General features: G+C 36.1%; 1 protein-coding gene across 1 annotated transcript; it reads right to left on the bottom strand.

Annotated features, from left to right (window-relative positions):
- Window positions 1–66,287: 66,287 nt before the first annotated feature.
- Window positions 66,288–282,769, bottom strand: NEK1 (NIMA related kinase 1). The gene is made up of 34 exons (XM_088021009.1): window positions 282,663–282,769; window positions 282,223–282,350; window positions 275,122–275,270; window positions 274,605–274,701; window positions 265,489–265,586; window positions 254,380–254,463; window positions 251,183–251,250; window positions 250,747–250,833; window positions 247,987–248,041; window positions 244,459–244,659; window positions 239,982–240,042; window positions 237,562–237,713; window positions 215,277–215,336; window positions 214,970–215,029; window positions 214,831–214,878; window positions 214,590–214,664; window positions 202,293–202,456; window positions 188,583–188,685; window positions 163,550–163,633; window positions 162,803–162,880; window positions 162,136–162,231; window positions 150,552–150,683; window positions 148,377–148,442; window positions 148,070–148,298; window positions 137,939–138,091; window positions 111,529–111,705; window positions 108,147–108,267; window positions 100,504–100,592; window positions 99,524–99,771; window positions 94,074–94,225; window positions 90,298–90,506; window positions 88,742–88,872; window positions 88,121–88,253; window positions 66,288–68,267 (listed from the first exon to the last, which is right to left on the bottom strand). Exons 3-34 carry the CDS (start codon window positions 275,236–275,238, stop codon window positions 68,254–68,256), a joined length of 3,642 nt encoding a protein of 1,213 aa, XP_087877135.1. The 5' UTR covers window positions 275,239–275,270; window positions 282,223–282,350; window positions 282,663–282,769; the 3' UTR covers window positions 66,288–68,253.
- Between the last annotated feature and the right edge of the window lie 5,589 nt (window positions 282,770–288,358).

The following is a 288,358-nucleotide window of genomic DNA, read 5'->3' as shown; positions in this document are numbered from 1 at the left end:
CTCTAGAACCTCAGTTTGTTTTTCAGAGCCCATCGTCTCTCATGGTTCGTCTCCCCCTCCGATTTCCCCCCCTTCGTTCTTCCCCTCCTGCTACTTTCTTCTTCTTCTTCTTTTTTTTAAACATATAATGTATTATTTGTTTCAGAAGTACAGATCTGTGATTCAACAGTCTTGCACAATTCACAGCGCTCACCATAGCACATACCCTCCCCAATGTCTTATCACCCAGCCACCCCATCCCTCCCACCCCCCACCACTCCAGCAACCCTCAGTTTGTTTCCTGAGATTAAGAATATTTATTTATTTTTGAGAGAGAGAGAGAGAGAGAGCACAAGCAGGGGGAGGGCAGGCAGAGGGAGAAAAAGGCTCCCCACTGAGCAGGCAGCCCGATGTGGGACTCGATCCCAGGGCCCTGGGATCATGACCGGAGCCCAAGGCAGACGCTCAATGACTGAGCCACCCAGGCGCCCTAAATTCAGTTTTTTACACTGTCAGTGCTGCTCTCTCTTGCCTTCATATGTTTTACTTTTGGTTTGTTCTTTTAATCCAGCTCCATTTTGTCTCAACTTGCATCCTTATCTGTTGCTCTTTTGTATCTCCCATATCATTTTTTAAAGTTAGTATTTCCATGGGGCACCTGGGTGGCTCAGTGAACTAAGCGTCTGCTTAGTCCTGGGATCGAGTCCCCCATGGGGCTCCCTGCTCAGCCGGGAGTCTGCTTCTCTCTCTCTCTCTCTCTCTCTCTCTCCCCCTCCCCACTGCTTGTTTTCTCTCTCAAATAAATAAATAAAATCTTTAAAAAATAATAAAGTTAGTCTTTTCTGGTAATTGGTTGAGATCACAGAGAAGCTGCTTTCCAAAGCTGGCTTCCATTTTTCCTGTAGTAAATCTCCTTTAAAGTATGAATTTGCTCTGCATCTTCAGGGCCATGCTCTTCCTAATTTTATGTTGTTGTTGTTTCAGTTTATTCATCCTTAAATAAGGAAATCTGGAAAGATCATATGTATATTGACTGCTAGAAAATATTGAGGTATCTACTGGATATCTATTAGTTTGAATAACACTGTTGCGCCTGAAAGGTTATGTATCATTCCAGTATGCATTTTCACCAAGGTCTTATTGAGCGAGGCTTTTTCACAATGCTCAGGAAAATCTATGTAGTCTGGTTTTTTTGTTTTGTTTTGTTTTAAGATTTATTTCCTTATTTGAGAGATCGAGAGAGCGCACGCATGCCCGTGAGTGGGGGGACAGGCAGAAGGAGAGAATCTCAAGCAGACTCCTCGCTGAGCCCAGAGCCTGATGCGGGGTTCGATCCCACAACCCCAAGATAATGACCTGAGTAGAAATCAAAAGTCCGACCCTTAACCGACTGAGTCACCCAGGTGCTTCACTCTGGCATAGTCTATATGCAATTTTACTACTGGAAATTTCACACATGGCCAAGACATGGCAAACATAGGTCATCAATTAGTTGGCTTGTGACAGCCCGGTGCAGGGATAACAAATATGTCTCATCTCGATACCAACTCGCATACCAGGAGTGACTGCCTAGACAATTTTGTTGAGAATGATTCTGAGGTGCTTTCTGGCTCAGTGGGAAAGAGTGCTTTGATTCATGAGTTATACCTGCTAGAGACATGGGTGTGAGGCGTGGCAGAATGAATGCCAATATTTGCTGCGCCATCCTGACTGTCAACAGGCTCCGCGTAACATACAGAAAACAATAGTCTGCAGTGCTTGAAGGGCCCTGGTCTCCTTGAGGCTGATAGGGGACACAGTTCCACCTGACCTGGCATTATTTGACATTGGGTCTGTCCTGCACAGTTCTTTCCCCAGACACTAGTGATCAGAAATTGGCCAACAGCTCAGAAATCAGCAGACTAAACCCAGGCCAGCTGTGTGACTGATTGAGTGGTGAGCTCCCCAAGCCCTCATGTGTCTAGATGTGGAAGCACGCAGCTTCTTCACAACCATATCAGAGCTGTGTCTACATAAGCCTTTGGACATGGGCCTCTATGGTTGGATCCGGCTAGGATCTCCACCCCCACCCCTTCACCCATCCCCTACCCGAAAGAATGGGCCACCCTGGCCAAAGGATTAGGCCTGTGACCCAGGCCTGCCCAGTTCAGAAAGTGTCCTCAATTGGGTATGTGACCTGGGCTGGAGCTTAGAGTCCTTATCTTGGAGATTATGTAGGAGCACTTCAAGGAAACCACTCTTTTCTCCTCGAGAATTGCTGAGCAGGGATGATACTTTCTTCAAAGTAAAAGGCAGGGTGTACACAACCTAGAGATTTATTTCTCAACTCAATCCATCAAAGATACAGTTTCCCAGGTTTGGGCAAACAGTTTTCAGTCTATAATGTCCTGCCTGGGTCTTCTGGGGCTCTCCATGAGCGACCGAATTGGAAAGCAAGGTAGGATACATGGGGGTGCTGTTCACTTGCAACAGGGACAATGTGGAAACTCCTGGACAGGTACGTTTGATGGTATGTTAGGGACTGGGGGAGTCCCAGAATTTTGGCACCAAGGATGCCAGTCGGAGGCAGCTGGGAGGCAGCCGAAGGTCCTGGTGAAAGGTGTCAAACTGAGAAAAGGAGTGGATGGCAGTGGGGATGAGCTTAAACAGCCTCATGTCTCCAGCCTGCTCTGACCAGCTTAGGCTTGTTAACTAAAACATTCTTCCTATTCCTTTCTCTGCCTCGTTGTGAATGATGACAGGATTGTTGATATGATGCATTGACAACATTTAACCACAAATGGCACCAATTTGTCATTTCATAACGTTCAACATGCACTGATACAGTTCCTTATCTCAGCTCTCTGGGGCTGGTGGGGGAGGCCGGGAGTGGAATATGTGTCTCTTGCCTGAAGAAAAGTTGTCAACGAATCAGCTTTTCATCTAATTTGAGGTGACAAGTACAGATGATATATTCTAACTAAAGCATTCTCAACTCCATATGACTTTGTAAAGATACTAAAATTTGTTCACGCTCACATGTTCATCAATGTCTCCACTCCTTGACTCAGCAGATTTTCAAAAGCAAGAATTTCCCTCTTCTTTACTCCCCTTTATTAACTGATGAAAATATAAAATGTTATGATAAATCAATCTCTTCACAGATTATCTGCTTCTTTGACAAATAATGTTCACATAATTTCAGAGAATTGCAAGAGATGGGATAGAATTGAATGAGGCATTCAGAGGAGGTGGGGACAGAGCTAAAGAGGTACTCATGGCTTAATTACAGAAGTTCTAAGAATAATATCTGTCAATAACTGTGAAGATGCTGAGAACTCACCTACATTCAAACTAACTAATTAATCCTCCAGCTTCCTGGATGCTGACAGAAGATATGAAACTCCTGGGACCGGGGACAGCAGATAATTTATTCCGCCCTGTAACAGGAATAGCCAGAGTATCAGTATCTGCACTGGTTCCCCCAAGCCCCAAACCTCACAGGTGATGAAGAGCAGCCAGATGACACCTGAACATATGGTGGACTGCATCCCAGGGAAGAAAGCCTGAGCTTAGGGACCCACGTTTTCTATAAGGGCCAGTAATCATACCTGCCCGTTGCTCTGAAGGGAGACACTATCTCTATCTTCCAAGGCTGTTCCTTCAAAAGATAATCCAAAACGAAGGGCAGTCAGTGCCTTGCTTGCAAGATACACAGAAAAAGGAGTTGCTCGTGGAAAAATGTTTCCCAGTAATTCCCAACCTTCATTTCAACATGGTTGTATTAGTTTTCTGAGAGTACCCTAACAAATTACCACAAGCTGGGGGGCTTAAAACAACATAAATGTATTCTCATGCAGAGGCCAGGAGTCTGAAATCCAGCTGTTAGCACAACCATATTTCCTCCAAAGGCTCAAATCCTTCTTAGCCTCTTCCAGGTTCTGGTGAACCCAGGTGTGCCTTAGCTGTGGCTGCGTCATCCCATCATTGGCCCCCATCTTCACACAGCCTTCTCCTTTTCTCTGTGGCTCTCCTTTGTGTGTCTCTGATAAGGACACTTGACATTGGATTTAGAGCCTATCTGGATGATCCAGGATGATTTAATCTCGAGATTCTTAACCTAATTAATCTGCAAAGACTCTTTTTCTAAAAAAAAAATTAACATTTACATGTTCTGGGGCATGTCTTTTGGGGGACCACCATTCAACCCAATTATCTTGGTTTCTGATAAATTTTCCCATGAGTAACCCACTCCATCAGCCACGCTCATTAGTCTCACTGACAGGGGATAAGACCACATCCATTCCAATCGTCTCATATAGCATTTAATTAAAGTTACTATTAACAAGACTCCAAGCATCAGGGTGAGGCCAACTTATAATGTCAACTTCATCCACACCCCCCAAAACCCCAGGCCCAAGTTGAACAAACCCTATAAACCATCAGGGTTTACCATGGAAATGCAGGTTGCTTACTTTTTCTGTTTTGACCTTTCCACTTGGCTGCACTACTCAAGTACAGCAGTACATATTACCAACTGCAACAGAGGAAGTCTTGGGCAATTCTATGATCCTTAACAGTCCTGGCCAGGGAGTTCAAGTGAACTGATATCTTCAGGACTTTGGTTTTCTGTAAACACTTGAAGACCTTATGACTGCTACTAATGTGCATGTCACTATATTTCCAGGAGGGAGGCAAGTTAATGCCTGGGTTCTACATAAGAATGCACACGGTGGCCTAGAAAGAGTTCATAATTGTTGGTGCCACTCAAATGGAATCTACTTCAGTTGATTCATGACAACCATGGTTGACAGTGCCTCAGACATCATCTCCTTGGGCTCTCTCTTCCCTTAAAGGATCCCCTTTCATATTTCTTGCAGGGCTGGTTTAGTGGTTAAAAATTCTTTCAGTTTCTGTTTTTTCCTGGAAGATTTTTATCTCTCCTTCCATTCTGAAAGACAGCCTTTCTGGATAAAGTATTCTTGACTGCATATTTTTCTCATTTAGCACCCTGAATATATCATGCCAGTCCTTTCTGACCTGCCAGGTCCCTGTGGATAGGTCTGCTGCCAATCTAATGTTTCTACCCTTGTAGGCTATGGACCTCTTATCCCTAGCTGCTTTCAGGATTTTCTCTTTATCTCTGAGATTTGCAAGCTTCACTATTATATGTCAAGGTGTTGTCTTCTATTATCACTAGTTCTCTTTTCTGCCTCATTTATCTTAGCAGTTAGAGCCTCCATTTTGATTGCCTCTCATTAATAGACTTTTTGATTTCAATCTGATTAGATTTTAGTTCTTTTATTTCTCCAGAAAGGGATTCTCTAGAGTCTTCTATGCTTTTTTCCAAGCCCAGCTAATATCTTTATAATCGCTTTTCTGAACTCTAACTCTGACATCTTACTTATAACCGTACTGATTAGGTCCCTGGCAGTCAGTACTGCCTCTGGTTCTCCTTTGTGAGGCGAGTTTTTCCATCTTGTCGTTTTTTTCCAGAAAAGAATAGATGAATGAGAGAACCAAATACTACAATAGCAACAACTACCCCAGAGAATTATACACTGAACAAATCAGAAGAGACCAGCAACCACCACCACCACCACCAACAACAACAAAAAAAAAAAAAAGAAGAAGAAGAAGAAGAAAGGAGAGAATATAATTAGACAGGTGAACAAAACAGAGCAATACAATAGATCCTGGGTATATTTTGGTCTGTTAGAAAACTAGATCTCAAAATTGTAAAGAAAGAAAAACTTATATGTATACACAAATAAAATTATACAATGAAAGGATAGAATGTAACTATAAAAATAGAAATTAAAAAAGACCCCCCCCCAAAAAAAAGAAAGAAAGAAAGAAAGAAGAAAGAATATAATCAGACAGGTGAGGAGAACATAGCAATACACTAGATTCTGGGTGTATTTTGGCCTGTTTGTTACAAGAAATTACATCCCAAAATTGTAAAGAAAGAGAAACTTATACATATACAAAAATCAAATCAAATACAATGGAAGGATAGAATGTAACTCTAAAAATGAAAATTAAAAAAGACTTAAAAAAGAAAGAAAGAAAGAATATAATCAGACAGGTGACCAGAACATAGCAATACCCTAGGTTCTGGGTGTACTTTGGTCTGTTTATTAGAAGAAACTACATCCCAAGACTGTAAAGAAAGAAACACTTGTATATATACAAAAATAAAATTAAATACAATGAAAGGATAGAATGTAATTGTAAAATGAAAATTTAAAAACCTGATGAAAAGAGTTGATAAAATAAGAAATTAGTTGAAAAGGAAAAAGAAAAATATTAAAATTGATAGACTAGGGGTGGGAGGGATGGGGTGGCTGAGTGATAGACATTGGGGAAGGTATGTGCTATGGTGAGCGCTGTGAATTGTGTAAAACTGATGAATCACAGACCTGTACCTCTGAAACAAATAATACATTATATGTTAAAAAAAAAAAAAAGAAGATAGTAGGAAGGGAAAAATGAAGGGGGGAAAATCGGAGGGGGAGACGAACCATGAGAGACTATGAACTCTGACAAACAAACTGAGGGTTCTAGAGAGGAGGGGGTAGGGGGATGGGTTAGCCTGGTGATGGGTATTAAGGAGGGCACGTACTGCATGGAGCACTGGTTGTTATACGCAAACAATGAATCATGGAACACTACATAATAAATAAATAAATAAATAAATAAATAAATAAATAAAGGAAAAAAATTGATAGACTAAAGAATCTGGAGAAGAAAACCACAAATTCTATATACTACTTTCCCCTAGCGCTGGAGTTTTGCAGTTCTCTATGATCCATAAACTTGGTCTTGGATGGATGTTCTTGCTGATCTTCTGGGGGAGGGGCCTGTTGCATTGATTCTCAAGTGTCTGCCCCATGCAGAATTGCACCGCCCTTGCCAGGGGCCAGGCTAAGCAAGTGGCTCCCATTTGCTCTCTGTGGTTTTTGTTTCCTGAAGGCTTTCCACGCAGCTTTAGAGGACGAGAATGAAAATGGCGGCATTCCAATCTCCAGCCTCAGAGCTGAACGCCTGGGGCCCCACTCCTCAGTGCACCCTCACAGAAACTCAGTCACTCCTGTCTTCCTGGTTTCTGCCACACCACGTGCTCACCCGACCTGTGAGGGAGCATTTCTATCTCATGTATGTGACCTGCTTTGAGTCTCCAAACTCTGCAGACTTCTGTGGCATCCAGCCATGCTGCTCCTCCTGGGGGCGGTGAGGGGGGGCGTCTCCCTGAGGTTCTTCAACTTGTTGGGCCCCTGCTTGGAGAGTTGTCACCCGGCCAGTGCCGTGGTTTGCGGTTTATGGCAAACCGAGCTGAGAGCCCGCTCCTGGGCTCCCTGATTGAAGCCAGCTTCCCCACTCCAGTGCCTGGGAACTCTGCCACACTCAGGTCTTCCTGTGACCCCAGGGATCCTGAGACCACACTGTCCTACCGAGGATTCCACCCTGCTTCACCAACTGAGTGCCTTTCAGGCAGGGGTGTCCCTCATGGAGCAGACTTCCAAAGGTTCTGATTTTGCTCTCCACTGCTCTATCACTTGCCAGTAGCCGGCTGACGGAGGCTCCCTCCCCCCTTGGTCTATCTTCCCAAATATCGCCTCGGATTCACTTCTCTGCGCCTCCTACCTTGCAGAAAGTGGTCACTGTTCTATTTGTCGAATTGCAGCAATTCACTTCTTAGATCTCTGGTTGAGTTCACAGGAATTCAGAATGATTTGATAGCTATCCAGCTGAATTCCAGGGACCAGATCAAACTAGAGTCCCCAACTTCTCCACCATCTTCCCTCGCCTCTATTTCAATTCATTTCTACAAACATTTTTCTAATGCTTGCTCTGTGTTAGGCACTGTTGAACAAACTAAAAACTTGCCCCCTGCTGTTTCTCTTAGACTTTTTGGTAGAGTTAAAGGGAATAGAGATCAAATCCTGATCAGAGTTGTCTGGCAGGGGTTGGCAGACCCAGCAGTGAGTTAAAAGGAAGGCACTTAATGTGTTAGGGCACTTTCTTTTGTGGGGAAGCTTCTGCGTGATTCTGAAAGATAAAGACAATTAGTGTCCTTCTCTCCTTCATATTTTTACTTTCCAAGGTCTGAAGTATTCCCTTCCCAGTTTCTACCACCACAAAATCAGTGTGTCCATTCCAGTAGTTATACCTTGTTCTAATCATCTTCTATATGCATTCAGACCTTTTGCCTAGAAAGGTTAGTTGCAAGAGGAACAAGTGCATTTTTATAAATCTTACAGAGACCCACTATATCCTCCACTTTGGCCCATGTGAGCTACCATAGGGAGATTCAGTGAGCAGTGTACTCAACCAAGTGGTCATTATCCTGATGTACTAGGACATGTCCATCCAATAAGAAAACCCAGGTTTCTGAACAAGAATTTAGTTTGAATTCCCAAGGGCCCATTTTGGACAGGCTATCACCCAGATAGTGTACAAACCAGGCCAACCTAGGGTTTCTCTTAGGGAAAAGAAAGATGCACCATACCCCAGAATGGTCAGAGCAGAATCCTGAGTTTCCAGAAAAGATCTCCATGCCACTTTTATCATTTTACCTGGGAAGCAGCCAGTGGAAGAGGATCGCTCTCTGGGGAAGCCAGTTCAGTTAGCAAACTGCCTTAGACAGGTGTAGGAACCTGGACGACGTGAGGTAGGTTGAGTCAGGAATCTTTTTTTGAGTTGAGTGTTGAAGGAGCCATTCCACTGGTCAACAATATCAGATGCCTGTGTGTTGTAGGGAGCATGGAAGGTCCATCAAATATCTTGACTATCAGCCTCTACTGAACAGTTTTTGTGATAGAAGGTACACTATCATGAGACTTTACTCATCCACAAAGCCAAAAAGTTGCCACAGATAAATTCCAAGGGCCACAGTGGGGTGGGCAGACTCAGCTGTTCAGACTACAAGAGCAATACTATTGCCTTAAAAAGTGTCAATAATGCTGAGGCCTCACCAACTGCCCCTAGAAGGATCAAAGTTTCAGCTTATTCAATCTGCCAGGAGTTGACAGAAGTAAAGCAATATGACCTTCCTCACCACACACAAGGTCAATGGATCAACTTATGGCAGAATCCCAGGCCTGGCATGTAATGGTGGCCTCTGCATCAGAAACAGAATCCTCTGCTTTGTACCACAGGGCGGATGTGCTGCCATGTCCAATATGATGAGGGATCCAAGCAGCCTCAATCGGCAGCTTGATCCCAGCTAGTTTCCTCAGAGAATGGGCCCTTAGTGTTGGCATCTATGTAAAGGACACAATCAACAGCCATAATTCATTTCCACAGCCCACAGCCCCAAAGACAGGTCTCTTTAATCCAACAGTCTGTAGTTTTTAAAGTGGCATCCCGCCAATGACAGCAGCCCAAGAGTCAGTAAAAATGTAACTAGTTTCATCAAGAGGAATACTGGCCCAAGTTATGAAAATGCCCTTGATTTCTGCCCTCAGAGTAGAACAACCACATCTGCTTCTGTTCCTGTACAGCTGATGCTAAAGTAGCATAGACACGGCAACCCAGGGGACACTATCAGGTCCTGGCTTGGCTAAACCACCAGGGAACCAGGCCCAGGCACTTAGAGGAAGCACTAGGAGTCAAGGGCCCCACCGAGCCAGCAGCTTGCTTCAGGTGGTAGCATCAGGATGATGCTTCCCCAAAGAAAGAGCTGCCATTTTTTCATGTAAAGCCAACATGCCATGGGAGCCAGGCCAACTGTGTCTTTGTGTGTACCATTTCCACTTGGCAAGTGAGGCTCACTGGGCCCTTCCCACCTTGTTAGACACTGAGTCAACGTTGATCCAACCAAAAATAGGAGTATCGGATGGAGAGTCATGAGGCCTCCATGGGCCAGACATTCAGTTTCATCAAGAGCCCAGTAGCAAGCTAAGAGTCTTCTCAAGATGGGTGTACGTGGTCACCATGTCATGCAGATGACAAGTCCAAAACCCTAACAACTAACTGGAGGGAAGCTGCCTCCTATTGCCAGAGGTTGCCACCAGCCAAATAACCAGTAAGAGGGGCTTCTAGCTTGAAGATTTATACCCCAAAGGTAGAGAGTGTGTCACAGCTTGTGTGGACAGCTTCTAATACAGGCTTTTTGTTGGGGCCCCAAAGGATCCTGATATAAAGGAGCAAGTTGAATACCCAGTGGGGCACACACTTTCTCTAGTACTCACAGAGTCCATGAAGGATCTGGGCATCTTTCAATGGTGGTGGTGATAGGGCTGAAGACACAGCAGTTTTCCCCTAACTGCTGGGGTGGCTGAGCATTGTAAATCTGCCCACATAGTCTTAAGACACTTTACTTGGTGAGCTAGTTCTTGAATTTTGTCAGGGCTAATCAGCTTCACCCTCTCACCAGAAATATAATAACATCACAGTCAAAGCCATTGAGACTGATGCTTCTTACTTGCCAGCCAACAGGATGTCATCCCTGTAATGAAAACTTTGGACACAGAGGTGGAGGCATTTGCACTAAATTCTGACCCACCCACCAGTGGCAAGTGGCAGGAAATTTAGGGACTCCTGAAGGAATACTGCAGTTGCATATTGGAGGCCTTGCAATATGTGTGGGAACTCTTCTTGATTCTTAGGTGCCAGTGATACGGCAAAGAGGGCCTTAGCAACGTCCAAGACAGCATGCTAAGTGCCATCGGCCCGTGCCAGGGATTCAGTGACAGTCACAATGTCTGGAACAGCTGGGGCTATGGGATCAACAACTGAATCTAGTTGGTGACAACCTACTGGAGGTCTCCAGCTCCTGTTAGCTTTTCTCCCTGGCAGGACTATTATATTGAGATAGTGCATCTCTTAGAATCACAGTTGCCTTTAAATTCTTTAATCAAGACTGTTCTCTCCTGGGGGCGCCTGGCTGGCTCAGCTGGTTAAGGAACTGCCTTTGGCTCAGGTCATGATCCTGGAGTCCCAGGACCAAGTCCCGCATCGGGCTCCCTGCTCAGGGGGAGCTTGCTTCTCCCTCTGACCCTCCCCTTCTCATGCTCTCTCTCTCTCTTTCTCTCTCTTTCAAATAAATAAATAAAATCTTTAAAAAAAAAAAAAAGACTGTTCTCTCCTGGAACTTTATACTAGTTCTGTTGGACCACCCAGGAGGACCAGAGTGGTGGATTGAGCAGCAACATATATGTTCCACTAGCACTTCTCTAAATGTGGCTCTTTTCTTTCGGGGGCATCCTCTCTGGACTTTACGGCCATTTACAATACAATATGTAAAACATCAATAACACTGATACACTGGGCAGTGGATCCACAATGGCAGTCCACTGAATCGGCCCAAAGGACCCTGGCCCAAGACCCCTTTAATTTCCCTTCCCCACTGTCCAAATTCCATCAGCTGAATTGGGATTCCCTTCCTCCCTCACAACCAGATAGGATATTAACTTGGACACCCATATCCAGCAAAGCCATGGCATTTCAAGTTCCTCCCTTTCCCCAAATCCCTAGTATCCTTGGGCTGCAGTGTATGGCCTCTTCTTGTTGTTTTATTAAAATATAGTGGACACACAATGTTATATCAGTTTCAGGTGTATGACATAGTGATTCCACAATTCTATACATTACTCAGTGCTCATCACAGTAAGTATAGCTACCATCTGTCACCATACAATGTTATTACAATATTATTGACTATATTCCCTATGCTGTACTTATCACCTCTGTGACTTATTTCTTTTATAGCTGGAGGTTTGTATCTCTTAATCCCCTTCATCTATTTTGCCCATCTCCCCCACCTCCCCTCTGACAACCACCAGTTTGTTCTCTGTATTTATGAGTTTGTTTCTGTATTTTTGTTTGTTAATTTGTTTTGTTTTTTAGATTCCACATATAAGTGAAATCATATGGTATCTGTTTTTCTCTTTTACTTAGCATAATTTTACTTAGCATAATTATTTTACTTAGCATAATACCCTGTAGATCCATCCACGTTGTTGTGAATGGCAAGATCTCATTCTTTTTTTATGGCTGAGTGATATTCCATTATATGTATATACAAGCACCACCTCTAGTTGTTTTTCTCTTTAAAGTGATTGAAAAGGAGGCAGAGGAGGAGGAAGAAATCAGGGGACATGAAGGTAGAGAGTGACTATTATAGACTGAATGTTTGTGTCTCCCCCAAATTCACATGTTAAAGCCCTAACTCCCAGTGTGAAGATATTTGGAGATGGGGCCTTTGGGAGGTATTTGGGTTTCGATAAGGTCATGAGGGAGGAGCCCCCATAATGGGATTAGTGTCCTGATAAGATGAGGAAGAGAGACCAGAGCTCTCTTTCTTTCTCCCCAGGCCATGTAAAGACACAGTGAAAAGGCAATCATCTGCAAGCAAAGAAAAGAGCTCACTTTGATCTTGGACTTCTTAGCCTCCCGGATTGTGAGAAATAAACTTCTGTTGTTGAAGCTATCCAGTCTATGGCATTTTGTTATGCCAGCCTGAGCAGACTAATACAGTGGCTCTGTCCATTAAACAAGGCTTTTCATTTCCTTGCAGTTTCAAACTATGTGGCCATGTCTCATTGCTCAATCCAAAGGACTTCATTGCTTTTGGCCCTCACAGTGCTCTGTTCTAGGTAGCAATACCCTCATGGTCGGTACCATTTGTCACAGCCTTGGGAACACTTGACTCCGCAGCCACAGCCACATTGTTTTCTGGGATAGTGGGGTTTGTATCCTCTTTTGACTTGAGCATGGCTCACTTTAATCTGGGACAACCATTATCCCCTTACTAAAACAACAACTCATATTCTCATCTTGTACAATGGGGTGGACCTGAGGCTTACCATCGCCTAGGCAACGAAATCCTCCATTTGGAGGATAGTTAGCAACAAACAGGGAGCTGCCATTTGGGCAGCTATCTTTGAACCTGTCTCTTATCTGTAACCCCCTTCCCAATTTCCCCTCGTTATCAGGAAATAAAGCAGAAGACCATTTATTACCTTGTTGACCATAAAATTGCATCAGCATGCTTCCTGCCAATTCTCATGGGCTTTCTTCAGATCCCATTAACTAGCTTACGAGGCCCCCATCCAGAAAGTCACATCTCTCAGTATCCCAGCCTCATCACCAAGACTGTCAAGAACTCTTGAGGGTCTAAGATTTTACCCTACTTGCAACCTAACAAGTTAACCTGGTATAATTTCATAGATGCTGGTAGAAGACATGAAACACTTGGGTCAGATGCAAAGGACAATTTATTACTTAGAGCAACTGAAGCAGCCGGAGTATAAGCATTTTTGCAGTAGTTCCCTGAGCCCCAAGTCCTAGAGAGCGACACCAAGAGGTCCAGATAACACCTGCTCACACAGTGGGCTGTGTACTGAGAGGAACTCTGAGCTTAAGGAACCTACATATTTTTAAATGGGCAACAAGCATGCTTGTCCTTTGCTCTGAAAGGAGACACTCTATCTTCCAAGGCTGTTCACTAAACAAACTTCCTTGAAGAGATCATTCAGAACAAAGAGCAGTCAGTGCCTCGCTCAAAAGACATGCAGAAATGCAAAAGAGCCAGGGAGAACTGGCTCTCAACAATTCATGTTCTCATTTGACAGAATACTTTTCCAGTCGTTCACTGTTACTTTGAAAATGTATTTCTGTGTCCTAAAGTATTAAGAAACAATGAAACAAAAAATTTTATCATGAAAATCATGAGGAGAGAATATTAAATATATACTCCAGAATGACTCTGAGATGGATAAAATGATGAGGCCTTTCTGCCTTTAACACATCTAAGAAATAGCTGAGCAATGCCTTTTAGGGACTTTTTAAAATTAAACATTTTATTTTGAGATAATTGTAGATTCACATGCAGTTCTAGGATGTTAGGCAGATTCTATATATCTTTTACTCAATTTTTCCCAATGATACAATCTTGCAAAACTATAGTTCAATATCACAACTGGGATACTGACATAGATACAGTCAAGGCAGAACATTTCCATCATCACCGGGATCCCTCAAGTTGCCTCTTTATAGCCAGAAATATCTTTTTATGCTTCTCAGTTTTCTCAAAATATACTTTCTTAGCTAACTTGTTCCTTCATTTTATCTGTGAAGAAATAGGGTTTAAGTAACCCCTTTTCTTGATTTTAAGGTAAATTAGTGCTTTAGCTAATTAGACTATTTGCCACAGACCAAAGGGATAAGATGGTTTATACTTAATAGGAAAATATTTTATGTTTTATTTTTGTAAATATAAATAAAATAGCTCATCACAGAATATTTAGAAAGCACAGACACAAAGAAGTGGGAAAAAGTCATTTGCTGCCCAGAGACAAAAAAGTGCTTATCAACTTAATGTATTTACTTTCAATCTTTTTTCTTTGCTGAGAAAGAGGGACACACACACACAGATTGAGAGAGGACTATTGTTTATCTATCTATATATCCATATATCTATGTATAAATACATTTTGTTATATTATTGAAACCAATCATATCAGTGAAAGAGACAATTCCTATGCCCTTTTACTCTCACCTTTACTATAGATAGACAAAGGATGGGGGTAGCAGGTTTTATGGGTAGTTTGCCAAATCTCCAAGACTATGACCTATTACAGTTACCCTACACAGTAGGCACAGGGACTGTCCATCAGCCAGGGGCTTCTGAAGGGGCTGAAAGAGGAGTAAACCTACTAGTTTTGGGGCTTAGCCAGCAGCTGGAAGGAGACTGGAAAGCTGAGAAAGTGGTTGCCTGCCCCAAGTGGCACATTTTCAATAATCATTAGGTTTATGATTTTAAAAGATGTTAGAAGCAACAGTGTGAAATATGTGACTGTCTCCTCTGAGGTCAGAATGTGAGTCACTGTGAATTACACAGTCAACGGTGGCCCTTTTTAATATACTCACTGCCTCCCATCAACCAAAGGCATTGTTCTGTTGTAACCCTCCCTGCTTCAGTGCGGGGCCCTGGCCACAGATCCGGTGGTGAGAGGGGCATTCTGCCAAAAGGATTCCAAATGCCAATGGGCTGATAGGTCAATGCTGACTCAGACAAGCCTTCCCAATGAAACCACAATTACCTCCCACTCTCAGACCAGGATTTACAAATGCAGTTATTTATATATGATCCTTTTACACATGATCTCATGCATTTTACTCATGCTAATCCAATACTTCCCATTAGATTTTATGTTTCCTATGAGATTTTACTGTAAGAAAAATCCTCTTATATGGATGTCATTACAAATAAATTATTTGCATTAAAAAAAAAAAACCCAGGCTTGTTAACCATATGTGATCATGAGGGTAAAGTGTTTATCCCTTCATACAATAATTCATTTCTCTTTTTAAGAATCTTTTTTCATTTAGTTCATGAGTAAGGCTGAGAACCAATTAAATTTTAAGTACTGAGACAGGGATATGGTTTCTAATAATAAAACAAAATAATTTGAATGTACTCTAGAGGTAATTGTAATAGGATTTTATTCAAAAGCTCTCATAGAACCCAATATAACTATGTGGGCTTACGAACATTTATCTGAGCACCAATTTCATCATCTATAAAATGAGGGTAACTCATGCCAACCTCATAGAGATGTCTTGATCCAATAATGGAAGCTTGTCATGTGTGTCATTCCAGGAGTGCCAAGGACAAGATGCTTCCCAGTGTCCTGGTAGCCCCAAGGAGTGCTGCTGGTGAACATCTCACCTTCTCTCACTGGATCTGCTTCTTAGTCAGGAACACAGGGCTAAATTGAAGTTGTAAACTAACCATCATAACCAGCTGGTGATGAGCAAGTCTCCAACTCTCAGCCTCTCACTTTATCTACAATATGAACCCGGAGAGCTGGGGAGTCGTCAGACTACATCAGACGTTCTTGCCAACCCCCCACCCCGGTCCATTAGGATCATCTGGGGATATTTTTTCAAATCCTAATGCCCAGATCACACATGGAACCAATCAAACCAGAATCTGTGGGTGCACAGCAGCATTAGTGCTTTCTGAGGCTCCTCAGTTGATCCACTATGTAGCCAAGATTGAAAACCAAGATTGAGAACCTCTAGACTAGCTGTCTAAATCACCATTCACCTCAAAAATTCAATGACTCTACATGAAATTTTTTATTGTATTCTGAAAAATAAGATACTACTAATGTTATTCTTGTTGTGGGCCCATAACATTTCAACCCAAGGACCACAGTATTCTCCATGGGGTGAGGATGCCAGAAATGGGGGCTAGTGGGTCTATGAGAGGATAAAATTCTACATGGAGGGACTGTGCCTCACATTGTCCTCCAACCTGCTGCAACCATTATCATCTCTGACCAAGATTTCAATAGGAATCTCTATTATAAAATCTGTGCGTAATGTTGCCGATGCTAGAGTGTAGCCTTGGGAAATTAATCTCATCTTATTTGCCCTCATTTTCCTCTGTTACAGGAGGGTGTTCAGATTATGTATCTCATGGTTCACTCCACCTTTCCCCTATAAGTGTTCCAGTGCGGGCGCCTGGGTGGCTCGGCTGGTTAAGCGACTGCCTTTGGCTCAAGTCATGATCCTGGAGTCCCGCATCGAGTCCCACATCGAGTCCTGCATTGGGCTCCCTGCTCAACAAGGAGTCTGCTTCTCCCTCTGACCCTCCCCCCCTCTCATGCTCTCTCTCTCTCTCAAATAAATAAATAAAATCTTAAAAAGGGTGGGGTTCCAGTGCATTGTTTTATTCACAGAAGGAAATTAAATATGTGTGACAATAATACTTCTCTAGAAGAAGACATAGAAATGTGTCTGGTAATTCCAGTACTTTAAAAGGAAGTCAGAGCACTATGCTATTCAATTCTGTAGACAATTTTTTAAAAAGATTTTATTTATTTATTTGAGAGAGTGAGAGAGAGCACAAGCAGCATGAGAGGCAGAAGGCGAAGCAGCCTCCCAGCTGAGCAGAGAGCCTGATGTGGGGCTCGATCCCAGGACCCTGGGATCATGAACTGAACCCAAGGCAGGCACTTAACCAAGGCGCCCCTGGAGACAATTTTTAAGAAGAAATTTTACTTTGCACGTTTAGAAAGGAATGTTGACTATTTTATTCCAAGTAGGAGATAGGTATCATATATGTGGCTTTTGTACTTTAAGAAGTTATTATTTATGTTCAACCACAGCTTTTATGCTTTGTTTTGAACACCTGTGATGCTGGAAGTCCTGCTTATTGAAATCTTGTATGCAAAACAGACAAGACTATATAATTAAATCAGCTGTGAGAATAATGAATTCATAAATCCCAATAAAACATAACATTTTATCAAGAGGAAGCTGTAGCTCAGAATTATGTTTCTGTTGATAAGTCATAACCATATTTGAGTTATTACTCGAATATTAAGCAGGAAATGAACAGTTTTGAAGTCTGTTTTTATGTGTGTAAATTTTAATAGAATACAAAAATTCTATATTGATTAAAATTTATCCAGCTTCTTTGATAGCTTTTCTGTACAATGAATAATACCTACTCTTTTTTACTAAATTATTATATGCTTATATTTTTCAGTTGTTGAAAGTTTCTTTCTCCCTTTTCTACATTATTTTATGTAGTTTGTTCTATTAATAGTGAAACTTAAATAGGTTGTAAACTATTGGGACAAGGGTGTGCCCAAACTAGAGGAGAATGAAGCTGTTTGTAGCGACTGATAGGGCTTTGGAGATATATCTATATACCTGTAAATAGATATACATTTTTTTTCTGTGTCTCCTATTCTCTTTCCAGGACTTAAGACAGCTTATAAAGAAATATATAATATACTAAGTTCACATTAATTAAATGTAGGTAAAAATATGTTGCAAGAGAAAAAAATTGATAGAGATATAAAATAGGAAAGAAGTTAATGCAAGAATATATACCATGAATTTCTGTATACTTATACTATATGCTAAACTTAAGCAACAAATTTGATTCTAAGCTTTCTACTAGTGCACAGAGAGAAATGTGATCAAGTACACAATTCATAGTTCATGAAAAACACAAACTAGTAGCTTGTGAGAAATGTGTCTATTTCTAATATTAAGATTGGACCATAAACTTCCCCAAGGGTCTTTAACTAATAGGATATAGTATAATAAAATGAGCATAAATCTTAACAAAAAGGGGTTGTAGGGTAATTTTAGTATAGTAAGTAGCTATATTTGGAGTGCCTGAGTAAAGGGACTATCTTTCACTCTGTTCTGTTTTGTTGATATGTCTGCAACCATGTCACACATGCATTGGGACTATTGAAGATACAATATGAAAGGAGAGAAAAGGAAACTTGCCTATATTGGGTGCTCACTGTGGGCCAGACACCTTTTATATGTTATCTCATTTAACCTCAACTACACTTCAAGGCCGTCCTAGTTTACAGATGTGAAAACAGAGGTAACTTGAACTATGTCACCAAACTAGTTGGTAGAAATCACTTCTTTCGGGAGCAAATTTCATCAAGTCTGAGTTACTTCCTCAGAGTATATTACTATTTTGTGTAAAAGTCTGTGACTTGAAGAGGCCTCTTATTTGTATTAACTGCCTCAAAAATGTTAATAAAACTTCATTTCAACAAATTTCTGAAGTGCCATGCTGGACATCCAAGGGAAACCAGAGGGAACTTAATATAGTCCCTTTTCCAAATATGAAGCTCAACCTTAGTGAGTTATTCCTTGTGACATTTTGATTAGGTGTGTACATATTTCAAATAAATATGAGAATTTTGTTACAAAGTTCTGTGCCCACAATTCAAGTCTTTATTCTGTGGTTTATTCCTTACTTTAAAGACTATATTGTATTTTGTAACAGCTTTTGGCTAAAATCATGAATTCGTTGACCCTTTTAAATTTTAAATCTTTTAAAATTAAAAGCTCTACATTGTAAATTCATTCCCAGAAAGAGGAATGGACAAGGAAATAAGATCTAAAATATGTATGCTATAACACAGGGACCTCTTCAGAACTAATCTCCCTATTTTCTATGATGCTTCCCCGTCTAGTCTGTAATAGAGCATGAAATCCATACAGAATTGCTTTTTTTTTTTTTTCTTTAAGAGAGGGAGGGTGGGGAGGGACAAAGGGAGAGGGAGAGAAAGAATCTTAAGGAGGATCTGCAGGGCTCGGTCTCACAACCCTGAGATCATGACCTGAGCTGAAATCAAGAGTCAGTCACTTAACCGACTGAGCCACCCAGGCACCTCCAGAATTGCTTCTTTGAGCAATTTTAATCTGAAAAGATTAAAAGGTTGGCCATTCAGAGATTGACATAGATATGAATGACAGATTCCAAACTGACTAGGTATTTCCTTGGAAAACAAAGGCATGGTCTCCACAAGTAGAAAACAGGACATGCACGACCTCCTGAAGGTAGGGGCAGGTGGGGAGCTGAGTGAACATGCTGACTATTCAGAGAAAAAAAGTTAAAGAGATGTGAGTACAGGAGCCTAGAAGACAGATTCCAAGTCTGTGAGAAGAAGCAGTAGGTAGTATATGGAAGAACAGCAGATATACAGTTGGCCCTTAAACAACACAGGTTTGAACTGTTCGAGTCCACTTATATGCAGATATTTTTATATAAATACAGTAGAGTACCATATGTGTATTTGCTCTTGCTTATGATTTTCTTAATAACGTTCTCTTTTCTCTAGCTTACTTTATTGTACGAATACAGTATGTAATACATAGAACATACAAATTATGTGTTAATCAGCTATTTATGTTATTGGTACGGCTCCCAGTCAACAATAGGCTATTAGTAGTTAAGTTTTTGGGTAGTCAAAAGTTATACACAGATTTTGACAGTGCAGGAGTTGGTGTCCTTAACCCCTGTGTTGTTTAAGGGTCAACTGTACTGTTGGGGGTAGGGAATTGAAGAGGGAGAGGCTAAAATCTGAAAAACAGACATGTATCCTATGTCTGATCTGGAGAAAAAGCCGAGAATTCATCCTACCCAAGCAAGTTTTTCTGCTCTCCTGAATATCTATAGGTCAGCTTTAATCAGATACATTCCATTATAATTGTCCTAAATTTCAATGTTCTAAGAAGCATTTTTGTGCTGTCGAGAAAAAAAAAATCAACGCATTTTTTTAAAAGTCATTGTGATTCCATCAGACTACACCATTTGGAGTTTGGAAGCAATAATGGCGACCAGCTTATGCAGCTAATTAGCTGATGACCTCTTCTAGAGTGACGTCAAGGAAGGGCATGACCAGCCACAAATACTGCATTTGGCAGTGCAAGGAGCCGTGACTGCCAAAAGGTGCTATTTGTTGAAGCGTGAAACCAAACCAGGGCAAGATAAAAGGAGCTTAGTCCTTATAAAAATCGTATTGTTTTTCGTTATTGAGCTCTTTTTAATCAAGTGCTCTTAATCAAGAATGCTTTCCTCAACTAAAGTTTTAAGTTTCCATTTTCAGGTAAGAATTTTTCTGTGCCAAATGTAGAAGTTATCCGATGAGGCTCAATAGCTTTTATTGGCATGCTAGTGGTAGTTTATAATTTTAGTTGCTTTTGTCTAATTAATACAAGATACAAACTTTATACCGAAGATAAAATTTATTTTCTAGAGTTTCCACAGCCTATAAAGGATTTCTTTATTAATCCATTCAGCAAACATTTACTGACTACCTACTGTAAGCCAGGCATGGAGCCAGACATTAGAAATGCAAAGATGAGTAAGACACAGTCATTGCCCTAAGAATCTCACAAAGTCTTTAGGGAAGGAATATTAAATCAATAATTTTTGTGCAAAATCTTGCAATACGCATAGCATTGAGGCACTCACAGTGTTGGGGGAATTAGCACTATCTTGGAATAGTTAGGACGGCATGGAAAAAGTCAAAGAAGATTGAAGTGGCCATTACTAGATGGAAACTCAACACCTGAATGTACCATATAATGAAAACAGATAACCAAGCCAGCATGTGCCAAACTGTGGTCATCTTTATGCCAGTTTAATAATTAACTTAAGTATCATCTATGCCACTGTTTATCTGATGTTATTCTTTTAAATGTCTCATTTTAAAAAATTAAATTCAGGGGTGCCTAGGTGGCTCAGTCTATTAAGCATCTGACTCTTGATCTCAGCTCAGGTCTTGATCTTGGGGTTGTGAGTTCAAGCTCCATGTTGGGTATGGAGCCTACTTAAAAAATAATAATAATAAAAATAAATATAAATAAATAAATAAATAAATAAATAAATAAATAAATAAAATTCAGTTTTTGATGTGCTAGTTACATTTTCCCAACAACTTTTTGTAGTGGACAGTGTTTCCCTCAGATCACTTTTGAGCATTTTGTGTTTTCTGTAGGATTCAGTGTGCTTTTGATTCCAACAGTCAACACATACGACTTTTCTTTGACCAATTGCCCTAGGGGAGACCAGAGCCACTTTGACCACACATGCAGAGTCCCAATACCAGGGAACTTCTATCGTTGGGTGGCATTTAACCAAAGCCTGAGAGATATGGGAGTATGAATGTCCTCTTTCCTTACCTTGGATTTGGACAATTTGTCAGAATTCCCCTGGGAGATCAGGTTGAAGCTACCCTTTGCAAAACTTTGCCTTCAACTGTACCCTTGCAGATCCTACCCCACCTTCCTCAGTGCTAGCTTCCCCCAGAGGCACTTCCTCAATAAATCACCTGCACAAAAATCCTTGTCTTGGGATAATGCTTCTGACAAACTTGATTTAGGACAGTCTAAAACCCCTCCCCACAAAAGGAAAAATGTTCATCCTTGTACTCAGAAAATACCTTGGTACCTATCTCAGTGACATACACAGCTTGGGGAACACGAATCTGACGCTGTTACATGTTAAATTCAGCTAAACAGAAAACTCATGCAGTTATGGAGGCAGATACTTTACATCCTTCTCCAGGAACAGGCTATTTAATAAGACTGATTCTCTTGTTAGAAAACAGTCTTACTTTTTAGCTTTCCCAACTCTTATTAATTTGCCTGTCCTTTAGCTACCTGTTTCCATCTTCTGTCAACCCTCTGTCCAGAGGTCCTGCCTGCTTCAGGCCACATCTGTTTGATTCTCCACTCCTCACAATGAATCCCATTTGCACATATTGACTGTTCTTTAAATTGGAAAATGAGGGGCGCCTGGGTGGCTCAGTTGGTTAAGCGACTGCCTTCAGCTCAGGTCATGATCCTGGAGTCCTGGGATCGAGTCCCGCATTGGACTTCCCACTCGGCGGGGAGTCTGCTTCTCCTTCTGACCCTCCCCCATCTCATGCTCTCTCTGTCTCATTCTTTCTCTCTCAAATAAATAAAAAAAATCTTAAAAAAAATAAATTGGAAAATGAATTCCCTGCCTTTTAAAAAAATGCAGCAATTTTCCTTTGCCAAGCTTTAGTAATACTTATGAATTATAATTTATTCCTTGTCATTTTTAATGGTATTATAGCTATCCCAGATCATTATAATATGTATTTGTATTTGTTTGCTCATTCTCTGTTACTCCCACTAGAAACTAAGCTCTAAGCAGTAGGACTTAGCTTACCTTATTAGTTCTATATCCCAATACCTAAAACAGGGCCCAGCACATAAAAAGCATTCAAATATTTGTTGAGTAAATTGTGTAGAATTTTTCAACCACATGATTCCAAATTAAATTCTCTATTCTAATTCCTTCTGTGTTTAGTGAACATACTGATATATGTCTATCATGTTTATGTAGGTGCCTGTGACTCTTTCATTAAATAAAAAGTATCAGGACAGGGGCGCCTGGGTGGCTCAGTTGTTAAGCGTCTGCCTTCGGCTCAGGTCGTGGTCCCAGGGTCCTAGGATCGAGCCCCATATCAGGCTTCCTGCTCGGCGGGAAGCCTGCTTCTCCCACTCCTGCTCCCTCTGCTTGTGTTCCCTCTCTCACTGCCTCTCTCTCTCTGTCAAATAAATAAATAAAATCTTAAAAAAAAAAAGTATCAGGACATAGACCATTCCTAATCTATCTTGGTCAATTCTGAGGATCTAGAGTCTTTGGCAAATCAACATTATACTCAAAATATGTATATTAATAATAGATCAGATGGTAGAGTCAAGCTTGTCTGCACTACTGGTGCATGTGATTTTTCTTTAGTCCATTGATAGGAATAGTCAGAGAGGGAAGTGAAAAGTGCATAGGATGACCTCTCAGAAAGTCTGAGTCTAGCTTTGCCTTGGCCTGTGTACATCACAGATGTGCTGAGCATTACTTTCCTCTTTAATAAAATGAAGATAATAATAAACTGCTTCAATCTCAAAGGATTGTTATAAACATTAAATCTGTAAATTTATGTAAAAGCCAGTAACATAAATTGTTATTATACAATTATAGATAATTATGAATTTTCCCCTAGAATTTCACACAAAATCTACACACAAACTCTCTACCCATAGCTCATACACATCCTTAAACTTATAAACATATTTGAAACTTGAGCAGAAATTAGATAGGTAAGGAATAGTATAACTAAAATTAAAAACTATTTATAACCAAGTTTTGGCAGGAATGTGGAGCAACTGGAATACATATAGTACTGGGAAGTAGGAATTGGTACAACCGTATTGGAAAACTGTTTATCCCTGTCTACTAAAACTGAATATATATGTTTTTGATGACTCAAAAATTCCACTTCTAGGTATATACCTAACAGAAATTCATATATATCTCACCAAAAGATATGTAGGCAAGGGGTTACTATAGCTCTATTCTAAACATACAAACATTGAAACAGTAGAACAGATTAAAAAAAGTTGTGGATTCAACAGTCTTGCACAGATCTGTACCTCTAAAACAAATAATACAATATATGTTAAAAAAAAAAAAAAGAAGAAGATAGCAAGAGGGGAAGAATGAAGGGGGGAAATCAGAGCGGAGACGAACCATGAGAGACGATGGACTCTGAAAAACAAACTGAGGGTTCTAGAGGGGAGGGGAGTGGGAGGATGGGTTAGCCTGGTGATGGGTATTAAAGAGGGCACGTTCTGCGTGGAGCACTGGGTGTTATACACAAACAATGCATCATGGAACACTACATCAAAAACTAATGATGTAATGTATGGTGATTAACATAACAATAAAATTTTTTTTTTAAGTTGTGGAATATTTTAAAGATTTTATTTATTTATTTTAGAGAGAGAGAGAGCAAGAGAGAAAGAGCAGGCACACAAGCAGGGGGGGCAGCAGAGAGACAGGGAGAAGGAGACTCCCTGCTTAGCAGGGAGGCTGACCAATGGGGCTCAATCCCAGGACCCCAAGATTATGACCTGAGCCAAAGGCAGACGCTCAACCGACTGAGCCACCCAGGTGCCCCTGGAATATCTTAATAGCAGAAAACACCAATGGGAATGAACAAAGTCAACAAAGTTAACAAACAAAGTGCAACAACATGGATGAATTTTACAAACACAGGTTGGGCAAGAGTAGTATATACTATATGATTCTATTTATATACAAGAAAAGAGTAGTATATACTATATGATTCTGTTTATATACAGTTCAAAAACTTATCTGTGATGTTGGAAGAAAAGATGGAGATTACTTGTGAGAGGTAATAATAGAATGGGAATTCTGGGGGTACTAGAAATGTTCTCTTTCTTTATTTACATGCTTGCTGCATGAGTATATTCTATTTTTGAAAAGTAATTGAGCTGAACGATTGTGATTGGGAATTTTTCTATATGTATGTTTATATTTCAATAACTAGTTTACTTTTTTTAATTTAAATTCAATTAACCAACATATAGTACTCATTAATTTTTGATGTAGTGTTCAGTGATTCATTAGTTGCATATAACACCCAGTGCTCATCACAGCACGTGCCCTCTTTAATACCCATCACCCGATTACCCCATCCCTCACCCACCTCCCCTTCTGCAACCCTCAGTTTATTTCCCGGAGACAAGAGTCTCTCATGGTTTGTCTTCCTCTCTGATTTCTTCCCATTCAGTTTTCCCTCCCTTCCCCTATGATCCCCTGGGCTATTTCTTATATTCCACATATGAGTGAAACCATATAATTGTCTTTCTCTGATCGACTTATTTCACTTAGCATAATACCCTCCCATTCCAACCACATCAATGTAAATGGTAGGTATTCATCCTTTCTGATGGCTGAGTAATATTCCATTGTATATATATACCACATCTTCTTTATCCATTCATCTGTTGAAGGACATCTTGGCTCATTCCACAGTTTGGCTATTGTGGACATTGCTGCTATGAACATTGGGGTGCAGGTGCCCCTTCTTTTCACTACATCTGTATCTTTGGAGTACATACTCAGTAGAGCAATTGCTGGGTCATAGGGTAGCTCTACTTTTAACTTCTTGAGGAACCTCCATATTGTTTTCCAGAGTGGCTGCACCAGCTTGCATTCCAACCAAGAGTTGTAAGAGGGTTCTCCTTACTCCACATCCTCGTCAACATTTGTTGTTCCGTCTTGGTAATTTTAGCCATTCTAACTCGTGTAAGGTAGTATCTCATTGTAGTTTTGATTTGTATTTCCCTGATGCCAAGTGATATTGAGCATTTTTTCATGTATCTATTGGCCATTTGTATGTCTTCTTTGGAGAAATGTCTGTTCATGTTTTCTGCCCATTTTTTGACTGGATTATTTGGTTTTTGGGTGTTGAGTTTGGTAAGTTCTTTATAGATCTTGGATACCAGTCCTTTATCTGTTATGTCATCTTCTCCCATTCTGTAGGTTGCCTTTTAGTTTTGTTGACTGTTTCCTTTGCTGTGAAAAAGATTTTTATCTTGATGAAGTCCCAATAGTTCATTTTTTCTTTTGTTTCCTTTGCCTTCAGAGATGTGTCTAACAAGAAGTTGCAGCCGAAGTCAAAGAGGTTACTGTCTGTGTTCTCCTCTAGGATTTTGATGGATTCCTGTCTCACATTTAGGTCTTTCATCCACTTTGTGTCTATTTTTGTGTGTGGTGTAAGAAAATGGTCCAGTTTCATTCTTCAGCATGTGACTGTCCAATTTTCCCAGCACCATTTATTGAAGATACTGTCTTTTTTCCATTGGATATTCCTTCCTGCTTTGTCAAAGATTAATTGAACATAGTTTGAGGGTCCATTTCTAGGCTCTCTATTCTGTTCCATTTATCTATGTCTGTTTTTGTGCCAGTACCATGCTGTCTTGATGATCACAGCTTTGTAATATAACTTGAAGTCTGGAATTGTGATGCCCCCACCTTTGGTTTTCTTTTTCAACACTTCCCTGGCTATCTGGGGTCTTTTTTGTTTCCACACAAATTTTAGGATTGTTTGTTCCAGCTCTGTGAAAAATGTCGATAGTGTTTTGATAGGGATTGCATTGAATGTATAGATTGCTCTAGCCAGCATAGACATTTTAACAATGCTTATTCTTCCAATACATGAGCATGGAATGTTTTTCCATTTCTTTGTGTCTTCCTCAATTTCGTGAGTGTTCTATAGTTTTCAGAGTACTGATCCTTTACCTCTTTGGTTAGGTTTATTCCTAGATATCTTATGGTTTTGGGTGGAATTGTATATGGGACCAATTCCTTAATTTCTCTTTCTTCAGTCATATTGTTAGTGTCCAGAAATGTGCATTAGATTTCTGTGCATTGATTTTGTATCCTGCCAGTTTGCTGAATTCCTGTATGAGTTCTAATAACTTGGGGGTGGAGTCTTTTGGGTTTTCCACATAAAGCATCATGTCATCTGTGAAGAGAGAGAGTTTGACTTCTTCTTTGCCAATTTGAATGCCTTTTTATTGCTTTTTGTTGTCTGACTGCTGAGGCTAGGACTTCTAGTACTATGTTGAACAACAGTGGTGAGAGTGGACATCCCTGTCGTGTTCCTGTCCTTAGGGAAAAGCTCTCAGTTTTTCCCCATTGAGAATGATATTCACTGTGGGCTTTTCCTAGATGGCTTTTATGATATTGAAGTATGTTCCCTCTATCCCTACACTTTGAAGAGTTTTAATTAAGAAAGGGTGCTGTATTTTGTCAAATGCTTTTTCTGCATCAATTGAGAGGACCATATGGATCTTGTCTTTTATTAATGTGATTTATCACGTTGATTGATTTGCGAATGTTGAACCACCCTTGCAGCCCAGGGATAAATCCCACTTGGTCATGGTGAATATTCCTTTTCATGTACTGTTGGATCCTATTGGCTAGTATCTTGGTGAGCAATTTTGCATCCATGTTCATCAGGAATATTGGTCTGTAATTCTCATTTTTGGTGGGGTCTTTGTCTGGTTTTGGGATCATGCTGACCTTGAAGAACAAGTTTGGGAGTTTTCCTTCCATTTCTATTTTTTGAAACAGCTTCAGTAGAATAGGTATTATTTCTTTAAATGTTTGGCAGAATTCTCCTGGGAAGCCATCTGGTCCTGGACTCTTGTTTGTTGGGAGGTTTTTGATTATTGCTTCAATTTCCTTGCTGGTTATTGGTTTGTTTTAGATTTTCTTTTTCTTCCTGTTTCAGTTTTGGTAGTTTATAAGTTTCCAGGAATGCATCCATTTCATCCAGACTGTCTAATTTGTTGGCATATAGTTGCTCATAGTATGTTCTTAAAATGATCTGAATTTCCTTGGTGTTGGTTATGATATCTCCCCTTTCATTCATGATTTTATTAATGTGGGTCCTTTCTCTTCACTTTTGGATAAGGCTGGCCAGAGGTTTATCAATCTTATTAATTCTTCCAAAGAATCAGCTTCTAGTTTCGTTGATCTGTTCTACCATTCTTCTGGCTTCTATTTCGTTGATTTCAGCTCTAATCTTTATTATTTCTCTTCTCCTGCTTGTTTTAGGATTTATTTGCTGTTCTTTCTCCAGGTCCTTTAGGTGTAAGGTTAGCTTGTGTATTTGAGATTTTTCTAATTTTTTTGAGACAGGCTTGTATTACAATGTACTTCCCTCTTAGGACCACCTTTGCTATATCCCAAAGGTTTTGAACAGATGTGTTTTCATTCTCATTAGTATCCATGAATTATTTAAATTATTCTTGAATTTCCTGGTTGACCCATTCATTCTTTAGTAGGATGCTCTTTAACCTCCAAGTGTTTGAGTTCCTTCCAAATTTCCTCTTGTGATTAAGTTCAAGTTTCAAAGCATTGTGGTCTGAAAATATGCAGGGAATAATCTCAATCTTTTGGTATCAGTTGAGACCTAACTTGTGACTCACTATGTGATCTATTCTGTAGAAAGTTCCATGCTCACTCCAGAAGAATGAGTATTCTGTTGTTTTAGGATGGAATGTTCTGTATATATTTGTGAAGTCCATCTCGTCCTGTGTGTCATTCAAAGCCCTTGTTTCTTTGTTGGCCTTCTGCTTAGATGATCTGTCCATTGCTGTGAGTGGGGTGTTGAAGTCCCCTACTCTGAATGTATTATTATCAATGTGTTTCTTTACTTTGGTTATTAATTGGTTGATATAATTGGCTGCTCCCATGTTGGGGGCATAGATATTTACAATTGCTAGATCTTCTTGTTGGCTAGACCCTTTAATTATTATATAGTATCCCTCTTCATCTCTTACTACAGTCTTTGGTTTAAAATCTAGTTTGTCTGATATGAGGGTTGCTACCCCAGCTTTCTTTTGAGGTCAATTAGCATGGTATATCATTCTCCACCCCCTCACTTTCAGAGGTGTCTTTGGGTCTAAAAATGAGTCTCTTGCAGACAGCATATTGATCATCTTGCTTTTTTATCCAATCTGATACCCTGTTTCTTTTGATTGGAGCATTTAACCCATTTACATTCAGAGTAACTACTGAAAGATATGAATTTAGTGCCATTGTACTGCCTGTAAAGTCCCTGTTTCTGTAGATTGTCTCTTTCTGGTCTATGTTACTCTTGGGGTCTCTCTTTGCTTACCGGTTTCCCCTTAATATTTCTTGCAGGGCTGGCTTGGTGGTCACATATTCTTTCAGTTTCTGTCTGTCCTGGAAGCTCTTTACCTGACTTTCTATTCTGAATGACAGCCTTGCTGGATAAAGAATTCTTGACTGCATATTCTCGTTTAGTACCCTAAATATATCATGCCAGCCCTTTCTGGCCTGCCAGGTCTCTGTGGATAGGTCTGATGGTCTGATGTTAGTTTGATGTTCCTCCCTCTGTACATAAAGAATTTCCTGTCTCAAGCTGCTCTCAGGATAGTCTCTTTTTCTCTAAAATTTGCAAGTTTTACTATTATATGTTGGGGTGTTGGTCTATTTTTATTGATTTTTGGAGGGGGCCTCACTGCTTCTTAGACATGAATGCTTGTTTCATTCCCCAGATTAGGGAAGTTCTCAGATATGATTTGTTCAAATATACCTTCTGGCCCTCTTTCTCTCTCTTCCCCCTCAGGCACACCAATAATTCTGACATTTGTTCATTTCAGGGCATCATTAAATTTTCAAAGTCTTTCTTTATGGGCTCTGAGTTGTCTTTCTCTTTTCCTCAACTTCCTTCTTTTCCATCAGACTGTCTTCTAGATCACTTAACTCTCTCTTCTGCCTCATTCACCCTAGCCCTTAGAGCATCCAATTTAGACTGCATCTCAGTTATAGCATTTTTAAGTTTGGCCTAATTAGATCTCATTTCTGCACTTAGAGATTCTCTACTGTCTATGCTTTTTTCAAGCCCAGGTGTTAACTGTATAATTGCTACCTTGAATTCCATCTCTGACATCTTACTTATATCCATATCGATTAGCTCTGTGGCAGAGACCATTACCTCTGGTTCTTTCTTTTGTTGTGAATTCCTCCTCTAGTCATTTTTCCCAGAGAAGGATGGGTGAGTGAGTGACCAGGTCCAAAATATCAACCATGATCCAAGCAAAATAGACCCTAGACAAATCTGAAGTGGTCAGAAACCTCAACAGAAAAGCAAACAAAAACAAAACAAAGTGGTGGTGGGGGGGGGCAGAGAGAGACTCTAATCTTGCAGGGTAGACAAAGTAGGGTGATCCACTTGTTCCTGAGTGAATTTTGGTCTCTGTGTTAGAAGACATTACATCCCAAACTTGCAAAGAAAACAAAACTTTATATATATGTATATATAGAATTGAATAGAGTGAAAAAAAGGACTAAAATGAAGCATATATCTATAAAATGTAGATGTAAAAAATAAAAGTTAAAAGGCAACTTAAAAACAAGATGGCAAAATAAGAAACTAGCTGAAAAGGGTAAAAGGTAAAAAAAGAAATGGAAAATTTTGGACTGAAAGATAAAGGAATTGTGAGAAAAAAAACCTTGAACTCAATATACTATTTACCCCTGGTGCTGGAGTTTTACAGTCTTGTGGGATCCATAAACTTACTAGTTGTCCACCTGTTCCTCTAGTCGGTATTCTGGGGGAGGGGCCTGCTGTGCTGCTTGTCAGGTGTCTTTGCCTGGGTGGAGTTGCGCTGCCTCTTGCCAGGGCGCTGGGCCCAGTGTAAGCTTTTGTTCCCTGGAGGCTTTCTGCTCCTCTTTAGAGGATCAGAGTGAAAATGGCCATGCCCCAATCTCCGGACCCAGAGCCAAAAGATCCCCATTCCCCCCCGCCCCGCTTCAGTAAACCCTCTGGGACAGTCTTCACTTTTGTGTGTGCTGAACTCCACCGACTCTTGTGGTACATGCCCCCTGTAATCCTCCCAGGGGGAGTCTGAGGGACCTGAGTCACTGCCCTTGTGTGCTTTGGGACTGAGAGCAGTTGCGGGCTTATGTGCATACCTCGCTCTACTGGTCCCGGGTGTCACCCTACTGTCATTTACAGGGCCATCACCCTGAGAGCTATTGCTTGGTCCTGGGTGCTCCTACTTCACCACTCCCGGGGGATGGCAAACAGCCCCCACATTCCAGTCCTTTTCAGGGTGCTCAGCCAGAGAGTGGTGATCTGACTGGCCCAGCTCACAGTTTATGGCAACCCAAGCTGAGAGTTCCCTACTGAGCTTGCTGACCATAACCAGTTTCCCCAATCCACTGCTTGGGCACTCTACCAGTTCAGGCACCCCCATTCATTCTGTGACTCCTGGGATCCTGAATCCACAGTGACACACCTAGAATTCTGCCCTTTTCATTCCCTAGGCCCCCTTGAGACAGGGATGTCTCTCACTGGAGCAGATTTCTAAGGGTTCCAATTTTGCCCTCTGGGGTTATATCACTTTCCTGCAGCCAGCTTATGGAGGGTCCCGCCCCCCTCCATTTATCTTCTGGTATCTCCCTGCAGGTTCATGTCTCCACACCTCCTACTTTGCAAAAAGCAGTCACTTTTCTACTTGGAGAGTTCCAGATATATTTTTCTTACATCTCAGGCTGAATTCATGGGTGTTCAGAATGGTTTGATAGATATCCAGCTAAATTCAAGGGACCAGATGAAACGAGGTCCCCTACTATTCCTCCATTTTGTCTCCTCCAATAACAAGTTTCCTTAAAGGAGAAAAAATTTAATGGAAGTTTTAAAGAGTAGATTAGATTCGGTGGTGTGCTTAAATACTGGCACATATGATTTGTAGTATCTGCCAAGTTCTGTGGTGTAAATACTCTTATCATGTTTGATTTCAGGTTATCAGTGTTTTAACAACCAGCTCAAAAAGTCCTAAATATTTAACAATCAGATCTCACAAGTTGGAATGAGCCCCTCTAAGACACCAAGGAGATAACACTGATGAGAGAATTGACTCTAAGAATGCTTCTTATTTACAATTTACTAATGTTCTTTAACTCTAGGTATGCTTCTTGTCTTGTAAATCCTCAAGAGAAAATTATTATATTATCACAAAAGATTCAATTTATAGGAATGATATATGCTAATAAGATCACGTCAAAATATACAAAGCAAAATGGACAAAACTACAAGAAGAAATGCACAAAACCATTATTATGGATATTTTAACACATCTTTCTCAGTAATTGATAGAAAATCAATAAAAATCAATAAATAATAATAGATAAGTAACACTAAATTAAGTTTACCCTCTGGGTATACAGAATGTTGATCTCAAGTCTGCAGAATGCACATTCTTTTAGGCAAAACCATATCTCAACAAATTTCAACTAACTGGTATCATATAGGCAAAAACTCAGAAAACTATGGTCTGTTGGCCAAATCCAGCCAACCATCTGTTTTTGTGAATAAAGTTTTATTGGAACAAGTCATGCTCATTTATTTATGTATGGCTGTTTTTGCACTACAATGTCAGAGTTGAATAGTAGCACAAAGACTGATTGGCCCACAAAGCTTAAATTATATGCTATCTGGCTCCTTACAGAAAAATTTTGCTAACTCCTGACATAGACCATATTCTCTGACCACAATCCAACAAAATAAAATAAGCAAAAAAGTTTAGAAATTTAAAAACACAATTCTAAATAACTCATGGGTCAAAAAAGAAATAATAATGGCAATTCAAAAATAATAAAAGTTGAACAATAACAAAAATAATATAAAACTTTTAGAAAGCAACTCAACAAGTACTTGGAAATATAACAAAAGAGGGTCATTTTATGAAAAAGGGATCAAGTTTCAAGAGGACATAACAATCTTTAAATGTTTATGCATCTAATAATAGAACTTCAAAAGACATGAAATGAAACCTGATAGAACAGCAAGGAGAAACAGATTAATAGACAAATAAACAATTATAGTGTATTATTTTATTGCTGCATAACAAAGTACTACAAATTTAGCAGCTTGAAACAAAATCCATTTATTATCTCAGAGATCTTTACATCTGAAGTCTGGCATAGCACAACTATATTTCTGCTTAGGATCTCCCAAGGCTGAAATCAAAGTGTTGGTCCAACTGGGCTCCTGTCTGGGAACTCTGTGAAAGAATTCACTTCCAAATTCATTCAGGTTGTTGGCAGAATTCAATTCTTTGTAGTTGAAGGAATGAGGTCCCTATTGTCTTGTTGGCTGTCAGTTGGCCACCACTGTCAACTTCTGAAAACCACCGCTATTCCTCATCACATGGCTCTCTTCATCTTCAAGCACATCAAATCCTTCTCATGCTTTGAGCCTCAATGACTTCCTTTTCTGTGACCAAGGAAAACCCTGCTTTTAAAAGGCTCATATGGGGGCACCTGGGTGGCTCAACTGATTAAGTGTCCAATTCTTGATTTCGGCCCAGGTCATGATCTCAGTGTTGTGAGATCAAGCCCCAAGTCGGGCTCCACACTGGGCATGAAGGCTACTTGAGATTCTCTCTCTCCCTCTCAAAAAAAAAACAAAAACAAAAACAAAAACAAAAACCCCTCATATGATTACATTAACCCCACCTGGGTAATCTGTCTTTTTCTGTATAATATAAAATACCATGAGAGTAATATTTCTTTATATTCAGTTTCCACCCACACTCAAAGGGGAGGGGAATATATAAGGGTGAGGGTTTTTTAGGGTCTTTCTTAGAAGTCTGGCTCCCATAGTCTGGCTCCCAATAATCCATGTCCATCCCACATGCAAAATACACTAACTCTTATCCAATGGTCCCTCAAATCTCATCCCATTATGGCAACAGTTCAAAATTCCAAAATCTTATCATCTAAATCATCTAAGTCAGATGTGGATGAAGCTCTGGGTATGCTCTATTAGGTACAACTCTTCGGATATAATTCCTTGCTCTCTATGCACCCATGAAACTGCAGAGACAAGTTATCTGTCCCTAACACTCCCAACATGCAATGGTGTGACAAACAGGATAAGAGTTATAGACTTTCCAGTTCAAAAGGGGGAACTTGGAAGGTAAAAAGGAGTCACAGGTCAAATGTAGTTTTGAAATCCAGGTGGACAAATTGTACCTGAAGAACCTTGATTAGGCTACAAGGACTGGGAGTAATCTTCCATGTCCCTCAGCCCTGCCATCTGACCTCTCAGCTCCCACCTCCGCACTCTTTGTTCCCATCTTCAGTCATTTTTTTATTTCCCAGATGAGTAGTTTTATAAGTCTGCTTTTCAGGATTCCTGTAGAATTTTCAGGATCTGACAGACTTCTTCTATTTTGTACACATCTGCCTTTAAGTACAAGCAGGAAGTGTTGCTGCTGATATAAAATTCCCAAGAACCCTGTGGATCTCAAGTAGATTCACAACATTTGGCAGAGCTACATTCACAGATCTTTTTGAGATAACACCTTCTCTATAGTTGGTTTCTATTAAGATCACTGAGAGACAATGCTCTTAAGCTTCCTAGAGGTACTCTAGTTTCACTGAGAAGACCTGTGAGGTACATCCTTAATCTCTTGTGTTCTGACCTTTTAACCATTCCAAGGTCTCAGCAAAGGGTTGTAAAGCCAAACTTCCATAATTTTGTTTTCTATGCCATGCTTTCAGCAACCATCTCTGGATTTTAGCATCCTTTGCCATCTAGACAGGACAAGAATTCCTAAACCAAGTCCTAATTCCTTTTTGCTTTATGATTCTTACCTAATTCAGTGTCTTTCTTCTGACATTTTACTATAAGCAGAAAAGAAACCAGGAAACACCTTCAACACTTGGCTTGGGAATCTCCTAAGCTAAATATCCAGGTACCCAAATCTATACTAGCTTTTGTTTTTGTTTTTGTTTTTGTTTTTGCAATATAACACATTACCACAAAATTAGTGGCCTAAAACAACACTCATTTGCTATCTCATAGTCATGCAGATCAGAGATCTAAAATGGACTGGTGGGTCTGCATTCCTTTTGGAAGCTTTAGAGATGCTTTGCTTACCTTTACCAGAGTCTGGAAGTTGCCACATTCCTTAGCTCTTGGCTTTGTACCTAATTAGATAATCATCCGGCTTTTTAAAAAAAAAAATTAAGGTGGTTTATTATCCCTTTAAATATTGCTGGATTTGATTTACAAAAATAAATTTTTAAACTAAGTCTCTACTTCTTTTTCTTTATAATTTTTATTGGTTTTGGTATCAGGATAATACTGGCCTCATAAAAAGAAATGGAAAGTATGTCATCCTCTTCAATTTTTCTGAAAGTGTCTATGAAGAATTACTATTATTTCTTTATTATATGTTTGATAGAATTAATCTGTTAAGCAATCTGGACCTGGAGTTTCTTTTGAGGGAAGGTTTTGTTGTTGTTGCTGTTGTTTTGTTTCAATGTAGGGCTTGAACTAATGACCTTGAGCTGAGATCAAGAGTCAGACACCCAACTAACTGAGCCTTCCAGGCACTCCTCTGGGCTCTCTATTCTGTTCCATTGATCTGCTATTTTTATGCTAGTACCGTACTATTTTGATTACTAGAGCTTTGTAGTATATCTTGAAATCTGGGATTGTGATAGCTCCAGCTTCGTTGTTCTTTCACAAGATTGCTTTGTCTATTTGGGTTTTGTGTGTGTGTGTGTGTGTGTGTGTGTGTGATTCCATAAAAATTTTAGGATTATTTGTCTTAGTTATTTGAAAAAAAATTGGTATTTTGATAAGGATTGCATTGAATCTGTAGGTTGCTTTGGGTAATCTGAACCTTTTAACAATATTAATTCTTCCAATCCATGAGAATGGTATATTTTTCCATTTCTCTGTGTCCTCTTCAATTTCTTCCATTAATGTCTCATAGTTGTTAAAGTATAAGTCTTTCACTTTCTTGGTTAAACTTCTTCCTAGATATTTTATTCTTTTTGGTGCAATTGTAAATGAGATTGTCTTCTCAATTTCTCTTTCTGCTACTTTATTATTATTGTATAGAAATGCAACAGATTTCTATATATTAGCTTTCTATCCTACAATTTTACCGTAGTTTTTTGGTGGGGCCTTTAAGGTTTTCTATTTGTAGTATGTCTTCTGCAAATAGTGGCAGTTTTATTTCTTCCTTTTCAATCTGGAAGTCTTTTATTTCTTTTTCTTGTCTAACTTCTGTGGCTAGGATTTCCAGTACTATGTTGAATAAAAGTGGTGAGAGTGGACATCCTTATCTTACCTGATCTTAGAGAAAAGGCTCTCAGTTTTTCACCATTGAGTATGATGTTAGCTGTGAGTTTTTCATATGTGGCCTTTTTTTATGTTCAGGTATGTTCCCTCTAAACCTACTTTGTTGAGAGTTTTTATCATGAATGGATGTTGAATTTTGTCAAATGCTTTTTCAGCATCTATTCAGATGATTGTATGGTTTTTAGCCTTTATTTTTTTAATGTGATGTATCATGTTGATTGATTTGCAGATAAGGAGCCATTCTTCCATTCCTGGAATAAATCCCACTTGATCATGGTGAATATCCTTTGAATGTATTGGTAAATGCCGTTTGCTAATATTTTGTTGAGGATTTTTGCATCTATGTTCATCCAATATTAGCCTTTAATTTTGTGTGTGTGTGTGTGTGTGTCTTTTTCTGCTTTAGGGGTCAGGGTAATTCTGCCCTTGTAGAATATATTTGGAAGCTTTCCTTTCTCTTTTACTTTTTGTAATACTTTGAGAAAAATAGGTATTAATTCTTCTTTAAATGTTTGGTAGAATTCACCTGTGAAATCCTCTAGTCCTGGATTTTTTGCTTGTTGGCAATTTTTTTTTTTTTTTTTTTAGTACTAATTCAATATTGCTACTAGGAATTGGCTATTCAGATTTTCTATTTCTTTGTGATTCAGCTTTGGAAGATTGTATGTTTCTAAGAATTTATCCATTTCTTCTATGTTGTCCAATTTGTTGGCATATAATTTTTTTGTGGTAGTCTCTTATAATTCTTTGTATTTCTGTGGTGTCAGTTGTTATTTCACCTCTTGGATTTCTGATCTTATTTATTTGAGTCCTCTTTTTTCTTTGATGAGTTTAACTACGTGTTTATCAACTTTGTTTATCTTTTCAAAGAAATAGCCTTTGGTTTCATTGATCTTTCCTATTGTTTTCTCATCTCTATTTCATTTATTTCCACTCTGATCTTTATTATTTCCTACTTTCTATTAACTTTGGGCTTTATTTTTCTAGTTCCTTTACGTATAAGATTAGATTGTTTATTTGAGATTTTTGTTTTTGAAGTAGGTGTGTATTGCTATAAAATTCCTTTTTAGAGCAGCTTTTGCTTCATCTCAAAGATTTTGGAGCCTTGTGTTTCATTTTAATTTATCTCCATGTATGTTTTATTTTCTTTTTGATTTCTTCATTGGCCCATTAGTTGTTCAGTAGCATATTGTTTGTTTTTTTCAGTTTTCTTCTTATAGTTGGTTTCTAGTTTCATATCATTGTGGTCATAAAAGATGCTTGATATGATTTCTTAAATATACTGAGACTTGTTTTGTGGCCTAACATGATCTATCCTGGAGAATGTTATATGTGCACTTGAAAAGAATGTGTATTTTGCTGTTTTTGGATGGAATGCCTGTATATATTTAAGTCCATCTGGTCTAATGTATCATTCAAAGCCACTGTTTACTTATTGATTTTTTGTGGATGATCTATCCTCTGATATAGGTGCGGTGTTAAAATCCCCTACTATTTTTCTATTACTGTCAGTTTCTCTCTGTATGTCCGTTAATATTCACTTTATGTATGTAGGTGAGCCCAGTTGGGTACATAGATATTTACAATTGTTATATTCTCTCTATGGATTGATCCCTTTATCATTGTGTAATGCCCTTCTTTGTCTCTTGCTACAGTTTGTTTTAAAGTCTATTTTGGACATTGCTGTTATGAACATTGGGGTGCATGTGGCCCTTCTTTTCACTACATCTGTGTCTCTGGGGTAAATACCCAGTAGTGCAATTGCTGGGTCATAGGGTAGCTCTATTTTTAACTTTTTGAGGAACCCCCACACTGTTTTCCAAAGTGGCTGTACCAACTTGCATTCCCATCAACAGTGTAAGAGGGTTCCCCTTTCTCCACAACCTCTCCAACATTTGTTGTTTCTTGCCTTGTCAATTTTTGCCATTCTAACTGGTATATAAGGTGGTATCTCATTGTGGTTTTGATTTGAATTTCCCTGATGGCTAATGATGCTGAACATTTTTTCATGTGTCTGTTAGCCATTTATAGGTCTTCTTTGGAAAAGTGTCTGTTCATGTCTTCTGACCATTTTTGACTTGATTATTTGTTTTTGGGTGTTGAGTTTGAGAAGTATTTTATAGACTGTGGAAAAAGCTGAGATGCCCTTCAACAGATGAATGGATAAAGAAGATGTGATCCATATATAAATGGAATATTACTCAGCCATCAGAAAGGATGAATACCCAACATTTGCATCAACCTAGATGGAACTGGAGGAGATTATGCTAAGGGAAATAAGTAGAGAAAGTCAATTATCATATGGTTTCACTTATTTGTGGAACATAAGGAATAGCATGGAGGACATTAGGAGAAGGAAGGGAAAAATGAAGGGGGGGAATTGGAGGGGGAGATGAACCATGAGAGACTATGGACTCCAGGAAACAACTGAGGGTTTTAAAGGGGAGGAGGGGAGGGGGATGTGTCAGCCTGGTGATGGGCATTAAGTAGGGTACATATTGCATGGAGCACTGGGTGTTATACACAAACAATGGATCATGGAACACTACATCAGAAACTAATGTACTGTATGGTGATGAACATAACAATAAAAAAAATAAATAAAATCTATTTTGCCTGATGTAAGTATTGCTAATCCAACCTTTTTACCCCACTTCCATTTAGAATATTCCACATGGAATATCTTTTCCCAGTCTTTCACTTTCAATTCATATGTGTCCTTAGGTCTCAAGTGAGTCTTTTGTAGTCAGCATACGGATGGGCATTGTTTTTTTTTTAAATCCATTCCACCACCCTATGTCTTTTGATTGGGGCATTTCTTTTTTTTAAAGATTTTATTTGTCAGAGAGAGAGAGAGAGAGCACAAGCAGGGAGAGCAGCAGGCAGAGGGAGAAGCAGACTCCCCACTGAGCAAGGAGCCCGATGTGGGACTTGATCCCAGGACCCTGGGATCATGACCGAAGCTGAAGGCAGACGATTAACTAACTGAGCCACCCAGGCATTCCAATTGATTGGGGTCATTTAGACCATTTACATTTAAAGTCATTATTGATAGGTATGTACTTATTACCATTTTGTTCATTGTTTTCCAGTTATTCTTGTAGTTCTTTTCTGTTCCTTTCTTCTCTTGCTCTCTTCCCTTGTGATTGGTGACTTTCTTTAGTGTTGGTGACCTTCTTTAGTGTTATGCTTGGATTACTTTCTCTTTATTTTTTGTGTACCTATTATAGGTTTTGGGGTTGTGGTTGCCATGAGGTTCATAGATAAAATCTTAAACATAGAGTAGTTTATATTAAATTGATGATTTCTTGAGATTGAATACATTATAAAAGCACATTTTTACTCCTCCTCCATGTTTTATGTATATATCATATCTCACATTTTTTATTTTGTAAGTCCCTTAATTAATTTTTCAGATATAAATGATTTTACTACTTTTGTCTTTTAGCCTTCATACTAGTTTTATAAGTTATTGATATATTACCTATATTGTATGTTTGCTTTTACTTGTGAAATTTTTTCAAAAGTGAACACTGCAGATACAGTTGGTACAACAATATACACGTAATGAGAGTCCCAGAAGGAAAGGAGAAAGTAAAAGGGGCAGAAAAAAGAAAGAATGGCCAAAAATTTCAGACTCGGTAGAGTGACAATAGTAAGTATTGGTCATGTGGTGCAATAGGAAGTCATACCATTGTTAATGTATGAATTGATATAAATACTTTGGAATGTAATTTGACATTACCTTGTAAGTTTCAGATATTTTTAGAACTCAGTAATCTTATTCCATAGGATTACAAATTCTTTTTTTTTTTTAAAGATTTTATTTATTTGACAGAGAGAGCACAAGCAGAGGGAGAAGCAGGCTCCCTGCTGAGCAAGGAGCCTGATGTGGGACTCGATCCCAGGACCCTGGGATCATGACCCAGCCCAAAGGCAGCCACTTAACCGACTGAGCCACCCAGGCATCCCAGGATTACAAATTCTTGATACATGTATCTATCAGGAGATGTATATGAGCACCATTGTTCGTAATAGAAGGAAAAACTGGAGCTATTCCAAATATCGTTGATTGGGCAGTAGAAAATTAAATTGATATATTCATACATTTGGATGCTTTATATATTTATAATTTAAAAGATTTTATTTATTTATTTGAGAGAGAGAGCAAGTGAGAGAGAGAGAGTATGAGTGACAGGGAGGGGAAGAGGGAGAGGAAGAAGCAGACTCCTGGCTGAGCAGGGAACCTGATGCAGGACTTGATCGCAGGACCCCAGGATCATGACCTGAGCCAAAGGCAGCCACTTAACTGACTGAGACACCCAGGCGCCCCTCATTTGGATACTTTTTAGTAGGTAAAATGAACCAATTCCAACCACTTTCATCAACATGGATGAATATCATCAATACAATATAAAAATTTAAAAGCAAATTTTAGGGTAATAATACAATATGATATTATTTATACAACATCCAAAACAAGCACCAAAACCATAAGATACCTAGGGATAAACCTAACCAAAAGGATCTGTACTCTGAAAACTATAGAACACTCATGAAAGAAATTGAGGAAGACACAAAGAAATGAAAAAACATTCCATGCTCATGGACTGGAAGAACAAATACTATTAAAATAGCTATGTTACCCAAAGCTATCTACACATTCAATGCAATCCCTATCAAAATACCACCAGCACTTTTCACAGAGCTAGAACAAACAATCCCAAAATTTGTATGGAACCAACAAAGACCTCGAATAACCAAAACAATCTTGAAAGAGAAACCCAAAGCTGGAGGCATCACAATTCCAGACTTTAAGCTGTATTGCAAAGCTGTAATCACCAAGATAGTATGGTACTGGCACAAAAACAGACACATAGATCAATGGAACAGAATAGAGAACCCAAAAACGGATGCACAACTCTATGATCAACTAAGCTTCGACAAAGTAAGAAAGAATGTCCAATGGAAAAAAGACAGTCTCTGCAACAAATGGTGCTGGGAAAATTAGCCACATGCAAAAGACTGAAACTGGACCACTTTCTTATACTATACCAAAAATAAACTCAAAATGGATGAAAGACCTAAATGTGAGGCAGGAATCCATCAAAATCCTAGAGGAGAACACAGGCAACAACCTCTTTGACCTCAGCTGTGGCAACTTCTTGTTAGACATATCTCCAAAGGCAAGGGAAACAAAAGCAAAAATGAACTATTGGGACTACATCAGTATAAAAAGCTTCTGCACAGCAAAGGAAACAGTCAACAAAACTAAAAGGGGACCTATGGAATGGTAGAAGATATTTGCAAATGGCATATCAGATAAAGGGTCGGCATCCAAAATCTATAAAGAACTTACCAAACTCAACACCTCAAAAAACAAATAATCCAGTCAAGAAATGGGCAGAAGACATGAACAGACATTTCTTCAAAGACGACATACAAATGGGCAACAGACACATGAAAAAATGCTCAATATCACTCAGCATCAGGGAAATACAAATCAAAAGATACCACCTCACACCAGTCAGAATGACTAAAATTGACAGGTCAGGAAACAACAGGTGTTCACAAGGATACAGAGAGAGGGGAACTTCCTTACTATGTTGGTAGTAATGCAAACTGGTGCAGCCACTTTGGGAAACAGTATGGAGGTTCCTCAAAAGGTTAAAAACAGAGCTACTCTACAACCAAGCAATTGCCCTACTAGGTATTTATCCAAAGGATACAAACAGTGATTTAAAGGGGCACCTGCACCCCAATGTTCATAGCAGCAATGTCCACAATAGCCAAAATATGGAAAGAGCCCAGATGTCCATCAAAAGATGAATGGATAAAGAATATGTGGTGTATACACACACACACACACACACACACACACACACACACGAATATTACTCAGCCATCAAAAAGGATGAAATCTAGCCATTTACAATGACATGGATGGAACTAGACGGTATTATGCTAAGTGGAATAAGTCAGTCAGAGAAAGACAAATACCATATGATTTCACTCATATATGGAATTTAAGAAACAACAGATGAACATATGGGAAGGGAAAGAAAAATAAAATAAGATGAAAACAGAGAGGGAGGCAAATCATAAGAGACTCTTTACGAAATAAACTGAGGGTTGCTGGAGGGGAGGTGGGTAGGGGAATGGGATAACTGGGTAATGGGCATTAAGGATGGTACTTGATGTAATGAGCACTGGGTGTTATATGCAACTGGCGAATCACTAAATTCTACCCCTGAAACAAATAATACAGTACATGTTACCTAAATTGAATTTAAACAAAAAAATTTAAATAAAATTTTAAAATAAAAATTAAAAAAATTCAAAACAAGTGAAACTATACAACACATATTTTAGATCGCATATAAGAAGCAAATTTAAAAGATGATAAAATTCAGGAGGATGGTTGTCTTTGGAGGAGAGATAGGTAATGTGATATGGAAAGGGCAAAGTGGGTTTAATTATAATGACAATATTTTGTTTCTTAAGCTGAGTATATAGATGTTTATTTTGTTTTTATACTTTATAAATTCTATAAATTACATATATTCTATATTTATGAGTTATTTCATAAATTTTTAAAAGTTGAAGAAGGAAGGAGGAAAAAGAAATTGAAGGAGGAAGGAAGAGAAAGAAGAAGACAATCACAAGAAAACAGAAAGCTGGAACCAATCAAAACAGGAAATTAGGTCAAGAGTTGATCAGGGGAAATGTATGTTCCCAGAAATCTCAGAAAGTGCATGTTGGCTTTACCACAGTGCTTGGAATGAGGACTCAACCCATTTTTATTTGAGTATGAAAAGACAGGATTTACTGAGTACCTGTTATATCTAGGTTCTGTACCTAGTGGTGATAATGAGCCTTATTTCTCAATGTTGGCTTTTTATTTATTTTTTTAAGATTTTATTTATTTATTTGAGAGAGTGAAAGAGCATGAGAGGGGGGAGGGTCAGAGGGAGAAGGAGACTCCCTGTCTGGGATCATGACCTGAGCCGAAGGCAGTTGCGTAATCAACTGAGCCACCCAGACACCCATCAATGTTGGCATTTTAAAATACCAGTTTTACTTCAAAATTATGTTATTGATTTCTATTAACTTAAACATCCTTACTAATCTATTTCTGATTTCAGTTTAAAGACATGGTAACGATGAGAAGAGTAGAAAATTATCTTCTTGGAATACTTTGTCACCCCACAAATAGATCAAAATATCATTCTATGTAAAACCATTGTGAATAGTACAGATTGCTAAAGCATCAAATAGGAAAATTAACATCTTTGAGAAGGTCCACGTGTAATCTTAGAAAATAGGTTGTCCATCTTACTACTCCCTTGCTGGATGTAAGTAAGAACAGTAGGTGGTTTTATATTTACAGGTCACATTTTTTAATTTCTTGCACTTCTGCAAGTCTAAATCATTTGAAATTGGTTTTAACTATACTCTGGTCTGCAGCCACAGATACCAGATAATCCATATTAGCAAGAAAGTTCAATTATTTACCTTAAAGTAATATTGGTAATAGCTGTGAAATTTGAATTTCTAAAGCCATTTGGGAAATGGAAGATCTCCCTCCTAAATGAAATAAAACATACACATGAGAGTCCTGCATTCCTTTCAAATGAGAAAAAAATGTTCCAGTGCTAATGGTGAGGCTTTGATAAATGAAAGACTGTGTTGCTTACTCTAAGCCTGGACACATTCAAGGTTTAGAGTTTCCACAACTAAGGAATTAAGTGCAAAAGCAAATTTACCTTGGAAGCTAAGATATTCCATAATCTTGCCTAGAGTCATGATTCAGCACACAGAATCAACATTTTATTGTTAATTCTCTAAAATGATTCTTTTGAATAATTTACAAAATTACTATAATTATCATAAAAAACCAACCACATTATGCCTGATTTCCTTTCTAATTATTGGGGACCATGATTTAAGTATAATTGAATAATTACAACAGTGTTTTTAACCCATTAAATGTACATTTCAAAATCTTGATATAGAATATCACACACAATTTTAAGGAACCGTATTTTGCATTAGATTTATCTTTACCAGGTAAATATGGTCTATAATTTTTCCGTCTGGAGATAGAATTCTTTATTTTTTAAAACTTAGCACTCAGAAGGAGCAGTTAATGCTCCAATGTCTGCCTTATTGTGTGACACCAATTCTTAAGAGAATATTTATATTTATTTATTTATTTATTTATTTATTTATTTAGGAGGGAGGGGCAGAAGGTGAGGGAGAGAATCCTCAAGCAGATTCCCCTGTGAGCACGGAGCCCCATGTGGGGCTTGATCTCAGATCCCGAGATCATGACCTGAGCCAAAATCAAGAGGCAGATGCTTAAATGACTGAGACACCCAGGTGCCCCAAGAGAATGTTTTTAGAAAGATAGCATTGCTCACTGCTCCTGGCTAAAGGTAATGTTTCTCTAACTCCTCAAAATCTCAGTCTTATACCTAGAAAACAAAAGTTCAAATGGGAACAAAGCAAAGGTCTTTAGTGCATTTAAACAAATGTTTAAAAGAGAGATAAATTTGCTAACATTTTCAGTGAGCTACAGTTTATGAAACATTCCCACAGATATCTTCTCTTTTGATAAAATCATCCTGGGACTCACTTGGCAGTTGAGACCTCTGAATCCTAACCACTAGACCACCAGGGAGCATCTCAATTGGCAGTTGAGTAACAGAGTTAGGTCAACTGAGTTAATCAAGTGTCTGAACCAAGCCTGGGATTCAGATCTTCTCACTACATGCCCAGAAAGAAAATCTAATTAGCATAAACAACCACTTATTTTGTATTTTAGTACATTATATTCAGAAGCATAAGTATGTATATCCAAATCTGGTTGCCTGAACATGATTAATGTTGATTAGAGCAAGTTTGTCTTAATTCTGTAATTTGTTTCTCTAGAGCCAGTATATATGATCATACCCTCACATGTGACTGTCCTCATAATCCTTAGAACAAATCCAAGGCCTTGGCTCACATTCAAGGCAGAGTCCAATATATCTAACTCCCAAAAGGACAATTTCACCAGCTTCTCTCAACTTCAACAAGCCAAAAATTGAACTTAGTCTTTCTTGAAAACCTCCTTGTACTCAAAATGTCTTTTTGAATCTGCTTCATCTGTTTCCTGTCTACCCTCCTCCCCCCACCCTGTACTCCAACTGTTCCTACCCACTGCTTTTGCAGATTATGTATGGCCATGTTATATTCCATATCATATAGCATTTCCTCATCATAGTTGATTGGACAGGGATGGATGCTCTACCTAAGGCCACAGGAGAGTATTCAACATCTTATTCATATTTCTAGGCTCAAGGCTGATCAGATTCTCCCTCTTTGAGACACAGAGTGAAGTAGTAGTTGTTTGTGGGAAATGAAGCTGAAGACGATGTAGAATTAAAGTCTAAGGAAGTCTTTATAGGGCTATGAATTACATTTGATGCCAGGGTCTCAGAAGCACCCAGATCCATACAGGAAAGTTGTCAATGACCATTTGTTGAAGAGACTGTCTTTTTTCCATTGGACATTCTTTCCTGCTTTGTCGAAGATGAGTTGACCATAGAGCTGAGGGTCCATTTCTGGGCTCTCTATTCTGTTCCAGTGATCTATGTGTCTGTTTTTGTGCCAGTGCCATACTGTCTTGAGGATTACAGCTTTGTAATAGAGTGTGAAGTCCGGAATTGTGATGCTGCTAGCGTTGCTTTTCTTTTTCAACCTTCCTCTGGCTATTTGGGGTCTTTTCTGGTTCCATACAAATTTTAGGATTATTTGTTCCATTTCTTTGAAAAAAGTGGATGGTATTTTGATAGGGATTGCATTGAACGTGTAGATTGCTCTAGGTAGCATTGACATCTTCACAATATTTGTTCTTCCAATCCATGAGCATGGGACGTTTTTCCATTTCTTTCTGTCTTCCTCAATTTCTTTCATGAGTATTTTATAGTTTTCAGAGTACAGATTCTTTGCCTCTTTGGTTAGATTTATTCCTAGGTATCTTATGGTTTTGGGTGCCATTGTAAATGGGATCGACTCCTTAATTTCTCTTCTGTCTTGTTGTTGGTGTATAGGGATGCCACTGATTTTTGTGCATTGATTTTATATTCTGCCACTTTACTGAATTCCTGTATGAGTTCTAGCAGTTTTGGGGTGGAGTCTTTTGGGTTTTCCACATAAAGTATCATATCATCTGCAAACAGTGAGAGTTTGACTTCTTCGCCGACTTGGATGCCTTTGATTTATTTTTGTTGTCTGCTTGCTGTGGCTAGGACTTCTAATACTATGTTGAATAGCAGTGGTGATAGTGGACATCCCTGCCGTGTTCCTGACCTGAGGGGGAAAGCTCTCAGTTTTTCCCCATTGAGAATGATGTTCACTGTGGGTTTTTCATATATGGCTTTTATGATATTGAGGTACATACCCTCTATCCCTATACTCTGAAGAGTTTTGATCAAGAAAGGATGCTGTACTTTGTCAAATGCTTTTTCTGCATCTACTGAAAGGATCCTATGGTTCTTGTTCTTTTTTTTATTAATGTATTGTATCACATTGATTGATATGTGGATGTTGAACCAACCTTGCAGCCCATGGATAAATCCCACTTGGTCGTGGTGAATAATCCTTTAATGTACAGTTGGATCCTATTGGCTAGTAGTTTGGTGAGAATTTTTGCATCCATGTTCATCAAGGATATTGGCCTGTAATTCTCCTTTTTGATGGGGTCTTTGTCTGGTTTTGGGATCAACGTATGGTGGCCTCATAAAACGAGTTTGGAAGTTTTCCTTCCATTTCTATTTTTTGGAACAGTTTCAGGAGAATAGGTATTAATTCTTCTTTAAATGGTTGGTAGAATTCCCCTGGGAAGCCATCTGGCCCTGGGCTTTTGTTTGTTGGGAGATTTTTGATGAGTGCTTCAATTTCCTTAGTGGTTATAGGTCTGTTCAGGTTTTCCATTTCTTCCTGGTTCAGTTTCAGTAGTTTATACATCTCTTGGAATGCATCCATTTCTTCCAGATTATCTAATTTGCTGGCATAGAGTTGCTCATAATATGTTCTTATAATTGTTTGTATTTCTTTGGTGTTGGTTGTGATCGCTCCTCTTTCATTCTTGATTTTATTTTTTGGGTCCTTTCTCTTTTCTTTTTGATAAGTCTGGCCAGGGGTTTATCAATCTTGTGAATTCTTTCAAAGAACAAGCTCCTAGTTTCGTTGATCTGTTCTACTGTTCTTTTGGTTTCTATTTCATTGATTTCTGCTCTGAGTTTACGCCTTATTTGCTGTTGTTTCTCCAGCTCCTTTAGGTGTAGGGTTAGGTTGTGTATTTGATACCTTTCTTGTTTCTTGAGAAAGGCTTGTATTGTTATATACTTTCCTCTTAGGACTGCCTTTGCTGCATCCCAAAGATTTTAAACAGTTGTGTTTCCTTTTTCATTTGTTTCCATGAAATTTTTTAAATTCTTATTTAATTTCCTGGTTGACCCATTCATTCTTTAGTAGGATGCTCTTTAGCCTCCATGTACTTGAGTTCTTTCCAACTTTCCTCTTGTGATTGAGTTCCAGTTTCAAAGCATTGTGGTCTGAAAATATGCAGGGAATGATCCCAATCTTTTGGTACCAGTTGAGACCTGACTTGTGACCTAGGATGTGATCTATTCTGGAGAATGTTCCATGGGCACTAGAGAAGAATGTGTATTCTGTTGCTTTGGGATGGAATGTTCTGAATATATCTGTGAAGTCCATTTGGTCCAGTGTGTCATTTAAAGTCTTTGTTTCCTTGTTGATCTTTTGCTCAGATGATCTGTCCATTTCAGTGAGGGGGGTGTTAAAGTCCCCTACTATTATTGTATTGTTGTCAATGTGTCTCTTTGATTTTGTTATTAATTGGCTTATATAATTGGCTGCTCTCATGTTAGGGGCATCGGTATTTACAATTGTTAGATCTTCTTGTTGGATAGACCCTTTAAGTAGGATATAGTGTCCTTCCTCATCTCTTATTACAGTCTTTGGTTTAAAATCTAATTTGTCTGATATAAGAATTGCCACGCCAGCTTTCTTTTGGTGTCCATTAGCATGGTAAATGGTTTTCCACACCCTCACTTTCAATCTGGAGGTGTCTTTGGGTCTAAAATGAGTCTCTTGCAGACAGCATATTGATGGGTTTTGTTTTTTTATCCAATCTGATAGCCTGTATCTTTTGATTGGGGCATTTAGCCCATTCCCATTCAGGGTAACTATTGAAAGATATGAATTTAATGCCATTGTATTGCCTGTAAGGTGACTGTTACTGTATATTGTCTGTGTTCCTTTCTGGTCTATGTTACTTTTAGGCTCTCTCTTTGCTTAGAGAACCCCTTTCAATATTTCTTGTAGGGTTGGTTTCATGTTTGCAAATTCCTTTAGTTTTTGTTTGTCCTGGAAATTTTATCTCACCTTCTATTTTCAATGACAGTCTAGCTGGATATAGTATTCGTGGCTGCATATTTTTCTCGTTTAGTGCTCTGAATATATCATGCCAGTCCTTTCCAGCCTGCCAGGTCTCTGTGGATAGGTCTGTTGTCAATCTAATATTTCTATCATTGTAGGTTACAGATCTCTTGTCCCGAACTGCTTTCAGGATTTTCTCTGTCTCTGAGACTCGTAAGTTTTACTATTAGGTGTTGGGGTGTTGACCTATTTTTATTGATTTTGAGGGGGGGTTCTCTGTGCCTCCTGGATTTTGATGCCTGTTTCCTTCCCCAAATTAGGGAAGTTCTCTGCTATAATTTGCTCCAATATACCTTCTGCCCCTCTCTCTTTCTTCTTCTTCTGGGATCCCAATTATTCTAGTGTTGTTATGTCTTAAGGTATCACTTATCTCTCGAATTCTGCCCTTGTGATCCAGTACTTGTTTATCTCTCTTTTTCTCAGCCTCTTTATTTTCCATCATTTGGTCTTCTATATCACTAATTCTCTCTTCTGCTTAATTTATCCTAGCAGTTAGAGCCTCCATTTTTTATTGCACCTCATTAATACCCTTTTTGATTTTTACTTGGTTAGATTTTAGTTCTTTTATTTCTCCAGAAAGGGTTTCTCTAATATTGTCCATGCTTTTTTCAAGCCCAGCTAGTATTTTTTAAGATCATCATTCTGAACTCTAGTTCCAACATCCTACTAATGACTGTATTGATTAGGTCCCTGGCAGCTGGTACTGCCTCTTGTTCTTTTTGTTCAGGTGATTTTTTCCATCTTGTCATTTTGTCCAGAGGAGACTAGATGATTGAGAGAACAAAATGCTAACAGGGTAAAAACGTCCCCAGAAAATATACACTAAACAAATCAGAAAAGACCTGAAACCAGGGGAAAAGAAAGGGAAAGAAAGAAAAAAGAAAAGAAAGAAAAAGATAAAAACAAACAAAAACAAAACAAAACAAATGAACAGAATATGACCAAATATGATCAGGCTGGTGCATAGATCAATGCCACACACTAGATTTTGGGTGTATTTTGGTCTGTTAGAAGAAAGTGCCTCCCACAGTTTTAAATAAAGAAAAACATATATATGTACAAAAATAAGGGTTAATTCAATGAAGGATGGAATATGACTGTAAACATGAAAATTATATAAGATTTTAAAAAGGAATTGATAAGAAGTTGGTTGAAAAAAGAAAGAAGGGGATTTAAAAAAAAAAGAAAAGGGAGAGAATGTGATCAGGCAGGAGACTAGAACAAAGCCATACACTAGAGATTTAGGGTATATTTTGATCTGTTAGAAGAAACTGTATCTCAAAATTTTAAAGAGAGAACAACTTATATATATATACCAAAAATAAGGGTAACTACTATGAAGTGATAGAACATGACTCTAAAAATGAAAAATAAAAAAGATTTTTAAAAAAGGGATTGATAAGATGTTGGTTGAAAAAGGGAAAAAGAGAAAAAAAAGTTTAAAAATTAACTTTGAAAGACTAAAGAATCATGGTAAAGAAGCCATGAATTCTATGTGCTGTATCCCCCTAATGCTGGATTCTGCCGTTCTCATTGATCGGTAAACTTGGTCTTGGCTGACTGTTCTTGCTGATCTTCTGGGGGAGGGGCCTGTTGCCGTGGTTCCCAAATGTCTTTGCCGGAGGCAGAATTGCCCTGCCCTTGCCGGGTCTGGGCTAAGTAATCTGCTCAGGTTTGCTCTCAGGAGCTTTTGTTCCCTGCAAGCTTTCTGTACAGCTTTGGAGGATGAGAGTGAAAATGGCGGCCTCCCAATCTCCACCCCAGAGGAGTCCAGAATTTGGGGCCCCGCTCCTCAGTGCGCCCCCAGAGAAAAGCAGTCAATCACTCCCGTCTCCCCAGTCTCTGGCCGCACTCCATGCTCACCCGGCCTGTGACCTTGCGTTTCCATCTCTGGCACACGACCCCATGTGGAGTCTCCAAACCCAGCAGATCCCTGCGGTGTGCTCCCGTGCTGCTCCTCTGGGGGAGGAACGGGAGTCTCCCTGGATCTGCCACTTGTTGGGTCCTTGCTGGAGGAGCAGTGGCCCGACTGTGCCATGGATCACAGTTCATGGCAACCCTGAGCTGAGAGCCCACTCCTTGGCTCCGTCTCTGCAGCTGGCTTCCCCGCTCTGATACCTGGGAGCTCTGCTGCACTCAGGGACCCCCAGTCTTTTTGTGATGCCAAGGGTCCTGGGACCATACTGTCCCAGCTAGGGTTCCACCCCCCACTTAGCCAGTGGAGCGACATCCCTCAGTGGAGCAGATTTCTAAAAGTTCCGATTTTGTGCTCCGCTGCTCTATCACTTGCCAGAAGCGGCTGATGGAGACCCCCTCCCCCACCGTCTAGCCTCCCGAATATTGCCTCGGATTCACCTCTCCGCATGTCCTACCTTTCAGAAAGTGGTCGCTTTTCCGTTCAGAGAGTTGTTGCTATTCTTTTCTTTAATCTCCTGTTAAATTCGTTGGTGTTCAGAATGGTTTGATCCCTATCCAGCTGAATTTCTGGGACCAGATGAAATCCAGGTCTCCTACTCTGCCATCTTGCTCCTCCCCACCGAGACTGTCTTTTTTCCATTGGATATTCTTTCCTGCTTTGTTGAAGCTTAGTTGACCATAGAGTTTTGGGTCCATTTCTGGGTTCTGTATTCTGTTCCATTGATCTATGTGTCTGTTTTTGGGCCAGTTCCATATTGTCTTGATGATTACAGCTTTGTAATACAGCTTGAACCCAAGGAAACAGCTTTGGGTTTCATTTTCAAGATTGCTTTTGCTATTTGAGGTCTTTTTTGGTTCCATACAAATTTTACGAATGTTTGTTCCAGCTCTCTGAAAAAAACTGATGGTATTTTGATAGGGATTGCATTAAATGTGTAGTTAGCTTTGGGTAGCATAGCTATTTTAACAGTATTTTTTCTTCCAATCCATGAGCATGGAATGTTTTTTCATTTCTTTGTGTCTTCCTCAATTTCTTTCATGAGTGTTCTATAGTTTCCAGAGTACAGATCCTTTATTTCTTTGGTTAGGTTTATTCCTAGGTATCTTATGGTTTTTGGTGCAATTATAAATGGATTGATTTTTTTTTTTTTGTTTCTCTTTCTGCTGCTTCATTATTGGTATATAGAAATGCAATAGGTTTCTGTACACTGATTTTGTATCCTGAAACTTGACTGAATTTGTGTATTAGATCTAGCAGTTTTTTGGTGCAGTCTTTCAGGTTTTCTACATAGAGTATCATGTCATCTGCAAATAGTGAAAATTTGACTTCTTCTTTGCTGACATGTATGCCTTTTATTTCTTTTTGTTCTCTTCTGAGGCTAGGACTTCCAGTACTATGTTGCAATTTCTCCTCTGTTGCTCGTGATTTTATTTGGGTCCTTTCTCTTTTCTTTTTGATAAGTCTGGCTTGGGGTTTATCAATTTTATTAATTTTTTCAAAGAACAAACTCTTGGTTTCATTGATCTGTTCTATTGTTGTTTTTTGTTTGTTTCTATATCAGTTATTTTTGCTCTAATCTTTATTATTTCCCTTCTTTTGATGGCTTTAGGTTTCACTTGTTCTTTTTCTGGCTCTTTTACCTGTAAGATTAGGTTGAGTATTTGAGATTTTTCTTGTTTCTTGAGGTAGGCCTGCATTGCTATATACTTCCCTCTTATGACCACTTTGCTGCATGCCAAAGGTTTTGGGCAGTATCATTTGTTTCCACGTACTTTTTAATTTCTTCTTTAATTTTCTGGTTGACCCACTCATTCTTTAGTAGGATATTCTTTAGCCTCCATGTATTTGTGGTCTTTCCAAATTTTTTCTTGTGGTTGACTTCAAGTTTCATAGTGTTATGGCTGAAAATATGCATGGTATGATCTCAATCTTTTTGTATTTGTTGAGGCCTGATTTGTAACCTAGTGTGTCATCTAGTCTGGAGAATGTCCCATGTGCATTCAAAAAGAATGTGTATTCTGCAGCTTTACGATAAAAGTTCTGAATATATCTGTTAAATTCATCTGGTATAGTGTGTCACTCAAAGCCAGTTTCCTTGTTGATTTTCTGCTTAGATGATCTGTCCATTGATGTAAGTGGGGTGTTAAAGCCCCCTATTATTTTTGTATTATTACCATTGAATTCCTTTATGATTGTCATTAATTGATTTATATATTTGGGTGCTCCCAAGTTGGGGGCATATTTGCAATTATTAGTTCTTCTTGTTGGATAGACCCCTTTATGATATAGTGCCCTTCTTCGTCTCTTGTTACAGTCTTTGGTTTAAAATCTAGTTTGGTACAAGTATTGCTACTCCAGCTTTCTTTTGACATCCATTCACACGATAAATGTTTCTCCATCCCCTCATTTTCAATCTGCCAATGTCTTTAGGTCTAAAATGAGTCTCTTGTAGGCAGCATATAGATGGGTCTTGGATTTTTTTTTTTAATCTGTTTTGACACTCTATGTCTTTTGATTGGACTAAATGCTCCAATCAATCAATGTCTTTTGATTGGAGCATTTAGTCCATTTACATTCAAAGTAATTATTGATAGATATGAATTTAGTGCCATTGTATTACTTGTTTTATCATGTCTGGAGATTTTCTCTTTTCCTTTCTAGTCTTTGTCACTTTTAGTTTTTCTTTTCCACTCAAACAGTCCCCTGTAATATTTCTTGCAGAGCTGGTTTAGTGGCCATGAACTCCTTTAATTTTTGTTTGTCTGGGAAACTCTTTATCTGTCCTTGATTCTGAATGATAGCCTTGCTGGATAGAGTATTCTTGGCTGTTGATTTTCCCATTCAGCACATTGAATATATCATGCATATATACTCTTCTGGCCTGCCAACTTTCTGTGGAGAGATCTGCTGCTAGCCTTATTGGTCTTCCCTTGTAAGTTATGGACTTCCTTTTGTCTTGCTGCTTTTAGGATTTCTTTCTTTATCTTCATATTTTCCAAATTTAACTACAATATGTCTTGGTGTTGGCCTGCTTTTGTTGGTTTTGAGGGGATTTCTCTGTGCCTCTGGGATTTAGATGTCTGTTTCCTTCCCCAGATTAGGGAAGTTTTCAGTTATAATATCCTCGAGTGAAACTTCTGCTCCCTTTTCCCTCTTCTGGGTTTCCTATGATACTAATATTATTATGATTTATGGAATCATTGAGTAACCAAATCTACTTTTGTAATAAGATTTTTCTTTCCCTTTTTTGTTCAGCTTCATTATTTTCCGTAATTTTATCGTCTGTATCACTTATTCATTTCTCTGCTTCTTCCACCCTTGTGGTCATTACATCTAGTTGGTTTCAAATCTCGGTTATTGCATTTTTCATTTTGGCCTGATTAGTTTTTTAGCTCTTTTATCTCTGTGATAAGAGATTCCTGGTGTTTTCTATTGTTTTCTAAAGCTTAGCTAGTGTTCTTATATTGTTGCTTTAAATTCTGGATCAGCCATATTACTTATATCTGTTATGATTAGATCTTGGCCATGATCTTTTCTTGTTATTCCTTTTGGGATGAATTCCTCTGTCTTGGCATTTTGTCTAGGTCACCGTTTTCTTCCTTGTGTTCAGAAAGCCTGTTACATTTTCTGCTTCTGAGAGCTATGGCTTTATGAAGAGTTCATATACTGCCCAGGGCCTGGCGCTTCAGGAAGTGTCTCCCGTGTATGCTGCGTGCACTCCGCCACTGTATTATGGCTGCTCTATCCCTCAGCTCAGCCCTCTGCAGTTTCTCCTTGCCTGCAGTGGGGAGTGTTTGGACTTTGGCTAGAGTGTGGTGAGTTTTAACTAGGTATGCTCTGGTCTGCTTGTTAAAAGAGACCTGATGCGATTTTCACTAGAGCTGAAGCTTTGCAGAACACTATGGTCGGTAGATATGGTGTGTGCAGGGGTTTGTGCTGGTCTTCTGGAGGAGGGGCCCGTGGCACTGGTCCTCAGGCACACTTGCTGGAGAAAATCAGTACCAGCAAAGCACGGGGAGGCAGGGCTTGCTGTAAGCAGCTTAGACAGCCAGTGTTGGTGCAGTAGTGTTTACTGAAGTTAGATTATGCTGAGGGGTGGGGGGAAGGAAATGGCATCAGCCAGCTCCTTTGTCCCTGGAGAGGGGAGTTTGTATTTGCTGCTGTCAGGGAAGCCCTCCAGAAAAATGAGTAATTTCCCCTTGTGTGTGCTGGGTGTTTTTCAGATTGCTATTTTCACACTGTCTGTGTCTAGGTTGCTTGTTTGCCTGGAGCTGCTCAGTGCACTTTAGGCTCTATCCTAGCCAGGCCAGCTGGGTTTTAAAACTCCAAACTTTAAGGACCTGGTGTGGCCAGGACCTGTGCTGGTCTTCTGGAGGAGGGTCTTGCTGTGCTGGTATTGATGCAGGTTTGACCCAGAAGGGTAGTTGCACCAGAGTGCAGGAGTGTGGGATTTGGAGCAAAGCACACTAAACAGCCAGTGTCCAGGTTAGCCACTCTCAGCAGATACCTCTGTGTCTATGCTGAGGGCCAAGGTAGGAAAATGGCACCCATTTTGGCTCTCTGGCTCCTTTGTCCCCAGAGAGGAATGCCACCTTTCTCAGATGCGCTCCAAGAAGAGGGAACTCTCTCTCCCAGTGTCTCAGGCAATCCACAGATCACACCGTCTGCCCCCAGGTTACTTGCCTGCCTTCTCTACAGGAGCACTGCAGTGCCCTCACGGCTCCATATCAGCCATACCAGAGACCTCTAAAACTCAGTCTTCGAGCCCCACTGGTTGCAAAAACTCCTCTTGTTTTCTCAGTCAATGGCGTTGGGAAAGTGTTTTCCTTGTGTGATCCCCTGTGTGCTCCTCTCTCTCACCTCTCTCTGTGACCAAGACTCCCTCCTCTCTACAGCACTCATGATCCATTTCTCTCCCAAACCACATCTCTGCACCTCCTACCTTCCATGGTGTGGCCTCTTCTCTCCCTAGATCTAGTTGTGCAATTTGTTCTGTCGGTCCTCAGATTGAATTCTTGGGTATTCAGAATGATTTCATATTTATCTACCTGTGTTTGAGGGAGAGGCAAGCCTAGGATCCTCATAGTACTCTGCCATCTTAGCTCCTCCTCCCTGTGTTATTGTTTTAATGCATTTTCCTTTTACATGTGTTACAAACACAACAGTACATTGCTATTATTTTTTGTGAAAATAGTGTGTCTTTTAAAAAGATTTAAATAAGATTTAAATAAGAAAAAATCAAATCACATATATGTTTGCTCATATATTTACCATATATGGTGCTTTTTATTATTTTGTGCAGACCAACATTTCAATCTAGTATCATTTTCCTTCTTCTTAATGGAATTCCTTTAATTTTCTTGTAATATGGGTCTTCTGGTGATGAATTCTTTTAGGTTTTGTGTATCTCAAATGTTTTCATTTTATTTTTATTTTGAAATTAGGCAGAGAATTTTGGTTGGCAGTTTGTTCTTTCAGTACTTCAAAAATGTTACTCTACTATCTTCTTGCTAAATTATTTCCAACAAGAACTCCTCAGTTACCCTTATATTTGTTCCTTTTTATGTAACATGTCTTTTTTCTCCCTCTGCTTTTAAGATTTTCTCTTTGTCACTGGATTTGAGAAATTTGATTGGGTTATTCCTTGGTGTAGCATTCATGTTACAATAGCTATTTTCTAATTGAAATATTGAGATAACTATAGATTCACATGCACTTGAAAGAAATAGTAGAGATCCTATGTACACTTTATCCAGTTTCACCAAATGTTAGCATTTTGCAAAATTATGACACACTATCACAACTAGGATACTGGCATTGATACAATCCATCTATCTTATTCAGATTTCCCCAGTTTTGCTTGTACTCATTTGTATGTGTATTTAGTTCTATACAATTTCATCACATGTGTATTTTTACTATATAATTTTATTTCATGAAAGTTTGTGTATCCATCACCAGAGTCTAAAGAATTAGTTCCATCACCATAAAGATCTCTCACATGCCCATTCCCTCCTCTTGGCCCATCCCTAACCCCTGGCAACCATTAATGATCTGTTCTCTCATTCTAAAAATTTTGTTTTGAAATATTATGTAAATGGAGTCATAACAGTATCTAATCTTTTGGGGATTGGCTTTTTAAATAATTTATCATAATTCTCTAGAGATTCATATGTTGTTGTAACTGTAGTATGTTCCTTTTTATTACTGAATAGTATTTCATGGTATGGATATACCACATTTGTTTTAACACTCACCTACTGAAGAACCTTTAGGCTGTTTATAGCTTTTGTCTATTACAAATAAAACTGCTATGAACATTTCTGTACAGGTTTTTATAAAATTGTTAAGTTTAAGCCTTTAAGGCTTCCTTGATGAATACCTGAAGAAATTTGGGTCATATGGTAGTTGCATGTTTAGTTTTATAAGAAACTGCCAAACTGTTTTCCAAAGTGCCTGTAACATTCTACATTCCCAACAGTTTATGAGCAATTGAGTTTCTCTGCACCCTCATTAGTATTTGGAGTTCTATTTTTTTATTTTAGCTATTCTGTTAGGAGTAATGATATCTCATTGTGGTTTTAATTTACATTTCCCTGATGGCTAAAGATTTTAAAAATCTTTTCATGTGCATATTTGCTATATGTACATTCTGTCTGGTGAAGTGTCTGTTCCTGTCTTTCATCTATTTCTAATTAGATTGACTTTTGAGTTTTTAGAGTTCTTCATATAGTATAGATATTAACCCTTTGTTGGATATATGGTTTGTCAATATTTTCCGCAGTCTGTGTCTTTTCATTCACTTCACATATTTGCAGAGCCAGATAAATTTCAAGTAATTAAAATTTTCTTCTTTCTTTTGGAGTCAAGTTGAAGAACTATTTGCTTACACCTAAATTCTGAAGACTTTCTTCTGTTTTGTTCTAAATGTTCTATAGTTTTGTGTTATACATTTAAGCCCATAGTCCGTTTTGAGTTAATTTTTTAATAAGTTGTCAAGTTTAGATTAAATTTCATTTTTTTTCCTATAGGTTTCCATTTTCTCTAGCATTTGTTGAAAGGCTATCTTTCCCCTATTGAATTGCTGTTGCATCTTTTTTTTTTTTTTAAGGATTTTATTTATTTGAGAGAGACAGAGCACAGGGAGGGGCAGAGGGGGAGGGAGAGGGAGGGAATCCCAAGCAGATTCTAGGCTCAAGGTGGAGCCTGATGCAGGGCTCGATCTCACAACCCTGAGACTATGACCTGAACCCGAAATCAGGAGTCGGATGCTTAATCAACTGAGCCACCCAGGTGCCCCTGTTGCATCTTTGTCAAAAATCGGTTGGATATTTACATGTGTGTCTATTTGTCTCTCTCTCCACCAATACATTGCCTTAATTACTGTGGTTATATAGTAAACCTTAACTAGGGTAGGGTTAGTCCTCCTACTTTATTCTTTGTCAAGATTTTATTACCTATTTTTAGCTATTCTATTCTACCTTTCCAAATAAACTTTATAATAAGCTTGCCTGTCTCCAAAAATCCTTAGGGAGATTTTGATAAAAATCTCATTAAACCTATATAGATCAATTTAAGGAAAACCGACATAATTACTGTTATATCTTTAAATCCACAAGCTCAGTATGGTTCTCCATTTATTCAAGTTTTTATTTCTATCATCTACATTTTATAATTTTCATCATAGGGATGTCAATTCTGTATATGGTTTGGGAAGTATTCACTTTGGAGTGATTATAAATGGCATTGTTTTTACCTTTAGTTTCTGCATATTCATTGATATATATAGAGATGAGATTAGTTTTAGGGTATTGATCTTGTATACTGCATGTTTCCTGAACTCACTTATTAGTTACAGGAGTTTTGTTTCTGCATTTCTTCCTTTTCAGTATACATGCATTTTATTTCTTTTTTTATTGTCTTATTCTAGTGGCTAGAACTTTCAGTACTGTGTTAAATAAGATTAGTGAGAGCCTTATTCCTGATCTTAAAATAGAACCTGTAGTGGCTCACCATTAAGCAGGACGTTAATTGTCGGATTTTTGTAGATGCTGTTTATCAAGATGAGGCAATTCCTTTCTACTGTGCTAAGAGGTTTTATCATGAATTGGTAGTTTTCTTAGCCTATTGACATAGATTATATTGTTTGAGTTTTGAGTTGTTGAACTGGCTTTGCATACCTGAATAAATCCCACTTGGTCATGGTGTGTAACTTTTTATACATTGTTGGATTTGATTTGCTAAAATTTTGTTAAGGATTTTTGCATCTAAGTTCATGAGGGACATTGGTCTATAGTTTTGTTTTCTTTTCCTTTCTCCCTCCCTCCCTTCCTTTCAGTCTTTTTCTCTTTCTTCCTTTCCTTTGCCCCCCACCTCTTTCCTATCCCACTGTTTGTCTGATTTTGGTGTCAAGGTAATATAGAGTCAAAAGTTGGAAACTTTCATCTGTAAAAATTCTATGTCTGTTCATTAATCCCAATCGTATTTTCCTTCAAACACTTGAATATACTTATAATAACTGCTTTAGAGTCCTTGTTTCCTGACTGTATTATCTAAAAAACTTGGGGGTTATTTACTATATAACCTTTTAAGCATGAGTTGCATTTTAAAGTTTCTTAGCGTGTCTGATATATTTTCAAAAATCAACTTGTTTGAGGTTTATTTACATACAAGGGAATGAACTCATCTAAGTGTATAATAAATTTTGACAAATGTAAACATTTGTGTAACCAAATTCACAAAAATATAGAATACTCCCACTACCCAAAAAAGTTCTATTTTGTCCCTTCTCAGTTATTCCTTCCCCTATTTAGTCCTAGGCAGTCACTGGTCTGCTTTCTATCACTACAGATCTGTCTTTTCTAGTTTCAATTGAGTGGACTCATACAGGACGTGTTGCTTTTATTCTTTCAACAGCTTATTGTTGTGACTCAAATATGCTGTGTTCATAGCTCAGATTTATTGCTCAGTAGTACTGCATTTTGTAGATATGTCAGTTTATCCATTTATCTGTTGTTGATTGATACCTTGCTTTTTTTTTAATAGTTATTGGCTATTATGAATACATTTGTTATGTGCATTCACATACTCTGCTTTACCAAAGTGATATTTTATGTATTCACCAGCAAAGTATGAGTTCTGCTGCACTTCATTCTCAACATTCTTTTAGTCATTTTAGAGTGTACAGTGGTATCTCATTGTGGTTTTCATTTGTACTTTGCTAATGAATAATGGTAACATCTCTTCATGAGCTTGTCATCTATTTATCTTCTTTGATTGTGTATGTAAACATTTTGCCCATTGTTAAACTGAATTGTCTCGTTGTTGAATTATATGTGTTTATATATTATAGATAACATATTTTCAACAGATGTTTGGCAAACATCTCTCAGTTTATGGCTAGCCTTTTTGTTTTCTTAACAATATCCTCTGAAAAGTAAATTTATAATTTTAATGAAATCAAATTTATTTTTTCTTTTATACTTAATATTTTAAGTCTGTTTAAGAAACTTTTGCCAAACCCAAGATAACTAAGATTTCTCCTGTTTTCCTCTACTTAACAATATTGCATTTTTTGATCCATGAACATGGTATATTTGTCCACTTAGGTCATCTTTTTCTCAGCAAAGTTTTGTAGTTTCGGTGCACAGACCTTGCATTTTTTTTTTTTTTTTAAGATTTTATTTGTTTGAAAGAGAGAGCACAAGCGGGAGGAGTGGCAGGTAGAGGGAGAGGGAGAAGCAGAGAGCCCGACGTGGTGCTTGATCCCAGGATCCTGGGATCATGACCTGAGCCGAAGGCAGATGCTTAACAAACTGAGCCACCCAGGCACCCCTGCACATCTTTTTAGTGAAATTTATCCCCATTTCATAATTTTAAGGCTATTATAAATGGTATCTTAAAATTTTCTATTTCTCATTGTTCCTTGTTAGTATATAGAATTGATTTTTAATATTGACCTTTGTATCTTACAATCTTGCTTAACTTTTAGATCTTGTAGCATTTGTGCAGCTTTCTTAGGATTTGAGAGACAATCACATCATTTGCAAATAAAGTCTTCTTTCTTTTCAATCTGTAGACATTTGTTTTTACTGCATTACAAAATGGCTAGAACCTCCAGCACAAAACAGAATCTAAGGGATGTGAGCAGAAATACTTGTTCTTTTTCCATTTAGAGAGAAAACTTTGTTTTCACCAGTATGTTAGCTGTTTTAATTTGTTTAAGATGACCTTTATCAGACTGAGGAATTTCCCTTTTATTTCTAGTTTGCTGAAAACTTTTATGAGAAATGGATATTGGATTTTCTCGAATATTTTTTCTGTATCTACTGAGATGATATGATTTTTCTTTTCTAGTCTGAAAATAAGATGAATAAAATTGAGTTTTAAATGTTAAACCAGGGGCGCCTGGGTGGCTCAGTCGTTAAGCGTCTGCCTTTGGCTCTGGTCATGATTCCAGGGTCCTGGGATCGAGCCCTGCATCGGGCTCCCTGCTCAGTGGAGAGTCTGCCTCTCCCCTGCCTCTGCTTGTGTGCTCCCTCTCTCCTTCTCTGTCAAATAAATAAATAAAATCTTTAAAAAAAAATGTTAAACCAGTTTTGCATTTCTGGCATATACTTCACTTGGTTATGATGTGTTGTCCTTTTTTGATATTGTTTGGTTTGATTTGAGAAAATTTTAATAATTTTTTCATTAGTGTTCACAAGGTTTATGAGTTTATAGTTTTCTTGTAACTCCTTCCTTGTTTTGAGAGCAAGGTAATGCTGTGCTCTTAGAATAAGTAGGAAACTGTTCCCTCCTCTCCTATATTTTGGAACAATTTGTGTAGAACTACTACTGTTTCTTTCAGAAATGTTAGAATTCATCAGTGAAGCCATCTAGGCTCAAAGCTTTCTTTGTGGGAACATTTCAAACTAAAATTAAATTTCATCATTAGATATAGGGCTATTCAGATTTTTACCTCTCCTTTCACCTCTCTAAATTCTATCTCAACTTAGAGAGAATCCTGGGTTTTGTATGGGTTCCCTGGCTCCCATGTTATTTCTACACAATAAATTTGGACAATCACAGGGCTTAACTCATTTGTTTCCCTTCTTTCTCGGATCACTGACCTTTATTGTCAGTTGCCCACTCTCTGAAAATCACTGTTCATGTATTTTTGTCCAGTGTTTTAATTGTTAAAGGTTGGAAGGCAAATCTCTCTTTTACATCATGGCCAGTTGTGAGAGTCAGAATTCATTTTTATTCATTCATGAAACAGATTTTTTGCTACATATATAATTCTAAATGATGATTATTTTTTTTGTCCCACTGAAGATACCATCCCACTGTTCTATTACTACAGTTGAAAAGCCACTTGGTAGTCTTTAACATTCCTTTGAAAGTAGTATGCTTTTTAATTTCAACTTCTTTTAAAATTTTGTCTCTGATATCCAGTTTCACTCTAAAGACACAGATGTTGGAGAGGTTGTGGAGAAAGGGGAACTCTCTTACACTGTTGGTGGGAATGCAAGTTGGTACAGCCACTTTGGAAAACAGTGTGGAGGTTCCTCAAAAATTTAAAAATAGAGCTTCCCAATGACCCAGCAATTGCACTCCTGGGTATTTACCCCAAAGACACAGACGTAGTGAAAAGAAGGGCCATATGCACCCCAATGTTCATAGCAGCAATGTCAGCAATAGCCAAACTGTGGAAAGAGCTGAGATGCCCTTCAAAAAATGAATGGATAAAGAAGATGTGGTCCATATATACAATGGAATATTACTTAGCCATCAGAAAGGATGAATACCCAACTTTTACATCAACATGGATGGGACTGGAGGAGAGTACGCTAAGTGAAATAAGTCAAGCAGAGAAAGTCAATTACCATCTGGTTTCACTTATTTGTGGAACATCAGGAATAGCATGGAGGACATTAGGAGAAGGAAGGGAAAAATGAAGTGGGGGGAATCGGAGGGAGAGATGAACCATGGGAGACTATGGACTCTGAGAAACAAACAGGGCTTTAGAAGGGAGGGGGGAGGGGGGATTGGTTAGCCTGGTGATGGTATTAAGGAGGGCACGTACTGCATGGAGCACTGGGTGTTATACGAAAACAATAGATCGTGGATCATCACATCAAAAATTAATGATGTATTGTATGGTGACTAACATAACATAATAAAATTTTAAAAAAAGACACTAAAAGAATTTCTTTTACTTTATCTTGCTTAACATTCACTGGGCTTCTTCAATCTGTGGATTGGTGTCTTCCAATAGATCAGAAAAATTCTTAGCCTTTATCTCTCCAATTAACTTTATCCCATTCTTCCTTTTTCTCTAGGACTCCAATCAAATATATACTAGACATTCTTACTGAATTGGTCTCTTACTTTCTGTATTGTTCACATTTTTTCTCTCTGTGCTGTATCATGGATAATTTCTTCCATTTCTTTCTCTTTTCTGCCATGCATAGCTTACTGCCAAGCATGTCCACTGAGTTTTAAAACTTTGGCTATTGGTATTTTTCATGTAACTGAATTCTATTTGGTTATTCAAATCTGTATACAAAACTTAGTTTTTCTTTCCCTGCAGATATTTTCAAGTTTGTTGATCATTTTTTAAACCCAGTAAGTACAGTTACTTTATAACACATCTCTGATGATTTCAAATCTAGTCTGTGCACATGGATGCAAAAATTCTCACCAAAATACTAGCCAATAGGATCCAACAGTACATTAAAAGGATTATTCACCACGACCAAGTGGGATTTATCCCTGGGCTGCAAGGTGGTTCAACATTCGCAAATCAATGTGATACAATATATTAATAAAAGAAAGAACAAGAACCATAGGATCCTTTCAGTAGATGCAGAAAAAGCATTTGACAAAGTACAGCATCCTTTCTTGATCAAAACTCTTCAGTGTATAGGGATAGAGGGTACATACCTCAATATCATAAAATCCATCTATGAAAAACCCACAGTGAACATCATTCTCAATGGGGAAAAACTGAGAGCTTTCCCCCTAAGGTCAGGAACATGGCAGGGATGACCACTATCACCACTGCTATTCAACATAGTATTAGAAGTCCTAGCCACAGCAATCAGACAATAAGAAAAGGCATCCAAATCGGCAAAGAAGAAGTCAAACTCTCACTGTTTGCAGATGATATGATACTTTATGAGGAAAACCCAAAAGACTCCACCCCAAAACTGCTAGAACTCATATAGAAATTCAGTAAAGTGGCAGGATATAAAATCAATGCACAGAAATCAGTGGCATTCCTATACACCAACACAAGACAGAAGAAAGAGAAATTAAGGAGTCGATCCCATTTACAATCGCACCCAAAACCATAAGATACCTAAGAATAAATCTAACTAAAGAGGCAAAGAATCTGTACTCTGAAAACTATAAAATACTCATGAAGGAAATTGAAGACAGAAAGAAATGGAAAAACGTCCCATGCTCATGGATTGGAAGAACAAATATTGTGAAGATGTCAATGCTACCTAGAGCAATCTACACGTTCAATGCAATCCCTATCAAAATACCATCCACTTTTTTCAAAGAAATGGAACAAATAATCCTAAAATTTGTATGGAACCAGAAAAGACCCCAAATAGCCAGAGGAAGGTTGAAAAAGAAAAGCAATGCTGGCGGCATCACAATTCCAGACTTCAAGCTCTATTACAGAGCTGTAATCATCAAGACAGTATGGCACTGGCACAAAAACAGACACATAGATCACTGGAACAGAACTGAGAGCCCAGAAATGGACCCTCAGCTCTATGGTCAACTAATTTTCAACAAAGCAGGAAAGAATGTCCAATGGAAAAAAGTCTCTTCAACAAATGGTGTTGGGAAAATTGGACAGCCACATGCAGAAGAATGAAACTGGACCATTTCCTTACACCACACACAAAAATAGACTCAAAATGATTGAAAGACCTAAATGATGAGAAAGGAGTCCATCAAAATCCCAAAGGAGAACACAGGCAACCTCTTCGACCTCAGCTGCTGCAACTTCTTCCTAGAAACATTGCCAAAGGCAATGTTTTGCCAAAGGCAAAAATGAACTATTGGGACTTGATCAAGAAAAAGTCTTTTGCACAGCCAAGGAAACAGTCAACAAAACCAAAAGACAACCGACAGAATGGAAGAAGATATTTGCAAATGACATATCAGATAAGGGACTAGTACCCAGAATCTATAAAGAACTTATTAAACTCAACACTCAAAGAACAAATGATCTAATCAAGAAATGGGCAGAAGACTTGAACAGACATTTTCCCAAAGAAGACATCCAAATGGCCAACAGACACATGAAAAAGTGTTCAACAGCGCTCGGCATTAGGGAAATCCAAATCAAAACCTCAATGAGATACCATCTCACACCAGTCAGAATGGCTAAAATTAACAAGTCAGGAAATGACAGATGTTGGCGGGGATGTGGAGAAAGGGGAACCCTCCTACACTGTTGGTGGGAATGCAAGCTGGTGCAGCCACTCTGGAAAACAGTATGGAGGTTCCCCAAAAAGTTGAAAATAGAGCTACCATATGACCCAGCAATTGCACTACTGGGTATTTGCCCCAAAGATACAAATGTAGTGATCTGAAGGGGTACATGCACCCGAATGTTTATAGCAGCAATGTCCACAATAGCCAAACTATGGAAAGAGCCAAGATGTCCATCGACAGATGAATGGATAAAGTGTGTACACACACACACACACACACACACACACACACACACACACACACACACAATGGAATATTATGCAGCCATCAAAAGGAATGAAATCTTTTCATTTGCAATGACGTGGATGGAACTGGAGGGTATTATGATGAACGAAATAAGTCAATCAGAGAAAGACATGTATCATATGATCTCACTGATACGAGCAATTCTTAATCTCAGGAAACAAACTGAGGGTTGCTGGAGGGGTGGGGGTGGGAGGGATGAGGTGGCTGGGTGATAGACATTGGGGAGGGTATGTGCTATGGTGATCGCTGTGAATTGTGTAAGACTGTTTAATCACAGACCAGTACCTCTGAAACAAATAATACATTATATGTTTAAAAAAAAAAAGAAGAAGATAGCAGGAAGGGAAGAATGAAGGGGGGAAATCGGAGGGGGAGACGAACCATGAGAGACGATGGACTCTGAGAAACAAACTGAGGGTTCTAGAGGGGAGGGGGTGGGGGGATGGGTTAGCCCGGTGATGGGTATTAAAGAGGGCACATTCTGCATGTAGCACTGGGTGTTATGCACAAACAATGAATCATGGAACACTACATCAAAAACTAATGATGTAATGTATGGTGATTAACATAATAAAAAAAAAAGAAAAAATCTAAAGTCTGTGCAGATCCTGTCCCTATCTCCCACTTATATTGCCTTGATTGATTGTGTACTTTTTTCTCTGTGCTTATCGTCTTCAAAACTCACTTTTGGGGCTTTTCAAGATATAAAATAAATGTCTTCCTTCACAGAGGCATTGGAATGGCTTCTGCCTGGTTCACGGGAGTACTACTAGTTGGGAATCATTTCAAATTATGTTTGAGTTTAAAGTTACCTGGCCCACTCAGAGTTTGGTGCTCAAGATACAAAACCACTTAAAGACTGGTTTGTGGTCATGACTTCTTAATACATTTTTTTTGTCCTTTTATTTTCCTATAGTCCCTGAATTTGTGGTTGGGTTTAGTTCTAGTTCTCCCTTATTGTGAAGATGTAAGCTTCTGAAGTCCCACCTTAATGTAGGGTTTCCTACAGGATTCTCCTACTTGGATGGGCCCTTGGCCTCATCTTTTACCTCTTTTGCTCCATGAGCTACTATATCAAAGTGTAAGGTGTTGGATACTTTCAGGTCAAAACTACCTTTTTCTCTCCAAAATTCATTAATCTCCAGATTGAGACTTTCTCCTAAGCTTTGGCCTTGCAATTCATCTTCTGATAACTTCTGTATTTTTAGATGTATATTAAAGACACACACACACACACACACACACACACACGATCTTTAAAGATCCATCATCAATGAAGTGATAAAAGGTATTTTTTTTAATTTATGAGGAAAAAACCCTTTATTTAACAATAAAAAATTTTCAACAGGAAGGTTAATTACAATAGTGTTATTCCTAGGAACAGGAAATCTCTGAATTTTTAATGTATTAATGCTAAGTATACTTTTTCCTATTGAATTTATTCTTTTTCACTCTCCAGGTGAAATAAATGAAAAAACCAGTGTGCTAATAGCACAATGTTAGACCTGGAACTAGTCTGACTCTGGCCTTTTATGCAAGCGACTTCATTCATTTTACAATTCAAATGTCTTTGCCTGTTAAATGGAGGTAATACTAAATTATCCTCATAGCCCTTTCTAGCTCTAATTTATCAATCTATAGATGCTCCCACATTCACTTTGGCCACTTATAATAGACCTTATTAAATAATAATAGCCCACTTTCCACTGGCACAATCTTTCCATAATAACAATCCAGAGCCACTCACTACCAATTGACTGGAGATGGCATAAATCCTATTTGTCATCCCTATTCTTATATATATATACAAATGACATCTTTTGAAATATGGTTAAACAACTTTTCTACTGTGTTATATCCTTAGTTGCTTTTCTAATAGTTGTAATAGGCTAAGAATTAGAAAATAACTCCCTAAAAGATCATTCTCATTTTTCAGGATTGTAGAGAATTAAAGTGCAAAATTCATATTCCTCCTTGAAAAACATAATGGAAATCATCAGATAAAACAAACAAAAGTATTCTCAGCTCATTGTAAAAGCATTCTATTAAGAATAGTGCAAATAAGTAAAAGACAACTGATAGTGTACTTCAGGTAGAGAATAAAAATTTAATAGTAATATCATAAAATAAACATATAAAAATCAAGTAGTTAGTTTTGGATGTTAGAAATAATATACATAATAAAGTTAGCCTAGTACTGATAGTGCTGCAAGATAAGATTTTACTGTTCAAATTACAGATTATGCCAACCAGACTGCTATGTACTCCGGTTTCAAAAATTAAGCTTTTATTACTAAAAGCATCTGGACTTTAGATATCTCTAATGAAACCATGTAATACCTGGCACATTGCAACTGAAGCTGTGTGACCATCATTTTAATGACCATAATGGAAATAAAAGAGGCAAACATTACCCCCGCTCTGGAATGCTAGTTACCCAAACTGTCACAGTGTCAAAATAAAAACAGTTCCTTTTTCTGTATTGCCCTGGAAGCATATACATGAAAGTTAAAAACAAAAAGGGCAACTTTATGATATATGCTACGTCAATGCTGAAATTCATAAACTGATTTTTCAATATAATATTCCTGATTCTGGTCCTTAAAAAGGAAAAATTAACGAACTTTTTAAATACCAGGAAATACAATTTTGTTATTTTTCCATAATCAAAGTTTTCAATGATTTCTAAGACTGACCTCTACAGCCTGTTCCACTGAGCTAGTTCAGGAGACACACTGGTTGAAAAAAGATGGAAAATATAAACTTTAAGGCTAAAAATTCCATCTTCAAAATGTAAAGATTTAAATAGAGCCCTTGACAAGGTTATTTCATACCAAATTGCTGGATACGAAAACATGTAGACAGAAAAAAAAGTCATGCTTAAATACTTAAATGAAAAACCATAGGCAAGTCTTTCATAACTTAAGTAATTCTCTCATCTTAAAGACATTTGCTCAAAGTAAAAGTTACCTTACTGCATTAGTAAATCTTTTTCAGAACCATTAAGTCCAGCTCTGGATCAATGTCTCTTATGCTTTGGTTGGATAATTTAATAAAGTATATATTCTGTAGGAGGTTACTATAGAACTCAGTGAACAAAATAAAATAGGTAAAATACTAGAATCTTAATTGAAAAATGGCATGTTTCTCCATCTTTTTCATGCAATCAGCATGCCCATCTTAAATCTGGTATTTGTAGAAAATTGCTACATTTCCCCCTGCAGCTTGTTTTTCTGATGAGCCAAATATAAATGTTCTCATACAGTTGAGAATTAAAGAATGTTCTGATGATTATTCATCATTATCTGTGAAAAAGAAAAAAAAATTAGTTCACTTCATTGCAAATCAAACTGTATCTACTTAGTAAAAAACTAATTCTTTTTTACGGTAAAGGAAAAGAGCTTTAATGTAATTTTAAGTGTAGTTTTTATTTAAGATCACTTAATATTATTTAATATCACATACTTGGTGTAAAATATTCAAACAGTACAATGAATAAAGTGGGAAACAAAAATCATCTATAAGCCAAAGATGGCCAATGTCAATAATTCCATGCAAATAACAAATTTTGAAAAAACTTTCAAAATCTAACTTTTTAATCGCATATTTCCTCTTTAATGCACACAACGGATGGAAGAATGATAAATAAGTAATAAAGCAAGATTATAAAATGTAAGTGGCAGAATCTAGGTGCTGGGTATATGGGTGATAAATGTAAAGTTCTTTCAACTTTTACATATGATGAAAATTTTACAATATGTTGAGAAAGAATGAATCATGGATATGCTCCATGTCAGTTTCAGTGGCTGCATAGTATTTTATTTTACAGATAAGGCATAATTAAATTAACCATTTCCACTTATGTTGGTTGCTTCCAATTTTTCTTTATTCTAAAAAAAACATAGTCGAATGAATTAAACAGACTGCTTGATTTAATCCTACACAGCAATCATGATCTTCCACACTCGAGCAAAAGTGATCTTTCATTAAAATCCAGTTGGCTCTACCAACTTGCATTCTCACCAACAGTGTAAGAGGGTTCCCCTTTCTCCACAACCTCTCCAACATTTGTTGTTCTCTTGCCTTGTCAATTTTTGCCATTCTAATTGGTGTAAGGTGGTTATCTCAAGGTGGTTTTGATTTGAATTTCCCTGATGGCTAATGATGATGAACATTTTTTCATGTGTCTGTTAGCCATTTGTAGGGCCTCCTTGGAGAAGTGTCTGTTCATGTCTTCTTCCCATTTTTTGACTTATTTGTTTTTTGGGTGTTGAGTTTGAGAAGTTCTTTATAGATCTAGGAAATCAGTGCTTTGTCTGTAGTGTCATTTGCAAATATCTTCTCCCATTCTGTGGTTTGCCTCTTTGTTTTGTCGACTGTTTCCTTTGCTCTGCAGAAGCTTTTTATCTTGATGAAGTCCCAAAAGTTCATTTTTGCTTTTGTCTCACTAGCCTTTGGAGATGTGTCTTGAAAGAAGTTGCTGTGGCTGATGTCAAAGAGGTTACTGCCTATGTTCTCCTCTAGGATTTTGATGGATTCCTGTCTCACATTGAGGTCTTTCATCCATTTTGAGTTTATCTTTGTGTATGGTGTTAGAGAATGGTCGAGTTTCATTCTTCTGTATATAGCTGTCCAATTTTCCCAGCACCATTTATTGAAGAGACTGTCTTTTTCCCATTGCATATTTTTTTCCTGCTTTGTTCAAGATTATTTGACCATAGAGTTGAGGGTCCATGTCTGGGCTCTCTATTCTGTTCCATTGGTCTCAAAATGTTTCAAATAGAAAGGTACAGAGAGCAAACCAATGAACACACATGTACCCAATACTGAGAATTAATAAAAGTTAATTTTGGGTCATACTGATATGGGTTATTTTTTAAGAAAAACATATTACAGATAGAAAGTACCCTTTTCCAATCTTGTTGTCTTTTCTTCTTGCCCAAGGTATTATCAATATCCTAAACTGATGTGTATCTTTTCTTTTCATGTTTTTTTTTACTTTTATTGCATATATGCACACCTAAATAATATTGCTTTTAAACATTATATAAATGGTTCTCTGTCCTACTTATTCCATTCATATTTGTGGGGCTTATTCATAGTGATAGATGAAAATTTAGTTCATTTGTTTTAGCTGCTATAGAGAACTTCATTACACAAACACAGTACAATACTCTAAAATAAATGTGGAAGGAAGATCTACAGGCGTGGACTGCCAAGATTGATATTCTACACGAGGACTTGGTGGCCTTTGCCATTCTACCATTGACCACAGTTATAATCCTTTCCCCCTTGTGGAGGAATTTTTTAGGAATAATGTAAAAAAACTTACACATTTTACTAGTTGTATTTGACTTCTGACTCTGGACAGTACTTAGCTATGGACTAAATGGCATTAATTATCCTAATAGCTGCAGTTGTAGATGCTTACCAAACCTATATTCTAACAGTATCAGGCAGCTGAAGAGAGGGGGCCATCTTTTGAGGACTCAGATCATTTTCAGTAAAATAAAACAGAAATGTATTTTAGATAATTTTCTTTTTAACATATTTCTTAATGACAATGATAGCACTTTTGGGTGAGCTAGATATAATTTACCTATCCTCTCCCTTCATTAATCTCCCCCTCACCTAAAAAAGAATATCAAAGTGTGTAAGTGCCATATGTAGATCACATGGTTTAATTATTATCCCCTAATGTGGCCTAAAAGAACAATCTATAAGACAACCAGATCTAGGGTCTAAGTATTTCCATTAAGAATGACTTTGAAATAGTTATTCTAAATCCAATCACTGTCCAACATTTAACTGTTTTAGGATTAACAATACAAAAGAGCAATTTATTCATATAGTTCCATATACATTTTATAACCAGTTTAGTGAGTTTATATATTAGTATATATAATTTTTACGTTATTAGTAAGTTGCAATGTTTTAGGGGCTTCAGTGAGATATTTTTAAAAAGGTTTCCAAAGGAAGCATTTGACTAACTGCTTTATACTTTTTCTAGGCTAAAGGAAATACTGATAGGCTTTATGATACAGAACTTCAGGGTCCTCATTTCCTTCTGTGTGATACAAAATTTGTTTGAAATTCTGATATTGCTTTTTCTTTTTTTAGATTGAAGACTAACAGATACACAATATTGTAATACAATACAGTATTAAGTGTACAACATACTGATTTGATATTTATATGCACTACAAAATGGTCACCACAAGGTCTAGTTATCATCTGTCACTGTACAAAGCTGTTACAATATTAACTATATTCCCTATGCTGTACATTATATCCCTTGTCTTCTTTTATAACTGAAGACTGTACCTCTTAATCCCTTCACTAATTCCATCCATCCCCCCCATCCTCCCTCCACTTCGGCAACCACCAGTTTGTTCTCTGTATCTATGAGTCTCTTTTTGTGACTGTCCTGTTTCTTTTGTTTTTTGGGTTCCACATGTAAGTAAAGTCATATATTTCTCTGATTTATTTCCTGTAGCATAATACTCTCTAGGTCTTTCCATGTTGTTGCAAATGGCAAGAATTCACTCTGTTGGCTGAGTAGTATTCCATTGTGTATATTTGCCACATCTTTATCCATTTATCTATCTATGGACATTTAGTTTGCTTCCATATTTTGGCTACTGTAAATATTACTGCAATGAACATATGAGTGGATATGTCTTTTTGAATTAGTATTTTTTTTTTATTTTTAAGTAATCTCTACACCCAACATGGAGCTTGAACCCATAACCCAGAGATCAAGAGTCGTATGCTCTACCAATTGAGCCAGCCAGGCGCCCCACTGATTTAGTATTTTCATTTTCTTTGGATAATTACCTAGAAATGGAATAGCTGGATTGTATGGCAGTTCATTTTTTAATATTTTGAGGAACCTCCATACTGTTTTCCATAATGGCTGCACGAATTTACATTCCCACCAAGAGTTCCCTTTTCTCTACCTCCTTGTCAACACTTGCTGTTTCCTGTCTCTTTCATAATAGCCATTCTGACAGGTTTAAGGTGGTATCTCTTTGTGGTTTTGACTTGTATTTCCCTGATGGTGAGTGATGTGGAGCATCTTTACATGTGCCTGTTGGTTATCTTTATGTCTTCTTTGGAAAAATTGCTATTCAGGTCCTTAGACTTTTTTTAATTGATTGATTTTTTTTCAATATTGAGTTTTATGAGTTCTTTACATATTTCAAATGTTAATCCCTTATTGAATATGTCTTTTTTAAATATCTTCTCCCATTCAGGAGGTTGCTTTTCATTTTGTTGATGGGTTCCTTTGCTGTGCAAAAGCTATTTAGTTTGATGTGGTACCCCTTGTGTATTTTTGCTTTTGTTGTCCTTGTCAGAGGAGACAGATCCAAAAAAGTATTGCTAAGACCAATGTCAAAGCGCTTACTGCCTATGTTTTATTCTCAGAGTTTTATGGCTTCAAGTATTATTTTAAGTCTTTAATCCATTTTAAGTATATTTTAATATATGGTGAAAGAAAGTGGTCCAGTCTCATTCTTTTACATGTAGTTCTCCAGTTTTCCCAACGTCACTTAGTGAAGAGACTGTCTTTTCCCTGTAATTTCCTTCCTCCTTTGTTGTAGGTTAATTGAACATATAAGCATATAAGCATGGGTTTATTTCTGTGCTCTCTATTCTGTTCCATTGATAATATGTGTCTGTTTTTGTGCTAGTTTTGATTACTACAGCTCTGCAGGATAGTTTAAAATCAGGGAGTATGATATCTCTTCGTTCTTCTTTCCCAAGACTGCTTTGGCTATTCAAGGTCTTTTGTGCTTGCATATAAATTTTAGGATTATTTTGATAAGGATTGCACTGAATCTGTAGATTGCTTTGGGTAATATGGATATTTTAACATTTTTTTTTAAAGATTTTATTTATTTATTTGACAGAGAGAGACACAGAGAGAGGGAACGCAAGCAAGGGGAGTGAGAAAGGGAGAAGCAGGCTTCCTGCAGAGCAGGGAGCCTGATGTGGGCCTCGATCCCAGGACCCTGGGACCATGACCTGAACCAAAGGCAGATGCTTAACAACTGAGCCACCCAGGCGCTCCTGGATATTTTAACATATTAATTCTTTCAACTGATTTTGAACAGTATATCTTTCCATTTATTTGTGTCATCTTCAATTTTTTTCATCAATGTCTTATTTATTTCAGAGTATAGGTCTTTCACTTCCTTGGTTAAAGTTATTCCTAGGTATTTTATTCTTTTTGATACAATTATAAATGGGATTGTTTTAATTTCTCTTTCTGCTAGTTTGTTATTAGTGCATAGAAACACAACATCTTCAATTTCTTTCATAAGTGTTTTACAGTTTTCAGAGTACAGATCTTTTACCTCTTTGGTTAAGTCTATTCCAAGGTATCATATGTTTTTTTTTTTTTTAAAGATTTTATTTATTTAATTGACAGAGAGAGAGAGACAGCGAGAGAGGGAACACAAGCAGGGGAGTGGGAGAGGGAGAAGCAGGCTTCCCGCTGAGCAGGGAGCCCGATGTGGGGCTCGATCCCAGGACCCTGGGATCATGACCTGAGCTGAAGGCAAACGCTTAATGACTGAGCCACCCAGGCGCCCCGGTATCATATGTTTTTTGATGCAATTGTAAATGGGACTGATTCTTTAATTTCTCTTTCTGCTGCTTTATTATTGGTGTATAGAAATGCAACAGATTTCTGTATGTTGATTTTGTATCCTGAAATTTTACTGAATTCGTGTGTATCAGTTCTAGCAATTTTTTGGTGGAATCTTTCGGGTTTTCTACATGGAGTATCATGTCATCTGCAAACAGTGAAAGTTTGACTTCCTTGCCAGTTTGGATGCCTTTTATTTCTTTTTGTTGTCTGAATGCTGAGGCTAGGACTTCCAGTAATATTACTCAGCCATAAACAAACAAACGAAAAGAAATCTTGGCATTTGCAACAATGTGGATGGAGCTAGAGTGTATTATGCTAAGTGAAATAAGTCAGTCAGAGAAAGACAAATACCATATGATTTTACTCATTGGAGGAATTTAAGAAATGAAACAGATGAACACGGGGAGAAAAAGAGGCAAACCATAAAACATACTCAACTACAGAGAACAAACTGAGGGTTGTGGTGGGGAGGTGGGTGGCTGGATGGATTAAATGGGTGATGAGTATTAAGGAACACACTTGTGATGAGCACTCAGTGTTATATATAAGTGATGAATCACTAAATTCTATTCCTGAAACTGTTATTACACTATATGTTCTAACTAGAATTTAAATAAAAACTTGAAACTAAAAGATAGAGAAACACAACTGATTTCTGTATATTGATTTTGTATTTTGCAACTTTCCTGAATCCATTTATTCTTTTTTTTTTTTTTTTAGGTTTTATTACTTGCCAGAGAGAGAGAGTGTGTGAGAGCACAAGCAGGGGGAGTGGCAGGCAGAGGGAGAAGCAGGCCTCCTGCTGAGCAGGGAGCCTGATGTGGGACTCGATCCCAGAACCCTGGGATCATGACCTGAGCCAAAGGCAGATGCTTAACCGACTGAGCCACCCAGGCGTCCCTCATTTATTATTTCTAATAGTTTTTGGGTGAAGGCTTTAAAGTTCTCCTCACATAGTATCCTTTCATCTGGGAAAAGTAACAGTTTTATTTCTTTCTTTCCAATTTGGATGCCTTTTATTTCCTTTTCTTGTCCAACTGCTGTGGCTAGGATTTCCAAAACTATATTGAATAAAAATGCTGAAAGTGGGTGTCCTTGTTTTGGTCCTCATCTTAGAGGAAAAACTTTTAACTTTTTCACCACTAAGTATGATGCTTACTATGGGTTTATCATATAAGGCCTCTATTATATTGGGGTACCTTCCCTCTATATCTATTTTGTTGAGAGTTTATATTATAAATGGATACTGAATTTTATCAAGTGCTTTTACTGCATCTACTGAGATGATCATGCCTTTTACACTGTGTTTTGTTAATGTGGTGTATCACATTGATTGATTGGTGAATACTGTATTATCCTTCCATCCCCAGAATAAATCCCACTTGATCATGGTGTATGATCCTTTTAATGTATATAATTTTTTTCTTTTTTTTTTTGTAGTGTCTTTTTCTGATTTAAGTCTCGGGGTAATGATGCCCTCATAGAAAGAGCTTGGAAACATTCTTTCCTCTTCAATAATCTGGAATAGCTTAAGAATGACAGACACTAACTTTTAAAAAATGTTTGGAAGAATTACCTGTGAATCTGTCTGGTCCTGGACTGTATTTGTTGGGAGGTTTTGTTTGTTTTGTTTTTTGTTTTTACTGCTTCAATTTTATTATTGGTAATCAGTCTGTTCAAATTTTCGATTTCTTCCCAATTCAGTTTTAGAAGACTATTTGTTCTAGGAACCTATCCATTTCTTCTAGGTTTTCTATTTGTTGGTGTATAGCTGTTTGTAGTAGTCTTTTATGATCCTTTGTATTTCTGTGGTATTGGTTATAATATTTCCTTCATTTCTGATTTTATTTGGGCCCTCTTTTTTTCTTAATGAGTTTTGCTAAAGATTTATCAATTTTATCTCTCAAATAGCCAACTTTTAGTTTCATTAATCTTTTCCACTGTTTGTTTAGACCCTATTTTATTTCCTCTGTGATCTTTATTATTTCTTTCCTCTACTAACTATGGGCTTTGTTCTTTTTCTAATTCCTTGAGGTGTAAGGTTAGATTGTTTATTTAAGCTTTTTCTTGTTTCTTGAAATGGGCAGGTATTGCTATAACCTTCCTTCTTATAATTGCTTTTGCTGCGTCCCATAGATTTTGGAGCATTGTGTTTTCATTTTCATTTGTCTCAAGGTATTTTCTGATTTCCTCTATCATTTGATCCACTGGTTGTTTAGTAGCATGTTGGAGTCTCCACGTTTGTGTTTTTTTTCCAGTTTCCTTCTTGTAGTTGGTTTCTAGTATCATACCATTGTGGTCAGAAAAGATGTTTGATACGATTTCAATATTCTTAAGTTCACTGAGACTTTTTTGTGGTCTAACATATCTATTCTGGAGAATGTTCATATGCACTTGAGAAGAATATTCTGGTTTTGGATGGAATGTTCTGTACATATCTATGAAGTCCATCTGGTCTAGTATGTTGTTCAACAGTCAATATTTCCTTATTAATTTTCTGTCTGGATGATCTACCCATTGATGTAAGCGGGGTGTTAAAGTCGCTACTATTATTGTATTGTTGCCAATTTCTCCCCTTGCATGTTAATATTTGCATTCTGTATTTAGGTGCTCTTATGCTAGGTGCATAAATATTTATAAGTGTTATATCTTCTCATTGGATGGATCCCTTTATCCCTTCTTTCTCTTCTTATAGGCTTTGTTTTAAAGTCTATTTAATTTGATAAGTACTGCTTTTCTTGTCATTTCTATTTGCATGTAGTATCTTTTTCTATCCCTTCACTTTCAGTCTGTGTGTGTCTTAAGATCTGATGTGAGTCTCTGGTAGATAGCATACAGATGGGACTTTTTTAAAAAAAATATACATTTAGCCACCCTATGTCTTTTGAGTAAAGCATTTAGTCTACTTACTTACAGGTATATATTTATTGTCATTTTGTTGTTTTCTTGTTGTTTCTGTAGTTCTTCTCTATTCACTTCTTCTTTTCTTGCTCCCTTATGATTTACTAATTTTCTTTAGAGTTAAATTTGATCTCCTTTTTCTTTATTTTTTGTGTATGCATTACAGGTTTTTGGTTTGTGGTTACTGTGAGGTTCATATATAACAACTTATGTATATGCCAGTCTATTTTAAATTGGTGGGTATTTAATTTTGAATACCTTAAAAAGCACTGCATTTTTACTCCCCCCCACATTGTTTAAGTTTTTGATGTCATACTTTTACATTTTTTTGTTTAGTGTATCCCATTAGTAATTATTGTACATTTAGTTGATTTTATTACTTCTATCTTTAACCCTCATACTAGCTCTATAAGTCATTGACTCACTACCTGTCCTATATGTTTGCCTCTACCGGTGTGATTTTTTTAATATAATTTCTTATTCCTAGTTATGGCCTGCCTTTTCTTTTCTTTGTAAAGCTGACTTAGTAGTGATGAATTCTTGTAACTTTTGCTTGTCTGGGAAACTGTGTATCTCCCCTTCAATTCTGAATATTAACCTTGTCTGGTAGAATATTCTTGGTTGTTAGTTTTTTTTCCTTTCAGCACTTTGAATATATCATGCAACTCTCTTCTGGCCGGAATAATTTCTGATAGTCCATGAGGGTTCAGCTGATAGTCTATAATGGTTCCCTTACATGTAACTATTTTTCTCTTGCTGCTTTAAAGATTTTCTCTTTATCTTTCATTTTTGACATTTTAACTATTATGTGTCTTAGTGTGGCTCTCTTTGGGATCATCTTGTTTGGGACTTGGTGCTTCCCAGGCCCAGATGTGTTTCCTTTCCCCAGGCTAGGGACGTTTTCAGCTAGTCTTTCATCCTTTCTTTTTTAAAAAAAATATTTTACTTATTTATTTGTCAGAGAGAGAGACAGGGAGAGTGTGAGCGCACAAGCAGGGGGAGTCGCAGGCAGACGGAAAAGCAGGCTCCCTTCTGAGCAAGGAGCCCAATGCAGAACTTGAACCCAGGACCCTGAGACCGTGACCTGAGCCGAAGGCAGATGTTAACCAACTGAGCCACCCAGGCATCCCAGCTATTATTTCTTCAAATAAATTTTCTGACCCTTTCTCTCTTCTCCTTCTGAGTCCCCTATAATGTAAATGTTAGTATGCTTGATGTTGTTCCATAGGTCCCTTAAACTATCCTAATTTTTTTTCTTTCTGCTGTTCAGTTTGAGTGATTTCTAATATCCTGTCTTACAGTTCACTGATCTGAGTATCATCTAATCTGCTATTTATTCTCTCTAGTGTGTTTTTCATTTTGTTAATGTATTCTTCCTCTCTGATTGCTACTTTCTTTTCTCTTTTTTGAAATTCTCATTGTGTTCATCCACTCTTCCCCTGAGTTCATTCAGCATTTTTATGACTATTATGCTGTACTCTTTATCAGGTAAACTGCTTATCTTCATTTTCTTCAGTTCTTTTTCTGAGGTTTTGTCTTTTTCTTTTGTTGGGACATATTCCTCCATCTCCTATTTTGCCTAACTCTTGCATCTTTTCTATGTATTAGGTGGTTCAGGTACATTTCTTGGTCTGAAGGAAGGCTTTATGTAGGACATGTCCTATATAGCCCTGAAGCACAACACAATCCCCCCTACCCTTTGCCACCAAAGCCAGCTGCTCCAAAGAGCACCTGTGTGGGCTGCATGTATCCTCCTGTTGTCGTGGAACCTTGATTGCTGTGGATACACTGGTGGGAGGGGGTTGTCTCTGGCCCAGATAGCAATGAGGCCCAGCCAAGGTGCAGGGTGGTACATAGAGCTCTGAGTGGTGCATGTCCCCTGGCATTAGCTGTCTACAGGTAGAATTCCGTAATGGCTCCTGCCAGTGCCAGGATCAGCATGACAGAACAAGGTAGTAAACATGACTGCTGCCAGTGTCTCTGTCCCTGGGAAGAATCCAGCAGTTGCAGCAGTTGCTCTAAGATGAGTAAGTGTTCTCCTTCACGTATGGTTTATGTGCTTTTTAATCTGGTGTTCTGTGCTGGTTTCCGGGTTGAATGAGTTTGGATTCAAGACCTTTAAGTGTGGGTATTCCTTTCTCTACAGATCTATGTCAATTTCCAAAGGCAGGTGTTTTGGGGACTTGTCTCTCCTCTGTAGGATCTCAGGGCTGGGGTGCCTGATATAGAGCCCAAATCAATCATTCCTCAGGAAAAAGTTCTATACCTTTGAGATCCCTCCTGACCATGGAGTGCTGCACCAGGGGTGTGGGTTTTTTCTGTAGTGAGATCATATCTCTGCCTCTTCTACCCATCTCAGTGCTGTCCCTTGTTGTGGAGGCTTCATTCATCCACTTTCTAGGACCCCTTCAGGAGAATAATTATTCTATATGTAGTTGTGGATTTGTTGTGCCTGTGGAAGGAGGCAAGCTTAGGATCTTCCTATGCTGCCATGTTGAACCCTCTCCCAGTATCACTTCTTGAGGAGTGTATAAGCCTAACCTGATTTTTGGTGCTTTGTAGGAGAGATAGCCTTCTATGTAGGCATGTATCCTTCTGAAGACACTCAACTACCCAAAAGACATGTCAATTCCACCCTGTGGCTCAGTCAACTGCTACAGTTCTCAGCTTAAGGAGCAATACCAAATAAAGGTTTTCCAAATATTTGTCAAGCAAAATTGAACCCTATAAGCACACTGTTGATTACTTATAAAAAAGCAGTACTGAAACAATACTTATGGAGAATTGCCCGAAGGTTAAACAGTATGAATACAAATAAAACTAGTTTGGTATTCTTCACAGATTAACTTAAGTGGAGTCATTCTCTGGTTTCATGTCATTAAACTACACTATATCATATTATGAGAAAGAGGGCCCTGAAATCCAAATATTGTAAAAATTACTGAAGATAATTTTTAGTCCATTATAGCACTGTTTTATAAAACAGGGTCCAAGATCTCAGTAAAATCAGAAATATTCAAGTTCCAGATAATGTTTAAATTTTATATATTAATTTTGAAAACAAAAATAGTATTTCAATATTTAGAGGAAAAACATCTGTTTTACAGTAGTAATTCTCAACTGACAGATATTTTGAAAGACTAAGACTTGAGTTTTTCACTAAGGCCTATGGACTTATATTCTTGAAGTCTAAAAAAAAAATTTCCCCTTTAAAGAAATCCACATGTAATTAAAATTTGAGGAACACTGTATGATTGTGCCCTCCTTTTAAGAATCATGGGCAAATTGGTCCTTTGTTTTAATACCAAAAACAGCTGTCTTCTGAGTGAGATGTTTTGTCTTGAGAACAGTGACCCATGTAATTAATTAGGTTTCCTGCTTTGCTAGAAAGATAAGCATCAAATTTATGACCTATTCTCACAAAATGTAGAGACCCTTTGAACATTAACTTTGTATTCTCATCTCATTCTTGGCTTAATAATCATTGGTTATGCTCATTTGCCTGATTAAGTGACTTTCCCAAGCATTTTTTAAACTTATTTTTACCTTCTACTATATATATTTTTAAGTGCAATGTTAAATTTTTTGACAAGATAGAATATAAATAAAACTTATGAAAATTTATATTGCTAAAATTGAGCAACATTTTAAACATTTCAAATCCTCAAATCCCTTCAGCATACAAATCATATGTTTAAAGTAATTTTGACAGATATTCTAGAAAAGAATTCTTGTTCAAATTATTCAGAATCAGTTTACAGATTTACTTTAAAAATTAAGCTCATTACTTCATGGTGAGATACCTAAAAACTAAAAGACCACAAATTTATCTTGATTCCCACTTCATTCACTAAGCTTGGTTTCAAGAAACTACAACTTTATCCAAAAATACCTAAATGTGCCCAGAATAAAGACTCATACAAAGAAAGACCATCAAAATAACCCGGTATATAAGCTGTCAGTGAACTTCCAAAAGTTCTAAGATATTTTGTGTAATGGAGACTCTAAACTAGATAAATTTATATCTCTACTATAAAGAAACTATTATTTATTTGGATATATAAGTTCTGATATTTTCCCCCCAGAGTGATATTATGGTTCCTTAATATTTCTTTAAAGGAAAACATCTCCCTTCGGGATCAACAGATTTAGTGGATGTAGAAGAACATATCAGTAATCTGAAAGATAGGGAAATGGAAAGCATCCAAATGAACATCAAAAAGAGAAATTTTTTTAAAATGAGGATAGGTTTAGGCATCTCTTAGACAACATCAAACAAAGAAACATTCATATTACAGGGGTCCCAGAAGAAGAAGAGAGAGAAAGGGGGTAGAAAACTTGAAATAATAGCTAAAAACTTCCCTAACCTGGGAAAGGAAATAAACATTCAGGTCCAAGAAGCACAGGGTGTTCCAAGGAGTCCACACCAGGACACATAATAATTAAAATGTCAGAGGTTAAGGATGAAGACAGACTTTTAATGGCAGCAAGGGAGAAACAATAAACCTACAAGGGAAAACCAATAAAGCTCTCAGCTGATTTCAGCAGAAATTTTGCAAGCCAAAAGAGAGTAACATAATATATTCAAAGTGCTGAAAGGAAAAAACCTACAACAAAGAATACTCTACCTGGCAAATTATCCTTCATATTTGAGGGAAACTTAGAGTTCCCTAGACAAAAAAAGATAAAGGAATTTATTACTACTAAACCAGCCTTATAAGAAATGTTAAAGGGAATTCTTTAAGTTGAAAAGTAATAGCTATAATTAGACATAAGAAAATGATGAAAAGGACGTACAATATGACAGCATGTACATTAAAGGTGGAGGAGGGAGAAAAAAGAAGTTTTTTAAGAATGTGTTTGAACTTAAATTACCATCAAATTAATATAGACTGCTGTATACTTAGGATGTTATATATGATCTTCATGGTAACCACAAACCCAAAACCTGTAATAGACATACAAAAAATAAAGAGAAAAAAAAAGCCAAACATAATACTACAGAAATTCATCTATCACAAAGAAAGCGAGCAAGAGAAGAAGGGAACAGACAACTACAAAAATAACCAGAAAACAGAATGGCAATAAGTACATACATATCAATTAATTACCTCAAATGTAAATGGCTTAAATGGTCCAATCAAAAGACACAGGATGGTGGGATGCATTAAAAAAAAAAAAACCCCACAACCCATCTATATGCTGCCTACATAAGATTCACCTCAGATCTAAAGACACATATAGCCTGAAAGTGAAGGGATGGAAAAACATTTACCAACCAAGTGGAAACAAAAAAAAAGGCATGGTAGCAATACTTTATATTAGACAAAACAGACTTTAAAACAAAGACTGCAGGGGCTCCTGGGTGGCTTAGTTGGTTAAGCGTCTGCCTTCGGCTCAGGTCATGATCTCAGGGTCCTGGGATTGAGCCCTGTGTCAGGCTCTCTGCTCAGCGGGGAGCCTGCTTCTCCCTCTCCTCCCCGCTTGTGCACTCTTTTGCTATCTCTGTCTCTCTCTCTCAAATAAATAAATAAATAAAACCTTTAAAAATAATAAAAAATAAAACAAAGACTGCAACAAGAGACAAGAAGAGCATTACATAATGATAAAGGGATCAATCTAACAAGAGGATAAAACAATAGTAAACATCTATGCACCCAACACTGGAGCGCCTTAAATACATAAAGCAAATATTAATGAACATAGAGAAATTCACGGTAATATAATAATAGTAGGGGACGTAAACATTCCACTTACATCAATGGCTAGATCATCCAGGCAGGAAATCAAAAGGAGAGTATCTTTGAATGACACATTAAGCCAGATGGACGTAATAGATAAACAGAACACTCCATCCCAAAACAACAGAATATACATTCTTTTCAAGTACACATGGAACATTCTCCAGAAGAGATCATGTTTGGCCACAAAATAACCTTTAGTAAATTTAAGAAAACTGAAATCGTACCAATGTGTTTTTTCTGACCACAACGGTGTGAAACTAGAAATAAATCACAAGATAAAAATTGGAAAAAAACAAACACATGGAGACTAAACAACATGATACTAAACAACCAATGGGTTAATGAAACAAAGAAGAAACCAAAAAACACATGGAAACAAATGAAAATGAAAACACAATGGTCCAAAATCTCTGGGATGCAGCAAAAGCAGTTCTAAGAGGGAAATAAAGCGACAGAGGCCTATGTCAAGAAACAAGAAAAAGCTTAAATAAACTAATCTAACCTTATACCTAAAGGAACCAGAAAAAGGACAAAGCCCAAGCTGAGTAAAAGGAAGGAAGATAATAAATTTAGAGCAGAAATAAATGAGACAAAGACTAAAAATACAATAGGAAAAAAATCAATGAAAGCAAGAGCTGGTTCTTTAAAAAGATAAACAAAATTGGGAGCCTGGGTGGCTCAGTCGTTAAGCGACTGCCTTCGGCTCAGGTCATGATCCCAGGGTCCTGGGATTGAGCCCCACATCGGGCTCCCTGCTCCACGGGAAGCCTGCTTTTCCCTCTCCCACTCCCCCTGCTTGTGCTCCCTGTTTCACTGTGTCTCTGTCAAATAAATAAAATAAAATAATTTAAAACAGAAGATAAACAAAATTGATAAATCCTTAGCCAGACTCATCAAGGAAAGAGAGAAAAATGAGAGAAGTAACAACTGACAACACAGAAATACAAAGGATTATAAGAGAATGTTATGAAAAATTATATGCTAACAAATTGGACAACTAGAAGAAATGGATATATTCCTAGAAACATACAATCTTCCAAAACTGAGTAAGGAAGAAATAGATAATCTGAACAGATTACTGGTAAATAAATTGAATTGATAATCAAAAAATAAAAGTCCAGAACCAGATGGAGTCACAGGTTGATTTCTACCAAACATTTAAAGAATTAATACCTATTCTCCTCAAACTATTCCAAAATAAGAAGAAGGAAAGGTTCCAAATACATCCTGCGAGGCTAGCCTTACCCTCACACCAAAACGGGACAAAGATACCACAAAAAGAAAAAAACTACAGGCCAATATCCCTGATGAACATGCAAAAATTCTCAGCCAGCTGCATTCAATACATTCAAAGGATCATTCACCATGATCAAGTGGGATTTATTCCAAGGACGCAAGGACAGTTCAATATTCACAAATCAATCAATGTGACATACTACATTAACAAAATAAAGGATAAAAATCACATGATCATCAATAGATGCAGAGAAACCATTTTATAAAATTCAGCATCCCTTCATGATAAAAACTCTTCACCAAATAGGTTTAGAGGGAACATACCTCAACATAATAAAGACCATATATGAAAGTCCCAGAGCTAACATACTCAATGGTGAAAAAATGAGAACTTTTCCTTTAATATTAGGAACAAGACAAGTTATGTCCACTCTTGCCACTATTATTCAACATAACACGAAGTTCTAGCCACAACACTCAGATGATAAAAAGAAATAAGAGGCATCCATATTGGTAATGAAGTTAAACTGTCAGTATTTGCAGATGACATGATAGTATACAAAGAAAATCCTGAAGGCCCCACCAAAAACTACTAGACAAAATAAATAATTCAGTAAAGTCTCGGGATACAAAATTAATACCCAGAAATCAGTAGCATTTCTATACACTAATAATGATGTAGAAGAAAGAGAATTTAGGAAAACAACCCCATTTACAATTGCACCAAAAAGAATAAAATGCCTACAAATAAACCAAAGAGGTGAAAGACCTGTACTCTGAAAACTATAAAACACTGATGAAAGAAACTGAAGATGACACAAACAAATGGAAAGATACTCCATATTCATGGATTAGAATTAATATTGCCAAAATGTATTACCCAAAGCAATCTACAGATTCAGGGCAATCCTTATCAAAATACCAACAGTATTTTTCATAAAACTGGAATACTCAAATTTGTATGCAAAAACAAAAGAACCCAAATAGCCAAAGCAATCTTAAGAAAAACAAAGCTGAAGGTATCATAATTCCAGATTTCAAGATATACTACAAAACTGTAGTATTCAAAACCGTATGGTACTAGTACAAAAACAGATATATAAATCAATGGAAGAAAATAGAGATAAACCTTTAATTATATTTAATCATATTAATGTTATGTCAACGGAGACAAGAATATACAATGGGGAAAAGACAGTCTCTTCAATAAATGCTAGTGGGAAAATTGGACAGTTACATGTAAAAGAATGAAACTGGACCATGTCCTAACACTATACACAAAAATAAATTAAAGACCCTAATGAGAGACTGGAAACCATAAAAATCCTCAAAGAAAACACAATAATTTCTCTGACATCAGCCATAGTAACATTTTTCTAGATATGTCCCTTCAGACAAGGGAAACAGAAGCAAAAACAAACCGTTGGGACTCCATCAAAATAAAGAGCTTTTGCACAGTAAAGGACACCATCAACAAAACAAAAAGGCAACCTATTGAATGGGAGAGGATATTTGCAAATGATATATCTGGTAAGGGTTTAATACCCAAAATATATAAACAAGTTATACAACCCCACACCAAAAAAAAAAAAAAATCTGATTAAAAAATGGGCAGAGAACATAAACAGACATTTTTCCGAAGAAGACATATAGATAGCTAACAGACACATGAAAAGATGCTCAATATCATTAATCATCAGAGAAATGCAAATCCACAATGGGATATTACCTCACATATGTCAGAATGGCTAATATCAAAAAGATAAGAAATAACAAGTGTTGGTGAGGATATGGAGAAAAAGGAACCCTCGCACACTGTTGGTAGAAAGTAAACTGGTATAGCCATTGTGGAAAACAGTAATGGAAGCTCCTCAAAAAGTTACAAATAGAAATACCATTTATTCCAACAATTCCACTACTGGGTATTTACCCAAAGAAAATGAAAACACGAATTCGAAAAGATATATGCACTCCTATGTTTACTGCAGCATTATTAACAGTAGCCAAGATATGGAAGCAACCTAAGTGTTCATCAACATATGAATGGATATGATGTTGTATATGTGTGCATGCACACACACATACACACATGCACTGGAATATCATACAGACATAAAAAAGGATGAGTGTGTCCTTTGTGACAACATAAATGGATCCAGAGGTATTTTGCTAAGTAAAATAAGTCAGACTGAGAAAGAGGAATACCATATGATTTCACTCATATGTAGAATCTAAGATAAAATAAAATAAAAAGAATAAGGAAACAAAAAGCAGAATCAGACTTACAAATACAGAGAAAAAACTGATGGTTGCCAGAGAGGGGGTTGAGAGGACTGGCAAAATGGGTGAAGAGGAGTGGGGGATACAGGCTTCCAGTTATGGAATGAACAAATCATGGGAAGAAAAGGCATAGTATAAGAAATATAATTAATGATATTGTAATAGTATTGTTTGGTGACAGGTGGTAGCTATACTTGTGGTGAGCACAGCATAAAGTAAAACTTGTCAAGTCGCTATGTTGTACAACTGAAACTAATAGAATATTGTGTGTCAACTTTAGTCAAATAAAAAAATTAAAAAGAAAAGAAAGGTGCTCCTTTAAGTTTCTTTTTTGTTTTTTTTTAAAGATTTTATTTATTTATTTGTCAGAGAGAGAGAGAGAGAGAGCACAAGCTGGGGGAGTGGCAGGCAGAGGCAGAGGGAGAAGCAGGCTCCCTGGTGAGCAGGGAGCCTGATGTGGGGCTCGATCCCAGGAGCCTGGGATCATGACCTGAGCTGAAGGCAGACGCTTAACCAACTGAGCCACCCAGGCGCCCCTAAGTTTCTTTTGATAGGTTTCATTGCACTACCATACATACGAAACATTATTCTGTTTTTGCCTATTTGTGATCATCTTAATTATTAAGCGGGCTAAAGAAAACCATAATTAAGAACATATGCAGCATTAATTACTGGCATATATTCAATCCATTACTTGTTGCTAATGACCCTAACATTTTCTTGACAGTTATGTTGTTAAGGTAAGAATAGTAATCAAGATGCAGTGGAGTACTCACTGTACCTGAAGATTTTCTAGTTTTGACTTAACAATAACTATTAGAGTTTTTAGGAGATTTTTACTTACATTTAACCAATTCAAAAACATTGGTTTTTTTTTTTTTGGCTGAGCTTTATGGTCAATATAAATAAGTCTATAACTTAACTAAGTGAAGTTGCTCCCAAAATAAAAGACATTCTTGAATTTGATTTTAGGAAACTTGATTTTTCATGATTCAAAATATCAAATATTTTTATTAAAAGCCTGGCTCTGAAATATGTGAACTGAATATTAACGCGCCACTCATATGAACACTAAATCCAGGTATTCACCATCTTGTGCCCAAAGGCATCTACAGCTTCAAAACAGATCTTATTTGCAATCTTAGGATTCTCCAAGTTATCGAGACTACTACTACGAGGCTGAACTTTATAAAACATCTCCTTCACTCTGTCAGTTCTTTCAGTTCACAAACCTTCAGTGATTTCCTCTATGTATTTTAAACACTTCACAGTATCTAATCACAAAGACTAATTTTCTTTTTTTATTTAAATTCCAGTTAGTTAACAGTGTAGTATTAGTTTCAGGTGCACAATACAGTGATTCAACACTTCCATACAATGAGACTATTTCCTATAAGAAGCTTCCAATATTAACTCTAATACACATTAATTTTCACTGTTTTCTGACACGTTATTAAGGCTCTACATTTCTTTCCATTTTTTATAATCCAAGCTTTCCTTCTCCAATTCCTACTGCACTGAAAAGTATTTTAGAATATGCATTTTATATACAGTTTTACACTTTCATATACATATGTCTCATCTTCCAAATTCAACATGTAAGCAAAGACTGTTTTTTAATGTCCATAGTAATAAAGTATGAGGCTATAAGAAGCACGTGATAAGTACTTTGAAAACAATTCATGGTGCATTAAAATGGTAACCAAACTTCTATAGCAGTGGAAACTGAAACTTAAAATAAATCACTTAATGTCACATTACTAGCTTGTCAGAGTCAGGATTATACCACTGGTCTGGTACCATGTTTAGTGCTCTTGACTAAATTTAAGGGGAAACACCATTTTTAACTTTAATAATTTTCAGTAAAGTTCTAATATATTTTAAGTGATTCTATAGGTAAATATTTTCCAAATAGAAAAATAGTTTACATTCAAATCACTATAAATGAATTCCATCTACTGTGAATGGAAGAGACTACATTTGGTATTACTTAGGAGAAATTGTACATATTGCTGAAGCATGTATGTCTAAAAGTTTACTTCTACATCCTTGACAAGAAAGTATTCTAATTTCTAGAGCTGTCCAATACGAGTCTTTCAAAAAAATCTCAAATGTTACTTATAAATTAAGTAAAAATATGAACTTAAAGGACTTAAGTCAAAAAAAATGATAGAATCAGTACAAGTATATGACATGGTTAATTTTATAATTGCTATTAGTACTGGGGTATGATTCCAATATAGATCTCACCAAAACGCATGGATAAAAAGCTCAGCAATTTACATCTGTCATCCTGTTTTGTGCACATTTACTTAAAATATAAAGACTGAGGAAATCTTACCTTCTTGATAGGCTCCATCTGCCATGACTAAATGAAGAATCTTGGCATAAAGATGTTCATGTTCATTTCCTAAAATATCCTGAACTATTGTTGAACAAATCTCGATATTTTCATCTTCATCTTCATGAACAGCCTATACCAAATTTCCAAATATAAATTAATATACGAATATTAACTTTCTCTAGAGACTTTATTATTTATAATAAATCTACTGCCCTATAAAAATCACTGACATTTCACTAGTAATTCAAAAAGAGCATATTTTGGGCACCTGGGTGGCTCAGTTGGTTAAGCGTCTGCCTTCAGCTCAGTTCGTGACCCCACTGGGATCGAGTCCCGCATCAGGGTCCCTGCTCAGCGGGCAGCCTGCTTCTCCCTCTACCTCTGCCTCTGCCGCTCCCCCTGCTCATGCTCTCTCTCTCAAATAAATATAAAAAAAAAAACAAACAAAAACAAAAACAAAAAGAGCATATTTCAAAATTAAATTTTTTTTTTTTAAAGTAGGTTCCACGTCCAAGGTGGGGTTCGACCTCATGACCCTGAGATCAAGAACTGCATGCTCCACCTACTTAGCCAGGCAGGTACCCCAAACTTAAATGTTTTAATTGACATTTTACTTACTTTTATTTTCTCATAAACCTCAAAGAATTTTTCAAAGCCTATTTCCTGCTCCAGGTGAAGTCTCAGTTCCTCTAAATGGTTAAAGACACTATCATATTCACATTCACTGGTAATCTCACCATCACTGTTATCTAAAAAACAGAAATAAAAAGATATTTTATGACAAAAAAATAAAATCTTTAAAAAATAAAAAAAAGAATGAATAAAATAATTCTTACCCTAACAGACTAAAATTCTTTTTGATGAGTGATGTCACTGAAAGACCACTTGTACTTTCGATATAAGGTTTTGGTCATTACAATTTTTGCCTTTTATGTAGGAAATCAATGTATATAAATGTCTTAACAAGACTGTTACTTTGGGAATCTTTCCTTTTATAGACAGTAAACCAGATTAGAAGAAAAACATTCTAATGGAGTAAAAAATGAAAAAAGCATACCCATATGTTCTGCACTCAGGCAAACCAACCCTGTTTTTATTTTTTAAAAGATTTTATTTATTTATTTGACAGAGAGAGACACAGCGAGAGAGGGAACACAAGCAGGGGGAGTGGGAGAGGGAGAAGCAGGCTTCCTGCTGAGCAGGGAGCCCGATGTGGGGCTTGAGCCCAGGACCCTGGGATCATGACCTGAGCCAAAGGCAGACGCTTAACGACTGAGCCACCCAGGCGCCAACCCTGTTTTTAAAAAGTTGACATTAAACATAGGCCAAAACATGAAAAAGCATGCAGGAGGCAGATGACTTATCCTACATATCATAAAAATTTAGTAAAGCATTTAGAAAGTATTATAAATGCTATATATGTTTTATGTCATGTATATGTCCAAGACACTGGGATACATTCTAGTAAAAGACAAAGTTACTGAAGAATTGTTCCTTTTCACATTAGCTCTTCTTCCCAAATAAACATTATATAGTTCTCGAAATACACATATTTTCTATGCATCTTAGGGGTAATGCTATGAACAAAGAACAGTTTAAAAAGGTTTAGCATTAAACCTGCTGGTTAACCACTGTATGTGGAAGCCCTCTGTATAATATAAAGTGCTAAGAAAACTAGGCTGTTGGGGTGCCTGGGTGGCTCAGTCGTTAAGCGTCTGCCTTCGGCTTAGGTCATGGTCCCAGGGTCCTGGGATGGAGCCCTGCACCGGGCTCCCTGCTTGGCAGGAAGCCTGATTCTCCCTCTCCCACTCCCCCTGCTTGTGTTCCCTCTCTTGCTGTGTCTCTGTCAATAAATAAATAAAATCTTTATTTAAAAAGAAAAAAAGAAAACTAGGCTGTTATCTTTAGTACTAGAAAAATAAGTCAAGAAAGATAAGAAAGCAATAAAAATGCTTCAAAAGCATTTCCAAAATTTAATGGGAAAGAAATGGAACAAATGTATATGGGCATTTGTGTGAAAAGAAAAAGAATAAATAAAAGTCAGAGACACAGAAGCATACTTCAGTTTTTTAAATTTGGAAACTGTTCATATCAGGTATCAGAAAAATATACTCTACTTGAAATATTTGTATACATTGAAAAAAAAAAAAAGTCCCACAATCATGACAACGTACCTGAATGCCATTCTTCATTTAGGGCACTTTCACTGCTGGGATTGTCATCCTCATCTGCCAGATCTGTCCCATTTGCAGTCTGTTCTATGTCACTGTTCTTTAAGACTGATTCTTCCTCCTCACTGCATTCTTCTCCAGGTTGTTCCCTAAGTAACTGTTCCATAGAGGCCTGAAGCTCTTGTAAATCTGTGTCAGTTTCTCCAAAAACACTGAAATTTTAAAAAATTAAACTAAACATTACCAAAATGTCACCTTATTTTGAAATTTTACTTCAATTCAATATACATGCACTCCTTTCTGCTTAGAAGTACTAATAGTGGATAAAAAGAAATCTGAAAAAACCTACATAGTAGTTTTTAACAAAGTAAATGAAGATTAATACAATTATAAATATAGCATATGACACATATTCTGGAATACATAAGCCAGAAGATGACTTGTTTAAAATGATCCTGACTTGGGGCACCTGGGTGGCTCAGTTGTTAAGCATCTGCCTTCGGCTCAGGTCATGATCCCAGGGTCCTGGGATCGAGCCCCACATCGGGCTCCCTGCTCCACGGGAAGCCTGCTTCTCCCTCTCCCACTCCCCCTGCTTGTGTTCTCTCTCTCGCTGTATCTCTCTCTGTCAAACAAATAAATATAAAAAAATATAAAAAATAAATAAAATGATCCTGACTTGCTAAAAGAGAATCACATAACTATCATATTATTCACTTCTTAAACTTTGAAAAAATGTTTCAGTATTTTGAGGCCAGACTAAAAAGACTTTTCACTTGCTTTCTAAAAAAAATATTTAATATTCAAATATTTTTCTTCTAGGTAATTTTGAACATTTAGCAAAATCTTTGTGTAGATGTATAATAGTATACTATATGACAGGCTTCCCATATAAACACTCATTGGACATTTGAACTTTTAGAAACGGAAATACTTAGGGAATTATCCATTCAGGTTAATAGGATGATCTAATGAATAAAATAGTCACCAGATATCTTACCTTTAGATGCTTATTCTTGAAAACATTTCTAAAACACATAACAAATGGACTTTACTGAACAATTAGAATATACTAACCATAATAATCTTCACTGGATTATCTTGTTTCCAAGGCATTGCTCAGGATACTAATTTTATTTTCAAGGGATTATAGATGCTGGAATTAATTTATGCAAATAATACCCTCGATTTATATAGTACCTTAGTTTATTAAGCAGTTTTATCCTATTACTAAAATTTTATCTACACATAACTCATAACTCATTTTAGAGACATGGGCATTGAAACAAAGTGCTTAAATGATTTGCTCAAGGCTACACAATCAATAAATAGCTAATAAAGATTGAAATCTAAGTCTTCTCACCACTTCTACAATACCCCAAAAACATACTCATCAACTTTCTCTTATGATTTGCCTCTTTCTCCTAAAGTGGCGTGCATAGGGAAAAGTCTGTAGATTAAGAGTTAATTGAGATTTTAGATAAGGGAAGTCTTCTGAAAGAGATTATGTACCCATGTTGAGGATTTCATCCACCGGAAAAGTGATGCTGCACAGGACACAAAAGCTGATTAAAGCCTTCAAGTTTAGATTCCAATCAAATAAGTATTTACTAAAAAGCTAAAATAGAAATGGTATTATGCAAGATCTTAAATAAAATTTCCACTAATGGAAAAGAAAATACTCTTTTAAAGTAGAAATATCTTTATTTTCTGTTTATGTGTACAAACGTCTACACTTTGACTTTGTAGCAGGTATAGAAAAGCAAAGCATCTAATTAGAATGAAAAAGAGAGTATGTCTAATTTTTTGGATCATCCTATTAGTAGCATTCAACTTCATATTTAATTACAAGACTAACATAATATGCACACCTGCTATGTACCATTACAACAATGATCAAATAATGACCTGTTGATAAAATCTTCCTATGGCCAACCCAGAGGAATCAGTGCCCACTATAGGTGGTATTAAAGTAAATGGGGCTGCCAAGTCTGCCATTATAAGAAAAGTATAAGATTAACATCTTTTTGAAAGATATATTTTAAAATCTGGCCCTGAATTCACATTTTAGTAGATTTTCTTATTATATGACCTTGAGTGAAGTTTGGACCAAAAAAAGAGAAAAAAATCCCAAGGAAAACATCAAGTAAAATTTCCTGGTATGGACTAACTTACTTTAAAAAATAACTTGGTTTTCAAAATTTTAAGTTAATATTAAAAACTTCTAATTTAAATTTTAAAATAAAATTGCCATCAACTAGTAATTAAAAGAACACAAGCCACAAACAACTTACTGTGTAGTCATATAAAAACTGACGACTTTATATAAACTTTGAGGAAAAACTGTTACCTAGTACTCTGTCAACCATAAAGGTGCTGATACGTTGTCATATTCTCCAAGAAGCTCAATAAAAACACATAGTTAAAGTGCTTATGACCACAGCCAAGCAGAAGAAAACAAGGATAAAAGGGTAACTTCCTGCATAATCTGAGGACAGTAGCAAAAATATAAAGAACTCTATAAAAGATGAAAAAAGGGGGGGGCAAAACTTTTAATAGACACAGTTTGGTTAAAAATTTAAGAAACAAGAGTCAAGCCTTAAGAAAAACAAACAAAAAAACCAGAAAATAATATGTGCCAGATACAGTGGCTCTGGCTCAACTAGTATAGGGGGGGAAAAATCATGAGATTGATATTTAATTGGATATCGATCATATCCAAACACAGTTTTTTTTCTATTAAAAGACATAAAATGTAGAAACTTAAGTTCAAAAATATCAGAAAATAAATCATAAAAATCCCAGTATTTTATACCATATTTTCCTGATGATTTGAATACACTATACCTTCTCAAACACTTTATTTCCCCCCCATATTGGGTAACATTTGTCTGGTGGGGGAAAGCTTACTTGTACTGTCTAAGGGGCTATCACTTCCTACACTTCTCAGAAGGGTTGGTTAAATTTGCCTCTTGGATTCTAGATTCCCTATGAATCATGAAGAAAGGAATTCTGTGAAAGCAATTAAGTTACATGCAGAACACACATAAGCAAACAAAACAACTAGTCTACCTGCTAACTTCCCACAGTCATGGTTTTGAAATCATACATGGCAGGAGAGAGTTGTAGAGGCTTTCTGCTCTTTTCCCTGGGGAACTGTAGAATAGTTCGTATTTCACAATTTTCCATTGCAATCCCTATATCATGTGGTGTTAAACTTTTAAACGATCATTATGCTGCTAATACTCCTTCATTTAAGCAATATTTATTAAGCTTGTACCATGGACAAGTCAATGTGCTAGATGCTCAGTGGTGAATATGACAGAAAGCACACACAGAAACCATTTTCTCATATTCTTCAAGTGAGAGTCAGTCATTATATTACCTAGAGGCAAATATACATATCAAAACTTGCATGACTGTACTTTAATTATGTTGTAAAAAGGCAAAGGAGTGGTGAAAAATCAGTTACAGATAATTTTTTAAAACTATCTAGGTGGTGGCGCCTGAGTGGCTCAGTCGTTTAGCACCTGCCTTTGGCTCAGGTCATGATCCCAGGGTCCTGGGATGGAGCCCCACATCAGGCTCCCTAATCCACGGGAGGCCTGCTTTTCCCTCTCCCACTCCCCCTGCTTGTGTTCCCTCTCTCGCTGTGTCTCTGTCAAATAAATAAATAAAATCTTTTAAAAAAAACCTGTCTAGGTGAGTTACATCTCTAGAGTTCACATAAACTCAGAAATTCTGTTAGTGCTAGTATTTATTAATGACATCATACTCACATGTCTTCAGAATCAGATGGTCCTTCTTTAATATGCTCATCTTCATTTTCATCTATTTCAAGATTGTCTTGACATACATCTCCTACAGTAGGAACATCCATCAGTGTTCTGAACAATTTTGAGAGATCTGGAAGTGAACATGTCCTCAACATCTAAAAAAGTCAACAGATTTCTTAGTAGGAGTAAGATCATTAGAAAACAAAAATGAATTTAAAAAATTAGAAAGTTAGTGCTAATACTAATTTTTTATTTTATATCATATATTTAGAGTTAGAAGCTCCAGAGGTGACTCGTCTAAGATTAGAACCTAATTTCTTGAATTTCATCTCTGTATTTTTTCAGTGAGTAAACTAAACTGGTAGGGATTCACTTAAGTCACCATTAAAAGGCAGGGAGAGGTGTTTAGTTGGGGTATGCCCAGGGAATGGAATTAGAAATCTCTCAAAAATCAGGCAGTGCCAGAAACTGCCAATTTGCTCCTTCTCACTCAAGACCCACACTGTCCCTCTTTTATTGTCTCTCTTTCTCTCACACTTTTCTATGGCCAATCTTCCCCATATATTTTCCCCAAATCCTGAACTGAGTTAGTCTGAAGCTTGGCAAAGCACTATTACACATAATTAGTGGCCCTTTGTATCATAGGGCCTGCTGGGTAGCCAACAATGGTTAAATAAGGAACTTCATATTAGTGCAAAAATAAAAAAGTCTAATATCACTTCCATGAACAAGGGACTGTAATTGGAGCCTTTCCCACAAGAAGGCAAGCCTAGAAAGACAGGTACTTGATGTTCATACTAAGATCATTTATAGCAGCAGGTGAGAAGAAACTGACTTGAGAAAAAAACAATGTACAGTTGAGGTGTGTAAAATTTGTATTTGTTTGGATAAGACCAGGAATAACAGAAATAGCCCTGTCCACCAACCTATCAGCAATTAGAATGTGATGGATAGACAAGACAATGAAACAAATGTCTATATACATAAGCCTCCGAATTCAGTTAATAACCATAAAGGAAACTGTAAGATTTGGGTAACATAATTCCTAAGGCCCTGGTAAGAATCCTACACCAGATTGGGGACCATGAAGAAAACATAGTTTAGCATATTAATGAAAATTTATATATTTTGCCAATTTAATTGGTACAATCTGTTTTTGAGAAAAAGAATAGATTTCCATTATTTGAACATAATTTACATATTACAGCACAAGTAAAAAATAGTTATGAACTATAAGATGGTGAAGATACACTGCTTATTAAAACACTTATTGATGGTACTGAAGATATTTCTTTTGCTGAATCTCTCATTGTTGGCAGAATTTATGCTTGACTTGTTTATTTGAACCATGTATATTATAAACCAGCAGTGTGCAAAGTATGCATATAGTAACATTTTCTCCAGATAGATGCTAAAATCAAAAATATATAGCATATATGCATTATATACCTAAATTCAAGGGGTCTATATATAAAGATGCAATATTTTTTAGACAGATAAATTCCAACCCTGGTAAAAAAAAAATCTCAATTTTAGTTTATTCCTTTCACTAATTAAAATAGCTTTCCTAACCTAACATAAAATAATACAGTAGAAAGAAATTTCGAGAGGTATGTAATTTGGCAATTTTCCTCTTGGAATGGGTCTATGCACCCATCAGTCCAACAGCTATCTGTCCTATATTAAAAATGCTTCATGTTCACAGTCTTCTTTGATAGATTTTTTAGATGTTTTAGTTGTTGGTTAAGTTCTACTTTTTCTCAAAATATGAAGAGAACCACATAGGTTGGTGGACAGGGGCTATGTCTGTTATTAAACAAAAACAATAAAAATTTACATGTGGATGTAAAATATAAGACAACAATGCCAAAAGAATAGACAAGAGGGTGGAAATGGAAGTACACTGTGAAAACGTTCTTATGTCATATGTGAATTGGTATAATATTTTGAAGGAAGACTGTAAAAAGCTAAAACTGCATCTTGAAAGCTGAGAATTACAAATAAGTTTTTGAAAACGTCTATATTGGCAAATAGTAGAGATAAAATAAAATGCTAAAAATAATCTGAAAGAAGGGAGAATAAAAGTAAAATAAGAACAGAAAAAGTGATGAGACAAATAGAGAACAATAGCAAAATGGTAGGTTTAAACTCAGTCAGACCAATAATATTATCGAAAATTACATGAAAAGTAAATGGTCTAATCACTTTAAATAGAAGAGGCTGTCAGACTGGTTAAAAAGCAAGACTTGACAACGTAACAGCTACAAAAAAATCTACATAAAAATCAGTGTGATTACAAGTTATGAAGGTAAAATATATATATACACCTTACAAATACTAATCATCAGAAAGCTGGAATGGCTATATTAAAACCAGACAAAATAGATTTCAGAACAAGGTGATATGACCAAGAATAAGGAGAGTCATTTCATAATGATAAAGAAGGCAATTTATCAAGAAGATATAAAGATTATTAATTTACATTCAATTGACTGGAAATTTCAATACTCCTTTTTCAGTAGCTGATAAACAAGTGGAAAGAAAATCAGTAAGAACACAGAAGATGAACAACACTATCAAACAAATGGGATCCTTCATAACAATAAACCTATCAATTCATCCAGAAGGAACAGTAATACTAAATTTTTATTCACTCAATAACAAAGTTTCAAAATACATGGAACAAAAATTGACACAAATGAAAAGATAATTATATAATTTTTTCCATTCTTTTCTCAACAAATGATATAACTAGATACAATAGACAAAAAAATTAGTAAAGATAAAGAAGACTTGAACAGCACTATCAACCAATTTGACTTAATTCTTGACATTTACAGAACATTTTACATGATGATAGAAGAATAAATTCTTTTAAAGAGATCTGTTAGAGTAGTAGCCACCAGTAAAGGAGACTAAAGGGTGACTCATGAGTGCAGAGGAAAATATGATATAAAGAAAGCCAAGAGATAAAACTATTTTAAAAATAAAGTGTATATCAACTGTGTTGGAAGAAGAAAAGTCAAGAAAGGTTGAGAGAGAAAAAGGTACTGGGAATTTGCCAATGTACTAGTAATTGATTTGACAAAAGCAATTTTAATGGAGGAGTGTGCTAAAAGTCATGTTGGAATGTATTTGGAAGTGAATGGAAGTGGAGACTGTAAAGATACAACATACTCAAGATGTTTGGTTGTAAAAGGGAGCAGAGAAAGGGGTGGTAGCCAGAGAAGGGCATGTTCTCATGAGAAGTTTGCTAATTATGATGGGATTTATTAGAATATGCATGTTGAGGAAATGATCCATTATAGAGGAAAAAGCTGATGATACAAGCTAGTGTGACCAAAGTAAACAAGTGAATTCTTGAGAAGGTGAGAGAGGTTAGGATTCAAAGTACAAGGAGGATTTCCTTTAATAAAAAAAGAAGACAAGTGGCATAACAACATTTTTAAAAAGAATTTCAACAACAATCTTTGTAAGAGCTCAAATTATTCCATTTAGTAAACAGATTATTTAAATGATTATAAATAATTTTTACCTTTTCTTCATATTTCAAGGTCACCATTTTGGCCCAGTGATGACCTCGCATGATCTCAAAAGATTTTTTTTTAAAGATTTTTATTTATTTGACAGAGAGAGAGCGCAAGCAGGGGGAGCAGCAGAGGGAGAAGGAGAAGCAGACTCCTCGCTGAGCAGAGAGCCTGATGTGGGGCTCAATCCCAGGACCCTGGGATCATGCCCTGAGCGGAAGGCAGATGCTTAATGACTGAGGCACCCAGGTGCCCCTCATGACCTCAAAGATTTAAGGGATAGACAGGTATGGCCTTCTGTCCTTGTCTTAAATGGCTACAAATTGCTTTGATTTTCTAGGGTTTTTTCTTGCCCCTCCCTCTCACAGTCAGTCCCCTACACAAAATCTGCTTTGTTGTGCTTACTTCCCAAGTAAGTACTTCCGTAGAATTACTAAGGCTGAACTAAGGCTATGAAAGAAAATCAAATAAAATGTATTATGCAAGGAATGTTAACTTTATACACAGAAATAAGTTATTCAAAAATTCTGGGCTAAAGACAGTTAGCTATACACCTTTACTACAAAAGAAAGTACATGAATTATAGGATAATCTTCATCTGTACCATAAATAGGCCTTATTCTCAAACTCTGAAGATCATAAATTTGTTTTCACAGTTAATTATCTTTGAAAGTTTGACTGCTATTAGACAAATGAGAGAATTTCACAATCTCTACATTTAAAATAAACTTAAGAAAACACTCCAAAAAATAAAAACATATCCCGTTTGAAAATTAAATTGAAAATCAAAATGACATATTTAAAAAGGACAAAAGAATTCAGGTAATTCATTCCCATATAGACTTAAATACATGAAAAATGTCCAGCCCCACTGGTAAACACAGAAACACAAATTTTTAAAAATATCATTACTCAGCTCCTTAATACACAATTTTTAAGTTGGTACTTTTTAGAGTCCAGACTCTTACATACTATTGAGGCATTATAAGCTATTTCTTAAAGGGAAATCAGGCACTATACAATATAACTTTTGAACTCCACTTACAGAAATTTATTTTATGAAAATAATTGTGGCTACTGTCAAAGATACAGATGTAGGTGGTTACTGTAACAAAAATTGAAACCTAAAGGCCCAACAAAAATAGATTAGTTAAAAAAATTATATCTAGCATAGTAGCACAATGGAATTTGTGGTCATTATAGATGATATGAGAGATTATTTGATGATATGACAAAATGCTGTTTTTATAATTTGTAATATTAACATTTGTAATAATTTTATAGTACATATTAAACAGAAAAGCAGGTAACAAAAAATATGCATACTATTCTATTTTGGCAGAAAGTTTTATAGATGTAATAATTACATATGTAAAAGTAATATAACAAAATATGTGATTTCTTTATATCTTTAAATTTTCTATAAATATTGTAATTTCTTAATAAGAAAAAATTGGTTGCATATTTTCAAAAACAGCAAGTGAAAAAAGGTAAGAAGTTTGAAAATTTTTTGCCATAAAGTACATATGAATATCTATTACCTTTTCTACATACAAATTAGGCAAACAGCACTTCTGTCCACTTAAAATATATTGCTTAAATTTAGTCTTATATGAAAAATGGAAGTTGGGTTGAGTAGTGAGAAAGGGAAACGGTGTAAGAGGGATTTTTACTTAAATAAAAGTCGACCCAGTAAAAAGAATCCTGAACAAGGAGCCAGTGAAACAGTCTTTGTCCTAGTTGTACTCAATGGCAATTTCTTTTCAGAATCCCAGAAGAGAAGATGGAGGTTTTATTACTGTTTTTGTTTATTTGTGTGTGTGTGTGTATAAGAGATTAAAACTCAATATTATGGTTTATTAAAGAAAAACAGTAAATAAGAAATGTTATTAAAACAGATATTTTCCATTGGAGGTGCATACTTGCCTTTGGGTTGTTTGCATCAAATAGACCAGTTGAAAGTCCAATCAGCAAGGAATTTTGGCTTTTATTTTTTGGTGGTGAATCAGAGCGAGATCGAAGCGGAAAGGATTCTTCTGGTGAACACAGAATTGACTGAATTTGAGAGACTACGTTCAAGTGTTTTGAAAGAACCACTCTATGGAAAAATGGCTCTGGTTGCACAGATTTATCAACATCACATTTAGGGTGCTGAGAATCACCTATTTCAGGTCCTGTGGTATAACGGAAAAATTCTGTGATGTCTATACAGTACTTAACCTCTATGTGATACTGAAAAAGCACAGTACTTAACACGAATCTAGCCAAAAACTCTCTATCAGAAAAACAAAATCAAAGTATAGATATGATTAATTACCTTATAAGTAAACTTTGATAGGATATAAGGTTTTATTTTCAGAAAGATTAATTTGCTATATACCTCCATTAAATTCAAGTTCTAAAATATATAACATAATAAAAAAAGTGTCATTAGCACTAGAACGAATTTCTACTTTCACAGTATCAGAATGCTATGTCATTTCCAATTAAAATAGGAAAAAGAAAAAAAATTAGGAAATGTGAAAATATATTGTTTAGACACTCATATTTAGCTCCAGTTTATCTTTGTTCCTACAGGTTAGATAGGAAAAATTATATTTCTCATATTTTATAATTAATATTATTAAAAACAAAAAGACAACTTACTTAATGGCCTTAGTATACTGGCTTAGTTTTGGCAAGCAATTCTTTCTGTTTTGAACATTTCATAAAATAATTGACCAAAAAGATTTATTGGCCATGTTGCCAAACAATCCAGGCTTATTAATGAGAATCTAGTGCTCTATGCCTATTACATTTTTTAAACAATTGAGGGGACTGATAAAAAATGCTATTAATATGTTGTCCAAACAAAAGAGATTCAGGTTAACAACCTTCCAAAAGTAGTCTAATACAATGAAACTTACTAATATCAACTTCACTAAGGTGATCCACATTGTTTGAGATTTCATCTTCAGGAACTTCATTTTGCTGAACAGTGATCCTATCTTCCAACCTGCCCAGATGGATACATTGGTAGAAATACAATTTACTAGAAATAAAAGCACTCTTAAATTAAAAAAAAAAAAAAAAAAGGAGTACAAGTTCACCAGCATCCTGTGGTCCCTCTTCCAAATATTTTCCTCACTTATGTGTGTGGATATATTTCCTCTCATAAGTACATTGTATTTTTTACCCGGTTAAAACCTTCACCAATCATAGTCAGTCACAAAAACCAGCCTCACCACTTCTTATAATTGTGGTTCCCAAAATGTGGCCCCTAGACATTAGGAACACACAGAAACTTGCTCAAAATACAAATGCTCAGGGGGCGCCTGAGGGGCTCAGTCGTTAAATGTCTGCCTATGGCTCAGATCATAATCCCAGGGTCCTGGGATTGAGCCCCACAATGCCCCGCATCGGGCTCCCTGCTCAGGGGGAAGCCTGCTTCTCCCTCTCACACTCCCCCTGCTTGTATTGTCTGTCAAATAAATAAATAAAATCTTAAAAAAGAAATAAAAATGCTCAGGGCCTCCCTGGACCTATCAATCAGAAACTTTGGGGGATAAGGCCCAGCAATTTATTTTAATAAATACCAAAGTAATTCTAATATTTGCTAATGTTTGAGAACCACTACTTCAAGCAATCAAAATGCCCCTTAATAGCAGAGAATATAAAACAATTATAATATACTAATACTATAAAATATCATGCAGCTGTTACAATAATGAAATAGAAATCTATGTGAAATACTGTGGAATGATAGTTTATAAATAAATATAAAATAAATATAAACATATATTTAATATATTATATAAATAAATTAATATATTTAAGTTAGCAAAGTAGAAACAAATATATATATTTATTTAATATATTAAGTACATTTATTTATAAATATAAAATGAATATTTTATAAATAAAATAAATTTATTATAAATATAAAATAAATATAAATTTATAAATTTATAAATAAATTAATAATATATTTTATTAAGTAAGCAAAGTAATCTACAGATCAATTTGTATTAAGTGGTGTTAGGTTTCAAAAAATGGTGTGTAGCACACTATATAGAATGATATGCACAAAAAAGTTTTAACACTCAAGAGTGAATTAATTGAGGAAAAAAGGTAAAGAAGAACTGACAGTTTTTATTTCAATACATCTGGGAATTATATTCATGTATTATATATTTTTTTAACAAAAACTTAAAGACTGGAAGAATACAGTCCAAAGTTTTCAAACACAGAAAAAGATGTTAAACATCACTAATCATCAGGGAAATGCAAATCAAAAGCAAGATATCTCAAATCTGTTAGAATGGCTATTAACAAAAAGATAAGAGGTAAGTGGTGAGGATGTGGACAAAAAAGGAACCCTTGGGAGGCCTGGTTGGTTCAGTCAGTTGAGTGTCTGCCTTTGGCTCAGGTCATGATCCCAGGGTCCTGGGATGGAATTCCACATCCCCGGCAGCTCAACAGGGAGCCTGCTTCTCCCTCTGCCTGCCACTCCCCCTGCTTGTGCTCTCTCTCTCTCTTTCTCCCTGACAAATAAATAAATGAGTCTGAAAAAAAAAAAAAAAGGAATCCTTGTGCACTGCTGGTGAGGATGTAAATAGTGCAGCCACTATAAAAAACAGTACAGTTTCCTCTAGATATTAAAAATAGAAATATCATACAATCCAGTAATTCCACTACTGGGTATTTATCCAAAGAAAACAGAAACACTAATTTGAAAAGATCTATGCACCCCTATGTTTATTACAGCATTATTAACAATATCCTAGATTTGAAAGCAACCCAAGTGTCCACTGACAGATAAATACACACACACACACACACACACACACACACACACACACACACACACACATACAGGAATATTACTCACCCATAACAAGGAATGAGATCTGGCCATCTGCAATAATACAGATGGATATAGAAGGTATCATGCTCAGTGAAATAAGTCAGATAGAGAAAGACAAGAACCGTATGATTTCACTTATATGTGGAATCTAAAAACCAAATGAACAAACAAATGAAGCAAACAAAAAGCAGAAACAGAGCCAATACAGAGAATAAACTGGTAGTTCACCAGAAGGAAGGGGGGGTGAGAAGATGGGCAATAAGGGTAAGGGGTAGTGAGAGGTCCATGGTTCCAGTTATGGAATGAGTAAGTCATGGGGATAAAGGGAACACAGACATGGGGAATATAGTCAATGGTATTATAACAAGGCTGTATGGTGATAGATGATAGCTACACTTGTGATAACAATAGTTTAAGTACAGAGTTGTCAGAAACTAATGTAACACTGTGTGTCCACTACAATAAAAACAACAACAAAAACCAAAGGCACCCCAGTAACTTTTCTCTGCAAGTTTGGCTTATAAGCAGTTTCTGTTTTCTTAATTCTTTGTAATTCATCTCAAATTTAAATAATTTTTTACTTTTTCAGTTTTAAATTTTGAAAATTTTTCTATTTTTGGTTTTCAGTTTTTATTTCTAATCATACAAGTAACACTTTTCTTCATTCAAAATGTAATGTCCCTTGGTTCCTCAGAAAGTTAAACATAGAATTACCATACGCTGCAGCAATTCTATTCCTAGTTATACACTTAAAAGAATATGGGTGTGCAAACAAAAGCTTGTACACAAATATTCATACAAGCAAGACTTAAATGTTTTAAATGTTTTAAAAACATTATGGTACGTGAAAGAAGCCAGATACAAAAAGCCACATACGGTATGATTCCATATGAAATATCCAGAATAGGCAAATCTATAGACAGAAAGGAGATTAGTGATTGACAAAGGCTGGGGGAAGGGGAAATGGAGAGTGGCTGTTTAACTGGTATCAGGGTTTCCTTTTGGGGTGATGAAAATGTTCTGGAACCACATAGTGGCAATGGCTACACAACACTGTCAATGTAATAAATACTACTGAATTGTACACTTTAAAATGGTTAAAATGGTAATTTTATATCAATTTTACCTTGACTAAAAAAAAAAATGTAATGTTCCTTTGAGAATTCCCCATAGTAAACTCAAAGCTCAGTTGCCCTTACTGTCATCAGTTTGGTATACATCTTACCATATTTTCCCTTGAATTTTACAGAGAAATAAATAGCATTATTTTAATATATGGAAATGCCTTTTTATTCAATATTATTTTATTAATCATTTGATAATTGGGGCATATTTCCATATTGATACATGAAGCTACATTTTATTCTTTAGAGTGCTATATACTATCCATAATGCAGTATACAGAAAGTTCTTTATTTTTAGCAACTTCCTTATTAATGATTAGAGTCTTTCAAATTATTTGCTATGATTCTCCTACAATAAACATTCTTGCATATGCCTCTTTGTGCCCATGTATGAGTCATCTTAGAGTAGATACCAAAAAGTAAAAATGCATTATTACAGGACATGCACATTATAATTTTTTTTAAAAAGATTTTATTTATTTGACAGAGAGAGAGCGAGCACAAGCAGGGGGAGCAAGAGAGGGAGAAGCAGGGGAAGAGGGAGAGGAGAAGCTCCTCAGCAGGGAGCCCTATGCGGGGCTCAATCCCCGGACCCTGGGATCATTACCTGAGTAGAAGGCAGACACTTAACCGCTTAAATGAGCCACCCAAATGCCCTCAATATGCACATTTTAAACTAACAAAATTGGCAAATGGATTTCCAAATTGGCTCTCCCAATTCTTACGTGTGCTTGCAATGTATCAATGCCCCTAGTTCCCAATCTCTCACCAATATTTGATGCTATTACTTGCATTCCTCCTGGCTTCATGTTATTTTGTGAAGAAACTTTCACCGGCAAAACATCTGGACTCTTGGCCCACCTTTTATTTATTCCTCTTCTTTGAGGAAGAACAAGTATCTGACATTCATACATTCATAGTTCTCCACTGAGTAAAGTTAGTCAAAGAACTTAGGAATTTGATGTCTTTTTTCTCATTGTATTGACTCTATAATCCATAAAGTATATATGTGGTTTCCCTTGCAAACAGTTATATTCATATTCTTTCCCCATTTTTCTCTTGGACTTTGGTCTTCTTCTTAATTTGCCAAGTTCTTTATGAATTCTGGATATTAATTATTAGGCTGTCTCCTTTCCATTTGTTGACATTTAGCTCTTTAATAAATCTGATATTGTTTTGCTGAACGGCTTTAGAAATGGAACTTTTATTTTCAAGTTGTGTTTAAGTGCTAGATACGCTGTGTAGTATAGAGAAACAGTATTTTTAGCCATTTCCTTATGAGACTATTTCAAATTATTTGCTATGATAAGCATTCTTTTTTTTTAATAATAAGCACTTCTGCGTATGTTTTTTTGTGCCCATGTCGAAGTGCAGGCCTCTTCCTGTTTTTATAAAGTTGTATTGAAACAGTAACACTTATTTGTTTATGTATCATCCATGGCTGCTTTTGTACTACTTAGGCAGAGTTGAGTAGCTACATCACAGACCAAATAGTCTACCCAAGGCTGAAATATTATTTAGCTTTTACAGAAAAAGATTGACTGTCCCTGTTAAAGATGATGGCAATGGAAGAAACTGCCAATTACTTTTTATAAATGAACCATAACAAGAATAACAAAATCCAACAATAATTTCCCGTAACCAAAAGGAACTGCAGATGACTCTTGCAAGTATTAATACAAAAATCCTAAAATACATAAGTACCTTAAAATAATATGTCATGACCAAGAAGAATGTACTTAAGGTAGGCAGGATGGTTTACGTTAAGTAATCCATTAATATAATTGATCATACAGCTGACCCTTGAACAATGTGGAGGGATGGGGTGCTGGCTGAATCCCCTATGCAGTCAAAAATGTGCATGTAAATTTTGACTTCCCCAAAACTTAACTACTAATAGACTACTGTGGACCACAGCCTTAATGATAACATACACAGTTGATAAACATATTTTGCATGTTATATGTATTATATGCTGTATTCTTAAAATACCTAACTTTTTATTTTTTTCAGTGTTCCAAGCTACACAGTTCACCTGCAAGTTTTTTTAAACTGCCACAAATCCCCAAAAAATTTTCCAATATATTTATTGGGAAAAAAAAATCTGTGTATAGAATGAGCCATGCAGCTTAAAACTGTATTGTTCAAAAGTTAACTGTACTAATTAAAGGAAAATATTTATATAAACAGTCATGCCTAATGATGGTTAATAACAGAAGCATCTTCACTAAAGTCAAGAACAACACAGAGGTACCCCCATTTCCAATATTTGACATCGTATAAAAGATACTAACCAAGGTGATTATAGAAAAAAAAAACTAGTGTTAAAAAAATTGGAAAGACATAAAATCATCACTGTTTTCATATGATGATTGTATACCTGAAAAAAGTAAAAGATCAAACTGAAAATCTATCATGAACAACAGTAGATATCAATAAGATAGTGGGGTACAAAATCAATATAAAGAAATCTAAGCTTTCATACACACAACCTTCTAGTTACAAGATCTCATAGAAGAATAGGGACCAAAGAATAACAAAAACAAAAGAAAAGAATGTAACTAGGAATAAGCTTACCAATAAAAGTGTAAAGCCTAGATGAAGGAAACTATAAAAATACTCAAAACTTACTCAAAAGAAAGGCCTATCATGTTCTTCTTGGACAGGAGGAACACAACAGGTTGATTTTCCCTATGTTAATCTATGAATTTAATATCCCAATAAAATACCAATTGATTTTTTTCCTGGGGAAGGTAGGCAAAATTTAGTAAATTCTAAATTCAAAAGAAATTTGACACAAGCAAGAATAGCCAAGAAAACCAAAAAAGGACAATGAAATTAAGAAAATTTAGTATATATTAAAAGTGGCATTTTTAATCTACGCAGGAAAGATGAACTTTTTAATAAATACAACTGGACAACTGGGTAGCTATCTGAAGAAAAACTAAACCCATACCCCAGGATAAATTCCAAATAGATTAAAGATTTAAATGTAAAAAGTGCCCATGTTGGGAAAGTACTAGAAAAAAAAACTGAAAAATTCTTTGAGAATCTTAGAAAGAACAAAGTATCTCTGAATGATTATTAAAATTCAGGTAAACATGACAATTAAAAAAAACTTCTGGGGGCGCCTGGGTGGCTCAGTCATTAAGCGTCTGCCTTCGGCTCAGTTCATAATCCCAGGATCCCAGGATCGAGCCCCGCATCGGGCTCCCTGCTCCGCAGGAAGCCTGCTTCTCCCTCTCCCACTCCCCCTGCTTATGTTCCCTCTCTCGCTGTGTCTCTCTCTGTCAAATAAATAAATAAATAAAATCTTTAGGGGCGCCTGGGTGGCTCAGATGGTTAAGTGTCTGTCTTCGGCTCAGGTCACGATCCCAGGGTCCTGGGATCGAGCCCTACCTCGGGCTCCTGGCTCAGAGAGGAGCCTGCTTCTCCCTCTCCCTCTGCCTTTCTCCCTGCTCATGCTTTCTCTCTCTCTATCTCTGTGTCTCAAATGAATAAATAAAATCTCTAAAAAAAAATTTTAAAAATCTTTAAAAAAAAAAACAAAACCTTCTGCATGGCAAAAAAATAAAACATAAATGGCTGACAAGGAAAAAATGGTTGCAACTCACATAATCATAACCACGGCAAATATCTCTAATATTTAAAGAGTTCTTACTAATTTATAAAAGACTAACAACCACATTTTTAAAATGGGTCAAAGATATAATACAGAGAACTCACAGAAAAAGTACACATGAAACTTAAACATTTGAAAAAATGTGCTCACTTTACCAATAATAAGAGATGGATAAACTAAGAACCCAAACCAAGATACTATTTTTTAACCTATCAGATTGGCAAAAATAAAAAAGTTTGATAAGTTTGGCAAAGCTGGGGGAAATAAGAAGTTTCATACATTCTTTCTGAGAATGTAAATTAGTACAAACCCTGGGAAGAACAGTAACTGAATTACAAATGCAATTTATAAGAATGCAAATGACATAGGAAGTGTACTTCTATGTATCTATCATATAGATATACGTATATACATGCAAAATGACCTTATATAAAAGGTTGTTATTCATTGCAACATCATTTGAAATATCAATTAATGTAGAATATCAATTAATGTAGAAGACCTGCTGAGTTGTGGTATATCCATTTAGTGGAATACTAAGTAGCCATAAAATAAGAGGAAAAAAAAAATGAAGCTTTCTATGGATTAATATGAAAAAATTCCTAGGTTACTCAATAAAAATAAAAAGGTAAAAATACCATATACATTATACTAATAACTTTATTTAAAAGGGAGGGAGACATTTTTGCTTTGGATAGATTAAAAATATCTGGAAGGAGGAGAAAATGGGAATCTGCTGGATGGGGACAGAGTTGGGAAAGAGACATTTTACTCTCTATCTTTATATACTTGATTTCTGAATCACATGAATGTAATATCTTTCCAAAAATTAAATTATTTTATAAGGTATTATAATAATAGGATATAGGGCAGTATTAGGTTATTATAGTATTTTTTAAAAAAGTATTACAAAAAGGGACCCAGGTTTTGAAATGTAAGGAAAAAGAGGTAACATACTCAGTTCCCTTTGTTTCTTTTATCTCACTAATCCATACATCAATAATCGTGCGTGGCAAGCTACCATCTTTGTTTGCTCCATCTGGCTCTTGCAGAACTTCTGTTTCTAAGCCATCAGCTTCTGAAAATCAAAAACAACAATAGACATGTCTTAAAGCAAAATCCAGCTATAGATATTTGAACAAATATTCTATAAATTATCATTACCTAGTTTTAGGCTAACATACTAATTATAACAAAAAATTAAATATTTTATCTGTAGATCTTTAATCTTGTTAACTCTCTGCTTATTTTCTGAAAGTAAATACTAATGAGAAAAGTTTCTGTCTTCATTTGCTGACTTCTCTTTTTCCTCTTCAATTCAGATTATCAATGCTTTTTTTTTAATATTTATTTATTTGAGAGAGAGAATGCACGTGCGTGTGTAAGCATGGGGGGAGGGGCAGAGGGAGAGAGAGTCTTAAGCAGACTTCCCACTGAGCAGGGCCTGATCTCAAGTCCCCCAGATCATGACCTGAGCCATAACCAAGAGTCAGACACTTAACCAACTGCAACACCCAGGCGCCCCACAATGCTCTTGTTTAAGCCACCATCATTCCCTCTTTTTTCCTGGAATCTAGGTAATCTTTCATTCTGTATTTTTTAAAGTTTTCAATTAGCTTGTCCTATTTAGAAAGAGAACTGATACTGTACCAGTGCTTAAATTTTTTATCCGTTATTCAAATTTTTTTTTTGTTTTATTTACCTGTACAAGGCAAGCACTTGGGGAAAAAATCTTTTAGTTATTTTTTAGTGAATAATTGTTCCTTAGCACCTTAAGCCATACCAACATGACTTATTCTACAGACTAGATTTTTTACTGCATTGCCCTCAAAGTCTAAAATATTTACTATATGGTTCTTTGTAGGAAATGTTTGCTGACTCTTACTAGGCTGTATAGTCTCTACTATATGCCTAACAGGCTTCTGTTTTTTTTAAAAGAAAAGGCATACCTACTAACTATCATTCTAATAAGTAAGACTATTTAAGTTATCATGGTGAATTAACGATGGTCACACATACAGCAAGGTCTCTGACATTTCTCTCATGTAGAGGGGGCCTGTACTTCCCTTCCCCTTGAATTTGGGCTGGCATTGTGATTGTCTTAACTGAGTATAGTTCAAGTTTATGCCAGTTCCAGCTCTAGTCTTCAAGAAAATTGGCAGCTTCTACACTAGAATCTGGAAGCCTAAACCACCATGAAAGTTTATTATGGAAAGACCACAGGGCAAGTTCCTGAGACTAAAAAAGGAGAGGGAACCAGCTAAACAGGCCCAGCTGAGACACCATGCATGGAATGACATCATCTTGCCCCTTCCAGATAAGCCCAGCTGACAGGTGAATACCACTGAGTGGTATTGATGCCACATGGAGGAGAACTTTCCTAATTCCTAACCCACTAAAACGTGAGATAAAACAAGTTATTTTAAGCCACTAAGTTTTAGGAATAATTTGTTTTGCAGCAATAGATAGCAGAAATAGAATTTCCTATCTGAAAATAGGGGGCTGACATAACAAAAGCTTAAAACATGCACTGGTTTTGGGACTTGGCAGTGGACAGAAGTTAAAAGTGCTTCAAGGAGACTGTTGATGAGAGACTGGCCAGTGAAAAAAGTTTCTGGAGGCTAGAGAAAAGGAGATTCTTGTTCTATGGTGGCAGAAAATACGGTGCCTGGAATAACAGTGATGACAGAAAACATACCTAAGAGATTCAATGATCTAGCTAAGTTGCTATCTAAGCAGAATGTTAAAAATTCCAGCTAGCTTCTTTAGTAGCCTCTGATAAAGTTGGACAGATTAATTGAAGAAAGAGCTGTTTAGTTTATGAGGACAATTTAGAAGAGAAAGCCCAAGTTAATTCCTTCCAGGCAATAAGAGTTTTTTAAGGGAAAACATGGCCTCAAAACAAACACTAAATTCAATTTTACTAGTCAAAGATGAAGTCAAGGGAGGGAAGGAAAAAAGGAAGGAAGGAATAAAGAAAAAAGAAGAGTGGTTGGTGTAGTGATTGTGAATAACATTCATACAAAGCCCACAAAATTAAGAAAATTCAACCTGAAGACCATCAGCTTGGATTGCATAGGAAAGAAAGATGTATTTTAGAAAAGCCCTTGAGGGCACTAACTTTGGTGCAAAGGAAGCAAGCTGACAATGCAACACCTGACTGGCGCTGCAGAATTTGTATGGACCAGTGATTGATATATGTCCCCTATTTTCTTTGTTTTTGAAAAGGAGTCTCTATTCCTGTTTCACTACTGTATGTTAGATATTTAGAAGGCAAGGAACTTATCTTTTTCACTTATAGGTCTTGAGACTGAGAGTAACTGTACTCAAAGAACTGTACCCAAGAAAATTCACCTCTACATAGGCCTGACTTGGATAACAGCTTTACTTTCAGCCCTTTTAATAAGAAGATGAGGCTCTGGGGCACCTGGGTGGCTCAGTCAGTTAAGCATCGGACTCTTGATTTTGACTCAGGTCATGACCTCAGGGTCGTGAGATCTAGCCCCGTGTCTGGCTCCGTGCTAAGTGTGAAGCCGGCTTGGGATTCTCTCTTTCTCTCTTCCTCTGCCCTGTCCCCTGCTCATGCGTGGCTCTCTCTCAAACAAGATGAGGCTTTAAGAAGGGGTAAGTGCATTTTACACGTGGGAGAAAGATGTAAATAATTTTTTATTCAGTGGCAGACCATGGCAGATTACCAAGGGCTGCAAAAAACCCTTAACTTGGAAAGGTGGGCTGTTTTATGTCCTTTGAATCTATGCTGGTTTGTGACTGCTTTGACCAAGGAAATATGGCAGAAGTGATACCGTGCCAGTTGAGACTAGCTTTTAAAAGTATAAGTAGCTTTTGCCTAGGATCTGTGAGCCCTGGCCACCATATAAGAAGTCAGACTACCTTGCTGGAAAGAGTTATGGAAAGGTATGGAGACTACATGAAGAGGGAGAGGGGACCAGCATTACACAGCCTTCAAGCTGCATCTGAAAAGACACCAGTGAAGCCATCTTGAACCCATCAGACCATGTTGCCAGCTGAATACCATCAAGCGATCCCAGAGACAAAAAGCACATGAATTATAAAAATTACATTAGTCAAGCTTTGACTTAATTCCTGACACGCAAAATCATGAGATATAATAAAAGTGTTGTTGTTTTAACATTAAGTTTTGGGGTGATTTATTATGCGGCATTAAAAAAATCCAGACCAGTTATTAAAGAGAGAAAACAAAGAACCTAATTAGAGATGAATCACCCAAACATATACACATGTTTTGATGATTTGTTTATATAGAAGAAATTAAAGTATTATCAAGTTAAAGAGAGCTCATTTTGAGCTATTTAAATACCATCCACATTTCCTTCTGGCTTCAATGATGTCTGTGGAGATGCCTCACTAAACTCTGGACTGTTCATTTCAACAGAAGAATCAACAGTAGCTGATGGATTCATTTCAAGTGAAATATATTTTACTTTTTCTTCTCCAGGAATTAAAGGTTTGTAATTCTCCCTTTCAGGAGAAGTCTCTGAAACAACAACAAAAAAAGAAAGATCATGCTACAGTCTCAAAAATAACTTGAATTTTACCTATAACAGCATTTATAGCAAAATTCAAAAACTGCATTCTTACAACAGGTAATTACTGAGTAAGCTCTGTTATGTAGTAAAAGTTGATAAATGATTAAGGTATATGACAGCTAAATATCATTTTAATTATACATAATGATATTTAGGATGATTAACATATGGTTTCTTTTCCCTTTTGTTGAAACTAACACACGTAACAATGTTGTATTTTAAATCATTAACTGTTTTTGTTTCTGGTAAGTGCTAGTTACTTCTAATTGCTCAGAAACTCCCCATACTTTTTTTAAAAAAGATTTATTTATTTATTTTAGAAGGGGGAAGGGGCAGAGGGAAAGGGAGAGAGAGAATCTCCAGCAGATTCTCTGCTGAGCACAGAGCCCAATCCCATAACCCTGAGATTATGACCTGAGTTGAAATTAAGAGCTGGATGCTCAACCAACTGAGCCACCCAGGTGCCCCTTAAACTCCCCATACTTTTAACTGAAGCCAGGATAGAATGGATTTACCTCAGAACAACTTATTGCAGTTATCTGTAAGACACCAAGGTCACTCCCATTCATTCCTTGAAGACATTTCTTTCCAACTCCCAGTCAGGAGATTTCCCCAATATTAATTCTGTCTTAACTAATTTAATTGATTGCCAGATCTCCATTAATAATCCTTCCAATCTCTGGGCCTCTCAATTCCTCTCCAGTGATTTTTGTCTTCACCCTACCTCAGTCCCTCCAATGGTTATATCTTAGAGAGCTTGCCATTTACTAGAGCTCCTCAAAATTTTCAATGCTAAATATTCTACCTTCTAATTTCTAACATCCTATTTTTCCACTTATCTCCCTCCACTATCCCACCTTTAAAAAATGTTACCCCACCAGTACCTATAATGCCCTGATCCTACCATGTTTTCTCTCCACCGTCATCCTCATTAAAATCCATCTAAAGTCTATCAATAAAAACCACTTTTTCGGGATGCCTGGGTGGCTCAGTTGGTTAACCACCTGCCTTCAGCTCAGGTCATGATCTCAGGGTCCTGGGATTGAGTCCAGCATGAGGTTCCTTGCTCAGCGGGGAGTCGGCTTCTCCCTCTCCCTCTGCCTGCCACTCCCCCTGCTTGTGCTCTATCTCTCTCTGACAAATAAGTAAAATCTTAAAAAAATCATAATAATCACTTTCTCACATACATCTTTAATTAACTCTACCCACATGGAGAAATCCCAACTCCTTTTAATTTAATTTTCTGTGAATTATGTCTGCACACATGTGGCTGAAATGGTTGGGTAAAAAAGAGTCTTCTTTATTGGTCTCAATTTCAAATCATTATCACTAAAGCGAAGTGGGCGCTTTCTGGTGCTTGCAATCCTATCATAACAATAGGATACTAGGAACTGCACCTAGTTCAGTTAACTTCCTTAGGAAAACAAGTTGCGTACAAGTATTTTTGAGTTATATTACCTCTTACTTCTTCCTAGTCAATCAAGAACAGAACAAAAGTATAGTGTTGCTCATATTTTGAATATCTTCCCTACACTAAGCCTCATCAACAAATTGTGACAGAGGTCACATCTGTGTTTTTGCTCATTCAGCCTACTGTTCTGCTATAAAATCATGTCTATTAAAATCAGGAACAAGGATGCCAGTTAGCATCATTATTAAAGATTGCTTTAGAGTGTCTAATGAATGAAGTAAGAAGAAAAAGAAATAATCAGAATAAATACTGGGCAAAAAAACACTAGTTCTTATCACTGATGATATAACCCTGACATCCGGAAGATCTAAGATCTCAAGGGAAAAAACAATATATTTAAAAAAATACTTCAGGGAGGTGTCTGCATATAAAATTTTACACAGACACATAGAAAGAAATAATATTTATTTATTTTAACTAGAAATAACAATTTAGAAAGGGAAATAGGAAGAATATGTCATACATTATAAATACAAAAATACAGCATTATGTAAGAATCAATTTACCAGTTTTCCAAGATGGCAGAGAAGTAAGAGACCTTAGTTTTGTCTGGTCCCAGGAATTCAGCTAGATAGCTATCAAAGCATTCTGAACACCTGTGAACTCAACCAGAGATCTAAGAAAAGAATAGCTGCAACTCTACAAATAGAAAAGCAACCACTTTTTGCAAGGTAGGAGGTGCAGAAAAGTGAATATGAGGCGATATATGGGAAGATAAATAATGGGGGTAGGGAGCCTCCGTAAGCTGGCTGCCACCATAAAGTGATTTAGCAGCACAGCTCAAAATTGGAACTTTCAGAAGTCTGCTCTGGTGAGGGACATCCTGACTGAAAGGTGCTCAGGTGCCGAAGCAGCCAGAATCCTAGGTGGGACAGTGTGACCTCAGGACCCCTAGGGTCACAGAAAGACTGGGGGTGCCTGAGTGTGGCAGAGTTCCCAGGTATCGGAGCAAGAAAGCCGGCTGCAATCAGTGAGCCCCAGAGTGAGTTTTCAGCTTGGGGTTGCCATAAACCACGAAATGCAGGGGCCCAGGAAGCCACAGAATTGTGGTGAGACCCCACTCCTTCCACTGGAAGGAGCAGCATGGCTGCACGCTGCAGGAGTCTGCTGGGCTTGGAGACTCAAAGTAGGGTCCTATGCCTGAGATAGAAATGTTCAGTCATGGGGTGCCCGGGTGGCTCAGTCTGTTAAGCATCTGCCTTTGGCTCAGGTCATGATCCCAGGGTCCTAGGATCAAGTCCCACATTGGGCTCCTTGCTCAGTAGGGAGCCTGCTTTTCCCTCTGCCTGCCACACCCCCTGCTTGTGCTTGCTCTCTCTCTCTGAAAAATAAATAAAATCTTTTAAAAAAAATTTTAAAAAGAGAAAGAAATGCACGGTCACAAGCTGGGTGAGCATGGAATGCAGATGGAAACCAGGGAGATAGGAGTAATGGACTGCTTTTCCCTGAGGGCACACTGAGGAGTCAAGGGCATAGCTTTTGGCCCCAGGGCTGGAGATAAGGAGGCCGCCATTTTCATTCTCATCCTCTAAAGGCGGGGTGGAGAGCCTTCACTGAACAAAAGCCACATAGAGCAATCCAGTGCAGCTTACTTAGCCTGGCCCCCTAGCAAGAGTGGTGCAATTCTGTCCAGGGCAAAGACACAAGAATATCAGCACAACAGGCCCCTCCCCCAGATCAGCAAGAAAATCCCACCAAGACCAAGTTTACTGATCACTCAGAACTGCAGTACTCCAGTGCTAGGGGAAAAAAGTATATGGAAAGCTCGGTATTTTTCTCATGATTCCTTCTCATAAGTCTTTCAATTTTAATTTTTTTTCTTTTTCCTTTTCAACCAATTTCTTATTTTACCAACTCATTTTTTAAGTCTTTTTTAAAAAATTGTCATTTTTACAGTTACATTCTATCCTTTCATTATACTTAATTTTATTTTCACATATATATATATAAAGTTTTTCTTTCTTTACAATTTTGGGAAGCAGTCTCTTCTAAAAACAGACCAAAACATACCCAAGATATAGTGTATTGCTCTGTTCTGGCCAGCTGTTTATATTCTTTCCTCCTTTTTGTCTTTTAATTTTCATTTTACAGTTACATTCTATCCTTTTACTGCATTTAATTTTATTTTTGTGCATATGTAAGTTTCTCTTTCTTTATAATTTTGGGACTTAGTTTTCTAGCAAACATACCAAAATACACACAGGATCCACTGTATTACTCGGTTCTGTTCACCTGTCTGGTTATATTCTCTCTCTCTCTCTTTTTGGTTACAAGTCTCTTCTGATTTGTTTGGTGTATATTTCTCTGGGGTCCTTGTTGCCATTTTAGTATTTGGTTTTCTCAATCATCATTCTTCTCTGGACAGAATGACAAGATGGAAAAACTCACCTCAAAAAAGAGAACAAGAGGCAGCATTGATTGCCAGGGACCTAATCAGTATGGATATAAGTAAGATGTCAGAACCAGAGTTCAGAATAATGATTATAAAGATATTGGCTGGGCTTGAAAAAACCATAGACGATACTATGGAATCCCCTTCTAATCAGATTGAAATCAAAAAGTCTATTAATGAGATGCAATCAAGAATGGAGGCTCTAACTGCTAGGATAAATAAGGCAGAAGAGAAAAGTAGTGATATAGAAGACCAAATGACAAATAATAAAGAAGCTGAGAAAAAGAGAGATAAACAACTACTGGATCACTAGGGGGAAAATTCAAGAGATAAGTGATACCATAAAGCAAAACAATATTGGAATAATTAGAATCCCAAAAGAAGAGGAAAGAGAGAGAGGGGCAGAAGGTATAATGGAGCAAATTATAGTGGAGAACTTCCCTAATCTGGGGAAGGAAACAAGCATTCAAGTCCAGGAGGCACGGAGAACCCCCTTCAAAAATCAATAAAAATAGGTCAACACCTCGACTTATAATAGTGAAGCTTGCAAAGCTCAGAAACAAAGAGAAAATCCTGAAAGCAGCTTGGACGAGAGGTCTGTAATCTACAAGGGTAGAAACATTACTGGCAGCAGACCTATCCACAGGGATCTGGCAGGGCAGAAAAGACTGGCATGATACATTCAGAGTGCTACATGAGAAAATTATGCAGTCAAGAATACTTTATTCACAAAGGCTGTCATTCAAAATACGGAGATGAAAAGCTTTCAGAACAAACAGAAACAAAAAAATTTGTGATCATTAAACCAGCCCTGCAAGAATTATTAAAGGGGATCCTTTAAGCGAAGAGAGAGCCCAAAAGTAACACAGACCAGAAAGGAACCGAGATAATATACAGAAAGTGACTTTATAGGTATTACAATGGCACTAAATTTATATCTTTCAATAGTTACTCTGAATGTAAATGGGCTAAACACTCCAGTCAAAAGACACAGGGTATCAGATTGGATAAAAACGCAAGACCATCAATATGCTGTCTGCAAGAGACTCATTTTAGACCCAAAGACACCTCCGGACTGAAACTGAGGGGGTGGAAAACCATTTATATTGCTAATGGGCAGCAAAAGAAATCCTTATATCAGACAAATTAGATTTTAAAGCAAAGACTGTTATAAGAGATGAGGAAGGACACTATACCATAAACAAAGGGTCTGTCCAAAAAGAAGTTCTAAAAGTTGTAAATATTTATGCCCCTAACACTGAAGCAGCCAATTATATAAGTGAATTAATAACTAAATTAAAGAAACACATTAAAAATAATACAATAATAGTAGAGGATTTTAACACTCCCCCTTACTGCAATAGCGAGATTTTCTAAGCAGAAGATCAACAAGGAAACAAGGGCTTTGAATGACACACTGGACCAGATGGACTTCACAGATATATTCAAAGCATTCCACTCTAAAGCAAAAGAATACACACTCTTCTCGAGTGCACATGAAACATTCTCCAGAACAGATCACATACTGGGTCGCAAAACAGGTCTCTGTTACCAAAAGGCTGGGATCATTCCCTGCATATTTTTAGACTACAATGCTTTGAAACTTCAACTCAATCACAAGAGGAAATTTGGAAAGAACTCAAATACATGGAGGTTAAAGACAGTCCTTGTAAAGAATGAATGGGTCAACCAGGAAATTAAAGAAATTTGAAAAATTCATGGAAATAAATGAAAATGAAAACACAACTGTTCAAAACCTCTGGGATGCAGCAAAGGTGGTCCGAAAAGGGAAGTATATAGCAATACAAGCCCTTCTCAAGAAACAAGAAAGGTCTCAAATACACAATCTAACCTTACACCAAAAGGAACTGGAGAAAGAACAGCAAATAAAGCCTAAACCCAGCAGGAGAAGAGAATAATTAGAGCAGAAACCAATGAAATAGAAACCAAAAGAACAGTAGACAGATCAATGAAAGTAGGAGCTGATTCTTTGAAAGAATAAGATTGATAAACCCCTGGCAAGACTAGTCAAAAAGAAAAGAAAAAGGACCTAAAAAAAAATCATGAATGAAAAAGGAGAGATCACAACCAACACTGAAGAAATACCAACAATTATAAGAACAAATTATGAGCAACTATATGCCAACAAATTAGGCAATCTGGAAGAAAAGGATGCATTCCTAGAAATGTATAAACTACCAAAACTGAAACAGAAAAAAATAGAAAACCTAAACAGACCGATTGATAACCAGCAAGGAAATCAAACCAGTAATAAAAAATCTCCCGGGGCGCCTGGGTGGCTCAGTCGTTGAGCGTCTACCTTCGGCTCAGGTCATGATCTCAGGGTCCTGGGATAGAGCCCCGCATCGGGCTCCCTGCTCGGCAGGAAGCCTGCTTCTCCCTCTCCCACTCCCCCTGCTTGTGTTCCCTCTCTCTCTGTCACATAAATAAATAAAATCTTAAAAAAAAAAAAAATCTCCCAACAAACAAGAGTCCAGAGCCGATGGGTTCCCAGGGGAATTCTACCAAATATTTAAAGAATTAATGCCCTATGCATTTGAAAAAAGAAAAAAAAAAAAGAATTAATACCTATTCTTCTGGAGCTGTTACAAAAAATAGAAATGGAAGGAAAACTTCCAAACTCTATGAGGCCAGCATCACCTTGATCCCAAAACCAAAGACCCGACTAAAAAGGAGAATTACAGACCAATATCTCTGATGAATATGGATGAAAAAATTCTCACCAAAATACTACAGAATAGGATCCAACGGTACATTAAGAGGATTATTCACAACAACCAACTGAGATTTATTTCTGGGATGTAACATTCACAAATCAATCAATGTGACAGATCACAATAAAAGACAAGAACCATATGATCCTCTCAATTGATGTAGAAAAAGCATTTGATAAAATACAGCATCCTTTCTTGATTAAAACTCTCCAAAGTGTAGGGATAGAGGGAACATACCTTGGTATCATAAAAGCCATATATGAAAAGCCCACAGTAAATATCATTCTCAGTGGGGAAAAACTGAGAGCTTTTCCCTTAAGGTAAGGACACGACAGGGCTGCCCACTCTCACCACTACTGTTCAAGATAGTACTAGAAGTCCTAGCCTCAGCAATCACACAACACAAAGAAATAAAAGGCATTTGTAGAGAAAGGGGAACCCTCCTACACTGTTGGTGGGAATGCAAGCTGGTGCAGCTACTCTGGAAAACAGTATGGAGGTTCCTCAGAAAGTTGAAAATAGAGCTACCCTATGACCCAGCAATTGCACTACTGGGTATTTACCCCAAAGATACAAATGTAGTGATCCGAAGGGGTACATGCACCCCAATGTGTAGAGCAGCAATATCCACAATAGCCAAACTATGGAAAGAGCCAAGATGTCCATCAACAGATGAATGGATAAAGAAGATGTGGTATATATATACATATATATATATATGTATGTATATATATATATATATATACACACACACACATACATACAATGGACTATTATGCAGCCATCAAAAAACCGAAATCTTGCCATTTGCGACGACGCGGATGGAACTGGAGGGTATTATGATGAGCGAAATGAGTCAATCAGAGAAAGACATGTATCATATGATCTCACTGATATGAGGAATTCTTTAATCTCAGGAAACAAACTGAGGGTTGCTGGAGTGGTGGGGTTGGGAGGGATGGGGTGGCTGGGTGATAGACATTGGGGAGGGTATGTGCTATGGTGAGCACTGTGAATTGTGTAAGACTGATGAATCACAGATCTGTACCTCTGAAAAAAATAATACATCATATGTTAAAAAAAAAAAAGAAGAAGAAGAAGACAGCAAGAAGGGAAGAATGAAGGGGGTGAAATCGGAGGGGGAGATGAACCATGAGAGACTATGGACTCTGACAAACAAACTGAGGGTTCTAGAGGGGAGTGGGGTAGGAGGATGGGTTAGTCTGGTGATGAGTATTAAAGAGGGCACATGTTGAACGGAGCACTGGGTGTTATACGCAAACAATGAATCATGGAACACTACATTAAAAAATAATTAATATCTAAAAAAAGGCTGGGTGAAAGGTATAGGGAGGTTCATTACACTGTTTTTTTTTCCAGTTTTTGTTTATATTTGAAAATTCCCAAAATAAAAAGCTTAACTTTAAAAAAAAGAAAGAAAAGGCATCTGAATCAGCAAAGAAGAAGTCAAACTCTCACTGTTCACAGATAATATCATACTCTATGTGGAAAACCCAAAAAACTCTACCCCAAAATTGCTAGAACTCATAAAGGAATTCAGCAAAGTGGCAGGATATAAAAATCAATGCATAGAAATGAGTTGCATTTCTATACAATAACAATGAGACAGAAAAAAGAGAAATTAAGGAATTGATTCCATTTACAACAGCACCAAAACCCCTAAGATACCAAGGAATAAAACTAGCCAAAGAGGTAAAAGATCTGTACTCTGAAAACTATAGAACACTCATGAAAGAAACTGAGGAAGACAAAAAGAAATGGAAAAATGTTCCATCCTCATTTATTGGAAGAACAAATATTGATAAAATGTCTAAGCTATCCAGAGCAATCTATACATTTAATGCAATCCCTATCAAAAAACCATCAACTTTTTTCATAGAGCTGAACAAATAATCCTAAAATTTGTATGGAACAAGAAAAGACCCCGAATAGCCAGAGGAATGTTGAAAAAGAAAAACAAAACTGGGGGCATCACAATGCCAGACTTCAAGCTCTACTATAAAGACAATATGGTACTGGCACAAAAACACACACATAGGTCAATGGAACAGAATAGAGAACCCAGAAATGGACCCTCAACTCTATGGTCAACTAATCTTCGACAAAGCAGTAAAGTATATTCAATGGAAAAAAGACAGTCTCTTCAACAAATGGTGTTGGGAAAATTGGACAGCCACATGCAGAAGAATGAAAGTGGACCACTTTCTTACACCACACACAAAAATAGACTTAAAGTGGATGTAAGACCTCAATGTGAGACAAGAATCCATCAAAATCCTAGAGGATAACACAGACAGCAATCTCTGTGACCTTGTCTGAAGCAACTTTTTGCTAGACACAATTCCAAAAGCAACGGAAACAAAGGCAAAAATGAACTACTGGGATTTCATCAAGATAAAAATCTTCTGCACAGCAAACTGGACAAAACCAAAAGACAAGTGACAGAATGGGAGAAGATATTTGCAAATGTCTTATCAGATAAAGGGCCAGTATCTAAAATCTATAAAGAACTTATCAAACTCAACACCCAAAGAACAAATAATCCAATCAAGAAATGGACAGAAGAGATGAACAGACATTTCTCCAAAGATGACATACAAATGGCCAATAGACACATGAAAAAGGGCTCAATATCACTCGGCATCAGGGAAATACAAATCAAAACCACAATGAGATACCACCTCACACCAGTCAGAATGGCTAAAATTAACAAGTCAGGAAACAAACAGATGTTGGCGGGGATGTGGAGAAAGAGGAACCCTCTTACGCTGTTGGTGGGAAGACAAGCTGGTGCAGCCACTCTGGAAAACAGTATGGAGGTTCCTCAAAAAGTTGAAAATAGAGCTATGCTACGACCCAGCAATTGCACTACTAGGTATTTACCCCAAAGATACAAATGTAGTGATCCGAAGGGGCACCTGCACACCAATGTTTATGGCAGCAATTGGAAAGAGCTCAGATGTCTGTTGACAGATGAATGTTTAAAGAAAGAAGATGTGGTATATATACACAATGGAATATTATTCAGCCATCAAAAAATGAAATCTTGCCATTTGCAACGATGTGGATGGAACTGTGGATGGGTATTATGCTATAAGTCAATTGGAGAAAGACAATTATTATATGATCTTACTGATATGTGGAATTTAAAAAACAAAACAGAGGCTCATACGGGAAGAAGGGAAAAATAAAACAAGATGAAATCAGAGAGGGAAATAAACCCTAAGAGCAGTACTTTTAAGCACAGGAAACAAACTGAGGGTTGCTGGAGGGGTGGGGTAACTGGGTGATGGACATTAAGGAGGGGACCTGATGTAACGAGCACTGGGTAGTATAGAAGACTGATGAATCACTGAGCTCTACCTCTGAAACTAATAATACACAATATATTAATTTATTGAATTTGAATTAAAATAAATAAGTAAATAAAAGGATGGTTAAAAAAAAAGCATCATTTTACCAAAAAAAAGACTTTAAGAACTTAAATGAATAAAACAAAATGTTACTGATAAATACAAAATAGGATTGGTACAAAGATAAAGACATACTTAAACTCCTGAATTTAGTAGCATAAAAAATATTTCAAAAATCAATATATAAATTTAATACAATTCTAATCAAAATACCCAGTTATATAAAATGAGCTTAAAATTCGTTTGAAATAATAATTGTCAAAAAGTAATCCAGAAAATTGTTAGATTTCCAATTAGATTAAATGTCTTGCAAGTGTGTGCATGTCCATTTACACTCACATATATGCATATGTTGTCTATCAAACTGATTTAAAAATTTGGGAAAACTTTTACCCACTAAAGAAAATTGAAAAGATATAAATAAAAAGACATACTTGCATGGAAATTTTTTAAAAATCTGCATGGCCAAAAAAAGCATAAGTGAATTAGGAGCACGTGGGAAAAACCTGTGATGATATACTAGATAAAAGTAATCTATACCAGATAAAAATTCACACGAAAAACATAGACAATGCAACATAAAAAGGGCAAAGAATATAAATACAATTTATAAAGGACATCTAAATGGCCAAAGGAATATGACAACGGAATTCACTTACAATCAGAAAATCACAAATGAAATCTGTAACTTATAATACTGGTAACAGTAAAAAAAGTGATAATACTGATAAAACCTGTTTAATATTTGAAAATCAATCATTGGTATTTGCAACATTAATATAATAAAGAACAAAAATCATACAATCATCTTAATTAATTCAGAAAAAGAGTTTGATACATTTCATGACTCTTCATAAAACAAGATTAGAAAAGAATTCCTTAATCTGATAATGGATATTTTCAAAAAAGACTTAAAAACGTGGCACTTCTCTAATCAACATTCTATTAGAAGAACTAGCATAAGAATTAGAAAACATAAAATAAAACTGTCTTAACACAGTATCATGGGTTCACAAAAATACCAAGAGAAACTATAGATACATTACCAGAATTAATGAAAGAACTTAGCAAAGTTACTGAATATAAAGTCAATATATAAAAGTGAATTATATTTCTACTTTTATACATGAGCCACAATTATAAAATAAAATTTCAAAAGAGAGGAATAAAACAATGACATCAAAAAGTATGAAATTTTTGGAATTACCTAACAAGTTTATAAAATACCACTACGAAGAAAACTATAACCTACTGTTGAGAGGAAATAAAAGATCTAGACAAATGCGAGGATATTAAGTATTCATGGACTAGAAGAGTGAATATTGTAAAGATAACAATTTCTTCCAATCTAAATATTCAATATAATCCTAAAGAAACCAACAACATATTTTTGAGAAGCCTACTCTAAAATTTATATGGAAATGAAAAGGGGTAAAACTAGCCAGATTTCTCTTGAATTTGCAAGATGGGAAAACTTGATTTACTGGATATCAAGATTTAAAAATTTATAATCAAGAAGTATAATAGTAAAAACAGACAGAAATCAATGGAATAATTTAAGTGTTCAGAAACACATATATAGATACTCAACTTGTAACAAAAATATCACTACAGAGCAGTGCGAAAGGAGGGTTTTTTTAAATAAATGATGCAGGGTCAACTAGATACTAAATCAGAAAAAATAAAATGACTCCTTTTCATACCATACAGAAACATCTTTATGAGATAAGTTGCAGGTCTAAATTTGAAAGTTAAACAATAAAGCTTTTAGAAGTTAACAGAGGAAAAAGAATCATCATGACCTTAGGATTTTTTTAAAACAGGATACAAAAAACACTAACTATAAGGAAAAGGACTAAATAAATTGGACCTAATAAAACTAACAGCTTCTGTTCTTCAAAAAAACGCCATTCAGTAAAAGGACAAGCCAGTGAAACACAAATTTACAACACACATAACTAACAAAGGGCTTCTACCTAGAATATACAAAAAACTTCTAGAAACCAAAAGAAAACAATAACAATGGAAGGATGGGCAGGACACTTGAATGGGCACCTCAAAAAAGAACATACACATCATGGCAAGGAATTTTTTAATATAACACCAAAAGCACAAAAAACAAAATCAAAACTAAAAAAGCAGAACTATATCAAACCAAACTGCTTCTGCACAGCAAAGGAAACAATCAACAACATGAAATGGCAGTTTATGGAATGAGAGAAAATATTTGTAAACCATGTATCTGGTAAGGGGTTAATACTCAAAATACATAAAGAACTCCTAAAACGTGATTGCAAAAAAGGGCAAATTAATTTTCTATTATTTTTTTTAAGATTTTATTTATTTATTCATGAGAGACGGAGAGAGAGACAGGGGCAGAGGCAGAGAGAAGCAGGCTCCCCGCCGAGCAGGGAGCCTGATGTGGGACTCGATCCCAGGACCCTGGGATCATGACCTGAGCCGAAAGCAGACGCTTAACCATCTGAGCCACCCAGGCGACCTAATTTTCTATTATTAATTAATTAATACCAATTAAAAATGGGCAAAGGGACTGAAAAGACATTTCTCAAAATAAGACATACAAATGGTCACAGGTATATGAAAAGGTGCTTAACATCACTAATCATCAGGAAAATGCAAATCAAAACCACAATGAGATATCATCTACTCCTGTTAATACACTATTATAAAAAAGCTAAGAGATAACAAATTCTGGTAAAAGCATGTCGAAAAAAAGGGAACCCTTGTATAATATAAATGGGACTGGAAATTGGTCCTGCCATTATGGAAAACAGTACGGAGGTTCCTAAAAAAGTTAAAAATAGAACTACCATATGATCCAGCAACTCCTCTTCTGGGTTTACATCCAGATGAAATTAAATCAGTATCTTGAAAAGATACCTGTACTCCCATGTTCACTGCAGCATTATTCATAGTAGCCAAGACATGAAAACAACCTAAGTGTCTATCAGCAGATGAATAAATAAAGAATATGTGGCATATATATTGGAATACTATCTGGCCTTAAGAAATAGGGAAATCCTGCCATTTGTGACAGTGTGGATGAACCTGGAGGACCTTATCCTCTGGCTCAGTAAAATAAGCCAGACACAGAAAGACAAACATTGTATGTATCATGTACATGTGGAATCTAAAAAAGTTGAACTCAAAGAGACAGAGAGTAGAATGGTGGTTGCCAGGGGCTGGTGTGTGGGGGAAATGGGAAGATATTGGTAAAGAGTACAAGCCTTCAGTTATAACATGAATATGTTCTACAGATCTACAGAATGGTTAATTATAGTTAATAATGTATAGTATACTTGAAATTTGCTAGAAGAGTATATCTTAAGTGTTACCACCACACACACACACACACACACACACACACACACATACTCACTGTTAAGTATGTGAGCTGATGGATATGTTAATTGGCTTGATTGTGGTAATCATCACACAAGGTATACTTATATCAAACCACCATGTTGTATACCTTAAATATATGTAATTTTTTAATATGTCAGTCAGACTTCAATTAAGCTAGAAAAAAGTAAAAGCCACATGAATGGTTATTTTACTTTGGATACAACCTATTCAATTCACATGGCCACATCCAGCTGCAAAAGAGAAGCTGGGAAATGTAGTTTCTGCATAGACAGCCATGTGCCAACCCAAACCCATGGTGCGCATGGGGAAAGTCTATTACTAAAAAGGAAGAAGGGAAAATCGGATACTGCAGACAGTAGCAATTTTTACCACATATGGTCTGTCTCTCTCTGTCTCTCTCTGTCTCTCTCTCTCTCTCACACACACACACCTCACAGATGTCTGTAAAATGTGGGAATATATCAAGAAAAGCAAAGCAATAAGAGATCTAACATTAGGACAAGTTAAGGGAGAGGCCAGGATGACATCTTTACAGCAGTCCAAAGGAAAAACTTGTCTAATTTAGAAGAAGAAGGATTCCAAAGAAATGCTTCCAAGATTATACCAATAGAATACCTAATGAATTTGGATGCTCTGAGAAGAGACAAACATATCTAGGGCAGAGTAAGGCAACAAACTAGAAATAAATACATGAAAACAAAGAAAAAAATACTCACTAAAGGGAAAATGAAATACTATGCAAAAAAGAAAAGCAATCATGGTACAATATATCTTAGCTTTGATAAGAACATTCATGGTCATAACAATACCAATACTGTATGTTGATTTAACCAAAATTCTAATTATATTTAGAGGATGTAAAAATGGTATGTGTAGATTTATATGGTGAGATCAAGGGGAAAAAACGGATGAGAGGCAGCTAAATCCTTATCTTCCAAAATAAGAAGTTCATATGTAATGCCTAGAACTGGGGGGGGGGGGGGGGGATTTTTTTTTAAATCAAGAAGTAATAGTAGAGGTATTTGCTTTAAAATTATGTGCAGAAATAAAAAAACAAATAGTTAAAAGAGCTGAAAGTGGATGACTCTGGGAAGCAGAATATAAGGCAAGGAGTGAGGTCTAGGGACAGCTGTTTTTGGTAAAAAGAACTTCCAGAGCTACTTGGTATTTTAAATTATGTGCACAGATAACTTTTATAACAACTAAAATTTAATGAAAACATAATCTCTGGGTAGTAGTGTTATGGGTAATTTCAATTTCTTAAAGTATGTTTTTGGTATTTTCAACATGTTTTACAACACTGAAAATATAATATTATAGTCAAGAAAAAAAAACAGTTAAAGAAAATGTAATAGATGTATGTTTGTTCCTGGCCATGATAATGTAACTCATATTAGATTAATCTCCCACTAAAAATAAGTAGAAATGATAGACAAAAAGTACATTTAAAAAACTGTATGGACTCATTGGAGAATAAATGATGCAGGCAAGGACTAATGGACTTCAACTGAAAGAAGGTAAACACATGAGATGAGCTCGACTTCATCCCAGCTTTTCTCTGAGGGCATTTTCTAAGTATCAGCACAGGCAAATAGATTACAAGCAGAAAGCAACAGTCCTACCAGGTTAGAAGTGACTCAGACTTGAATGACAAAATCATGGAAAAGTAAACCATCAATAAGCAACCCTTAAATCTATGCAAAAGTCCTCTAACAAGGATAAAACAACAACAAAAAATCCCCTCTATTTTTGGCTTATTCCTAAACTATGCATGCATAAAGCAATACTCCAAGAAAATCAGCAGGTAATAGCAGCTAGGAGAATAAAATACTGAGGAAAGATTTGAGTACAGGGAAACTTGGTAAACAACATAAACTTTTAGTTGAGATTTCAGAAAGATCAAGGCATCAGAATAAGGGCTACATGTTGAAATAAGTTAAAAACTACAAAAACAAGCAAACACACCATAACAAAAGTCTAATACAAACCTCAACAGTATCAAAATAATCTGCTGGTATTATTTAGTTTTAAGAAGAAAATCTATCTTTGAAGAAAGATAACATTATCCAGAGGCTATTAAATTTTTCAACCACAATGTCTGTCATTTCCAAACAAATATTATAAAACACAAACACGATAATTTTAACCTGTGTCCTGGTTTTATATAGTCTATGAGCTAAAAATGGTTTTTACATTTTTAAAGTGCTGTGGAAAAAAATTGTTTTAAAGATTTATTTGAGAGAGAGAGATTGAGAGAGCACACGCGCATGCACTCGCACGAGCACGGGGAGGAGCAGAGGGGAGGGAATGAGAATCTGAAACTCTGCACTGAGCATGGAGTGCAAAGCGGGGCTTGATCTCCCGACCACAAGATCATGACCTGAGCTGAAAGCAAGAGTCAGATGCTTAAATGACTGAGCCACCCAGGCACCCTTGTAGAAAAATTTTAAAAGAAGAATATGGATCATATAGGTTCACAAAGCCTGAAATAGCTATAATCTCACAATTTATAGAAGTTTATTGACTTCTCTCACAAAGTATGGTTTATAAAAAAAAATACAAACAAAATGACTAAAAACCAAGAAAAACAGAGACAAGAGAAACAAACAGATAATAATAGAAACATATATATACCTCAGATATTAAATTTATCAGATAGGTACTTTAACTTTGATCAATATGTTCAAGAAAAAAGAGAAAGAGATGGACCAAAGGGATAAATCTATGGGCATTTTCAAGAGAGAACTGAAATCTATAAAAGAATATTAAATGGGCATTCTAGCATTGAAAAATGCAATATTTGATATTATGAACTCACTGGATTCATTTGGAGACAGCAGAAGGTTAGAGATGGCAGAAGACGGAATTAATGAAATGATAGATCAATAGAAATGCCGGCATACCTTGTTTTACTGCATTTTACAGATAATTGTTTCTTTTACAAATGGAAGTTGATGGCAACCCTGCATTAAGCAAGTCTGTCGGTGCCACTTTTCCAATAGCATTTGCTCACTTTTTGTCTCTGTTGCATTTTGGTAATAGCAATATTTCACTTTTTCATTATTATTATATTTGTTATGGTGATCTGCGATCAGTGATGATGACTTGCTGAAAGCTCAGATGATGGTTAGTATTTTTTAGCAATAAAGTACTTTTTTTTTTTTAAAGATTTTATTTATTTATTGAGAGAGAGAGAGAGAATGGTAGAGAGCATGAGAGAGAGGAAGGTCAGAGGGAGAAGCAGACCCCCCGCTGAGCAGGGAGCCCGATGCGGGACCCGATCCCGGGACTCCAGGATCATGACCTGAGCCGAAGGCAGTCACTTAACCAACTGAGCCACCCAGGCGCCCCAGCAATAAAGTACTTTTAAATTAAGGTATGTACATCGCTTTTTTAGACAGAATGCTATTATACACTTAACAGATTATAGTATAGTGTAAACATAACTTCTGTATGCACCAGGAAACCAAAAAATTCATTTGACTTGCTTTACTGTGATATTTACTTTACTGTAGTGGTCCGGAACTGAACCCACAATATCTCAGAGGTATCCCTGTATTCATACTGAAGCAAAAAGGAAGAAAATATTTAAAAAGCAGAAAAGACCATAACAAACATGATAAATTCAAAAGGTCTAGTATATGTGTAACTAGAGCCCAAAAAGAAAAAGAGAAATAATTGGGCAGAATATAGAAAGATCTAATGAATGTAATCTTCCCCAAATTGAAAAAAACATATCAATCTTTAGGTATAAGAAGCTGAAAAAACCTAAAGCAGGTTAAAGACAAAGGAAACTACATCTACGCATATCATGGTAAAACTGTTGAAAATCAAAGAAATACTACTAAAAAAGCTTGAAGGAAAACATATTGCTTTCAAAGGAACAAAAATAAGACAAATGAATGACATATAATTATGGATGCCAGAAGAAAATATAATGACACCTTTAAAGTACAAAGAACAAAATGAAATAAAGCAAAAACAATCCCCCCCTTTAAAAAACCCTACCTATTTAGCATTTAGTATACTGAAAATATTCCTTAAAGCTAGAGGTGAAATAAAGATCTCTTCAGACAAACAAAAGCTGAGAGAATTTACACAGGACAGATCTGCACTACAGGAAATACTAAAGGCAGTTTAAAGGAAAAAGATATCAAATGGAAGTATATAATCTCAGGAAGGAATAATGAACATTGTAAAGAATAAAATGTGGGTAAATGTAAATGAATATTGATTGCTTAGCATAATAATGCCTTGTGAGCTCACCACTGCATATACCCTCCCCAATGCAATGGTGAGCGCTGTGAACTGCATAAGACTGTTGAATCACAGACCTGTACCTCTGAAACACAAAATACATTATATGTTAAAAAAAAAAGAAGAAGATAGTAGGAAGGGTAAAATGAAGGGGGTGGAAATCGGAGGGGGAGATGAACCATGAGAGACTATGGACTCTGAGAAACAAATTGAGGGTTCTAGAGGGGAGAGGGGTGGGAGGATGGGTTAGCGGGTGATGGGTATTAAAGAGGGCACGTATTGAATGGAGCACTGGGTGTTAAACGCAAACAATGAATCATGGAACACTACATCAAAAACTAATGATGTAATATATGGTGATTAACATAACAATAAAAATAAAAAAAACTAATGATGTAATGTATGGTGATCAACATAATAAAATTAAAAAAATGCCTTGTGAACTATATAAGATATATGATAGTAAAGTATGTAATAAGCAAAAAGGTTTGAGGGGATAGTGTAATATTGTTAAAAGGCTCATACATGGTTTGAGAAGCAATATAAATACAAAATTAAGGTAGATCTGAATGGGCATTATGGTAGAATTAAGGATACGATTTGTAATCTCTAGGATCACAAAAAAAGAGTAAATGAATAAAATACAGAGAAAAATAAAATGCTTGATTAGTAAAAAGAGTGAAAAAATGAAATACAAGAATAAAGAAATACAGTACAGATGGGACAGATAAGAACACATAGCAAGACTGTACGCAGGCTAAAGAGCAAACCATATCAGTAATTATATTAATGCATGAATAAATTAAATACTCAGATGAAAAGACAAAGATGGTCAGGTTGGATTTGAGATAAGAGAAACATAAACATAAGGAATCAGAGAAATTAAAAGAAAATACAGAAAAAGTATAACAAGCAAACATCAACCAAAAAAAATGCTATAGCTATATAACATGAAATAAAGTAGACTTTAAAGAAGTAATGTTACTAGAGATAAATTTATTATGTCATAATAATAAAAATGGTCAATACAACAGGAAGATGTATAAAAAGGTCAATGCAACCACCTAAACAATATAATGCAACAATCTAAACAATCACTACACAATTTAAATTGTTATACTCTAAATAACTTAGCTCAAGTGGCAAAAATCTAGAAGGAGAAAATGACACAAATCCACCTGGAGATTTTAACACTCTTCTTTCAGTAACTGCTACAACAACCAGATGAAAATAGTAAAAATATAGATTTGAATATAATGATTAAACAATTTGACGCAGAACATACATACACATCCAATAACTTTTCAAGTACATATGAAACATTTACCAAAACAGACTGTAAGTTGGGCAATAAAGCAAGTTTCCAAAATTTCAAGATGAAAATCACAGATGGTATATGATGTTCTGTGACCACAGTACAATGAAACTAGACAGCAATAACAAAAAGACAACTAGAAAGACTCCAAAATGTTAGCAAATTAAATGCAAAGTATTTATAATCTAAATAGCCACAAGAAATTATAAATTGAATCCATAACTGAAATATTCTTACAGAGATAACTCCAAGTCCCCGTGGCTTCATAGTTGAATTCTTCCAAATACTCAAGGAAAAAATAATACTAATTTTTTAAAAAGTTTTCCAGAAGATAGGAAAAAAGGGAATATTCCCCAGCTTGTATTATAATGTCAGCAAAACTCTGATACCCAAATACCCAAGCACCTTACAAAAAAGGGAAAATCATAAGTGAGCATCTCTCATGAGTTATTTTCCCCAGCAGTGGTTGTAGGTATTACATATTTAAAAGGAAAGAACAGTCAAATGTGAGAGAAAGTTTTACAGCAACATACATGGACCAAATATTTAAAGACTAATGAAGAAATTTTAAAGACAGCAAAGAATGCTATTTTTTTTTTTAATTTCCCTGAATCCCTGCACAAAACAAAACAAAACAAAAAAACAGGATAGCAGAACCATATACCCATAACATCTAAACCAAATCTAGGTGACAAGGTATCCTCACAAACTCCCAATTACATGTGACTGGGGACAAATCACTGACAGCCTTCAAACTCCGGCAGTAAGAGCATCTGTACAAAAGAGGGAAACAGAAGGGCACCTGACAGACCCTAAATCAGAAGAACTCCCCAAAATAGCCAGCAGGTAATCACAAGAAAGCATGATGGGTCAGTTTAAGAAAAGCAGATGAAATGGGAATAGCTTTTATACATTTTAATTTGCAAGTAAATGGAAGGGGTCAATGGAGAAGTCAGAAAGGCTGGGGAAGTCTGGGTCTGAGATTCTCAAAACTAACCAGTTGAAGTTCCCTTCTAGCACCAAGCCTCACACTCAGGAGAAATTGCTGATAGGAGAATCCAAATTGATCTGTGCAGGGATAATAGAAACAAAGGAAAGAAAAAAGTAGGGGAAAGGAGCAAAGACAGAAGAGCTCAGAAACTACAAGGCTATAATTTTAAAACACTCAATGAAAATAACAAAGGAAGCTCTAAGCTATGAAGTTAGAAAAGCTATTTTGACACCCCCTACTCTTCCTAGAAGTTTATTAAGACTAATTTCATATGAAAATAAGTAACAGAGGATCAGTGTTGAATTCTGTCCAAGTTATAAGAATAAAACAGAGTAAGAAGTAGAGTAATGTACCCAAAGACTGGTGTTTCCTAACTTTGGTTTGGACAGCACTTGTTATAATATGCATTGTAGAAGATTTACCAGCTTCTTTGGCCTCTACCTACTAGATACCTATAGTATCCTTCCCAGTTGATAACCAAAAATGTTTCCCAACAATGCCAAGTGTCCTCTGTGAGCAGAATCACCCTCAGTTGAGAACCACTGTCATATATAATTAAAACCCAGAAAAAACCCTAAAATTATAACCTATTTAAACATTTGTTAGTAAAATTAAGAACATGATAGAAGACATTAGAGAATATAAATTACAATGAGAAAATAATCAGAAATGAGGCAGTTGATAGAATTAAAGACTAGAATAAAAGAAAAAATCTTATAAATATCCTAGAATAAACATAAGATCATCTAAACAAAACACAAAATGTCTTAAGAGCTATAAAAGGTGAACAGGAGAAAAAACTTTAGTTAAAAAGTTAGAGGGACGCCTGGGTGGCTCAGTCAGTTAAGCCTCTGCCTTCGGCTCAGGTCATGATCCCAGGGTCCTGGGATGAGTCCCGCATCAGGCTCCTTGTTTCAGCAGGGAGCCTGCTTCTCCCTCTGCCTGCCTGCCTCTCTCTTTCTCTGATAAACTCTTTTAAATAAAGTGAGAAAAAGGATTTAAGAGAAAGTGAGAGATATTAGAGAAAAATGAAAAATATAAATAGTAGAAGTTCCTGAAATACACTTAAGAAACAGAAAACTAGAAAAATTATAATTCAATAACACTTTCCTAAAATTGGGGTGGGGGAGGACTGGAGACCACATATTTAAAAGTCACACTATGATGAGAAAAACTACAAAACTCTAATGAAAAAAATCAAAGAAAAATTAAGTAAAGAGATATTCCATGTTCATGGGTAGGAAGACTCAATACTGTCAAGATGTCAGTCCTTCCCGATTTGATCTATGGATTCAATGCAATCCCAGTCAAAATCCCAGCAAGTTATTTTGCAGATATCAACAAACTGATTCTAAAAGTTTATGTGAAGAGACAGAAGACCCAGAGAAGCCAAGACAATACTGAAGGAGAACACAGTTCAAGGAATGATACTACCCAACTCCAAGACTTAGTATAAAGCTATAGTAATCAAGACAGTACGCTAATGGTTAAAGAACAAATAGATCAATGAAACAGAACATAGCTAAGAAACAGACCCATATAAATACAGTCAACTGATCTTTAACAAAAAAGCAAATGCAATTCAATGGAGAAAAGACACTCTCTACAATAAATGGTACTGGAACATCTGGACATCCCAGCCCTCCCTTCCCCCAAAACTTACCTAGACACAGACCTTGCACCATTCACAAAAATGAACTCAAAATCGAACACAGACCTAGATGTAAAATGCAAAATTATTAAAACCCCTAGAAGATAACACAGAAGAAAATCCAGATGACCTTGAGTTTGGCAATGACTTTTTAGATATACTACCAAAGGCACAATCCATCAAAGTGAGAATTAATAAGCTGGACTTCACTAAAATTTAAAAGTTCTGTTCTATGAAAGACACTGTCAAGAAAATGAGAAGACAAGCCACAGACTGGAAGAAAATATCTGCAAAAGACAGAAAGACTTAAAGCACTGTTAACAAAAACATTCAAAGAACTCTTAAAACTCAACAATTAAAAAAACCTGAAAAACCCAGTTTAAAAATGGACTAAAGATCTGAACAGATGCCTCACCAAAGACAAATACAGATGGAAAATAGACATATGAAAAAATGCTCTACGTCATATGCCATTTGGGAATTGCAAATTAAAACAAGAATGTGATACCACTGCAAATCTAATACAATGGCTAAAATCCAGACGACTGACAACACCAAATGGTGCTGAGGATGTGGAGTAACAGGAACTCTCATTCATTTCTGATGGGAACGCAAAAAGGCAAGCTACTCTGGAAGACAGCTAGGCAGCTTATTACAAAACTAAATATACTGTTACCACATGATCCAGCATTCATGTTGCTTGGTATTTACTCAAATGAGGTGAAATCTTATGTCTAAACAAAAACCTGCACACAGATGCTTATAGCAGTTTTATTCATAATTGCCGAAACTCGGACTCAATCAAGATGTCTTTCAATCGGTGAATGACACCTAACGAATAACTACCTACATAAACAAACGGTGGTATATCCCTACAATGTAATATTATTCGGCACTAAAAAAAAATGAGGTATCATATGATGAAAAGACATGGAGGAAATGTAAATGCATTTTACTAACTAAAGAAGCCAGTCTGAAGAGGTTACATATTGTATGATTCCAACCATGACATTCTAGAAAAGGCAAAACTAGTTAAGATAGTATAAAGATCAGTGGTTGCTAGGAGTTCAAGAGGAGGGAGGAACACAGGGATTTTTTTTTAGGGCAGTAAACTGTTTTGTATGATATTATAATGGTGGATATGTATCATTATATATTTGTCAAAATCCATGAAAAGTATAACACCAAGAGTGTACTTTAATGTCTACCATGGTTTTGGGATGATCATAATGTGTCAATGTTGGTTCATCAATTTTAACAAATGCACCACTCTGGAGAAGGGATATTGATAGCTGGGAGGCTGTGCATACGTCAGAGGATGGGATATAATGAAACTGTCCTTTCTATTCAATATTGCTATGAACCTCAGATTACTCTAAAACAAATTAACTATTAGAAAACAAAACAAAACAAAACAGAGGCGCCTGAGTGGCTCAGTCATTAAGCATTTGCCTTCAGCTCAGGTCGTGATCCCAGGGTCCTGGCATCGAGCTCCGCATTGGGCTCCCTGCTCTGCGGGAAGCCTGCTTCTCACTCTCCTGCTCCCCCTGCTTGTGTTCCCTCTCTCACTGTCTCTCTGTGTCAAACAAGTAAAATCTTAAAAAAAAAAAAAACACAGCACCTACTAGAAAAATATATTTTTTAAAAACTTTAAGGAAAAAGAAAGATATCCTTTGAGTATCCAAGCAAAAAGAAAATCAGATCGTCATCAAATTTCTGATAGCTATGCTTTATGCCAGAATACTATGGAGTTTTATATAATAAAATATTCAAGGAATGGAAATGTAAGCCAAGGATTTATATTCAGCCAAACTGATCTTCAAGAATAAAGTCTTAAGGGGCAGCTGGGTGGCTCAGTTTGTTAGGCATCCAACTCTTGATTTTGGCTCTGGTCATGATCTCAGGGTCATGAGACTGAGCCCTGCATGAGGGTCAGTGCTCAGTGGGGAGGCTGCTTGAGATTCTCTCTCTCCCTCCCCACCCCGCACTCTCTTTCAAATAATAAATAAATAAATCTTAAAAAAAAAAAAAAGAAAATCTTAAGACAAACTGCTACAAACATACAAAATTTCTGGTTGTATTGTTCACATGAGCCCTTCTACTACAAAAAGAACTTAAGACAATCAAATTGATGAGAAACTGGCATAAAGATTGGAAGACTAGAGAACATTGCAGGTCCTTTAAGTTCCTCATTAAATCCTCAAAAAACAATCCTTAATAACAGTGTTTCCATTCTACACATGGAGAAACTGAATGTCAAAGTCAGAGGAACTTGCCCATGGTTGCTGGGCAAATGATCGAACCAGAACTGGACCAAAGCCCATTCTCCTTCTACAGCATAAAGCTGCTCCCACATACATATTAAATAAACCTTTTTTGTCTTTGCATATACTGGGATTGTGTATTGCCTGGAACTTCATTCTCTCCCTTATCTACCCATTGAGCTCTTTATTTTTGGCCTAGCTCAAGATCACTTGGTCTCTCTGTGGCTTTCTCTGACCCAAAGGACCTTATCATCCTTAATGAAACTATACAGTACTGACAACATAAAGCCTCCTAATCTGTGGCTCCATACCATTACATACACAACACTTCCAACATAGATTTTGCCACATTTGATTTCCTAGTGATAAGAAACTGTGACTTCTTTGTGTTAAAAATCCCAGCACAGAGCATATTCTAAGTAAATACAGTTAGGGAAAAATTAATGACAACTCTAAGAAGTCTTTATCCAAGATAAAGTTAGTTACTTAAACATCTCTACACTACCTCTTAACTTCGTGCATACTTTTATTCTTGCCCTTTTCATGCAATATTATCATTTATTTGTTTTCATTTGTGTCTGTCCTCTGAGAGCAAGGATGATCTTTTTACTCTTTGTAGCTTCAATGCTTAACACATAGTAGTAGGAACAGCTAATTAGTGTTCCATAAATGGTAAATTGAAGTTAAAAAAGTAAGACAAGTCATAAATTACTTCTCAGTTCCAATTCTCTGAAGATGAATTATTTGACTATGGAGAAGACCCGCTTTCACATTGCCTAAGTATTATTATATACCAAATTATATACATTTAAGCAATAATGATTTTACATAAAAGGAATCAGAATCTGATGTTTTTAAAGTAATAGTTCTAATGAGGATAAACACATAAAGGACCTTTAGATTACAAAATAATCTCAATTTTTTATCATTATTTTTGAAAATGTTTTAGCCCAGAGGCATTTTTTCCCCCTGAATAAAGCCTGAGGCATTTTGACAATAGGATCAGACTAAGATGTAAGAATATTAAGTTACTAGTATTTTTGTTTTTGATCAGTGTCTGGCATACAACTGCACAACTTCCAAACACAAGAGCATGGGGGGAAGAAAGTTAATTACAAATACATACATTTTGTGTACTTACCCTTTTTTCAAACAAGTAATTATACACACATCTCTTCAAATTTCTTTTTTTTTTTTAAAGAAAATGCTAGAATCATTAACAGCTAGTAGATTCACCCTTAGTAAAAGAAAAAAAGCATCTACTTTTTACACTTTAATAACATGTGTAGAGGTTTATTTCACTGGCATATTAGTATCTGGCTAATTTCTTTATACACACTGTGAATAACCTTACCTCCTGTGTTATTTTTTGCCAGTTTCAAATGTGAGCATCACTCTAATTCCAATAATTCTCTATATTCAATAGTCTCCATATTTAAATAATCCATCTTCAGAGAACTGGAACTGAGAAGTAATTTATGACTTGTCTTACTTTTTTTAACTTTAATTTACCAACTATTTATGGAACACTAATTAGCTGTTCCTACTACTATGTGTTAAGCATTGAAGCTACAAAGAGTAAAAAGATCATCCTTGCTCTCAGGACAGACACAAATGAAAACAAGTAAGTGATAATATTTCATGAAAAAGGCAAGGATAAAAGTATGCACAAAGTTGACAGAGACAGAGTTAAAAAGAGACAGGGAAAAAAGAGACAGATTGAGAGAGAACATAGGAGTGACATACATTCATGTCTAGACACAAATTCTGAAAAAAGAAAAACCATGTTCAGCCTCTCTATATTTTATACATGGACACTCTTCATATGCATAGCTGTAATACCAAGACCCACAATACTTTGGGAAAACAAACGTTTTCCTCCTGCCTCACAACTCATCCTCCCCAAGTCCTTGGATAATGTCTGTCATAACTACTACAGATAATCTTTATTCAACTTAATTCCAGAATCCACATGCATTGCTCCTATTATCTTTCTTCATGTAAAATGATGTTTTTTTGACTGTTCTACTTTTCTGGCTCACCCTAAACACATTTCCTTTTCCTTTTCTTTTAAGATCCCATCCAGGTTATGTCAGGTCAAAATCCAAGACTACTATTTTGAGACAACTCCTCAGAAATATAACTATTTTCCACCTAACTAGAAAATTATTATGACAAAAAGATAATCTATCATAAATAATTCACTTAAATACATCTTAAAAATACAATTTGAATTTTAATAACATTACTTCTAGTACAGAAAAACAACTTTGTTTCTGCTTACCACTTCTAACAGTTGTGTTTTCCAATAGTTCTGTCTGAAGTTGTAGTTCAGCTTCTCCAAGTATCTTTAGAACTGAATCTGTAGGGCTTCTCCCCCAGACTTTTCTTGGAGATCCACCAGGATCTAATTTAATAACCTCTCCCACTGTATGTTCTATAAAAAAAAGACAAAAAACAAATTTCATTGATAGAACATACTATTAGTGTATTATAAAACAGATTTAAGATCTATCCAATTGAACACACCACAAGAAAGAAAGGTCCTATCACAAAGAACATATGCTGATGATGCTTTAAAAGACTTTCAAGTGCACCTGGTGGCTCAGTTGGTTAAGCATCTGACTCTTGATTTTGGCTCAGGTCATGATCTCAGGGTCACGAGAATGAGATCCGCTCAGGCTCTGCGCTCAGTGGGGAGTTTGCTTCTCTCCCTCTGCCCCTCCCCCTGCTCACTCTTTCTCTTTCAAATAAATAAATCTTTAAAAAAATAAAAGACTTTCAGAAAATGATAATAGAAAGAATGAATGATGAATACTATTACTAATATTAGTAGTAAAAATATAGATAAATGCCTTTTAAAATACTTATGGGGGGGCTCAGTTGGTTAAGCATCTGACTCTGGATTTCGGCTCAGGGTCGTGAGATCAAGCCCTGTGTTGACTCTGGGCTCAGTGCCAAGTCTGCTTGGGTTTCTCTCCTTCTCCCTCTACACCCTCTCTAAAATAAATGAAAAAAATCTTAAAAAAATATTATGGGGGGCAGGATCAAGATGGCAGAGTAGGAAGATAAAGAACCCAACTCCTCTTTTTTCTTTTTAAAGATTTTATTTATTTGAGAGAGACAGAGATAGCACAAGCAGAGAGGAAAGAAAGAGAAGCAGGCTCCCCTTTGAGCAGGACAATCATTAGTCAAGAGATTAGCAAAATAGTAAGATGTAAAACATGACATCAGAAACAAAATGTTGGGGAGGGGGATAAAAAATGCAGTGCTTTGAGAATGTGCTTGAACCTTCAATTTAAAACAGACTGCTAGATACAGAGGATGTTATATATGAACCTCATGGTACCTATAAACCAAATACCTATATAGGTACAGAAAAAATAAAGAGAAAGGAATATAAGCATGACACTAAAGGAAGTCACAAGGGAAGAGAGCAAAAGAAGAAAACAGTAACACAGAAGAACTACAAACTACAGAAAACAATCAAGTAAATGGCAATAAGTACATATCTATCAATAACTATTTTTAATGTAAATAAACTAAATGTTTCAAACAAAAGACATAGGGTGGTTGAATGGATTAAAAAACAAGGCCCATTTATATGCTGCCTACAAGAAACTCACTTTAGACCTAAAGACACACAGAGACAAGTGAAGTGAAGGGCTGGAAAAAGATATTCCATGCAAATGGAAAACATAAGGAAAGCTGAGGTGGCAATATTTATAGCAAAAAAAAAAAAAAAGATTTTAAAAGACCGTAACAAGTGACAATAAAGGGCATTACATAATGATTACATACATCAAACAAGAGAATAGAACATCTATAAATATCAAAGAATCCAACATAGGGGGACCTAAATACATAAAGCAAATATTAACAAACATAAAGAGATGGTAATACAATAATAGTAGGGGACTTTAATATTCTACTTTCATCAATGAAGAGATCATCTAGATAGAAAATCAATAAGGAAACATTGGCCTTAAAAACACATTAGACCAGCTGGACTTAACAGATGTATACAAAACATTCCATCCAAAAACAGCTGAATACATATTCTTTTCAAGTGCATATGGAACATTCTCCAGGATGGATCATACAAAAGCCACACAACAAATCTCAATTAATTTAAGAAAACCGAAATCGTATCAAGCACCTTTTCCAAACACAACAGTATGAAACTAAAAATCAAGCAGAAGAAAATGGTTTTGTTTCATTTTGTTGAAGCAGAAAAAAACTATAAAACACAAACATGTGAAGGCTAAACAAAATCAGTGTGTCAATGAAGAAATCAGAGAGGAAATCAAAAAATACCTTGAGACAAATGAAAATGAAAATACCATGCTCCAAAATCTATGGGACACAACAAAAGCAATTCTAAGAGATAAGATATAGTGATGCAAAGCCATTTCATGGAACACGAAAAATCTCAACTAAACAATCTAATTCTATACCTAAAGGAACTACAAAGAACAAAGCCCAGATTCAGTAATATGCATCCTTATGTTCACTTCAGCATTATTTACAATAGCCAAGATACTGAGGCAACCTAACTGTCCACTGAGAGATGAATGGGTAAAGAGGATGTGGTATACAATTGAACCTTGAACAACACAGGTTTGAACAGCCTTGGATCCACTTATATGTGGACTTTTTTCAATAAATGCAGTATAGTACTGTAAGTATATTTTCTGTTCCTTATGATTTTCTTGACATTTGCTTTTCTCTTAGATTACTTTATTGTAAGAATACATCATGTAATACATATAAATACAAAATATGTGTTAATCAACTATTTATGCTATTAGTAAGGCTTCCAGTCAACAGCAGGCTAATAATAGTTAAATGTTTGGGGAGTTAAAAGTAATATGGAGATTTCTGACCACAGAGGAGTGGTCAATGCCCCTAACGACTGCATTGTTATATATATATATATACACATACACACACACACACATATATATATATACATACATATATATATATACACACACATATATATATACATACATATATATATATATATATATATATACACATACATATATATATATAGACACACACACAGGAAATTACTGAGCCATAAAACAGAAGGAAATCTTGCCATTTGCAAAAACATGGATGGACACTGAGGGTCCACATGCTAAATGAAATAAGCCAGAGAGAAAAAAACAAATATGTATGATTTCACCTATATGTGGAATCCAAAAAACTAAACAAATGAATGAAACAAAAGAGAAATAGACTCATAGATACAGAGAATAATCTGGTGGTTGCCAGAGGGGTGGCGGTAGGAGGGATAGAGGAAATAGGGGTAGAGGTTAAAAGGTACAAACATTTACTTAAAAAATAAATAGAACAAGGGGATACAATGTACAGCATAGAAAATATAGTCAATTATGTGTAACAACTTTGTATGGTGACAAATGATAGCTAGATAGATATCTTGGTTACTTTGTTACTTATATAAATATTGAATCACTATGTTGTACACCTGAAAGTAATATAATATTGCATGTTAACTATTCTTCAATAAAAAATAATAAAATTTATGAATTATAGTTTCAAGGAATATAAAAATAGAAAAAATTATACCTCTGTAAAATTTTTTCTGAGCAAATTTTTTAAAACTAAGACTATTAAGCAATAATTTGGGGTGTACAAAAGAATATAAATTAATAATATTTTGCTTCTATAAATTTAATTAAAGAAAATAGAAAACAAGTCGTAAACATCCATATGGTTTAAAAATAGAGAGGATATTTCTAAAAAAATTTGTTTTAGTTTAGCTTACATATCATAAGTAGGCAACTGACACTGCATTTTCAGCAATAATAATTCTGGGGGAACTTTTAAAATAAAATTTAGCAGAGCAGGGGGGTGGGGGGCTGGGTTAGCCTGGTGATAGGTATTAAAGAGGGCACGTTCTGCGTGGAGCACTGGGTGTTATGCACAAACAATGAATCATGGAACACTACATCAAAAACTAATGATGTAATGTATGGTGATTAACATAACAATAAAAAATTTAGCAGAGCAAAAAAAAATGGGAAATTATCTATTGTAATTTGAGTCTTTGGAGCCTTTTGGAATAATACACAAAGCATTTAAGTACCTAGCAGTAATAGACAAGGTGCAATCTCACATATTACAGCATATGTAAGTCATATAAAATTTTAATGGTAACCAAATACAAAATGTTGATACAAATCTGTATGTACTAGTTCCTTGAAAGTATCTGCAAATTAGCAGGTGATATTCAGCTTTATAAAGCAAAAATGATTCCCAATAGTGAATCAATTTTTAAAAGGATAGTTAAAAAGTAGAAAACCCAGAAATAGACCCATAACTTACAGGCATGTGGTATTTGACAGAGGTGTCAAAGCAATACAGTGGGGAATGGGAAGTCTCTTTAACAAATAAAACTGGAGAAACTAAATGTCCATATGAAATGATATTAACTTTGATGCAGGGAGGGAAAACCAGGTGGAGTTGATGGTCTCTCTGAGCTGAGGTGACAGAAATTGGAAGTCTAGGAGGCAAAGGTGGCTAATGTTGGCAGGACAGAATACGGAAGAGTAGAAAGCTACACAAAGAGAACTCAAGAGTCTTCTTGGAGTCTTAAGCTAAATACTGATCATCACACACATGGGAAATTACTGTAGTCTAGGGAAAAGACCCAAATGGAGTAGAGGGAATAATACTTGGAGTTCAAGCAAGGTAGGTCAAAAATAGTCCCTCTTCCCACCAGCCAGAAAAAAATGTCTTATGATTCACCAGTCATTAGGTAGATTACTCAGAGAGGTTTTAGATTCAGTAAAAGGGGATAGATTAGCCACAGACATTGCTCTGGTTCTGCCTAACAAAGCTTTTTTTTTTTTTTTTAAGATTTTATTTACTTATTTTAAGAGAGAGAGAAAGCATGAGCAGAAGGGGAAGAAAGAGAGTGAGAGAGAATCTCAAGCAGACTCCACACTAAGCATGAAGCCCAATGTGGGGCTCGATTCCAGGACCCTGAGATCATGACCTGAGCTGAAACCAAGAGTTGGATTATTAACCGACTGCACCACCCAGGTGCCCCTCACCTAACAAAGCTTAAAAGCAAGACCTAAAAGGGTCAAGCTATTTACAAGTAACTGAACTGTGTCCTAGAACAAAAATCAAGAATATTTATAGGAATACAAAAATATACAGCCACCCATTTAGGTAAAATTCATGGTTTGGCTTCCAAACAAAGAATGACCATGCATGCACAGAAGCAAAAGAATTCAACCTTTAATAAAGAGGGGAAAAAATCAACATCAACCTAAAAATAACAGATGATTTAATTAGTAGTCAGGGCATTTATAATATAACTGAATTCTATATGTTCTATAAGCTAGAGAAAAAATTGATGATAATTAGAGAAAAGGAAAACATTAACAAGATCCATATAAACTGCTAGATAGGAAGACCAAAAAAGCTGAAAAAAAAAAGCAAAAAGTTATCCAAATTTGATGAAAACCACCCACAATTCCAAGAAGCTCAACAAACCCAAGCAAAAGAAACATGAAGAAAATGACAGCAAAGCACATCGTAATGAAATTTACTAGCTTAGGGGAAAAATCTGAAAACATACAGAAGAAATAAGACATTTTACATACAAAGGACTAACAATAAGGATGACAGAAGAGTCTCCTCATAATAAATGCAAACCAGGAGACATTGGTACAATATCATTAAAGTACCAAAAGAAAAAAATATCAAGTTAGAATTCCATACCCAGAAAAAATATCTTTGCAAAAGGAAGGCAAAATAAAGATTTTTACAGACATACAAAGCTGAAAGAACTCCTCACCAGCAGGACTACATTACAAGAAATGTTCAAGAAAGTCCTTCAGGCAGAAGAAAAATGATACCACATGGAAATCTGATTTATACAAATATTATGAAGACCACTGGAAACAGTAACTACACGGGTAGATACAAAAGGCTTTTTCTCTTATTATTTAAAACTCCTTAAAGGAGAAATGACCATAATGTGTTGGGGGGTTTATAGCATAAGTTAAAAACAAACAAAAACAATGGCACAATGACTAGGAGGAAAGAAATCTAAGTATACTACTGTAAGGTTCTTATACTACATGTGAAATGTAATCAATTGCTGGAATATAAACTGATAAGTTAAAGATGTGTGCTATGAACTCTAAAGCAAACACTAAAATAACAGAATAATAAACTGCAGTTAATAACTGAGATAAAATGGAATCATAAAAATACTCAATCCAAAAGAAAGAAAAACAAAAGGGCAAAAGAAACAAAGAATGGATAAGACAAAAAACAAACAGCAAAATGGCATTTTTAGATCTGACCATATTAACAATCACATTAAATATAAATGGTCTCAACAACCAAATTAAAGATGATTAAGAGCAGATTAAAAAAGCAAACCCAACAATATGCTGCCTATAAGAAACCTACTTTAAATACATAGATACAAAATTAAAAAAAATAGATACAAACAGACTAAAAGGGAGGGGAGAATAGATAAAGATATACCAACTAACAGTGAGCAAAAAAAAAAAACCAGAAGTGACTTTATCAATAACAGTAAATTTTAAATAATTTTTTAAAGGAACAAACTATTGATAATCACAATGCAGATAAATCTCAAAAAGCATTATGCTGAGTTAAACAAGCTAAACACACACACACAAAAATACAAACTGTTAGTCTGTTAAAATGAAATTCTAGAACACAGAAAGTTAATCTAAGATAGAAAAAATTCGGAAAAAAAGTCCCCTCTGGGAGGCTAGAAGCAGAAACTGGGAAGAGGCATGAAACGTTTGGTTTGGGAAGTTGGTGATGTTCTGTATCTTGACAGGAGTTTGGGTTACATAGGTGTAGGCATGTGTTAAAACTCAGCAAATGGGGGTGCCTGTGTGGTTCAGCTGGCTAAGCATCTGACTCTTGATTTTGGCTCAGGTCATGTCAGGGTCATGAGATCAAGCCCCGCATTGGGCTCTGTGCTGGGCAAGGAGCCTGCTTAAGATTCTCTCTCTCTCTCTCCCTTTCTCTCTCTCTCTCTGCCCTTCCTCACTGCTCGCATGTGCATGCACTCTCTCTTAAAAAAAAAATAACTCAGCAAATATACTTTTAAAATATCCGCATTTCATTATATGTGAATTTAGTATTAAAAAAACAAACTTCTAAACAAATATTGAACTCTATTTCATGATATGTATGCTATGAAATACTTAGGAAAAAGTATACCAGTATCTGCAATGAACTTTAAACTGCACGAAAAAATAAGATACACTAATTGTTGGATAGAAGGGTGGACAGGTATGTGATCAAGCCAGCATAGTAAAATATTAATGGTATACTTTCAATGGACAGTATATGGTGTGCACTGTGAAATTATTTCAATTTTGCCATATTTGAAATTTTTCATAATAAAATGTTGAGAAACAGCCATCAGAAAGGATGAATACCCACCATTTACATCAACATGGATGGAACTGGAGGGGATTATGCTAAGTGAAATAAGTCAAGCAGAGAAAGACAATTATCATATGGTTTCACTCATATGTGGAGTATAAGGAATAGAGCGGAGGACCACAGGGGAAGGGAGGGAAAACTGAATGGGAAGAAATCAGACAGGGAGACAAACCATGAGAGGCTCTGGACTCCAGGAAATAAACTGAGGGTTACGGAGGGGTGGGAGGATGGGGTAACCGGGTGATGGGTATTAAGGAGGGCACATGTTGGAATGAGCACTGGGTGTTATATGCAACTAATGAATCATTGAACACTACATCAAAAACTAATGATGTACTATATGCTGGCTAACTGAACATAATAAATAAAATGTTGAGAAAAGTAAATCATGTATGATCATACAATGGACTATTACATAGCTATAAAAAAGATGAAGGGAATTTTTTAATCAGTGATATGAAAAGATTTATAAAATACACTTATATGTAAAATAAATACAATAAATGATATATAACATATGTTATAACATAAAGATATAAAACGTGTCTTTATTCAGATACACACACACAAACACAAACACACACAGGAAGGAGCTCGGAAGGATAAAGTATATCAGTGGTTACCTCATAACAAGGATGGAAATGGAGAGATGTTGAGGTGGAGAGAAATTTTATACATTGTTTATACTATGTAAAAACTTATCACATAAATATATTGCATACTTACGTTAAATATGATTTTTGAATTCATGAGATGAAGTATTGTTCATATAACAGTATTAACCTCATGCTATTTTTCCATGTAAAGTGTTTTTAATAAGGTAATAATAAGGTGTCTCAAATGTCCTTATATATTTGTCTGAGAGAGGCTTATCTGATCATTCAAAATTATCCAATTCTTGTGTTTCTGGTCTCCATATGACCTTTCTTCCTACTTTTTAAGAAAACATGGCAGGAATTTTTTCATCTTATATAAAACTTACTTGCGTCTCTCTACCTTTGTCTCCATCCCATCCTGTCACACTGGTAATAGTTTATTGCCTCAGAGGTGCTCTAAGTCATTTACAGCCCCATCACCTGAGAGATCTCACAACATCATCTGTGTTTATCATCATCTTTATGTAATTAATAACCACTTTTCATGCATAAAATCTGTGCTACATGATAGGGAACACAAAACATGCAGTACAACTCTCACAAGAGAAGACAGAGGATTATCTCATGGGAGATGGCTACTGATTAATAACCAACACAAATATAACACAGATACTGGAATTATCTAACAAAGATTTTAAAAGTTATTATAAAAATTTTCCAGGAAACAATCATGAATGTTCTTTATAGCAATGAAAAACAAAGTCTGAGAAAAGAAATAGAAGACATTAAAGAAAATTTTAAGAAATTCAAATTTCAATACCCCTAAAAAATATTTTACTGGAAACACAGCCATGCTAATACATTTGCATATTGTCTATTGCTACTTTTACACTATAGTGACAGAGTAGAAAAGTTCCAACAGAGTCCTTATGGCCTGCAAAGCCTAAAATAATTACTATCTGGCATTCACAGAAAACATGTGCTAACCTTTGTTTCAAAGACTGCTCTCTGCACTCAGAGTAAGTTCATACAGTTTGAGAGAGCCAATGTATAGTACCCTTCATGATCTGACCCTGCTTACCCCTTTGAAGGCTTCTTACTTGCCATTCTTTGTCTTAACTTTTGAATTTTAGCAATCCATGCTGAATTATACCAAGTTCCCTGAATTTTACATGCTCTCTCACCTGGGTCCTGGTTATTCTATGCTTAAAACACTTGGCTTGGCTTTTGGTTTAGTTAACTACTTATCCCTTGGCTCATCCCCTTTTCCACAAATTATTTCCTTGGCTTCCCCAAGACTGATTTATGTCCTAATACATATTCTTACAGTAGCCTATGATAATTTCTAGTATATTTCTTATCAACTACAATTGCCTCTATACTTGTCTCCCTTTCCACCAGGCCCTAAGCTCCTTAAGGGAAGGGACTATGTCTTAATCATTATTGTAACTTCATTGCTGAGGAATGTGTGGCATTTAATGGGACTCAGAAAGAACTGCTGAATAAGTAAACAAAATAAAAGACACCATAGGTTAGAGTCTTTGAGCTTTTCTCCAACGCAAGAAAGAATTCTATGAAAATAGTCCATTAAAAAAATTACTTAAAACTGGGGTGCCTGGGTGGTTTAGTCGTTAAGCATCTGCCTTTGGCTCAGGTCATGATCCCAGGGTCTTGGGATCGAGCCCCGCATTGGGCTCCCTGCTCAGTGGGGAGCCTGCTTCTCCCTTTCCCACTCCCCCTGCTTCTGTTCCCTCTCTCACTGTCTCTGTCTCTCTGTCAAATAAATAAATAAATCTTTAAAAAAAAATTACTTGAAACTATATTTAGTTGGTTGACAATCAAACTTGCCCTTTCAGAATGTAAGCTCCACAAGAGCACGTGTTTTTATTTATTATTGTATCTCTCTCTGGTGCCTTGGACAATGCAAGAAAACAGCTGCTCAATAATTATTGCTGAATAAATAAATCATTAAGCGAGATCTTTTCCATACCCTTGGCTACATACCTAAGAGAATTTACTGAGATTCTGTCAAAGTTCACTATTTTGGTTCTCATCAGGAATTATTCCTGGTAACAGATTAAAGTAATACAACTGGTAGAAAGAGTTAAAGTAATACAATTTAAATATATATTATTAGTTCCCTCTCCAATACCACACACTATCATAATAAAAATCCTTTCTATTCTTAAGGTTGAATAGTTTTCTCCGTTTTTCACATACAAAGAAATTTTTCCAGCCTTTCTCAACCCCTCTAAGTGTTCTTTCTTTCCAAGTATCCAGTCTACAAGTTTACATGTGTGCTAGACCATCACAGAATATTAACATTTGATACATACTTCCAGTTGCAGAGAAGGATGTGTCCAATGTTAACTCATCCAAAGGAATCACAAGTTGACCTCCAGCCTCCCATTTTTTGCGATCAGATGAACCCGATTTTTCTTTTTCATGTTCTTTGGCATCTTCATTAACAACTATCTCACACGTATCAGAGTGACATTGCTTTCCTTTTTCATCTTCTTGAGCTTTAAGATTTTGATTTAATCTACGTAGTATTTCTCTCTTACTCTGAAACAGTTAAAGTGTTATATTTTAATATCTATACAATTAGTAAAATGATTGACAGAGTTTGAAAATTGTACTTACTGAAATAGCAGTGTTAGTCTTCTGCATGTCTTCTGAGGTTTCCTGGGTATCAGTTAAACTCCTGTCCTATAAATACAGAGAGTTATAAAGTAAGAAATGTTATTTTAAATGTCTACCTTAAAAACTTACGTATTTTGGTTACATTTCGTTTTTCGTTAAATTGCTCCTTGTGAATTTTTTTATCCCTGTAAAATGTTAACATAGCTTCCTTCATTATCGGAAATGAGAAATAGTTACATATAATCAAGTAATAGACTTAATAGAAGGGCCAATTCTCAACTGTTTATCTTATTTTTAGATTACTGATCACATATTTAACTATATCCTCTTCCTTTTTGGCATCTGATTTTTGGTAATTTTAGGTCAATGGTACAAATAGAAAGAAAATTAACTCATATACTTCACTCCCTCCCATTTTTTTTAGAGGGAGTGTGCATGCACTTGAGGGAGGGGAAGGAAGAGAGGGAGAGACAGAGAATCTTAAGCAGGCTCCACACACAGCGCAGAGCCCAACATGGGGCTCAATCTCACCACCCTGAGATCATGACCTGAGCTGAAATCAAGAGTCAGACACCTAACCAACTGATTACTCATATACTCTCTTAATTAAAGCTAGGGAGTTTTGGTGGATAAAGTAATTTAGGCTAGGCTGTGTTATTTTGAAGCTGTCTTTATGTTTCATGTATATATATTCCTATTAAGCCATACTACCAAACATAATTGAGAATTGGCTTCTCTCCATAAGCAAAGAGAATAAAAATAAGTTCTGAGTCCTTTGTACCAACAATAATATAAAGTCTGTCTTGATTAGTACAATCATAGTACTCTAGACCAATGAGAATTTTTAAACACATGAAAAGAAGAAATTAGTTTTGAAAGCTATGAAAGCAAAAGTATCTGAAAGATGCAAAGTAAGAAAGAGCATTGTTCAAAGTTTTAAGTAAGGAGTATTTACGAAGACAACACATAAAGAAAAACCATTTCATTATACAGATTACCTCAAATTTTGTAATATTTGAGGAAAATACAAAAGAGTATAGTGGTCAGTTTTAAAGTAATACATGTAAATGAGACAAAGAGCATTTTACCCAATAAAGTAGTCAGGAATTAGCAGTCGCTACAACCAGAGAGATGAACAGCTAGTTGAGATGTGAGACTGGGTACCAGGAAGGAAACCACACAGTGGTATCTAAAGTTGAAGTGAACAATGCAGCACACGCAAAATCGTTATCAGAAAGAAAAAAGAGACTAAACCTACTTGAAGAACAATAGTTTTGTATATGAAGTTCTTAAGAGTGACCAAGAAATTTGTATTTTCCTACTCAGTCTTATTTTCAAGATAAACACAAAGGCTATAAAAAAGAAAATTGGTGTATCAGTAACATCAGTGTTGTCTGCAAAAACTTAATGAAACTCAGCAATTAAAAGGCAGAGACATTAATTAAAAAGACAAGAGAAAATCAAGGTAATGTGTTATATAATTCAATAGACTTTCTCCTTCCTGTGTGTTAAATTCTAGGCTAAAATTCCTTATCAAGAGCCCATTTCCTTTAATCCCAGAACAGAGTTTTCACATTTTAGATGAACACCTGACACATAATTCTAAGTTTAAACTTTTTACTTGCCCACAATTCTTTGTTTCAGTATTCATATAGCATGACAGAGATTCATACGTAGAAGGTAAAAGAAATAATTGATGGATTAAGTGTAATTATATTAAGTCTTCCAACATCTATTATGCCAAAAATTTAAAAATAAATGTAAACATGTCTTGGACACTATTCCTGAAGTTAATTAAGTACCAAAGAGACATTATTTAAATAAAAAATGAAACTTTGTTAAAAAAAAAATGAACCTTTAATTGTGAGAACTGAGGTATAAAAATGTTTGTTGCATTATTTTTTGTACATTTCTGCATATAATTTATTTGTTCAATATTCTTTTAAAGTAAAAATGAGAGACAATCAATTAAATCTAATTTTATGTATTAGATAGTCCTAGATATAAACCTATGAGCAGTGAGGTTCCAATATGCACAGTAAGCCATACACAAAAATCTTGTTATTTTATTTTCCCTAGAAAAATTTAATACATTAGGAATTAATGTAAGTTCATTAAATTTAATCCTTCTAATAAACTTTCACTTTGAGGAGTTCTAAATTTTAGGAAACTTACCATTCCCACTTCTTTCAAAGCTGAAGTCACAGAAATAACAGATCTCATCTGTTGCTTTGATGGAGAGCCACCTGCTTCATGTTGTCCCAAAGGTGGAGACATATCAGAATTCTTTACTCCTTTAGCCACCAACTATAATAAAGAATTTAAATTCATTTGCAAATTTATAGTTGTATGAAGAGATAAAAATAAAAATATAAGATCACTGTTTATCCACTCTATCTGAAAGTACAGTTTTTTTCATTTCTCAATTTTTATTGTGCAAGCCAATGTGCTAGGTCTGAGGAAAGATCAGAAGAGAGAGCAACATCTCTGGCCTCAGATGTAAACATAATAATGTCTCATGCAGTACTAAATAACTCCTTTCCATTGCATTAACAAATAATCTTTAAAAAAATCCTGACTTGTAAAAGATTAAGACATTAGTCCCTTCACTTTAATTTTAATTCATTACAACATTTGATGGGAAAAAATATTTTACTTATTAATCTTATACTTCAAAAAGAAATGCTTGTGCAAATTCTAAAAGTTTGGTATAATCTTCTTAATGTTTAAACATCAATCATCCAACATAAGAACCCCCATTATAAGAATGTCAACATAATGGGGGCACCTGGGTGGCTCAGTTGGTTAAGCGACTGCCTTTGGCTCAGGTCAAGATCCTGGAGTCTCAGGATCGAGTCCCACATTGGGCTCCCTGCTCAGCAGGGAGTCTGCTTCTCCCTCTGTCCCTCCCCCCTCTCATGTGCTCTCTCTCACATTCTCTCTCTCAAATAAATAAAATCTTTAAAAAAAAAAAAAAAAAGGGCGCCTGGGTGGCTCAGTTGGTTAAGCGACTGCCTCTGGCTCAGGTCATGCATGATCCTGGAGTCCCGAGATCGAGTCCCGCATCGGGCTCCTTGCTCAGCGGGGAGTCTGCTTCTCCCTCTGATCCTCCCCCCTCTCATGTGCTCTCTCTCTCTCATTCTCTCTCTCTTTCAAATAAATAAATCTTTAAAAAAATAAAACAATAAAAATAAAAAAATATAAAAAAAAGAATGTCAACATAATGGAAGAATGGAAGAAATGAAAGGTACAGGTAACAAGATTTTAACTTCACTAAAAATATTAATTATTATAATCATATTTGTTCACTTTTTAAAATTTTATTTTATTATGTTAATCACCATACATTACATCATTAGTTTTTGATGCAGTGTTCCATGATTCATTGTTTGTGCATAACACCCAGTGCTCCATGCAGAACGTGCCCTCCTTAATACCCATCACCAGGCTAACCCATCCCCCCACCCCCCTCCCCTCTAGAACCCTCAGTTTGTTTCTCAGAGTCCATAGTCTCCCATGGTTCATCTCTCCCTCCGATTCCCCCCCTTCATTTTTCCCTTCCTTCTCCTAATGTCCTCCATGCTATTCCTTATGTGCCACAAATAAGTGAAACCATATGATAATTGACTTAAGATCAGGAACACAACAAGGGTGCCCACTATCACCACTGCTATTCAACATAGTACTAGAAATCCTAGCAACAGCAATCTGACAACAAAAAGAAATAAAAGGTATTCAAATTGGCAAAGAAGTTAAACTCTCTCTCTCTGCAGATGACATGATACTTTATGTGGAAAATCCAAGACTCAACCCCCAAATTCCTAGAACTCATACAGCAATTCAGTAATGTGGCAGGATACAAAATCAATGCACAGAAATCAGTTGCTTTCTTATACACTAACAATGCAACTGTAGAAAGAGAAATTAGAGAATCGATTCCATTTACAATAGCACCAAAAACCATAAGATACCTTGGAATAAACCTAACCAAAGAGGTAAAGGATCTGTAATCTAGGAACTACAGAACACTCATGAAAGAAATTGAAGAAGACACAAAAACATGGAAAAACATTCCATGCTCATGGATCGGAAGATTAAACATTATGAAAATGTCTATGCTGCCCAGAGCAATCCTGATCAAAATTCCAATGACATTTTTCAAAGTGCTGGAATAAACAATCCTAAAATTTGTATGGAATCAGAAAAGACTCCAAATCACCAAGGAAATGTTGAAAAGAAAAACAGAGCTGGGGGCATCACGCTGCCTGATATTTGCTCATTTTTATCTTACCATTTAGACTCTAAACAATATGAAATAATATACTAAACCATTAATAAATATAAGGAAATGGCATTTACAGGTATGCTCATAGTAACATGGCAGCAGTCTGCTCACTACTTCTCTCTCTCTTCTTCAAACCAGTAAACAAAAATTTCTGGTGAGTATACATTTCAAATACAACACTTACTGAACATCTTGTAAATATGTTAGCAATACAACTATAATATCTAATCCTAGTCTTCTGGACTCTCATGGAAGACAGTTGGGACTCTCTCCATGGGTCTCTCATGGATATTTTAATATCCGTGTTGTTCAAAAGAAGATGGCAGTAACAAACACAATACTGGAAAACAAAGTTCAAGGTATGATTCTACCCAACTTCTTCAAGTCTTACTATAAAGCTACAGTAATCAAGACAGTGTGGCACTGGTGAAAGAATAGACAAATAGATCAAAGGAACAGAATATAGCTCAGAAATAGACCCACACAAATATAGTCAAATGATCTTTATCAAAGGAGCAAAGGCAACTCAATGGAGAAAGAATAGTCTTTACAACAAATGGTGCTGGAACATCTGGACATCCCAGGCCAAAAAACAAAACAAAACAAAAAACAACAACGGGGGGGGGATCTAAACAGAGACCTTATACCCTTCACAAAAATTAACTCAAAATTCATTATAGACCTAAATGTAAAATGCAAAACTATAAAAGTCCCAGAAGGTACCATAGGAGAAAACTCAGATGATTTTGCATTTAGCAAGACTTTTTGGATACAACACCAAAGGTACAATCATGAAAGACAGAATTAATAAGTTGGACTTCACTAAAATTCAAAACTTTTGTCAAGAGAATAAGACAAGCCACAGACGTGGAGAAAATATTTGCAAAAGACATAAAGATTTAAGGTACAGTTAACCAAAATATACAAAGAGCTCTTAAAACTTAACAATAAAAAAACAAACAACCCAATCAAAAGAATGTACTAAAGATCTGAACAGACACCTCACCAAAGACATATATGAACAGCAAATAGGCAATATGATGCTCCACATCATATGTCATTTGGGAACTGCAAATTAAAATAATGTAATACTACTACATATCTACTACAATGACTAAAATCCAAACCATTGAAGCACCAAATGCTGCTGAGGATGTGGAGCAACCAGATTTCTCATTTCTGATGGTAATTCAAATGGTACAATGTTTTGGAAGACAATTTGGCAGTTTCTTACAAAACTAAACATACTTTTACCATGTGACCCAACAATCACACTCCTTGGTATTTACCCAAAGGAGTTGAAAACTTATGTTCACATAAAAACCTGTACACAGATGTTTATAGCAGTTTTATTCATAATTACCAAAACTTGGAAGCAACCAAGATGTCCTTCAGTAACTAAATAGATGAAGAAAAAAAACTGGTACATATATGGAATATTATTCAAGGCTAAAAAGAAATGAGCTATCAAGCCATGCAATGTCATAGAGGAACCTTAAATGCATATTACTAAACAAAAGAAATCAATCTGAAAAGGCTATATACTGTATGTTTCAACCACATGACATTGTGGAATAGGCAAAACTATGGAGACAATAAAAAGATCAGTGGGGGCAGCTGGGTAGCTCAGTTCGTTAAGCAGCTAACTTTAGCTTAGGTCATGATCTCAGAGTCCTGGGATCGAGCCCCCATGTCGGGCTCCACGCTCAGCAAGGAGTCTGTTTCTCCCTCTCCTTCTGCCCCTATCCCTGCTTGTGCATGCATTCTTGCTCTTTCTCTCTCTTTCAAATAAATAAATAAAATCTTAAAGAAAAGAACAATAAAAAGATCAGTGGTTGCCAGAGGTTGGCAGAGGAGTGGTAGGAAGAATGAATAGGCAGAGCACAGAGAATTTTTAAGACATTGAAAATACTCTGTATGATATTATAATGATGATACATGTCATTATACATTTGTCCAAACCTACAGAATGTACAGCACCAAGACTGAACTATAATATAAACTATAGACTTTGAACGATGATATGTAAATATACGTTCATTAATTGTAACAATGTACAACTCTGGTGAAGGATGCTGATTAATGGGAGAGGCTATATATGTGTGGGGCCAGGGTATGTATAAGAAATCTCTGTATCTTCCTCTCTCAATTTTGCTGTGAAGCTAAAACTACTCTAAAAAAAAATTGTCTTTATATTAAAAAAAAATAGAAACATTGTTCTAATCCATAGTTCAGCACCGCTGAAAAAATATACTGATATTTAAGATGTTATTATAAATAACTTAAAAAATCTAAAGCTAATACAACTGAGTATTATCTCCTTGAAAGATTATAAAGAAATATTTTGAAACTTTAAGATGGTCTTATTTCCTATAGAATATTCAAAAAAGGTACCATAAATTCTGAGAAAATAAAAACAAGTTCCAACTGGTTCTGAAAAAATAGCAGCATTCTTAGAAAAGTATGTTATTTCTCTAGATGATTATTTTGAAGGAAACAAATTAATCTGGATGTACAAATTCTATCATTTTATTTAAATCAATAAATATTTCTCTAACCACATATATTTATCCACTGTATAATCAAGAGAATGTTTAAATTCACTTAAAGAAATGATTTCTAGGGGCTCTTGGGTGGCTCTGTCGTTAAGCATCTGCCTTCGGCTTAGGTCATGATCCCAGGGTCCTGGGATCGAGCCCCACATCGGGCTCTCTGCTCTGAGGGTAGCCTGCTTCTCCCTCTCCCACTCCCCCTGCTTGTGTTCCCTCTCTTGCTGTGTCTCTCTCTGTCAAATAAATAAAAATCTTAAAAAAATTGCAATCATTTTTCTATTGATTTGATTATGATTTCTATTTTTTTTTTTTTTTTTTTTTAGAGAGAGAGAGAGACAGCTTGCATGTGTACGAGCAGAAAGGGAGGGGCAGAGGGAGAGAGAGAGAATCTTAAGTAAGCTCCATGCCCAGTGTGGAACCTAACACAGGGCTCCATCTTACAACTGTGACATCATGACCTGAGCTGAAATTAATCAGTTGCTTAACCAACTGAGCCACCCAGGCACGCTGATTTCTGCTATTTTAATAAATTAATCTGATGTGATTTCTGTGAGAAAACAAATATACAATATTTGATAAAAATTAATCAACATATTCAAAGATGTTTTAAGTGCTGAGCACAGTGCTAAATAATGGATATCCAAATTGAATGATACATGGTAATTATGTGAGGTGATAGATGTATTAACTAGACTTATTGTGGTAATCATTTCACAATGCATACATATATCAATCATCATATTGTATATGTTATTTGACAATTATATCTCAGTAAAGTTGAGGGAAAAAAACCTAATATATTGTAGACCAGAACAAACTGCAATAATTTTCAAACAAACAAAAGACAAAAACAAAACAAAATGGATCATACAATGCTTTCTCTCAAAGGATTACAAACTATAAGAGAAAGGGAAACAAATCAATCAGTATGTTACAGAGCAGTAAAAGTAGATAGATGTGTGCTAAATGGTCTGGGGAAAAACAAACAAAATAAAATGAGAGAACTGTGTAAAGCCAGGAGGGGAGAGGATGAGCGTGGCCTTTGTAGGGCAGCCAATTTGAACAGCCATTCATTGTTTAAGGAGGTCATAAAATACAGTTCAAATAGGACAGTTCTACACTTAAATCACCAAACTCTCATTTACTAGTCCTGTGATTTTTCATTGTTTCTTATCCTCTCTGAACTTCAAACTTTTTCTCTTTAAATTGGGAATACTGTACTCATTGTCTCCTTACTGTAGGGATTCAAACTTATGTAAAGTGACAGCTGTGTTCCTAATAAACAGTAGTAATTACAGTTCAGCAAACGTTTATTTAGTTCCTATTAAATAAGGTTATTTGGCTTAAATACTAGAAGTCTGATATTAGACCCTGACAAAATGAAGAACCAGTTTCTAATCTCTAGAATGCAGAATAAAAACAAAAACCTCCCATCTGTGCATAATCAGAATTTAAAGTTTTTGCATTGCACAAGGTTTTATGACACAAAAGTCAATAGGAAGCAGAAACTTGAAAGACAAATACTTGGTATTAAAAATTCAAAAAAACCTAAGATTTTTAAAGAATGATCAAAAGAGTAATTTAATTGTATAAATAAACAGGAGAGATAATATGAATTTAACCAAATTTGCTAAAGAATAACACCAACTGCCTTTCTCGACCTGTGACGTAAATAATTTTTATTTATGCTTATGAAGATGATCTCAAAGTCATTTCCAAAATTACTGGGCAGATGCTTCTAATAGGAACTGTAAGGAAACTCTTAACAAAAGAAAAAAGTCACCTATACTGAATGCTTCAATTTATTACATTTCTTTTATACTTCTTTGTAATGCTTATACACAAGAACACATAATTCATACACAATTTAAACTGCTGGCATAACTCTCTGAAAGTGCAGATATACAGCCTAAGAAAAATTTAACAACCCTTAGGGAATACTTAGCATATTTATCTTTATTAAAGAATGGCAAAAGTCACATAAGGGAATTGAAAATCCTTTATCTTGACCTTATATTATTAAATTAAAGTATATGAAATAGAGATGTTTCTATATTAATCTCAACCTTAAGAGAAACCTAAAGTAAGAGACAAAAATCTGTTTACTGATAAAGTCCTATGAGTTAGACCAAAGATAATCAAATTCAGTACAGTAGGGATTATGCTAAAACATGGAAAATCTCTACTAAATTCTCTTCATACTATTCATCTTTGAATCTATAGAAACACATCTTTTCTTTTAATCAAGAGAAGACATTTTTAATGAAGAAAATGTCACTTATTACTATTAAGAATTTGCTTTGTACTATATCAAAATCTGGCTGCCATATATATGGCTAATGACTGGTATACAGTCTATTATCTAAGATAATCTGATTCAATGTGTAAGACAAAGTTAATGGCACTTTGATAATAATGACCTTCAGCAGACTTCAGTAAATGCTTATATTCCATAATCAAACATATACTAGTCTCTCCCATGGGTCAACTAAACTAAACAGATCATAAGAATCTGAAATAATAAACACAGAGAAAGTCAGACACAATGAAATCTAAACCAAGGAACAAACAGACTGCCCTACTCAGTCTTCCAATTACTTAATAACAAAACTATGTCAGTTAACAAAAATATAAAGGTAATTCAGAGTAACTACTGAGGTGTTGGAACATCATGAGAAGCCCAGGTAACACACGCCATGAACTGATTAGTACAATAGAAGCTGGGCCTTCTACATAAACATCATGAATATATTATTCATAACCTGAATGTCAAGGTTATTCAGTGTTAACCAGATCTTGAGATAGAAAATAACTTATTTTTAAACTGCCAAAAGAGAAAACACTAGACTGAGTTAATTCAGAAAGTTTATCCAATATGACAAAAGACACAAAAATGAAACTAAGAAAACAAAGTTTCACAGAAGATAAAAACATTAAAGCCTCAAAAAAAAAAGTTTTATTAAAATTGATCACCTAGTTACATCATTCTAAGCACAGTTTTTCAAAATCCAAAGTTGAAAAAAAATTGTAACAGAAATAAAACACTGACCTGAAAGTTTCATTAGTCAAGTTAAAAAAATAAACTGCTTTAGGAGCTATTTTTCCCAGCCATTTTCTCACTAAGTTCATAAATTCAAGACTTTTCTACATTGCTTATAACACCACAAAAGGCTTTTAATTATCACTGTAAAATTGCCTTTTTTTAATCTGTCAATTGTATCTCTTTAAATTTGCTGAAAAATTAATCAGCAGCGCCACCAAATGACAAAAGGCAAAATTTCACCAAATAGTGAAGCCAGGTTTATAAACACATGAAACTATTGGTTTACCTATTTTTGAAGCATAAATACAAACACTATTTCAACTCTATATGCTGAATGATTTAAAGATTTTATTTGTGTTAGGAAAATATTAAATGGCCTGATTCCATATTTTGAATATGGAGTAATTTCACACATAATTTTATATAACTTAAAGATACAACACAGTTAAATTTTATTAAATTCACATTTAACCTCTCAAAACCTTATCTCTGAAGAACGAAAAATATAAAAGTATTTTTTCTGAATAATTTTTATCAACTAGTACTGCTATAATGTATTTGTAAGAATGTCTACAAATAAGAACACTCCAGGATGGCCAGAAGGGGGAAGTAGTTCTCCACCCTGAAGGAAGCCCTATAGAACTTAATGGCAGGGCCAAAGAACAGGACAAAGATAGAAACAAAAATGAAATAGACAAGAAAAGAGATAAACACAATGAAAAAGGAATTCCTCATACTCAAAAATAGCCTCTCAGCAAATCAATAATTTCCTTAATTAATTCTGTTTTTCATTTAATTTTAATTATTAAATGCATTGCTACTCTTAAAAAGCTATCTTCCTTACGTTTCACTCAGAATATGAGTATATATGCCAACTGAGAAAGGCAATACTATATTATTTTGGGGAATAACACCACACATGAAAATTTTTCTTCATATTAAAATCCCATGTTGTACCATAATTTTTACACTGCAGTATGTCAAAGAGAAAATTTTATAAAATGGGTCCTACATGCCAAAGAATCAGAATAATTAAGGCAGTGATTTTTACCATTTGTTAGTCAAAGATACTTTTGATAAAACAGTGAAAGATATGTGGTCCTTAAAGGGCTGGTATCCAAGATCTATAAAGAACTTATCAAACTCAACATCCAAAAAAACCCAAATAATCCAGTCAAGAAATGGGCAGAAGACATAAACAGACACTTCTCCAAAGGAGACATAAAAATGCCTAACAGACACATGAAAAAATGTTCAACATCACTCAGGATCAGGGAAATACAAATCAAAACCACAATAAGATACCACCTCACACCAGTGAGAATGGCTAAAATTAACCACTCAGGAAACAACAGATGTTGGCAGGGATGAGGAGAAAGGGGAACCCTCCTACACTGTTGGTGGGAATGCAAGCTCATGCAGCCACTCTGGAAAACAGTATGGAGGTTCCTCGAGACATTAAAAATAGAGCTATCCTATGACCCAGCAATTGCACTACTAGGTATTTAGCCAAAGGATGCAAAATATCTGATTCAAAGGGGCACATGCCCCTTTTTTTAAGGTAAGCTTAAAGGGACTTGGGTAACAGAAGAAATCACTGGTTCTGACTATGAAGATGAATTATTTCTACTTCTGACAAATTTGGTTGCTAAAACTTTCTCTTGAGGAAGAGCCGAGAAGTTAGCACTGTAACTGTCTCATACTCTTGCCCTATTCATGCTACTACATCTGAAATAAGGGGGAAAAAAAGAGGGAATTAAGGAACACTGGGTTTAAAACATTTAAAAAATATAGCAATCCAAAGCCAGGTAAATTTTGGTCAATGAGCCAGGAGATAATTTCTAGACACTCTTGGGGAAGATGAAATACATTACCACAGTTACTGTTTCACACTCAAACTTTGTCCATGTTATGTCAGGAAAGAAAAAGGGGGAATAAGATGAGATTTCTCTACTGCTAGACTTTTAAAACTTAAGAGGAAAATGTAACTAACAGAGGATGAACAAATCAGAACAGTTATTACCTAAAATTACTTTGAACAGAAAACAAAAAGGAATTATCAAACAATCCTTAGACCTATTCTAACTTTTGGAGTTGTCTCTTTCACTCATTCTCTTATATCTAAGTGGTTCTTTTTCATTAGGAAGCTGGTAAGAAGAGAATTTCCCTATATGTTACTTCAATTGGTGAATTAAGAAGAAACACACAAGACATTTGATCAAACTCCAAAACATAACTTTGATAAAAACTATAAATCCTAGATATAATTATATTCCTTATTATTTTACCATACATAACAGAAAAATGACTAAAGTATTTCCATTAAAAATAGGAACAAAATATCCCTATTATTGTTTAATGTTATCCTAGAAGTTCTGCCAATGTAATAAAAGTAAAACAATAATATAAGGTACAGCTTAAAGAAAGCAAGCGAAATTAAGGTGAGTGCATAAGAATAAAGACTTCAATACTGGGCAGCCCCAGGTTCAAATCCCTGTTCCATACTTACTGGAATTATAACGTCACCTAATTGTTTTATCCTTTCTATCTGCTTTATAAAGTTGTAAAGATTAAGCAAAGCAAAATATGTGCAGTGGTTATAATGTACCTAGCATACAATAAACAATAAACTGTAGGAATTATTGTTATGATATTATATCATGACTACTTGCCACCGATACAGCTGTACACTAAAAATCCAAAAAATTAACTAAGAATTGGTAGAATAAGCACTGTATAAGCAAAAACCAACGATTTCTCCAAATATCAGCAATATTCTGTCAGGGAAAGAAAAAAACCCTTCTAAAACAGAAAGAATTAGGTACTACTAAATAACCTTGACAAGAAATATAACAAGTATGACCTTAAAATGATCAAAATTGTGTAAGAGATATAAAAGAAATAATGAATAAATGTAGATACTTAACACGCTCCTGAATAAATTAATTTGTAGGTTTAAGGTAATATTGATAAAAATTAAAAGAGAATTTTTTTCAAGATTTCCTGATTTGAGAGACAGAAAGGGAGAGAGAGTGCGGAAGGAGAGAGAGAGAGAGAGAAAGAAGCAGACTCCCCACTGAGTGAGGAGCCCAATGCAAAGCTTGATCTCACAACCCTGAGTCCATGATCTGAGCTGAAATCCAGTCAGATGCCTGACTGAACCACCCAGGCGCCCCTCAACAGGAGAGAGAGACAAAAGTTACCCAGGAACGTATCTGGCAAAGAAAAAGAGGGCAAGCAACTAAGGAAAACAATGTAAAAAGAAGAGTAAAAAGGAAATGAAGGAAAAACTCTATCAGAAATTTAAATATATTCAAAATCCACAATTACTAATACAATGGGGTAGTGGCAGAACAGATGGAGTAATGGAACAGAAGAGAGCTTGATGCATGTATATTACAGAGTCATTCTCTAGTTTGTATAAGAATTTAATATATAGGTATTTATATTTTTATATTAATAATTTATATTAATATTGATTCATATTAATTATATAGGCATTTATATTAATATATAAAGGTAGCTTTATAAATCAGTGGCAGAAGGAAAGCATAGACATTAAGTGATGCTGGGACTTTGATTAGTTACTTGGCAATAATAAAAACATTATTTTAAAACTTACTCATTTTAGAATAAGTAAATTAGGTTCTCACCCCAAATCAAACCCCAAAATAACTTCCATATTGATCATCCTTAAATACGAAAGACAGAGAGGGTGATAGAGAGGGAGAGCCAGGGGAGGAGATGGGAGAGGGAGAATGAATGAGAATAAAAAATGGGAAAGAAAACAATTACAAAATTATAATGGTGACATACTAGCCAGTAAGAGATATAGGAACACTAACATGACCAGGATCAAGAATATGAGCTAAATCTTACATGCTCTTCCCATACTTTCTTTTCTCTCTCATATGCTTCCTTTCTCTTTCGTTCTAATTGTTCTTTTAGTACAGCAGCACGTGCACTTGCTTGGGCCTGAAAATAAAAACAATCAACAAAATTCGTTACCAGAAAGAAAGGTATAGGTTGTTTTTTTGTTTTGTTTTAGGTCTCTAAAATGATTTACTTATTAGCCAAAAAGGAGGAGTTGTGGGGGTCGGGGAGAATTTCTCAAGTAAAAATAGAAGTTCAGTCTATATCCCTAGCACCAAAACCAGGGCTCAACACACAGCAGCTGCTCAATAAGTATTTGTTGAATAAAAATACAGGCTCATTCTAATGGAAATACAAATGTAAAAATTTTAAACTATGGTTATTATATACAGACTTCATTTGTCTTCACAGAAATGGACAATTACATTTTTCATTTTTAAGGTCACCATTTTTTCTTTTTAAGATTACATGTGTAATAGTTTCATATACTTCTGTCATGATTTCATCAAATCAGGATACGAAGAGAGGAAGACACTATTTTTCAGAAACCAAACAGTGAGGGATAAAGGGGAATGAAAAATTAAGGCAAAAGAATAACTATGCAAAACTTAACACAATTTTCCACCTCAGGTTCCAATCTTCTCAAAGAAAACTGTATATTTCTAGTCTATACCTTAAATGCTTCAACTTTTTTACGCCGCATGTCAGCCTCCTCGCTTCCTTCTTGTTCTTCGGAATAATCAGCTTCTTTCTACAAGGTAAGTAGATAAGCAAACCACTTAGGACAGACCCTTGAATTCAGTGCAGAGCTCTGTGGAAGATAATATGAATAAACTAACACCTAAAAATATAAAATGGTAAACTGCTCAACATTGCTAATTTTCTCTCAAGTGCTACAAGTGAACTATCCACAACTACTAACTTACGGACACTGAACGGAAAAAAGACAAAAATAGAATGATATAAAATGGCCATAGGTATTACTTATATTTTCCTCTCAGAATTCCTCTGGAAAAATGGTCTTATCAATTTTAAATCCCACATCTAAAATGTATTTTATTTCTATGCATGGTTTAATGATCTTTGACTTTAACTCCATCAGATTTTATGTCAGTGGCATAGCATTTCTTATTTTTTAATTTTTAAAAAATATTTTGTTTATTTATTTAGGAGCGAGCGAGAGAGAGAGAGAGAGAGAGAGAGAGAGAGAGTGCACAAGTGGAAAGGGGAGGAGCAAAGGGAGAGGGAGCAGGGAACCTGACTTGGGGCTCTATTCCAGGACTGCAGGATCATGACCTGAGCCAAAGGCAGATGCTTAACTGACTGAGCCACCCAGGTGCCCTAGTGACATAGCATTTTTAATCTTAATCTATTATAATGTCATTCAATTACTTTTTTAAAAAATTATTTTTCAACCTGCCTTTTCACCACGAAGTTTGGCTCTAATCTGTTGGCGCTCATTGAAATTCTGCAGTCTTATTTGCCTCAGTCTTGCCAGATAAACCTACAAGGAGAGAAAAAAAACATACAGCAGTTTAATTTAAAGAAAAAACTATCAACATTTTTATTGCTAAAATTTTTTTTTAATTTAAAGAAAAGTGTTAATCTGAATACAAGAAATAAAAGTTTCAAAATCTGGTTAATGGAAATGTAATATTAGCTTTCAAGTGTTTAATTTAGATCAACTTATTTCTGAAAAGAAACACATAATTATAAATTTTTAATTTTATCAAAAGAAAAGAAATTGAACTCAGAATACTGAATATCAGTTATGGGGCAAAATTATGACACAGCATGTCAGTCAAATTATATTAACAGGTCCCTCTAGACCTACAAAATCCTTAAATAATTGTTAAGAATTTAAACCATGCAAGAAAGGAAGGCAATAAACTCAAAAATGGCTATGTGACGGAGGTAGCGAACATGCGGGAAGCATACCTCTTCCTCTTTGTTTCTTGGCTTCCCTCCTCTTGAAGAGCTGGACCTGCCTCCATACATAGCTGCCAGGTTTTGCAGGATTCCCTGTTCATCATTTAATGTACTAAGTTTAAAGAATGACTAAGGCTACATTAGCATCTTACCTAGGAATATCCAGGTGCCACTTTATTTCTGATATTTCCACTGATCATTTCTAGCTGATAAACCCTGGCATTTTCCTATATCAATATAACCAATACATTCATTGAGAACAGAAGGAAGCAATTAAACCCCATACATAATTATTCAAAAGAGAGACCAGCTATGTTTTTATTAGTCATTTAAGTAATCAAGTTCTTAAAACTGCTTTGGAGGTTAGCTAAACCCAAATCAAAGTTTTTTTCTGTAAAGGGCCGATCATTTCTACACATTTGTTTACATACTAAATTGACACAATATTAAATATTTGAACTCAAATTCCACACTTGGGCATGTCCTTTTACTATAAAGCAAATGATCACATTCAATCACAAACTGTTATCATTTTTTAAACAGTTTAGCATAAACATGGAATTATGTCATTAGAAATTATTAATATCCTTCCAAAAAATATCAGATTGTCAAACTATCCATTTTCTCTTCCTTCGGCACACAACTATACTTTAAGATTTTTTCCTTAAAAAAATCATCAGTGTCTAACTTCCTTATCTAATGTCTTTTCATCAGCTTGTTGAAAGCATACTTTTTTATATTCACAACCTCCATTTTCCTGCTTCCTATTTACATTTTTTTTCCTATTTACTTTCTAACCTACTACAATCTGGTTTCTGATCCCACTAAGACTGAAAATTTTCAAGGTTACCATTGACTTCCTAGTTCACAATTCAAATGGACCCTTTTGAGTAAACTTTGCAATTAACATTTCCACTGGAAATTAGTTTGACTGAATCCATATATTTTTTTCCTCTCATAAAAACATATGTTCACTGTAGAAAACTTAGAAATCATTCACAATTTGACAATCCGAAGCACCTAAAGTCTAAGGTTATTCACTTCCAAATTTCCTTCTCCTCGTATGTATAAATACATACACATTTTATCTTTACAAAACTGGATTTTACTATAGTTATTCTGATTTTACCTTAATATTAATCAGCATATTATGTTTAATATTCTGAGTCTCTCCTCACATTCAGTATCCTTAAAAACATTATTTTTTTTCTTAAAAACATTATTCTTAACTGACTAAACAGTATCCATAATATTCCACCAAAGAGTGTTCTATAATTCACACATTAAAAAAAAATCTCTCCTCTCTTTCATATTTATAACAGCACTCTCTCCTGGGTTCTTCCGATCAGTCTTCACTATTTTTCCCAGGCTTTTCTCTTCCTTGGCTCATCACTAATGTCAATATTTTGTCAAGGTTCATCCTCTGGTCCTTCTTCTCTTCTCATTCCCAGGCTTTAACAAATATGTTGCCAATTCCCAAATCTCAATCAACCTTGCAGTCCTTTTTTCTTGAACGTCTATGTATATTCAACTGAACTCTGGACAACTCCACTCTTTATGTAGCAAAGCTACTTCAAACAATTTGTAAACCTGACTTCATCATTCTTTTTACTACATGATTTTATTCCTAATTTAGTTATTGATCACAATCTGCCACCCAAGTCAGCAAGCTGGGAGTTATCTTTGCCTCTTTCTCTACTCCACCAAAAACAAATGACTGTCAAATTACTAATCCACCTCCTCCTAACTCTCTAACTATCCCTTTAGTTTCTGCTCTTTAGTTCATGCTCTCTTCTCTTGACTTCTGACTTTCCAAGAGTTTCCTAATTTATCATTACACCTCTTAGTCTATTCCTTACCCCATTCTATTCTCTACAATGCAGAGTAACCTTTTTAACAATTTCTTTCACATCAAAGCCCACATAAATCTTTCAATGGTTCCCATTATCTTCATAATATATGAATATAGAATACATCCCATTCTGTTGCATGGCAGATAAGGCCATTTGTGACCTAGCCATATCTAATATTCTCATCTCTACCAATGCCTATATTCTAGCCATGACAACTACTTGTGGTTTATAGACTATGCCATGATTTCACTCATCTTCTTAAAATGGCTAACTCTACTCATCTTTCAAAATGCAAATCAAACATTTCACCCATGGAGAAAGCCTTGCTCATACCTCCTCCAGTCAGTTAAGTGTGACATGCCATACCATTTTTATATATACAGTCTGCAGTAGTGCACATCAGTATATTATAATGGTGGACAGGCAGTATACTATGATGGTTAAGAACATGGACTATGAAAGACTTCAAACTCTGTTGGTTCACACATTTGTCAATGTCACATAACCATTGCTGACCTTCAGCAAAATTATTTAAACTTGCTGTAAGTTTGGGCATAATAATACTGCCTACGTTGTGGGTATGTCAGAATAAAAAGTATTATTATACGAATGTGCTCTGCCTGTCTCTTCTTGGAGCCTGACCAAAGGCTACTGCCCACTCAGTTTCTTCCCCTCTTCAAAAGGATCTTGGCATTAGCTTATTAGTTCCTTGAGCTTTTGAGATGTGAGTCAGAGAGTGGGAAGGTAAAGGAAAACAAGAAACAGGCAAGGCTGAGCAAAGATGTGAGGTGAACTATGAAAAGATGAATGGAAATATCTACAGTTACAGAAGAGTGGGTGGAGGAGATCTGAGTATCACTATAGACTATATCTTCCTTTCATGGTATTCGACAACTTTAAGTAGAAAAATCTGAGTTACTTTGAAGCAATTTTTCTTTAACATTTCAGTTTGAAATAGTACAGATTCACAGAAAGGTAAAATGTACAGGGAGTTTTCATGGACCCTTCATCCAGCCTCTCCCAATTTTATCATCTTGCATAACTACAGTACACTATCAAAGCCAGGAAACTGATTCCAGCAGTTATACATGCACATATTGTGTATCTGTATTAATGCAATTTTGTCACACATACAACTTTATGTAACCACATATAACTTTATGTAACCACCACCAAGATACTCAGTCGTATTATTACTATATACTTCACAGCCATAGTCACTACTCCCATACCTAACACCCATGAACTACTAATATGTTCTCCATCTTTATACTTCACAAAATTTACATATTGGAATCATACAGTACGTATCCATTTGAGATGGACTGTGTTTACTTTGTATTATTCCTTGCAGTTCATTCAAGGTATTGGATGTATAAATCAATGGTTTGTTCTATTTTACTGCTAAGCAATATTCCATGGTATAGATACACCATAATCTGTTCATTCATTCATTCACTGAAGGACATTGGATAGTTTCAACTTTTTGGGTATTAAGAGTTAAAGTTGCTAAGAAAATTCATGTACAAGTGTCTGAGTGAAATTACATTTTCTTTACTCTGGGACATAGGTGCAAGAGTAGAATTACCTACAGTAAGTCCATTTTTAGTTTTAAAGGGGACTGTCAAACTATTTTGCAGAATGGCTGTATCACTTTACATTCTTACCAACAATGGATGATCCAGTTTCTCCACATCATCACCAGCACTTGGTTTTTATCACTTTTTAATTTTAGTCACTCTGATTGGTATGTAATGATACATTAATGTGGTTTTAATTTGCAATTACCACATAGCTAATGATGTTATCTGCTATGTGTATATCCTCTTTGATGAAATGTTTAGCCTGTCTTTTGCCCATTTTCTAATTGGATTCTGTGTTTTTAATGTTGAGTTTTGGTGATTCTTTATGTGTTCTAGATACAAGCCCTTTGTTGAATACAGGGTTTACAAATATTTTCTCCCAATGTGTAATCTGTATTTTCTTCCTCTTAACAAGATCTTTTGCAGAACAGAAGTTTTTAATTCTTTTTTTAAAAAATATTTTATTTATTTGACAGAGGGAGACACAACAAGAGTGGGAACACAAGCAGGGGGAGTGGGAGAGGGAGAAGCAGGCTTCCTGCTGAGCAGGGAGCCCGATGTGGGGCTCGATCCCAGGACCCCGGGATCATGACCTGAGCCAAAGGCAGATGCTTAACAACTGAGCCACCCAGGTGCCCCAAAAGTCTCTAATTCTGATGAAGTCCAATTTATAACATTTTCCTTTTATTTGACACCAAATCTAAGAACTCTTTGTCTAGTCTAAGGGCTGAAATTTTCTCCTTCTTCTAAAAGTTTTACAATTTTATGTTTTCCCCTAGCGTGAATGATCTCTTTTAATTATTTTATAAGTGTGAGGTTTAGGTCAAGGTTCATATTTTTGCCTATGAATGGAAGCACAATTTCTCAAGCAGTCATACTAAAAAGGCAATCCCTCCTCCATGAATTGCTTTTCTTTTTTTTCAAGAATCAGTGGGGCATATAATTATAGATCTATTTGTGGATTTTGCATACTGTTCCATTAATCTATGTATCTATCCCTCCACTAGTACTATACTGTTTTGATTTCTATAGCTGTAAGTAAGCCTTAATATAAGGAAGAGTCATTCTTCCCACTTAATTCTTCAAAACTGTTTTGGCTATTTTAAGACCTTTCTCATTTCATATACATTTTAGAATAAGTCTGTCTATATCTATAAAAAATGTTCCTGAGATTTTACTAGGAATTGCACTAAACATAGATCAATTTAGGACAACTTGCCATTTTTACTACATTGAATCTTCCAATTCATGAACATGGTATGATTCTCCAAGTATTTAGGTCTTCTTTGATTTCATCAACATTTTGTCATTTTAATTGCATAAATTCTGCATGTTTTATTAATTTTTTTCATTTTGTGGAAGCAACTGCAAATGGTATCATATTTTTATACACTTGTTCATGGTATGTATTGAATCTATTGTATCCTATTAACTATAATTAACTCATTTTTTAGATCTAGGAGAGTTTTTGTAGTTCTTGGGATTTTCTAAGCATATAATCATGTCAACTGGAAATAGCAATCATTTTATTCCTTCCTTCTTTTCCACTCTGTATGCCTTTTATTTCTCTTTCTTGCCTTGCCTCTTGTATCTTCCCTTTTTCCCAACTTCAGAGGGAGAGCATTTAGCTTTTATCTATATGAAGTTAGATTTAAGTTTTTCTTTTCTTTTCTTTTCTTTTCTTTTGGAGATGCCTATTATAAAGTTGAGGGTGTGACCGTTTATTTCTAGTTTACTGACAATTTTTGTCATGAACTTTGTCAAAAGATTTTCTGCATCAACTGATAGGATTATATGATTTTTCCTCTTAACTTATTGAGATTGTAGCTCACACTGATTTTCTAATATTGAAACATGATTTGCATTTCCACACTAAATAACACTTGGTCATGTTTGGATTAGAGTCACCAAATTTTATTACAGATTTTTGCACCTAGGTTCATGAGATATATTAGGTCTGTACTTTTCTTTTTTGTGCTTTGTCTAGCTTGGGTATCAGGGTAATACAGGCCTCAAAATGAGTTGGGAAATATTCTATTTCCTAAAAGATTGTATCATTGTATCAAATTGATGTTAATTCTTCTTTGAATGTTTGGTAAAATTCTCCAGTGAAACCAGGTAGGCCTGGAGATTTCTTTTTTTTTTTTTTTCTGATGGCTCTTAAATCACAAATTCTATTTTTAAAAGATACAGGGTTATTTAAGGTACCTATTCCAATTTGGTAGTTTGTAGTTTTCAAAGAGTTGGTCTATTTCTTCTAAGGTGTTGAATTTCCTAAAAGAGCTGTAGTAATATTCCTTGTTTTATTCCTGATATGGGTGATTTATGTCATCTTTGTTTTTATTGTTGTCAATCAAGATTATCAATTTCATTCAATTTTTTCTAAGAACCAGCTTTCTGTTTCATTAAATTTCTCAATAGTGTTCCCATTTTCAATTTCATTTCTACTTTTAATGATTTCCTCCATTCTGCTTGCTTTGGGTCTATTTTGCTCTTCTTTTTTCCAGCATCTTGAGGTAGGAACTCAAGAGTGCTGATTTGAGGCCTTTCTTCTTTTCTATGCATCTAGTGCTATAAACTTCCTTCAGAGCAGTGCTTTAGATGCATCTCACAAATTTTAATATGTTGTGTGTCTATTTTCATTCAGTTCTATGTATTTTTAAGTTTCCTTTTAGATTTCCTATTTGACCTCATCTTATTATATAAGTGTTTTAATTTTTAATTAAAATCTGTAGACTTTTCCTGTCATCTATTATAGATTTCTACTTTGGCTCCATGATGTTCAAAGATTATACTCTGTAATTTTGATTCTTCTGAATTCCTTAAGGTTTTATGATTGAGTATACAGTCTGTCTTGGTGAATGTCTCAATGCATGTAAACTCATTTCTGCTTAAAAAAAAAAGTATATTGTGCTATTGTTGGGTAGAATGATCTACCAAGTGTAAAGTAGAACTTGGTAGCTTCTGATGGTGCTTAGGTATTCTGTATCATTGCTAATTTCTGTCTAGCAGTTCTATCAATCACTGAGAAGTAGGGTGTTGAAGTCCCAAACTATACTTGTGGATTTATCCTTTCAGCTGTTTCCACTTTATATATTTTGAAAGTCCATTGTTTGGCGTATACCCATTTAAGACTGAAATAACTTCTTATAGGAATGATTCTATTATTATAGAATGTCTCTCTTAGTCTCTTTGTCCTTAGCAATTTTACTTGCTCTGTTAACAAGAGATTCTTTTAGTTTACTTTGTTTGAGGAGAATGTCTTTATTTCCCCTTCATTCTCGAAGGACAGCTTAATCAGATACAGGATTCAGGATTGACAGTTCTTTTCCTTTGGCACTTAAAAATTGCTGTCATTTCCTTCTGTACTCCATAGTTTCAGACAAGGGATCTGATGTCATTCAAATTGGTGCTGCTTTATAGGTAATATGTCATTTCTCTATTAATATACAAAGAATTGTTTTGTCTTTTACTTTCAGAAATTTAATAATATTGCTTGGTGAAGATTTCTTTGTTTATCCTAGCTGCAGGTTTGGTGAGCTTCTTACATCTGTAGGTTTATGTCCCTTGCCAAATGTAGAAAGTTTTCAGCCACTATTTCTTCAAATAGTTTTCTCAGTCCCACACTCTTTCTCTTGTCCTTTGGGCTCCAATGATAGAAATGTTAAATCTCTTCTTATTGTTCCACAGATCCTTTAGACTGAAAAATTTTCTTCTGTCATCTCCAGTCTACCACTGAATCTATCCAGTGAATTTTAAATTTTGGTTATTATAGCTTCCAGTTATATAATGTTCATTTGGTTATTTTTTATAAATTCTGTTTCTTCACTGAGATTTTCCTTTTTTTTTTATTCATTCAAAAGAGTTTTAATTGCCTGCTGAAGCATTTGTTTGAAGCAGCTTTAAAATCTTTGTCAGATAATTCCAATATGTAATTCATCTTGATAAATGGTAGCGTTGTGGCCTGACTCATTCAGGTTGTGGTTTTCCGGGTTCTTGGTATGACAAGTGTCTTTTTATTACGCCCTGAATACTTTAATTATTTGAAAACTCTTAATACCTTCAATTTTAGCAGGCAATAGCTCCATTTAGGATTAGCATTTAGGTTCTGGCCTACTTTGTAGGCTTTAAGTCTGATGACAGTTTGCTTTCCTGAACCCTTGTAATATTATTCTAATCTGCTTCACTGTTCTGGTGCTGATGGTGCTCCTGCTCAGTCTCTCCTGGTGCTATCTTGTGAGAATGGAAGTTGCCTCCCTGAGCCACCTGCTGTTACTGGAAGATCTCCTGAGAGTGGGAGGCAGATGACACTTGGTCTGGGTCTTCTTATGTTGCTAGGTGGAGGGTACAGAGATACAAAGGCCTCATGGCTGCTACTCTGTTGTGGATAAATGGAATCACCTGCTAGTGCCCTAGTTGTTGAGTGGAACTGGGAATGTCCAAGGCTTTGTTGCCACTGATGGGTCAAACTGCCCTCCAAGTCACCTGCCCATGCTCTACTTGTGGAATGAGGTTGGACAGCTTGAGGCTTCATTGTTGTTTTTTTTTTTTTAAAGATTTTTATTTATTTGACAGAGAGAGACAGTGAGAGCAGGAACACAGGGGGAGTGGGAGAGGGAGAAGCAGGCCTCCCGCCGAGCAGGGAGCCCGATGCGGGACTCGATCCCAGGACCCTGGGATCATGACCCGAGCCGAAGGCAGACGCTTAACGACTGAGCCACCCAGGCGCCCGAGGCTTCATTGTTACCCAGAGCTTACAACAGGATCCTGCTTAGCAGATCCTGAGATTCCACTTTCCTAGTAATTTGGCAAGTGAGAGCAGACTTTTGGTTTTTGTTTTTGCTTTTTTTGTCTATGGTGGATCTGGGAGGCAAGCATGGCTAACACCCAGCCCACAATATATGGGAGATAAAAAGAAACCCCAGGGAACCACATTGCTATTTCTTAAGCCCTGAGGTCTCTAGTTAGTTCATCTTCTTCTTTCTAGCATATAGAATCCTACTACAGTTGTATGTTAACTAGTTTCCAGGGTATTTAATTCTATTTAGAAGGGAGGAGCAGGGAAAAGAGGGTTTATGTCATCTTGTTCTGGAACTGTGCTTAAGGGACTTTTTAGCAGCTAGGGTTTTTGTAATGCAGTATACTGTATGATAGGACCAGTATCATTAAGGTTTAACAGTTACATGGGACTGTTGTAAAGTCTAAAAGAGACTGTTATGGGTTGAACTGTTCTTCCAAAATCTGTATGTTGAAGTCCTAACCCCTAGTACCCAAGAATTTGACCTTATGGAAACAGAATATTTATCAAGTTAAAATATATCATTAGAGTGGATTCTAATACAATACAACTAATGTCCTTATAAAAAGGGGAAATTTGGAGCAGACTCACATACAGGGAGAACACTATGTGAAATGCAGGCAGACATCAGGGTAATGATTCTAATATCAAGGAATGCTAAAGATTGCCAGCCAACCACCAGAAGATAAGGAAGAGGCATGGATGATTCTATCTTGTAGCCCTCAGAAGGAACCTACCCTGTAGACATGCTGATCTTGGACTTTTACCCTCCAGAACTGTGAGATAATAAATTTCTGTTGTTTAAGCTACTCGGTTTGTGGTATTTTGTTATAGCATCCCTAGAAGACTAATACAGAGATAATGTATATAAAATACTTAACATAATGCCTAGCATACTAAGCTTTCAGTAAACAGCTGCTGTTATTATTTGTTGGTTTAACTGTCTATTTATTGCTTATCTTACAAAATCTTGCTGGCACAAAAGAGTCAATAAAGTTTGTGTAATATTAAATAAATGAAAGAATGAATGAAATGTTTAACACTTAACTTCACATTTTTAAGGCATTTTTCCATTAGTATAAGTAAATACAGAATGATTTAAGATGAGTTAATAAAAAATAACATTTCTCAAGGGAAATAATTCGGAAGTTTTTCTAAGTTACTCAACAGAGGAAAACTGATAACCAAGAAAAATTCTTGCACATGTGTACCAAGAAACATGTACAAGAATGTTCAAAGTAGAACTCATACCCAACTCAATAAATACCTACTGTCTGGAGAATTAATAACTGTGGTAATATCCACACAAAATAATATTATACAACTATACTCAACTACATGAATGAATTTTAGAAAAATAATGTTGAATGAAAAAAACCAAGCCCCAGTCTATATACAGTATAGTTTTTTTTTGTTTTTTTCTAAGATTTTATTTGACAGAGAGAGAGCGTGCACAAGCAGGCAGGAGTGGCAGGCAGAGGAAGAAGGAGAAGCAGGCTCCTTGCTCATTTCAGTGTTCATAAATAAAGTTTTACTGGAACTCAGCCATACTCATTCATTTACACAGTGTCTATGGTTACTTTTGTGTCACAATGCAGTTTGTAGTTATGACAGAGACCTTATGGCTAATAAAGCCTAAAATATTTATTATCTAGCCCTTTACAGAAAAAATTTGCCAATCCCTAGATTAGAGAGCAGTATATAGACTGAACCTTTTAGTGCTCTACCCTCCTGAGTATAATATTTTGCTTCATAATTTACATATATTACATATATTCTTTTCTTTGTACCAAACATTTTATTTTAGAAGGATAAGAGAATACTTTTTAGAGAACTGAAAAAATTTTTTAAATAAACAACTTAGTATTGAAGAACTAACTTGCTATTACAATACTTTTTAAAAAGAATCAGCAAACTATAATACCCAGCTCACATCTAGTTTGCTGCCATTTTTGTAAATACAGTTTTTCTAGAGCACAGCCACACCCATTTGTTTTGTAGGACACAATATGGACTGTAAGGCCTGAAATATTTACTACTTGCCCTTTTACAGAAAAAGTTTGTCTACACCTGCTCTACAAAATTATCGTGTCTACAAGTTCTACCTAAATTAAAGCAAATACTAATCTGAGATTTAAAAAGAAACAAACAGCAATAGTAAAATAGCTAAAAGCATCATCTCCAAATTCACACAACTGGGCTTACATCCTGCCTCTGTATACTATGTGATCTTAGGCAGAGTACTAAGGACTCTGAGCTGGTTTCAAAACCTGTAACTTTGGAATAATAATTCCTATCCAAAGAATTATTGTCAGGATTAGACTCTCAGTTACTTTACTTTTTATTCATACTGTTTAGAAGAAAGCAAACCATTTGGCTGAAGTCTTCCTTGTTAGTTTCCCTGACTTTTGAAGACTTCATTTTTTTATTTTTTGAAAATTTCAGTGACCCAAACAGGGGAATTTTGAATTCATATGCAAGCATATAAAATTATTTTGAAATCCACATTTTCTTTAAATTTCAATTCAACCTAAAAATTATTTATGTTCCAAATGCTTATTATAAGTCAGGGACTTCAATTTCATTTTGCCACAGAAACAATGTTACAATTCATTATGATTTCCCAAAGCACTTAATAAAACATACTGAGCAAATAATTTACAGCAGTTTTCCAATTTCAAAGGATTTTTAATACTCAGAACTTAATCTTAACTGTTTAGATTTGTTTATTTATAAAGTGATTTGTTAAAGTATTAGAAAACACTTACTAGGTTTGAGACCTGCATGTGTCACAACCTCTTTAAAACTGCTTCTCTTCATCAGCAAAATGGAGATTTTAAATGGTTATAAGGATAAACCACAGGATAAATGTATGTACATTTTCAAACTGTACAAATGGTGACTATTAATATCTATCAATAAATATTGCTGCCTTAAATCACGGATGTTAATTTTTTTCTTGAAGAGTCAGAGTTATTATAAATATTCATTATTGTACTGTGCTCTAGGTATAGTTAAAGATTTAACTGGTTACAATGTTGAATTCGAGAAGTAAATAAGAGTCACAGCCCCAAACGACCACTGTAAAATTAGTTCCCAGGTATTATTACATCCCCACTTAACACCAGTTTCTATTCACATTCATCACATCAAGGTCTCTGTTGGTCAATCTCTCCCTGACCGTTGGATGTTATACAAAATGAATGACAATGGAAATTGCAAATCTTGCCAAAGATGAAGGATTTCATAAAGATGATGAGAGTGATATTGTAAAACTGTTCAAATCAGATGCAAAATCATCTATACATATGACAGGACAAATTAAATGAATAAAAGAAAACTGCAAAGAATTATAATGTTGATTCCTCAAAATATTTTGGTTATTAAAAAATTAAGAAATGATCTTTAGAAAACTGTCAAAGTGTCAGCCATTTTTAAAAAGTAGTTCTCTTATATTATAAAAGTACATGTAAAATCATGAAGTGAAGGGTGCACCATCTTTCATCAATTCTAATATGAATAATTTTTAACATTTTAACATCTCTGAAATGGGGTACATCTTATAGTCAATGGCATCTTATACTCTGTTATAATCTCATCAACTGTTGGCCAGAAATCAGTTGTAACATAAATGTTATGCCTGAGTGATATCTAAATTTTGTTAGTTTTTCCTTCCTGGTGTCATAACTGGACAACTGTAACCCCTTAAAGTTTTGATATAAGAAATTACTTATGGGCTTGTTCAAAAGGAAACATGACCCCTGCTAGTTGAAAACCTTCCATTGATTTCTTTTAATAAGAACAAGAAAATGCTAGCAATAAAACTTGCAGACTGATGTTAACTCCTTCAGAGAAAATCCAAGAGACAAAACTGGAGTACTCTTAAGAAATGTTGAAATCTCAATGCACTTGGTGTCATAGAGGATAATATTACTTGAGAAAACATGAACATCAACGACCCTAATTTAAAAAAGAAATGACGGGACACCTGGGTGGCTCAGTCAGTTAAGCGTCTGCCTTCGGCTCAGGTCATGATCCCGGGGTCCTGGGCCCACATCAGGCTCCTTGCTCAGTGGGGAGCCTGCTTCTCCCTCTGCCTGCCACTCCCCCTGCTTGTGTGCACGTGCACTCTCTCTCTCTCTAATGAAAAGTAAAATCTTAAATAAATAATAAATAAGAAATGACCAGATATGAAAACAATGAATGGTGGATCACTACCTCAAAAATTAATGATGTATTGTATGGTAACTAACATAATAAAATAAAATTAAAAAAAAAAGAAACGACTGGAAAGTCAAATTATAAATATGAAGTAGATTTAGGAATGAATACCTTTATCAGTTTATTTCATTCATATTTTCCTTTTTATGGACTCACAAGAATGATATAATTAAAAGATACAAATCTAAAAGCAAGTATAAAAGTTACGTAACAAAAAGTATCGTATCAGTTAAACTGGCAACACTTTTTCTCTTTTAGTCATATGTAAAATAATAATATGCCTTACAGTTGTATCTTGGATTTGATAAAACACATACAGTATTCATTATATAATTCTATCAGAAAAATTACAATCCTCCCTAAATTAATTACTTTCAAATTAATATAGACTTAAATATAGCCAAAATTCTGATAAAAGTATAAGATAAAATAATTATTTTTTAGAAAAATAAATTTTTATTATTTTATCTATCTATTATAATAGATAAAATAAATTTTATCTATTCCATCCAAGATGGAATAGATAAAACAACAAAAGGTAAGTTAAACATCACACAGATGTAGGAGTATTTCTTCACATGTCTCTTGAATGTATTTCCAGGCTCTCTATTTATTTATTTTTGGCTTTGTTTCAAGTTTTTATTTAAATTCTAGTTAGTTAACATATAGTATAATATTGGTTTCAGGAGTAGAATTTAGTGATTTGTCACTTACATATAATACCCAAAAGAAAATAATTTTTAAATTGTATTTTTCAAGGTAAAATCCCAACCAAACCTTTTTTTTCACTCTTTACTCCAAATGTGGATCTCTATTCTAGTTAGACTTACTTTAAGTGATCTTTTTCCAATATCAACAATGCTGGGCTAAGGAGAGTCTTCCTACATGACACAGGATTGAGTGACAGCACATAACACTACGAGTGTTCCCACAGATTTCTGATTGTGTTTTCAAGGTAGACTCTGAAGAACTTCTTGAGATGTTACCATAGTCCTCTCCTATTCTCTCCTCCCTAAACCTCTCTAATTATTAGAGCTGATAAACTCCTTTCTTATGATGACAATACGTCTATACTCTGAAGTTCCTACGAAGATAAATGAAGGCCAAAAAAATCAGAAAGCTTTTTGTGAGCTTTATAACACACTGTACATAACAATGGTAATTATTTCTATAGTTAATCATCTTCCCTCTCACAGCAGGAAACCAATTTACTCTTCCCCACTGAATCTCTCCCACATCCTCTGCAATAGTGCCCAAGTCAACAAGGCAACAGAAAGGTACTATAAACTCTCCAAAAAGATTAGGGAGATGGGATATCTGGTAAAAAAAATTGCTTTGGTATTGCTGAAGTTTAAGAGGTGAAGAAAGTAAGAGAGAAGAAAATCGAGAGCAGTAAGAAAGCCAAAGGATGGAAGCTTCCAGCTAAGCTAAAGAGGTTTTAATTTACCCTCCAGGCAATAAAGAACCACTGAATAACTTTAAGCAAATGAGCAATGCATTCAATTTTGCTTTGGAAAGATCACTGTGGCAGCCAGCTCAAGTAAAAGATGCATTAGAAAGATCTAAGATTAGGGCGCCTGGGTGGTTCAGTCAGTTGAGAGTCTGCCTTCGGCTCAGGTCATGATCTCAGGGTCCTGGGATCAAGCCCTGTGTTGGGCTCCCTGCTCAGTGAGGGTCCTGCTTATCCCTCTCTCTCTCTGCTGCTCCTCCTGCTCATGCTCTCTCTCTCTCTCTTAAATAAATGAATAAAACTTTAAAAAAGCAAATAAAGATCCAAGATTAGAAGTAAAGAGATGAAAAGAGTAGCAAGAGATGAGAATTTCAACTAGGGCAGAAATAAAAATAGAAATGAGGATACAAGATAATCAGAAGATAGAAAACATGTAATTTGGTCACTGATCGGATGGATATGAGTTGGGTGGGCCAGTGACAAGAGGGATGATTCTGAAAGATCACTTGAATTCCCAGTAACTCAAACCAAAAACCTCCTTTGAGGTTTCAAGTCATCTTTAATAGTGATTCTTTATAGTAAGATGCGGTAATACAGCAAGGGCATTAGGTTTGAAAATAATTAAATGCATTTAGTTTTGAAAATACTAAGAATGAGGTATCACAAGGCTCCAGTTCTGGGCAAGATGAAATGAGCACATGCTACCTCTCCTCTCCCACTGAATGGAATTATAAAATCTGGACAGAACATTTGAGGATTCTGAAAAGTAAATAGCAGCAGGTAAATTAGAGAACACCAAAACTCAAAGTACCATCACCAAGTATGTGGTGAGTCCGTAGTTTTTTGTTTTTTTTTTTTAAACTATGGTATCTTCTGGCCTAAACCTAACTTTGGTCAAAAACCTGGAACTGAGCACTCTGGTGATGACAGGTTAAAAAAAGAGAAAAGAAAAGAAAAGAAAAACAAACTTCCAGTTCTGGCTTACGGAGCAGAGGGAACTCTTTGGAAAACTTAAGGAGAAAGGAGGAAATCTCCTTTTTTTTTTCTTTCTCTCTCCTTTTTAACTTTCTTTTGTGCTGTAGCCCACAGGAAAACTCACTGCTGTGGTAGCAGCTGAGACAGCAATGGGGAGCTTATAGGAAGCAAACTCTGAGGGAAGGGAACTTTTGTCTGTGACACTAAGTGCCAAAAAGGCAGAGCCAAAACCTATGGCTTTTTTTCCCTCTCCCTTCTCCATCATCACCCCCCTCCCCACCACCCTGGCTTCAGAGATGAAGAAATCCTAGATAGGAGGCTTATATCTAGAAGACTGAAAAGTAGAGCCCCAGGGAGTAGAAAAGCATCAAGTCAACGGCAGCCTGGGCAAAGCTCAGGAAAATGACCTCCTAAGTTGTGTATAAAGTCCTGGGCTTACTGATAACCTTTGGATACAATCCAAAATCAAGCATATGAAGAACCACAAAAATCTCAATTTACTTGGGAATATACAATAAGCAGATTATGATTAGATGACACAGATGATATAATTACCTGACAAAAACTTTTTTCAAAATTTTTATTTAAATTCTAGTTACTTAACATATAGTGTAATATTGGTTTCAGGAATACAATTTAGTGATTCATCACTTACATATAACACCCAGTGCTCATCATATGACAAAAATTTTTAAAGAAATTATGATAAAAGTGCTTGAAAAGTATCATGAACAGTGGTGAAAAAAGGTTAAAATAGGAAGTATTAGCAAAGGAATAAAAGATAAAGAAAACCAAATGGAAACACAAGAAATGAAACATACAACTGCCAAAACAAAAAACACACACTTGATGGGACAAACAAGCAGAATGACAATGCAAGGGGCAAGAGTAAGAAAACCTAAAATCAGGATAGAAATTATCCAATCTGAGTAACAGAAAAGAAACTGGAAAAAATGAACAGAGCTTCACCAACTGGTGGAACAAGAACAAAGATCTAACATTCATGTCATCAGAGACCCAGAGAAGAAGAGAAAGAATACAGTGCTAAAAAAAAACAAAAAACAAAAACAATACCTGAAGAAGCAATGGTTGAAAAATGGCGTAAGGCATAAATCTACAAGTTCAAGAAACTTAGCAAACTACCAACAGAATAAACCTAAAGAAATCCATGCCAAAGACAACTTACAGTGCTGAAACTAAAGACAAGCAAAAAAAAATCTTAAAGCATCCAGAGAAAAATAAGACATTACTTACAGGAGAAAAATAATTTGAGTGGGTGAGGATTTCTCCTTAAAAACTACATAGGACAGAGGCGCCTGGGTGGCTCAGTCATTAAGCATCTGCCTTTGGCTCAGGTCATGATCCCAGGGTCGGGACTGAGCCCCACATCGGGCTCCCTGCTCCATGGGAAGCCTGCTTCTCCCTCTCCCACTCCCCCTGCTTGTGTTCCCTCTCTCGCTGTGTGTCTCTGTCAAATAAATAAATAAAATTAAAAAAAAAAAAACTACATAGGACAGAGAGAAGTGAAGTAACAAGTTTTCAATGTTAAAAGAAATGAACCGTCAACCCAAAATACTATATCAGAAATAAGAGGATTTATAGCTAGCAGGCCTGATCCAAAAGAACTGCTAAAGGAATTTCTATAAACAGAAATGACTTAAGAAAACCTGGAACATTAGGAATGAAGAAAAAGCAAGGGCAAGAACGCCCTTAAGTAAACAGATGAAAGTGTGGGCTCTAAAGTCAGACAACAGAAACTTATTTTTTAAAAAGATTTTGTTTATTTATTTTAGGGATAGGGAGAGAAAGAGAGAGCGAGCACATGAGCAGGGGCAGAGGGAGAAGGGGCAGAGGGAGAAGGAGACTCCCCACTGAACAGGGAGCCCAACACAGGGCTCAGTCTCAGGACCCTAAGATCACGACCTAAGCCAAAGGCAGATGCCCAACTGAGCCACCCAGGCGCCCCTAGACTACAGAAATTTAGATACTTATTCTATCATTTAGCAGCTATAAAGCTTGATCTAGTTAATTTCTTTATGCCTCAGTAGGATATAAAATAAGAATGTAACAGAATCTACCTCAGAGAACTGTTGTGAGATTAGAATTAATATAAGAACTTAGAATGACAACTAACATATAGCAAGTACCCAATAAACGAGATGTTAACAATTAGTAATATAACTATCAAATAGGACGGAATGGGAGAAATTACTTTTGAATAGAGGAAGTTCTATTCTTCTCTGAGACTAGAGAAAACAAAAATTGGTACAATTATAAATCTGTAAGTTTAGGGGCAGAAAATGTGAGGAAATGTGAGTCTTGTAAGCCCAATTTTCTCTGTGAAATAATGATGAAATCATGATTATCTTCATAGAAAGATAAAGGGCGAAATTATTGAAGAAAATTTCCACGGTGGACAATAAGAGAGGCTACTGACCATGAAGACATAAAAGGACTGCTAGCAGGACTGACAGCTTGGCTGAAGCCAGAGACCAAAAACTGATCTGACATTAATCATCAAAACTTTAATTTCCTTCAGCAATGTTCAGAAGCTTGAATATAAAAATAGTCACTAGCTAAGTTACACATAATAAGGAGGGATATGCCAATTCAGAAAGAAGGGCTCCCTAGGAAGGACAGGCTAACCAATTATACAGGTATGCATATAAGTTTGTGAACTTAATTTTCACATTACTCCAACAAGTTTAAAGGTATCTCTTTCAGAAACTACACAAATGTCCATCAACTGAGGAATAAACAAATTGTGATACATCCACACAATGGAATATGACTCAATATGGAATAAAAAAGAACAAACTACTGATATACATCAACCTCAAAAAACTATATATTATGGGTGGGGGGATGGGTTAGCCCGGTGATGGGTATTAAGGAGGGCACGTATTGCATGGAGTACTGGGTGCTATACGAAAACAATGAATCATGGAACACTTCATCAAAAACTAATGATGTACTGTATGGTGACTAACATAACGTAATAAAATAAAATTTAAAAAAAACTACATATTATATAATTGATAGATTAATATAAAATCTTTACTTTTTAAAAATTTTTAATTATATAAATAATCTCTACACCCAACATGGGACTCAAACTCATGATCCCCAGATCAAGAGTCACATGCTCTTCTGACTGAGCCAGGGAGGTGCCCCCTACATAAGGTTTTTAAATAGACAAAACTGGGGCACCTGGGTGGCTGAGTAGGTTGAACGTCTGCCTTCAGCTCAGGTCATGATCTCCAGGTCCTGGGACTGAGCCCTGCGATGGGATTCCTGTTCAGCCGTGAGTCTGCTTCTCTCTCTCTCTCTCTCTCTCTCTCTCTCTCTCCTTCTGCCCCTCCCCACTGCTCATTCTCTCTCAAATAAATAAAAACCTTAAATAAATAAATAAATAAAAATAAAAAGACAAAACTATAGTGACAGGAAGCACATCAGTGGTTTCCTATAGTTGGTGGCAGATTGATTCCAAAGGGACACCAAAAAACCATCCCCCCAGTTTTATTGAGAAATAATTATCACATAACACTGTACTAATTCAAGGCATACAACATAATGACTTGATATATGTATATATGAAAAAATAATTATCACAAGAAGTTTGGTTAGCATGAGTCATCCTATATAGATACAAGTTTTTTCTTTTTTTTTTTTTAAAGATTATTTATTTATTTATTTGACAGAGAGAGAGAGCGCGTGCACACGCACAAGCAGGGGGAGTGGCAGGCGGAGACAGAGGGAGAAGCAGGCTCCCCACAGAGCAGGGGGAGCCCGATGCGGGACTCGATCCAGGACCCCGGGATCATGACCTAAGCCGAAGGCAGTCACTTAACCAACTGAGCCACCCAGGCGCCCACAAATTTTGTTTTTCTTATTGTGAGATGAGAAAACTTAAGTGATTATGGGATAGTGCTATACCATGATTGTGCAGTGGTTACATGACTATTTTGTCCATACTTATTGTGATATTACACTTAAGAATAGTGACTTTCATTGTATTTAAATTGCATCCACTAATAAAACCAATTTTTTAAAAAAAGTTCTTGTTTGAAGACCTGGGTAGAATGTTGTCCTATCAAGCATGTTGATAAAGACAGCACTTAAAAGGAGCTCCTTCACCTAGCTTAGTCTACTGTCCCCAGATGTAGTCTCTAAAATTACAGGCAAAGGGAGTGTGATAAGCAGAATTTTAAAAGCTCCAAGGTTTCTTGTTAGCCTTACTGCTCCACCAGGCTTACAAATGCTATATAATCCTCAGCACTTTATATATGATGGATTTTATCTACACAATTAGGTGATGTTAAATGGGATGACTGACATTAAAATAGAGACATTATCCAGTGGGCCTGACCAATCACATGAGCCATTTAATTATTTGTTCACATATTTATTCATCGATAGGAGGTATTTGTGAGTTATTTCTTTTTAAACTGAAGTATAGTTGACATACAAAATTATATTAGTTTCAGGTGTACAACTAAGTGATTCAGCATCTATTTCCATTACAAAATGATCCTACAGTAACTCTAGTTACCATCTGTCACTATACATACTTACTACAACATAACTGACTATAAATCCTATGCTATACTTTATAGCCCCATCACTTATTTATTTTATAACTGGAAGTTTGTACCACTTAATCCCCTTCACCTATTTTGTTCATCCTCTCACTCTTTGCCCCTCTGGCAGCCACCAATTTGTTCTCTTTATTTATGAGTTTATTTCTACTTTGTTTTTTAGATTCCATATTTAAATGAAGTCATACAGTTTATTGTCTTTCCCTAACTTATTTCACTTAGCATAACATCTTCTAGGTCTATCCATGTTGTCACATGTTAAGATTTCATTCTTTTACATGGCTGAGTAGTATTCCTATGTGTGTGCATGTATGTGTGCATGCACATGTGTGTGTGTCTGTGTACACATACACATACAGTATCTTCTTTATTCATTCATCTATCAATGGACACTTAGGTTGCTTCCGTATCTTGGCTATTGTAAATAATGCTGCAATAAAGACAGGGGTGCATATATCTTTTCGAATTAGTATCTTTGTTTATTTTGAGTAAATAAACAGAAATGGAATTGCTGAGTCAGTCAGTATTTCTATTTTTATTTTTGAGGAACTTTCATACTATTTTCCACAGTGGCTGCACCAATTTACATTACTGCTCAGAGCACAAGGGGTCTCTTTCCTCCATGTCCTCACCAACACTCACTATTTCTTATTTTGATACTAGCCATTTTGACAGGTGTGAAGTCATATCACATGAGCTCTTTAAAATCAGAGTTTTCTCCAGCTGGGTGTAGAAGTGGCAATCAGGACTTTGAAGCATGGGAGGGGTTTGATGCACAAGAAGTTATCTGTTGCTGAGATGAAGGGGGCCACATGGCAAAGACCTGACCTGGGCCCCTGGTCAAAAGCTAGTCAGACAATGAAGAACTCAATCCTTTAACAGCAAGAAAAAGAATTCTATCAACACTCTAAGCAGTGAAGAAGCTCTTGCCCTACTTGAGCCTCAGATAAGGACACAGATGGCTGACACCATGATTTTAGCTTTATGAAACCATGAGCAGAGGATCCAGTTAAAACATGTCAGATTCCTGATGCACAGAAACTGTAATAAATTTGTGTTGCTTTAAGCTACTAAGTTTATGGTAATTTGTTACACAGCAATAGAAAACTAATACAGAGAGGCAAATTTTAAATAGTACCTCTATCTCATTATAAAAAAGTTCTAATTCCAAACTTAAAATCTGTGAGGCCTTCCCCACAGTTAACTTTAGCTCTCACTTCTATTCACTGCCTCACATTACTAGTGTATATATTCTTATTCGATATTAGGATGATAAATTACTCCAGAGACAAACTACATCTGAGTAAGCTTTAATTAAGTAACCTTTAATTAATTAACCTACTACCCCAAAAATGTTTAACAAACTGCCTTGTTTTTAAATTAGCAGATAGACAAAACTTAATATATGATGCAATACCCAAATAGAAAATAGAAAAATAGGAATTCTTCACTCTTACCCACATCTTTCTAAGGTAAAGTTTTATGTATACACTTAGTCATTTAGGGAATGAAGAAATTCTGTATAGTTTAACAAAATGAATCTTGGAAGGTCATATTAAAAAATCAGTCAAAATGTACTGCTGATCTCTAAGCATGTTTTAAGGTTTTATTTTAAGGATAACAAAATAAAAATACTAAATTCTGGGGGCGCCTGGGTGGCTCAGTCATTAAGCGTCAGCCTTCAGCTCAGGTCATGATCCCAGAGTCCTGGGATAGAGCCCTGCATCAGGCTTCCCGCTCCACGGGAAGCCTCCTTCTCCCTCTCCCACTCCCCCTGCTTGTGTTCCCTCTCTCACTGTCTCTCTCTGTCAAATAAATAAATAAAATCTTTAAAAAAAAATACTAAATTCTGTTTGTAAGATGGCAACATGACACTATTGCTTCCCTTCTTGAAAAATCCTAGAAGAAAGTTGTTTTAGGTGAATATATAGCAGCACTCAAAAACAAGCAAAACTCTTGGTAGTCCCAAGTACATAAGGAACCCAGACATAAAGAAAAGTATACAAAATCAGTTTTAAGTGAGAAATTTCACTAGCAAAAGCATGTCAGAAAGAATACTACCACAGAAGGTGTGAGCAACATTAAGCATGCTCTCAGACTTGTTGGAAGCTAAGAACATGAGAAGGTCTAGGAGCAGACAACAGTGGTTGCAGTAAGCGAGTGACCTCCATTGCATTACTCATCTCCACAAGCGAGAAAGCAGTTATTTACCTTCAGATAGTAGTGACCAAAGAAGGCATTGTGGTAAAAGACAGGCTAATCCTCTGAATGACTGGTTATAATGAAGAAGAATGAGAGTCTCCTTAGCCCAGAAAATAAACTGTTGAGGTATTTGCCTGGCAGAATATCAATACACATTCCATCCATTCTCTACTCCCAATGAAAACTGTGCAGGGGACAGGTCAGTAACACTCTCCTATCTCACCAGGAGGCCACTCAAACAAAGGTAATGAGCAATAAAATAGCCACTCCCAAATATGAATACTGTCAAGAACACCAAGGTCTGACGAATGCCAACACTGTGAAATAGAGAACTCAAAAACAGAGGAAACCAATAATAGAACACTAAAAACAAGATTTTGCAATAACTGTAGTATTATCAGAAAAATGAGAATATGATTAAGGACATTTAGGGGAAAACTAATTACAATTCATGGACATGAAAACACAAGTTTCTAAATCAAAAGAAGAAACTCATTAGGTGGGCTGAACTGTAGAGTAGACAACACTTAAGACTATATTAGTAGCTAAAAACCAGGCCTAGGAATATTTCTCAAATATAGCAGTAAGAGAGAAAGGGATAAAAAGGATGAAGAAGAGATAAAAAGGGTGAAACAGAAGTACAGACAAAAGGACATCTGATGAAAGTTCCAATCTATCCATCTAATAGGCATTCTCATAGGAAGAAAAAGGAAAAGAAGCAGTAGTTGAAGCAATGGGGCCAAATTAGTTCTAGACTTAAGGCTGTTCTGGATCTGCCTTAACAGAACTTACAAGCAAACTGAAAGACTCAAAACCATTTCCTAGTAACTTATCTGCAACCCAGAATAAGGCCCAACATACTTAAATTCGAAAAAATCCAAAATTTTTATACAGACACACAATACCTGGCATCCAATCATAAATTACGAGGTATGTGAAGAAGCATGAAAAGACTCCAATGAGGAGAAAAATCAATCAGAAATGACAAAGATAACAGATTAGAGGTCATAAAAAAGCTATTATATTCAAATTCAAGAATGTAGAGAAAAACAAAAATATTATAGAGAAATGGAAAGTATAAAAATGACCCAAATAAACTTTAAGAAATAAAAAATACAAGATGAAAAAATTTTGAGATAAAAAAAATACAATACAATGTCTGCATGGGATTAATTAGACAAAACAGAAAAGATTAATGAACCTGAAGATACAGAAATAAAAGCTATCCAAAATGAAAAACAGAAAAAAGAGTGAAAAAAATGAACAGACCCTCAATGAGCTGTTGAGAGAGCATCACATGGTCTAGTGAATGGGTACGGAGAGTCTCAGAATCAAAGAGAGAGAAGAGAAAAATATTTTTCAATAAATAATAGATGAAATTCTTCCAAACTTGATGAAAATTATAAATCCACAGATCCAAGAAACTCAGTGAATCCCAACAAAATAAACATGAAGAAAACTACACTAAGCTACACTGTAATCAAACTGTTTCCAATGATAAAATGTTAAAAGTCAGTAGAGAAAAAAGATATATTACATATGTAGGAAAAAGATAAAAATGACAGTGAACTTCTTATCAGAAACAGACATGCCAGAAGATAACTAGAGAAACATCTTTAAAGTACTGAAAGAAAAAAATCTCAACCTATAATATTACACTCACCAAAAATATTTTTCAAAGAAGGCAAAATAATTTTTCAGACATACAAATGCTAAGCATATTCACCAACTGACCACTACTACAACTTATCATTCAAGCATGAGGACAAAATAAAGACAATTCCCAACATATCTTGGGAAGTTTCTGTCCAAAAGAATTGCCAGAGAATATTCTCTATCATAAAGAAAAATAAAGTGAGGGCAGAATAGTAGAATGTAATGATGAGGAAAGAAATATATAAATCTTGACAAGTCTAATAATTGTTTTAAAATATTTTAAATTAAAATCTGTAACTAAAATTCCAGATGCTATTAACTTTGGAGATATGGGGCAAGAGAAAACACAGGAGGTTCTCTTCTACTATCTACAGGAAGGATACAAATACAGATTAATTCCAAAATTAGAAAAACAAATTCATGTGTTAAAAATATAAAGGGTAACCATTAAAAAAAATCTACGTATCTTTCAATGACATTATTTCAAAGAAAAATATCCTCAATTGAAATAATTACATTAACTCACAAAGATACTGCTTATGAACTTATAGTAGTTATAAATGTAATCAAAGTACACTACCATATAATTGACCTATTTTCTATGTTAGCAAGATGCTTCATGGTGTGGTGTGCTGGTAGAAAGAATCATCAGTTGTTCTGTGGACAAAAGGTCAAAAGGCATTTGTGCACCTCTACAAGTCAAAACTATTAGGTTTTAACTACTAAAATGATTATCTAAAAACTGTTAATATCTTCTTGGATACATGACTTAATTAAGTTAGCTGGCATTTTGATATATTTATCAAAATGTTTCCCATTTTTCTTTTAAAATTCTTAGCTACTTAAAAGTATTTAAAACAAAAAGGATGTATGAAAAAACAAACCTAGCAATCTAAAAACTCATTTGTTTTAATATAAATAACTAGGTTGCTTTATCTACTTCTCTTTTTAAAGGAAGAATATAGCTATGAACTTACTCTTAATTAACCAAACCATCAATAGAATTTCACCTTGGTATAAAAGATATGGCAGAAGACATATGGTAAAGACATATCACAACTTTATACTCTGTAAAGTTTAGAGTAAGTGTTCGTAAAGATTTAGAATTCATTTATACCTACCTTGTTCCAGACCTTCACTTTGAATATTAATATGTTCAAAATCTCAAAAAAAAAAAAAAATTCATACCATATGTCCTTCAGCTCGAGCTTTATTTTGCCGTGCTTCCCGTTTTCGCTGTAGGAACTCTTCCACTTGTTTAGCTCTTTCCACAGCTAGCTGCCCCTTTTGCCTGAGAAATTTGGACAAATAGCAAAGTCAGAAATTCTGAACATTAAGTATTTCAAAAAGTTAAAAATTAGACTTATTCTAAATGTTTTCTTTGTTGCAGAATATGAAATAAAACCTTCCCCTGTAATGAAAAAATAGCTACATATTTTACTGCTACCTAAATCACATTCTTCACTTAATTAAATAGAAGTAAAATCTATACTACTACTCCAAATCTTATCAAGAAGGTTTCTCTCACATTTATTTAATCTATTCTACTTATAAACCCATAAAATTATTTTGGACTATAATTATAGAAGAATCTCAATAGTTTCCCGGTAGTGAAACCTATCTCAGAACTCTGTACCAAATATATCTAAGAACCTTCTTTAAACAGCATTGAAGTAAAATTAGAGCAGTACAGTAGCAATTTCAAAACTGAAATATGAATTCAAAAATGAATAAAAAGTTTGTGAGTTTTCACAATACAGTAAAAAGCAATGTCTAAATTCCTTGAGTATCACAACTATTAAAAAAGTAAAAAGTAAAATGCACAGGTTATATTTCTCTATCTTTCTCTGACAATTATAAAAGAATGTAAACACGTTGAGCTTAGACTACAAATAAAAACTATAAGGGCGCCTGGCTGGTTCAGTTGGTTAAGCATCGACTCTTGATTTCTGTTCAGGTCATGATCTCAGGGCTGTGAGATTGAGGCCTGAGTTCGGCTCTGCACTGGGCGTGGAGCCTGCTTAAGATTCTCTCTCCCCCTCATCCCCTGCCCCTCCCACCCCTGCTGGCATGTGCTCCCTCTCAAAATTTTTTAAAAATTTTAAAAATTTAAGTTTTAATTTTAAAAACATATATAAACATTTGTTGAACATCTAATATATACTATACCTGTTCTATTGTACCTAATATATATTGTGCCTTTTACATATTATGCCTGCCTGTTATATATTTTGAAAGACACAAAAATAAATAAAATCCAGCCCCAACAATCAGAGAATTCATAGCATAATATCAACTGCAGTTAATTTTGGAGGTGTTAACTCACCTCCAAGTGATTGGCTGTGCTTCCACTCAGATTTTGGCTACTAAGGCACACAAACTTCCTACAGCCTCTCTTTAAGATCATAACTAAATTATGTTCTGAATAATATATGAAGTAATGTCTTTTCTGTCTTCCAATAGGTTTAAACACTTCCTGATTTCAATCATTGGAATTTTCTAAGATTAGATAATCCCAATAACTGGTTAAGAACATTTTATTATGACTGTCAGGTGTATGTAGGTAGCTAACTCTTAATCTAGTTCCACATCACCAAATTCAGAAATGTACTTCATAATCCATGGTAGTTTGAGTAGATTAAGAACAATGAGTAAGAAATTTGTTTATGCCTCTGTAGTGCACCTGTGCTATCCTCTAGCAGTCATACTATGCACCGTATAATTATGAGATTAACATCTAGTCTGGATGCAATACACCTCCCTGCATATATCCAGGCAAGGCTGTATCCTAGTCAGCTATAGTCCCTTTATATAAGGTTGGGCCTGAAGAGGGCCCATAAGCTTTAAGAGGATATGACACTTAGACATGTAATCTGAAGCTGCATGTCTATGGGTAAGGCTCTTTTGGGGGGTCCTGGAAACTTACACCACCACTTACAATTAAATAAAATTGCTGATCTCTATGCTTTGTATCCTGACTGCATCTCTGACGGTTATAAAAGTAAAACATGTTTCATTTCCCATCCTAAGATACTATGTCCAATGTTTGTCAGTCTAAACCTCCAACTGACATATGTTAATACAACAGCTGCAAAGAATTGTTTTAGTAAAACCTGATCATATATATAATGGTTTTGATTTATAGATTTTCATACCATTTAAATATATAAAGTACTCCTGTTCTATTTACTTATAGAATTTATAGGTTTAGCTTCACTGAATAGTCTTTTCCTAAGCTGGTTTAAATAAGCAGGTTTACAAAACTCACTGCTTTCAATCACAAACTTAAAACCTGTAGTGATTTTTGCTTTACATTATTTCTTTTCCCCTCTCATTTATTAAACAAATACTTATCGTCAACTATTTGCCAGTATTATACTATATCTGTCTTTGAAGATGTAAAGATGTATAAAACAGAGTTCCAAAAATGCAAGGTTGATTCAATATACAAAAATGAGAGTAATGAACCTTATTAAAAGAACAGAAGGACAAAATCAGTTTAATTAATTCTATGACCCCTCATAACACTTAAAAACCTATAAATAAACTGTCTTTATTTTTCACATTTGTTTACTACTTCATATACACTAAAATAAGAACCTGAGCCCCGCATCAGGCTCCCTGCTCGGTGGGAAGCCTGCTTCTCCCTCTCCCACTCCCCTGCTTGTGTTCCCTCTCTTGCTGTCTCTATCTCTTGTCAAATAAATAAATAAATAAAATCTTTAAAAAAAGAAAAAAAACATACTTATATTCTTATTCCCAAGACAGTAAAACTGCTAAACTGTTGGCACAAATTGTTCATGCTACCTTCATAGAAATAAACCAGAAATAGTCTATTTATTCAATGGTCATTTTCTTCCTTAAACATTATTAAGAATTCATAGGCACATATTATTTTAGACAAATTAAACACTCTATCTCCTCCATCTTTTGAGTTCCAAAATTATTCCACTTAAAATCAGTAAAACAATAATCTAGATTAATAATAAAGTAATGGTAACATAAACACTATATAAACCACAATTACTATATAAATATATAAACCTAAGAAATTAGGAATTAGCAAAGTAAAATACAGAGACATTAAAATGCGTTAAAAAGAAGTAATTATTCTAAGACAACCCCTTTTTTCATCCTGAAAAGGGGGGTAGGGACGGAGTAAGTTCTTCCCTTTCCTTTTCTTATTACAAAGGCATGAATAAGTGCCAACATCTGGGTAGGTTACTTCATATCCATGGCTCAAATCCTTTACAGGTAAGGGATATTTAAAAGTTTTGAAGGATGATTATGGGTGATTAAGAGGTAAAAACAACACAAAAATAAGTAGCAATCCAGGTAGAAGAAATAATCTGAGAAATAAAAAATGAGTCAATATGGTTTAAGGTAGAAGAGCTGGAGTGGTATAGAGTTAAGGAGATGAGAAAAGAACATAGGGGGTTTACTCATTAAGCTTCCTCCTCTGTTTAAGTGGGATAATGTCAATCTGATGGAATGGAACTGCTGTCAGCTTTACCCAAATTAAATGATGCAATAGAAAGAAAAAGACTTGGAAAAGTAAAAGCACCTATAAAACACAAGTATTAAGAGGCACTCAATAGTTTTATAAAATGGTCTTACATGGCTCAGGCTCTAATATTAAAAAGCTCATTGAATGTAAGTTCATCAGCTGCAAAGTGTACCACTCTGATGGGGGATGCTGCTAAGGGGGAAGGCTATGTAAATGCAGGGACAGAGATAATAGATGGGAAATCTCTGTACCTTCTCTCTAAGTTTTGCTGTAAACCTAAAACTGCTCTAAAAGAAGTATTAAAGAAAAAGCTAATTGAAGAGGTGTGTTAAGACAGATACAAGCAAAGTCAGACTGGCCAGAGTTATTGATAATAAGGGAAGAGGAAAAATAGGTAAAGCCATAAAGAGGGGAGCAGGCAAAGAGGGGTGATCCAAAATACAAGGAAAAGAAAATTTGAAAGAGTTGACCATAAACATCAATTTGCTGATTCAGTTTGAATTAGGGAAAAGAACTGACCAGAAAAGACAATGACATACAAATTACAATAAAACCAGATATTATGACGGTGTGGAGAAAATGTTCTTTAATGCCAATGGCTGCTAAAATGTACAAGACAAAAGAATCTAATATTTAAATGGGAGGAGACCTTAAGTATTAACTAGTCTAACTTCTTGATGAATAAAGCATTCCTCCACTCCCATCTGGATATACCTGACACATGGTCATTCAAACCTCTAGTTTAAGAGCTTCAGTTTGAGGACATTCGTTAAATCCCACGACAGGCCAGCTACTGAACAGCCCTCATATTGGGCTAAAATCGGTTCCTCAACTTCTGAGTCATAATAATTCTACATGGTGGAAATATATATAAGCCTAATTTCTCTTTTACATGAAAAGCCATCCAATTTTTCTAGGCTTGCTCCTTTAAGCATGATTTCTTTAATGGTGGCTAAATTCTCCCAGCTTCTTTAATTTTCCTAATAAATTGTTTTAATCCTCACTAAAGTCAATATGGCACAACAGTCAAATGAGTGAACTGTGGAAACAAACTATCCAATTTCGACTTCTGGTTTTACTAATAAATAGTTATGTGGCCTTCAACAAATTGTTTATGCAGTGCCTCAATTTCTTAATCTGTAAAACAGGGAGAATTTTAATACCTGCCCCCATGGCATTGGTGATAAATAAATGAGTTAATACTATGGTCAATTCCCATTATTCACAGTAGTCATGTTCTGTAAGGTCACCATGAACAGTGAATTAGCCAATACTGAACCACCACCCCTAGGAAAAATACAGGATTATGTTCCTACTAGCCTCTTGTTACAACATCTTCCACAATGCATTGATATGTAACACTGTTTTATATGTGTTTCTATTTAAAGACGCCTTATTTAATGTATATAGCCTGAACTCTCATCTCGGCCAACAACACAGGCAACAATACTCTTTCTCACAGTGGAGCAAAGCTTATTTGACACAAATATTTTCTCCATGAGATACTTCACAGCCTTCCTGCACTTAGGAGCATCAGACAGCACTTCAGTGCTGTTTGAGGGCCATTTTAATCATGAAATCACCAAGATGATGCACAAAAATGCAAAGTTCAGTAATAAATACACCACTAAAACTACAATTGTTTATGAGTGCTGAAACAAGAATGCAAAGCATCACCTTTTCAAACTCAAATTGGAATATGTGCACCAGAAAACTCAAAATTTTTTGCTGCTCTGTACACATCCATGAATGTCCATGAAAGCACTGGGAGTACTGATTGTGGGGTTGTATATAAATTTTAGCAATGAGTCAAATTCATAAACACACACTCCACAAATAATGAGAATTGACTATACATATAAATTACTTCAAACTGGTCTTGGCAGAAAGTGCCCAACTAAATATTAGCTCCTATTTTTATTATCGTTATCATCTTCATAAATCGCTATTCTTACAGGTGCCTAGTTTATCAATATCCTTTTATGTAACCAGTATAGAATATAGTGAAAACTTCATCTCCTCTACTACTTTAATTTCAAATTTTATATTTTTAAAAAACTTCTTTAGCTCCTAAAAAGCTACTGGTACTGGCCAGAGTGTAATAAAATGGGCACTATCATATATTGTTAGATTGAACATAAACTGGTACAGTTTTTCCAAACAGAAATTTATATTTAGTTAATATTTAGTTATATTTAGCTAATAATATTTAGTTAATATTTAGTTAATACATAGTTAAATAAATTTAATAAATATATTAATATTTCTTTCTAGAATCTTCACCAAGAACATAACTGACCAACTTCTGTAATCCAATAATTGTCCTTCTAAGATTTTATTATACAGAAATGAGGAGCAAAAAATAAAATTTAGTAAAAAAAATTCCAAAAACATTAAAAATTACAAACAATGGATTACAGTAGGAGATGTGTTACATAAATTATGGTAATTCAGACCCTGGAATCTTACAAGACATCAAAATCCCCTTGAAAACAATTTTAGCATGGGAAATGTTATGGTAAAAATGTTAAATAAAAATTGATAAAAAAAAAAAACCCAAGCAGAAACAAATTTGTATGTACAATTTGGTCTCCACTAACTAAACAAAAAAATGCAAATAAAATAGACCCAAGTCTTCACAGGAACTGCCTCTGTAGAGATGAGCAGTGATTTCCATTCCTGCTTCTAACACCCTTCTTATGCTTCATAATTTTTCTGAAACTAACCTGTATCACTTTGGCAAGCAGAAAAACAAGACAAAAAACCCACTTGTAACTTTCCTTTGGGGTTTCTTTTTCCATGAGCAAAAGGGAGAGAAAAGAGGTATGAATGTTTGGTTAAGAAACTGTGGAAAGAGACGAGATGCCCTTCAACAGATGAATGGATAAAGAAGATGTGGTCCATATATACAATGGAATATTACTCAGCCATCAGAAAGGATGAATACCCAACTTTTACATCAACATGGATGGGACTGGAGGAGATTATGCTAAGTGAAATAAGTCAAGCAGAGAAAGTCAATTATCATATGGTTTCACTTATTTGTGGAACATAAGGGGTAGCATGGAGGACATTAGGAGAAGGAAGGGAAAAAGGAAGGGAGGGAAATTGGAAGGGGAGACAACCATGAGAGACTATGGACTCCGAGAAACAAACTGAGGGTTTTGGGGTGGGGGGAGGATGGGTTAGCCTGGTGATGGGTATTAAGGCAGGCACGTACTGCATGGAGCACTGGGTGTTATATGAAAACAATGAATCATGGATCACTACATCAAAAAACTAATGATGCATTGTATGGTGACTAATATAACATAATAAAATTAAATTTAAAAAAAAAGAATCCTATGTGAGGGCCCCTGGGTAGCTCAGTCGGTTAAGCATCTTCCTTCTGCTCAGGTCATGATCTTGGGATCCTGGGATGGAGACCCGTGTCGGGCTCCCTGGTCAGCAGGGAGTCTGCTTCTCCCTCTCCCTCTACCCACCTGCCACTCGTGCTCTTTCTCTCTCTCTCTCTCAAATAAATAAAATATTTTTTAAAAAAACCAACTCAAGAATCCTATGTGAGGGGTGCCTGGGTGGCTCAGTTGGTTAAGCATCTGCATTCAGCTCAGGTCATGATCCCAGGGTCCTGGGATGGAGCCTGCTTCTCCCTCTCCCTCTACCATTCCCCCTGCTTGTGTTCTCTCTCAAATAAATAAAATCATAAAGGCAAAAAAAAAGAATCCTATGTGAAAGGGAGATGACAAGGTACTTAGCTTCTAGCATTTTAAAAATAGGAAATAGGTGAACACTCTTGAACTCAGCAAGGGAACTTCAGAATGAGAAGGGAAAAAATAAATAAATGCTTTTGAGTAAAGCAAAACATTGAGGAGCAAAGATAATAGCTTAAGTTTGAGGGAGTTGTAAAAGTTGTTGATCATGACAGTGGAAAAGGATTACAGCATAATGTAAATATGAAACAATGAGTATTATGAAGCATGGAATTCGGAGACTATCATACACACAGCAGTTAAATCTTTTCCTTAACAATGATTACTAGTTATAAAAGATAAGGGTATTTATATTCTTATAACACAATATAATTATAGTAGGTTCAAGGCTTTTCTACTGATTTTCTTTTCATTTACAAGGAGTTTGCAGGAGAGAAGCATATCTTTGATACATGCTTTAAACTTGCTTCTTTTTCCCTAATTTAACCTATTGTGAATAAATACTCCACCAGGATCTGAAATTAAGAGAAATAAACCTGACTGCTCAGTATTAAACTGTAAAATCAAAACGCTAAAAAAGAAAAAAAGAAAGGAGCTGTAAACCTAATGAGACAGAATGGCTTGCTGACAAAGGCAAGGTTTTGTTGAGACCTGATCACACTAATATGTACAAATAAAAAAATAAACTTATGAGGACGATAGTAGTAAATGCAAAGGTAATGGTGAGAGAGATGAAGGGTGCCCAAAAAGCTCCCCCGTAGCTATACAAGCAATGACCAAGGAGGGAATGCTCAACTCACCCTCGAGGCCTCTTCACACAGGCTCATTTCTACTATAGAGAGGCATGTGTCCAGATGTGAGAGCATTTCATAAGACCAACTAATTCAGGCTTAGAACAGCAGTAATGACTAGCCAGTATTCATTCTCTGACCAGTGGTATTCTATCACTAAGTTTTCAATAGTTGTCAATAATATAAAGAAATGGCCACCTTATTTCTACAAATCCAAATTTATTTAATCTAAAGGATAATCAGTATTCTAAGATTATGTCATCCTACTATTTTCACATTAAAATGTCCATTCTTTTGGGGCGCCTATGTGGCTCAGTCGGTTAAGTGAGCCTTTTTTTAAAAGATTTATTTTTTTTATTTGAGACTGACACAGAGAGAGAGTGCATGCAGCGGGGAGGGGCAGAGCGAGAGGGAGAATATGGAGCAGACTCCCCACCAGCGCTGATCCCAACGCAGGGCTCAGTCTCACAACCCTGAGATCATGACCTGAGCCAAAATCAAGAGTCGGACACTTAACCGACTGAGCCACCCAGGTGCCCTTGCCTCCAACTCCTGATCTCAGCTCAGGTCTCGATCTCAGGGGTCATGCGTTCAAGCCCCGTTTGGGGCTCCACGCTGAGTCTGGAGCCTACTTAAAAAGAAAAAAATGTCCATTATTTTATCAAAGGATGGAATTAGGGCTGATAACTTTTTTTTTAATTAACTTACCTGGCAAAATTACAAGTTGGAATTCCTCAAGCAGGTCCTCAATTTTATTTTATAGAGCTAATAAATAACTGTTAACATAAACCAAGGCCAGAATAATGAACAGGCATTAGCCAGGCAAAGTGGGCAAAGGTGAAGGTATGCTAGGCAGAGGGAGCAGCAGATGCAAAGAAACAAGGATGAGAAACAAAAAGTGTCTTTTATCTCTTCACTCCCAGAAGTATAGAAAGCAGGAGCACCAAGAAAAGGAGTACAGAGTCCTCTATGAGACCTTGTAGGCCATTTAGGGGGTATAAGTTGATCCATGGGGCAAGGAAGGGTCATTAGTTCATTTTTTTTAATGTATGCTATTTATAAACCTTTTTCAAGTATATATTTATTCGATCAGATAATTTTTCAGACTCAAAAGTACATCAAATTTATTCCTGTTAAATTTTATCCAATTCGAGTTCACTGTAGCTATGGTCTACTGAGATTATTTTGTTTCCTAATCAATCTTACCACATATTTACTATTTCTTTCCACTTTCTAGAAATATGATGACTGTATCCTTTAAATGTTTTTTTCTATGCCCCCCTTAAAAAGTGAGATTAGTTTAAGGAGGACAATACTCTAAAAATTTTTTATTTGGACGACATGAAACTATTAATTAGCATCCTTTGAATACAAACAATTTATTGCTGTAGGTACTACTAGGTATCTAATTAATTTTTTCACACTGCCTCTAGGCCAACAGAAATGCCTAGCATTTCATTTATTAGTTAGGTCCAAACTGTTTAAGAGTAGTGGTCTGTGCTTTGTCCAAAAGACAATAGTTGTGGGGCGCCTGGGTGGCTCAGTCGTTAAGCCTCTGACTTCGGCTCAGGTCATGATCCCAGGGCCCTGGGATCGAGCCCCGCATCGGGCTCTCCACTCAGCGGGAAGCCTGCTTCTCCCTCTCCCACTCCCCCTGCCTGTGTTCCCTCTCTCGCTATGTCTCTGTCTGTCAAATAAATAAATAAAATCTTAAAAAAAAAAGACATAGTTGTGTTTCCTTCAAAATTATAAAATATCCAAGGCACTATGATGGTACACGTTGCCTCACCATACAGTTTGCAAACTAAAGTTCTAGCCTATAACCCTAACAACAACAACAAAAAGATGTATTTGACATAATCTGTTCTGTGTGAATTTATACTTTGTCAGAGTGATTACTGCTTCCTCCTAAGATATTTGCAGGTATTGCTTTTAATCTTGCCAGGGATCAAGATGAAGAAAACTGGTCTAGTTTACAGAATATGTTTTTTTGAAAATCATATGATATTTGATCTTCAGTTTTCTGCCAATTTTCCTATTTTCCATGTCCTCAGATAAAATCAAAATAAATTCACTGACTGGAAAACAGTATGGAGGTTCCTCAAAAAGTTAAAAATAGAGCTACCATACAATCCAGTAATTGCACTACTGGGTATTAACCCCAAAGAGACAAATGGAGGGATCCAAAGGGATATATGCACCCCGATGTTTATAGCAGCAATGTCCACAATAGCCGAACTATGGAAAGAGCCAAGATGTCCATCAACAGATGAATGGATAAAGAAGATGTGGTATATATATATACAATGGACTATTATGCGGCCATCAAAAGGAATGAAATCTTGCCATTTGCAATGACATGGATGGAACTGGAGGGTATTATGCTGAGCGAAATAAGTCAATCAGAGAAAGACATGTATCATATGATCTCACTGATACAAGGAATTCTTAATCTCAGGACACAAACTGAGGGTTGCTGGAGTGGTGGGGGGTGGGAGGGATGGGGTAGCTGGGTGACAGACATTGGGGGAGTATGTGCTATGGTTGGCACTGTGAATTGTGTAAGACTGCTGAATCACAGACCTGTACCTCTGAAACAAATACTACATTATATGTAAAAAAAAAAAGATAGGAAGGGAAGAATGAAGTGGGGGGAAATCAGAGGGGGAGACGAATCATGAGAGACTATGGACTCTTTGAAACAAACTGAGGGTTCTAGAGGGGAGGGGGTGGGGGGATGCGTTAGCCTGTGATGGGTATTAAAGAGGGCACGTACTGGGTGTTATACGCAAACAATGAATCATGGAACACTACATCAAAAACGAATGATGTAATGTATGGTGACTAACATAACCTAATAAAAAAATAAAAATAAATTCAGTGAGTATATATGAAAGTTCATGCAGTTATTGATACCATGTTAAATGTTTAAAGTACCCAATATTTTAAAATTTTATAACCAATTAAAGCAATAACTTTTTAGTTTGTTCACTAGTAGTATCTCAAGAAGCTAATAAATCTTCATAAGAGAGTGTTTAAGGGGCACCTGGGTGGCACAGTCGGTTAAGCGGCTGCCTTTGACACATGTCATGATCCTGGGGTCCTGGGATTGAGCCCCGCAATGGGCTCCCTGCTCAGCGGGGAGCCTACTTCTCCCTCTCCTCCCCATTTGTGTTCTCTCTCACTATCTCTATTGCTATCTCTGTCTCTCTCAAATAATTAAATCTTAAAAAAAGAGAGAGAGAGCATTTAAAGAGAAGTCTACACTCAGATGGACTTAGTTTAAATCTGAGCCCTACCACTTACTAGCTAACTGACCATGCACAAGTTTTAAATCTCTGTAAATCCTAATTTCTTCATCTTTATTTTTTTTAAAGATTTTTATTTATTTGAGAGAGAGATAGTGACAGAGATAGTGAGAGAGAGTAGGAGCAGGGAGGAGAGGGAGAAGCAGGCTCTCCCTCTGAGCAGGGAGCCCGATGCGGGGCTCGATCCCAGGACCCTGGGATCATGACCTGAGCCAAAGGCAGATGCTTAACTGACTGAGCCACCCAGGCACCCAATTTCTTCATCTTTATTAAAAGAATAATACCTAATTCAAAGGGTTGCCGTGACGAATAAATACAACTTGGTATATAATAAGTGTTCAGAAATACCTACCATCATTAATAATAAGAACAATAATTTCATGGGGCTCCTGGGTGGCTCAGTCATTAAGCGTCTGCCTTCGGCTCAGGTCATGATCCCAGCATCCTGGGATCGAGCCCTGCATTGGGCTCTCTGCTCAGCGGGAAGCCTGCTTCTCCCTCTCCCATTCCCCCTGCTTATGTTCCTGCTCTCGCTATCTCTCTCTCTGTCAAATAAATAAATAAAATCTTTAACGGAAAAAAAAAACAATAATTTCATGCAACAGGGACACCTGGGTGGCTCAGTCGGTTAAGCATCTGCCTTCAGCTCAGGTCATGATCCCAGGGTCCTGGGATCGAGCCCCACATGGGGCACCCTGCTCAGCAGGGAGTCTGCTTCTCCCTCTCCCTCTGCCTGTTGCTCTGCCTACTTGTCCCCTCTCTCTCTTTCTGTCAAATAAATAAATAATCTTTAAAAAAAAATAATTTCATTCAACATAAGAAAATGTCTATGACTGAGTACTGCTAAGCCCAGAGTTGATATAAATGAAATAAAAATTATCTTATAACCACAAATGATTTAAAAACTGAAATTAGATCTAATGAAAACCAAAGTTTGAATGGAAGGTGTGGTATAGTGGAAGAGGTAGCTTAAGATAATTTGAAACTCAAACATATGCAAATATATTTGCATATGTGCAAATATTCAAGGTTATAATAGGAGTTTGAGAAAAATGGCCCAATGTAGTCCATTATTTGTCATTCCAATTGTGAAGAACCAAGAAATATTCTGGAAGTTGAACAGTGTGAAGAAGCATAACATAGTTTTCCCTATTTTCTTTATACTATACTTATTTACTTTAGATTTAATATAAAGCAAAATAAAGCCAAATTAAATACTAGAAAGTACCATAACACCAGAGGATAAAAGCCACACACAAATTTGCTTTCCCATTTCATCAAAAAAATTCATATTGTGAGTTGCTAGCCTTCCTTTCTCAAAAATAGACTGTACAATTAGCTTAATATTTTAGGCTACCGTATAATTCATGTTAATTATGTTAACATATGTTAACTGTATAATACCATATAATTCATACATATATAACCGTATAATACCGTATAATTCATGTTAATTATTTTAATCATCTTTTATAATTAAGAGGAATCACAAAGATGTTTATTACATTCAAAAGTATTCTCCTGGGGCGCCTGGGTGGCTCAGTCATTAAGCGTCTGCCTTCGGCTCAGGTCATGATCCCAGGGTCCTGGGATCGAGCCCCACATCGGGCTCCCTGCGCAGTGGGAAGCCTGCTTCTCCCTCTCCCACTCCCCCTGCTTATGTTCCCTCTCTCGCTGTCTCTTTCCATCAAATACATAAATAAAAATCTTAAAAAAAAAGAGTATTCTCCTTAAAATGACACAAAAAAGGCAATGTAACTAAATTTTCACAAAATGCTATCTGCTTTTTTTAAACAGATGTTTTACAGAAAAAATGGGAATATCTAGGAAAACATGTATATACTTAAGAAAAAAGGAACCATGAAAATTAAAACTAATGATTACTATCATATTAAATTAATTCAGTGGAAGAAAAGGAAAAATCTGATGAACAAGATCATAGAGTTATCAATTAGACAAATGTAAGAAAACAAGCCAAAACAACAAAAAGTGGGATTCTAAGCAGAAAAAAAAGACAAAAAGGCAAGCTTTGAAATTGTGCATAGAGTGTGATTCCATTTAAATACATTCTGATTCATTTAAAGCAAGTGGGTGAAATTATTAGAACCATGTATTGGTTTAAAGTGATATTATCACATCTTCTTTTAAGTATGTTCAGCCTATAACATATAAATAAGCTACAAAAATTAGGCTAAATTGAAGAGGTACATGTTTGCCAAATGTAATAAAAGGACAAATTTGCACCTGAGAAAAATTGCACCCAGAAGGCAAAAAATATTCTTTGTAATCAATACAGAAGACATTTGCAAAGTATAGGTTCTAAGCTATATAGGTCATAAGACAAAATTACACACAAGAATCAATTTATGGATCATCACAGCTCAACCTGTTTACATTGGCTTGTTAAGACATGATCGTCAATTTTTTCAAAGATTTTCTAAGAGCATCAGCATTTGGGAAATTCCGCTTAGGAAATCCTGGATGTTTTTCAGGCGGAATTCTCTGTAGATAAACATGCAAAATGACTTTCATTATTTTCTCTGAAGCAAAGCATAAGCAACTTCTGCAGAACACAGCCATACCTTTCTGGATGTCTTCGGCCATATATCTCTCCTTTCCATTTAGTTTCATTATTTTCTGCTCTTTGTTGCTGCATTTGATCAAAAATAGCATGATAATGTTCATACTGTCCTCGAGAAGAAAAAGATGATGGAGCCACAGCCCCTCCACTGCCAAAAAAGGGAGCCTAGGAATTAAACAAATAGCTCTCACATGTTTATCTCATAAGGCCCAAAAGGCCTGTACTACTCTCAAAAAAAAAAAGTTTTTTTTCAACACTGGACTTTTAAAAAGCAATGAACTAATTTGAACATATTCATAAACAGACAGCCAAAAGCAAAATGTTTTCCTACTATATTATAACCAAACAATCAAAAAAGTAGTATACTTTGTTACTAAGAATAAAGCATAATTTAAGAAAAATATAAAAAGACATTAAAATTGTAAATATTGAAAAGTTTGGTCTTACTAAGCTTTGAAACAAGTTTCTAGTACATATTTTATGATGCCATTCAATTAAGTTTAATTATGTACAATTTGTAAGTAAAGCAGAGACTACTGTAGTAACACTCAAAATTATATTTAACAAGAACATTTACATCTGGCATTTTAATATACCTCAAATCCTTCAACTCCACAAATGGTAAAGATATAAATACCATTGAAACATATTCTAGATGTAAATAAAAATAAGCAAAACATCATATCTATCTTTAATCAGTTTATAAAGAAGTTGGGAAACAAAGCACAAAACTAGAAAAGCATTCCATGCCTGTGATAAATCAATGGTAACACGCACATGCTAAAGTAGTAAGTACTGAGACTGAGCTACTTTCACAAAATAGAAAAAAACCTTACCAGAAATAAAAATTTCTCAAAAGAAAAAAAAAAGGCACTGGAGAAAGATAGTATTCAACCCAGCCTTGAAAGCAATGTAACAAAGACAGATGGAATGATTAAATATGAGCCAGGGTATTAAAGTAAAAAGCGATGTATGTATAATATTTGGGTGTTGACAGCAGGAGGAGAAAGAGAGAGTATGCAAACAAATATGAAAAGAAGGCAGGCATTGGTCATAAAAGGCTAATATATCTAATTGCTAGCAACCCTTTGAGATCATATAATAAAGGACAACAGAAAGCATTTATAAACTTTCTGAGAGGTGTAGCATAGCAAAACGGTTTTTAGGAAGGTGAGTCAAATTATGCATGATAAGCAGGAATAAGAGAGAATAAGGTAGAGGAAGTAATCCAAAGGCTTACTGCACTGATGCCAAGCCACAGGCCTAGAAGTAAAGAAAGGCAATCAATGAAAAAGGGGAGGGAGTTGTGGATTCTCTTTGGGAATAACACAGAATAAAGGCAGACATAAGGCCACAACTCCTGAGACATAAGAACTCAAGCATGTGGAAAACTCAGAGTTAGAAAACAGAGATGTCAGACAAGGATAAGAATTTTAAAAGTAAGTGTGTAGGGAGAGGAACAAGATGGCAGAGGAGTAGGAGACCTAAATTTCATCTGGTCAAAGGAATTCAGCTAGATAGGGATCAAACCATTCTGAACACCTACAAACTCAAGAGGAGATCGAAGAAAAGAATAGCAGCAACTCTCTGAACAGAAAAGCGACCACTTTCTGAAAGGTAGGACGTATGGAGGAGTGAATCCAAGGTGATATATGGGAAGACAGACGGCGAGGGAAGAGAGCCTCTGTCAGCTGCTACCACAAGTGACACAGCAGCAGAGCACAAAATCAGAACTTTTAGAAGTCAGCTCCGCTGAGGGACGTCGCTCCAGTGGCTAAGTGGGGGGTGGAACCCTCGCGGGACAGTGTGGTATCAGGACCCTCGGGGTCACAGAAAGAACGGGGGTGCCTGAGTGTGGCAGAGCTTCAGAGGGATCAGAGTGGGGAAGCCAGCTGCAAAGACGGAGCTGAGGAGTGGGCTCTCAGCTCGGGGTTGCCATAAACCATGATACGCAGCATAGTCGGGCCACTGCTCCTCCAGCAGGGATCCAACAAGCGGCAGATCCGGGGAGACTCCCCTTCCTCCCCTGGGAGGAGTGGCGTGGGAGCGCACCAGGGATCTGCTGGGTTTGGAGACTCCACAACGAGTCGGGTGCTAGAGATAGAAACGCTCAGTCACAGGCTGGGTGAGCACAGAGAGCGGCCGGAGACCAGGGAGACAGGAGTGACTGCTTTTCTCTGGGGGCGCACTGAGGAGTAGGGCCCCAAGTTCTTGGCTCCTCCGGGGCGCAGACTGGGAGGCCGCCATTTTCACTCTCGTCCTCCAAAGCTGTATCGAAAGTTTAGAGGGAACAAAAGCTCCCGAAAGCAAACGTGGGCAGATTACTTAGCCTGGACTCCAGCAAAGGTGGGGCAATTCCACGTCGGGCAGACATTTGAGAATCACTGCGACAGGCCCCTCCCCCTGAAGATCAGCAAGAACAGCCAGCCAAGACCAAGTTTACCGATCAATGAGAATGGCAGCACTCCAGCACTAGGGGAATACAGCACACAGAATTTGTGGCTTTTTTTTCCGATTCTCTAGTCCTTCAAAGTTAATTTTTTTAATTTTCTTTTTTTCTTTTTCTTTTTCTTGAATTTTTCTTTTTCCCTTTTTCAACCAACATCTTATCAATCCCTTTTTTAAAAATCTTTTTTTATTTTTCATTTTTAGGGTCATTTCTATCCCTTCATAGTAGTTAAACTTATTTTTGGTATATATAAGTTGTTCTCTCTTTAAAATTATGGGATACAGCTTCTTCTAACAAACCAAAATATACCCTAAATCTCTAGTATATGGCTTTGTTCTAGTCTCCTGCCTGATCACATTCTCTCCTTTTTTTTTAATTTCTCTTCTTTCTTTCTTCAACCAACGTCTTGTCAATTCCTTTTATACAATCTTTTATCATTTTAAGCTTTACAGTCATATCTCATCCCGTCATTGTATTTATCCTTATTTTTGTACATATATAAGCTTTTATTTCTTTAAAATTTTGGGAGGCAGTTTCTTCTAACAGACCAAAATACGCCCAAAATCTAGTGTGTGGCACTGATCTATTCACCAGTCTGATCATATTTGATCATATTTTTTTATCTTTTTCTTTTTCTTTTCTTTTTTCTCTTTCCCTTTCTTTTCCCCCAGTTGCAGGTCTCTTCTGATTTATTAAGTGTCTATTTTTCTGGGGTCATTGCCACCCTGTTAGCATTTTGTTCTCTCATTCATCTATTAGCCTCTGGACAAAAATGACAAGACGGAAAAAATAACCTCAACAAAAAGAACAACAGGCACTACCAACTGCCAGGGACCTAATCAATACAGACATTAGTAAGATGTTGGAACTAGAGTTCAGAATGATGATTTTAAAGATACTAGCTGGGCTTGAAAAAAGCATGGAAGATATTAGAGAAACCCTTCTGGAGAAATGAAAGAACTAAAATCTAACCAAGTCAAAAATCAAAAAGGCTATTAATGAGATACAATAAAAAATGAAGGCTCTAACTGCTAGGACAAATGAGGCAGAAGAGAGAATCAGTGATATAGAAGACCAAATGATGGAAAATAAAGAAGCTGAGAAAAACAGAGATAAACAACTACTGGATAACGAAGGCAGAATTCAAGAGATAAGAGATACATTAAGACAAAACAATATTAGAATAACTGGGATTCCAGAAGAAGAAAGAAAAGGAAAGGCAGAAGGTATATTGGAGCATATTATAGCAGAGAACTTCCCTAATATGGGGAAGGAAACAGGCATCAAAATACAGGAGGCACAGAGAACCCCTCTCAAAATCAATAAAAATAGGTCAACACCCCAACACCTAATAGTAAAACGTATGAGTCTCAGAGAAAAAAGAGAAAATACTGAAAGCAGCTCAGGACAAGAGATCTGTAACCTACAATGATAGAAACATTAGATTGGCAACAGAACTATCCACAGAGACCTGGCAGGCCAGAAAGGACTGGCATGATATATTCAGAGCACTAAATGAGAAAAATATGCAGCCAAGACTACTATATCCAGCTAGGCTGTCAGTGAAAATAGGAAAGATAAAAAGCTTCCAGGAAAAACAAAAACTAAAGGAATTTGCAAACACGAAACCATCCCTACAAGAAATATTGAAAGGGGTCCTCTAAGCAAAGAGGGAGCCTAAAAGTAACATAGATCAGAAAGGAACACAGACGATATACAGTAACAGTCACCTTATAGGCAATACAATGGCACTAAATTCACATCTTTCAATACTTACCCTGAATGTAAATGGGGCTAAATGCCCAATCAAAAGACACAGGGTATCAGACTAGGAAAAAAAAAACAAGAACCATCGACATGCTGTCTGCAAGAGACTCATTTTGGACGCCAAGAAACCCCCAGATTGAACATGAGGGGGTGGAAAACCATTTACCATGCTAATGGACACCAAAAGAAAGCTGGGGTGGAAATCCTTATATCAGACAAATTAGATTTTAAACCAAAGACTGTAATAAGAGATGAGGAAGGACACTATATCCTACTAAAAGGGTCTATCCAACAAGAAGATCTAACAATTGTAAATACCGATGCCACTAACATGGGAGCAGCCAATTATATAAGCCAATTAATAACAAAATCAAAGAAACACATTGACAACAATACAATGATAGTAGGGGACTTTAACACCCCCCTGACTGAAATGGACAGATCATCTAAGCAAAAGATCAACAAGGAAATAAAGACTTTAAATGACACACTGGACCAAATGGACTTCACAGATATATTCAGAACACTCCATCCCAAAGCAACGGAATACACATTCTTCTCTAGTGCCCATGGAACATTCTCTAGAATAGATCACATCCTAGGTCACAAATCAGGTCTCAACCGGAACCAAAAGATTGGGATCATTCCCTGCATATTTTCGGACCACAATGCTTTGAAACTAGAACTCAATCACAAGAGGAAAGTCGGAAAGAACTCAAAAATGGAGGCTAAAGAGCATCCTACTAGAGAATGAATGTGTCAACCAGGAAATTAAAGAATTAAAAAAATTCATGGAAACAAATGAAAATGAAAACACGACTGTTCAAAATCTTTGGGATGCAGCAAAGGCAGTCCTAAGAGGAAAGTATATAGCAATACAAGCCTTTCTCAAGAAATAAGAAAGGTCTCAAATACACAACCTAACCCTACACCTAAAGGACCTGCTAGAGAAAGAACAGCAAATAAAGCCTAAACCCAGCAGGAGAAGAGAACTAATAAAGATCAGAGCAGAAATCAATGAAATAGAAATGAAAAGAACAGTAGAATAGATCAACGAAACTAGGAGCTGGTTCTCTGAAAGAATTAATAAGATTGATAAACCCCTGGCCAGACTTACCAAAAAGAAAAGAGAAAGGACCCAAATAAATAAAATCATGAATGAAAGAGGAGAGATCACAACCAACACCAAAGAAATACAAACAATTATAAGAACATATTATGAGCAACTATATGCCAGCAAATTAAATAATCTGGAAGAAATGGATGCCTTCCTAGAGATGTATAAACTACCAAAACTGAACCAGGAAGAAATAGAAAACCTGAACAGACCTATAACCACTAAGGAAATTGAAGCAGTCATCAAAAATCTCCCAACAAACAAGAGCCCAGGGCCAGATGGCTTCCCAGGGGAATTCTACCAACCATTTAAAGAAGAATTAATACCTATTCTTCTGAAACTGTTCCAAAAAACAGAAATGGAAGGAAAACCTCCAAACTCGTTTTATGAGGCCACCATATGTTGATCCCCAAACCAGACAAAGACCCCATCAAAAAGGAGAATTACAGACCAATATCCTTGATGACCATGGATGCAAAAATTCTCACCAAAATACTAGCCAATAGGATCCAACAGTACATTAAAAGGATTATTCACCACGACCAAGTGGGATTTATTCCTGGGCTGCAAGGTTGGTTCAACATCCGCAAATCAATCAATGTGATACAATACATTAATAAAAGAAAGAACAAGAACCATATCATCCTCTCAATAGATGCAGAAAAAGCATTTGACAAAGTACAGCATCCTTTCTTGATCAAAACTCTTCAGAGTATAGGAATAGAGGGTACATACCTCAATATTATAAAAGCCATCTATGAAAAACCCACAGCGAATATCATTCTCAATGGGGAAAAACTGAGAGCTTTCCCCCTAAGGTCAGGAACACAGCAGGGATGACCACTATCACCACTGCTATTCAACATAGTACTAGAAGTCCTAGCCACAGCAATTAGACAACAAAAAGAAATAAAAAGCATCTGAATCGGCAAAGAAGAAGTGAAACTCTCACTCTTTGCAGAAGGTATGATACTTTTATGTGGAAAACCCAAAAGACTCCACCCCAAAACTGCTAGAACTCATACAGGAATTCAGTAAAGTGGCAGGATATAAAATCAATGCACAGAAATCAGCGGCATTCCTATACACCAACAAGACAGAAGAAAGAGAAATTAAGGAGTCAATCCCATTTACAATGGCACCCAAAACCATAAGATACCTAGGAATAAATCTAACCAAAGAGGCAAAGAATCTGTACTCAGAAAACTATAAAATACTCATGAAAGAAATTGAGGAAGACACAAAGAAATGGAAAAACGTTCCATGCTCATGAATTGGAAGATGTCAATGCTACCTAGAGCAATCTATACATTCAATGCAATCCCTATCAAAATACCATCCACTTTTTTCAAAGAAATGGAACAAATAATCCTAAAATTTGTATGGAACCAGAAGAGACCCCGAATAGCCAGAGGAATATTGAAAAAGAAAAGCAAAGCTGGCAGCATCACAATTCCGGACTTCCAGCTCTATTACAAAGCTGTCATCATCAAGACAGTATGGTACTGGCACAAAAACAGACACATAGATCAATGGAACAGAATAGAGAGCCCAGAAATGGACCCTCAATTCTATGGTCAAATAATCTTTGACAAAGCAGGAAAGAATGTCCAATGGAAAAAAGACCGTCTCTTCAACAAATGGTGTTGGGAAAATTGGACAGCCACATGCAGAAGAATGAAACTGGACCATTTCCTTACACCACACACAAAAACAGACTCAAAATGTTTGAAAGACCTAAATGTGAGACAGGAGTCCATCAAAATCCTAAAGGAGAACACAGGCAGCAACCTCTTTAACCTTCAGTTGCAGCAACTTCTTCCTAGAAACATCGCCAAAGGCAAGGGAAGCAAGGGCAAAAATGAACTCTTGGGACTTAATCAAGATAAAAAGCTTTTGCACAGCAAAAGAAACAGTCAACAAAATCAAAAGACAACCGACAGAATGGGAGAAGATATTTGCAAAGGACGTATCAGATAAAGGGCTAGTATCCAAAATCTATAAAGAACTTCTTAAACTCAACACCCAAAGAACAAATGATCCAATCAAGAAATAAGCAGAAGACACGAACAGACGGCTTCCAAAGAAGACATCCAAATGGCCAACAGACACATGAAAAAGTGCTCAACAGCGCTCAGCATCAGGAAAATCCAAATCAAAACCTCAATGAGATACCACCTCATACCAGTCAGAATGGCTAAAATTAACAAGTCAGGAAACGACAGATATTGGCGGGGATGCGGAGAAAGGGGAACCCTCCTACACTGTTGGTGGGAATGCAAGCTGGTGAAGCCACTCTGGAAAACAGAATGGAGTTTCCTCAAAAAGTTGAAAATAGAGCTACCCTACGACCCAGCAATTGCACTACTGGGTATTTACCCCAAAGATACAAATGTAGGGATCCGAAGGGGTACGTGCACCCCGATGTTTATAGCAGCAATGTCCACAATAGCCAAACTATGGAAAGAGCCAAGATGTCCATCGACAGATGAATGGATAAAGATGTGGTATATATATATACAATGGAATATTATGCAGCCATCAAAAGGAATGAAATCTTGCCATTTCCAAGGACGTGGATGAAACCGGAGGGTATTATGCTGAGCGAAATAAGTCAATCAGAGAAAGACATGTATCATATGACCTCACTGATATGAGAAATTCTTAATCTCAGGAACCAAACTGAGGGTTGCTAGAGTTGTGGGGGGGTGGGTGGGATGGGGTGGCTGGGTGACAGCCATTGGGGAGGGTATGTGCTATGGTGGGCGCTGTGAATTGTGTAAGACTGTTGAATCACAGACCTGTACCTCTGAAACAAATAATACATTATATTTAAAAAAAAAAAAAAGAAGATATTCAGTAAGGTAAAATGAAGGGGGAGAAATCAGAGGGGGAGATGAACCATGAGAGATTATGGACTCTGAGAAACAAACTGAGGGTTCTAGAGGGGAGGCAGTGGGGGGATGGGTTAGCCTGGTGATGGGTATTAAAGAGGGCACGTATTGGATTGGATGGAGCACTGGGTGTTATACGCAAACAATGAATCATGGAACACTACATCAAAAACTAATGATGTATGATGATATGATGATTATCATAACATAATAAAATTTTTTTAAAAAAGTTAAGTGTGTAATGCTTCACAAGTCACGTTGAAAGAATTTCACTATCAAGAGGAAATCAATAACCTCAAATGCAGAAGTCAACAACACTGAAAATAAACTGTTATGACTAAAGTTGAGTAGTAGCATTTCAAAACCTTTTTTGGGGGGAAATGCTGAGAACAGAAGCCAGAATACTGACAAGTAAAAGAAGAGCTTCCAAGTGATAATATCTTAAGGAAAAAATGTGGGTAAGAAAAGAGGCAAAGAAAAATAAAATCAAGTAAATTTCAGTGTACCCACTGAGCTAAAATCTTTACATAGTAAGTTGCAGACAGTATTATAAGAAAGCATGAGTTTAAAAAAGAAAACTTGAAATGAATACAGATAACTGATTAAAGATGTTTGAGAAGAGATGAAAGTTGTCAGAAATAGGGAAGATAATTAATTAAGCAGGGAAGATAACTAATTAACCCCATTAAAGGAATCCTCACACACATCTTCTAAATGTGCCTCCCAAGGCAAGAATCAGAATCAGAATCAGAATTCAGATAAAAGGCAGTTGCATCTCCTATGAGACTGGTTACTCTCTGAGCTTAGTCTGGTGCTAATTTCACGTTGATCTGAATTTGAGTTGTCTAATGTTTCTCTTTAGCAAAAATAAAGGTATGCTAACATCTCTGAAGATGGCTATACTGAAAATAATTCTGAAAATACTAGAACAAACACTGAAGCAATATAATCTTTCAAAAATCACCTTTTTCACCAACTATAAGCACAACTGGATAAGTTTTGACAAATATATACTACTACTACTACAATCAAAAGCATGTCCATCACCCCAAAAAGTTCCCTCATGTTACTTTGCAGTCAACCTCCCCTCATTCCAGCAATCACTGATCTGCTCTCTGTCATAGATTGGACTGCCTTTTCCATAATTTCATATAAATGAAACCATACAAAACGTACTCTTATGTCTGGCTTCTTTAACTCAGTATGTTTTTGATTGATCCATGTTGTTGCATGTATTAACAGGCTATTCCTTTTTATCACTGAGTAGTATTCGCATATATTTTCAAACAACAGATAAGCTTCTTACATATTATGATTACCGTATGATCCAACTATGGATTTCATAATTTAAAACCCAACACACATTCATAATTCATAAGAGATACATCAGAAATAAAGCAATAAGTCCCAGATTCTGCAAACAGTAAATAACCAAAGACAGTTGGTAATTTATACTGTGAATAATGCTTTATCAGAGGTTTATAATAATGGTACTAATTCTGAAATCTTTCCCTTAATGTTTAGTTTCTGTTTAATCTTTAGTTAGGGGATGTCCTTAATTTGGTCGACATTATACTGAGGCTCCAGGTCCCTATCAACTGTACAGAAATCAAACAACCTAAGAGTTAAATATTTCAAACCCCATGGGAAATAAGTACAGAAAGTAACACAGAATTTGCTTTACGTCACAGGAAATAGTTTTATTAATCCTCAATGAAAGCATTATAGAAATTTATAAAATGAAGCAAAAATCTATTAAGCACATACTATGTAATTCTGTTGAAAAACTGTCTCAATCAGTTATCAAACAACATTGATTAAACTAGACTTTAGGATTAATCATAGCTTTAGACATCATAGAAAAAAAGACATTTTATTGCACAGAAGATAAACGCAAAAGAAGAAGAAAAAATAATCAAATTCTCAACACTAACCACATACTTGATATAAAATGCTTGACAAGATCTGAGGGCCTAATTTTACTTTCCAATCAGGTAAGATATGGAATTAGTTACTTTATTTTATTTTTAAAGATTTTATTTAGTTGACAGAGAGAGAGACAGCGAGAGAGGGAACACAAGCAGTTAGGAGTGGGAGAGGGAGAAGCAGGCTTCCCGCTGAGCAGGGAGCCCGATGAGGGACTCGATCCCAGGACTCCGGGATCATGACCTGGGCTGAAGGCAGATGCTTAATGAATGAGCCACCCAGGCACCTTGGAATTAGTTATTTTAGAATGGGCCAAATTTTGAGTCATTCCTTGTCATTCACGAGGTAGTAAGCTCTACTTTCAAGTAAAGCAGATAGTGCAGCACAAAAAGGGTAAAGTGTAATTTTAAAGATAAATTTATATTACTAAAAACAGTATAATATACTAATACAGAATTAGAAAAAGTGACTCTTACTGAATTATTAATATGTAATATGAAAAATGTGAAAGCCAGGACAGAACACACATATCTATATAAAACAAACTTTTATTCAAATCATAACTTTGGGGGAAAAGAAGCAAAAAAGGTAATCAAGTCAATTTGACAAATCTATTCAACACCTAAATACCAAGTTTAATGAGCTTGGGTCAAGGAAATTCACAATTTAAAGACACGTTGACTAAAAGTTGACTGGATAACATTTAAAATTATAATACAGAGGAATAAAAGTATATTCATTTTTTTACTGCTGGGTAACAAATTACCACAAACTTAGTAGCTTAAGGCAATACCCATTTATTATCTCACTGTTTCCTTGGCTCAAGAGTCTGGATGTGGGTAGCTGGGTCTCCTGCTCAGGATCTCACCAGGGAGCAATGAAGGCATCAGCCAGAACTGCAATTCTCATCTGAGGCTCAGGATCCTCTTTCAAGCTCACTGGATCCTGGCAGAATTTATTTCCTTGTGGCCATAATGCTAAGGTCACCACTTTCTTGCTAGTTGTTGGCCAAAGGGGACTATCAACTTCTAAAGGCCACCTATACTTCCCTGCAACACGAATGTTTGCTTTTTTCCAGGCCAGCAGAAGCATGTCTCTCAGACTTTCTTCTCCCCTTCCAGTCTGCTATGAGGGAATCTCATCAAATGTCAACAGTAATCACAGGAGTGACTATCCCATCACCACTTACAACTAACAAAACCTAATCAAGAGAGCTGCAATACCTTCATAGGGTTCCGCCAAGGGGAGGGAATACAAGGTATCTACACCAGGAATCAGAAATTTGGGGGACCATCTTAGAATTCAGCCTACCACAGATATGTAAAGGATGCTACAAGAGCAGAAGAGGAAATATACGGTTCAGATAAGCAGAACAAAGAAAGAAACAGGAAGTTAAACCTATGAGTCCTTGCTAGTCACACTCCAGGCATTGTTCTTGAAATTTTTTTTTCTTTTCTTTCTTTTTTTTTTTAATGAAGAAGTTAAGGCTCAGAAAACAAGTAACTTGCCCAAGGTTAAAGAGTCTAGATCTACCCAAAAGAAATCTCAATATATCTAGATAAATGATTAGCTACGTAATCTGCTATCTAGGTAAATCACTGGACGTGGTACTGACAGTGAAGGGAGGGGTGCCATCAAGTAAAGAGAAACACAGTGCAAAGACAGAGATTAGGCAGGCTACACACAATAAGAAAATTACAAGTATGGTCTTTAGTTCAGCCTCACTTGAGCCCATAGCGAGGGGTAGGGAATGGATAGAGATGAACTTAGAGAGATAGGCAGGGGCCAGACGAACAAGGATCTTAAGGAAACTTAATCTGTAAGGCTAGATGAAGCAATAGAAGGATTTTAGGGAGAGGTGTGACAAATTTGATTTGATTTTAAAAAGATTCTTCTGGAAGGAATAGTATATCATAGCCTTCACATCAAACTTAAACAATTTAACAGTGTCAGATATTAGTTATCAATACAAATTATATATCAAATACATGTAGGAAAACTAAGAACTTGTAATAGATGAAGAATTCTAGGTAAAAAGTTAATACCTCCCCCCCTCCTAAAGCCAGTTATATACATTTCAAAGAGCAAGGTGACACTGGAGGAAAAAACCGCAGTAGTGTAACCACATGGGTATCAAATGCCTACCTTTACTTCACCACTTCCACCAGTACTTAGCACGTTTCTCCATCCTTGTTCCCTGGCCCTATTTATTCTCTCCAACTTTTGGGGAAAAGAAACAAACAAAACACAATGCAAGTATTTAATATAAAATACATGAAATACGTTTATTAACACAATGGAAATCAGTGTATTCCTTTAGGGAAAAAAAAGTATGTGTGTGGGGAGGGGGTAGGATGTACCACGGAAAAATGGATTATCCTCTTACCCTTTCCTTTTCCTGTCTTTTCATCTGCTCGGCCTTCATTAAACTAATCTGTAACAATTTTAAAGACAAACTTCTTAGAACTCTTGAAACTATTATCACCTACAACTTGGCAAGGAAAGAAAAAAAGCAAAAAAACTACCTGATCCTTTTGTTTCTTTTCTTTTTCAATAAATTCCAACCTTCTCTTTCTTGCTGCTTCCTTAAATAAAAAAGAACATTTTTATCAATAGTAATTCCTACTTTCTCTAGTTTCATTAGGAAAGTTAGTATACCAACGGTAGAGGTAGGCCCAGGGAGATTAGGAAGGAAAAAAAAAAAGGATTAAGTTAAAGGTTTATTTGTTTGAAAGAAATAAGGAGGAAAGGTTTGGAGGTTTTATAAGATTTTGTCTTTTCTTAGAATTGTTTTTGCAAAGCTTTAAAATAAGCAGACAGATGTCTTTATACCTCAAACATTTTCCTCCTTTCTTCTCCAGGATTCACTTTCTTCACTGGAATTTGATGGGCCTGGACAAAAAGTAAAACTACAAATTAGATAAGAATTTTGAGGTACATATTTGAACAATTCAAATTTGTGGAAATTTAAAATAAGGAAAAGGTGAAGCCAAATACTGCCATGAAAAAAAAAAATACTGCCATGACTCTGTTTCAAAATATATTATCCCTACAGTAATACAATAATAGTAAGGAACTTTTAACACCTACTTACATCAATGGATAGATCATCCAGAAAGAAAATCAACAAGGAAACAGCTTTTAAAATCACACTAGACCAGATGTACCTAACAGATACATACAGAACACTCCATCCAAAAACGTCAGAATACACATTCAAGTGCACATGCAACATTCTCCAGAATGTTAGGCCACAAAACAAGTTTCAATAAATTCAAAAAGATTAAAACTATATCATGCATCCTTTCCAACCACAATGGTATGATTTTAGAAATCAATCACAAGAAAAACTGTGGAAAGAACACAAATACAAGGAGCTAAATAATAAGCTACTAAACAATGAATGGGTCAACCAAGAATTCAAAGAGAAATAAAAAAAATACATGTAAACAAATGAAAATGAAAACACAACAGTCCAAAATCTTTGGGATAAAGCAAAAGCTGTTCTAAAAGGGAAGTTTATAGCAATACAGTCCTACCTCAAGAAACAAGAAAAATCTCAAATACAAAACCTAACCTTATACCTAAAGGAGCCAGAAAAAGAACAAGGCCCAAAGCCAGGAAATAATAAAAACTAGAGCAGGAAAAAACAAACAAACAAAAAATATATATATATATATAATCCCTAAAAATAAAAGAATGACTATAGTGTTCGATATGGTGTTAAACAAAAAGGAACCTTAGATTCAAAGAAACCGTGGAAAAGGGTTCTTCCCTAATCACTAAGTTCTGTCCTCAGATACAGATGTTAATTTTCAGTTTTCTAATATGAAAACAGAATGTCATTTAGAAAGCCCAATATTGAAGAGATAAATTTTTAAAAAGTAGTTATACATGTTCACTATACAAAATTCAAACAATAGTAAAGTTAGTCTACTTCACTCTACCTTCTAGAGGTAACCACTGTCAATATTTTCATGAATCTCCTTCCAAGACATACTTAAATATATACACACTTAAATATATACATAACTGTATACATACACAGAATTTTAGCTTTTTATGCTTCTTACATAAATGTAATAAAAATGTGTTATTAGATGGAAAAATGTTTTTCACTATTAACAATGTTCCTTGACATTTCCACATTGTAGTAAGCAAATTAACAATGGCAATATTCCATACAATGGATATAATTAATTAATTTTAGCATTCCTCTAGGGATGGATAACTGGGTGGTTCCACTTTTTTCCTACTCTATATGCTTTAAGGCACTTCCCTGTACATACATCTTTGTGCCATATGCAAGCCTTTCAGAAGGGCAATTTTTCTAGACATGAAAGTACATGTCTAACACAACTTAAAATGTTGAGAAAAACTGCCCTCCCAAGAGTCTGCACCAATACTCCCACCAAAGAGCTCTTTTACTCACAGTCTCACAAATACTATCAATCTATCTTGAATTTCTGCTTTTTACAAAGGATAAGAATATCTCCCAGTATAGAGATATTAACATTTCTCCTTTTATATACCAACTGTTCATCTAATTGTGGGGTTGTTCAATTTTAGGAGCTCTTTGCATATTGCAGACAATAAGACTATTACAGATGCTACAAATACTTTCCCCATTCTTTTAGATGCTGTTTGTTTTATCTTTCACCACACAGAAGTTTGTAATTTATATATGGTTAAATCCGCCAATCTTTTCCTTTGTGATATCTGCATATATTGTTTTGCTAAGGAAGAAATTTTAACCTAGATATATTTTGTTTCTGCCTTAGTTTCATTTTTATATTTAGATCTTTAATTTATATTTAGATTTTTAAATGTTTGTAGTTAGACTTTTATTTTTAGGCCCATCTAAAATAAATTTTTATTCATAATGAGCTGGGAATCTAAGTTTTTTCTAGGATTTCTAGGCAATTCAATTATCCCCTAACAATTTATCGTCTGATACATCTTTTTTCCCACTGGTTTAAAATTCTTCATATATCATATAATAAATTCACACACTCATATGGGTCAGTTTCTAGAATTCTCTATTCTCTTCCACATAACCATCTCTTTTTTTTTTTAAACTGGGATATAAAGTCACCTATAGGAAAGTAGATAAAAGATCTACTTTGAGGTTAGCAAAATAAAGGAAATACCCATGTAGCTACAACTCAAGTCAAACCAACACCCAGAATCCCTCCAAGTGCCCTTCCACAAATTCTACCTCTACCACAGAGGTAACCACCATCCTGACTTTTTAACTACCATCTTGCTTTTCTTTATTGTTTTGCAACTTACATATGCCTTCCTAAACAATACAGCTTAGTATTTTTCTGATTCTGAGTTTTATATGAGTGGAATTATACAACATGTATTCTTTTGTATCTTGCTTCTGTTGATTAATACTGTTTTGGTGATTTATCTATGTTATTGTTTCTATCTACATTTTTTTTCACTCATATACACTATTCCATTGACCTTGATTCCTTTCTTAATCAGTTATCTTATACCTTTCTCACTAAGTCTATTCTAAAGAATTTCAACGAGTTTGTCACTATTTCTTTCCATTTCATTTTGTAACTGATTATACATTTTTGCATGTGGAATTTGTGTCAGGCTACTTTACTGAATTCATTAATAGTTTTCTGCTGCTTCACAACAATTTTCTAGGTAAGTAAATATATCATCTGTAAATAATGTCTATGTTTTCTCTCCTCTACCAATACTTATGGTTCATATTTCTGTTTTTAATTGCACTGGCTAGGACTTCTGGCCTAATATTAAAAAAAAAAAAAATCAAGCAATCATAGCAAATATCTTTGTCTTGTTCCTGACTTTAATGGTAATGTTTCCAATTGTTCATCCTTATATACAATCCTTGACATAAGTTTCAGGTATATATAACTGTATCAAGTTAAGAACTTTCCCTTCTATTTCTTGGATCAAAGAAGTTCTTGGTTTGTTTTTTTTTTTTTTAACTACTTGGAGGTATGATTGACATACAGAAAGTTATACATATTTAATGTATACAACCAAAGAAATTTTTAAAACAAAAATCAGTGAGGGTGCCTGGCTGGCTCGGTTGACAGAGCATGCAACTCTTGATCTTGGGGTTATAAGTAAGTTCCAGCCCCAAACTTCCTCTAGTTGGAGCTTACCAGTAAGTGGTGTTGGAAAAGATATGTGATCAGACGTTAAAATGTTCTGTATTATAAAAATTAACCCTTTTTAAAAAGTTACGTGTTTCAGGTCCAGTTTTAAACCAGTATGAGAGAGCTTTAGGATAAAAGAGGTGGAAGGGGACAGGGACTGCTAAAGGCCTTAAGGAAAAACTAGTATGGCCTCTTTTTAGAGATAAGTAAACTATAACCCAGACAGATGAGGTTAAACTAATTATTCCTGGAGCAGGATGAAATCTGAAAAGCTCACCAGGCCTCAGCAATCTTAAAAAAAAAAAAAAGCCTAAAAAAATAAATATATAAAACAAAAATTAGTTTAAATTTTACTGAACTTTCGGTATCTACTGAGATAATTTATATATGGTTTTCTCTTCTAATCCGCTAAGGCAGTGAAATTATAGTAATCATTTTTCTACTATTGAACCATCTCCCTGTATTCCTGAAATGAGTCCTATTTGATAATTATTAAATTATTCTTTTGATAAACTGCTTGATTTGTCTTTTTAAAAATAGTTTTTAAGGATTTCTACATGTGTGTTCATAAGAATAACTGACACATGGTTTTCTTCTCATTTTTATCCTGTGCTAAATACTCAAATTTTGTAATCAAGGTAAAGCCTAATGTATGATCAAATCTTTAAACAATTCAAAATATAATCCTATATAGCAAAAAAGATAAAAAGTATTAACAGGAAACTCTTATCTATCATGTACCAGTTTTTACATTTTTTCAATTACCTTAGGAAAAAAAATGAATATAAAAAACACTATACAAAACTGTTTATTTACTTTGTTGAGTTTCAATACAAAGAAAAGCAGATGTTACTTTAAAAAATTACTTCAATGATCATTTACATTATTATCAAAATCATTCAGCATTTTATTGTCATTAAAAAGGTCTTTGGCAACAATTCCATTTTAATAGCAGCTGTCTTTTAGCAAAAGCCAATGTTACTACTTTTATATACCACTCATTGCACCACTTTTTTAAATTTTATAAAATGATCCAAAGAAGTAAGCACTAACATTCTAAAAGGCAACTCAGAATAAATGAGTGACCCTCAATTAATATGAAGTTAATAAAATAAAAAAAGAACTAGAAAGACACACAAAAGTTTACTTATACTAAAAGAATTCCAAAGATCTTTGAAGTTTCTTCTTCAGAAACCAACATGATATATAATTCAAACATAATTTCCTCCTTACAAAATGTAACTTATTTTAATGAATACATTACTTAATATGAGCACAATAAAATAATGCTATTTAGAATATGTAACACTACCCCCATGTGTTGATAAACTGATAAAATGAAAATGGTTCTTTTTATAATGTACTTTGCCAATTTAATTCATGATCATAAAAACCAAATCCATTTTAATTTTTTTAATTAATTTTTTAAAAAAATTTTATTTATTTAGTTTTGCAAGAGAGTGAGCGAGTGAGAGAGCGAGCATGAGCAGGGAGGAGGGTCAAAAGAAGCAGACGCCCCGCTGAGCAGGGAGCCCAAGGCAGGAGTAGATCCCAGGACCCTGGGATCATGACCTGAGCCGAAGGCAGACACTTAACAGACTGAGCCACCCAGGTGCCCTTAATTTTTTTCTTAAAGTAAGCTCTATGCCCAAGGTGGGGTGTGAACTCACAACCCTGAGATAAAAAAGAGTCGTATGTTCGCATACTGAGTGAGCTAGCCAGGTCGCATACTGACTGAGCTAGCCAGGTGCCCCTAAACCAAATCCATCTTATTGATACAGTGTAAGTTAGTTTAAAGCTGCACAAACAATGTGGTAAATGGTACTAAATCTCACATCATAAGTAACCCAGGAGCTTACTACCTGAGAAGACCCAAGTAGTAGGTTCCCAGAACCATCCCACGCCCTCACTACATTATTAGTTCCTAACTCCTAATTTCTAACTTTGGTTAGTTATTTTAATTCAACCCTCACTTAAATTAACCAAATATCTTGCCACTTAACTGCAGAAATGGCACTAGGGCCAATGAAATGACAAAAATACTGAAATATTTAAAGAACAGTAACTTTCCAATTTCTTCTAAAAGTAACCAAGAGTAAGAAATAAATATATGTCACATCCAGACCCAGTAAAGATACATACTCTGTGTAGCTGGTTCTCTTACTCTCCATCTATTACTAAAAGAAGTCTCTGTTCTTTAACCACTAAAAAGATTTTTCCATCACAAATAGAGACCCCAAATTTTAAAATAGTCAAGGGAGAGAGCTGGGGCCACTGTTACTAACACGTAAGAAAAAAATAGAAACAATGTTCTTCATAGTATTTCAAAGTTAATATTTCAAAGTATGTGATGCATATAAAATTTAAAGTAGTGGGTAATGTTACACAGAAGCTCTGTAAAAATACACATTCCTTCCACACAAAGGAATATTATTTGGCAATAAAGAAGAATGAAGTACTGATACATGCTACGACATGGTACATGTTATAACCTTGAAAACACTGTGCTAAGTAAAAGGATCCAGTCACAAAAGACCACATATTGTATGATCCCATCTACATAAAATGTACAGAATAAGGAAATCTACACAGAGACAAAGGTAGGTTAGTAGTTGCCTAGGGCAATGGGGGTAGGGGAAAAATGGGGAGTGAAAGCAAATGGGAAAAGGATATTTTTGGAGGTGATGAAAATGTTCTAAAAATGATTGTGGTGATGGTTACACAACTCTGTGAACTCACTAAAAACCATTTAATTCCAAACTTTAAATGGATGGATGTGAAATAAATCTCAATAAAGCTATTTTTAAATATATATATCCCCAAGAGTTGCAGAATCAAATTTCTGGACAGAGAGCCCTGCATTCTATATTTTGAAAGGTCCCACAGCTTAACTCTTACCAGGTCTCAAAATCTTTGAACTTCAACATCAATTTAAAAATATTAACACAAGTAACAGAGATCTCACTTTAAACAAACAGCTTTTAAACAGAATACCCAATAGTGAGCAGTAAGAAGAGTATGTTTAACTAAGGTACCTACATATTCTTAGGTGAGTTAAATGAAGACACCAATTATATTCATCTTTTGATGCTCCACTGCCACATAAACAAGATACTCAAATATTTGTTTTTTGTTTTTTTTTTTACTCAAATATTTGTGAAATAAAAATACCAAGCTGTTTCTCTGAGATCACACAGGTATTTTCAACTGTATCTACCCAAAGAGAAAAATATGGTAACATAAAACACTGCATTAAGAGAAATGTCTTGTTTTATGGTTCTTTTTAAAAATCAGAACCAAAATACTAAAATCTATTCATAAAGCTCCCTCTGCTGGCACAAGAACAGAATCCGTTAAAAAAAATACATGGGGCACCTGGGTGGCTCGGGTCATGATCTCTGGGTTCTGGGATCGAGCCCCCTGCTCGGCAGGAGGCCTGCTTCTCCCTTTCCCACTCCCTCTGCTTGTGTTCCCTCTCTCACTGTCTGTCAATTAAATAAATAAATAAAATCTTTTAAAAAAAAATTACAGGAACTGAAGCAAAGAAAGTTTCTATGACACGCAAATATTTTTATGATATGCTGAGTTTGAATAACTTAGTATGTTATTAGCTTAAATTTTTCCAATTAAAAAGTGACAAAACAGGGGTGCCTGGGTGGCTCAGTTGGTTAAGCCTCTACCTTCAGCTCAGGTCATGATTCCAGGGTCTTGGAATCAAGCCCCACATTGGGCTCCCCGCTCAGCAGGGAGACTGCTTCTCCCTCTCCCGTTCCCTCTGCTTGTGCTCTAATAAATAAATAAAATCTTAAAAAAACAAAACAAAAGTGACAATATCATTAAGTGGTTATGGTTTTTCTTATGAACTTCTCATTTTCAAGCTTTCACCTCCTTCATGAACACACCAACTTTACACATATTTATGGGAGCAATTTCTCCCAGAGAAGAACTGAAGGCTAACTGAACAGCTTCTGTGTAACAAAAGATAGAACAAGAGAGACAAAGACATGGTAAAAAAGGGAAGCCCCAGCTCCAATGCTGAGAACTGCAGTGGGAAGGGATAGTACTGAGGGACTGGGAGCAAACAGGTCTGCCCTGGGACACAGAAAAAAAGCCAGTTTAAAAGAACAACTAGTATTTAAAAGATCCGGCCCTAGAACTCTTGTCAAACAACAGAGAAACAACTACAACTCCGTCTAGGTACAAGTGGCGGGAGACTGCCATGGTTTACACTCCCCCTCCACCATGAAAGCACAGACCAGATTAAGGTACAAACACCAAAGCTGGCCTACCCACCTCATCATGCTCTGGGTCTCTACCCCACAGCAGCCCCAGAGGTTCTGGAGCTTTAGAAGAGCAACCAGCATATAAAAGGGCCAGCTCTAAAACTCTACCAAGAGGCAGAGAGAGCTGCTAGCACTCTTCTGGGCCAAGTCAGAGGGGCTAGTGAGCAACACAGTTTAGACCCCCCCCTCCACCTTCGTAATGGGAGCAGGGTCCTGGTACCCTAACTGGCCTGCTGCTTCAATGGGCCCTGGGCCTCTAACCCATACCGGATCCAGCCATCAAGGCAACCAGAGGGCAGTGCACATGACACCCCTGGTCAGAACTTACTACAGCTCCAGCTTTTGTGCCAAGGTGACACGGGTGTGCAAAAGCACCCCAGAACACACAGGCCCAGACCACTATGGTTTCAGACAGCTTACTAGGGTACCTCTAGTGCACGGTGCTATAGGACCTCCCAGCTGATGCCTGCTTCAGCTTAAGCTGCCATGCCAGGGTGCTCCCTGCACAAAGGCCCCAAAACACCCTACCTGTACTGGCCTCAGCTCTGGTCACCTTGTCAGGGCACCCTCTATGCAGAGTCCTAAAACACCCCAACCTATACCTAGTTCAGTTTCACCAATCCAATGTGCCCTTTGCATGTAGAACCATGGGACTCTCTGTGTTACAGTGTGTTGTCTGCTTCAGCGATCCTGACAGGGTGTCCTCTACATGTAGGGTCCCCAGACACTCCCTCCCAGGCCTGCACCCAGTTTAGTTTTAGCTATCCTGCCAGGGTGCCCACTGCACTGAGAATCCTAGGATCCATTGCTTGGACCTGTTTCAGCTTCAGCTGTCCTGCTAGGGCACCCCCTGCACAGATAGCAACAGGACCACTCTGGCCCACATGATCCCAACAAGGCAGCATCAGCACAGAATGCCCTGTGACCTCCAGGCCACATCAGCCACAGCTCCAGCCAGCCACCACAAGTCATCAAGCACACACAGTCTACGTAAGGGACAACCATATTCAAGACCATTCCTTCAAGTTAAGGAAGAAATCACTGTTACACATATTCCATAGAAACAAACACAGAAAGGCAAGCAAAACAGGGAGACAGAAGAATATGTTCCAAAAGGCCACTCCTTCAAGACTGGGAGAGGTACTCTGACCCAAAATATAGAAACAAATAGAGAAAGCAAAATGGGGAAAGAGAGAAATATGTTCCAAACAAAAGAACAAGACAAAAATCTCAGTAAAAGACCTAAAAAATATGGAGGTAAGTAATCTATCTGATAAAGAATTCAAAGTAATAGTCATAAAGATGGTCACTGAACTCAGGAGAAGAATGGGTGAACACAGTGAGAACTTAGACAAACAGAAAGGAAACATAAGAAAGTACCAAACAAGTCAGAGCCGAAGAATATAAAAACTGAACTGAAAAACACACTAGAGGGGTTCAACAGCAGACAGGATGAAGTACAAGTACAGATCAGTGAACTGGAAAATAAAACTCACCCAGACAGAGCATCAAAAAGAAAAAAAGTGGGGCACCTGGGTGGCTCAGTCAGTTAAGCGGCTGCCTTTGGCTCAGGTCATGATCCCAGGATCCTGGGAACAAGCCCCGCACTGGGCTCCCTGCTTAGTGGGGAGCCTGCTTCTCCCTCTCCCTCCGCCTACTTGTTCTCTCTATCTCTCTGTCAAATAAATAAATAAAATCTTTTAAAAAAAGAATTAAAAATATAAAAATAACTTAAGGGACCTCTGGGACAGCAACAAGTGGAATAACATTTGCATTATATGAGTACCAGAAGGAAGAGAAAGAGAAAGGGTTAGAAAATTTAATTGAAGAAATAATGGCTGAAAACTTCCCAAACCTAGGGAAGAAAGTAAAATCCTGGTCCAGGGAGCCAAGAGAATTCCAAATAAAATGAACTGAAAGAAAGCTACACCAACACACATTATAATTAAAATGTCAAAAATAAAGAAATAATCTTAAAAACACCAAGAAAAAAGCAAATTGTTACATACAAGAGAAATCCCAGAAGGCTGTCATTCAATTTCTCAGCAGAAAGTTTGTAAGCCAGAATGGAGTGGCATCACATATTCAAAGTGCTAAAAGGGAAAAGTTTACAACCTAGAAGACTCTACCTGGCAAGATTATCATTCAGATTTGAAGAAAAGATAAAGAGTTTTCTGGACAAACAAGATAAAGGAGGTTATCACCACTAGATCAGCCTTACAAGAAACGTTAAAGGGATTTCTTTAAGTTGAAATGGCAATAATTAGTAACAAGAAAACATACAAAAGTAAAAATCTCACTGGAAATGGTAAAAACTGGATTAATCACTTATAAAGATACAAATTTAAAAGAAAAAAGTAGTAAAATTAACTAAAACTACAATAATTTGTTAAGGGATACATAAAACAAAAAGATATAAAGAGTGACATCAAAAATATAACATGTGGAGGGGGAAATGTAGTGTTTTAGAATGTGTTCAAATTTAAGTTGCTATCAAATTAAGCTCTCATACACATAGAATGGTATATGTGTGAACCTAACAATATCACAATGCAAAAGTTTATAGTAAATGCACAAAAGAAAATGAAAAAAATCTAGAGATGACATTAAAGAAAGTCATCAAACCACGAGGAAGAGAAAAAGAGAAGAAAGAACAGAAAGGAACTGTGTAACAGCCAGAAAACAACTGACAAAATGAATAACTACGTATGTATCAAAAATGTAAATAGACTACATTCTCCAGTCAAAAGACACAGAGTGACTGAACAGATTTTTTTCAAAAGACACACTGAGGAGGCAGCAAAGTCGGTGGAGAAATAGGGGACCCTATTCCAACCGGTCCCCTGAATTGAGCTGAATATCTACCAGACCACTTTGAACACCCACGACATCAGCCTGAGATGTAAGAAGATCTATCTGGATCTCTACAAACAGAATATCACAGGTGGTTGGTTTTGAGGTATGAAGCTGGGAGCTGTGATTCTGTGGGCAGATATTGGAAGTAAACGGAAGGGGAAGGGAGCCTTCGGGATCCTGCACAGCCAGAGAGTAAAAGCCTCCCACGCTGAGGACTGGGCAGAGTCTCACAGACCTGTAGTGGTGGGGAAAGGACTTTAGGGCATACCCCTCACCCCCGGACTGAAACCTGGAGCTGCGGGGGACACACAAGCAAACTGGTGGCGGCAGGCAGTTTTAGAAACACAAAGGGGAGAGACGCGCCCCAACCTGGAAGCCAGGACTGGGAGTGCTGCTGAGGAGCGCACAATGCAGGATGCTGCAGTTTTAGCAGCACAGAAAGAAATGGAGATAGTGTGGCCTGGAGAGTTCACTGAAGAACAGACCGCGATCTCTCTGCTCTGAGGCAGAGGTTTGGAAAGGTTCACTTCTGCTCCAACTCTCAGAAGAGACATGGAAAGCCTCCAGGGAAAGCCGCCAGAGAACAAAAGCCCCAAAATACCAGTTTTCACTGAGCCATCCTCCCCACAGGGGGCAGGGCAACTCTGCCCAAACAGGGTTGCCTGACTAACAGTGTGGCAGACCCCTCCCCCAGAAGACAGGCTGGAAGAACAAGAGGCCAAAAACCCTAAGGTCCCTAAAAAACAAGTGCATCTTGCTTGGGTTGTGGTCAATAATTTGGACTCTGTACATTCCCTCAACCACCCCTCAAGAGAATGACTAAGAGGAGGAATTCCTTAAACAGGAAAGACTCAGAGACTGTGACTTTTGCCACAGAACAAATGGATATGGATATAAGCAAGACGTCGGAAATTGACTTCAGGGTAACAGTTATGAAGACAATAGCTAGGATGGAGAAAACGATTAATGGCAACATAGAGTCTCTAAGGGCAGAAATGAGAGCTGATTCGGCAGAACTTAAAAATGCTATCAATGAGATCCAATCTAATCTAGATACTCTAACAGCTAGGGTAAACAAGGCAGAAGAACAAATTAGTGATCTAGGAGACAAACTGACAGAAAAGAAGGAACAGGAGGAGGCCTGGAACAAACAGCTTAAAATCCATGAAAACAGAATTAGAGAAATAAGTGACACCATGAAACGTTCCAATGTCAGAATTATTGGGATCCCTGAAGGGATGGAGAGAGAGAGAGAGGACTAGAAGATATATTTCAGCAAATCGTAGCTGAGAACTTCCCTAATCTGGGGAATGAAACAAACACTTGTGTCCTTGAGGCAGAGAGGACCCCTCCCAAGATGAAGGAGAACAGACCAAAGCCCAGCATGTAATAATAAAACTCGCAAATCTTCGAACCAAGGAAACCATCTTAAGGGAGTTAGGGAGAAGAGATTCCTTACCTACAGAGGGAGAAACATCAGAAGAACGTCAGACCTATCCACAGAGACCTGGCAAGCCAGAAAGAGCTGGCAAGACATATTCAGGATACTAAACAAGAAGAACATGCAGCCAAGAATACTTATCTGGCAAGGCGGTCATTTAGAATGGATGGAGAGATACAGAGCTTCCAGGACCAGCAGAAACTGAAAGAATATGTGACCACTAAGCGGGCCCTGCAAGAACTATTAAGGGGGGGGGGGTTCTATAAAAGGAGAAAGACCCAAGAGTGATACAAAACTGAAATTTAGAGAGACAATCTATAGAAATAAGGACTTCACAGGCAACATGATGAAAATAAAATCGTATCTTTCAATAATCACTCTCAATGTGAATGGCCTAAATGCGCCCATAAAACGGCACAGGGTGACAGATTGGGTAAAAAGGACCCATCCATATGCTGTCTACAAGAGACTCATTTTGAACCTAAAGATAAATTCAGACTGAAAATGAAGGATAGAGAACCATCTTTAATGCCAAAGGACCTCAAAAGAAAGCTGGGGTAGCAATTCTTATATCAGACAAAGTAGATTTTAAGCTAAAGACTGTAGTTAGAGACACAGAAGGACACTATATCATTCTTAAAGGGTCTATCCAACAAGAAGATCTAATAATTGTAAATATCTATACCCCAACATGGGAGCAGCCAACTACATAAGCCAAGTGAACCAAAATAAAGAGACATATTGATAATAATACGGTAATTGTAGGACACCACAACACTCCACTCTCAGCAATAGACAGATCATCTAAGCAGAAAATCAACAAAGAAACAAGAGCTCTGAGGGCACCTGGGTGGCTCAGTTGATTAGGCAACTGCCTTCGGTTCAGATCATGATCCTGGAGTCCCAGGATTGAGTCCCGCATTGGGCTCCCTGCTCAGGAGGGAGTCTACTTCTCCCACTGACCCTCCCCACTCTCATGTGCTCTCTCTCATTCTCTCCCTCTCAAATAAACAGATAAAATCTTAAAAAAAAAACAAAAACAAAGAAACAAGAGCTTTGAATGACACACTGGACCAGATGGACCTCACAGATATATACAGAACATTCCACACTAAAACAACAAAATACTCATTCTTCTTGAATGCACGTGGAACTTTCTCCAGAACAGACCACATGATGGGTCACAAATCAGGTCTCAACTGATACCAGAAGATTGAGATTATTCCCTGCATATTCTCAGATCATAATGCTTTAAAACTGGAACTCAATCACAAGAAAAAATTTGGAAGAAATTCAAACACTTGGAAGCTAAAAGACCACTCTGCTCAAGAATGTTTGGGTCAACCAGGAAATCAAAGAAGAACTTAAACAATTCACGGAAACCAATGAGAACAAAAACACATCAGTCCAAAACCTATGGGATACTGCAAAGGTGGTCCTAAGCGGGAAATACAGAGCCATCGAAGCCTCACTCAAAAAAAAAAATAGAAAAATCCTGAATTCACCAACTAACCTTACACCTTAAAGAACTAGAGAAAAAGCAACAAATGATGCCTATGCCACACATTAGAAGAGAAATAATTAAGATTAGGGAAGATAACAATGAATTAGAAACCAGAAATAGAGCAGAGCAGAGCAACGAAACTAGAAGCTGGTTCTTTGAAAGAATAAGATAAATAAACCACTGGCCAGATTTATCCAAAAGACCGAAATTAATAAAATTATGAATGAAAGGAGATCACGACTAACACCAAGGAAATAGAAACAATTATTATGGGGCGCCTGGGTGGCTCAATTGGTTAAGCATCTGCCTTCAGCTCAGGTCATGATCCTGGAGCCCTGGGATCAAGCCCGGAATTGGGCTCCTTGCTCACTGGGGAGCCTGCTTCTCCCTCTCCCTCTGCTGCTTCCCCGGTCTGTACTCTCTCTCTGTGTCAAATAAATAAAATCTTAAAAAAAAAAAAAGAAGAAATTATTAACAACTATATACCAATAACCTGAGAAACCTGGATGAAATGGATACCTTCCTGGAAACCTATAAACTCCCAAGACTGAAACAGGAAAAACTGACAACCTGAATAGACCAATAACCAGTAATGAGATTGAAGAAGTGATCAAAAACCTCCCAAAAAACAGAGTCCAGGGCCTGATGGATTCCCTGGGGAATTCTACCAAACATTCAAAGAAGAAATAATACCTATTCTCCTGAAGCTGTTTCAAAAAATAGAAACAGAAAGAAAGCTTCCAGACTCATTCTATGAGGCCAGCATTATCTTGATCCCCAAACCAGGCAAAGACCCCATCAAAAAGGAGAATTTCAGACCGATATCCCTGATTCAATACGGATGCCAAAATTCTCAACAAAACCCTAGCTAATAGGATCCAACAGTACATTAAAAGCATCATCCACCACGACCAAGTGGGATTTATCCCTGGGATGCAAGGGAGCTTCAACACTCGCAAATCAATCAGTGTGCTAGAACATATTAATAAGAGGAGAGAGAAGAACCATATGGTCCTCTCAATTGATGCAGAAAAAGCATTTGACAAAATACAGCATCTTTCCTGATTAAAAGTCTTCAGAGTATAGGGATAGAGGGAACATTCCTCAAGTTCATAAAATCCATCTCTGAAAAACCCACAGTGAATATCTTTCTCAATGGGGAAAAGCTCAGAGCCTTTCCCTTAGGATCAGGAACAAATTAAGGATGCCCACTCTCGCCACTATTGTTCAACATAGTACTAGAAGTCGTAGCAACAGCAATCAGACAACAAAAAGAAATAAAACATATTCATATTGGCAAAGAAGTCAAACTCTCTCTTCACAGATGACATGATAATTTATGTGGAAAACCCAAAAGACCCCACCCCCAAATTACTAGAACTCATACAGCAATTCAGTAATGTGGCAGGATACAAAATCAATGCACAGAAATCAGTTGCTTTCTTATACACTAACAATGCAACTGTAGAAAGAGAAGTTAGAGAAACGATTCCATTTACAATAGCACCAAAAATCATAAGATACCTTGGAATAAACCTAACCAAAGAGGTAAAGGATCTATACTCTAGGAACTACAGAACACTCATGAAAGAAATTGAAGAAGACACAAAAAGATGGAAAAACATTCCATGCTCATGGAACAGAAAAATAAACATTATGAAAATGTCTATGCTGCCCAGAACAATCCCGATCAAAATTCCAATGACATTTTTCAAAGTGCTGGAACAAACAATCCTAAAATTTGTATGGAATCAGAAAAGATCCTGAATCACCAAGGAAATGTTGAAAAAGAAAAACAGAGCTGGGGGCATCACGCTGCCCGATATTTGCTCATTTTTATCTTACCATTTAGACTCTAAACAATATGAAATGTCCATAACAGCCAAACTGTGGAAAGAGCCAAGCTGCCCTTCAGCAGACAAATGGATAAAGAAGATGTGGTCCATATATACAATGGAATATTACTCAGCCATCAGAAAGGATGAATACCCAACTTTTACATCACATGGATGGGACTGGAGGAGATTATGCTGAGTGAAATAAGTCAAGCAGAGAAAGTCAATTATCATATGGTTTCACTTATTCATGGAACATAAGGGGTAGCATGGAGGACATCAGGAGAAGGAAGGGAAAATGAAGGGGGGAAATCGGAGGGGTGGGAGGATGGGTTAGCCCGGTGATAGGTATTAAGGAGGTTTATACTCAAACAATGAATCATAGAACACTACAACAAAAACTAATGATGTACCGTATGGTAACTAACATAATTAATAAAAATAAATAAATAAATAAATAAATAAATAAACAATAAAAAGACACACCTATATACTGCCTACAAGAGACTCACTTCAGAAGAGAAGACACACACAGACTGAAGGTGAATGGATGAAAAAAGATATTCTGTGCAAATTGATAAGAAAGCTGGTGTAGCTATACTCATATCAAAGGAAATATAAAAAGACTATAATGAAAGAGAAAGAGGGGCACTACATAGTAATAAATGGGTTATGAAGATATACTATTTTTAAATATATATATATATATATATATATATTCACCCAGCATAAAGCACCAAAATATATAAAGCAAATATTGACAGACAAAAAGGGAGAGATTGACAGCTACACAATAGCAGGGGATGTTAACAACCCACTACATCAATGGATAGATCATACAGACAGAAAAGCAATAAGGAAACACTGGCCTTACACAACACATTGGACCAGATGGCTTAATAGATACATAGAGAACATTCATCCAAAAGCAGCAAAATAGGGCGCCTGGTTGGCTCAGTTGGTTAGGCGATTGCCTTCGGCTCAGGTCATGATCCCAGGGTCCTGGGATCGAGCCTCACATCGGGCTCCCTGCTTGGCAGGGGGTCTGCTTCTCCCTCTCCCTCTGCAGCTTCCACTGCTAGTGCTCTCCTGCTCTCTCGTTCTGTCAAATAAATAAATAAAATCTTTAAAAAAAAAAAAGCAGCAAAATACACATTGTCAACTGTACATGGAACATTCTCCAGGATGGATAACATGTTAAGCCACAAAGTAAGTCTCAAAAATTCAAGAAGAATGGAATCATATCAAGCAACTTTTCTGACCACAATGTTACAAAACTAGAAATCAGTGATATAAGAACACTGGAAAAACTGCAAATATGTCAAGATTAAACAACACATTCCCGAACACTACTGAGTCACAGAAGAAATCAATAAATCAATAAATCACAGAGAAATCATAAAATACCTAGAGACAAATGAAAACAGAAATAGGGCACACCAAAATCTATGGGATGCAGCAAATGAAGTTCTAAGAGGAAAGTTCATAGAAAGTTCATAGTTCAGGGGTGCTTGGGTGGCTCAGTCGTTAAGCATCTGCCTTCGGCTCAAGTCATGGTCCCAGGGTCCTGGGATCGAGCCCCACATCGGGCTTCCCGCTCAGTGGGAAGCCTGCTTCTCCCTCTCCCACTCCCACTGCTTGTGTTCCCTCTCTTGCTGTGTCTCTGTCAAATAAACAAAATCTTAAAAAAATTTTTTTTAAAGTTCATAGTTCATAGTTTCAAGAAATAAGAGAAATATCAAACAACTAGAAACAATTTATCATTGTTTCTCAAATAATTTTAAACCTTTTTTTAAGATTTTATTTATTTATTTGAGATAGAAAGAGAGAGCACGAGTGGGGGGGGGGTGGGAAGCGGCAGAGGGAGAAGGAGAAGCAGACTCTCCACTAAGCAGGGAGCCCGACGCAGGGCTCGATTCCAGGACCCTGGAATCATGACCTGAGCCGAAGGCAGGCCCTTAACCAACTGAGCCACCCAGACACCCCAAACAATTTTAAACTTAACAATTTAAAGGAACTAGACAAAGAAGAATAAATGAAGCCCAAAGGTAGTAGAAGGAAGGAAATAATAAAGATCAGAAATGAAAGAAACCTTTAGGTAGATTCACTAAGAAAAAAGGAGAGAGGGCTCAAATAAATCAAATCAGAAATAAAAGAGAAAAACTTACAACTGATAAAAAATCCTGAGACTACTGTAAAGAATTATATGCCAGATATAAGAAGTAGATAAAGTCCTAGACTTTACAATCTTCCAAGACAGAATCATAAAGAAACAGAAATCTGAACAGACTGATTACTAGTAGAGGGGTTGAATCAATATTCAAAAATCTCCCAATAAACGAAAGTTCAGGACCAAATGACTTCACTGGTGAATTCTACTAAACATTCAAAGATTTCACACCTATCTGTCTCAAACTCTTACAAAAAATTAAAGAAGGAAAACTTCTAAACATATTTTACCAGGCCAGCATTACCCTGATACCAAAACTAGACAAGGACACCACAAAAAAGAATATTACAGGCCAGTATCCCTGAAGAACACAGATGCAAATATCCTCAACAAAATATTAGCAAACCAAAATAAACAATACATTAAAAGGACCATACATCATGATCAAGAAGTACTTATTCCAGGGATGCAAAGATGGTTCAACATCCACAAATCTATCAACATAATAAACCACATTAACAAAATAAATGATAAAAATCTCACATGATCATCTCAATAGATGCAAAAAAATAATTTGACAAAATTTAACATCATTTATAATAAAAACTCTCAACAAAGTAGATATAGAGGGAATGTACCTCAACATAATAAAGCCATCTATGACAGACCCACAGCTAACATCATACTCAATGGTAAAAAGACAAAAGTTTTTCCTCTATGATCAGAAACAAAACAAGGATGCTCATTATTTTTATCCAACACAATACTGGAAGTCCCAGGCAAGTAAAAGAAATAAAAGGCATCTAAATTAGAAAGGAAAAGTAAAACTGTCACTATTTACAGGTATCATAATACTATATATAAAAAACCCTAAAGATTACACCAAAAAACTAGTATAAAGTAATAAATGAATTTAGTGAAGTTGCAGGATACATCATTAACATACAAAAATCTGTTGTGTTTCTATACACTAATAACAAATTCTCAGAAGAAGAAATCAAGAAAACCATTCCATTGATTCAAAACGATAAATTATTTAGGAATAAATTTAACCAATAAGGTGAAAGACCCTGGTGCGGCTGCACTGCTTTGTCAAAGATTAGTTGATCATAGAGATGAGGGTTCATTTCTGGATTCTCTATCCTATTCCATTGATCTATGTGTCTGTTTTTGTGCCAGTACCATACTGTCTTCATGAACTATTGGGTCTTCATCAAGATAAAAGGCTTCTGCACAGCAAAGGAAACAATCAACAAAACCAAAAGACAACCGACAGAATGGGAGAAGATATTTGCAAATGACATATCAGATAAAGGGCTAGTATCCAAAAGCTATAAAGAACTTATCAAACTCAACACTTAAAGAACAAACAAACCAATCAAAAAATGGGCAGAAGAGATGAACAGACATTTCTCCAAAGATGACATATAAATGGCCGACACATGAAAAAATGCTCAACATCACTCAGCATCAGGGAAATACAAATCAAAACCACAATGAGATACCACCTCACACCAGTCAGAATGGCTAAAATGAACAAGTCAGGAAACGACAGATGTTGGTGGGGATGCGGAGAAAGGGGAACCCTCCTACACTGTTGGTGGGAATGCAAGCTGGTGCAGCCACTCTGGAAAACAGTATAGAGGTTCCTCAAACAGTTGAACATAGAGCTACCCTATGACCTAGCAACTGCACTACTGGGTATTTACCCCAAAGATACAAATGTAGTGATCCAAAGGGGTACCTACACCCCAAGGTTTATAGCAGCAATATCCACAAAAGCCAAACTATGGAAAGAGCCCAGATGTCCATCAACAGACAAATGGATAAAAAAGATGTGGTATATATATATATATACACACACAAAGATGTGGTATATATATATATATATATACACACACACACACACATACATACAATGGAATACTCCTCAGCCATCAAAAAAAAAATGAAATCTTGGCATTTACAATGACGTGGATGGAACTAGAGGGTGTTAAGTGAAATAAGCCAATCAGAAAAAGACAATCATCAAATGATCTCGCTGATATGTGGAATTTAAGAAACAAAACAGAGGATCATAGGGGAAGAGAGGAAAAAAATAAAACAAGACAACATCAGAGAGGGAGACAAATTCTAAGAGACTCTTAAGCATAGGAAACAAACTGAGGGTTCCTGGAGGGAAGCAGGATGAGGGGATGGGGTAACTGGGTGATGGACATTAAGGAGGGCACATGATGTAATGAGCACTGGGTATTATGTAAGACTGATGAATCACTGACCTCTCCCTCTGAAACCAATAATACATTACATGTTAATTGAATTTAAATTAAAAAAAACAAAAATAAAATAAAATATAGTAGGCAAGTAAGTGGACTGAGCAAATATAATAGGGTGGCCAGAAGGTGCTCACTTGATACCATTAGTTATAAATTTAAAGCGAGACCAGTTAGAATAGTTGTATGCTTTCTCCAATCACATTCCACTACCCAAGTTCAGACTCAAAAGAGATAGAGAGTTGGATTTCACCAAGTTAGTTTTTGCCAGGTGATTTGTAATAATGAAAGACAGGTGAGGCTTTGGAAATTATTATAATGGGAGAACATGGAATTTAAGCCAAAAAAGGTAAATAAAAAATGAGGAGAGGGACATTGAAAAAAAACTAGAAAAATCCATGCATCCAAATAGGACAAAGAAGTTGTGGAGGCAGAGTCCTCCAGGAATAAGCTGGAAACACAGGAAATAATGGTAAGTCATGGGATGCTTATAATTAAGACTATGGAAGAGTTGCTATAATGGTGACAAATTTGATGGCATGATAAGAATTAGGACAGTATTGGGAAAAGTGACCAGGACTCAAGTGTTAAAGTCTCTAAAAAATGAGTTTGCAGATGATCCACAGAGGGTTAACAGGTGATACAATCTGGTAGCAAAAGCCTCAAAATTTTGGGGGGTGGTTGTGGTTAGGGAGCAGGGAAGAGTCTTGCAGTGAGAAGCAAGGAAAACACCTCCCTCATCCTACTTCTAGATGCAGTGGTATTAAGAGATTAGAGACACCATGAAAGACAGTTGCACAACAGTGTGTTCAGGGACAAGCCAGGTTTCAGAGCAAAAAAGATTGAAAAACTCTACAGGTTTAAAATACAGTGGATTTTGCTGATAATGTGCTATAAGAGGGCTTTCTGGAAGAGTTTAGGGAGGTCCGCAGAGGGTGAGGGTCAGATTGGCGTATGACCAGAATCATATGGAATTGAGAGACTAGCTAATGAAGGAAAAGTCTGGAGGTCCAGCGCTTCGGTTGATTAAAGAAGAGGGATAAAAGATAAGATGGAATTGGTCCATTACGCCTAATTTAGTGTTATATGCAAGGACTGAAGGAAGGAAGGGAGGGAGGCAGGGAGGGAAAACTTGTGTGCCAGTTATCATATTGCCTCTCAGCTGCAAATTCACCCTTCATTGTCCTCCTTGTGAGAAGCCAAACAATATAAACACTTCTTTGTTTGCTAGCATGATGTTAAGCTTTGTTAGCAGATGGAAATGGTTTCTGTTCCTGATTAGCAAGTTTTCTTTCTTCTTGTTCCTGCTGCATGTGGGACACATAGTAACATTCACCCCTGTGGGCAGCTTCCAGGAGAGTTCTGCTGGTGCCCCTGCCGGCTTCCCTGTGACCTTTGACAGCAACCCCAAGGCCAGTTTCCCACCACATTCCACTGATGACCCAACTGGCATCCCAGTCTACTACCCAAAGAGTTCAGCAACACCTGGCAACTTCCACCAGCACTCCAGTAGGCTTCCCAGTAGATTCAACGATTCCCCAAGCAGCTTCCCAGTACATTTCACAGGCACTCTAAGCAGGTTCTCAGGAGCTTCATCAGCTCTACAGTGGACAGTTTTATGTTTGCCAGCCTCAGCCTATGGCAGCTCAGTGAACTGACCAGCCATTGAATTATAGCCATACCACACCCAATAAGGTATGAATCTCAGCCTTAAGGGTGGTGTTGTGGAGATTTTCCAAAATCTATTCCTTCTTTGGGTACTATGTATCAGCGCTAGGAGTAGTGGCTGCTTCCTTTATCTGCTGTTCCTGTATTCTCTAGAGTTCTTTATCCCTTGAAGTTAATTCCCTAAACATAGTTACTAATTATTTAAACTTTCCTTGATCAAATTATTATGCGCTTTTTTCTCCTGACTGGAGGCTGACTTATACAACTTATTTGAAGACTAATTTACAGTAATCATTTGAACTACTTTATGACAGATTTTAACTTAGATTTCTCTTACAGTACTGTGTTCAATGTTCATATGTATTTAAACACATGTGTATGCACATATGTATGCATGTACATATGTAGTCCAAAACAAAACAGGTTTCATATGCTAAAGCAGGCAGCTACTGACATGAAGAAAAATGTCAAATTCCTGCAACTAACACTGTGTTCTTGAGCATTTCACCTACGTGCTGTGTTGTTTTTCATCTGAAATACTATAGACTGTACAATAACATTCCTTCCAGCTCTATGATTTTGATTTATTTATCTGTGAATTCTCAAATACAAAATTTTCCCACATTTTTATCAAGTATATCACATTTACTTGTTTTATACACAAAAACAAATGGCTCTGCTTAGGTTGTCCAAAAGTGATTTCACTGATGATGTCACTTTCTTTTTATTGTACCATCTACTTAATATATCTACTTAATGTTTCTCTGTGATTTCCGTAAGTCTTCTTAGTTTCAGAAGACTGGTGAAGCAAAGAATAGCAATGTTCTTTAGTTAACTTAATAAAAACAATCCTATGAATATCAAGATAACGGAATTGAGCTGCAATAAAAAAAGATCAAAGTGAATTTGTTACTAATACACAGTCTGTAATATGATCATACCTGTTTATGTTTTTGGAGTGGTTTCTTTTCATGTAATTTTTTATCTCCAAATTTCTTATATGTTAAAGGTACTCCATATTTAGCGGCAGGCTTTGTAATTTTCTGAGCAGACACAAAAGAAGCCAAGCTTTGTCCTGAAGCCGGTCTTTTAGCTACATGAAAAGATACAGAGAGTTTTTTCTGAGAGTTTATATTAAATCTTTAATTTCAAAATTCTTCAAGATAGCACTTTTCATTTTCACAATCATTGACAGCACTTTAGACTTTTCATTAAAAATCCTGTTCAATCCTTAGCACATGTCAATGCCTTCGTTATAAACCATTTGATACTAAAGCCATTTTTTGGAGGAAAAAAAGCAAAAAGCCACACATCTTTAAGATGTTGAAATTTCTCATATTAAAAAAAAGCACATCCCTAAAATTGACTATGGGTGATGACTGTATTTATCTGTGAATATACTAAAAATCACTGAATTTAAGAGATTTAAGAGCAGACTTTAAACGGTATAGAACTGTAACTCAATAAAGCTGTTAAAAAAAGAGCACTGTTTTAGAAATTACTTTCAAAATTAGCACAAAAACCTCAAGAGCAAGTGTTAAACACTAATGCCATCATTGTGAGCAACTTTATTACTTTCTTCATCTATAGTCTGAAAGATGTTTATACCTACAGACCTATAGAAGAACAAACACTTTAAAACAATTATTATAGCTCAGAGTCCCATGAAATGGGTACCTTTACACGGCGGGAATATAAAATGGTCAAACTTTCTAGAAGGCAATCTGTATCAAGAACAATGTTTATGGATTGCTTTTAACGAAATAATCAGAGATACATAAAAATTTATATACAACTATAAGCCCTACAGCAATTATGTATCCAATTCTTATTGAAGCCTAGAGTTCTAAGACTGAAGGTTCTGTCTTAGAACAATGACGAATTCAAGAAAAACAGTTAAATTAAGAAAATTTAAAGCTTGAAGTCTACTATTTATATAGTAGTGGTAGTGGAAGAAGAAACATTTTCCTTTGAGAGTTCAACTGTAAGATCAAATCAGAACACATATATATAACATCACAACATTGTAACTTGGCTAAATGTATTAAAACAACCAAAGAAATATTGTGTATACCAGTACACATACTGGCACACATACTGAAGAAGGAGCTAAAGTCACGGAAGTATAAAAATGAAGATTCCCAAGAGAAAAATACTGAATAGTTCCCATTCGCTTCCAGAAAAGAGGGAGTATTACTTATCTGATTTGGGCGTATTTCTCAGGCTCCGTAACAAGGCTGCCAATGGTATAAAGCTTAATTAATAGGGGGAGTTGGAGCCCACAAAGTACCTATAGGCCCATGAGCAATACAATTCCTATTTTAGCCTCATTCTATTAAACATTTCATTCATCCAACTCCTGTTATAACAAAATAACTTTCTAATTCCTATGTAGGCTTATCTACATGGAAAAAATGTGCTGAGATGGAGTATTTCTGGTCTTTGTGACAATGAGGCTTTTGATTAAGATTTGACTTCTCATGAGGCTTGACCACCAGGAGAGACATGCTGATTCTGCTGTGTGTCGGTCTCTTGTGAATTTCGTTTAGAGTGAATTGATTTCCCAGGGAATGACAGTCCCTGAACACTGAGACAATGAGTCTAAGGAACTTCAGGAAGAGCTAAATATAGCTGGCCTTCCTAAGAACACACTGCTGTACCACTTCCAGCTTACGTGGACTCACTGTTATAATATGGTATTTCTTTTTATTAATTTACTCAAATTCAAAATGGAGAACATGGAATGCACTGTTTGAAAAACAATATACTCTTCAAATCTTATATAACTTCCACTGATTTTAGAAATCCATTCTGAAATCATTTATGAAGAAAAAATACAATCACCTTCTCACACAAATATATGTATATATATATAGTATATAACCATACCCACAATCCTACAAATATTCTACTGCTGCTGGCCACACTTAAAACAAAATTATCCTTGGTAAGTTACCTGACGTCATATTAATTCACTTTTTAAAAATTTTAGAATATGAAGTATTTGTCAAAGAAAAATATATAAAGATATATACTTAACTAAGACATTTTAGAACATTCTACAACAATCTGCTCAGAATATCAGCTAAGCAACTGATAAAGATGGAAGACTTCAAGATAGATTTAATTCAAATAAGGCAGACAAGAAATGGAAATTTTGTTATTAATTCATCACAAAGTGTTGTATACTGTCATACATCAAAAATAATTTAAAGATGAATTTCCTCTGGATTAATTTTATCTACATTTACCCAAACTTATTTTATCTACATGTATCTCTAGTATAATTAGAAAATATTACTAATTAGTACTAGCATATTGATTATTGCAAACAGGTGAAGACTCATTAAATTTCATTTACCTGGTACAGGCTGTGCTCCAAACTTGGAAAATGTTTTTAGACAAAATTCTTCTGCAATAAGCTTAGATTGAAAGAGGACCAAGAAAAAGTTAGAAAAGATGTGAAATTTCCAAAATAAAAACCCTACCCATTATTCAGATTACATTTTTCTCTTTTCAGTCACATATACGCTATCAGATAAACTGTACTTATTCAACCTAAGTAATCCCAAATTCCTCGCATACTAATTCCCTTGCACTCTTACAAATTTATTTTATGACTTTTCCAGACAATCTTTCTTCTCAAATTAACCTAATGAACCACAAAGGCCCCCATAAACTGCTTTCCTGTTCTATGTCTCAGCAATTTAACACAATTACCTCCTATCTGGAATAGCCTCTGTATTTTATATACAGCGAAATCCCTCATTTACCTCAAAACTAATAATCGCTTAATTACTGCTTTCTCAGATTAACCTCTCAGTTATTTCAACTTTACTCTGAATCTTCTCAGCATCTCCAATGAGTTTTCACTTTTAACAATATGTAATTATAAACATACTACTGGAAAAATATTTGGATATTCTTAGATAATTCAACAAGTATCTCTTTACTATTACTAAAATACTCCTGTACTTAATTCTCTAGCATTCATGAACATATTTTGAAAACCAAAAACCATCAGTATTTCCTGCAAGTCATTTTTTCTCCCTACTCACTAAATTTTCTTTTTCCCCTCTTAAAGTGCAAAACTATGTCACCAACAAAGATTTAACTCAATGTAAGCCTGCTTTTTTTCTTATTGGGTGGGGAAAGGGAAAAGAAGTGAATTTTCTCTTTTTTCAAAAGGAATGAGGCCTGCTGAAGAGAATATTCACACAGTAGCAGTGGAACAGAAACTCCAACAGGCAAAAAACCATGAATGAGATGGTCATCTGTCCCATTAAGGATCCCCCCAATAGCAGTTTTCAAGTTATCTCATACTGGCAGAATCAGCATCACTAGGGACATATTAAACGTGGAAATTCTGAGGCTCCCACCTCAGAAACACTAAAATAGGAATTGTAGTGATGGGACCCAGCAATGTTCTCCAAGGGATTTTTTAAAGTATGCTAAAGCTTAAAAACCACTGCACCAAAAGATAAATTAAGTGAAGGTCTGGTTCACAGGCAATTCAGAGCAACTGTGTAAATCTATTTTCTCTTCTGAACACTGGCATTTTTTCCCTTTCTTTTGCATGGAAGAAAATAAGTGCTTTATGAACTCCAACTTGCCCCAAACTGGATAGTTTCTTTCACTGCTTGAAGGTGAGTCCTTCTTTTTTGTGTGAATGCAAATATGAACTAAGAGATGGAGCACGAAGAATCCAAGAAGATTCTGAAATCTCTATGCTATGTTGTTCAATATAGTGGCCAGCCATAAGTAGCTATTTGGATTAAAATTTTAAATAAATATAATTTTAAATTCAGCCCCTTGGTCACACTAGGCACAATTTAAGTATTCAATAACCACATGTGGCTAGTGGCTACAATGTTGGACAATGCGGATATAAAACACTTCATCACTATTGATGCACTATTGAAAGTACTATTGGACAACACCTATAGTGCAAGGGATTAGAGCTTCTCCATGATTTGTCAAGCTTCTTTCATTGTGTGCAAGATTGAGAATTAAGCCCTATTAAACCTTGGGTGACAGTATTTAGAAAGGAAGAGATTTTTTAAAAACCCTACAGAATATTATAGTAGTTCATATATTATATAGTAAAGCTCACAAATTGTTTCAAAGTTAAAGCCTTAAAAAATGTATTGCAAACTTTCTCACTAGAATACCAAATAAGGGACATATAGCAGAAAATAAAACTTAGGAACCAAAGAAGAGATTTTCACAAAAAAAATGAAATCTAAGTGTTGTCTAAATAGCAACAAGGAGCTATTAATATATTAAACACATACTATCAAATATTGCACTTGTTAGTAATCATAAATAATCTGTCCTTTCTTTCCGTATTATAAATTCTGATATATCAGGCTTGCACATTTTCCTTCTCTGCTGGCTAGTTGAATTCCAGTGCTTCAGCCTTGAGACTGTATGTCTTAACCACTGGTTTTGGAAGGAGGGAACCTCACCAAGATTCAATGAAGTTACTCTTTCTTCACCAGTAGTTGCCAAAAAACAATAGCATATTGCATCATAAACCTGTCCTTGAAATTGTTAACTTATAACAAAGGAGTCTTATAAGATACCTAAGTTTCAGAGATTCTTGCTATATCCTATATAAGTAACCTTCAATCTACACATTTTAATTGGCTTTTTGCTGACTAATGTGTTCTCTCGGTAGTAATAGTTAAATCCACACCTCTGTTTTCTGAAAATTATTTGCTCACACAGATGTTCTATTAACCCAGAGAATATATGACACTTCCCTCTTATCCCATGAGCATATAAAAGTAATAAAACTACGATTTTGCTAGATACATGATTTACAGAAGAATTTAACAGTTATCATTTAAATTAACAAAGGCCACAAAGAACATGTAATATAAAATAATTCCAGTTTCAGATGATCATATTTATATCAATAACTTGTACTAACTGATTTGATATAAATTTTTAATAAATCCTGTCAAAGTAAAATTCAGTTCAACTTAAAAAATATTTATTATGCATCTACATGTGAGTACAAGAGGAAAAATCATAAGTCAACAACCTGTTATACATACAAATGCCCACAAAACAAGTTTTCAGTAATTATCCAAATAGAATATAATCATATAAGTTAAGATACTAATATGTTTATATTAGTATAATAAAATGACATATTGATAATATTTATATTGAATATACTGAGCACTTATTACATGCTAGACATTAGGCACTTTATGTACATTATCACTTTTTTTAAAAAAACACCTCATGATGTAGATATATTTATAATCCCATTGTTTACAGGTCAGTGAGGCACAGAAATGCTTAATAATTTTACAATTAGAGATGGTTACCAGAGGAGAGGTAGGTAGGGGGATGGATGAAATAGGTGAAAGGGATTAAGAGTACACTTATCTTGATGAGCACTAGTGTGCAGAATCACTGAATCACTATACTGTACACATGCAACTAATATAACCCTATGTTTACTGGATTTTAAAAAAAATTTTTTTAAGATTTATTTATTTGACAGAGACAGAGACAGCAAGAGCAGAAACACAAGCAGTGGGAGTGGGAGAGGGAGAGCAAGCCTCCCTCCGAGGAGGGAGCCCGATGTGGGACTCGATCCCAGGACCCTGGGGTCATGACCTGAGCCGAAGGCAGATGCTTAACGATTGAGCCATCCAGGCGCCCTAAAATTTTTTTTAAATAATAATTTTACAGTTAGAAACCTAAGAAGACAGAAAGTAGAGAGGTGACTGCCAGGAGTTGTGACAGAGGGAATGGGGAGTTACTGGTTAATGGGATTGAGTTTGTTTTACAAGATGAAGAGTTGTGAAGATGAATGGTGGTATTAACTGCACAGCATTGAAAATCTATTTAATACCACTGAACTGGACACTCAAAAATGGATAAGAGGATGCATTTTATATTGTGTACATTTTACCACAATAAAACAACTGGAAAACAAAACAGAAACCCAAAACAAAAGAATGATTTTGTGATACTGTAATTTATATTAAGAAATACATATCTGGTGTCTAGTTCTGGCATACAGCTCCTAAAACCTTTAAAGTACCCAAAAGGTTAAGAGAATAAAGGTTTTTTTTTTTGTTATTCCTAACAAGCCACTTTCAACCACACCTGAATTTATGTTAATGACGTGACATCTGGAAAGCCCCTAAGGATGGAAGCTGATTGCCAGGGAAATCTACCACATGATTAAAGGGTTGAGACTTTCAGTCTCACTCCCCTTCCTGAGAGGAAAGGGACTAGAGACTTAATCAAACACTAATGGCCAATGATTTAATCAATCATGTCTACATAATAAAGCCTCTGCAAAAAACTGAAGGACAGGATTTGAACAGCTTCTGTGTTGGTAAACATGCCAGCAGGGTGACACATCCTAATTTCATTGGAACAGAAGCTCCTGCATTCAGGACCCTTTCAGACCTTGCCCTACATATCCCTTCATCTGGCTGTGGGATCTGATGATCTGTATCTCCAGTCAGTGCCAGAAGTGAACTAAATTGGACACCCAGCTGTGTTGCAGAAGTGCTTGGCGTAGGAAAAACTACCACACATTTGGTGATTGGAAGGGTGAGAAGTTCAGTATTAAGTGTTAAGAGGAAACACAGGGGGAATGTTTTCCCTCATACAGATTCACAACCAGAAAACAAATCCAAAGAGGAAGAACACGAGAATGGAAAGAAAGGTGACTCCAGTGTCATCTGAAAAAGGCACTTCATTCTCCCAAAACTGTGATGTGCTCTCCTCAAAACATAGGTCATGTCCTAGTTAAGCATCATAACCTTATCACTTTCAAGTAAAAAAAACAACAACAAACATACCTGAGGTGAGAGAAACTTTTCAATGCGTTTGGCTATAAAACCTTTCTCCAATATGGAGTTGACTGATGGTCTATCCCTAGGATTTCTTTTAAATAACTGAGAGAGTAAATTGCGGAGGTCATAAGAATAATGTAAAGATACAGGTGGAAAAGATCCAGATATTATCTTCAGTACCAGGTTTTTCATATTGCCAGCTTCAAACTAAAATCCAGAAAACAAATTAACATATATGAAACATACATACATTGAAAACAGGAAAAAACAATGAGAAATAGTTCTCTTCCTATAGAACAGAAATATAATTCTCTTACAAATATTTTAATCAGCATATGTTCTCTTTTTTAGTATATGTTCTTTAGAACAAAGTTCACTTATTTATAAACATATTTAAGAGACTATCAGTCCTCATAAAACATAACTTACTGTAATATTAATTTTTGTTCACTCAAAACACTAAAAGATGGAATAAAGATATTAAAGATTTTATAAAAACAATAATAAAAGACAAAAGTAAACCTTGTAGTCTTCATTTAAGACCTGCCTACCTATGCCCTGTTGCAGTAAGTGGAACAAGAAATTAACTACAAAACTAAAAGCATCTGGGAAAAAACCTAATAAATGAAAATACTAGGATGCCTAAGTAGCTCAGTCAGTTAAGGGTCTGACTCTTGATTTCGGCTCAGGTCATCATCTCATGTGTCATGAGATCAAGTTCTGCATCTGGCTCTGCACTCAGCAAGGAGTCTGCTTGAGATTATCTCCCTCTGCCCCTCACCCAACTCAAGCATACATGCCCTCTCTCTTTCAAATAAATAAATCTTAAGAAAAAATAAATGAAAATACTAATTATTTTCCTTTAAAACACTGCTTATTATTTTTAAGTGTGTGATGCTTCCAAAAGCCATGTAGTGAGCAACGTGGCAAGTATTCCAAAGGGGAATATAAGCCATATCAATGGGAATAGTATATATTTAAGGAATAAACACAATATAAACTGAAGTTAAAAAAGAGAAAAACCAACAGCGGTGGGACAGTTTAAAATCTAAAGATTTCATTTTGAAAGTAAATAAAATTAAGCTTTTGACATCTCTGCTAAAATAGAACAGTTGTACACTGTTAACGTGTTCTTAACATACACATTAACAAAACAAAATATGCTATAAATTAGGTATTGGTGATTATATCAAGTATAAAAAAGTTCTGCTAAATCTTGAATTCTCCTAGACATTTAAAATATGATATTCATGGGGCGCCTGGGTGGCTCAGTCGTTAAGCATCTGCCTTCAGCTCAGGTCATGATCCCAGGGTCCTGGGATCAGGCCCCGCATTGGGCTCCCTGCCCCGCGGGAGACCTGCTTCTCCCTCTCCCACTCCCCCTGCTTGTGTTCCCTCTCTCGCTGTGTCTCTCTCTGTCAAATAAATAAAATCTTAAAAAAATAAAATATGATATTCAGCATATTAAAATTTGAGTATAATTCAGTAGTCTAAAAATATCTATGTACCTAAGAAAGAATTCTAAATGCGTAATGATAGATTATTCCTTCACTACAATGAATTTTCACTGTCTCTCAAATGACAAGCTTTTCATAAAGGTTAATGAATTACTTAATTTCATGTGTCTACTTAAAAGTAAATAATTCCAAAATACATAAGCAATGGTGACAGAACATAGATGAAAAAATGAAAGAAAATACACTGATTTATACCTAAAATGCCTGTCGAAAAACTGACCAATTCCTTCAAATACAGATCTGATACCTACTATTCCACACCACTTTCACAGTCCATGCTTTCTTAAGGTAATACAGACTTTTTTTTTTTTAAAGATTTTATTTATTTGACAGAGAGAGAGAGACAGCGAGAGAGGGAACACAAGCAGGGGGAGTGGGAGAGGGAGAAGCAGGCTTCCCCATGGAGCAGGTAACCGATGCGGGGCTCGATCCCAGGATGCTGGGATCATGACCTGAGCCAAAGGCAGCCACTTAACGACTGAGCCACCCAGGTGCCCCAAGGTAATACAGTCTTAAAAGAGTATGCAACCATGAAAAAACACAGCAATGAAAAAATATCCCCCAAATAATATCAAGCAATAAAAACAGGCTATAAAACTGCTTAGACAAAATAAACTGTGGAAAGAAAAAAAAACTCTTTTTATAAATTAATCTATAAGAAAGCCTAGAAGGAAACAAAATATTACAAGTACTCATTACCAGTTATAAGAATTGTTTTTGATATTCATTCACTTCTTTATATTTTTATCTATTCTCTTAAGTTTTCTGTAATGAAAATACATTATTGTTTAATGGGGGAGGCATTTTGTTGTTGTTAGAAAGAGAGAGAGAGAGCATGCCCGCACAGCGTGGGCAGGGAAGGGGGTAGAGGGTGGAGGTGGAGAGGGAGAGAGAGAATCTCAACTGGGCTCCACACCCAGCAAGGAGACCAACACAGGGCTCTATCTCACCACCCTGAGATCATGACCTGAGCTGAAATCAAGAGTTGGATGCTTAATTGACTGAGCCACCCAAGCACCCCCAGGGGAGCATTTTTAAAAAGCAAAATTTTGAAATGGAAAGTGATTAAAATTCAACCTATTTAAGACAAAAACTATCCATTTGGGGTGTATTATGTGCTATCTCAACAAAGTCTCAAAAATTAAAAAAATATATTTTTAAAGATTTATTTGAGAGAGACAGAGAGAGAGAGTGTGTGTATGCACAAGCAGGGGAAGGGGCAGAAGGAGAGGGGAAGCAGACCCCCTGCTGAGCACGGAGCCCAACGCCAAGCTTGATCTCACCCTGATCACCACCCTGAGATCATGACCTGAGCCGAAATCAAGAGTTAGATGCTTAACCAACTGAGCCATCCAGGTGCCCCCAAAATAAGTTTTAATTAAAGAGCATTTGAATTGATAAAATCCCTTAAAGACTATGTCGCAAATGTTCTTTAATTTCAATTCCAAACTCAAATACAATTCAATTCTAAATACTTTGGGTGTTTTGAGAGAAATTGCTAAGATGAAACAAAACTCATTAAGCTAAAATACCAAATTCACATACGAATGTAACATTAAAAAGCTAGCAAGTTTATTTTTGTCGTTAGAAATAATTTCCTGTGGGGGAGGGCCTGGGTGGCTCAGTTGGTTAAGCATCCGATTCTTGATTTCAGCTCAGGTCATGATCTCAGGGTTGTGGGATCGAACCCCCATCCAGCACCACAATCAGCAGGGGAATCTGCTGGAGATTCTCTCCCTCTCCAAAATAAATAAATAAATCTTAAAAAAAAAAGAATTTCCTGGAAAAAAGTATGACATATGCATTATAATAACAAATATATAACATACATATGTAATATACACATATATGTTAAGGGAAAATCTATTTTAATTTATACTTAAGAGAAATTTAAAAACTGACACGAGAATTTCTAGTCCAAGAGGGTGACCTGAAAGATGGCATATGATTTAAAAATATATATATTACAGGTACTTTAGGACACAATTTTTTAAATATTTCAGAAACTTCTACTTACTGCATGTTTAAGTGTACACATCTCATACAGGACACACCCCAGAGCCCAAATGTCACTAGAAAAGGGAAAAATGAGACATCGTCTCTAAGTATCAGAATTTACTTAAATTTTTTTCATTTAAAGGAAACAAAAGCACCATGAAAATTATTTCCAAAAATATGTGTTACATAAAACTTATCCTTTAAAACTCAAAATTTCAGCCATAATCAAATGATAAAAGCAGCTATCCCAGATTAGAAAAACAGCAGTTGCCCAAGCAATTATTTTATTTTTGTATTAATTCACTCACTTTATTTTGTAATCAGTTTTTAAATTTAAATTCAATTAACATGTAATGTATTATTGGTTTCAGAGGGGTAGAGCTCAGTGATTCATCAGTTGTCTATAACACCCAGTGCTCATTACACCATGTACCCTCCTTAACGTCCAACACCCAGTTACCCCATCCCTCCACCTTTCTCCCCTCCAGCAACCCTCAGTTTGTTTCCTATAATTAAGAGTCTCTTATGGTTTGTCTCCCTCTCTGGTTTCATCTTTTATTTTTTCCTCTCTTCCCCTATGATCCTTTATTTTGTTTCTTAAATTCCACATATCAGCAAGATCATATGATAACTTTCTCTGATTGACTTATTTCACTCAGCATAACACCCTCTAGTTCCATCTACATCATTGCAAATGGCAAGATTTCATTTTTTTGATGGCTGAGTAGTATTCCACCGTGTATATATACCACATTTTCTTTATCCATTCATCTGTCGATGGACATCTGGACTCTTTCCATAGTTTGGCTATTGTGGACATTGCCCAAGCAATAATTTTTAAAGTTTTATTAAAGGAATGTAATATTTAAAAGAACAAAACCAGTAAATTCCATGAATACTCTATTTACTTATTTTATTCAATCACTTACAAAAATACCATGATTTTAAAAAGTACTTTAAAAGCAAAATACTGTTTTAATGATGAACAAGAAAAAATTTATTAAAATTAAATCTGAAATAAACTTTTAACAGTCTACTAAAATATTATGTAAGGTAAATATATTAATTATTTGATCTTACTTTAAGGACATACTATCTTCTTTATATTTTCTTCATTTCTTTTATCTTAAATATATTTTTATAATTAAAAATACTATTTACATTTTTAAAAAGAAAAAGTAAAAGACTCATAGTTCAGAGCTACAGTGGTCCTTAGTAGTCAACAAAAGCCACTGCTCCTCAAAGTTGAGCATATTAGAAAAGAATAAAATCTAACACTGAAATCCCAAGGTTATCTTGAACCAAACTCATGAAAAGCCACAAATATAAAACTGTAACCCCAAAAATCTACTTAATCTCAAGATTCAACTTGTAAAAAACAGTAAATGTAATTAAATTTATTATTGATTTAGTAGTTTATTAGTTATTTTTGTATATGTTAGTACATGACCCATGTATAAAAAAAACATTAAACTAATGATCCTATAATAAAATACTTTAAAACATATTTAGACAAATATAAATTTTTAAGTATATAGACAATGCTCATCCATGACATTTTTAAACCATTTTCGACACAAAATTAATTTTATGTAAAATTCTCCAAAGGATGATTAAATCCATTCCTCGTTTAAAGACTGATTTTTTTCACAGTTGACTTATCCATAAGACACAGAAATAGCATTAAAATGGAAAATTACTCAAAGAAAATCCTACTATCCTTAAGAATATCCACTAATAATACATTCCATGAACTAGACTGATCATCGTAATTTAAAATCATTTAAAAAATACATTGCTGGGGGGAGCACCTGGGTGGCTCAGTAGGTTGAGCACCCACCTCTTGGTTTCAGCTCAGGTCATGATCTCTGCATCCTAGGATGGAGTCCCGAGTTGGACTCTATGCTCGGCAGGGAGTCTGCTTGGGATTCTCTCTATCTCCCTCTGCCTCTCCCCTTGTTCATGCTCTCTCTCATTCTCACTCTCAAATAAATAAATAAATCTTAAAAAAAAATATATTGCTAGGATGATGTTCTCTGCCTCAACTGCTCAGGTTTTAAACACAGTTTCCTTCCCACTCTCAAATAAAGGAACTATCACTTTCTTCCTTTTAGCTTCTGTGTGTGCTTTCAAATTTAAGACCAATGTTTCTTGGCTAGGATACTTCAATTAGAAAGAGAGAAAATAAAGGGTAAATGGAATTCAGTGGCAGAATATATTACACAATCCATTAGCCACAGTACAATTCAATGACTACAATTCACAAGGTTATTGTGAAGATTAAAGGAGTGAATAGATAGAAAGCATTCAAAATAGTGCCTGGCATTTAGTAAGTGTTCAATAACTATTAACTATTACATGCAATAGAAAGTGACTATTACAAAGACCAAAAAAGTACTCTATTTCCAATTATAATAAAGTGACACTTTTGGAATGCTGCCACAGTCAGAAGATCATGCAACTCTTGATCTCGGGGTCATGAGTTCAAGTCCCACACGGGGTACAGAACTTAAATAAATAAACGAACAAATAAAAAATAAAGTGACACTTTCTATACTTCCTTTAACGAGATAGTGAAATAGCTTCTTTGCAATCCCCCTCATTGTACAGTAAAAAAAAAAAACATGTGTGTGTGTGTGTGCGTATATATTTACAAGTAGATTAATGATTTTGGAATCATATTCTGAAGGTTAGTAAATAGAAAATAACAAAGATTTAAAGGAAACATAACAAAGATTTAAAGGAAATAAAGATTTAAAATGAATATCATTTTATATACCTTTTATTGTTGTAAGGTTTGTTTTCACAGATTTCAGGTGACAAGTAGTAGGGGGTCCCTATGCAAGTTCGAGCCAGCTCCACAGTACTAGAAAAAAAAGAGAATTATTAGAAAAGCTTAAGATACTAAAGGATATTAAGGGCACCTGGGTGGCTCAGTTGGTTAAGCGACTGCCTTCAGCTCAGGTCATGATCTTGGAGTCCCGGGATCGAGTCCCACATCGGGCTCCCTGCTCAGCGGGGGGTCTGCTTCTCCCTCTGACCCTCTTCCCTCTCGTGCTCTCTGTCTCTCATTCTCTCTCTCTCAAATAAATAAATAAAATCTTTAAAAAAATAAATAAAACTATATTAAAAAAAGATACTAAAGGATATTAAAAATTATCACATATATATCACCATGGACATTATGTCAAAACAAAGTTTAAAACTGATGTTACCTATTAAGTACTCGAGCGATTCCAAAATCTCCAAGTTGTATTGTCCCATCTTTGGTTAAAAATATATTCTGTGAAAGAGATGTAAAAAAGAAAGTCAGAAATACTGTTACATCCAGTTCTGAGTTGACAACTCTTCATAAAGATGAATCTAGTTATAAAAAAATGCTAGAATAACTGGATTTCACATACAAAAGAATGAGTATAGATCCCTATCTCATACCGTACACAATAATTAATTCAAAACGGATTCTTAAATATAAGAACTAAAACTACAAAACTCCTGGAGGAATATATACGAATATATCTTCATGTCTTTGGGCTGGGCAATGGTTTCTTAAATGTGACACCAAAAACACAAGCCAGAAAGGAAAATATAGATAAAGTGGACTTCACCAAAAATAAACACTTTTGTTCAAAGACGACCAGCAAAAGTGATCAGACATGGGGTAACTGGGTGATGGACATTAAGGAGGGCATGTGATGTAATGTGCACTGGGTATTATATAAGACTGATGAATCACTGACCTCTACCTCTGAAACCAATAACACATATGTTAATTAATTGAATTAAAATAAAAATTAAAAAGTGAATAAATAATTTTTTTAAGTCAATAGACAACCCAGAGAACTGGAGAAAATACTTGCAAATTATGTATCTGACAAGGAATTTGTATCCAGAAAAAAGAACTCTTACAATTCATTAGCAACAAGACACCCCATTCAAAATACACAAAGGCATATATTATATAAACTGTCCAGAATAGGCAAATCCATTGAGAAAGAAATTAGATCAGTGGTTTCTAGAGTCTAGGTAGAGAGGTAATGGAGAGAGATTGCTAATGGTACAGGGTTTCTTTCTGGAGTGATAAAAAAAAAATGTTCTAGAATTAGAGAGTGATGATGTTTCACAACTCTGTGAATATACTAAAAATCACCGAACTGTACATTTTCAGTGGATGAACGTTACTGTATTTGAAATATATCTCAACATAGCTTTAAAAAAATAAACTCAGACCTTCCCCTCCAATACAAGACTGCCTAAAAATTCTAATTAACCTAAATGTAACAAATTAACCTTAAAATTTTCCAATAATTTAGGCAGTTAATTTGCATGCATAAATACATAACTCCACTACTCTATCAAACAGTAAAGGCAGGAATTTGTGGAACATGAATTAAACTCTGTATCGTTCAGGAGCCTTGAATCAGACACATGTTCACAGCCAAAGATGACACAAAATGGGGATGAGTGGGATGGAGTAAAATGGGGTGAAATGGAATTAGGTGTCAGAGGATTGGGGGCCAGAAGGATGGGGCATAAAGTTCCCATCACAGTTTCTCCTCTTCTTACTACTCATCCTGAGGCTATCAGGCTATACAAGAAGCTGCAGGAGTAGGAAGGTAAGAAAGATACACAGCCTTGACACCAGGAAATAAATCCCCTCTGTGCTACCCAGTCTAGGGACTGAGGGAGCCCCAGTGGGGCATCCATGAAAAAAACCTCTATGCAAAGATGAGTGAGCTGTGGGGACAAAACATCTATCACAAAGAGCAGCCAAAAAAAAAAAAAAAGAAGTCCAATACAAATGAGGAGACCCAATGCGGAAAAAAAAAAGGTTAATAAAATAATCAGAACAAGAATTCACTCCAGACAGAATTAATTTTATGAAACAATCCAACAACAACTTTAAAGTAAATATGTTTAGAAAATTGCAGAGAGGCACCTGGCTAGCCCAGTCAGTAGAGAATGTGACTCTTGATCTCAGGGTTGTAAGTACGAGCCCCACGTTGGGTGTAAAGATTACTTGAAAATAAAATCTTAAAAAAAATTACAAAGAAAGAAAATTGCAAAGAAATAAATAAAGGAAGTTCATTTAAAAAGAATAAGACATTATGAAACAAAAACCAATCAGAGTGGGGCACCAGGGTGGCTCAGTCAGTTAAGTGTCTGACTCTTGGTTTTAGCTCAGGTCATGATCTCTCAGTCATGAGATAGAACCCCGCAAGTCAGGCTCTGCACTCAGTGTGGAGTCCACTTTAGATTCTCTCTCCCTCTCCCTCCCACATACTCTCTCTCTCTCTCTCTCAAATAAATAAATAAAATCTTTATTTTAAGAGTAAGAACAGATGTATACAAAAAACCATTTAAAAATCTTGGAGAGAAAAAAAGTCATTATTAAAAAAAAAAAAGTAAATATGGGGCGCCTGGGTGGCTCAGTCGTTAAGCGGCTGCCTTCAGCTCAGGTCATGATCCCAGGGTCCTGGGACTGAGCCCTGCATTGGGCTCCCTGCTCCGTGGGAAGCCTGCTTCTCCCTCTCCCACTCCCCCTGCTTGTGTTCCCTCTCTTGCTGTGTCTCTCTCTGTCAAAAAATAAGTAAAATCTTAAAAAAAAAAAAAAAGTAAATAGATAAGCATCAGTGTACACAAAATTAAAAAAGGATTTAGTTCTGGAAAGTTGGCTGAAAAATTCACCTAGAATGCAACTGAGTGACAAAGATATAAAATGTGAAAGAACAAATAAGGTACTTGGAAGAGTTAGATTAAGAAGCTCCAACAGGGGCACCTGGGTGGCTCAGTCAGTTAAGCACCTACCTTTGGCTCAGGTCATGACCTCAGGGTCCTGGGATCAAGCCCCAAGCCAGGCTCCCTGCTCAGCGGGGAGCCTGCCTCTCCCTTTCCCTCTGCCACTTCCCCCCGCTCCTGCTTGTTCTCTCTCTCAAATAAATAAAATGAATGAATGAATGAAAGAAAAGAAAGGAAGGAAAGAAAGAAAAAAGAAAAAAAGAGAAAATCAAGAAATCACTGGCTTTAAATTCCTAAATAGCAACACTAGAAGCCAAAAGACAAATGAATGATATCTTCAAAATTCTGTAGGAAAACAAATTTCCAATCTAGAAGTTAGGGAAATAAGGTCATCTTCAGACATAAATACCCCCCAAAATAGACTTTCCACATATCTATTTTTTGGGTTTTTCCCATCATTATGAGAGTAAACCCAGAAAGAGGAGGATATAGGAAAAAGGCAGGAGCTCTAACACATGATGCATATAAAGAGGATTTCTAGGATTATAATGAAGGGGGAAGAGAGAACTGATAATCTGATGCAGACTGGTTTGGGTTCAAAAATTTTAGCCACAAACAATGCTGGCTCAACGTTCATATCCCTTAGAAGTTATTAGTGACAGAATAAACATACCTGGGACTTTATGTCTCGATGAAGAATTTTTCGATCATGTACATGTTTCAAGGCCAAACATATTTGTACAAACCAATCCAAAATCTAGGGGGGAAAATCAGATTTGTCATTTCTTTTAAAATTTACATTTCACAGTAGTCTTTCCAAATATTCAAGGAATATTTGGGGATGAGGGGAACTAAGTCCTTAAATTTCACTATAATTAATACCTTTAACATTAAGGAGATAAATCAACTGACACATTATGTGCAGGGTACTCACTAACTTTAAAATGTAAGAGACTGCTACTGAAGCATCTCTTAAAAATCAGAATATAGAAATTTCCATCTCTTATAAATCAGAATATAAAAAATTTATAGAAGAGTGAAAAATAGAAATACTTTATATTTTATGATACTGTGATGGTGAGTCACTATTTTTAAATACATCTTTTTTCTACATAAATAAAAATAACAAGAGGAAAAAATCAAGCTCAAAATTTGGAAGTCATCACTGACTTTCATCTCTTTCCACACTCACCATATATCAACACACTCTCTGAAACTGGCTACTTGAAAGTAAAAGAACTTCATTTCTACCCCATTCCTAATATCAAACGAATTCCAATTAAATGGTATTTTTTCCCCTTTAAACTGCATTTTGAAACAGGAAAAATTAGACTATAAAACAATCAAAGAAAACACAGGTTAATTTCCTATAATCTTTGACTGAAGGACTTTCAAAACATGACACAAAACCCCTAAGTCACAAGAAAAAAGACTGACAATGTTGAATATATAAAATTTAAAACATTTGCATGGCAAAATATATAATCAAGTGTAATTATTTATTTAAGAAAATAAAACAATAACTAAAACAATAATTTGTAACTTGAGAAAAATAAAATAATATACAAGATCGGCATTTCAAAATGTGAGGAAATAAGTCTTTGCATACCTTGTTTGTGAGAAAGTTAATTACAGTCATTTGGCAAAGTATGTGAAAATTTTAAATCATACACATAACACTTGAAAGAGCAATTGAAATTTCAAATTTGTCTTACAGATATGAATTACTAATACAAAAAAGGATGTGTAAAGGATATTCATCCCAGCAATGTTCATCAGAGCAAAAAAATATAAACACATCAAGAGGCCTAGTTAAATATATTGTGACATCACTGTACTAGAAATACCATGCAGCTACTGAAAAGAATTAAGTACTTCCATGTATACCGTTAAGTGAAAAAAATAAAGTTATAGAATGGTATGTATAGCATACTCCTAGCATTTTTTAAAAATGCTTGTGTATATTACATACCTAAGCTCTGTATAATTGTATATGAGTGTATGGTGTGTGTAGGAATGAAAGAAGAAATAAAGGAAGCACAGAAGGATAGCTACCAGTTAACAGTGTTTATACCTCAGAAAAGAGGATTTTCATTAGATAAAATGAAAAGTAACAAACTACTTTTTACTCTTTGCAGTATTTTTTAAAAAGAATATTACATTATAAAAAACAAAAAACAACTTTTAATTATCTTTAAAAACAAACCAACCTCTCAGTCCAGGGCAAAACGTATTTACTGAGGGGTACACAATTTTTAAGTTCCTTTCCATATTTACATCAGACACGATAAGCAGAAATTTGAAACACTGTTTGCTGACTTTGAGTTCACATGGTGGTTAAAATATATTTATAAATAAATATGTCTATAATAAAATGCACCCGTTTTATAACAGCGATATGTACAATAGGGCAATTAGTTCAACCGAGGAGGGGTTAGGAAAAAGTACAAAAAGATGAAAAATAAGCTCAGTTGAGTCTTATTTTAATGCAGTCTACCTGTATAACCAGAACACATCTTAGAAACCATGCATGCCTCATTTTACAGAGAGGGTATTTCATTACCATATTTCATACCTATATTCCTTTGTAATTTGACAAAAAATGTTTTCAGCTCAATGATAGGCCTGATAGGTGTAGGAATCGGCAAAAAGGTAATAAAAGAGCTCACAGACCAAAAGTCAGCAAATGTATTCTATAAAGGGCCAGAAAGTCAATCTTTCAGGCTTTGCAGGCCATACTGTCTCTGTTTCAACTCAGCTTTGCCACTGCAGGATAAAAGCAGCCATAGATTACTATATGCAAACAAATAAACCTAACTGTGGTTTTAATAAAACTTTGCTTACAAATACAGACAGTGGTATGAGATTGGCCCATTGGCCATTGTTTGCTGACCCCTATCAAAGACTATTGAGGGAGATGAGTAAACCCAAAGTAGTAATGAAGAAGCACAAAGAAGGACAGCCAACTCAGCCTAGAGGCGATAAAATAAAACAGGACAAAGAGATGATTCCACAGCTAAATTTTGATGGGAGGTATACACAAAGCTGAGAAGGACACATATAAGTATAAAGGCTACTTTTCCATTACCTCTGTCTATCCAGTCGAGACTCTTATTAGGGTTGGATTACTTAAGAGTTGAGGTTGGGTAAGAGGAAAGGCCCTTAAATTACAACCCTGCTTCTAATCTCCCCTTTTTACTTCCTTGTACATATTAATTCATATTAATATTTGTAAAATACTGCTGGGATAATGGCATTTTTTGCTCAAAAGACTTTCAAATTCGTAGGTTACAAAATGTGAGCCAGACAATCAAACACTATATGATAATGACCATAAACTCATCTGAATTACAGTTTTATGTATACAATATTATTTTTACTACTATAGATTGCTTTAGATCACTAAAACAATACTACAGTCCACCTTTTCTAATCCAAAACTCAAGTTTCTTTGTGCAATGAGATATTTAAAATTTTACTAAAGTATGCTAAGTTCTTAAAAGTTATTCATTAAAAAAAGTCTGAAAAACTTATACTGCTAAATATTATATTAACAGAAAAGTAAAACTTGGCTATTAGAACAGTAAATTGATTTTAGAATAAGACGTAATAAGAACTTACTATTTACCTTCTACGTAATGTGCCCAGAAAGCAGATATTCCATGCCCACCAGAATAATTTTCTCTGATTTGTGCTTACTTTATCATTTGATTATTTTTTTGAACAAAGGTTCCTCACCTATGAGAAAGCTAAGGACCCTTATAATTGTACTGCCTTTACGTATCTTGTTTTCAACTTTTTTAATTATAGTAAAACACACAAATACAAGTCCATCACCTTAACCATTTTTGAGTGTATACTTTAGTGGTATTAGGTACATTCATATTGTGGTGCAACCATCACCAATCATCCAACTGCAGAATTCTTTTCATCTTGCAAAACTGAAACTCTATACCCATTAAATAATAACTCCCCATTCCCTTCTCCCCCAGTCGCTGGAAATCACTATTCTACCTTCTGGCTCTTACAATTTTGAGTATTCTAAGTACCTCAGATAAGTGGAATCATGTAGTATTCATCTTTTTGTAGTTATTTGACTTAGCATAATGTTCTCAGGTTGATCCATGTTGCAGTATATTTCTGAATTTCCTTCCTTCTTAAGGCTGACTGATATGGAGGGACTTCTGCCATTGTTATTGGTTTTCCGTAAGCCTCATAGCTATTTTGTCCCTCATTTCCTACATTACTGTTTTCTTTGGAGCTTAGGTTTTTATACCGAAACATTTAAATTCATCTCTCATTCCCTTCGTACATACTCTATTTTCTTTGCAGTCACCATTGGGAATTACATTTAACATCCTAAGATCACAATATTTTTATTTAGATTTGTACCAGCTTAACTTCAGTAACATACAAAATCTCTGCTCCTTAACATCTCTCTGCCCTACTCCTTTCAGCTGCCATCGTTAAGAGAATTACAACATCTACATACAATTATATCTTTGCTCATGTGTCCAAAAACATAAACTGGTAATTTTTAAAAGTGCATTACTTTCTTAAATTATGTAAAAAAACAAAACGTAGAATTACAAACCAGTTACAGTAATACTAGTTTTAGACTAACAATTGCATTTTTTAAAATGTGTTTGTCTTTTAAATCTTGTAGAAAACAAAAATGGAAGATAGAATTTGTAATTACCCATATATTTACCTTACCATTTCTACATATGGCTTCAAGTCACTGTCTATTGTCCTTTCCCTTCAATCTGCAAGACTCTCTTTTAGCATTTTTTTCAGTGCAGGTCTAATAGTCACAAATAACCTCAGCTTTTGTTTATCTGGGAATGTCCCTCATTTTTGAAGGGCGATTTTGCCAAATACAGGATTCTTGAATCAGTTTTTTCTTTTAGCACTTGAAAATACCAACCCAATGCTTTCTGGCCTCCAAACACTCTAGTGAGAAATCTCCTGAAAATTTTGGTGAGGCTCCTCTCACATATGATGACTCACTTTATTATGCTGCTTTCAAGATTCTCTGTCTTTGACCTTCAACAGTTTGAATCTTATCATCTGGTGCAGATCTCATTCAGTTCATCCTACCTGGGAGTTTGCTGAGCTTCTCGGATGTTTATATTCATGTCTTTCACCAAATTCGGGGAGTTTTCAGCTATTAATTCTTCAAATATTTGCTCTGCCCCTTTCTTTCTGGTCCTTCTGGGACTCCCACAATGTGTAAGTTGGTCAGCTTGATGATGTCCCACAGGTCCCTTATGCTCTGTTCCTCAGAACCAATAATTTCCATTGTCCAAGATTCAAGTTCACTGACTCACCTTCCTGTTCAAATCTGTTTCTAAATCACTCTAATAATTTTTTCATTTCAGTTCTTGTATTTTTCAGCTCCAGAATTTTTTGGGTTTCTTTTTAAGTTTTTTATCTTTATTGATATTTTCAATGTGTTCATACATTGTTTTCTTGACTTTCTCCATGTATTACTTTAGTTCCCTGAGCAGCTGAAAGTTGTTTTAAAGTCTTTGTCTAGTAGATCCACCATCAGTTTTTTTTTTTTTTTCAGTTTCTGTTGATTTTTTCCCTTTGAATGGGCCATATGTTCCTGTTTCTTCATATGTCTTTTGATTTTTGTTGAAAAGTAGCCATTTGAATCTAATAATGTGGTGATGCTAGAAATCGGATTCTTGATCCCCAGGGCTTCTTGTCTTTTTGTTTTTGCTAATTGGTGCATGGTGTCTTTGTGCCAAAGTTCAGCCTGAGGTGCAGACTTGAAATCTTCTCAGGTCTTTTCTGAGCCTTCATCTTTCTCGGGATATACACGGTGACTTTCTAATTTCCCTTGTATATGTGGCTGCTTTCAAATAACTTTAGTTTTTAATGTCTGTCTCCACAAAGGGAAAAAAGAGAAATGAAGAAGGGGAAAAAAGAGGGCAGTGGCCCTTTAAATCCCCTGGAAGTCACCTTAGCAAGTAGGGGTAGGGCTTGCAACAATGGGGAGAGGTACAAAAACAAAGGTTGCCCACCTTGTTTGCACCTCTAAGATCAAAAATTACAATTAACATTCAGAGCACAGATGCCTGACGTTTGGAGGACATGGACCTTTTTGGTCACCCTGGTTCCCACAAGGTGCATTCAGACTGCTTCTGGAAAGCAGTCACGGCTGACAGCCTGAGTGCTGGGAGGCTGGGAATGGGTAACAGCCACTGCTACCTAGCTAAGAGCTGAAATAGACTGAAAATAACCACAATTTATTATTCAAGCTTTCACCTAGAAATTATATGCCTACAATAGACTCCAGAGATACAAAATAGTTTCATAGGATAGATTCTGCCATTGTAATTGTGTTGGTGGGGAGACAGATTCCTCCTGCTTCCTATTCTACCACCTTCCCAGAATCCTCTCCCATCTATATTTATTTTAAAATATTTTGTCACTTTGATTAAACAGGTAACCAAATATTATTTTTCAAGAATATACAGTATTATTAGAAGAGATACTATTAATGTATTAATTAGCTCAACATTGTTGTAAGAGCTGCATAGTAAGACTTGCCAAAGCAACAAAGAAGCTCAGACTTTCCTGGATTAAGTTTATATAGGAAATTACTATTAATATAAATATTTCAGAAAATGCATGCTTTATGGGAAGGTTCTAGACATATGCCAATAACTTTGCTACCTACATTTACCGTTAAGGAAAATATTCATCAAGCCCTTATCAAATATCCCTGTAGAAAATTTTATTCTATTATTGGTTACTATAATAAATTAACCAGACTTTCAGTCTCATTATCAAACAGACTTTTGCTTCTTGCTGACCAGAGGCTCCTGGAAAGGACTATACTAAGAACACTGAAGTATTGATACTTCAAAAAATAGACTCTTAAGTACAGGCTTCAGAGCTGACATTGCTTAAGTGGACAATGGACTGAGTCAAGATTTCTAAGACTTTTTTATAGACCAGAAGCTGACATACATGATGAAAGCAAAGTGCCCCAACACCCGGCTGGATAAGAATTACTAGGACTGAACGAACTGAATTAAATGAAATTAAATTGTGGGTACTTGTTTGGAACATGATTGGTATTATTCTTTTTTTAAATTTTATTTATATATTTGAGAAAGAGAGAGAAAGCACAAGCTAACAAAGGGGCAGAGGGAGAGGGAGAAACAGACTCCCCACTGAGCAGGGAACCTGATGCGGGACTCAATCCCAATGACCTGAGCCAAAAGCCGACACTTAACCAACTGATTGGTTGGTTAAGTGCCCCTGATTGGTATTATTCTTAATGTTCTATTCTATATTTAATGAATACGTGAAGTCTATTTTTTTTCTTCTTAAGAATCATCTCTAACCTTCAACTTAGATTATGCTTTTGTAAACTGAATTATCACATCTTAAAGTAATATCTGACTCTGACCCCACTCAGAATTCAGAAACAAAGTTATACTGAGTTTTACTTTTCAGGAAAATACTGTAATTTTCATCAGTTCAATAAGAATCTATACTCCTTGGGGCATCCGGGTGTTGTAGTAAATTGAGCATCCGACTCTTGCTTTCAGCTCAGGTCGTGATCTCAAGGTCATGAGTTCGAGCCCCCGACCAGGCTCTGCGCTCCATGTGGAGTTGGCTTGAGATTCTCACTCCCTCTCCCTCTGCCCCTCCCCCCCACAAGCACACACGTGCATGTGTGCACTCTCTCTCTCTCTCAAATAATTCTAAAAGAAAAAAGATTTTTAAAAAAAGTAAAAAAAAAAAAGAAAAAGAATTTATACTCTTTTTACCTATATAACTAATCAATTGTGCAACCAAGGTCATACCTGGAATATCTTAATTAAAAATGATTTGCATTCAGTTATGACAAGCCCACACTAGAAAGATATATGGAACCAATTCCTATATCACACTGCCAGGAAACTCCCCTAGTACCTAACTTACAAGGTCTCAGAATCACAGGTGGCAAGGTCATTTCCTACTAGCCAAAAACCATGGCAGATTTGGAAACCTTCAGGAGTAAAGAAAATCACCCAAATTTATAGATAGCACAGGTGAATCTGCTGGACAATGTACTGGCCTTAGGATAGAAAAGAAAATAATAGTTTTTTATTTTTTTAATCCAAGATCCTTATGAAAACTTCTGGACAGAAATCAATTTTGCAGCCTTAGTAGATGCCGGATACTGCAGGGCTCTAGATTTTCAGAGAAAACTCAAGGTATTTATATGCTTAATTAACACTATCACTGAACCTAAATATTAGGGCAAACCCATGTGAGATGACTCTTTCCTTTAAAAAAAGTATACATTTGGAAATTATTTATGATCAAAAGAGAAGAGACTATCAGAAAATTTATCCAAAACTTAGAAATAAGCAAAAATAGTGGGAAATCTTTTAAATATTTATGTGGGCAAAGGCCATCCAAGGATTATTTAGTTCATTCCACTGCTTACTACTGATTAAAAGTCATAGACTTAGGTTGTTTCCTAACTCAACTAGATTTTTGTCCAATAAAGATGCCAACAAGGAAGTATCACTGAAGAGAATGGCTTGAGTAGCTGGAGAATCATCTTGTTTCAGAGGTCTCACTCCTCCCACTTCTATTCTAGAAATGGACAAAACTCATCTCAGACTCATGCTACCCTGCATTCTAAAACAAAAAATAGCCTCTGGCCTTTATGTTTTTCAGCTCCAAAGTCCAGAAAGTAGTAGGATGTAGTAGTAGTAGGAGGAGGATGTTTCTCTTTAAATAATTCCCATTTCAAATAGGCTAAAATAAATAATATCATTTGTGTTAACAAAACATCATTCTGAAGGGTAGAAAAATGCTATTAACTTAAAAGAAAGACTTGCCAAATTCTCATTGTTTATCATGGAATAATCTCAGAGATGGACAAAAGTACATAGAGTGGATCTCCATAATAATTTCTGGGATAACAAGATATATAATATGTATACACACATATACATCATTATGTACCAAGAACATTTACCCAACTGCAGAACCAAATCCACAGACTATCAATGTACTTTATAGGAGAATGTTACGAAATCTAATAGTAAGCATTTTAAAGTCCAATAAACACAAAGAATAAACGTAAGCACAAGCAATGGAAGGTACTAAATAAAATTGTAATAAAAAATAGCACTCTGTACACTAACATATATTACTATTTGACTTCACCACAACAGTGAAGTTGGCTATGTGGTATGAATATCCCTCTTAATGAATGAGGAAATAGTCTCAAAATAGTTAAGTCATTTGTTAACGTAACAATTACCAAGCTGATAAGCAGAACAATGACTCAAACTCAAGTTTTGAAGTTCTGTGCTTTGTCTAATAGGCTTAATTGTGGAAACAGGATAAGTAAAGTGAGAAGTATGACATTATCCTATTTAACTAATAGGGTACTTAACTAAAATATAACCCAAGATTTCAGAACCTTACCATATTACCAAGTTACTCCCAAGAAGCTAAAAGTCCTCATCTACACAGTATTATCAATTTATTAGTTGTGCCAATTTATGGACACAGCTGAGCAGACATTAGTGAAAACTATAATCTCTGTTCTATAGTAAATTACAACCTTGTTGGGGAAACAATTCTAATGTGAAATTATTCAGCATACATTAAGGGTGCATGATGCAGTAAAACTAAGTGTAGACTTGGATCATCAATGGAGCATTATATAGCAGCAGCAACAAAGGCACAGAAGGCAAAGCAAATGGATAAGAAACAGTACTAAGGGGAAAAGTAGAACTGAATGAGATAAAACACAACAAATATGCATTTAAAAATACAAGACAATGATAGCCATTTTGCAAAAATACACAGGTATTCACTAAAGATATTAAAATAGCAGCCTAGGGATGCAAATGAAATGGAAATGGAATATGAAGATAAAAGTGAAAACAAACAAAAAAGCACAGGTCTTGCTAGAATGGGATATAATGCAGCTATTAAAACTAATATAAACGATCTACACAGATGGACATGTGACAATCAAGATAATTTTTTTAAATTAAAGCTGCATTTTTTCCTGTATTATAAGTAACATTTTCCTTACTTTTAAATTGTTTTGAGTATAGCTGACACACAGTGTTACATTAGTTTCAAATGTACAACATAGTGATTTGGCAAGTTTGTACATTACGCTATGTTCACAAGTGTAGCTACCATTTGTCTCCATTCACTGCTATTACAATATCACGGACTATATTCCTTATGCTGTGCCTTTTATTCCAATGATTTATTCATTCCACAAATGGAAGCCTGTATCTCTCATTGCTCTTCACCCATTTGCCCTTCTCCCCCTACTCTCTCTCCCCTCACAACCATCAGTTTGTTCTATTTATAGGTTGGGATAATCAAGATATTTTTTCTTTTTTTCAAAGACTTTATTAATCCATTTTACAGAGACACAGCAAGAGAGGGAACATAAGCAGGGGGAGTGGGAGAGGAAGAAGCAGGTTTCCCGTCAAGCAGGGAGCCTGACGTGGGGCTCGATCCCAGGACACCAGGATCATGACCTGAGCCGAAGGCAGACGCCCAACACCTGAGCCACCCAGGAGCCCCTCAAGATAATTTTTAAGTGACAAAAGCAAGATAGAGTATGCTATGTATAATATCCCCCTTCTAAATATGTGTGCCTTGATTTATATATTTACATGCACAAGTATGAAAAAAAAGTCTGGAGAATGCACCAAACTAAAAACAGTGGTAATCTTTAGGGATGGAACCATGGGCAAAGAATTATTTCCATTTCTGATCTTTTTAATAATTTTACAATTTAAGTTTGTAAACAAATATTTAATAAATTTTGGAGTTAGAAGTAGGTTCAAACACTGACCATATGATAGATTTCTTATCTATTAAATAAAGAAAACTACACCAATTCATGGCGTATAAAATTTAAAAGAGACAACAAATACAACACTCCTAGTACAGTGTTCCCCCATTCCCTTATGTAAAAGCATGCAAGTAAAATTAAGAATGGGTGATAATTAGAAATGCAATAGAAATTTAGATAAGGAAAAGATCACAGAAGATTAGAGTGGTTATGAAAATCAAAGGAAAGGCTGGGATTTGAGCTGAGCTGTTAAAAAAAAAAAGGTAGAATATTAGTAAGAGAGTTGGCAGGAAAGTGTTACCAAAATAAAAGAAATAATAGAATAAATACATAGGAAGAAGAATGAGATACATAAGCATGTGTCAGTAACACAAACAGTGCCTAACAAAATGAATGCTCAATGAATATCCGTTAAATAAATGAAAAGGGGGTGCACATTAGGTAACACTAGAAAAAAAGTAAGACTGCTTAGGTAGGATAAGGTCATATTTTAGCAATCCTTGAGGTCAAAACAGAGATTAGATTTAATGCAGTTGCCAATGCAAGGCTTCCAGAAATGGAATTACCTAGGAAAGCCACACTTTAGGAAAATGTGGCCTGGCAGCAGAAAGCAAGATAGAATACAGAATAATGAACTAGTTATAATGAATAATTAGGCTATATACATAAATATATGTATTTATACACACACAAAGGATATAACATATATTACAAGTATAGTAATATTATTACAGACAGGAAATGAGATGGGGAAATGACTAAGGTGGAAGCTAATTAGACAGAAATGTGACTGAGATATTAGAATGATACCAAACTGTCCTAGTAATTATAATTAAGAATTTGTAGTCACAAATAAATACATATATAAACTTTGAATTGCTTCTGAATAACATGGAGTAAGAGTCAATCTTCTACATGCTAACTCACCTGATCCTCTTGAAACAAAATGCCTTTCTGAGCATTAATTCGTTTAAACAGATCGCCTCCTTCACAGTAATCCATCACTATGTAGAGAGAGCCATTTTCTACAAAATAAAAACATTTCATTTCATTTTTTAAAATATATGTCAAAAGCATAGCTAAATTAAAGGTACTTAAGGGTTTACTAAAAAATAGTGATTAATTATGTTCTATTAAAAAACAGAACCACCTTCAAAAGAATTAGAGTGCAAAATCAAGGTGTACTGCTTATACAGATTGTATGATAACCTGGGTTAATAGGCAGCTCTATCATTAATGATTTTCTAAGAATACAGCATCTTATTGAATAGCAGTATGCACAATGATCTAAACATCTCTGGAATACAGACAAAATGCAAACAAATATACTTGGTTTCATTTAATAGATAGATTTCCTTAAACATCATCTATAAAAACATGTTTTTCCACCAATTTGTCAAAGATGGGTTATAACTTAGTTTTCAATTTACCATTACTTTTCAGCTTTGTTTCATCCACTTAATCAATTACTTACTAAACAAATAATATATGTTGCAATGAACTCTGAGGATTCAACAGTGAATAAGACTGTACACTGCTGGAGCTTTCTCTTATTTTACTTCTATTTTTATAAATTGTATACAAACTGTGAGCAACATGAAATTAGGGCAATACCTTATTCCCCTTTATGTCTCAGTCCACAGAAAGAGAGACTTCTATGACTCTTCCTATGGGTAGAGAGGACTAGAAGAAACCTTCTCATCCTTCCCTCCGCCTTTATTCTTATGTAAGATTAACGCTATGCTTATTCTGCACAAATTATGGAGTAGCTGATATCACTTCTCACATTACTAAACCAATACTTACTAGTGAGACTACTGCAACTCAAAGTTTTCACTTCTCTTACTTCTCTGTGCTTATAGCCATAATTCTATCAGTACTTGTATCTTGCACCTTGTGGTAGTGTTCTTGTTACCTGTAGTTCTCATACCTCCTTTTCGATAAACTGCTTCTGATGTGCCATGGACTGGGAATCTATATGACTGAGCTAATTAAGATTCTGTATAATTCGTGGGCACTTCTAAGGAAGATGGTGGAGTAGGAGGACCCTGGCCTCACCTCCTCCTATGGATACAACTAGATAACAATCACATCAGTGTAAATAACCCAGAAAACGACTGGAAGACTCTCCACAGCTAAATGTAGGGAAGAGGCCAGATGGAAGAGGGTAGGAAGGGTAGAAATGTGGTCAAGGTAAGGTCTACACCAACACACATAATTAAAACAGCAAAAAGTAGTGATAACAAGTTTCCAAACAGCAAGAGATGGGGCTCCTCAGTGGGTCAGTTGGTTGAGTGTCTGACTCTTGGTTTCAGCTCAGGTCATGATCTTATGGGTGGTGAGATACAACCCTGCATCAGCTCCGTGCTCAGTGGGGAGTCTGCTTGAGGATTCTCTCCCTCTGCCCCTCACCCATTAGCATGCATGTGTGCGCTCTCTAAAATAAATATATAAATCTTAAAAAACAAAACAAAACAAAAACAGCAAGAGAAGACAATTACATACAAGGGAAACCCCATAAGACTATCAGTGCATTTTTCAGCAGAAACTTTGCAGGGCCAGAAGGGTGTGGCATAATATATTCATAGTGCTGAAAGAAAAAAAAAATCTGCAGCCAAGAATACTCCATCCAGCAAAGCTATCATCAGAATAGAAGGATAAATGGAGAGTTTCCCAAAGTTAAAAGGAATTCTTGACCACTAAACCGCCCTACAAAAAACGTTAAAGGGGACTCTTTGAGTGGGAAGGAAAGATCTTAAGTAGGAGTAAGAAAAGTGGGAAGCACAAAAGCAGTAAAAATAAGTGTATGTGTAAAAATCAGTCAAGGGATTCAGAAAACATAAAGATGTAAAGTACGACACATATGCCTAAAACATGGCAAGGGGAGAGTAAAGAATGGGTTCAAACCTAAGCAACCATCAAGTTAACATAGACTGCTATATATGCATAGATTTTATACATAAACATAAAGGTATCCAGAAATCAAAAACCAGTAACAGATTGCAAAAAAATAAAGTGAAAGGATTCCAAGTTTATAACAGAAGAAAGTCAACTAACTGTGAGAAGAGAACAGAGAAGAAAGGAACATAGAAGAACTACAAAAACAACCCTAAAATGAGTAATAAAATGGTAATAAGTACATACCTATCAATAATTACTCTGAATGTAAATGGACTAAACGATCAAGAGACACAATGGATAAAAAAGCAAGAACCATCTATCTGCTCTCTACAAAAGACTCACTTAAGACCTAAAGGCACATGCAGACTGAAAGTGAAAGGATGGGGGTGCCTGGGTGGCTCAGTAGTTAAGCGTCTGCCTTTGGCTCAGGTCATGATCCCAGGGTCCTGGGATCGAGCCCCGCATCGGGCTCCCTGCTCCATGGGAAGCCTGCTTCTCCCTCTCCCACTCCCCCCTGCTTGTGTTCCCTCTCTTGCTGTATCTCTGTCAAATAAATAAAAAATCTTTAAAAAAAAAAAAAAAGAAAGTGAAAGGATGGAAAAGCATTTATCATGCAGAGGGAAGTGAAAAGGAAGCTGGGGTAACAATACTTATATCAGACAAATGAGATTTTTAAAACAAAGACTATAAGAAGAGACAATGAAGGTCACTACATAATCATATAAGAATTCAGGAAGAGCAAAGTCACACCATTCATCTTTTCTGACTGCAACGCTATGAAGCCAGAAATCAACCACAAGAAAAAATCTGGAAAGAACACACATACATAGAGGCTGAATACTAAACAATGAATGAGTTAACCAAGAAATCAAAGAGGAAATCAAAACATACATGGAGACAAATGAGATTTAAGTCACAATGGTCCAAAATCTTTGGCATGCAACAAACACTGCACCAAAAGGGATTTATAGCAATACAGGCCCAACTCAAGAAGCAAAAACAATCTCAAATAATCAACCTAATCCTGCACCTAAAGGAGCTAGAAAAAAAAGAACAAAATCAAAAACCAGAGGGAAAGAAATAATAAAGATTAGAGCAGAAATAAGTGATATAGAAACTTAAAAAAACCAATACAACAGATCAGTGAAACCAGGTACTGGTGCTTTGAAAAGATCAACAAAATTGATTAACCTTTACCCAGACTCCTCAAAAAAAGAGATGATTTAAGTAAGCAAAATCAGAAATGAAAGAAGAGAATTAACCAACGACACAGAAATACAAAGGATTGTAAGAGAACATCATGAAAAATTATATGCCAACAAATTGGACAATCTAGAAGAAATGAACAAATTCCTAGAAACATATAACTTCCTAAAACTGAATCAAGAAGAAACAGAAAATTTGAACAGACCGAGTATCAGCAATGAAATTGAATCAGTGATCAAAAAACTCCCAGCACAGGGCACCTGGGTGCCTCAGTCATTAAGCGTCTGCCTTCGGCTCAGATCATGATCCCGAAGTCCTGGGATCGAGTCCCACATCGGCTCCCTGCTCTGCGGGAAGCCTGCTTCTCCCTTTCCCACTCCCCCTGCTTGTGTTCCCTCTCTCACGGTCTCTGTCAAATAAATAAATAAATTCTTTAAAAAAAAAAAAAAAACTCCCAGCAAACAAAAGTCCAGGATGAGACAACTTCACAGGTGAATTCTACCAAACATTTAAGGAAGTTAAAATCTATTCTTCTCAAGCTATTCCAAAAAATATGAAAGAACAGAAAGCTTCCAAATTCATTCTATGAGGCCAACATTACCGTGATACCAAAAAAAAAAAAACAGATAAAGACCCAACAAAAAAAGAAAACTACAAGCCAATATCTCTGACAAACATATATACAAAAATCCTCAACAAAATATTAGCAAACCAAAACCAACAATACATTAAAAAAATCATTCACGGGCGCCTGGGTGGTTCAGTCGTTGAGCGTCTGCCTTCAGCTCAGGTTGTGATCCCAAGGTCCTGGGTTCGAATCCCGCATCAGGCTCCCTGCTCAGCGGGAAGCCTGCTTCTCCCTCTCCCACTCCCCCTGCTTGTGTTCCTGCTCTCACTGTGTCTCTGTCAAATAAATAAATAAAATCTTAAAAAAAAAAATCATTCACCACAATCAAGTAGGATTTATTTCTGGGATGCAAGGGTGGTTTGATATTTGCAAATTAATTAATGTGATACACCATGTCAACAAGACAAAGTATAAAAACCATATGATCGTTAATAGGTGAAGAAAAAGCATTTCACAAAGTACAACATCCATTCATGATAAAAACCCTCAACAAAGCAGGTATGGGGGGAACATATCACACATAATAAAGGCCATATATAAAAAATCTACAGCTAACATCATATTTAATGGTGAAAAATAGAGAGCTTTTCCACTAAGGTCAAGAACAAGAAAGGATGTCCACTCTCACCACTTTTATTCAACATAGTACTGGGAGTCCTAGCCATAACAATCATAAGAACAAGGAATAATCAGCATCCAAATTACAAAAGAAAAAGTAAAACATTCATTATTTGCCGATGACATGATCCTATATATAGAAAGCCCAAGACTCCACCAAAAAACTACTAGAACTGACAAATGAAATCATTAAGGTCTCAGAGGATACAGAATCAATGTATATAAATCCATTGTACTTCTATACACTAATAATGAAGTAGCAGAAAGAGAAATTAAGAAAATAGGAGCACCTGGGTGGCTCAGTCCATTAAGTGTGTGCCTTCAGCTTAGGTCATGGTCTCAGGGTCCTGGGATAGAGCCCCACATTGGGTTCCCTGCTCAGCAGGGAGCCTACTTCTCCCTCTCCGCAACTCCTCCCCATTCCTGCTTGTGCTCTCTCTCTCTCAAATAAATAAAGTCTTAAAAAAAAAATTAAGAAAACAATCCCATTTATAATTGCACCAAAAACAATGAATTACCTAGGAATAAACTTAACCAAGAAGGTGAAAGACTGGGATGCTTGACTGGCTCAGTCAGTTGAGTGTCTGCCTTCTGCTCAGGTTGTGATCTCAGAACCCTGGGATCAAGTCCCGTATTGGTATCCTTGCTCAGTGGGGAGCCTGCTTCTCCCTCTACCTGCCATTCCTCCTGCTTGGGTGCATGTGGTCTGTCTCTCTCTTTCTGACAAATAAATACATAAAATCTTAAAAAAAAAAAAGAAAGTGAAAGACCTGTATTCTGAAATTATAAAACACTTATCGGGTGCCTGAGTGGCACAGTTGGTTGAGCGCTGGACTCTTGGTTTCAGCTCAGGTCATGATCTCAGGACTGTGAGATCCAGCCCATGTCAGACTCCACGCTCTGCTAGCAGGGAGTATACCTGAGAGTCTCTCTCTCCCTCTCCCTCTGCCCCTTCCCCTACTCGCTCACTCTCTCTCTCAAAATAAATAAATAAATCTTTTAAAAAAAGACAATTATAAAACACTGATGAAAAAAATTGAAGACGACACAAAGAAATGGAAAGATATTCCATGTTAACAGATTAGAAGAACAAATATTATTAACATACCACCCAAAGCAATCTACAGATTTAATGTAATCCCTATCAAAAAACTAACAGCATTTTTCACAGAACTAGAACAAACAGTCCTAACATTTGTGTGAAACCACAAAAGACCCCAAATAGCCAAAGCAATCTTGAAAAAGAACAGGGGTGCCTGGGTGGCTCAGTTGGTTAAGCGTCCAACTCCTGTTTTGGCTCTGGTCATGATCTCAGGGTTGTGAGATTGAGCCCCTGTCTGGCTCTGCACTCAATGGGGAGTTTGCTTGAGATTCTCTCACCCCTTCCGCACACATAAATAAATAAATCTTTAAAAAAAAATAAGAAAACTTCCATTAAAGATATAAAAATTACTTTAGAAACAGTAAGAAAAAAAATTAAAGGGGATAAAAAACACAGAATGTAGGAAACATTATGATAGTACACAGACACCTGTATAAGAATGTTCAGTGCAACATTATCTCCAATAGTGAAAAATTAAAAACAACCTAAGTATCCATAACGGAAAACTGGCTAGACAAACTGTGACAGAACCATAAAATGCCAACAATGGGATACACTGCAGTTGTTGCAAGAAAGTTGTAAAGAATGTGGAGCACCAACACATAATGGCATGGAAAAATATCCCTGAGATCTAAAGTGAAAAGAACAAGATGCAGAAATACATAATATAATCCCCCTTGTTTTTATTTTTTTATTTTTTTTAAAGATTTTATTTATTCATTTGAGACACAGAGATACAGAGAGAGAGCATGAGCAGGGGGAGAGACAGAGGGAGAGGGAGAAGCAAGCTCCCTGCTGAGCCAGGAGCCCAGTGTGGGGCTCAATCCCAGGACCCTGAGATCATGACCTGAGCTGAAGGCAGATGTTTAACCATCTGAGCCACCCAGGCGCCCCGAATCCCCTTTGTTTTTAAATGTTAAAAGTTGTATGTAGATGTTTGCTCCAGAAAATACAATAAACACTGAATTAATGACAAAGTTTACTCCTAGGGGAATGGGAATGAGGATGTTGTGGGGGGGAACAGAGAATTTAGGGCTCATGCCCTCTGTACTTTTTGAATATTCTTACCATGAGCATTTATTCCTTTAAAATTAAATAGCAGTATTAAAAAAAAAACCCTTAAAGAATGTGCTACCTCTTTTGAATCATTGAGATGTTTCTATGTGAAGCATTCTACATGACCACAAAACACCTACCAGAGTATTTGTTGACATACATTAAAAACTTTTTATTTGAAATATTAAAATTTTGGTGATGGAAGAGAAAAGAAACTGAAAGAGATGTGAGGAAAAAGATAAAGGAATCCAAGCTCATGGGAAGGAGATAGTTAACACTGTACTCCTACACATGTATAAATGTTCATTTCACTACCATTATAAAATAGAGTACCTTATGACATAATGTGTTAATTGATCCATATTTTTTTAAGGTATGTTCTACTTTAGTACGTACCTAGTTAATCTGGGAATGAGTATACTTTTGCTCTAATTCAGACTCTATGTGATTTGATCCTGAAACAGTCATTTAAACTATCTACTACTTTCAATCTCAATTATCTTTCTGCTACTGGCTGGAGTGCTTAATTGTGATTATCAAGAGGAAATTGTGTTGCTGCAACACAATCAAGCCAAGGAGGACTATTACTGGAACTCCGTAGATTCACTGAGTTCCTCTTTTACTCTCTTGCCAAATAGCCATAATTAATGAAAAACTGTAACAAATATAGTACTCTCAAAGACTCGGACCCTGCAGTGATAAAGGTTTGGGTTATTCCACTAGGCAAAACAGAACACACCCAGCCAAGATGCTGCAGAGGGCAAAGGAGAACAAGGAATTGCTTGTAAAAGGAGAAAAAACTATGATTATAAACTCAGAACTCATAAGCAGCTAGAAACTCAGGAGCTGAAGAAGCTATTCTTTTCTTTCTTCCTACCCCCATTGCCTTAAATAAACATTAATGGTGTCAAATTAAATATATATCTATATATACACACACACACAGTATAAAAACACACACATGTAATATAAATGCATGTATAGTATATATATACATTAGGTACATATATAAACATACAATACATATATATACATATACTATATATATGTATAGATATAAATGTATACATACATACTTTGTTTTGTAATGTGTAGAGATTTATGATATTATGACTTCAAAAGGTTTTCAAAAACCATCTTGATCTGTCTTTAGAGAAACTTTATCTTAGTTCCTGCATTACTAAATATAATGGTATATATTTTCAAAACAGCATTTTAAGCTATGACATTTTAAGAACCTGAGAACACTTTCAACATACTTCACTACTATGAAAATGAGGTATACAGGATAATACAAATGAGTAGGATCCTTTCTAAACATCAGAACATTTTCTTAGGGGCAGTAGTGGTAGCCCTTAAAAGAAGTTTAATTCAAAATGACGTAAATTACTGTTCTTGCTTTGTCCAAATTCTTATACTTAACCACATTGCTTCTTTTTAAGCAATCATGGTAACAGTGAGCAATATAAAATTACACATGGGCAGTGTGGTGTGTTAGGTAGAAGCTAGACCTAAGCAGTGGAAGGAATGCCCTGAGGCAGACTCCCAATCCTTGAAGGGGAATGACAGATAGGAGCTGGAGGCAAGGACAGTGATAAATCAGCTACACATTAAAAGCCTGGGGCACAACATCTGACCTTGTGGCTTCCAAGACCTTGGGGCTGACAACTAAAGAGCCACAGGTGCAGAACAAGCACTCTCCTCTGCCACCTTTGCCCCTGGGTAACCCCTAGACTCATAATGCATTTGAATTGTGGGTACAGCCCCACCGGATGGAGAAAGGCTGCCCAGACCAGACCTTTCCGTACAAACCTTGTAGGGCCAAAAACTCCACCTCCCAATCTATGGGAGGAGTCTCCCAAACGACTGAAAACAGACTCTGTTAGAGACCACCCACAGTACATCGCAGCTTCTCCCAACCCATAGAGATGCAACAAATATCCAATCACAAAACAACATAGGGTAGGTTCCAACTGGTGGAACCTGCTGCTCTCCCATCTTGACAGTGTACATTTTTTTTTTAAGATTTTATTTATTTATTTGACAGAAAGAGAGAGAGAGAGCAAGCGTGAGCAAGAGTGAGCACAAGCAGGGGAAGCAGCAGAGGCAGAGGGAGAAGCAGACTCCCCGCTGAGCAGGGAGCCTCATGCGGGGATCGATCCCAAGACCCTGGGATCATGACCTGAACCAAAGGCAGATGCTTAATCAACTGAGCCTCCCAGGCGCCCCTGTACATTCATTTTAATAAACTGCTTTGTGCTTGCTACTTTCCTTCTAGCCATCTTTATTAGAGCACAGATTACCATGCAAATCTTCTCATAGGGAATCCAAGGACTGAGACCTCCATTCACACAATGCATACTCTCCCACCAGTAACATCTGTATTACCCTAGGATCAAGCCAATACTCATATGCATATGTACTGAAGCAAAAATGATACACTTTTCTCCCTGAAAATACATCATAAGTAAAATATCCAAAAGCTGTCACATGGCTTAGTTCTTTTGAACTCTCTTGCAAAATTTATCTGACCTTCAAATGATTCTCTATACTGGACAATATTTGGATGCTTCATGTTTGCCAATACTGCAACTTCTCTCCTTGATTCTTCCCTTTCTTTACTGGACATCTTAAATGGGAGAGAAAAAGAAAATATTAAATTAGACCATCAATAAACAATCTAAAAGTCCATCAATAAGAGCGTGGTTAAAAAACAGTACCAATAAAGCACAGTCAAAATAACAAAATAAAGACAAGTTAAAAAGAATAAGTTGAATCCACAAGTAAAAACATTTTAAGATGTTCAAACTAGATTAAGTTACAGAACAGTAGGTGTATTTTTTTAAAACACTAAATACATAAACACAAGCACACAGCATAGAAAAAAATCTGCAAGGATATACAGACTATTCTAAAATTAGCGGTTCTCTCTGGGATTATGGTAGCCTTTCACTTTACATTATGCAATGCCATATTTTTTTTTAAATTCTCTAACAATAGGCCCTATTGAAATCAGTGTATTAGTTCAATAACCAAAAAATACACTTACTCTTGAGATGTTAATTTCCTTGATAACATATTGCCTGCCATCTTCTGTAGATTTAACAAGAATGGCTTTTCCAAATGAACCTTCTCCAATCTTCTGTAGTCTAACATACTTCTCCATGATTCTTTTTCTAAGGCATCTTAACAGATATACTAGACATTAAAAAAAGTAACAGTTAACAGAGATAAAACCTGTCTTCCATAAAAATTACAATGTTTAATTCAATTCTAATTCCCTAGTGATTTGCTTACTTAAAAACATTTAAAAAACATGTATTTAAAATCTCTACTCAATGTTAAATGAACTTTATCCAATTTTACTCATCTGACATAGTTATAACTAAAAAGAGAAAAACATTTCAATTTTACAAGAATGCTTTGGAAAGTCAAATACTGTATATACTTAATGTATATGGAGAGAGACAAACTTTTTCCTATGTGAATTAATTAGCAGCATTACTTTAGTATCTCCAATAAGAATGCATTTCCCAAAGTTATTTAACTAATCCCCTTATTAGACATTTAAATTGTTTACATTGTCTATTACAAAAGAACTTTAGATAAAATTTCTGTACATACATTTTTATGTACTTATTGTAAGGATCTCCTTAGGATAAATTATTTGTCCAAAGAATATGCACATGTTAAAATTCAGGAACATAGAGCCTGTCTTACAGAAATGTCTACTAACTTACATTCTAACCAGCAGTGTACAAAAATGCCTGTTCCTAGACAGCCTTTTGACACCGGTTATTATTTATTAATCTTGGAGAAGCCATAAAGGGTAGTAGTTAACAAGCACTAAATAACCTTAGAGTCAGGAAGCCTGGATTTAAATCCTGACTCTCACTTTTTTGTTATGCAACACTGGACAAGTTACTCAGCTTTATGTGCCTTAGTTTGTTAACCTGTAAAATGTGGATCACAATAGTACACACTCATAGAACTGTTGGATTAATTTCAGTATTTATACTGTAGAACAGTGCCTGGCACATAGTAAGCACTGTGTCACTATTTGTTGCTATTGTTACTTATTACAATCAACAGAGAAATGGTGCCTCATTTTTATTTTCTTTTGCTTATCAGTTAATTTGAAAAATTCTTCCACATTTATTGAACATTTGTATTCTTTTTTGACCTATTCATGTGTTCTGTTCATTTTCTATTCGAATAGTCTTTTTATTAATTTGTAAAAATCCCCTCTTTAATGAACACGTTAGCCCTCCTGTCAAAAATATTTTTTCCTTATATGCTATCTGCCTTTCAATTTTATTTAAATACAAAAATGTATTTTGCTATTATTTTGATATTAATTAAACATGTTATTAGTCTTTATATTTCTCCTTTTGGTATCATAATTATATCCTTACTGTACCAAGATATTTGATAAAAGTCATTAGTAACTTTAGCAATAGTTAATTTCAGGAGAGTGATGGGTGGGGACAGAAGCCATGGCTCCTTCATCTGAAAACACTAACAATTTGACCTTAAAAAGTCAAAGGGAAGGAGGAGGGAAAGAGAGTGATATGGTCACAGGACAATCATTAGCACTGCCTATTGACAAGACTACCTTTATTGTGGAGATACATTAATTCACTATATTAATTTAAAACTAACAAATATTTAATTTATCTAACTTGCTCTCTTCTATTTCCATTCACATCAAGCAGCTTTCTATGTATGATTCCCTTCTAGGAGAAAATGGGCTTGTCATGAAGGCCATAATAAAATTTCTGTGACAGTTTACCATATTTCTCATTGTAAATTAACAAATTCATGTTCTCATTTCATCCATCAATACTAAATTTGTTTAATTTTACTTTGCCTCTAAAATATGATCTAATCTCCTTAAATGACAAAATTTATATTCAGGGCCTGTAAGACCAAAGTCCAGAACCCAGCCTCTGGTAAAATCAGTTGGATAATTATGCCTTAGGAAATTTTGTGGGAAAGAGCCTTCTTCTACCTTAGAGAACATTATAACCATATTGCATTTCATATTTCTGTAAGATAGGACAAGACTTTAGCAACTTAAAGAGAAATAAGAAATTAACTATTACAATAGCAATACAGCACCATCAGTGAGTTAAAGAAGTCATTCCAAACATACATACTCTCCTCTCAAATCCAAGTTTAGTCAACTGGCATAATATAATGGCTATCTGGGTACCAGCCAGAATTTAATGATTTCTCCAGGACATGAGTAAATTACATTATCATGCTATTTAGAAAAAAAATATCAAGATAAACTCATCTTAGAAAACTAAATTTCATAAATCAAATTACATTAATAACCATATAATGAGATTTCACAACCATCATTATTCTGTGACTGCTGCCAAGAAAAAGAAACAAAATTAGTCAATTTGGCTTTGCCTCAAAATTTAGTTGCCAATTCCTTTCCAGGGACCACACTAATGAAATGGAAGCTCCAAGAGTCCCTAGTACTGCACTCTACTGCCTACCACATTACTGATTATTGTGGTTCTGACAACTCAGTATAGGAAATCTACTGGCCCTGGTAGTGAAGAAGGATGACTCTAATTGCCCATTAAATGATGTCAATGCAGAAAGCTTTCTGAATAAACAACGTGGTAAATGAGTTTCAGAGAAACTCGCAACTCCTCCTCATGTATGTACTAAAGTCTGTTTCTGGGTTAGTCTGTTCCATTGATCTGTCTAATTGTATACCTAATCAAGTTTATACTACCTTTTAAAAGTAGTTCATCGGGATGCCTGGGTGGCTCAGTCAGTTAAGCATCTGCCTTCGGCTCAGGTCATGATCCCGGGTCCTGGGATCGAGCACCACATCGGGCTCCCTGCTCTGCGGGAAGCCTGCTTCTCCCTCTCCCACTCCCCCTGCTTGTGTTCCCTCTCTCGCTGTGTCTCTCTCTGTCAAATAAATAAAATCTTAAAAAAAATAAAATGAAACAGAATCACAAATGACTCAAATATGGAGCTATCAGTAAAGGATTTTAAATAACCATAAGTAATATGTTCGAGAAAAGAAGAGGAAAAGATGAATAAAAGTGATTTTTCTTAAAGATGGAGAACTTCAACAAAGAACTGACACTTATTTTTAAAAATTAAATGAACATTCTAGAAATGAAATATAAGATATATGAAATTAAAAAGGCATTGCATGGGTTTTACAGCAGTCAGGATACAGTAGAAGACAGGACTGTTAACCTAGAAAATGAACCAACAGAAAATATTCAAGAAAGAACAAAAACACACTCACAAAAAAGAAAAATAGGTGGAAAGATTTAATATAAGAAAAATTTTAATTCTTAGTCTCTACATTTAATTCTGCCCTATTAAAAACACAATCTTTGTGGGTGACAGTGACTAGACAAGCTGATTTGAAGTTAATATGAGAAAAAAAGAATAGTCAGAGAAATACTGAAAAAAAAAAAAGAAAAGACCAATGAAGGAAGACTTTTCTAAACAATATCAAGACACATTATAAAGCTACAATAATTATGAAATCGACAGGCAAATCATTGAAGGTCCAGAAACATATTAAAACATTTTTGGGGGCGCCTGGGTGGCTCAGTCGGTTAAGCATCTGCCTTCGGCTCAAGTCATGATCCCGGGGTCCTGGGATCAAGCCCCATGTCGGGCTCCCTGCTCAGCGGGAAGTCTGCTTCTCTCTCTCTCTCTCTCCCTCTGCCCCCTCTCCCGTTAGTGTTCTCTCTCTCTCAAATAAACAAATAAAATCTTTAAAAAAAAAAACACCTTTTTGGGGGGGGCACCTGGGTGGCTCAGTCAGTTAAGCGTTAGACTCTTGATTTTGGCTCAGGTCATAATCTCAGAGTCATGAGATCGAGCCCCACATCTGGCTCCATGCTGGTTGTGAAGGCTGCTTAGGATTCTCCCACTCCCTCTCCCTCTCCCTCAAAAAAACAAAAACAAAACACCATATTTTTAACTTGGTGGATGACCACAGTGATATTTCAAATTGGTGGGGAAAAGTTAGATTTTGAAATAAATAGTATTTAGATAACTAGGAAGTAATATGGAAAAGAAAAACTTAAACCCATTTTCTTCACTTTACATCAATACAAATTCTAGATGATAAACTACTTAAATGTAAGAAAAAAAACTAAAATAGCAATAAAACATGGGAGGGTGACTTTTATAATCTTAAGTAGGGCAGCTGAGTATGACACAAACCCAAAAAGCCTTAAGGTATTAATACAACTACATAAAAAACATGTATAAATGGGGTGCCTGGGTGGCTCAGTCAGTTAAATGTCTAACTCTTGATCTCAGCTCAGGTCTCAATCCCAGGGTTGTGAGTTCAAGCCCCACACTGGGCCCCACGATGGTGTGGAGCCTACTTAAAAAAGAAAAAAATCATATATAGCAAAAGCTAGTATAAGTCAAAATTCAAATGACAAAAAGGAAAAAAATATATATATATTAGTTCATATCACCAAGGGCTCACTTTTCTAATAAATAAAACATTCCCACATATTCATAGGACAAAAAAAAAATCTAACAGAAAAATAAACAATGGATATGAAGTTTCAAGTTAACAACAAAAAGGAATGTAATTAATATTAAAATGTGCAAAAGCACCCAATCTCTTGTAAAGAGAAATACAATTTTAAAGTACAGGATAGGGGCGCCTGGATGGCTCAGTCATTAAGTGTCTGCCTTGGGCTCAGGTCATGATCCTGGGGTCCTGGGATCGAGCCCCGCATCGGGCTCCCTGCTCAGCGGGAGGCCTGCTTCTCCCTCTTCCACTCCCCCTGCTTGTGTTCCCTCTCTCGCTGTGTCTGTCAAAAAAATAAAATCTTTAAAAATAAAATAAAATAAAATAAAGTACGGGATAAATTTTGTTATGTATATTTTACCTTGATAAAAAAAATACAAGTGACAGCATTTTTCACCATTCAGAATGGCAAAAATCAAAAAGTTTGTTACTGTACTATGCTGGAGGGGAATACAAGGAAACCAAATATGGTGAGAATACAAATACTAGGGAAAATAGAGAGATACAAATACTAGGGAAAATAAAATTCCATAATATCTACCAAATTTATCAGTGTTCACTTTGATCCAGCAATTCCATTTTTAGGAATCTACCCTGTAAAATTTCCAAACATATGAAAATGATACATACACAAAGTTTCCCTGTGCAGCACTGTCTGAATTGGTAAAATGTAAATATCCATAAGCAAATCAAAAAGAAGCAACATTTATATTGATATGGATAATTTCAGTACCAGAATTATAAACATGGCATACTATCATTTGTGTATTAAAAGGAAACATATATAGGTATATGCTTATACTTATTTACTTATACATGTGAATGTATGCAAATATATAAAACCCCTACATGTATACACACACACCTAATTGCTTGTTTTTGTAACACCTCTGAAGGGATACACAATAAGCTGGTACACCATTGTCTGACTTCAAGGCAGGGAACTGAGTAAGAGGAAGATTTTTTTTAATCTTTTATACCTTATGAATTTTAAGTCATATGAATGTATTATTTGTTCAAAACAGTAAAATTTTAAAAATAATAAATGCTGACAGAAAGAAAAATGCTAGCTAAATCAATTTCTGCAGTTAAAATCCTTGGACAGTTCCCCACTTCCAAACTTCTAAACCTGACATTCAAAGTTTTCCTATATGGCATACTTCTTTTCAACTATGTCAACTATGCTCCACAAAAATATCTTAGCCTCTAGGCAAATTAGACATCTTTCCTTACATTTAACTAAAAAAAATTTTAAGCTACAATAAGCAATGTTTGACATAATAAAATTTGTGTACCAAATACGAAAAATGCCAGAGTACATGAGCAAAAACTATATCCCCTCCAGTCTGGAACTTTAAGTCTCTTCAGCTGTTTCAGCTATTTGATGGACAAATTTTCCTGAAGGGAAACATTGGTAGAGGAATGTCAGTAGATTTCAAGAAGTTCCTATGGTACTGTCTGCAGCTACAATCCATATATATGGTTTCCCAAATATTAAGTAACATTTGGATGGTGGGAAAAGGACAATTTACCTTCTCGGTGAGTCAAGTCCCTGACTTATTACTCAAAAAAGCAGAAAGCAAAAATGGGATTCCTATTAGACTTTCTTCAAAACATTTGTTTTTCCTCTCTGTAAGCCTAACACAGATAACAATTAATGGTTTCCCTAATGGAAACTACCAACGTCTAAATAATTTATATTCATGAAATGGTGTCATGACCACAATTAGATTAGAAGGGAGAGATCAGAGAAAATGTACTTGGAATACAATGTGAAATACACAGTTTTCAAAAAAAAAAACCTGTGGCCAAGTTCCATAACCCTTACTAAACTCCTAATGCTGACTCTTACTTTGTAAAAACCTGTTTTCCCACAAAAGAAGCTCCCTACCTTTCACCTAGAACAAAGAGCAATCTTAAATAAAATAGATCTGTGGATTCTTTAATACCAAACAAATCTAAACTAGAAACAAAGGGCTACTTCTCTCCATATTTGGCTCCTCTCCATCATCTCTACAATACTGCTGCATCATAAGAAAAGGCTACTATTAGCATATATTGGATATTACTTTTAATCCTTCATAAATACTTCTGATGTTACCATGGCAATAAAAAATTTCTGCTTCTTGGGGACGGAGCCTACGTTAGAGAATAAAAATTAGGCCTGTATAAAAGAAGTTATGATGAACTCTCAAAGTAGTACAACTTTTAACGCCTCCCATAGGGAAATTGTTTCAAATTATGTAAACTGAAATATAAGATTATAAGCTAACCAGTTAACTGCTACTCATTTTTAATTAAAATCTATATGTCACTTAAAATCGGAAACAACATAAATGCAAAGTAAATGACTGCTTATCCATACCAAGATTTCTGTTATTTTAATTCCTTTATCACTATAGCTTTTTAACTAATGTCCAAGGACTGCTTTGTAATGCATATTGTTCTTTAGAGAATTAACACTTTAGTGAGGTGTAAGTACTATTTTCTGTGCACTTAAAGTATCCCTGCAAGCTCTACATAAGCAAGTCGAAGCAAGGTCTCCTCATTTCCAATATGATTTTACTCTTTTGCATATCATTGCTTCCCGCAAGTTCAACTCACCTCAACGACACAGGGTGTTTAGTCGGAATAACGGTGAGATCAATAAACAAGCATCCGCCTAGGTGTAGCAGCCTTCCTACGGCAGTTAATGAGGCAGAGGCACCATCCCGGATTTTGAAAACGACATCCTGAAAGAGAAACCAAGTCTATCTAACCTGCAGCAGGTCACAGGCCAGTTGAAGGAGGGCAATGAGACTCCCACTCCCGACACCAGACTTTGGCTGACCCCTCAGGCTTGACTTCCTCCCGCCTCCGGCAACGCCCCGTGAGACAGGTCCACACTACTCGGGGCAAAAAAATTGGTTTCCGAGCCCCTTGGAAACGGCGGGCGGTGGCAGGGGGAGTGCCCGGGTTACCGCCCCGGCAACTTCACAGAGGTTGTTGCTAGTGGCCTCGGCAGGATGGGGGTGGGGAGATGGCATTTGGGACTGAGAGGCTACCTGCCTGTCACGTCCTTCTGCCTCGCAACGCCGGTACTGGACTCGGAGCTACGCGGACAACTGCTTACGACTCGGAGCTGACGACTCCGCACCCTAGCGCCCCAAAACCCTAGAGCGAACGCAGAGGAAGGGGGAGCGGCCGGCGCGTCACTGGCGCTGGCGTGTGACGTCAGCGCGCGGAAGCCGGCGCGCATTGGGGGTGGCGGGGAAGGAGGGGCGCGGAGGGGCGGAGCCAAGGCACAGCAGGTGGGAGATGATGCGGGAGAAGGAAAAGATGAAAAGGAAAGAAAGGAGTAAGGCAGAGATGAGGGCTAGAGCTCAATAATAGAAGCTGATTTTGAATAAATCATTTTATAAATTTGTCCCACATATACTACACAGAGAAAGGGATTTTTTTTTTAACGTGAAGTCTGTTACTTAGGGATACCGCATTTTTAAAAGTAATTTTGCTTTAAAAAGCTAGCCTTTTTCTAGCACATTTTGGATGATTAAAGCAAGAAACTATTTTTAAGTATTGAAAATTTTTTAGAAGACTATAATGTGGCTTTCTACACATTTACATCCAATGTGTGTATAAATTACTTGCTGGTATATTGAAAGATGGTTGAACTTTAAGGCAGGACTTTAAAAGATAAGAACAGATTTTCTTGTTTACGGGATTAGGTCTATTGTCCTTAATAGCCCTATGGCTAAATTGCCTTACCTTGAGTACCTCTGAGATACTGGAGAATCCAAATTTGAAGCTGAAGGAGGATGATAGCTTGTCTACTACATAAGTTACACTCCAGGTTGTACCTGTTGTACATGTGATGTATGTAGCCCCCTGGAGTGTTCACAGATTTTGCCAGAAACCTCAGAGGTCAAAGATTCAGATCATTGCTTCAACGAAATCTGCTTCCTTCTCTCTCATCCTCTCTCCAACACACCAAAACCCAAGACCTCTCCGAGTTTTTCCAGTTTTTGGTTTAGCCATGCTTTTATAAGAAACACTTAAAAAGCAAAAAGAAAAAAAATACTTTATTACTAGCGTGGAAATTGAAAGTTTTTGGCTTCTTTGCCAGAAGATGGCACTGCAAGTCATCTAACCTGGCAAATTGGAGAAAATCTGCTTTGGTTTATCTCTTCAATTTCCACCCAAGCAAAAGACTTCTTTTCCTCATTTTCTCATTTCTAGGCTAACCTCCTGTGACCCCCTCCCACCTACAATTAGTAGGAATTTTGGTGTCTGAATGCACAATAACTCTAGTGCTACCCACGAACTTTTGTACAACAAAGCAACATAAGAATGTTGCCAATTGCCAATCTAAGTAAATTCTCTTTTGCTGCTTTCATGAGGAATGGCTAGTCAGATACCCTCCTTAGATCATTTTTCAGGCTCCTGTCATAGACTGTTGGTGGGAACATAAAATGCAACAGTCTTTGTAGAAGGTATACTAGCAATATGCATATCCTTTTGACTTCTTTTGCCAATTCTGTAAAATAGCACCATACAACATGCCACTCCCAGAGTGATAGAATTGCTGGCAGAAGGGAATGGCTTAGGGGCACCTGAGTGACTCAGTCAATAGGCGGCTGCCTTTGGGATCAGGTTATGATCCCAGAGTCCTGGGATCGAGCCCCGCATTGGGCTCCCTGCTCAACCAGGAGCCTGCTTCTCCCTCTCCTGCTCCCCCTGCTTGTGTTCCCTCTCTAGCTGTCTCTCTCTGTGTGTCAAGTAAAAAATCTTAAAAAAAAATAAAATAAAATAAAAAAAGGAGGGAATGGCTTATACAACCTCCATTTACTGGTAATCTCTACCATTTGTTTCTCTGTATCTGCCAGGGTAGCAGCAAGACAAGTGAACAAGCAGTTCTAGACCTGGTTGGAAAAGAGAAACTCTTAACACTGCAAGTTATTCTTTTTTCCCCTTCCCTGAAGGCTTAAAGATTTTGTTGGCTGGTTAGAGGGGAGGGAGTTAAGCTAATCTGAGTATTGGTAGAGTTTTTGTTATTAATGCTTCAGCTCAGTTCTAATCAAAAGAAACTATAATTTCCAGTACAACAACCTGATTTTATTCACAACTTATTTTGCTATGCCTCCAAATATTTCCTATATGCTGAGGGCTTACTAATTTTTGCTTGTTTGGGTTTATTTTTTCCAATTTTATTAAGATATCATTGACATACAACACTGTATAAGTTTAAGATGTACAGTTTAATGATTTAACATATATAATGAAATGGTTATCACAATAAGTTTAGTTAATATCCATGATTTCATATAAAGAAGAAAAAGTTGTTTTTCTCTTATAATGAGAACCTCTAGGATTTTTTCCCTTAACAACTTTCAAACATACTATACATCAGTCTTAACTATAGTCATGTTGTACATTATATTTCCAGTACTTAATTATCTTATAGGTGAAAATTTGTAGCTTTTGACACCTTTATCAAATCCCCCCATGTACCCCACCCTACTGAGGCCTTTTTAAAATGCATACTAAGATATGTGGTCAAAAGATAAATTAAGCAACCAGAATAGGCAGAATAACGGCCACCCAGTTATGTCCCTGCCCCCAGGCCCTGGAATCTGTGAATATATTAGGTTACATGGCAAGGGGGAATTAAGGTTGCAGATGGAATTAAAGTTACTAATCAGCTGGCCTTAAAATAGGGAGATGATCCTCCATTATCCAGGTGGACCCAGTGTAATCACAAGAGTCCTTAAAAGTGAAAGAGGAAGGCAACAGAGTCAGAATTCAGAGGGAAATGAGACTATGGAAAAAGTTTAGAATGATAGGTTATGAGAAGGACTCAACTCCGCTGTTGCTGGCTTTGAAGTTGCAAAAGACACAGAAATGGATTCTCCCCGAGAGCCTCTAAAAGGAGGCTAACACCTTTATTTTAGCTAGTGAGATTCAAGTTGAACTTCTAACCTACAGAACTCTAAGATAATAGACTTGTGTTGTTTCAAGCCACTAAATTTGTGGGAATTTGTTGCAATAGCATATTAATACAAACTCCCATTCTCTTAAGGTTCCAGGAGCAAAGTAGATCAGGCTGACAGGTAAATTATTTTTATTGTGTAGGAAAAGCCCAAAGCTGGATCTGTAAAAACACCTTATTGGGAATTATCTCAGCCCAAGAAAGCTCCTTCTTAACCATCTTCCCTAAAGTAAAGGTTCTGGTAAGGACCCCAATCAAACAGGATCCCTTCTGAAACACTTGCTGAGAAAGAATGAGATGAAGCTGGAAGTATTCACATTAGGAAAAATAAAGAAAATGTTCAAGGGCTTTCATTGGTTATAGTCCTCACAATGTAAAACACCCAAGTCTGTTGAAGAGGAGATTTACCACCACTAGATTCTTCTAACAAAAATACTGGAGGAATTATAGAGAAGGTTCTTCCCCAGATGGAATCTATTGTTATATCACCAAAATATCATGTAGCACATTGTTTAGACAGATTGCCCCATGTACTGGTTCTGGGGCACCTGGGTGGCTCAGTCGTTAAGCATCTGCCTTCGGCTCAGGACATGGTCCCAGGGTCCTGGGATCAAGTCCCACATCGGGTTCCCTGCTCAGCAGGAAGCCTGCTTCTCCCTCTCCCACTCCCCCTGCTTGTGTGCCCTCTCTCGTTGTGTCTCTCTCTGTCAAATAAATAAATAAAATCTTTAAAAAAACATAAAGTACTGGCTCTAACTGAATGCTGCTTATTAACTGGGAATAATTAGGAATATGCATGTTTAGGCCTAAACTTAGAATAATTAAAACAATTTCTGAGAGTGGAGCTCAAGCAAGAGTATTTTTTGAAGCTCCCTAGGTGCTTTTGATGCAAAGTGAAGGTTGAGAACTGCTGACAAGATGGTTGTATGTTAGAAATCATGGATTTCAACATAAACACGTTCCTGTAAAGAAATAAGGTAGTGCACAGTATAAACAAAATTACAGAGAACAAAATGTGCAAGTCAACTCATTCTTGCCCACTTCCAAGAGATCCTTAGGATAATCCCCCATGTAGGAACTAATACACTACCATAAAAGGATTTAGGATTTATTTACAAAAGGATCATAGAAAGCAGATATGATTGATTAATAGCCTGTGACTATTATCTACTAGTCTCAGAATCTCTGTGCTCCCTCCCAAAATTAGGCTACATATCTGCAGTGAGAGAAGAAAACATCTAATGTCTGTAAATCTCTGGTAAAATGTGTCCAACAGTGTTCTAAGTAGAATAATATTGTGCTTGGATATTACCACGGTTCCATGAATTCTACCTTGAATAAAGTAATGAAAGAGTCATGAGACGTTTGACTATATTGTGAACACCCCCATTATCACCATGGGCACAATACCAACTCCGTAGCCCAGAACTGTACTGGTTGAGAATATTCAATTCTGCTCTGGAAAAAAAGAAAGAGGATAGACACGTGTTAAGCACAGATAAAGTTACTAACCTGTGACACATGCCGGGTAGATGACGTCAGCAGGGCATATTCTTACCTGTGACACATGCCGGGTAGATGACGTCAGCAGGGCATGTTCTTACCTGTGACATATGCCGGGTAGATGACGTCAGCAGGGCATATTCTTGTGAACATAGGTAGAACAGGCTAGAAAGACCAAGAGATGCCTAATCCTAATGAAGCGCTAAGCTTACAAGAGGAGTCTAATGCTCATTGAGCACTATATATTCATGATACACTCAATATACACAAGACACTCAACATTCATGGGTCTTAATTCTGCCCCCCAGTGGTGACACTCATACTGTGTCCCACATGACCTTCTCCAAAGGTGCAAAACCTGCTCACCAGGTTAATTGACAAGCTATCGATGTGCCCAGGCACTCTTGTCCTTGCATCTCTTTGGTAGAGCCAGAGTGTCATTGGCTTAAGCATCTCCCGTCTCTGAACCTTTGCTCAAACATCAACTCTGGTCCTAATTACCTCACCATCAACAGGAAGGCTAATATGCCAAAAAGAGAGACAGGACATATGAGCATTGCATAACCACGTGTTTCAAATCATGCGTCTTTCCTCTCCATTTGTACCCTACCTTAAGTGTGTTAATTTTTCCCCCCTTGCTTCTCATGGTATGTTAGCCTTTCTGTGACTTCTGGGATAGCTTGTCTGGTAGTATATTTGCGGACTATCATTATACTAAGGTGATTTTCCACGTAACACCAAGCAGGTAATATTTGGATATTACTGGGACTGTGTGTTATAAAGAACTTTAAAACAGTGAAACTCTTTTGTCCAATATCCTATAATTTTTAACTCTGCACTCAAAAAAATACCAGTGTAGAATTTCCTGGCAACAAGGGGGAGAATCCTTAATTTTGGCAGGTCCTAAGATATGTCCTTAGAAGAATTTTTAATCTTTAGGTTCTCCATATAAACCCTATTAACAATTTTTAGAATAGTCACTGTAATAGTTTTTTTTAATTACAAGAAGCCAAATTTCTTGATCCTACAAAGGTCACTTGAGTGGCCCTCTGATTACTGTGTATGTTGGGTGACTAGACCTCATTGTTCCAGAATTAGATAACAAGAATTTTGGGGTGTTTTGCCTATTTAAGTGGCGTAGCCTGAGATTCAGACTTATGGAAATATGTGTGAACTCCTAGCTATAATTTTACACAAGACCTAGTGACAGGGAAGAGCAAAGGGGGTTGTGATATAGTTACACTGAAAGAAAAATGATTTGTGGGTTAG

The sequence above is a fragment of the Eumetopias jubatus genome, unplaced genomic scaffold, assembly GCF_037043125.1.
Source record: "Eumetopias jubatus isolate StellerSeaLion01/CBP00866 unplaced genomic scaffold, mEumJub1_p1.0 scaffold_2, whole genome shotgun sequence".
In the NCBI taxonomy this organism is placed as follows: Eukaryota; Metazoa; Chordata; class Mammalia; order Carnivora; family Otariidae; genus Eumetopias; species Eumetopias jubatus.
Note: the sequence above shows the minus strand (reverse complement) of the source record. Positions and strands in the feature narration are given on the sequence as shown.

What these genes read in the sequence shown, in the direction of transcription:
- NEK1 (XM_088021009.1), bottom strand. Translation starts at nt 275,238, where the DNA reads ATGGAGAAGTATGTTAGACTACAGAAGATTGGAGAAGGTTCATTTGGA. An exon ending in AAAAGTTTCTCTCACCTCAG is followed by an intron (nt 240,043 to 244,458) that starts GTATGTTTGTTG and finishes TTTCAATCTAAG; the next exon opens with CTTATTGCAGAAGAATTTTG. An exon ending in AAACACAACTGTTAGAAGTG is followed by an intron (nt 111,706 to 137,938) that starts GTAAGCAGAAAC and finishes TTGTTGTTTCAG; the next exon opens with AGACTTCTCCTGAAAGGGAG.